We start from the raw sequence: 243,793 nt of genomic DNA on the forward strand, positions 1-243,793 counted from the left end.
GCCACCATGGCGCCATAGTCCTGCCCATGGCGGAGGCAGCCTGCTTGGTAGCACGGAGAGAGATCCGAGGTGCGGCGCTGCTCAGCTACCTCAGCAGAAAAAGGCTCTTTCCAGGTCTCTTAGCAGATCAGTCTGATATGCTTGAAGCACCAGCACTGTGCTGTAATAAAGCCGCAGCCTGACCTGCTACTGTGTATGCCTTGCTATTTAAGCGAGATGCTTTTCTGAAGGGGCTTAGATGGCAAGGGAGATTAAGAGAGGATGCTTCCCCTGCAGAAAGAAAAAAATTCCACAGATAAAAATTATTTATAAATTATTTATAAATATTTTAGCTCTTTCTACAGGGGCATTCCCTCATAGCTGCTTGTGCGCATCACCTCGATGTTCGCAGATTACTTTCATGCTGAAACTTATGGATGCGAGAAGAAAACTGCATCTTTCATTTCTTTTTAATCTCTGTATGGAGATCATGCACAAATGAAAGGCTCACCTGAGCTGGAGGGCTATGGTCAAAAGGTAATTTTCGCTCAATAACCTCCAACAGCTCTACATACGCAGGGCAGGAGAATTGAGAAGGCTCAGCCTCAGCTTCTTCACCATCCTCAAATATCTCCTGTTTTTCCCGGGTAATAACCCAGCAGAGCACTAACCTCAGTATCAGAAAGTCTTAAAGATATAACATCATCCTCCCTAGTCTCTCTCTCATCCACCGCCCTTTTTTTTTTATGTTTTTTTTTTTTTTTTACGAGCGCGAAAGGGAAAGTCCCTCTTTAAACCATTCAGACAGATCCACCTGCATTCTCACAAGCTTATTCTCTTCCACGCCTTGGCACGGACAGGTCCTGAACCACGGGAAGCAGATGGCTGCCTTTTTTTCCCCTTTTCTTTCAGAAAAGACGAACTAAAGCAGAGCTTTTTCATAAAAAAAACGCTCACAATGCACGCAAATTGCCTCCTCAAAGACATCGCGTGCGTGCTCTTCACCCAAACAAATGACGCAAAGATCGCGTGTGTCATCGTGTGTCAAATAACGCAGACACGGATGCACACATCGTCTAAACACTTGCTAGTTGTCGCCATGATAAACATAGAAAGATCGCCCTTACCAGTTCTTTTTGCACACTTCAAACAAAACAGTCAATGAAGATGAAGAAGATAATGACGTGCTCTCCCGGTGCTTATTTATAGTCACGCCGGTAGTGACATCGGAGGCTGTCGCCGGCTAACAAGTTGGTGTTTTTTCAATGTATGCTTCAGACACGGGTCACGCTGAGGTGTTCCCCAAAGCGCCCCCTAGAGGACATAGTTCGAAGTTCCCTAGAAAGGGAACTGTCTTTAACTGTCATTTTGCATTATTGACACACTGTTTTCCTAATGAATGTTGTTCAGTTGCTTTGACACAATATATTTTGTTTAAAGCGCTATATAAATAAAGGTGACTTGACTTGACTTGACTTAAAACTGTATTTTGCCATCTCAAAAAATATATCTAAATTACTACCTATGTTCTCAATGTAAAATGCAGAAATATTCATCCATGCATTTATGACCTCCAGGGCTTGCAGTTTAAATCTAGATTAAAGCCCCATCTCTTCATCCTGTTTTACACATAACACACTTGTAATGATCGAACGAAGTTCAGGTATGTTTGAAAGAAGGAGACGGGAGTCGGCGTACCGAGGCTCGTGGGAATTTTATGAACAACTCAAAAACGATCTCGCGCCACACGCACATATACTTCACTAACTTCTCAGCTCTTTCTCCACGCTGGCTTCACGGTCCCGCGAGTCCTCAGTTCTCTCTCTCTCTTGCCGTCTTTCAGCTGTCTTAAATACTGCCTCCCCATGCCAATCACTGCAATTAGAAGCAGGTGTTAGTCATTTTCCACTTGACCCACTTACAACCGCTCGTCTCCTCGCTCTCTCTCCCTTCACAGACCTCGCTGAACCACGCCTCCCGTGCCACATACCATCCGGCCTGTAGTCCCCCCCCCATTCCTGGAGAGGAAATCTGTGCCCTTGGCCTGTGAATCACCTTGAACTTAAATGGCTGTAAAGCCAGATACCAACGGGTGATTTGCGCATTGGTATCCTTCATGCGGTGGAGCCACTGGAGGGGCACGTGGTCTGAGCAGAGGATGAACGCTTGGCCCAGGAGGTAATAACGAAGGGTGAGCATCACCTACCTGATGGCCAAACACTCCTTCTCTATGGTGCTGTACTTAGTCTCCCTCTTTGAGAGCTTTTGACTAATGTACAGCAACAGGCAGTCCTCCCCCACCACCTCCTGGGACAAGACCGCGCCCAGCCCCCTGTCCAACGCATCAGTCTGCAACAGAAAGTGGAGAGAAAAGTTAGGAGAGTTCAGGAGCGGTCCGCCACACAGGGCAGCCTTAACCCGGGTAAAGGCATGTTGGCACTACTTCCTCCACTAGAACGTATCTGCTGCCTCCTTTTTAGTGAGGTCAGTCAGCAGGCTGGTGAGGTCCGAATAACCTGGAATAAACCTCCTGTAATATCCCGCCAGCCCCAGGAACTGCCTCACCTCCTGTTTGGTCTTGGGCCTGGGGCAGGTCGCAATCGCTGCCGTCTTGTCAATTTGGGGACGCACCTGCCCGTCGCCCAAGTGGAAGCCCAGATACCTTACCTCCACCCATCGTTAGCCCCGCCCATCTCAATGCCCCGAGGACAGCCCTCACATGCTCCATATGCCATTGCCAGTCTCCGCTATAGATGATGGTATCATCCAGGTAGGCCACGGCATATGCAGCATGGGCCGCAGAACTCGATCCATGAGTTGCTGAAACGTAGCCGGGGCCCCGAACAAGCCGAAAGGAAGCATCACGAATTGGTGTAATCCAAACGCCGTGGTGAAGGCTGTTTTTTCTTTGGATATGTGAGATAAAGGGATCTGCCAATATCCCTTAGTTAAGTCCAATGTCGAATAAAAATGAGCTGTACCTAACCGATCGAGCAACTCGTCAATCCGCGGCAAATTCTAATTGTAAACGGCTGATGTCAGTGAGCTGCGAGAGGTGATCCCCTCCCAGGGCCAGGGCGAGGGATTTGTCTTTGATAATCGCTTCTGGCCCGAGATCCTCCTCTCAGCTGACTGCCGTCGCGAGCAACGCTGATTCCTCCTTGCTCCATTTTTTAAGGAGGTTGAGGTGGTAAATTTGCAGTGCGTCGCCTCTATCTGTTCGTATCACTTGATAATTGAGATCTCCCAAATGCTGTGTGACCTCAAAAGGGTCCTGGCCACTCTGCTAATAACATGGAGGTTGGCAGTAATATGAGTACTTTATCTCCCGGTGCAAATTCTCAAAGCTTAGTTCCCCTGTTAAACAACTAGCTCTGCCTTCCCTGGGCCTGAAGCAAATTCACCATAGAAAGCCACCCCAGTGTATGAAGTTTTACTCTCAGGTCCATGACATACTGAATTTTGTTCTTGCTATCTGACCGTCCGTCCTCCCAAACTTCTTTTAAGACTTCTAACACCCCACGGGGCTGGCGTCCATAAAGAAGCTTGAAGGGGGAAAACCCCGTGGAGGCTTGGGGGACCTCACGCACAGCAAATAAAAGGGGTTCCAGCCATATTTGCCAATTTTTTGCAGGTTACGAATCATTGTTTTCAACGTGCAATTAAACCGCTCGACCAGTCCGTCCATTTGTGGGTGATAGACACTGGTACGTACCGCTTTAATGTCCAACAATTCGTACAATTCACTTAACGCGCGTGACATAAACGCGGTGCCCTGATCCGTGAGAATCTCTTTCGGGAGATTATACGAAACAGGGCATCCGCCACACGCTTTGCTGAGATGTTGCAGAGCGCCACTTCCTCCAGATATCGTGTTGCGTAGTCTACGATGACTAACACAAATCGATGTCCCCCTGCCAATCGTTCTAATGGCCCGATGAGGTCCATGCCAATTCGTTCGAAGGGGACCAGCACTAAAGGGAGAGGGCGCAAAGGCACTTTTGGGGTGGCCGGTGGGTTCACCAACTGACATTCCCGACACGACGTGCACCATCTGCACACGATCTTGTGAATACCCGGCCAAAAAAATCGTGTCATTAGACGATGTAGTGATGCCGTCACTCCTAAATGCCCTGCCATTGGATTTAAATGCACCGTCTGGAACAACATTTCCTGACGGCTCGGAGGTACTAACAACTGGGTTGTATCCTCTTTTGTCTGAGTGTCGTGGGTCACTCGATACAACCGATCCTTAATAATGGCAAAATACTGGAAAGAGAGCACGCTATCAGGGTGCCCATCGATGAAACGGACCTGCTCGAATGCGTGTTTGAGAGTCGCATCTTGGGACTGTTCAAGGGGGAAGTCATCGCGACTGGAGAGGGTTAGCCTCGCGAAACCGATTGGTTCCCCTGAGACAGCCCCACTAGGTCATGGCACAGATTCTCCCACCTGAGGGCTCGCCCTCCCCCCAGCCATCTCTTATTCCCAGAGGCATCCACTGTTAAACACCCCAATAATTGTTAGAAAGTGGGCCAATTGGTTCTCAAAATTAGTGGATGTTGGAGGCGCGAACTAACGGCCACCTCCACATAATGCTTTTTTCTTCTAAATTTGATGTCTATGGCTTTTACAGGGTATTCCACTATATCTCCGTGCACACACCTCACCTTAACCATGCGGCCCGTATCCAATGCCCCCGTTTGTATCAGGCTTTGATGGATGGAGGTCTGGTTACAACCTGAATCCACCAAAGCCCGATAGGTACTCCCCGTAATACTCACGGGTATTTGGTACAACCCGGCTTGATCGGGGGCAGCCTGCTGGTCGTCCTGGATAAATAAAACATCCCAAAAATAAACATTTAATAAACATAATTAAGATAAATTGTCCTTTTATACAGTGACGTTGAAAAGACAACACAAATAAAGTGGCCTTTAAAAACGTTGTATGTTTTAATTCTATGACTCTCCTCATTAATCAACACATTCTTGTATTATGTCTGGAATATATTTCTAGCCTCTCCATCACATCTTGCTCTTCAAAGGGATAGTTCACCCAAAAATGACAATTCTATCACCATTTACTGAACCTCTGTCATCCCAGATGTTTCAAGGGGAAACCACTTCAGAAACCACACAAAGTGAACATGACAGTCAATATTAGAACATTGGTATTTATCGTTTCACTTAAGAAGACAATGATTCATTAATAGGGGATGCATGGTCTGTCATATTCTCTTTGTATATAGTTTTTGAAGTGTCATTTTTGGATGTTCCATTATATAAAGAGAAATTTTTTTTTTTTTTTTTTCAAACTCTTTGTGTTCATCTGATAAATTAAAGTCATATAGGATGGCATGAGGGTGGAAATTATGGACTTTGCTTTTAATTCATTTCCCTGTATTTTTTTTTTTTTTTTTTTTGGTGTTCCGCTGGGTTTAATTTTTTTACTTGTTGTTGTTTAACTAAATATACATGTTTTACATGTGCCATTGCATTTTTTTCGTTCCCTCCCTTTAACCATTCTTCTGTATTGTATGTCGGGGAAAAAAAAGTACTTCTACTTTTTTAATACTTGAGTACAAATTAAAGTTGTACTTTTTTACTTTTACTCAAGAATGATTTTGAGCAGATACTTGTACTTTCATTTGAGTAAAATTTTTGAGTATTTTTTACACTTCTGCAGCTACAATTGTAATTAGTAAATAATGCAATTTAATTACAATTTATTTATTTACTATTTATATATTTTATTTAAATTCTATTTTGACCCCTGTAGTAGTTTTATTTTTAATTATTATTATTATATATATTTTTTTTACTTCCATAATATTTGAGGGAGGGGGAACAATTAATTGTAATTACAATCCTGTTTACGGCACCCATTTGTTCAGCACTTTTTTTCTATGGACGTCTTAGCTTATCGGGACAATTATTACTAATCATTTTTCTTTTTATTCCTACATTAGCCTACGTATGTATCTAATTTTGTCAGAATGATGTCCCTCCCCCAAGTCAGGCGGAATATTTGGCAACCCTGTCAGATCGGCACCAGAAGCAAGTGCGTGAGAGACGAGAACATCCACTAAGGAACAGGAACGCCCTGCAACGGGTTACAAAACACATTTCTGACAATGTCGAAGCATGCTGTAGTCCAGTTTGGTGTCGTTTGCGCGTTACTGTTTCCAGGAGTCTTTGGTTTTGGTGAGTATTATTTTACTGAAGCCTCTCGTGCTAACGATGGCACATCGTTGCATGAGCGTCATACACTCATGAGTTTTGAGGGGGCAGGTGTGTGTGTGTGTGTGGAATGGGGGTTTGGGGGGGGGGGGGGGGGGTGTTGAGTTGGAGAGGGTCGTTCTTGTGTCTCAGGTGTGCATGAGTGAGGGGGTGTGGGGGGGGGGGGGGGGGGTTATGTGACACAGCAGCACTGCATAACAGATATAAGCTAATAGATTTATTTGATTCGATTTTTATTCAGGATATTTCCAAACGCAATAACTTATCAGGAAATGTCTTAAACATTATATAAGAATATATTTAAAGGAAATAATTTACTTAAGTACCAGATAAGTGTGTCATAACATAGTTTTAATACGAATGACTTTGTATTTAATGTGAATTGAATAAAAATAGGCCTATTGTCAGTTAATAACATTTTCATTTTACAAAGAGCAAAGAACATTCTACATTATCAAATAACTTTTTCACTTCTGTCTAGCCAGAGTTCAGGCACTCTTAAAACTCCCATTTAAATCACTGAAGCTGTTTAAACTGCTAAATGAACATCTTACTTACATTCGTATGTATATCTGCACTCTGTTGTTTATAATTCAGACAGTGAGCAAGTGAACGAAACGCATTTCAGCGCTGACTCAACAGAATCGTGTGTGAGGAGTTCTACTGCAGCGCTGTACAAACGCGTCCGTCTCTGCAGCGCAGGCCAAAGCGCAAACGCAGATTTGAATTTAGCAGCTGATGCTATGACGCACTGAACGATCTAATCACACCGGTATGATTGTATCAAATAGAAAAAAAATATAATTCGGCTATTTTTTTATCTTTTGGAAGCTGTATTTAAAATCCACTTGGTTAAGACATCACTTTGGTCATGACGCCTCTGCATTGTTGTAACATATATTTTAATCAGTCCCATTATGAAATATAATGTGAACAAGAAAGAACAACTGACTAAAAGAATAAAAATAAGACAACAAATAACACATGAGGAGATAAAATGCGATAAGAGAACTACATTGACTGAGGCAGTTGCATTTTGAACTCCAGCCAAAATTAAAAACATTGATTGGTGAAATTTACTAAGATTAATGAATGACGCACAAGATTGTTGCAGATGTGACAGTGAGTTTGTGGTAAGAGTGCCAGTACAGCTATCAGAATGAGCCGTTTGCTGTACTGCATAATATAGAGTATTAGAGAATCTGACCAGGGCCGTATTAAGACAGTGTGGTGCCCCTGGGCAATATAACGCAAATATATAAACAAATCTTTCGATCCCTGTAACATTTTGAATTGTAGCTAAACGTCTAGCATCCTTGTCTTTCTTTAACTTTCTTTTTGCAAAACCACTCAATTGACGTCTGTCCATTTTGATTCATTTTCTGTAGCCGTTAAAAAAAATTACACATTTTGCGCATACTTGTTGTGGACCAACAGATTGGAGACGGAAGGGGAGGGACTGATAGTGGTCATGTAATCTTTATTTATTTATAATCTATTATTATTGTTGTTAAGTTAGTGTTCATAAACGAGTTATGCATGGTCTTTTAAGAATTTCAAGTTAATAATAACATTTACGAAAAATATATTTTTAAAGCTTGTGTCATGTGGTGCCCCCCTAGTTGTTGTGAATGGTTGGTGCCCCTGGGCACTGGCCCAAGTGCCCTTATTGGTTAATCCGGCTCTGCATCTGACAGCTGAAAGCCATGACTGACCAGTCCAATCGATGATATGTGCTTCTTTAGGAAAAATTTATTTAATAGCCAAATTCCTGGAGAGGTACCATTCATCTTACACAAACTATGGCAGGAAAGGTCAGTGAAGGCCGTCTGCATCCTGAGACACTGTCTGGGATGGATGTTACAGAGCCGCTGAGATCATCAGCTCTGTGAGACAACCACTGCTCAAAATGACTTCAATACACTTAAATTACTCTCTGTTCTTATATATTGTTCCTGTTTTTATTATTATTGTTATTATTTATATTATGTGAACTGCCTAATAAAACATTCGAGGAACATTTTTTTTTTCTTTTATTTGCTTTTTTTTTGGTTCAAGACTTAGTGAGGTCATTTTTTTTATCTCTTCAGACAGATAATTAAAAAAAATGCAGTCTATCAGCATGCTAAACATTTTAACGTCTTCAAGAGATAAATAGAGTTGTTTATCATCTGTTGGTTATCACATTGTTTCAGTACAGTAAAGCATTTATTTTATATGACAAAAATCTTACTATTTCTATTTTTTTCTTTTTTCTGAATTTAGAATGATCTGTTAGATATCATATATCTTAACAGAGACATCTGCATGTAGGATCTTCATTTCTCTTGCTCTAATGGCAGATCATCACATGGCTTCCAGCTGGAGTCCCACTCAATACGGTTGACTTTAGCAGATGTCTTATCTCTATTGAAGTCATTAGTGTCAGTTTGCCTTGTCTCTTTAATAAACAAATGTTTGGGTCTAGAGTTCTAATATTTGTTTATGTGTTTGAGTGTTAAACCTTTTCTTATTTCTCTTTCGCACTTTCACGTCCTTCCTCTTGTCTATTTTTGAGTTTTAGTTCTTTATTTAGTTCTTTTATTTGGTTCTAGAACATGGTATGCAGCCTTTGGGTTTATTTTCACACTTGTATCACAGTAAAACCACAGTTAGGTCTGATCTGTGATCACACGTGGTTACAGCTGCAAATCAGTGTGGCCTTAAACCTGGTTTGATTGAGTACATGGAGGTGTTGGTTGAAATAATAATCAATAATCAAACAAAGCAACAGTGTGTGTACAGGCATAGGCAGTCTTTAATAATCCAAACAGGGTAAATCCAACACAGAAGAAAGCACCACAACACATAGTAAAGAAAAGCCCAGATAACCAAGAACTGAAAGAGTGAGCAAAAGACGTGATAAAGAGATTGAAAGTATGCAGCTGAAACTCATGAATGCCCAAAAGCACGATGCTGACTGAACACAAAGTTCATATATATAAGGCTTCAAATGCAAAGCCTGCAAGCACCTAACATGTTCTTCTAATATGAGCATTTTTACCAGGCTCATATATTTAAGTTCAGTTATTTCACTTTAATGGCAACAACCTATTCATTGCCAATAAAGTGAAATTACAAAGCCCAAACATAGAATGAAAAAAATATATATAATAATTTTAAAAGTGTTTAGGATGGCACTTACAGGCTTTTGCATTTGAAGTCTTCATATATACACAGGTGCATCTATATTTTTTTGCATTTCAAAAATTATTCAAGATTCATTACATATAAAGTAAAACATTTCAAAAGTTTTAGATTTTATTTTGATGATTAGAGTTTAAAGCTCATGAAAGTCAAAAAATAAAGTATCTCAAAATGTTATTGCTTTCGGAGGTGGATGCTGCTGTGTGGGAATGCAGTTGTTTAACACTTATGGGAGGCAATTATACAGAAATACTTTGACAGACTTTGCACAGGCATTTTTGAATAACCATAAGAACATTTTAGGTGCTGTAGAACAAGATTTTTCCATAAACAAGGTTTACCATCCAGTACCGCTAAGTCACTTGACTTTTTTGATGCATTTGGAGTAATTTATTCACAAAATGCATTTCCCATTATCCACATTTCCTCTTTTTCGCACAAATCAGAAACGTTTTTGTGAATTACAGCATTTTTAGTGGAAATTTAGCATTTCCATCACTCAATTCTGATGCGATACTTCAAAATGCGCAGGGTGATGGAAACCCAGCTACTGAGGTGTGGCATGGAAGAGATCCACCTGTGGCACTGCTTAGGCACTATTGAGCCTTCAGCTCACCTGGATAGTTGGATTGACTGTTTCATCTTTCTCTTGAAAATATCCCAGATTCCATATAGAGTTCAAGTCAAGCATTTTGGATGGCCAAGCAAGCACAGTAATATCATGGTCAGCAAACCACTTGGAACCAGTCAACTTTGCTTTTAAATACTTTGATACAGCACTCTGTGAACAGCCAGACCTTTCAGTAATTACCTTCTGTGACATTCCCCTTATTTTGGAGGGTGTCAATGATCGTCTTCTGGACTATTGCCAAGTCAGCAGTCTTCCCCATTATTGTGATTTTAAAGAACAAGAGACACCTGTAACTTATACGGTAGCGATGGTCATTAAATTAAACTCAAATGTAAATATTAGGGCCGGGACTTTAACGCGTTAATTGAGATTAATTAATTACACAAAAAATAACGCGTTAATTGAGATTAATTAGTTACAGAAAAAAATTTCCCGCATTTTTAATAACTTATTTTTGCACCGTGGAACGTTTCTAACTGGATGAGTTTCGGCGGACCGATTATACTGAAGCACCAACTAGCGTTCGCATATCACCGCAGCACATGATCGAACCATAGTTGCGCTTATAAAACGCGACTTTGGGCTTTTTTTTTTGTAAGTCGCGTAAAAACAACACGGGTTGCGGTTGCATTTTTGGGCTTATTAAAGAATAGATGGTTGCTTGTTAGGACAATCTGACAAGCAACTTCGTTTTCTTTACATCTATGGTGTACATTGATACTGATACATTGATTGACACTGTCTGCTTAAAGATATAGCCAAATCAGTGCAATCGTATAAGTGCTGTGGCGTAACATTCGACAAAACATTCCGCTGAATCCGCCCCCTTATCCCCCTCATTGGAGTAAAATCACGTTCAACGTGCAGGCGGCGCGCTCTATGATCTACAGAAACACACGTATTCCAATTTCTACAAACAATGCCTCCGACGAAGAGGAGAATTTTATTTTATTAAGCTAAATATATGTTACAGCTAACCTTAATGCTCTTGTCTTTCCCTTCTTGTCTTTTTGTCCTTTTCCTTCTCCCCAATCCGATTCAGCCTCACAGGTGATCGGAGATGAGGAACGTTTTTATTTATTTTTATCCTTTTTTTCCTAATCAGTTTATCCTTTTCTAATAAAGCAGTGTTTTCACTTTAATATGTTGCAGGCTCATTTATTGTTAATAAATATTAATGCGGAAAATAAATTATCAAATAATATTGGGCTTGTTTTGGGCTTGTTTTTGAAGCTCCAGTTGCGTATTTGTCTCGCGAGAGTTGGCAACTGTGGATCGAACCTCAAGTATCACCTCAACGCAAAACATATAGCAGCTAGCGTGGACTTTACACTTTATGTTGAACTATGTATTATTTTGTTGGTGCAACTGGCAGTTTATGTTAAACTCTTTATTGTTTTGGCCAAGGCTATTGAGAGTTGGACTTAGTATGTTATGGCCTCTGAAGTAACAGAAAGATGTTTTCTAATAGTCATGGTTTCCAATGTTCTGAATGTAATTGACAGAATTGTGTATTACTTAAAAAAACTGTTTACAGAAGGTTCCAGCACCTATAAGCTACCTGAATTTCTAAAATGTACTATTTCTAAATTGTTTCTAAATATGCTATAGCTACACTTAATGGCAAAAATTGCACTGCTCTGCTAGACTTGGTTGAATAAAAATAAACAATATTTTGTTGCTTAAGGTTATGTATTCAGTCATTATTCAATGGTATACTATAAATCCATGTGAAAAAAATTACTTCTCACTGTTCTCAGGTCAAATATTTATATGCGATTAATTTCGATTAATTAATTACAAAGCCTCTAATTAATTAGATTAATTTTTTTAATCGAGTCCCGGCCCTAGTTATAAGATTATTTAATATTTTTTCATATTTAATAATTTTTTTTTTTACTTTAATGAGCTATGAGCTCTTATCCATTACATTATATTATTCATTTAGCTGATCCAAAAAAAAACAACAACTTTTGAATTGTTTTACTTTGCATGTTATGAATCTAGTATATATGAAAGTTTCACTTTTTGAAATGTAAAAAAAAAAAAAAGAATTATTTGAATTTTGCCAATTACGATCGCGGGACCCAACGTAGCAGAGTGAGTCGTGGGACAACACCTGATGGGTGAGTGCGAGTGGGTAGAGACTTTTGTGTGTGTAATATGGGAGAATAAGGGTGAACACACACACACACACACACACTCACACACACACACGGTTCGTTTAGCCAGCCCTGGCTCAGTTGTAAGAGGTGGTTTGCCGTGAGTGCGGTACGCATGTAGTGTGAGCAGAGTGTGGACCTTCTGATAGGTGTAGCACGATTGTGTACATTTCTTAGGCCGGTGACTAATTGGCTGCGTGGCGTCTCTGCTGCGTGTCAGGAGCGTGGCGGCTGACTCGCGTTTTCTGTGTCTTTATAACACCAGAACCGTGCCTGACACGCTGCTGCTGCTGTAGGGAGACCAGGCTCTTGTCTTCATGACAACAATATCAATTTTTTTTTTTACACACCTACACCTACGCCTACTGATAAAGGACACCGTCAACAGTATTGATGGCAAAATAGACTATGTTTGACAGGTGCAATATTTGAAAATCGATTATTATTTATTTTTATTTTGTTAATTAAATTTATATCTGAATTTATGTCAACCTATAGACTTTCAAATATCAAAATGTCATGAATTAATATGTATTTGTGTTCAAAATGACATATAAAAATATTTTTCCTATTTTGCCTGGAAACGCTTCCAACACGCGCACGTGTCGCGTGAAAAATAGGCGTCGGTTCTATTTTTAACATGCACGTGTTTTCCGCGCGGCTTGAGCCGCACATGAGACGCGCGTCTCACGCAGGCAGTCTGCAAGCTCTAACCTGTTAACATGGGAGCCAAATTAATAACAGACACGCCACGCAGCTGAGACACTTGCTCCACGCATTCAGTGTGTCGTCGGCCTTAGTGGCAAAAGTGATAATTCTGTGTAACGATGTACAAACTTCACAATCATCGGGAAGAAGGAGGGGGGAACCGGCGGACAATCAAAATAAATTTCATAATAAAATGAAGACAAAACAGTGCCACGCACAAACAAAATCAAACCACAAACTAAAACTCAGGCCTGGTCACGGTGACCTGCGGGAACCTGGGGGTAGGACAGATGAGGCGAGAGAAAAGGAGATGGAAGGATGAGGAGTGACAGAGACCAGAGAAGGGAGAGAGGAGCAAAAAGAAGAAGAAGAAGAAAAAATTAGGTTCCCTGACACGCTGCTTTGCCCTCCACCAGCTGGGTGATCTCCTCCATGGTGCCTGGCGGTGGCACTGGACGGACCTCGGCGGACGGCACGACACTCCTCTGCCGCCCGGTGGATGGCTCCTCTGGTTTTGGGCAGCCGGCAGGAGTCTCCCGTTCCCTGCTCCTCCCCATCATGGTGGACGGCAGCAGGCTCCGGCCCTCTGGTGAACGGCAGCGACTCCTCAACTCCCTCATGGACGTCAGCCGCGAGCTCGCCCATCCCCGGTAACTGACTCCAGCCCACCGCCTCGAGCGTCCATGGCGGCACACTTGGATTCACCACAGCGGCGAGGGATCTTCAGCAGCGTGTCCTTCCTTCTCCCGGGCTTCGGCACCACTGTAACGATGTACAAACTTCACAATCATCGGGAAGAAGGAGGCGGGAACCGGCGGACAATCAAAATACATTTAATAATAAAATGAAGACAAAACAGCACAGCAGCCCTTAATGGCCGGCTGCCGCGCACAAACAAAATCAAACCCAGGCCTGGTCCTCTCTCGTCATTCACTGTCGTTGCTCCTGTTTTATTTCCTTCGATCTCCTCCGTAGGACTCAAGACCGCCCCCATTCCCACGGCTCCATCCGGTGACCGGGGTTTCCCCAATAGCGGCATCGGATTGGATTCGCTTAGATAAATAGGACCCACCTCGGATTTCTGAGGAAATCAGAAAAAGAGCTGTGAAAAATACTTAGACATGGACTTCTTATACTCACCTAAAACCCCCGAGAAGGAATTGGAAGAAGAGATGATGGAAAGGCTAACTTTGGTGCTGAGAAAGCCGTACAACAGTAGATTGTGCATGGCGAGGTTTCTCTGTGAAAATACGGACAGCGTGCGAGATGGATGAATCAAGATCAAAGATGATGTGACCTCATATCATAATATGTTCCCTCAAATATAATCTGGTGATGGTATAAACTGTTTTACAGTGATATAATAAAGGTTTTAAATAAAAAATCCTAGAATGAAATGGAAATAAAATATTTTAAATATAACAATCAATAAAGAGGATGTATAATAAAATATTTAAAATAAAAATCCACAAGCTACTGCATATGTGCCAATGAGTCAAATACCAGTTGGTGCTTCCTCTAATATTCCATCACAACTAGTTGGTGCTACTTGTAATATTTATTTACAATCAACAAAGATGCAGCACAAAGGAGGATTGAACACTCATGACAGCAGTACTCACCATAAACAGGATCCAAGGGAAATATGACAACACAAGCTACAAACCCTCTTCAATCTCAAGATGAACCTCTGTTTGAGAGGCAGGAAGAGCTCACTGCATATCTGGTACATCAAGCACAACCTCACACACATTCATATAGAGAGATTCCAGTCTTTTATGTTAATTCACTCCATTATGTACCCTTTATTCAAGCGTTTGAGCATGGTATTGAGGAAAGGACTCATAATATAAAAGGGATTGCTTGTATTTTCTGGAGCAATTTACCACAGGACAACCGAAAGAATTGGTTCAGAGTTGCCAACATCTTGATCCTGAAATAGGGTATTCATTAGCTACAAATCATTTGAAGAAACAATTTGGCAATGAGTTTTAAGTATCTGCTGTGTATATAGATAAAGCTTTAGGCTGGCCCTTGATAAAGATAGAGGACGCCCAAGGGTTATATGCAAATTCCTTGTTTCTGCGCTCATTTTGTTATTTTATTGAGAATATATTTTATATGCAAGAGCTCAGTATGCCAACTAATATGAGAACTGTTGTAATGAAGTTACCTTTCAAGCTGAGAGAATGTTGGAGAGAAACAGCCTGTGAGCTAATGCATTTGATCCAAGAAATAGCTAATTTCTTACATCTTTTGGATTTCATTGAACAACAAAGTGCAAGCAAACCTAATAAGATATTCAAGGGAAACAGTTTTGCTACAAATGTTGTTGCTTCAGTTCCAGTTAAAAACTTACAACAAGGGATTTGTTCAGTGAGCAAGACCAATGAAAACAAGACTTGCTTGTTATGTCAAGGCAGTCATGTATTAAAAAGGTATTGTGCTTTAAAGAAGTCACATCGAGAAAAGATTGAGATGAATTTGTTTCAGTTGTTTGAATTCAGGACATGTAAGCAAAGTGTCACGATTCGCACACACAAACAGGTAGATTCAAATGCAGTTTATTTAGGGGTATCCAAAAATCATAATCCAGTCAGGCAAAAGGTCAACATCCAGAAAAGCAGTCCAAAAACATGGAACACGACAAACACTAGGGAACGCGAAAAAGCAGGGTGACATAAACCAAGGACTCCATGACAATGACAGAAACAAACGTTATATATGGACAGGTGCAAACAATGTGAGTGGGAACAGCTGTGTGCAATGAAGTGATTAGTCCAGATAAGGGCTTGAGTGAAATGCAGTACTGAAGTGGGGTGACGATAAGGGGAAGTGAAACCTCTAGTGGGGAACAGAGGACAGGAAGTGAAAAAACAACAACAAAACAAACTAAAGAGACCAGGGCAGATCAGAGAGTTCAGGGGCCCAGGGCAGTGCTGACAGAGCAGGAATCCAGGGTGGAGCAGGTGGAACTGGAGCCCACCGGGTAGGCACAGGCAGAACTGGAGCCCACCATAGCCGAACAGACGGGACCGAAGCCCACCAGGGCAGAGCAGAGGACCACCATAGCCGTGCGGACAAGACAGAGGATCACCACAGCCGTGCGGACGAGTCAGAGGCCCAACAGCGGCGCAGAGGACCACCTTAGCTGTTACCGACAAGAAAGAAGCCCACCAGGGCAGCAGTTGCCGCCACCGCTGTAACAGTCTCCTTGACAGCAATAAAACAGGCCGAGAGAGCTTTGCTGGGTACAACAGACAGGATGTGATGAGGCTCTGGAAGTTCAGCTGAGACGTGACCAGGCTCTGGAAGAATGGTATTGATTTGACTGGGCTCATAAAGAACAACCGTGACATGACCAAGATCACAGAGATCAACAGTTACTTGACCTTGTTCATGGAGATCAACGGTGACTTGACTTGACTCATGAGGTTTAACTGTGGTTTTACTTGACTCATGGGTGTTAATGGTGACTTGACCTGACTCTGGATGTTCAATGAAGACTTGACTTGACTCTGGACGGTCAATGGTGATCTGACTAAACTCTGGGAAATCAACGGGGACCTGATCAATGTTGATCTGCCTAGACTCTATGAAATCAATGGGGACCTGATCAATGGGGAACTGACTCGACTCTGGGAAATCAATGGGGACCTGATCAATGGTGATCTGACTCGACTCTGGGAAATCAACGAGGACCTGATCAATGGGGACCTGACTCGACACTGGGAAATCAACAGGGACCTGATCAATGGGGACCTGACTCGACACTGGGAACTCAATGGGGACCTGATCAATGTCAAAGTCAAAGTCACCTTTATTTATATAGCACTTTAAACAAAATACATTGCGTACTGAACAACATTCACTTGGAAAACAGTGTCTCAAAAATGCAAAATGAAAGTTAAAGGCAGTTCATCATTGAATTCAGTTATGTCATCTCTGTTCAGTTTTAAATAGTGTCTGTGCATTAATTTGCAATCAAGTCAATGGTATCTCTGTAGATGAAGTGACCCCAACTAAGCAAGCCAGAGTCGACAGTGGCAAGGAACTGAAACTCCATCGGTGACAGAATGGAGAAAAAAACCTTGGGAGAAACCGGGCTCAGTTGGGGGGCCAGTTCTCCTCTGACCAGACGAAACCAGTAGTTCAATTCCAGGCTGCAGCAAAGTCAGATTGTGCAGAAGAATCATCTGTTTCCTGTGGTCTTTTCCTGGATGTCCTCTGAGAAAAGGTTTTTACAGGGGATCTGTATCCGGGTGACTGCAGTGATCCTCTGATCTGGACACAGACGGGATCTGGTGGCCACAGTGACCTCAGAACAAGAGAGAAACGGATAAATATTAGCATACAGTAGATGCCATTCTTCTAATGATGTAGCAAGTGCATAGGGTGTTATGTGAAGTGGTTCTGGTTCCAGTTTACCTAATTAATGCAGCCTAAAAATCCTTTAACGGATTTGGATATTAAAAGCATATTAGTATGTTATGTGTATGCTAGGTTAAAGAGATGGGTCTTTAATCTAGATTTAAACTGCAAGAGTGTGTCTGCCTCCCGAACAATGTTAGGTAGGTTATTCCAGAGTTTAGGCGCCAAATAGGAAAAGGATCTGCTGCCTGAAGTTGATTTTGATATTCTAGGTATTATCAAATTGCCTGAGTTTTGAGAACGTAGCGGACGTAGAGGAGTATAATATAAAAGGAGCTCATTCAAATACTGAGGTGCTAAACCATTCAGGGCTTTATAAGTAATAAGCAATATTTTAAAATCTATACGATGTTTGATAGGGAGCCAGTGCAGTGTGGACAGAACCGGGCTAATATGGTCATACTTCCTGGTTCTAGTAAGAACTCTTGCTGCTGCATTTTGGACTAGCTGTAGTTTGTTTACTAAGCATGCAGAACAACCACCCAATAAAGCATTACAATAATCTAACTTTGACGTCATAAATGCATGGATTAACATTTCTGCATTTGACATTGAGAGCATAGGCCGTAATTTAGATATATTTTTGAGATGGAAAAATGCAGTTTTACAAATGCTAGAAACGTGGCTTTCTAAGGAAAGATTGCGATCAAATAGCACACCTAGGTTCCTAACTGATGACGAAGAATTGACAGAGCAACCATCAAGTCTTAGACAGTGTTCTAGGTTATTACAAGTGGAGTTTTTAGGTCCTATAATTAACACCTCTGTTTTTTCTGAATTTAGCAGTAAAAAATTACTTGTCTTCCAGTTTTTTATATCGACTATGCATTCCATTAGTTTTTCAAACTGGTGTGTTTCCCCGGGCTGCAAAGAAATATAGAGCTGAGTATCATCAGCATAACAGTGAAAGCTAACACCATGTTTCCTGATGATATCTCCCAAGGGTAACATATAAAAGCGTGAAGAGTAGTGGCCCTAGTACTGAGCCTTGAGGTACTCCATACTTCACTTGTGATCGATATGATACATCTTCATTCACTGCTATGAACTGATGGCGGTCATATAAGTACGATTTAAACAATGCTAATGCACTTCCACTGATGCCAACAAAGTGTTCTATGCAAAAGAATGCTGTGGTCAATTGTGTCAAACGCAGCACTAAGTTCCAATAAAACTAAAAGAGAGATACACCCACAATCAGATGATAAGAGCAGATCATTTGTAACTCTAAGGAGAGCAGTCTCAGTACTATGATACGGTCTAAATCCTGACTGGAAATCCTCAAATATACCATTTATCTCTAAGAAGGAATATAATTGTGAGGATACCACCTTTTCTAGTATCTTGGACAGAAAAGGGAGATTTGAGATTGGTCTATAATTAACTAGTTCTTTGGGGTCAAGTTCTGTTTTTTTGATGAGAGACTTAATAACAGCCAGTTTGAAGGTTTTGGGGACATATCCTAATGACAATGAGGAATTAATAATAGTCAGAAGAGGATCTATGACTTCTGGAAGCACCTCTTTTAGGAGCTTAGATGGTATAGGGTCTAACATACATGTTAGTTTAGATTATTTAACAAGTTTATACAATTCTTCCTCTCCTATAGTAGAGAATGAGTGGAACTGTTCCTCAGGGGGTCTATAGTGCACTGTCTGATGTGATACTGTAGCTGATGGCTGAATGGTTGCAATTTTATCTCTAATAGTATTGATTTTAGAAGTAAAGGAGTTCATAAAGTCATTACTGCTGTGGTGTTGGGAAATGTCAACACTCGTTGAGGCTTTATAACCTGGGGTTATGTTTGTTTTCTTCTAAAAGAGAAGAAAAGTAATCAGATCTAGCAGTTTTTAATGCTTTTCTGTAGGATAGGTTACTTTCCCGCTAAGCAATACAAAATACCTCTAGTTTTGTTTTCCTCCAGCTGCGCTCCATTTTTCAGGCTCCTCTCTTTAGGGTGCGAGTATGCTCATTATACCATGGTGTCAAACTGTTTTCCTTAACCTTCCTTAAGCGTAAAAGAGCAACTGTATTTAACGTGCTAGAAAAGAGAGAGTCCATAGTTTCTGTTACATCATCAAGTTGTTCTGAGGTTTTGGATATGCTAAGGAATTTGGATACATCAGGAAGATAACTTAAAAAGCAGTCTTTTGTGGTAGAAGTGATGGTTCTTCCATACTTGTAACAAGAAGTAGAATTTACAATTTTCGCTATATGAAGTTTGCACAGAACTAAATAATGATCTGAGATATCATCACTTGGCTGAATAATTTCAACACTATCAACATCAGTTCCATGTGACAGTATTAAATCTAGAGTATGATTTCGACAATGAGTAGGTCCTGAAACGTGTTGTCTAACACCAATAGAGTTCAGAATGTCTATAAATGCTGATCCCAATGGATCTTTTTCATTATCGACATGGATATTAAAATCACCAACTATTAAAACTGTTGTGGACCTGACTTGACTCTGGAGCATCCACGGAGAACTGACTCGACTCTTGAGGGTCCACGGGGACCTGACTCGACTCTGGAAAGTCAACGGGGACCTGATGAGTGGGGACCTGTCTCGACTCAAAAATAAGCAGGGACCTGATCAGTGGGGACCTGTTCAATGGTGACCTGACTCAACTTTGGAGAGTCCACAGGGACCTGACTTGACTCTGGAGCGTCCACGGGGACCTGATTCGACTCTGGAGCGTCCACAGGGACCTGACTTGGCTCTGGAGAGTCAACGTGGACCTGACTCAACTCTGGAGAGTCAACGTAGACCTGACTCGGCTCTGGAAAGTCAACTGTGCTTGGTGCTTGGCTGGTGGCCATGTTGTGCAGTGGTGCTTGGCTGGTGGCCATGTTGTGCAGTGGTGCTGGGCTGGCGACCATCTTGTGCAGTGGCAATTCCCACACTGCTGAATCTAGGTTTGATGGAGTCCTTCTGTCACGATTCGCACACACAAACGGGGGAATCCAAAAATCATAATCCAGTCAAACGAAAGGTCAACTTCCAGAACAGCAGTCCAAAAACATGAAACACTGATTAATGAGCTCAACATTAGAGGAAAAAGGTTTAACAATTTTCTCCGTACTATAGGACAAGAACAGCCTGTGTCATGTAATGTCATTTCTGGTTTAGAGGTAAGCGGTATCAATAATACATTCTTCTCCCTTCCTGAAGAAAATGCCTGTCAATTTGGAAAATATAGTAATGCAGGAGGAAATTTCCAAATGGCCATATTTGGACAGAGTAAAAATTCCACACATTGAAGCCAATGACTTTCAGAAATTAGCAGTAACTGCAAGGATGAAATCGGTACTCCCTCTGTTACCGTCAACTGGATTTCTATTAGGATGCTTGAAGAATTGCTCCAATGTCAGTATAATAACGACAGTATAATTACTCACATTGTCGAGAAAGAAGAGATGTCAAGGGGTGACATCCCATTCAAAAAATGAAACTTGTATAATATATTCATTCATTACACACGGCCTGATATATTTCAAATGGTTATTTCTTTTAATTTTGATGATTATAACTGACAACTAAGGAAAGTCCCAAATTCAGTATCTCAGAAAATGTTTATATTGTGGAAAAGTGTTAATATTGAAGACACCTGGTGCCACACTCTAATCAGCTAATTAACTCAAAATACCTGCAAAGGCCTTAAAATGATCTCTCAGTCTAGTTCCGTAGGCTACACAATCATGGGGAAGACTGCTGACTTGACAGTTGTCCAAAAGATGACCATTGACACCTTGCACAAGGAGGGCAAGACACAAAAGGTCATTGCAAAAGAGGCTGGCTGTGCACAGAACTCTGTGTCCAAGCACATTAATAGAGAGGTGAAGGGAAGGAAAAGATGTGGTAGAAAAAAGTGTACAAGCAATAGGTGTCACGGTTTTTACGCTGCCTGAAGGAATACGGAGTCGAGGATAAACGGAATAAGGTTTTTAATATATCCAACACAGGGGATATCCAACATGGAGCACAGAGGTAGACACACGTAAGTAGCAAATGCAAATGGTAATGAAGACCCGACAAAACAGAACTGAAAGGACAAGGCTTAAGTACAAAGGATAATTGGGGAAACACAGGTGGATGGAATCATAAATTAACAGGGACATGGAACACATGAGGAAGATAATGGACACACCTGGGAACTAATCAAACACGGAAAGACAGAAACTGGGTCATGGGCAAAAACACATTAAATGAGTCCAGGTGTGTGACAGTACTCCCCCCTCCCGGTAGGTGCGTCCTCGCACCGTAGAAACAACAGAGGGAGGCGTGGGTGGGAACTTGGGAGGAGGTTCCGGTGGAGGACGGACTTCCAGGAGGGGGCCAGCAGACAGGGACCACAGAAGGAGGAGCCAGGGAGGAGATGGAGGAAGGAGCCAGGGAGGAGACAGGAGCAGGAAGAGCCAGATGGTCCACCAGAGACCAGCCAGGACGGAGATCCAAGGTGGAGTCGACGGCGGGAGGAGCCATGGTGAAGGAAGGGTCGACGACACCAGGGAGCCGACAGGCGGAGACTGCACCGGTGGGTGAGGAGCCCAAGATGGAGCAGCACAGCCGCAGAGCCAGGGTGACGACGAGGTTCCGGAGGGCCTAGGTGGAGCAGAAGGCTCAGGCGACCAAGGCGGAGGCGGGGTCCTGGCAGACCGCTGTGGAGCCGGAGCGACCGAGGATGGAGGTGGAACCGGAGGGAAGGAGGAGCCTGACAGAGCCGGAGGGATGGAGTGACGAGGTGGAACCAGAGGAGAGGAGTCCCGAGGTGGCGGATGGTCGACGACTGACCAAGGTGAAGCCGGAGGGACGAGGGAGCCCGGTGGAGCAGGTGGGATGACAGGCCACGGTGGAGACGAGGGAGCTAAGAGCCAAGGCGGAGCCGCTGGGTCGAAGGACCGAGGAGGAGTCCAGGGCTCGGAGGCTGGAGGCGGAGACAGGGCCTTAACGCGCCAAGGCGGAGCTGGAGACTGGCAGTCCAGCGGCGAACCATCGCGCCCCGATGGCGCGGACTGAGGGTGAGCTGCGGGACTGACTGGCACCAGCAGGGATGGCGAGGAACTGGCTGGTCTAGGAGGAGGAGAGAGGAGAAGGATGGGAGGAAGGACAGGAGGATCAGGACTGGACGGAACCAGCGAAAGAGTAGAGGGACCAGCAGGCTTGGGGAGAGGCGGGAGAGGGAGGCTGGGAGGGAATACAGGAGACATAGAAGATTCAGGGCTGGGCGGAACCAGCGGAGACACAGAAGATTCAGGGCTGGGTGGAACCAGCGGAGACACAGAAGATTCAGAGCTGGGCGGAACCAGCGGAGACACAGAAGATTCAGAGCTGGGCGGAACCAGCGGAGACACAGGAAACTCAGGGCTGGGCGTAACCAGCGGAGAAACGGAAAACTCAGGGCTGGGCGTAACCAGCGGAGAAACAGAAAACTCAGGACTGAGCGGAACCAGCGGAGAAACAGAAAACTCAGGGCTGGGCGTAACCAGCGGAGAAACAGAAAACTCAGGGCTGGGCGTAACCAGCGGAGAAACAGAAAACTCAGGGCTGGGCGTAACCAGCGGAGAAACAGAAAACTCAGGGCTGGGCGTAACCAGCGGAAATGGAGCAGAGGAAATGACTGGAGGAGGTAGGAGTGGGAGACTGAGAGGGTATACAGGGGAATCAGGGCTGGACGGAACCAGCGGGGAAACAGGAAAATTAGGGATTACCTCCTTAGACCAGTCCATCAGATCCGGAGCTTGCTCCATATGACCTTCAGAGACTGTATACAGCTCACCCTCAGTCGCAGGAGTGTGGGCAGGGCTTTCCTCCACGCCCTCGATCTCCACGAGGACTCCCACGATGCACGGTGTTGCCGGCTCACACACCTGGTCAGTCGCGCTCTCGAGATCCTGTTCCCTGTCAATGGATGGCTCGGGCTCTGCGGCTGCGGTGGGCTCTGGCTCCGTGTAGCGAGATGGTGGCTGGCTGGTCTCTGGGTCGGGAGTGGGGCTGGCGAGGTCCTCTATGGGGCAGACGGTGAGAGATGAGCCATTTCTCGCCAGAGTCCACTCCACGTATGCGGCGAAATTCTCTCGAGGACCATCTTCGGACGACAACGCTCTGCATTTGGAGTTCAGGCTGGTGTTGTAGAAGGTGCAGAGCGCGCCGTCCGGGTAGCTGGTGGCATTTGCTAATAGGAGAAACCATCTGGTGTGGTCCTCGAGAGAGCGTTCTTCCTGCTTCAGCAGAAGGATGAGGAATTCGGGACGATAGAGGGGATCCATAGAAACACTAAGAAAAGAAAAGACTTTGAAAACACAAAAACGGAGGGAAGAACACGCAGTTTTCTATTTTCTCTTTAGGTCGGGTCTTCTGTCACGGTTTTTACGCTGCCTGAAGGAATACGGAGTCGAGGATAAACGGAATAAGGTTTTTAATATATCCAACACAGGGGATATCCAACATGGAGCACAGAGGTAGACACACGTAAGTAGCAAATGCAAATGGTAATGAAGACCCGACAAAACAGAACTGAAAGGACAAGGCTTAAGTACAAAGGATAATTGGGGAAACACAGGTGGATGGAATCATAAATTAACAGGGACATGGAACACATGAGGAAGATAATGGACACACCTGGGAACTAATCAAACACGGAAAGACAGAAACTGGGTCATGGGCAAAAACACATTAAATGAGTCCAGGTGTGTGACAATAGGGAGAATTTTTTTTTTTTTTTTACAGTAACGCAAATAGTTTCTTTCCCTGGTAACGAGTTACTTTTATTATAGAGTAATTCAGTTACTAACTCAGTTACTTTTTGGAACAAATAGTGAGTAACTATAACTAATTACTTTTTTAAAGTAACGTTCCCAACAGTGGTCTTAAGTTATATTCAAATTTTCTGAGATAATAAATTTGGGATTTTCCTTAGTTGTCAGTTATAATCATCAGAGTTAAAAGAAATAGACATTTGAAATATATCAGTCTGTGTGTAATGAATGAATATAATATACATATTTAACTTTTTGAATGTAAAAAGTGGAACTTTTTGATGATATTCTTATTATATGACCAGCACCTGTATGTGTTGCCAAATAGAGGTGCAATGGTCCAATAAAAAGGACTGAAAGAAATGAACCGTTGCATGGGAAATATACTGATTTCCTTTCTGATATTATGAAGGAATATGCTAAAAAAGTGCCAGCATAGGCTGCTGTTGTCATGGACAGGATCTTATTGCTGTTTGTCAAAAGGGTGGATTGTGTTTGACCAAATGGATCAGTAATAGTCGCAAAGTACTGCAATCAGTTCCAGAAGAGTACAGAAGACATCCAGTATTTGGTTATAGACAGAAACGAATTGCCTGTAGAAAGAACTTTGGGGCTTCAGTGGTGTGCAGAAGCTGATACATTTAATTTTAAACTGTAGTTGTAACCCCATCAGTGTATATGGAGGGGTATTTTGTCTACAGTTATTTCAGTTTATGATCCTATGGGATTACTTGCTCCTCTTATGCTGCCAGCTAATTTGCTACTACAGGAGATGTGTAGACAGAATCTTTAATACTTTAATACTTTTATGCACAATCAAAGATTATTGTTCTGTCTTACTTATCTATCATACATTGCTGCCTTAATTACTGTGCTATACATTTAAAATAAACGTCTGTTACATTTCTATATAGATGTATATACTTACTTTTTCATGAATTTATTTTACATCAATAAAAAGAGCAATGTGTTTTACCAAATTTTAGTCTTATTCACTTTTATTTGTAAATAAAATATTTCACAACATTTTATACAATTATTGCACTCAAGATTTTTCTATAATCTAGAGTATATTTTGCTGCTGAATTATTCACTAAACTTATATTGGTAGTTTTGACATAGATGATTATATATTTTCTCATTTTTTATTTTTCATCAAAATGAAGTTGTTTTTATGTAGTAGATTTTATTGGGATGATTTTTGTTCACATTTAACAAAAACCCACCAATTCACCATCTCAACAAATTAGAATATGGTGAAATGCCAATCAGCTAATCAACTCAAAACACCTGCAAAGGTTCCCTGAACCTTCAAAATGGTCTCTCAGTTTGGTTCACTAGGCTACACTGTTACGTCCTCTGGACTTAATTGTTATTATCTGTCTTTGTTGTGGTGATATTTGTTGTGTAGTTTCCCTCCTTTCTCTCTTTATCTCTTCCCTCTACGCAGTGTTAATTGGATGCAGCTGCAGGTGATTATGTGGAGGATGGAGCATGCTTAAAAGCTGAGGAGGATGGCACTGAGGACGGGGCGTCGGTCATGCGACATGTGGGTTGTCGGATGACGTGGTTGGTTCGGCGTTGTGAGCTCGCTGTGTATGCGCGTTGTAGAGCTCCACGGTATTGGCCGCTGCCATTCTGCCCGCCGTCTCCTGCCCCAGACATTCATCGCACTGGTTGTCCTGATGGTAGCTGCTAAGCGGTTGCCGTTCGAGTGAGAGTTCTTTGTTCTTATGTTTGCTTTAATGTAATTTTTTTGTTTGTTTTGGAAGCCGTAGGGAGGAGGTTGCCATTTGTTTTATGATCCCTTGTTTTCTCCTGTTTTTGGACAGCTAGGGAGTAAAGGGGAGACTGATGTATTTTGTTTTGGGTTTTGGTTTTGTTAGGTAAGTTAATGTTTAATCAGGTCTTAGTTAGTTCCTCTTTTGTTTGTTATTTTGGCTATAAACCCCTCCTGAAGATTCACGCTTCCTGTTATGTTACTTTGTGAATTAAAAACTTTCTCTCTTAACTATACTCTCGCTCCGTTGTGTTTGTGTCAGCTGGGACAGGAGAGGGGCGGGCTTAGTCTAAATTCTTTATTTTAACTTTGTCCGGAATCCCCGACCCTAGACTGGGGGGAGGACGTGACAATTGGGGGCTCGTCCAGCCGTTTTGATAATTGGTACTTCGTCCGGTTATTATAACATTTGGTGTTTGTTTGGCCGTTCGCTCGTCTTTTTGTAATAATTCGTATGGCTGTGACACCATAGCAATTGAGGGCTTGTTGTTCATGGTGATTTGTTATGGTTGTTTGTTTGAATCGTTATCTGTCGTTAAAGCCTTTTTGCTTGGCTGTTTTGATCTTTTGGATAGGGGAGGAAGTTCATACGGTTTAGGATGGATTTCGATTTAGTTAAGTTCACTCTTTCGCCCACATTAGGAGAATTTGAACGGTGTAGGAAAGTAGACCTGATACAGATAGCAGATTTCTTTAATATAACTGTTTCTAAAGCGGCAAGGAAGCAGGTTGTTAAGGAGGAGTTGTACGCTAGGTTAGTGGAGAATGGTATTTTGCCTGAACGTTCCATAGCTGGAGGTCCGGAGGCAGAGACTGGTGGAGAGGTATTTGACGATGTATATTCTGGGAATGGTAAAAAGCCTTCTCAAGTAGATCCAATGGTAACTGTTCGCCTAAGAGAGTTAGATCTTGAGTTAAAGAAACAGGAATATGAAACGCAACTGCTTCGACTGAAAGAGTTGGAGATAACAGCTGATCGAGATGTTAAGCTGCGTAAATTGGACCTGGAAGCTCAGATGTGTAAGAGACCAGTTCCGTCACCACGCTCCAGGCTGCTGGCTTCCGGTAGCTCTGAGATGGATCAACCCGACTTTGACATTAGTAGGTATGTCAAACTCGTTCCGCCATTCCGTGAGACTGAGGTCGATTCGTACTTCGTGGCCTTCGAACGTGTTGCGGCTAACTTGAAATGGCCTAGAGAGATGTGGGCATTATTATTACAGTGTAATCTCGTTGGCAAAGCACAAGAGGTTTTTGCAGCCCTGCCAATTGAGGATTCACTGAATTATGATGTTGTGAAAGTGGCTGTATTACGTGCTTACGAGTTGGTACCGGAGGCGTATCGACAGAGATTCAGGGCATGTTCAAAAGCAGCCAAGCAAACCTTTGTGGAGTTTGTGCGTGAGAAGAGAGTGTTATTCGAGAAATGGTGTGCTTCTACTAAGATTACGACTCTTGAGGGTTTGCAAGAGTTGATCTTACTCGAAGATTTTAAGAGCTGTCTGCCCGAAAGTATTGTGGTACATTTGAACGAGCAGAGAGTATTTAAACTTGCTGATGCAGCAATACATGCAGATGAATTCGTGCTCACTCATAAGACTGTATTCCCGGTTATGCGTGCTCATACAGCACCCTTCATTGCGGATGTAGGGAGAGAGAAAAGGATGTCAAGGGGTAATTTTGTTAGGGCTGACGATGAAGCAAATACAGTAAAACGTCCTGACAAAAAAAGAGCTTGTTTTTATTGCCTTGATCCTAGCCATCACAAATTGTAAAGCCTGGCAGCAAAAAGCTAGTAAGTCTAAAGGGGTAGCATTTATTTCTGTGTCTGGAGAGCCACCGCATTCTAGCCCTAATGTGTTTGAATCATTTTTGCAAACTTGTTTAGTTTCGCTTTCGGATGATTCTGAGGCAAAGCCTATAGTCATGCTGCGAGATACAGGGTCTGCACAGTCACTGATATTGGAGAGTGCACTGCCTTTTTCGAGTGCGTCATATACAGGCGATGATGTACTCATCCGAGGTATTGAGATGGGCTGTACTCCTGTGCCGTTGCATGTAGTCCATTTAAAATCTGACCTCATTTCGGGTCCTGTTAACATTGGTGTGCAGCCACAGTTAACTGTGGAGGGCGTGAGTATGATCTTGGGTAATGATTTGGCTGGAGCTAAAGTTTTTCCATTCCCGATTGTGTCAGCGAAGCCTGATGTTAGGGAGCAGGTAGCTGCTCTGTCACAATTCTCCACTGTTTTCTCGGCATGTGCTGTAACACGTGCTCAAAAGAAATATGAAGATGTAGTGGATCTGTCAAGTTCCTTTTTAGCTGCACTGCCTGAGGCCGCAGAATGTAAATTGCTTGTTAAACCCCAACCATTACCGTGTGATGAGAATTCCAGCGCAAATGAAACCTCCTTAAAAGTGGGAAGGGAACAGTTAATCGCTGCGCAAAAATCTGATTCAACTCTGCTTAAATGCATCAGTGCGGCTGTTGATAGAACTCGAGCTTCAGATGCTTTGGTGGGTTACTTTTGGGATGAAGATGTGTTGATGCGCTGGTGGAAGCCGTCAACCCCAGGAAGTGATCGTGTATATCAGATTGTTCTTCCTACTGGTTATCGTTTGCAAATTATGAAGCTAGCTCATGAACATATTTGTTCAGGTCACCTTGGTGTTACAAAAACGTATGACCGCATTGCTAGATATTTTTTCTGGCCAAGTTTGAAGTCTTCCGTGTCTGCGTTCGTTCGGTCTTGTCATATTTGTCAACTTGTGGGCAAACCTAATCAAGTGATTCCGCATGCGCCACTCAAACCTATTCCTGTCATAGGGGAGTCGTTTGAGAGACTTATTTTGGATTGTGTTGGCCCCTTGCCAAAGGCTAAGTCTGGTCATCAGTACGTTCTTACTATAATGTGCGCAGCCACCCGCTACCCCGAGGCTGTGCCATTGCGCTCTATAAAAGCGAAAGTGGTGGTTAAGGAGCTGGTAAAGTTTTGCTCTCTGTTCGGGTTACCTAGAGTAATTCAGACCGACCAGGGAACAAATTTCACTTCACGTTTGTTTGAACAGCTGGTAGATGAATTACAGGTGGAACATCAGATGTCGAGTGCGTATCACCCTGAATCGCAAGGTGCGCTCGAGCGTTTTCATCAGACGCTAAAATCAATGTTGCGCACTTATTGCGTTGAAACGAATAAAGAGTGGGTGGATGGACTACCTTTGCTAATGTTTGCAATAAGGAGTACCAAACAAGAATCCTTGGGATTTAGTCCAGCCGAACTTGTGTTTGGACACACTGTTCGTGGACCCTTGAAATTGTTAAGTGAACAGTTTCTTGCTAAAGATCTTCCTCGTGTACCGATCCTTGAATATGTTTGTACGTTTCGTGAACAACTTCATGGTGTTTGAGAAGTTGCTAAACAGCATCTTGCTGAGAGTCAAATTAAGATGAAGTGTAGACACGATAGAACAAGTGTTGTTCGTGACTTTCAGGCAGGTGACTCTGTGCTTGCCCTTCTGCCTGTGCCTAATTCTCCCATGCATGCTCGTTTTGCTGGTCCATATAAAATCGAGAAAAAACTGAGCGATACTAACTACGCAGTTTTAACTCCAGATCGACGACGCAAAAGTAGAGTTTGCCATGTGAATATGTTAAAAGCATATGTTGCCAGAGATGTGCCTGAAGTCAACCCTTCTGCTGAAATTGTGAATACTACGAATGTTGTTGAACCATCTCTCATTGGTGCACTAGAGACAGGTGAGGTGACTGGCAAGGATGCTCAAGCATCTTTTGGGAGGTTTTCAAATTCTTCTATCTTAGCCACCTTGCCATCTCACCTTTCGTATTTGTCTAAGAATCAGCGTGATGATGTTATTGAACTGATTCACAAGTATTCTACATTGTTTGGTGATGTTCCTTCGCAGACAAATGTGTTAATGCATGATATTGAAGTGGGTCAGAGTACGCCAATCAAACAGCACCCATATCGAGTTAATCCACATAAACGTCAAGCAATGAAAGATGAAGTCAAGTATCTAGTGAGTAACGGTTTTGCTGTACCCAGTCAGAGTCCGTGGAGCTCTCCCTGTCTACTTGTGCCAAAGTCTGATGGCTCGTTTCGATTCTGCACGGATTTTCGCAGAATAAATGATGTTACTAAGGCTGATTCTTTTCCTCTCCCTAGGATGGAGGACTGTGTTGATCGTGTGGGTTCATCACGCTATGTCACTAAACTCGACCTTTTAAAAGGTTATTGGCAGGTGCCATTAACAGCACGCGCTTCTGAAATTTCTGCGTTTGTTACACCCGACGCATTCATGCAGTACACGGTCATGGCTTTCGGGATGCGTAATGCACCTGCCACATTCCAAAGGTTGATGCATCTTGTGTTGTCAGATGTGCAAAACTGCGAAGTCTATTTAGATGACGTGGTAATATATAGTCTGACATGGGAAGACCATTTAAGCACCCTTGGTTCAGTTATGGAGCGATTGGCTAAAGCATCTTTGACACTTAACCTCAGTAAATGTGAATTTGCTAAGGCAGTAGTGACTTACCTTGGTAAATTGGTCGGACAAGGTCAGGTTAAACCGGTTCAGGCTAAGATTGAAGCCATTGTGAAATTCCCTTCACCTATTAATAAACGCGATTTGCGGCGTTTCTTGGGAATGACTGGGTACTACCGAGGTTTCTGTCGGAATTTTGCCTCGGTAGTTGCACCTCTTACTGACTTGCTGAGCACGGAACGTAAATTTGTGTGGAATGAAACCTGTGAAACCGCTTTTTGCTCTGCTAAGGATCTGTTATGCAATGCTCCAGTTCTCCAGGCTCCGAATTTTGCTGTTTCTTTTAGTCTGCAGGTGGATGCGAGTGCTAATGGTGCTGGCATGGTGCTGATACAAGCTGATGATGATGGGATCGAACATCCAGTGAGCTATTTCTCATAGAAGTTCAACAGGTGTCAAAGGAATTATAGCACCATAGAGAAAGAGGCTCTAGCTCTATTGTTGGCTATTCAGCATTTTGAAGTGTACCTAAGCTCCGGTGATCACATAGTGGTGTACACAGACCACAACCCTCTGATATTTTTAGCTCGTATGTCTAACACTAACCAACGCCTCATGAGATGGGCACTCTTTTTGCAAGAGTTTAATTTAGACATCCGTTATAAGAAAGGTACAGAGAATATTGTAGCCGATGCATTGTCCCGGGTTTATACCGACGATAGTTAGATGGCCTATTGAAAACTGCATGGCTTGCTACCTTTGTCTTTACTACAAATCGGGTTTTGTAGTTAAGGGTGGGGGTGTTACGTCCTCTGGACTTAATTGTTATTATCTGTCTTTGTTGTGGTGATATTTGTTGTGTAGTTTCCCTCCTTTCTCTCTTTATCTCTTCCCTCTACGCAGTGTTAATTGGATGCAGCTGCAGGTGATTATGTGGAGGATGGAGCATGCTTAAAAGCTGAGGAGGATGGCACTGAGGACGGGGCGTCAGTCATGCGACATGTGGGTTGTCGGATGACGTGGTTGGTTCGGCGTTGTGAGCTCGCTGTGTATGCGCGTTGTAGAGCTCCACGGTATTGGCCGCTGCCATTCTGCCCGCCGTCTCCTGCCCCAGACATTCATCGCACTGGTTGTCCTGATGGTAGCTGCTAAGCGGTTGCCGTTCGAGTGAGAGTTCTTTGTTCTTATGTTTGCTTTAATGTAATTTTTTTGTTTGTTTTGGAAGCCGTAGGGAGGAGGTTGCCATTTGTTTTATGATCCCTTGTTTTCTCCTGTTTTTGGACAGCTAGGGAGTAAAGGGGAGACTGATGTATTTTGTTTTGGGTTTTGGTTTTGTTAGGTAAGTTAATGTTTAATCAGGTCTTAGTTAGTTCCTCTTTTGTTTGTTATTTTGGCTATAAACCCCTCCTGAAGATTCACGCTTCCTGTTATGTTACTTTGTGAATTAAAAACTTTCTCTCTTAACTATACTCTCGCTCCGTTGTGTTTGTGTCAGCTGGGACAGGAGAGGGGCAGGCTTAGTCTAAATTCTTTATTTTAACTTTGTCCGGAATCCCCGACCCTAGACTGGGGGGAGGACGTGACAACACAATCATGAGGAAGACTGCTGATCTGACAGTTGTCCAGATGACAATCATTGACACCCTTCACAAGGAGGGTAAGCCCCAAACATTCATTGCCAAAGAAGCTGGCTGTTCACAGAGTGCTGTATCCAAACATGCTAAAAGAAAGTTGAGTGGAAGGAAAAAGTGTGGAAGAAAAAAGATGCACAACCAACCGAGAGAACCGCAGCCTTATGAGGATTGTCAAGCAAAATTGATTCAAGAATTTGAGTGAACTTCACAATGAATGGGCTGAGGCTGGGGTCAAGGCATCAAAGAATCAAGAGCCACCACACACAGACGTGTGAAGGAATTTGGCTACAGTTGTCGTATTCCTCTTGTTAAGCCACTCCTGAGGCGTCTTACCTGGGCTAAAGGAAAATAAGAACTGGACTGTTGCCCATTGATCCAAAGTCCTCTTTACAGATGGGAGCAAGGTCCTAGAGTCTGGAGGAAGGGTGGAGAAGCTCAAAGCCCAAGTATCTTGAAGTTCAGTGTTAAGTTTCCACAGTCTGTGATGATTTGGGATGCAATATCATCTGCTGTTGTTGGTCCATTGTGTTTTTTGAAAACCAAAGTCACTGCACCTTTTTACCATGAAATTTTGGAGCACTAAATGCTTCCTTCTGCTGACCAGCTTTTTGAAGATGCTGATTTCATTTTCCAGCAGGATTTGGCCCCTGCCCACACTGCCAAAAGCACCAAAAGTTGGATAAATAATCATGGTGTTGTGCTTGACTGGCCAGCAAACTCACCAGACCTGAACCTCAGAGAGAATCTATGGGGTATTGTCAAGAGGAAGAGGAGAAACAAGAGACCAAACAATGCAGATGAGCTGAAGGCCACTGTGAAAGAAACCTGGGCTTCCAGACCACCTCAGTGTCACAAACTGATCACCTCCATGCCACGCTGAATTGAGGCCGTAATCAAAGCAAAAGGAGCCCCTACCAAGTATTTAGTACATATACAGTAAATGAACATACTTTCCAGAAGGCCATCAATTTACAATTTTTTTGTATTGCTCTTATGAAGTATTCTTTTTTTTTTTTTTTTTGGTGGGTTTTTGTTGAATGTGAGCCAAACTCATCACAATTGTGAGCACTGAATTGACTTAATACACAAGTTTCACAATTCGAGTTGAATTACTGAAATAAATGAACTTTTCCATGACATTCTAGTTTATTGAGATGCACCTGTAGCTGTTGAGCAATACTTCAAGGATTTGCTGCGCTCATGAGCTTTGAGTTTATATAGCAGAGTAATAAAATGGTTGTAAATGTAACTTTTTTTTTCTACAGTTCCTTCTCCAAAAAATGTCAGTGTTGTTTGTCACAACTTTGTGAATGTCCTCTACTGGAACTACAGTAATCCAACTGAACAGACAAAATTCAGGGTAATGGTCAATCCTTATGAAAGGTATGTGTGTGTTATACAGCTGATAAAGAAAAAAAAAGTAATTTATTTTAGAAAAAAATACATTACTTGATGACAATCACATTCCTTAATCTCTCTGTCCCATTTATCTCCAGTCCTTCCCAAACAGTGGACACCTCTCAGACGTACCTTGATATCAGCAGCTACAGCACAGATGTGGAAGATGATTACTTGGTGTCCCTGACAGCACATGATGGGCAAGAGAAATCAGAAGACGTCTCCATTAGATTCACCTACAGCAAAGACTATTTTGATGAGAACAAACATAAATATAAATGTAAGTTTTCTGAGTATAACTCCAATCATATGGATACAGTATTACTGTTTATTACAGTATTTGCAAGGCACTGTTGATGACGAAACACTATTGATATTTCTCAGACATTTCAGGGCTTGCTTCCTATAAAACATATGCGGTTTATTCAGGCCAAATCATTTAGTGTTAATCCAAACATTTAATTAGCTTTTGGCCAAAGTATATTTCAGTTTTTACACATACACAAGGGTCTGTGTACAGTGTGTTTGATTTAGTCACCAGATCTCTGTAATTGTGCTTACTTTATATGTGCAGGCCAGACAAGTGAATTGACTTGGTTTGGCACTAATCAGATGACCCAAGCCACTGTTTCACAGTAGAAAATGAAACTGAGGAGACTGCAAAAAAGCAGAGACTGCAACAACTGCACATGCCCACATTGACAAGTACTTGTGTGAGGATGTTATAAGATAGCAGCCACTTTAGTGGCTAGAGTACAAAGAGATTTTTATTGATCACAACCTCTGGTGAACAACATAGCGCAGACACTGGACAATGATGAAACAACAACAACAAAATAGAGACTGCAACAACAATTGATGCTTGATGGGGTTATGAGATGGTGGCAGCTGTAGTTTGCATGAATACAAAAAATATTTTTATTGTGCAGAACTTAGAGCAGACGCTAGACAAAGATGAAGCTTTCTAGAGCACATTGACTGCCTGTGTTCATGCATGCTATAAAATGGAGTATACTTTGAAAGGCTATGGGTGTATGTACACCTATCTTATTTGGTTCGATTGAATCAAACTCAAGTTCGTTTCCCCCTTGGTCCGGATCTTTTGGGCAGGTGTGAATACAGCAATCACACTCTGTTGCAGACCAAACAACCAAACAGAGATCCAGCTGAAGAGGTTATCTTGGTCTGCTTCCAAACAAACTCTGGTATGCTTGAATGGATTAACCAATGAAGGGATGACCTGAAGCACATGTGTGGTTTGTTTACAGTTTCTGGTTCACTTGGGAAAAGGGCAGTGTGAAAGTGAACCACACCAGAAAAAAACAACAACAACATTGTATTTGGTCCGGATCAAATCAAGTGAACTAGCAGACTTTCCTGGTGTGAATACACCCTAAGTTACACGCTAGCATAAACATAAAAAAAAACAAGTATACACAGGGCTTATACAACAGAATATCAATTAGCCAGAACCATAGCCTAAAAGAAAATAAATGTCACTAAATCTTTGACTCTCATTCTGCTGCCTTCACGCACTTCTGCTCTTTCCTTCAGGAAATGCAAAACTATTTGGATATTTTATTGTTGTAATTCATTTGCTTTAGTCTATTAACAGATGACTCTTCTATTTCAATTTTTTCTTGTTATTCTGACTTAATGCAATATTGCCTTTTGCTTGCAGGCTCTTTGGACTTTCCAGCTGTGAATACATCTGTCCACAAAGATGTGATCGAAGTGTCTTTTCAGCACCCTTTCAAGCTTTATAAGCAAGAGATTATGAAAGAAGAATTTACGTACAAAATCACACATGATGAGGTTGGAAGAGCAGTCACACAGACTCCTCCATGTCCTTATTAAAATGTTAGTCATGTTGGGACGTTGAATCGTTACAATCACTCTGCTCTTTTCTCCTTCCTCAGCAAATGGTAAAATACTCATGTTTTGAGGATGAGGATCTGTGCAATGCAGAAGTCCACTTTAACCAAAGCGTTGCTGGACAGTGTGTGGAGCTGAAGCTTGAAGGGGTGATTGCTGGGATTCCTTCATATACCTACAGCAACGTTTGTGTCCCTCAGCCGACGCCTGAGACCGGTAAAACCATTATCAGTTTCTCATGTGAGAGCTCTTGTTCGCACATGTTTCCCTGTGTTTGAAATCACTGCCTTAATGGCATATAGTCCACTACATGAGAACGGGGTGAAAAAGCTGTGGCTTAAACCATTTAATACCATGAGACCCTAAGAGTGTGGCAATTCTGTGCTACAAGCTGAACCAGACAAAACTGCAGCCTGTTTATTGTTTTAATTAATTATTTTTTATGTAATGTATACTACTGAAATACGATGAAAAAAGTATCCTAATTCCAAAAATAAATTGTTTTGCCAAATTATAGCATCTTCTGCATGAAGAGAATGCAATCCCATAATAATCTTTGTGAGTACTAGAGCAGACACTTCATTGAATTGTTCTTGACTTTTCTGTAGACAAAACGGGAATAATTGCAGCTTTGATAGGCGTAGCGACCGTTGTACTCTTCATTATCATGGGCTTTGTGTGGCTGCTTTGGAGGAAATGGTCCAACATCCCCCAAATGCCTCAAGGTTTGGTATGTATCTTTCAGTCAGTCCTTTCACTTAGTTTTTTTTTCTTCCTCATGATTCTAGAGCTGTTTCTTTAGGAGTTGTTTGCAGTGTTTTGTATTTGTGATGTGTCTGGTTATCTGCTGTTGGCTCCTGGCAGTACCAAGACTAACTGTTTGCTCTTTTCCATTTGCAGTGGTGCATTATCTCCAAGCAATCTCATACAATGCTTCTTTCCCAACCTGAGCCGACAGACATTTGTCCAGTGACATCACAGGGACCCCTCAATTACCTGACTGAGGAAGACCAATCAGTCTCAGCACGTGATGACACTGGAGCGGATCCCCCTGTGGTTTCTGAAGAGGGCATGGCTGGTGAAGACTCTCAAGGCTTAGGCTGTTCGTCTGACTATGACAGACCTAAATTCCTGTAGGAGATGAGTCCAGGGGACTTTACTGAGGGATACTTTGCGTTAGGTCTAAATGTGTGTAAGAACAGTGGAAGGTTTTTCCATTTATTGTGGAAAGATGGCTTGTTCACACCAAGTCATTGTCATAATTTTTGGGACCATAAACAGTTTCTCACACTGATCAGTAGCCTTGTGTTGTGTGCACGGAAACAAAGCTGTGTACAATGCAGGCAGTGACGTCTGGTTCTCACAGTGGCATGATGTGTTTCCCACTAACCTGCATTAAACTGAATTAATGTGTGAATAAAATATTTTTGCTAGTGAAACAAACAAGTAAAAACAACAAAAGTTAAAAGTAAAAATATTAAAAGGTTAGCTCACCCAAAAATGAAAATTAGACTATGTTTTACTTATCCCAGAAGCATCCTAGGAGTATATGACTTTCTTCTTTCAGACAAATCCAGTATTTGGCATTTAGGTAATTTAAACAATTGTTCTGGCTATTCCAGGCTTTGTCATTGCAGTCAGTGGGTGTTACAGTCGAACAGTCCATCAAATAAAGCTTGCGCATTCGTAATAAAACATGCTGCAGACGGCTCCGGGGGGATGTATAAAGGCTCCCTGTAGCGAATCCATGAGTTTTTGTAAGAAAAAAAATCCATATTTCAAATGTAATAAACACTTCTCTCTTACTTCTGCTGACTGTCATACACTGAAGCAGTTCTGGCATATGCATGGCATTAAGTGATTAGTGATGAATGCAAAGGAAAAACAAAACAAAACACCAGTCTCAAATTAATTGAGATTATGTATAATAATGCATAATAATATGAACAAGATGAAAAATTCATTAATTCATAAATTAATTTTAAAAGTTCAAAATCATACGACACAGAGGCAGAGAATACCAAATATGCAAAACAACACCTATTATTAATAGAAATATGTACTAAAAAAGACCAATATACCAAATAAGAGTGCTGCAAAATGTTTCAAGTGATACAGGTAAATACTTTCATAAACCATTTGAAATAATTAATTTGTTCCCCACACATTTCGTGCCCATAAACACATTTAGGCTATTCTTTTTGAATTTGCAATAATCAGAATGTGTCCAGTTCTCACACTGTACCTGAAAATAAAATAGATGAATATTAGTAAATGTGTACAGCTAAAACAGTGTAGAATATAACACTTATTCTAAACATTAATACATTAAATTAAATATTCCATGTTAAAGTATGAATATTTAAAATGGTGCAATTTATATTAACTTTTCATTCAAACAGCAAAAAAAAAAAAAAAAAAAAAAAGACACTCAAAATTACTGTTTTATCAGTTTGTGTTGTTATATATGTTTTTTTGTATACCATTTTAAGCATGCTTTTGTTAGGATTGTTTTCCAGCATGCTGCCAAATCCAGATCCAAATTCCTCATCACACCTCAGTTTTAAAAAAAATCCTAGATTTGGTAGAAATGTTTAGAATTGAATAACATCAAAAAAAAAAAAAAAAAAAAAAAAAAAAAAACGTAAACAAAGATGAAACAGTTCAAACAATGAGACCTCCAGTTCTTTTTATGTTTGTAGGAACCTTCATTTCCCATTGGGTCGATTAGAAGGAGTGTTTTTTCAGGCATGTTGATAATCTAGAATGTAATTTCATGTAATCATAAATATGTAAAATAAGTATGTAATATTTTTTAGATCACCCATGTAATACATAAACCTTTGAATTACTGACCTAAAGCATTAAAGAATGTCTGCATAGGACATACATACTTTCAACTGAAAAAAAAAAATGCAATGTTGTATATGCATGCACGCACGCACACACACACACACACACACACACACACACATATATATATATATATATATATATATATATATATATATATATATATATACATTTAATGTTAACACTTTTATCCAAAGCAACTTACAAATGAGGACAATGGACGCGATCAAAAACAACAAAAGAGCAATGAAATGCAAGTACTATAACAAGCCTCAGTTAGCTTAATGCAGTATTCGTAACAAGTTTTTCTTTTTAAATCATATAATAAATACAAAGAAAATAGTGTCAGGGTTTTGCAGTGACTGTTTGTCTCATGTTTTGTTTCTTGTGTCTATGTCTATGTTCTTGGCCATGTGCTTCTTTAGCCCCTCCTCCTTGTTTCCTCTTTACCACATCCTCTTGTTAGCCTTGTTTGTCTAATTGTACTTGCTAAATGTAATTGTTATCTTTGCCGGTTTTTGGTCATTCTCACCCCTTTTGTCACAGTTTTTGTCTCTGTCTGTGAACGTGGCTGAGTATGTGTCTGTGTCTCCCTGCACTTGTTTAGTCTAGTCCTTTGAAGTTCTGTGTTCTTGTCTAACAATCTGTTTTTTCTTGTTTTGTTTTTTTTATTTGTTTTTTATTGGTTAGTATTCATTTTGTTCTGTATTTTGTTCGATATTCTTTAAGTTAGTGTGTTGGTTTAAGTTGGTAATTATTTCTTTCTTATTGTTACATGACTCTTTATTTTTTTGTTCTTTTATTTATCCCCTTACTGTGGGGTAACTATTTTCCTGTGGAGCTTTGTCCTGTCTTGTCTATTTGTGTTAGAGTTCCTGTCCTGTTCATGTGAGTTCCGCCACTGGTTCCACGTGCCTGGCACTCGGTCTGCTTCGGAGTTGGCAGTCAATGAGTATCTGAGCTCTGCTCTATGGTGCCTTGTGTGCTCTTCTCCATCAGCCTGGTCCTGTCGCCCCCTCTGCTGCTATAGTATTCTGCCAGTTGATGTCTGAAGTTGTTCCAGTGGCCTTCTCTAACTGTCTTTGTTTACTGCGTTCCTGTTGTAGTATCACTTGTGCACTTCACAACCCTCTTGTATCAGTCTGTTCTGTCAATAAACCCTTGTTACTCACACTGAAATTGAGTTCTCCTTCTAGATCCCTGACAAATAGACAGAATAGAGCACGCTACTGTTAGAGGCATTTTTTGTTAATTATATAATAAAGAAAAGTTATTTTTTTAAAGAAAACAAGCAGTTAGTAAATGAAAATAGTGCAAGTCTAAATTGCATTTATGTTAATATATTCACTACATTTTATTTTGATGGTCTATTGACTATAATCAATTTTGCAACTACTGTACTTATCAACTAATTCTTATTAGAGTATTATAACAGACAAAGGTTGCATTTGTATTAACCCTGCTGTCAGGGAGAGCAGCGCTTTGGGGAACGGCGGTGTGGGAGAACGGACACGACTGCTGCACCTCGTTCCAGGCACGTTCTCATTTCTTCGGCGAGTTTCCGATCGTGCATTGCTGGTAAGGAGGTGGCCAGATAACTCGCCAAACTGCGACAGGGAGAAGGCTTGGTGGCGGATTTTTTCCATTCGATTCCGCACCCTGGCCGCAGAGTGCCTTTGGAATGAGGAAGTGCAGTGGGATTTGTTCCTGCATGGGCTGTCTGACCACGTTCATAAGGAGATTTACGTCATGGACTTTCCAGAGACGCTAAACGGACTGATAGAACTCACTCTGAGAGTTGACGCTCGTCTAATCGCGTGACCAGGTTGACGCGCCCCATCCGTCCACAGCCCAGCTCAGAGGACCACCAGCCCGATGGTGCGAGTGAGGTCAGCACCGCATTCAGTCACGAGCCCATGCAGGTGGGGACAGCTCGGCTTTCCCGGGAGGAGAGCGAGAGGCGGAGATCCCAGGGACTTCATCCACTCCTGTCCGGTAAAAGAGCAGACCCAGTAGTAAGTATGAGGCTACTATCAGGTGGGATCTCCACCGAGAAGACTTCATCACCACCATCGACCCTCCTCCGGGTAAGACTGAGATGGTGAACATTGACGCACTGCACCAACACACTTCTGGATTCGGGAGCGGAGGGGAATTTCATGGACGTCAAACTGGCTGTTAAACTTCAGATCCCCATCACTCCTCTCTCGCACCAGATCACCGTCAACGCACTCAATAGTGAAGAACTTTCCAGGATTACACATTCCACTGAAAGTATCACCCTCATCACCTCTGGCAATCACACAGAAATCCTCTCATTCCTACTAATGGTCTCACCAATTGCACCAGTGGTTTTGGGACACCCGTGGCTTTCTAAACACGACCCCCGGGTTGACTGGTGCACTATTTCCACATGGAGTAACCACTGTCATGAATCCTGTTTAGTGTCTGCCTGTCCCTCTGTGTCTGGTTCTGTGTATCAGAGTAAGGCAGCAGATTTGTCTAACGTGCCTGCGGAGTACCTCGACCTGAAGGAGATGTTCATTAAGTTCCGTGCTGCTTCTCTCCCTCCGCATCGTTCCTATGACTGTGCGATAGATATAAGAACATCACGGTAAAGAATTCTTATCCTTTGCTGTTGATGTCTTCAGCTTTCGTAGGGTTGCAGGGAGCATCCATTTTCACGAAACTGGACTTACGCAATGCATATCATTTGGTTCACATCAGGAAGGGGGATGAATGGAAAACCGCTTTGAATACCCCCAGGGGGCACTTTGAATATTTGGTTATCCCCTTCGGGCTTTCCAACAGCCCAGCGGTTTTCCAGGCACTCGTAAATGACGTGTTGGGAGACATGCTAGATCAGTGGTTCCCAAACCTGTCCTGGAGTACCCCCAACACTGCACGTTTTCTTTGTCTCCCTAATTAAACACATCTGATTCAACTCATCAGCTCATTATCACATAATATAATAATATTAATAATAAGTTTATTTTATATAGCGCCTTTCTCAGACCCAAGGTCGCTTTACATAGAAATAGAATAACAGACATAATAACAGAATAAACAGATTAACATTACATATGAAACATAAGAATTAGTGATACAAACAGTAATACAACAAAACATACAGTAGATGGATTATGAATTGTATGAGGAGAAGTGATCATTAAACAGAAATGTCTTGAGATGCGTTTTGAAGAAAGGAAGAGATGAACAGTCACGAAGAGGTTTGTGGGGGGGAGTTCCAGAGTTTTGGGGCCAGGGCACTGAAAGACCTACCACCCACGGTGGAAAGTCTAGTGCGGGGAATAACAAGAAGGTTTTGGTCGGAGTATCTGAGTGAATGGGAGGGGGTGTATGTAATCAGGAGGTCACAGATGTATAGAGGAGCGAGGTTATGGAGAGCTTTGAAGGTGAGTAGTAGTATTTTGTATTTAATCCGGGACGGGACTGGTAGCCAGTGGAGTTGATGGAGAATGGGGGTGATGTGAGCAGATCGTTTTGTATGTGTAAGGAGCCTGGCTGCCGAGTTTTGAATGTATTGCAATCTTTGAAGGGATTTGTGGGTAGACCAAGGAAAAGTGAGTTACAATAATCTAAGCGGGACATGATGAAGGAGTTAACCAAAGTCTCTGCATCACTAATAGAAAGGAAAGGTTGGAGACGGGCAATGTTACGGAGGTGAAAGAAGGCAGTTTTAGTGAGTGATTTGATATGATGATCAAAACTGAGAGTGGAGTCGAATGTAATCCCAAGGTTTTTGACAACCGGGGTGGGGTGAACGGGTGAATCATCAATATTAAGAGTAAAAGTGTACGGTTTGGAGAGCATGCTTTTGGGGCCAATCAGCAGAATTTCAGTTTTATCCATGTTGAGTTTGAGAAAATTGTTTTCCATCCATGTTTTTAAGTCAGAAAGGCAGTCAGTGAGCAAGTTGGGGGGGGGGGGGGGTGTCAGAGGAGGAAGTAGTGGTAAGATAGAGTTGAATGTCATCAGCATAGCAGTGGAAATTTAGACCGTGGCTCCGAATAATCTGACCAAGAGGGTGGATGTATATGAGAAAGAGGAGTGGCCCGAGAACCGAACCCTGAGGGACACCACGAGTGACTGGGGACATAGAAGACTTATGTGTGCCAAGTGCGACAAACTGTTTTCTGTTGGTGAGGTAAGATTGAAACCAATTTAGGGCTGTGCCTGAAACACCAATGGTAGACAGACGGGAGATTAAGACATTGTGATTTATTGTATCAAAAGCAGCACTAAGATCGAGAAGGATGAGAATGTTGAGTGAGCCAGAGTCCACAGACAGAAGGAGGTCGTTAACTATGCGTAATAGGGCAGTCTCTGTACTGTGACATGGGCGGAAGCCAGATTGAAAAGGCTTGTACAGGTTGTGATGGTGTAGAAAAGTGTGTAGTTGTGAGGCCACCACTTTTTTAATACCTTAGCCAGAAAGGGGAGGTTGGAGATTGGACGGTAGTTAGACAGTGATGTAGGGTCAGAATTAGGTTTTTTGAGAATGGGTGTAATTACAGCAGTTTTGAGTGCAGCAGACAGATCACCAGTTGAGACAGGCGTTTACAATCAGTGTAATGGGTTCAGCTAAAGATATGACACAGGCCTTGAGTAAAGAGGTGGGGACAGGATCGAGCTGACATGAGGAAGAGTAAAACTTAATAATGATGTCAGTGATAGTGGTATATAGTCAATAACAGTAAACTGGGAGAGCTGTGGGCCCATGGGAGGAGGAGTAGATTGAGAGCTAACATGGGTGTTAAAGGTGTTGTAAATTTGGGTAATTTTGTCTTCAAAGAATTCTAAGAAGTAATGGCACTGTTCAGGGGTCTTAGGACAGGCAATGAGAGGGGGTTTGAGAAGTTTGTCTACAGTCCTAAATAAGGTTTTTGGCCTGGACATGGAGGAGGTGATGAGTGATGAGTAGTAGTTTGAGTGGGCAGCGTTAAGGGCGTCTCTATATGTCTGGGTATGTTCAGTGTAGAGCAGAGAGTGAATTGTAAAGCCAGTTTTTTTATATAGCCGTTCAAGACGGCGGCCAGCGGCCTTTAGTTGCCTGAGCTCAGGGGTAAACCAGGGACATCTACGGTTTGCTGGTACAAGCCTAGACCTGACAGGGGCTAAGCTATCAAGCAGGTTGTTCAGGGAGTCATTGTACATATCAACCAGGTTATCTGGGGATGAGTTCTCGTCCAGCTCAGATAACGGTGAGGCCTGTATAGAGGAAGCAAGCATGCTGTGGTCAATTGATCTGGTATTATGACCTGTGATGGTTATTTTCTCAGAGGAGGTAGGAATTGTGACCGTATGAAAACAGCATTCAATTAACTTATGGTCAGATACACCAGAAATGGAACCAGAAACAGAAATGTCATCCAAGCCAGAGCAGCAGAGCAGATCCAGAGTGTGGCCATGAGTGTGAGTAGGAAAGTTAACATGCTGTGTTAAACTAAAACAATCCAATACAGAGTTAAACTCCGAGTTGTAAGAACAGTTTATATCCACATGTATGTTAAAATCCCCTAACATAATTGTGGCAGAACAGAGAGATGAAATTACTATGAGAAGTTCATTCAATTCAGACAGAAAATTTGCAGATGGTTTGGGGGGGGGGGGGGGCGGTAGATTAACAGTAGTAGTAAGGGTATAGTAACAACCTTTACAGCAATATATTCAAAAGATGTCACTTCAAAAGTTCTTTAACAGACAGGTCAGAGTGGTGTACTACCGCCAACCCGCCTCCTCTCCCTACCAATCTTGGTTTGGATATATAACAATAGCCAGGGGTGTCAGCATATTTAAATGAATACAATCGCCAGGTTGCTGCCAAGTCTCTGAGATACAAAACAAATTCCACTTTTTGTCAAGGATAAGATCATTTATTAGGGACGTTTTGTTTGCGATTGATCGCGCATTTAGATGGGCAATATTAAAGTTCTGATTTGACGTCGAGGCAAAAGCAGACAGTCTGGAGGGGTGACGGAGATTTTCAAAGTTAATTCCCCTGTTCTTATGCTGGGGTCGCCTACAACGATCGGGCGTGTATGTCGTTGGAATGAGCGCATCATGTCCGTAGATAAGAGTCGGTCCTCTTTTTCCGCAATGAATATAACGTGGACTACGAATAATACCGAGCGAGCTGCAGAGTTTATACAGCGTTGAGTCCAAGGGGGTGTAGCAACGCAACAGTTTGAGAGTAGTAGGGGTGTAAACATGCTCCATTTCCAAATTGTAAAAAACATACACACACAGTATAGAGCAAGTTAAGAGGACATTAGTACAGCTGCCAGCGGAAAACATGACAGCGACAGTGTCGACACAGTAAAGTTTCGACACGCAACAACAGCAAAGCGACACATTAAAGTTTCCACAAGCAACACAGTAACACTCTGCTGATGTTACATGTTAGCCATATATCGTTAATGCTACAATGCTAAATGCTCACAACACAAACAGTAAAGTTCACACAAGCAACACAGCAACACCCCGCTAATGCTAGATGTTAGCCGACCAGGCTCACAACACAAACCAGTCCGAGATGTAATCAGCGTAGTGCAGTACGCAGACCACAAAACAGACTAGGGACAACAATGAGTCAAGTGGGTAAAAACACACTCACCACAAGTAGTCGCAGTGAAGGGAGCGAGGAAGAAAGCTCATGCAGGAAAGGAGCCGGTGTGCTGGGCCATAGCAAACAGAACAGAAGGAGCAGTGTGTATCAACGTTTGTAGAAATAGTCCACAGATTGAAAGTTTGTAGCAATAGTCCACGGATTGAAAGTTTGTAGCAATACTCCATGGATGGAAGGTTTGTAGCAGTAGTCCACGGATTGACACAACAAAAGCAAATGTTCCAATGTCCCAACGGAGATTGTGGCAAAGTTTGTAGCAGTAATCCACGGCAAATTGTAGCAAAAGTTTGTAGCAGTAATCCACGGGTTGGCAAGAGCAGCGTGAACAACAATGCTACCGGGAAAATTCAGGAGGCACTGGGAGAAGATACGATAAACTAAATCCACAAGAGTAGTTTGACACAAACAAGTCCAGCAGGGCAGGAAAGCACCGGTTTAATAGCGGCAGACACAAGAAAAAAAAAGAAAGAAAAAACGACACAAAAAAGTCCAGCAGGATAGATTAGAATAGAGGAGACCCGGTGAGTAGCGGCAGACACACACTCACAGCGTTCACTCAACCGGAACCGGAAACACATGGGTTAATGAGCTGATGAGTTGAATCAGATGTGTTTAATTAGGGAGACAAAGAAAATGTGCAGTGTTGGGGGTACTCCAAGACAGGTTTGGGAACCACTGTGGTAGATCAATTCATATATGTTTACCTGGATGGTATATTGATTTTTTCTTCGTCTCTCCAGGAACATGTTCAAGACGTTAGACGAGTGCTCCAGAGACTGTTAGAGAATGGGCTTTTTGTCAAGGCGAAGAAATGCTCATTTCATGCACAGTCTGTTCCCTTCCTAGGGTACATCATCTCTTCTGAGGGAGTGCGCATGGATCCTGACAAGGTTAAGGCTGTGGTAGATTGGCCAAGTCCACATTCCCGTAAGGCCCTACAGCGGTTTCTGGGGTTCGCCAATTTTTACCGGTGTTTCATTCGCAACTTCAGCCAAGTAGTCGCACCTCTGACTGCCTTGACCTCCCCCCGAATGACGTTCAGGTGGTCGAACATTGCCAAGGCAGTGTTCACCAACCTCAAAAGTCGCTTCGTTTCGGCTCCCATTCTTGTCACCCCTGATCCCACACATCAGTTTGTGGTGGAGGTCGAGGCGTCAGAGGTGGGAGTAGGAGCATGGCTTTCACAACGCGCTTCCTCAGACGACAAAATTCATCCCTGTGCATTCTTTTCTCAATGACTATCGCCTGCCGAACATAATTATGACATTGTTAACAGAGAGTTGTTGGCAGTTAAGTTAGCGTTGGAGGAATGGCGTCTTTGGTTAGAGGGTTCGGGGGTACCTTTTATCGTTTGTACCGATCATAAGAATCTTGAATACATCAGATCTAAGAGATCTAAGAGACTCAACTCCAGGCAGGCTCGGTGGGCTCTTTTTTTCGGACGTTTTGATTTTGTTCTCTCGTACTGCCCAGGATCTAAAAACATCAAACCCTTTATCTCGTATTTTTGATCCATCCGAACGCCCGGTCACTCCCGAGTGTATTTTACCTGAGAAAGCTTTCATCTCCAGTCTGGTATGGGAGGTCGAATCGAAGGTCAAGACAGCCTTAGAAGGGGTAACGCCTCCACCTGGTTGCCCACCGAGTCGTTTGTTTGTGCCGGAGGGGTTACGGTCCAAGGTTATTTGAATGCCTCATGAGCAAGCCTTTCATAATATAGTCTATATATAAAAAAATATGTGCCACTGCTTAAACAGTTTACAGACAAGGTGTTATCTGTAGGTGAATATGTTTGATATACAATATATATATATATATATATATATATATATATATATATGTGTGTGTGTGTGTGTGTGTGTGTGTGTGTGTGTAACAAATTAGCTCAAAGTGAGATATACATAATTAATCATAATGGGTTATTATTAACTACATTCATCTTCAGGAATTACTTGTAGTATTATATCATTAATAGTACAATAAAATGATTTGTTCGACAGTGTTGATCGTTTATTGAATCTAAGTAAAATTATTTCATTGGACAAAAAAAAATATATTTTACTATTAATACATTGCTCCCAGAGCATGTAACGAAACTGGAACGTTAAAGTGACCTTGTCCTGTGAGCAGCAAACACGGACAACCAAGCATGAATACATATGGATGTTTACTAAACTACACTACAGGGCAGAGGTGTAAAAAGTACTCAAAATTTTTTAATTAAAAGTACAAAGTATCTGGTCAAAATCATGCTTAAGTAAAAGTAAAAAAGTACAACTTTAAATTGTATGGATTTTTTAATTGATCCTCTCACTGCTCCTGCTCCTCTCACTGCTCCTGATCCTCTCACTGCTCCTGCTCCTCTCACTGCTCCTGATCCTCTCACTGCTCCTGCACCTCTCACTGCACCTGCTCCTCTCACTGCTCCTGATCCTCTCACTGCTCCTGATCCTCTCACTGCTCCTGCACCTCTCACTGCTCCTGATCCTCTCACTGCTCCTGCTGCTGCTCCTCTCACTGCTCCTCTCACTGCACCTGCATCTCTCACTGCTCCTGCTCCTCTCACTGCTCCTGATCCTCTCACTGCTCCTGCTGCTGCTCCTCTCACTGCTCCTGCTCCTCTCACTGCACCTGCATCTCTCACTGCTCCTGCTCCTCTCACTGCTCCTGCACCTCTCACTGCTCCTGATCCTCTCACTGCTCCTGCACCTCTCACTGCTCCTGCTGCTGCTCCTCTCACTGCTCCTGCTCCTCTCACTGCTCCTGCACCTCTCACTGCTCCTGCACCTCTCACTGCTCCTGCTCCTCTAACTGCTCCTGCACCTCTCACTGCACCTGTTCCTCTCACTGCTCCGGCTCCTCTCACTGCTCCTGCACCTCTCACTGCTCCTGCTCCTCTCACTGCTCCGGCTCCTCTCACTGCTCCTGCACCTCTCACTGCTCCTGATCCTCTCACTGCTCCTGCACCTCTCACTGCTCCTGCTCCTCTCACTGCTCCGGCTCCTCTCACTGCTCCTGCACCTCTCACTGCTCCTGATCCTCTCACTGCTCCTGATCCTCTCACTGCTCCTGATCCTCTCACTGCTCCTGCACCTCTCACTGCTCCTGCACCTCTCACTGCTCCTGATCCTCTCACTGCTCCTGCACCTCTCACTGCTCCTGATCCTCTCACTGCTCCTGCTCCTCTCACTGCTCCTGCACCTCTCACTGCTACTGATCCTCTCACTGCTCCTGATCCTCTCACTGCTCCTGATCCTCTCACTGCATCTCTCACTGCTCCTGATCCTCTCACTGCTCCTGCTCCTCTCACTGCTCCTGCACCTCTCAATGCTCCTGCACCTCTCACTGCTCCTGATCCTCTCACTGCTCCTGCTCCTCTCACTGCTCCTGCACCTCTCAATGCTCCTGCACCTCTCACTGCTCCTGATCCTCTCACTGCTCCTGATCCTCTCACTGCTCCTGATCCTCTCACTGCTCCTGCACCTCTCACTGCTCCTGATCCTCTCACTGCTCCTGCACCTCTCACTGCACCTGATCCTCTCACTGCTCCTGCACCTCTCACTGCACCTGCTCCTCTCACTGCTCCTGATCCTCTCACTGCTCCTGATCCTCTCACTGCTCCTGCACCTCTCACTGCTCCTGATCCTCTCACTGCTCCTGCTCCTCTCACTGCTCCTGCTCCTCTCACTGCTCCTGCATCTCTCACTGCTCCTGCTCCTCTCACTGCTCCTCTCACTGCATCTCTCACTTCTCCTGCATCTCTCACTGCTCCTGCTCCTCTCACTGCTCCTGCTCCTCTCACTGCTCCTGCATCTCTCACTGCTCCTGCTCCTCTCACTGCTCCTCTCACTGCATCTCTCACTGCTCCTGATCCTCTCACTGCTCCTCTCACTGCATCTCTCACTGCTCCTCTCACTGCATCTTTCACTGCTCCTGCTCTTCTCCCTGGGCCCCTTGCTCTTACTCTTCCTCGTCCATACATTACAGTGTTTGTCTTTTTCTGTTTCTGTTTCCAAAAATAGCACTCTTCAAAATCCTCCTTTTATTGTATAAGAGTCAATGTAATAGAAAAAAATAACTCCTGCCATTGAGTCTAAGCCAGATTGGAATCAGTTGTGGTTGGCCCAATTTACACAACATAAATCAGCTAAAATATATTGTTTTTGAACTGATATCATCGCGGAAGCAGAGGTTTTTATACTGTATCTAAGGTTTGGAACATTGTTTTTGCTATTGTGGGATGTTGTGTGTTAACATTTGTAAATACTACAAAAACGATCCATAATTTTGTTGGGAGGTATAGCTTGTCTGTTCAGAAAATGTAAGCATTGTGGAAATGTGTTCAATGACTCCATATTGTGTGAAAACGACATGAAATGTGTGAATGGTATGGCCACAATAGACAGATGCTGTGCTAATTGTGTTTAGAGTTTTGAAAATGTGACAACTGCTTCGACAAATGCTTGTTAGCGACTGAAAAAAAACTATAATGAGAAAAGCATATAATTATTAAGATAAAAAAAAATCACTGACAGTTTTAATTCCTACTTAATGATTCATATAATGACATATTGTAAATGAAGAAGAAGAACCAGCTGTCTTCAACCATCCTGGTGAACTTTTACCGGTGTGCGATCGAGAGCATCCTGACCAGTTGCATCACAGTCTGGTATGGGAACTGTTCAGTGGCTGACCGCAAGGCACTGCAGAGGGTGGTGAAAACTGCCCAACAAATCACAGGGACACCACTTCCTGCTCTTGAGGACATCCAGAGGAAACGCTGTCTACGTCGAGCTCGCAGCATTCTCAAGGACTGCTCTCACCCTGACCATGAACTGTTTAACCTCCTCCCCTCCGGAAGGCATTTCAGGAGCCTCCGGACAAGGACCACAAGATTCAGGAACAGCTTTTTCCCTAAAGCTGTCTCCTTGCTGAACTCTGCCCTCTGACACCCCTCAACACCCACTCAAACCACACACATAGACTCCTCCCCCTCTTCAACACTGTGACTGATTTATTAATTTATTCACATCAAGCAAAAAAACAGTAACTTGTTATTACTTGCACTACTGTCTGTTCATCCAGAAACACTGTATAATCCATTTGCACACTGTAATATTTTCTATGCACTTTACTGTCCATTGCAATACTGTAAATTATGTTCATAGTTCTGCCTACAGTGTACATACACTTTTACATAGCCCATCTGTATAGTATGTTCATAGTACACCTATCTGTATATCGTGCTTATAGTATTTAATATCTGTAAATTATGTCCATAATACTTACCTGTATAGTTATTGTACATATTATAGACCTTTATTATGTACTTACTGCTTATTGCACTTCTGGTTAGATGCTAACTGCATTTCGTTGCCTTGTACCTACATGTGCAGTGACAATAAAGTTGAATCAAATCTAATCTAATCTAAATACAATTTATCCACCACCTGGTAAGAACAACACTAAACATGAATTACAATTAATTTAGCATATAATGTTTATTTAAACACCTTTTTGGAGATTTGTAACATTTAATAAAAACATGTTAAAAAATCCCACAAAAATGTTAATTGTATTTAAATTAAATAAATGTTAATTGTATTTAAATTGTATTTAAACAGTTAACTCTTAGTTAACTGATCGGCTGACTGCTCCGAAGTGAATCAACAAAGTTGCTGAAAACTGCCAGAAGGTGTGTGTGTGTGTGTGTGTGTGTGTGTGAGCAGCATGGGGAGGTCTTTTCCTCTGCATGATTGGGCCATTGAAGCTGATTAAGATCTCTTTGAAGCGTGAAAAAAATAAATAAATTGCCAAGTATGGTAACCCATGCAGGGAAATTGTGGCCTAGTGGTAAGAGAGTTTGACTCCTAAAGTTGTGAGTTCGAGTCTTTCACTCCCCCCACCTACAACTACTGCTGGCACTGAGACTCGTACCAGCATCCTTGGGGTTACAAGTCCAACTTGCTAACCAACCATTAGGCCACAGCTGCCCCCAAAACTGCATTGCATTGGCTGAGAAACCATCATGGGTGTACCTCATGGGCAACAATGAGATGACCCCCCAAACAGGAATGGTTTTACAGGTGGATGCCACTGTCATTTTTTTCCTTACTCGTCTTTTCTGACTGTTTTTCATTAGTTTGACATTTGGTTCGGGTAAGTTTCGCTACTGGTAGCATCACTGCTGGACCCTACAGATGTTTCACAGGCAGTCAAACTCCTCCAGGATAAAACATCAATATGTGCCATTGCCAGAAGGTTCTCAAGAGCATGGAGGAGATTCCAAGAGACAGTCAGTTACTCTTGGAGAGCTGGAAAGAGCTGCAGAAGCTCCTTAACCCATCAGCCCATCATCAGTATCTGCTCCTTTGGGCAAGGAGGAAGGTACTGCAGAAAACAACAACATTATGTAATATAGGACTGGCCTGCTGTATCATTTTTTCCTCTTTGATTTTCGTTGTGTCTTTTGAATTCAGTCCTATGTAGGTTAATAGGTTGATCATTTTAATTTCCATCAAACAATGTGGCATCCTTTCCTTCCTAACACTTTACCCAGTCCATATCAGTATCGGTATCCAGCATGATGCTTTTTCCTCTTTGAGATCTGATGTGTTTTTAAAGTGTTCCTTTTAATTTTTTGAACAGTGTATATTTGACTACCTAAAAATTCAATTTTATCATTTTGATGATACTATTTTCTTAACATGGTAAAAAATTATAAAAAGGGAGGGCTGCGACCAGTGTTGGGTCGTTTACAAAAAAAAAAAAAAAAGAGATCCACTACAAATTACTAATTACTTCTTTAAAATTGTAATTTGATTGCATTATGGATTATTGCATTTAAAAAAGTAATCAGATTACTAATTACTTTAAACTTTAGCCTATTTTTCTTGTTTGCATTTATCAAACCTAAATACACTTCAAAGATAAACTCATGGTTCTTTCATTAATTTAATAATGACTGAAAAATACACAAGTAGCCTATTATTTTTATAACCTTCACTCCCAATATCTACACAACATTTTTTGTTTTGTAAAATAAATAATACAAATAGGGTGAGCTTTTTTGTATTCAGTCTCTGTCAATATCTTCCTGAAACGATCTAAAATGAAAGAAAAAGACCCGAGAAATACAGTAGTATATCTAAAAAAAGCTTGAAGTTTCTATTATTAAATGAAGTAAGTCATGTCGAAAACAAATATTCTCTAATCCGTGTGAAATCAATGTAATGTAGCTACAGTACAGTCTTTCCCGTCTGAGCTCACCTATAATGTATCCGTGCACATCACGCGCTATAATCATTTATGCGCAATTGCGAAACCAGGCTTGTAATGCGGGAACATTATAAATGTCCACATCACCTCCGTGTACAAAAAAAATAATAATAATAATAATAAAAATAAAAATAATAATAATAATAATCACATTTTTCGTTTTTGTAATTAAAGTGAATTTAACTGTGACGCCGACGTGTCTTAATGCAGATGATCTCATTTTGATGAGTCATTTACTTTTACTTATATCAGTGTTACTGTGACATAAACTTGTACACATTCACTTGTTGGAATGTTCCCAAACTATAATGCCAGACTTAAATATGCTGAGTGCAACATTTTGAAATATGATTCATACGAACTATAAAAAAACGACCTTTCATTGCATCTAAATGGTGTAGGATTTGAATGCAGTTTGTCACATTCTCCAGTGATTAATTAAAGGGCATACTGACACGCAAAACATGATTTTTACTTTAGACTTTTTAACTCTACATTTGTAACTTAAGTAACGTAATTTTATTGGCATGAGTAACTGTAATTAAATCATATATTTAAAATGTAACACATTACTTTAATGCGTTACAGTAACGCGTTATCCCCAACTCTGGTTGCGACACATCCTAGTGAAGATGTTGATGAATCAAAGTGTGTTCATCATTTATTTGGTTTTTCCATCATGGACGCTGAACCGCCGAGCATATTTATCTTTATTCATTTTTAAATAGAAAATCGAATGACCAAAAGATACACGGACCTTCTTTGTACCGATTGTTTTCTCATTTTGCATCGTTCCAGCGGTGCTGAAGTTCTGAGAAGTCGAGACAGGCTTTTATTTTGAAACGGTGTTCGGTGTTCGGTGTTTGGTGGTCTCCGCACTTCAGAGGAACAGTCGCGAATCACCCAAAGCGCGTAAAGACCCTGCTGTATCCGCGGACATCTGCGTCCTCTGACCCCGCGTGACTCTGGAGTATCCACGCGGGATTGTTAGTGTGTGTAAGAGTTATACATAGAGAGAGACAGAGAAAGAGGGAAAGCAGTAAAGAAGAAGAAGAAGAAGAAGAAGGAGGAGGAGGAGGCCACTCCTTTGATAAACTGTGCAAACGCAAACAAGCTCGCTCCATGCAGTTGCTTCTGGCTTATATTTACACTCAGCAGATGTGTTTGGATTGATACATCACTAGAGCTGTGAGTTTGGGTCGTCTGGACAGTCTGGAGTCATCATTATTCCCGAGTCGGATCTTCAAAGAGGAAACAATGTATCGTTAACCTGGTAACACACGAATACAGGTGACCAAATTACTAACAGCTCTTTTAGTAGCACGGTATCATCCGAAGAGTCAGCTAAATATAACAGTAATCACGTCTGTATATGCTCTTACTGTCTGATAAATAACTAATATCACAGTATTGTTATTGGTAACACTTTTACAGTGTCCTGGTTATATGTTACATCTGTAAAAACAACGGAGTATAATGACCACCATCTAACCCTAAACCAAACCCTAACCTTACACACTTTAATACTTATTAATACTTCTCTCACAAGATTTTGGATTGAATTACCACAATATGTTGGTTCCTTGGGATTATTTGAAGGAACTTGGAGTAGCATCCAAATGAATTTATAATAATAAATAAACTGCACTTTTTGCAGTTACCCTTACAAAAAGTATGGTGATAGATATTGATTGTAACATTTTACTCTGATGTCTAAGCCTTACCCTCCATTATTTTTGGTAACACTTTGTTTTAGGTGTCCTTGTTACACAGTACTATTATAATAACAATATATGATGCATAATTACAAGTAACACTAATCCGAACCCTAATTCTAACCCTAACCGTACATATAGTAAGTGCATGTAGTTAATTAATCTCACCTCGTACTTACATGTATAGTTACACTGTCACAAGGAGGCCTTAACCATATTTTGGTGGTTAAGAGCTTAAACAGACGGACTGCAGCACATGTAATCCTGTGTGAAAGGTTGTGCGATGTGTGTAAATTGACCATGAACAGATGGGCTTCTTTGAAGTTTTGGTGCTCCGAGAGAGTTTCACACATTTGTCTTGTGTGTGTTTGTTTTCTGTCCAGCTGCTGTATATAGCCCCGTGCACTCTGTATATCACACACACACTTCCTTGGTTACGTGGATCTCAGAGCCATGGCCCTTCAGACATCCTGACCTCATAAACACCCGGCCGGAACGAACACTGGGATCCGGCTTTTGTTCTAAAAGCAGAACCAATAGGAAGGAAGGAAATCTAATCTAGACAGTGAAATGCTCGCTTAACATATTTAAAAATATGGCTTACGATGATCTTTAAATGTAGAAGTCAAATTAAATTAATAAAATGTTCAGTGGAGAAAATGTTTATATGATTTAAAAGTGTTAGTGCATTAAAACAATACTATTGAAGGAATTAAATACAATTAAGAACATGATTGGAAAGATCGGATGTGGTTGAATCTAATTTTAGCTGTTTAAGGCCATAGTTTTGCCGGTTTATTTTATTAAAGGTGCCATAGAATGCATTGATACAATCCAATTTAATTACAATTTAAATTCTTCTCTGATGTCCTGAGTGTGTTTAGGAAGTTTTATCTCAAAATACCCCACAGATATTTTTTTTATAGCTTGTTGAAATGGCCACTTTTAGGGTATGAGCCATACCGTGTATGTCCCCTTTAAATGAAAATGAGCTGGTGCTCCCTCTTCCCTTTTCAGACGAGTGTGGAGATTTAAGAGCTCATGCTCGCGGGCACACCACCGGTGTTACGGTTCAACTGCTGGTGACCGTGTTACTGACCTCACATTGCTTTCAAATGCAATTTCTGACTACCACATTCCTATTTCAGATCATTCTGGAAGCACGTGAAGACAGCATTAGTGAAAACAGACAGAGACAGTGGGAGCTTTAGCAACATTAGCCTTACAGAGAGCCAAGAAGCTCTTTTGGACAACAAAATATGATGCTTACTATGTCTGTAGTCTGGATGTTTACGCACAAAGCGCTGGTATCGATCCCTCTTTCAGAGGCAATCTTTTCACAACTCCAGCTGAACTGACCCTCATTTGTCTCAGTAAAATGTTAGCACAAGTGTATATGTATTTTACTTTTTTTTTTTCGGAACAATTCCTTTGAAAATTTTCTTTTGGAAATGTCCTGAATTGGCCTGTGGAGACTCCTATGTTCTTTGGTGCATCCCAACGCATGACACCTGTAATGTCTGTTTAGTGCTGATGTTGTATCTTCAGCAGCTACAGCAAGAGAACAGTAATGATGGAGCGCTGCTCCTCACTCAGGGCTGTGTATGTGTTAATAGTGCCGAGAGCGTCACAAATGAGCGGGACTTTCCAGAGGATGATGTCATAGTAGTGAGAAATCTGGAACTGCTCGTGTGGAGAGACGGTTCATGAATTATTAGGATTAAAAAACTATGAGTGAGTGGATTTTTACCATTTATAGGCTGGTTGTTTTCACACACTGCAGCCACACAACTGTTCAAACACTGTGATTTTTGCATTCTATGGCACCTTTAAGGCTGATCGTGTGAAAGACTCGTCTGTTATTGTTGTCTACGGTTGGCTGCTGTATTTAGTTTCCCAGCAGAAACGCGGGAGGCCTTGGTAATGTAACCTAATATGTAAGCGCTACTGTTGTGCTGCTCTCTATTCAGCCCTCTTGGACATGTTCACGATCCCTGCCGCAGACAAATCTGTCGTCTTCTGTAGAGCTGCTTATGTCTGAAGTGAACTAGTTTCAAAGCTGGTGAACTGAAGTGAATCAAACCCTGAAGTGACAGGAGCGGTCAGCTGATGTAGAGCTGAGATCACTTCAGATCTGATGAGGTTTGCAGCATTCGCTCTGTTACCGAACTCAATTGATTTGAGCTGCATAGTGGCTGTATTATCTTCCGTAGAGCTGCTTTCAAGTTGTTTCCTAAGTGGATTTGGCCAGATTAACACTTGTTTTCCTGTTTATTACTGTGACTGGATTAACTTCAGTTGTCCTGGCAGATTTAGCCAGTTTGCAGGGTTATAATTGTTGAATGCAGTGTTGATTTTAAGTTTTTTTAAGGCTAAAAGCTTTTAATGGAGACCAAAAGAAGGAGAGAACTTATTTTCTTTTCTTGTGGACTTCTTTTCATGACAGTTCAACAAATGTTCTCCCTAATTCTCATTACTATAAAATAAACAAATAACTTTTTAATATTTAATATATAATTAAAAGCTAGTATCGTTATGGTAGTATTTGTTGTACTTCCTTCAACTTAACTGATTTAAATGTTGCATCCTTGGATTATATAACTCATGGTCACCATTCAGAATAGTAGAAATTCAAAGTCAATGTCAATGATGTCAACAGATGTGCTGATGTGATCACAACTGATCTGTCTACTGCTTTCCTCAGAGAGGCTGGAGTTGAGAAGATCCTAGAGCAGCACTAAGCTGGGCCGAAGTCACGTGAAGGCGCAGAGCTGCCCCCCACACACACACACATCGCAGTCATGCTGGAGGAGGACATGGAAGTGGCCATCAAGGTGGTGGTGGTGGGGAACGGAGCGGTCGGGAAGTCCAGTATGATCCAGCGATACTGCAAGGGCATCTTCACGAAGGACTACAAAAAGACCATCGGGGTTGACTTTCTGGAAAGACAGATCATGTAAGCATGCTTTTACGCTTCAGTCGGGTCGCCTTGAAATGTGGCACTCTCTGCTTTCTGGCTGTCAATCAAGACATTTTATTTAAGCTGATGGGCAAGGCTATCTTGAATTAAATAATCAACACATTTAAAGAGATTTAAGGAAATAAAGAAGAAGAGTAGAAAATAATTTTGTTCAGAATCAATTTGAAATATTTGGAAATAATACTTTTTATTTTTTAAATATGCACACATTCAGGGCTTATCTTGGCTTAATAATACACCAAATCAGCTCCATTTAAGTTTTTTTTTTTTTTTCTTTTTTTTTTTTGCATTGCATTTTGATTATGAATACAAAAAAATCAAGTAAATAAGAAATACTGCGTTGTTTAACATTTCATTCGTAACCGTAGTCAAATATGAAATGTTAAGCTACCTTACATATAACATTGCACTCTTTCACCATTAAATCTGAGGCATCAGATTTGTATCAGTCTCTGTTAAAATAAAACTCCACCTTCTTTGATTTGGGTCGGGATGGGTACCGAAACTGGTACCTATGAAACCGGTATGAACCGAACAGAATCTGAATGCAGATTTCGGTGCCTCTTAAATGTCTGAGCGATCAATTGAAATATTTTTCCTATGTGTACACTATAAAGTAAGTAAGTATCTAGACGTACATGTGCTATCTGGGTATACTTACTTTATACATACACTACTGTGCAAAAGTCTTAGGCACGTTAGTATTTTCACCCAAAAGATATAAATAACAGGCTTAAAACCTTTTTTGGGGTGAATACTAATGTCCCTAAGACTTTTGCACAGTATTGTACTTTACAAATGACATTGTTGCTACTTTATAAAGAATGAGCATCCAGTCATTCACAGAACTGATTAAAGACAGTGACAGACAGCACTCATCTTAACTAAATATCAGAGAGAGTGACAGAGATACAGTATTATGTGTGGTTCTGTATTAAACAATCACTTAGATCATGAGTCAGTTATTAGGCTTAGAGTAAGGGTAGCTTGGGAAATGAGAGCATCCAAGGAGCGTGTGAAAGCTATGGATTTATTAGAAATATTTGTAATGTTCTTTAATGTTATCCATAGCTTTTTGTGGCTGTCTTTTATTTTAAAAGTATCGGTTTAGGCACTGGTATCGTTAAAACACAATCGATACCCAATCCTAAATTTGAGTCCTTTTGACATGGGTGAGTGCTGAGGCAGACCAGATTAAGATGAGATGTTAATCATCTTGTGACGGCAAATATAGCTCTGAGTAATGAGTGCAGCAGAACGGCGTCTAATCATGTCTGTGCTACAGTAGTAATGGAGGGCTTGTAGAGATCTACTGTGCTGTACATTTACATTATGGACACGTGAGAGTGACAGAGAAACAGAACAACGTGAAAATGTCCTGAACGTGTAAAAAGTGAACTGAAAACGAGCATTTTAAAATAGAATATACTATAATTACATGTACTTAATTTTTGGAGTCCAGTCATTACCCTGCACTGACTACACAGTAGGTACAGTATTCCCCTCATTCATACAAACAAAGCCTGGATCATTCACAGCTTTAAACAGAAATAAATGCCAGTAAATCTGGTTCATGTTTGTAATAAACATTTAGAACAAGAAAACTTCCTGTCTGCATTTAAAAACGAAGTCTGATAAAAAGCATGCGGTGACGATCAGGCAGCTCCTTGGGAAAGAAGATCATCTGGCTTTTTTTAGCAGTAGTTCCTGGATCACAGTCTCTTTCTAATATAACGCGAGACGTGTTATCGGCAGTTTACTGGTTGTACTCTTAAAGCGAAAAGAGGAACAAAATAGTTCCCAGCGGCTTCATCTGTTTCAGTGCTTAGTCAAACTGAGAATGAAAGCAGATGTGAATTGCAGCTGTAAGTCAAATTAGTTTCATCCAATGGTTTCACGTAATTCATGTGTTTTAATACATTTCAAGAGTCTGTTAGATATTAGGCCAACACATTTGTTTGCCTGCGTTTCAGAGTTAATGGCGAGGACGTCAGGCTGATGTTGTGGGACACGGCGGGACAGGAGGAGTTTGATGCCATCACCAAGGCCTATTACAGAGGTGAGAGTGTCAGAAACGCTGTGCACGTGTGTTTGTCTGTGAGCTTGAGCGAGTGTGTGACGTGTGTTTGGTCCTGCAGGCGCTCAGGCCTGTGTCCTGGTCTTCTCCACCACCGACAGAGACTCCTTCGAGGCCATCAGCAGCTGGAGGGAGAAGGTGGAGACGGAGGTCGGGGACATACCCACCGTCCTGGTGCAGAACAAGATCGATCTGCTGGACGACACCGTTATCAAAAAGTAAGACTGAAAGAATCGTTAATGCACAGTGTCAGCGACTGTAGAGACCGATGTGGTTAAAGGATACATTCATTCATTCATATCGTTATCGCAATAAATATCAGAAATGATCATGATATATTTTTAAGCCCATATCACCCATCCCTAGTGTAAATGTAGATATCTGTAGGAAAATGACTAATCGATTCACTAGATAAGACCCTTATTCCTCAGATAGGATCGTGCACTGCTCTTTGAAGCTGCATTTTTAGCCTTCACTCCATTGAGCACCACTGAAGTCCACTATATGGAGAAAAATCATGGAATGTTTTACTCAAAAATCTTAATTTTTTCTTTCCAACTGAAGAATGAAAATCTTGGATGACATGGGGGTAAACTGTCAGGAAATGTTTATTCTGGAAGGGATCTTTTAATGCATTGGTCTCAAGCTCAGTTCCTGGAGGGCCACAGCTCTGCACAGTTTAGCTCCTGATCCAGCTAATTCAGCTGTGGCCCTCCAGGAACTGAGTTTGAGACCACTGCTATACTGTAAATTTTTCTGTGTCCTGTCTTCAGTGAAGAGGCTGAAGGTCTCGCTAAAAAGCTGAAGTTGAGATTCTATCGGACGTCAGTGAAAGAAGACCTCAACGTCAGTGAAGGTGTGTGATATAGCATTTGTGTTCATGAAACTGATTTGTGATCAACTGTAAAATAACCCCTTTTTGTTATGTTGTAGTTTTTAAGTATCTTGCTGACAAATATCTGCAACGACTCAAGCAGCAGTCAGCAGAGGGGACCGAGGTTGTTCATTCATCCAGCAATAAAATAGGTAAGATTTTTTTTAACTTTTATTAGGGACAGGAATTAGACATTGCATGATCCAATCTGATTTCCATTCTTGGAATCACGATATTGATCTACATTTTTTTTCTTATTAATTATTTAGCTTATTGACTTTAAAGTGCCTCTGTAAGCGGTTATGAAAGTTTATTATATTTTTGGTTTTGTGAGTCCCCAACAACAGGTTGACATGCATGCAAAGTCAAAAAACACTTTCATTGTCTTATAGTATGCATTTATTTTTACTTTACTTGCTCAGACTCTCAAACGATTTGTTTCCCAAACCCCTTCTTGGCATGACGCAAGCTGATTGGTCCACATCTTGCCTGTAATGCCTGATAAAGCAGTGTTTGTGAGTGCAGTGCTGCTTTGTGTACAGGGTTACCAGAGAAAACACAATTTTTTCCACCCCAAAAGCAACACCTAGTGGCAAAGAATTGATATGCTAACATAAATATGCTAATAATTCGTGTTGACTTCAACATGAAACTGCTTGGGATTTGATTTAAACGATTCCGAGTGGACTCATTCTTTTAAAAGAGACAGTAACTTTATACATGGTGCACTTTCAGATTTAAAACTTGGCAGGATGTTTTCATTTACTTAGAGCTGTTTTACACACTGCATGGAAGGTAATGTTCAAAAAACCATAATGGGGCACTTTAAAAAATGTATCTGTTCATTTTTATTAAATTACCATAGGTGTGCTACTATTTGAAGTAATTATAAATAATAACCAAATGTAGCTTCAAGCAAATATAAAGAAGCACAAGCAATAAAAAAAAGTGCTTTCAGTATCTTGAGAGTGTATCACCGTTACAGCGTTTTCTCCTTTTCTCAGCGTAGATGCTATTTGATTGTTACTGATGACATGAAATACTTATTCTATTCATTTTTATTACAACACTTCTACACTGTTAATTTCAGTTTAGCTTTAGCATGACTTCTTTCGATTGTCGTGACACATTTCTTACTCCTTCAGGTGTTTTCAACACTAGCGGCGGCAGTCATCCCAACCAGACCGCCGGCGATCTGAACGGCCGTGAGGTCATAAACCTGCGCCCAAACAAGCAGAGGACCAAGAAAACAAAAAAGCCCTTCGGTAGCTGCAGACTGCTCTGATTCACGTGTGCCTGGCAGGGAACCAGAGGCTTCATTAGCGCTAATGAGAGTGGAAGAGAAGGAGGTGTGCAATCCAGAGCAGATCTGTCATGATCAGTTCATCATGGGCTTCTGCTGACGGACACGGCTAGTGTTTCACAGAATCAGTAAATTGGAGGTCTGTTGAGCTATTTTTGTATTGAGTATTGATGAGTAGGCCCAAATCTTTTGGACACTGCCCTTCCTCACATTTGAACAACAGTTGTGACTCAAAATTTAGATGAAAAGCCAATATATTTTCTCACAGTCAAATATTTGGTGAGTTATTCCTTGTGGTACACAGCAGGGTAATTTTCTCTGATGAGAGTAAAACACTTAGGATTTCTAACACACCATTTGTGCATTTGGACTCCTCATCGTTAGTGCAGTATGTTTGTATCGATGGAGGTGCATCATTTGTGTCACAATCTTCCCTTAAAAGTTATGTTCATTTGTTGTTTCTTATATGAACGTCGTCACAAGTTTCAATCCGTATGTTCTTATAGGTATTTTTGTACGAAAGATGTAGTAAAGTAATGACTTGTTTAAATTCAAAACATTTAACACCGTGCCAAAATGTTTCTAAACTCATATACTTGTAAATGGTTAGGGGGGTAAGATTTTTTATCTTTTTTTTTTAATTGATATGCATCAGAGGTAGGATTATATGGAAAAATATTCTTTTGGGATAAAGGAAACTTTTTTTTTTTTTTTTTTGGTTGCTGGCAACACGGCCAGATACTCTAGTGTAAAACGACACACTCTAGACACCAGACGACACTAGAAGTTACTTGATATAATGAAGCCTTTATGGAAATCACACTGAGATGGCATAAAAACAGTCATCATAACACTGTTGTAGCAAATAGTGCATAAAAATGTTAAAATTCATATGCAGTCAAACTCAAGGCATGTTTTCACACTGTTCACTAAATGAACAGCAGGAATTACATCTAATAATTTCATACACACCCGCAATAAACATTAATATTTCATTACATATTCCCTTTCTGTTTCTAATAATCATTTAACTCTGAAATGTGCATGAAATGCTTTAATTGAATTTATAGCTATTTTTAAAATATATAATTAAAACACACAAAAAAAAGTGGTATCTTACCAGCTCTAATAATGTTATAGCAACTGAAGTTTAAATCTGATGCTATTAAACCATGTCTTTAATATCACTCTGTCTGTTGGACAGTTGAGGCCAAAGTAAAACTAAACCGAAGTCATCATAAATGTACAGTGAATATCGCTCAGCACTTCTCACTGCTGCATATTTACTGTACATGTGCACCAATTATTATAGTGCCTATATTTTTGCATTCATGAAAAACACTGTTATATGTGAATACTGAATCATCTGGAAAGTAAATGCACATTTAAAATCTACTGACCCATGAATTTACAATCAATGTATAAAACTCACGTCAAAGTTTACCAAATATATTTGAGTAACAGTAACAGTTGACCAAGATTGAGATCCTGTTTAATATTGGACTAAACTGCACTGATATTATTACCCTGACCTTCAGCACAGTATTGGGCTTTACTTATGTACAGGAATCCACCAAGGAACAATTCAGAACTGTGTGAAACTAAAAATGTGTGTTTCTAGAGGATCTATGACGGAGTCCCAGAGCCTTAACCACTGAAGCCATTAGAAACAACTGATCTCGTGTGATTTTACTGAAGATTGATGTGCTCAATGTTTTACTATAGACCCAACATTCCCTCTCTGAGTTTTATATCTGAATCAATCCGAGGATGCTCCAGAATGGTTTTGATCTGATGTCTGAGGAGCTTGAGCAGGTAATAATAATCTGTTCACTTCTTTAAATATGGCCTAACTCTGGACTGATTGTATTTATTGATGAATGGCATGCCTCGTGTTTGTTTGAATGTGGAATCATGGTACTTCGCCAAACGGCCTTCATGTTTACAGCTTGTGTTCAGTGCTCGATGTGATGAATGGTGGTTTTCTCCTTTGCTGCAGTGACACTACAATGAACTAAAGGCACTTTATTTATCAGATATAATTCCTGATCATATTATTGCTTGGTTATCTTAAATATACAGTTTCTAATACAAGTACTGCTTCATTTCTTTGACTTTCTAGTAGACGTTGAGAATATATGCCAGCAGCACCGGTTACTACCTTCTAGTCGGCAGTGTCACTTGCAGTGATGTGTGTTTCTGACTGTATGATTATTAATGGTTGGGTGGTTGACAGAGAAGGACAAAATAAAGAAGTAGTTGTTTTATTTTCGTGGTACTTTTTTTATCATACTGTGACAACCTTATACATGCATGATTACAAAACAATGTGAATACTTAAAAAACAAAAAAACATAATCCACAGTGCCAAAGAAAACCTAGACTGTGACTTTAGATAGTTCTGGCAACTGTAAACTGCCTACTCACACTTAAACCTAATATTAATAATATATATATAATTTAATATTGGCATCTTCTGTCATAAAGCTTTTGTGACTGATTTACAAAAGCAATGTGCCCTACAACAGCCCTTCATTGCCATATAATCACTGTAACACAAGGTTTAGATTTTAATTAAATTGTCAAATGACTTATTATACAGTTATGAACTTCACATTGTCTTGAAATGGAGAATCTATAAACTAGAAAACCTGTGCATTTCTACTGAGCATATTATTTTGCACTTTAATATAATTAATGAGGCAGAAATGGCCTATTCTCTCTCTCTCTCTCTATTTTTTAAAATCTCAAACAACTGAAAATGTGTAAACTAAAGGTATTCTTTCTCATTTTAAGAGCCATTTCAAAAGTGATTAGGAATCCAAACAGCAGTATTATCAAAGTCAGGTAGTGTTTCTCTGTAGTGTTTCCTCCTGCTGCACCAGTCTGTGGTTGTTCTTCACTGTAGAGATGAACCTGACGGCCGAATGTGAGATTCCCAGCAAGCTGAGCCCAACGCTCTCGCTAGAATGTACAGAGCAAGCGAGAAAACCACGTGTAGCTGCTCTAAAAATAAACGCTCACACGCCAGGAAAACCATATTCATGGGCCTTCCAGCGGGAATGCTAGTAGATCCCAACAGAATGACAGTGATTTAGCATTTTCATATTAGTTAATAAATCAAAAACACAATGTTAGTGGTTTGTGATCATTATTATTTTTTCTGTAAGGGAAAAGCACCGAAGGTAAAAGCTAAATAAATAGGGATATGCATAAGACCAAGATGCTATCAGTGGTAATAAAAACTACAAATCTATTTGTGACCCTGGACCACAAAACCTGGAGCACGGTTATATTTGTAGCAATAGCCAAAAATATATTGCGTGGATCAAAATTATAGATTTTTCTTTTGTACCAAAAATCATAAGGATATTATGTAATGATCATGTTTCATGAAGATATTTTGTACATTTACTACCATAAATAGAGAAAAAATATATTTGCTAAGAACTTCATTTGGCCAAATTTATAATTAGAAATAGTTGCATTTCAGCTCTAACAATTCATACATCAATGGCAAGCTTATTTATTCAGATGATGGTCAAAACAATTGACCCTTATGATTGTGGTCCAGGGTCATATTTATCAGTTATGTCCCTGATATCACACACGCATCACGAAGACGTCTACTTGATGTCTGCAAGACGTATTATTTGGTGTTTGTTCATCTGCAATATGTCTATAGGACATTTCCTTGTAGATGTCAAATAGATGTTTATTAGAAGTCTTTGTTTGTAATTTAGAATGAATGTAAACTGACATCTTACAGACGTCTGTACACAGATGCTTTCCAGATCAAGTGATCTCTAACAGACGTCATGCAGATGTACGTGTGCTATCCTTTAACAGTGGTCTGCAATTGCAGATAGTACATAGCAGATGAGCAAACACTAAAAATACATCTTGCAGACGTCTCTGTGATGTATGTGTGCTGTCAGGGAAAGGCACGTGTGGCGCTCGTCAGTCCCTCAGCCTCTATTTGCCATTGCTAAGACTGGAATGATCTACTTTCTGGTTATCCATGATTTGAATGGTTTTCTGGGCATTGTCCATGTTCCTGATGAGGGTTTCGAGGCGCCTCTTGATCTTCTTCTGGTCCTCCAGGGCGCAGCTGATCACGACGCTCTGAAACTTCTGATCCAGAGGCACAGGAGGCGCGTCGGTCACACACGCCGCGTGGAGGGCCTGCAGACGCTTTCTGGCCCCCTCCATGTCCTCCAGCACCTTCCCAGTGATCTCATCGATGATGGCCGTGGCTTTCTTCAAGGCCTCTTCCTGCTGCTCGTTTCGGATCGTGTCCACAGAAATGCTCACCGTTAATGTCCTGCCCAGGAGTCTAGAGGCGGTCAGAGAGAGCTCTTCCCTTTCCCCTGAAATAAAAGTTGAAATGAAGTTTATATGTTATCCATTAGAGGCCACGAGTGTTGGTCATGCAGCACGGAGGGCGTACCGTCACAAACGCTCCTCAGTTCCTGACTGTTTCGTATGGACTGGATCATCTCGATTAAACACTCTCTCTCCTGCTCCATAGCACTGGCTTCCTCACGAAGAGCCTCCACCCTGAGAGAGACTTACTGAGATCATTTCATACCAGATACAACCCTGAAAACTGTCAAAAACACCCAGCAACAACTGTTTTAGCTGTAATTTGCTATTACAGCTGTCCTAAAAACGAGTAAAAATCCACCTTCACAATATAATCTTATATATGCTAGTGTCACGTTTTATTGCGTGTTGTTAACCATTATACTTACATTTTAGTTTGGACTTAAAAATTTAAAATCTGCTTAAACTATACACGCACACACACACAAACACATATATATATATATATATATATATATATGTTTGTACATGAAAACTTCCATTTACAGTATTCTAAAAACTATATTATATTAATCCACACACTACTTGTATTCTGTTAGTGCGATGGAAAATGCATTCACTTTGCATGAGTCGAGTCAAGACTTAATGGGTCTTCCTGGATTTAGTCTGTACCGATCAGACAATCAATATCTTACCTCGTCTCAATCTGATCCAGACTCTCCAGTAATCGTCCGGACCGGTCCGCCATCGAAAGCGTTCGGCTGAATTTGCCTTTAGATGCATCGTTCATTTTAGCGTTAATTTTCGCTTGAGCCATATCTGCTGCTAGTCGTGTTAATTAATGATTTGAAGGGTGCAGTGACCTATGTACTATAGGATAAACCGGAGCAGACCACATGAGCAATATAGCGATGTCCGGTCCTCCAATGAATCGTCCACTCTTTGAATGATTCAGTCGAATCGATTCGCACAGCGTTTGCAAATCTCCGAACTGTAAAGTGAGTGACACGTTGAGCTATAAACATTCAACACAACCATTTTCAACCATGATACATTTATCTGGCAGAAAACATAGCCAGCTGTAGTGCTGTAGAAAGTGACAGCGTCAAAATGGTAGTAGTATAGCCGAATCCTTAACTTTTAATTTTAAAGTGATGTGAGATATTTTAAAAGTGATGATGTTATAAAGTAGAATATGACAATTTAATTATTTATTTAATTTCAAACTAAATATTTATACTGCAACTTTGCATGGCCCACGTGGACAACTTTGTGTGATGACTGAAAAATTCACTGAATAGAACCTGTTCGTTTAAATGAATCGTCCAAAAGAACCGATTCGCTTAAATGAATCGGACTTCGCGGCGCTTATCGACCACGTTCTAGCGGTTTCCAGCGGTCTTCAATAACATCTCCAAACATGGGCTGGAACCTCCCTTGGTAATACACTCCTTCAGACAAGAGTGGAGGAGTTCACCTCGGAGATTTCAGAGGAGGGTGGGATTCATTTCTAGGGTCAAGGACCAAGATGACATCACCGAAAAGACAAAAACCAGAACACAATGAGATTTCTCAGTCAGGAACACGCAAGATATGCTTTAGTTACTTTCCTTTATTTAAACTTAAGAAAACCTCAGAAAGAAAAGAAACACGTTTAATCACTCCAGTGCATGAACAACATGATAAGAACACACAAATTGTGTCTTCACTTTTGAGAACTCCTCTTTTCGCTTCTTTTCAAGGCTTCTTCCAACTCTTTTTTAAACAAACCCCATTTCTTTAAAAGTAAAGGTAATTTTTTTTTCTATATATATATATGTGTGTGTGTGTGTGTGTGTGTGTGTTGCAGTGACAGCATTCAACATCTGTGCGGTTACACCCAAAACATAAAAAAAAGTTGAAACAATGCACCATATACAGTACAGACCCAAAGTTTGGACACTCCTTCTCATTCAAAGAGTTTTCTTTATTTTCATGACTATGAAAATTGTAGATTTGTAGACACACTGAAGGCATCAAAACTATGAATTAACACATGTGGAATTATATACATAACAAAAAAGTGTGAAACAACTGAAAATGTAATATTCTAGGTTCTTCAAAGTAGCCACCTTTTGCTTTGATTACTGCTTTGCACACTCTTGGCTTTCTCTTGATGAGCTTCAAGAGGTAGTCACCTGAAATGGTCTTCCAACATGGTCTTGAAGGAGTTCCCCGAGAGATGCTTAGCACTTGTTGGCCCTTTTGCCTTCTGTCTGCGGTCCAGCTCACCCCTAAACCATCTCGATTGGGTTCAGGTCCGGTGACTGTGGTCATCTGGTGCAGCACCCCATCACTCTCCTTCTTGCTCAAATAGCCCTTGATGCCTTCACTGTGACTCTACAGTTTTCATAGTCATGAAAATAAAGAAAACTCTTTGAATGAGAAGGTGTGTCCAAACTTTTGGTCTGTACTGTATGTGCTCAAGAACCATGCCTAAGACCCCATCTATTACAATTAATATCACACTGAGCCTAAGCTTCATAAAATGAAACATACCTACAATGATAATACTTGTCGTGTACAGCTGGCAAAATAATCATCTGATTCATTAATGAATAGCATTCTCTTAATGAGCTCTAAGATAATGTAAAAATACAATACAGACCCCTTAACTGTTCAGAAATAAGAGAAATATAAGATCTTTGTAGCAATATTACAAAAATATGTCAAGAATTATAAACGTATTACCAATATCCAGCTCTTTTGATTTACTGGCCTCCTCTGCACTCAAAGCCAAAGCCAGTTTTATGTCCTGATCAAATTTATCTAAGGAGAAATATAAATATAAATAGCAGACACGGCAGTGTTACAAATCCATGCACTAAGTTGATTTGCTAATATTTATTTGAACCGTCACAGTACTAAATTGAAACATAATATTGCAAATCTAAACTGACATGTTACTGAAATACCACTTCTAGACAAAATAAATAAAAAAAAAACATTGGAAAACCTACCATCACCATCTTGTGAAATGGTCACCTCTTTTTTAACATCAAGACTCCTTGAGGTAATGGCCTTCTTTACATCTTGAAACTTTGCCACTGAAAAAAAAGTAATTAATTATGTACAGTAGTCAACATTTGACGTGGATCAAAAAAACTTCATCAAATTTGTCCTAAGACAAGAACGCAATTTGGTTTTAGGTTTTAGGACAACACTGATGAAAGGTTTTGATCCACTTCAAATGTTGACTAGTGCATATAGTTTTATCATTCCCATACTTCCTTTTATGTTATTCAAATCGTCCATTACTTGTCCAGACTGGTAGTGTACACGTTAGTTTATTGCTGGAATTTGAAGGGATAATTGATCCCTTCTGGAGCCATCATTAAGGGGGGAAACAAGCTTTATATCCCTCCAGACACAGAATAAAAACCTCACCATTACTCTGAGGGAAGATCTCGTTGGCATTTATTGTGCTGGTGGAGGCGGCAGGTTTCTCGTCTGCGCCGCTGCCTCGGGAAGAAGCACAAGGCTCTGACTGGCAGTGATGCTTGTGGTAATGTGAATGGACACTGGGTATATCTTTATGGCTGTGTGAGCAAACAGTGCACAGAACATTGAAACTCTTCTCGTTGCCCTTTCCACCTTGGATTTCTCAGAGCCCATGCAAGGACAAAGTTGCACAAGGCTTGTACTCCCAATGGTGTTTTCTGTGGATGTTTGGGAAATATTTGGAGGCGCTTCCAAGCAGCAGTAATCTTGGATCTGCAGACTGTTGTAGTGCTCTTGAAAGTCTTCCTCGGTGTCGTACAGCATGCTATCGCACAGCCCGCAGAAGTAGCGAAGGACTATGTCGCCGGCGTGCTCATTGGTTCAATGTCGTCGCAGGGTGGAGTCCTTGAAAAACCTCCGTGGACAGTGGCCACAGGCAAACATCTGGAAACTGTGGCTGCTCAAATCACCACAGAGTTTCCGCACCACCGCCTCAGAGTCGAAGAGGTCTTCACACATCCGATAAAGCCAAGACTCTGCTTTTGGAGGCGATATGCAAGAGGAAACTGCTTCAGTTTTGGTGCTGGTGGATGGTTTGGGGGACATACTAGATGAGACGCAGTCGTCTGCTGTGTCTTCTCTTCCCTGGTAGTAGTTGTGCCCTCTGTGGCTTACACCAATGTGGGCCATAATTACTTCTATCCTAGGCATTTCCACCTTGCACTTTCTGCAGCGGAAGAGGAGAGTTGGACAAATGAGCACCACCGTGGAACCGGCTCATGAGCAAGCGTGCTATAGTCGACTCGCCCATGATCGTGCCACAGACTGCACATTTGTGAAAGATCTGATTGGCGGCTTGGAGGTGTTTTCTTGCTTGATCCTCCTCTGTGAAGCGTAGGCCGCATTCACAGAACCAGGCGAGCTGTGAACATTTTCTTGGTTCAGCTTGGGGATCTAAGCTGGCCAGTCTTTGTCGTTTACCTGAAGGCCCGTCTGTATCGCTCCCACATGCCGTGGCCTTCTGGGCGAGTTGGATTTCACACTAGTTGCTGTAGTACAGAAGGGCCCTGTCCATGCTGAGGACCCTCTTCACCTCATCTTTCACAAGCTCTTTGTGCTCCTCCATCTGACTCAAGCTAAAAAAAGGTTTTGGGCATGAGGAGCGCTGACCCATGACCACCATCGACCTCATGATGTCAGCCTCACTTTGATCGGCATTGACAATAGTGCAGCCATTACTGCAGAGCATACTGGGAAACAGTAAAACAGAACAGAATAGTTAGTGCATGATAAAGACAAATGGACCCCATGTATCCAACCATGAGTTTTTATGTGATGAGAAAGCGTGTATAAACCACGACAGAAATACATTTATCGAAAATGTTCTTCAATGCAAACAAACAAAAAAAAATTAATTGGATAACTGGACGAACCATTAAAATTATATCATTGCACACCATCTTAGACATTGTTTTAATAATTCTGAGTTACTTAAGTCAAAGTATGTCATCAAAAAAATTTTGTATACTTTGCATATTAAGATGGAGTTCCCAAACATTATTCCCCTCCAAATGAAAGATGTCATGACAGTTTACTCCGTTTCTTCTGCATGCTCTGAGGCGCAAATAAATTATTATGTATCAAAAAATGGCACAAATGTTTAACCATTTTTATTGTTCCTTTGTGCCAAGTTTACAGTTTTGTTCTTGAACACATGGTTTCTCAGCAGCGGAAGTCATCATAGTTTACAATATTACATTTACCGTCCCTCCCATAGACGCTGCATTAGAAACACTGTCACATTAGCATTAACAAGTTTGTTTGAATTTTGATGCAAAGGTAATAAAATACAAAGTATAGTGCTATAAATGTACATACATATTAAAAAATTCTAAATATTACAAAATTTGCACAATGTGCACAGTATGCATACTGACAAAATGGCAAGAGTATGATCAGTGTCACCATCTTGTGGAATAACTGATTTGTGCAAAAAAAAAAAAAAAAACACACACATGTATATATATATATAAATTGTATGCAATGTGTAACCCAAATGTACAAAATAAGACCATGCATTTTGTGTCACTTTCACTGTGTAAAAAGACCCTTGTGTAAAAATCTAAATATATTTTGAGCTTTAAAGAAAGTGGGTCACCCCCATATGGTGGCTGCCATGTTGACATCACATGACCTCACACATACTACACAGCAGTCGTCAATGACCCTCACTAACAATATTGTAATAATATAATCTGTTAAGCCAGGGTTGTCCTTTATTTGTTGTACAAGAAAACACATACAATAATCAAGGCAGGCATTATATATTCAATAAAACAAGAGCTTTAATGTTAATATGGTTACAAATTGGATACAGATATACGTTTCATTAATCCTGGAAACAAACCCCTTAACAGTCTGATGAATGTGCAGTTTGGATTTGTTGAAGACAACACACCCCAGAGAGTGATGGACTGAGTGAAGTGGTTTTTTTGGCAGACATGTGCTCAAGGCATTCATCCTTGATGCTGAAGAGGAGGTAACACCTACAGATTACATCAAACACAAGAGACAAAGCCACTTCTTCTTTTCATATCATTTCCATAAGACAATGAAGTAAACACTTAAGAGTGGTCATAAGATCTTTCTGCTCCTAAAGGAACAGCTCACCCAAAACTGAAACTCATCCTCAGGCCATCCAAGCATCCAGCAGATGTGGATAACTTTAGTAATTCACCACTCCAGTCAATCAATTAATGTCTTGTGAAGTCAAAAGCTGTATGTTTTTAAGAAACAAAACCTTATTAAAGTGCTTAAACTTCAATATCAAAATATCAGTCTGTCCAGGGAAAAAGTCCATCCCTAGTTGTTGTCTCACATCAAAATCCAGCCATATATTTGTTAAGGGCCATGCAAGGTGCTCAGGCACCTAACATATCTATGATGTTTCTTCTGGTCTGGAAGTCTATGACAGCCCATAGATCCCTTTGTCTGAAGGTTTTGAATTTGGATCAAATTTGGAGCATCCAGCCCAAACTATTTAGCACCACCAACAGGTCAAATTTGCACTAATATTTCTGCTAATAACATTTGAACCTAAAGTTTTAGAAGTAAAATAATGTTTGCCTCAGCTCATGCAGAGTTAAATGCATGCAAAAAAAAGTACATTTGCATGGGTCAAGTTTTTCCGCAGTTTAGATTTTTTTTAAATTTACTTTTTCAACTCGTCCAGACCGTTTCCCAGATTTTCACCAAAATTGGCTCAGATCATCTTCAGACAAAGTTGGCAAAAAAAGAATAATAATTTGACTAAGTTTGTACAAAAATGAACAGAAGGCTATATTTCCGCGATGCTTTATCAGATTCTGACCATACTTGGTGTGTGTTATAAGTATAACCTGAGGGCACATGTTTACAAGCCGAAACAGTTGGTGCTGTGGATTTTGATGCGAGAGGACAACAGGGGATGAACTTTTCCACTAGAGGAAGTGTTATTATGGATATTGGATGGATTTTGGCCAGAAGCAACAGATACAAATTAATATACATGAATGCTGGATTTGTTTCTCACAAAACAAATTTCTCACAAAACTCAGCTTTTGGCTTCTCAAGATCTTAACTGATGGACTGGAGTGTCATGTTTTTATCAGCTATTCGGCACCCATTCACTACTGAGACAGTGATAGCATACTACGTTTCTACAAATCTGCTTCAATGAAGTAACACATTTTTAGTGAATGTTAATTTTTGAGTGAATGGTTCCTTTAATCTTCAGTGATGGTATATGCAACTATGCATTTATATATATATATATATATATATATATATATATATATATATATATAGATACATTTTCAATTCTATAAGTTCTGAAAAAAAGTCAAACTTTAAAGCTTTGCACTTTTCAAGCCTTTCCAGTTTATCCACAGCTACTTGCCGTGCCAGTAGGTCCAGTGTGGACACAGCATGAGCCCTCTGCTGGTCAACCTGCTCCTCCATCTGAGCGTGGCATTTAAAGCACAACAAGAACAAAACATTTACAAAAAAAAAAAAAAAAAAAAACTGTTGCAGCTTATAAATGTAAATAGTATATAATGAATAGTTCACCCAAAAATGATATATACGATTCTAAATATATATTTGAAGATTGTCAAAGCTTCCTTTTTCTCCATACAATGAAGACAATATAATTTTTTTTTGTCTGAAAAGCCCCTACATTAGTCACATTGTGTTTCTATGGGAAGGTGTGGGAGAGTGAGAACTGGTTTGTTTTCAGACTCCTCTTTCTAACCTGAGGCTTCCCATTTGTCCTTCTCATATGCCTCCCAATAAACACTACAGTATTATGAAAGGTGTCTATATGAGCCATGCACTAGAAGTTATATTATACTTCACTATTAAACAAGACAAGATTGACATGACTGATGCCAAATATCATGACATTCGGTCTTCCATGGATTGTGACCAACTGTGATGCAAACAGAAAAATAAGAGCACAATTTACATGGCATTCATGCATTTAGTAGATGCTTTTATCAAAAGAGACTTGCAATGCATTTAGGATTTTGTTTGTTCGCTACAGTTTAAGCTAAAAAAAATCACTGCAATACAACCCAAAAAAGAGTTAGTTAAATATTAGCCAGTTCCTCATATAAAGCTACCATACGGCTTCAGAAAACATGGAATACAGCACATGTTTGGAGTTTGTCTGTGTATGTCAAGATGGAAAACAGCAGCTTGGACATTCTGTCAAACATCATCTTGTGTGTTTCACAAAACAAAGGTTACAGGTTGGGAACAAAATGATGGTGAATAAACTAAGAGAGAACGACCTACACCTCTACTCTATAAAGTGTTAAAGTGTGGCAGACATGCCTCCTTCATCCTCATCCTCTCTGTCACTCAGCAGATCAATGCAGTTCAGCACCGGTTTGCGAGGACCCTCCTAAAACAGGGTTATCCTATGAGTTAATCACTTTTGCTGCATTACTCAGACTCAATCCAAGTGTGAAGACCTAGATCCACAGTCCTAATCACTCAAATTAGAAATCAAGGCAGGGAGGTTTTTGACACTTACAGACACAAACTCCTCCTCATCCTCCTCAGTGACTGTAGAGGAAGACATCACATCTGACCTGTGTGGTGCTGCACATTCATCACTGCCAATTAAAGCACAGCAGTATGAAGTGAAGTATTGCATGCAAAAACTCTTACTAACTAATTGCACAGGCTTTAACATTTTATCTATGATTTAAATGTTATTTTACTTCATTAAAGGATTTCAGAGTCAATCAAAGAAGGTAATCAATCCTAGAAACAGCTTGCATGAATGTCAATAACTCGTCAACAGTGAAAGGAGAGAAAGTCACTCCAAACGAACTGTCTCGAAACCGATCTGTCACGACAGAGCTGGCAAACAATTCACCATCTAGACAAAATTGCCAAATCCAATGCTAATTCGAGAAAGAGTAAACAAACCATTACCAAAACTGAGCACGTAGGAAGCGAGCATCAAATCTAACATCACAGTAAGGGAGCTAGTCAACATAAAAGTCGTCCACCACGTTATCATTTATTACTTTTATAATTTTTTAAATAATAATAATGAAACTACTGTTTTTTTCTCTACAAAGTACTAAAATTATCTTGACTTTTAAAATTGGAAAAACAAATGAATGCATACTCATGCTTGACTCATTCATACTGAAGGCTATGCAAGCAATTTTAATTTAAAAAGATTTATTATTAATAGTTGATATAATCTATGGTTATCAATACATCAGGTGTAATTTTACCTTGTTTCCTTCATAACTAAAAAATATGATTTTCCTTATAACTTGAATGTTGCCTAATAACGTCCCTAGGTTACGTATGTAACCCTAGTTCCTCGAGGGAACGAGATGCTGCGTCAATCACTTTTGGGAAACGCCTTTGGCAAGAACAACTCTGAATATTGTGTGCAATGAGTCCAATGGAAGAGCGTGACGTCACGGACGGGGTGATGTAGCGACCAGGAAGCTATAAAGGCATGTGCCACGCAGCTGGCTTCAGCTTCGAGTAGGGAAGCAAGCGCCGGCAGGGGTGCCGGGAGTATGGCTCTGCGACACAGCGTCTCGTTCCCTCGAGGAATTAGGGTTACATACGTAACCTAGGGATGTTCCTTTTCGGAAACTAGAGCTGCGTCGAGCGCTTTTGGGGAACGATGTGCCAACGCTGCCAGACTACCAAACCCCTGCCTAGTGTGTATCCGAAGAGCACAGCTAAGGCGAGAGGACAGAAAAGCCAGGAGCAGCTCACATATCGAGATTGTAAAATCTGGCAAATGTAGAGGGCGTGGACCACCCCGCAGCGTTGCAGATGTCCAAGAGGGACACACCTGCTAGAAAGGCCTTAGAGGCAGCCATACTCCGTGTAGAGTGAGCCTTGGCTCCCAAAGGAAGGGGAGACCAGAGGACTCATAGGAGACGTTGATAGCTTCGACTATCCAACGACTAAGGGTCTGCTTAGAGGCAGGGGAACCCTTTTTAGGAGGACCGTAGCAAACAAGCAATTGGTCAGATTTTCTCCACAGGGCAGCTCTGTGGACGTATGCGTCCAGTGCTCGCACTGGACACATACAGTTTAGCTTTTCCTGGTCTGGCTCCCGAAAGGGAGGAGGACAGAAGGCCTGCAGTACAACAGGTTGTGGAGTCACAGAGGGAACTTTAGGAATATAACCCACTCGAGGGTATAAGAATGCTTTGGCCATACCAGGGGTAAAGTCTAGGTAGTTAGGGGCCACCGAGAGAGCCTGAAGGTCTCCAACTCTCTTTAGAGACGTAATCGCCAGTAACAGGGCAGTCTTAAGGGTCAGATGTCTATCTGAAATATCTTGAATTGGCTCGAATAGAGCTTTGCAGAGAGCCTCTAATACCATAACCAAGTCCCACGGGGGAATACGGGACCGTACTGGAGGTCTCAGCCGCAGTGCACCGCGGAGGAAACGTGTAACTAGGGGGTGCCTACCCACTGACTGACCATCGAAAGGGATGTAGTAAGCAGCTATGGCCGGCACATACACATTTAGGGTGGAGTGAGTTAACCCTGCAGAGAGCCTAGCCTGTAGAAACTCCAGAACTGTACCAAATGGGTAGTTACCAGGGTCAAGCTGGCGGTCTCTGCACCAGGAAGTGAAGAGTTTCCACTTCAGGGCGTACAGTTTCCTCGTAGAGGGAGCTCTGGATTGGAGGAGGGTCTCAACAACCTCGGTAGAGAGATTATTTTGCCCTGCACCTGAGAGAGTAGATCTGTCCTGATTGGAATCTCCCATGGAGAGCCGTCGAGGAGAGAGATAAGATCTGCGAACCATACTCGGCCCGGCCAGAACAGGGCTACTTATAACAGACGGACCCTGTCCCGGCGTACTCTCATCAGAACTCCCGGGAGCAGAGCGATGGGGGGAAAGGCGTACAGACAAAGCCTCGGCCAAGTCTGTGTTATGGCATCTAGTCCCAGTGGAGCTGGGTGAACTAGAGAGAACCAGAGGGGACATTGCGATGTCTCTCGAGTCACAAAGAGGTCCACCTGAGCTTTGCCAAATATCTGCCATATCTGCTTCTCCACCTTGGGGTGAAGCATCCACTCCCCGGGCCTCGGCCCCTGTCTCGACAGCATGTCTGCTCCCACATTCAATCTCCCATGAATATATACTGCTCTTAACGAGAGGAGTTTGCCCTGGGCCCACAGGAGGATCTGGTATACCAGCTTGTACAAGGGGCGTGAACGCAGACCCTCCTGGTGATTGATATAAGAGACTACCGCTGTGTTGTTGGTGCGCACTAACACATGACAGCCTCTCAGGTCTGGGAGGAAATATTTCAATGCTCGAAAGAATGCTAGCATTTCTAGACAATTGATGTGTCATGTCAGATGGCGACCGCTCCACAGACCACGGGCAGGGTGGCCACTCATGACCGCACCCCAACCAGTGAGGGACGCGTCTGTCGCTAGCGTTACACGGTGACCAAGAGCTCCCAGCACCGGGCCCTGATTAAAAAACCAAGGTTTCTTCCATATGTCTAAGGCACGAAGGCATCGCAGCGTGACTTTGATAGTTTGCAATGGATTTCCCCTCGGGGAAAACCCTTGGTCTTGAGCCACCACTGTAGGGGCCTCATGTGCAGGAGACCAAAAGATATCACGTTGGACGCAGCTGCCATGAGCCCTAACAGTCTCTGAAACTGCTTGACAGTGAGTGACTGGCCTTCTCTGACTCTCTTGACTGAGAAAATGATTGACTCAATCTGAGCAGGAGACATACGTGCCTGCATCATGGTCGAATCCCATACTATACCTAGTAGGGGTGTGCATTGGCACTGCCTTCACGATTCAATTCGATTACGATTCACCAGGTTACGATTCGATTCAATTCGATTCTACGATGCATTGCGATGCATCAAAATTCTACTGGACACAAGGCAAATTTTTCATCAGTCATGAGGCAATACAAGCAGATATTAAACAACAGATTTTATTGGCTGCTATGTGTCTCCTGTATCTTTGACATAAAAGTTATTAAATAAAATGTAATTAAATAAAATTAAATGGTACAGGGTATTGGATATGGCATTTTCAAACCTGAAAAAGAAAACAATCAAAATCACTGCTTTCAGTGTTTTTTGTTTTTTTTACACACAGTGAAATAGCAGCTCTTAAGACAGGGCACTTCCTGAAGTCCTGTGCAAATATTAAAATAATAAGTAACACTATTTTAACAACAACCACCCAGGAATAAAAATATTCTGTGCAACAACACACAGTAACCACTTATTACTGTGAAACTTTTTTCAAGTAGTAAAGTGCAAACTATTCTCAACAAAACAGCAGCTTAGCAGCTTTAAGACAATGACAATTATATGCCTGTCCTGATCCTACCATCACATTAGCTGCATACAATAAAATATTAAGATGTGAAATACAGTAATGTAAACCAAAAATAAAGTGTGTAGGCTTAGCCTATTACCAAATTGGTGCAAACAACTTCTTCCGTCTGAGTTCTACATCACCATCATCAACAATCCGTTTCAGAGTGAGGAAATGTAGAGTTTAACCTAAGCCTACATCATAACTTCTCACTGTTTAGCATTTGGGAATTTCAAGGTTCTTGTGCAAAAACACAAGCTGATCGACATGGTCCGGTTTGAGAGCGCTTCTTTTTGCAGTGATAACATCTCCTGCAGTGGAGAAGACTCTCTCTGCTGGCACACTTGTCCCGGGGATGCACAAGTATCTCTTTGCTAACCTAGAGAGGAGAGGAAATGTGCCCTTATGGCGATGCCACCAGTCCAAGGGATCCTCAGAGAGAGGCACAGCTGGGGATCTACAGTACAAGGCCATTTCCTCCTCAGCACTGGCATCGGCGGTCTTACTTTGTACTGCAGGTTCACTGGTGTCATTGATGAAAGCAGGTCCCAGCAAACTTAAAAGCAGTGATGAGGCCCTTCTTTTGGGAGCGGAGGGGCCTGCTGAGTCTGACACATTGTCATCCACGGACAGCAACTCTTCCTTGGTTCCTGAACTTCCTGTTCTGCCAGGCGCTTCATCTGCTTCTGTTCTCTGTTTTCTCTCATACTGTTTGAAAAAATAAATAAATTAGCAAAAAACAGCAGTTAGCATCACTTTCTCAGCCAATGCTGCAGCTCATATGACAATGTTTATTTATTTATTTACACATAACTATTTTTCTCAGTCTAAGATTTTACTATGTAGCTGCTTAATAATTTACATTACATATATATAAATAATAATTGACAATTATAAAATTATGAATTTACAATTATTAAATTATTAATTAAATTTAAATTATTTTACAAGTAAAAATGAATTACCTCCTCCAGGGATGCAGCCTCTGAAGTCACTCCTGCGGAGACATCCAATCTCTCCTCCTCTGTCAGGAAAGGTAACCCCTTAAAGCGAGGATCCAGGGCAGAGGATGTATGAAGGATCTTTTTCTCTGCCTCACTATTGTACCTCTTAAGGAGATCTGTTTTAATGGCATTCTTCACATCAAGGATCAGTGGTTGGTCTCCAATAGTGTCGGACATGCTCTGGAGGAGTTGGGCATATACTGGTGCAATTAGGCTGACTGTAGGACTGCTCTCCTCTGACATAAACACAGTGGCATCCTTCACTGGTTTTAATGTCTTCACTATTTCCTCCACATTAGCCAGATCAGCTCTGCTGAGAGTGACGATGTCACCATCCATCCATCATCCATCCATCATCTTCCGCTTATCCGGGGCCGGGTCGCGGGGGCAACAGTCTAAGCAGAGACGCCCAGACTTCCCTCTCCCTAGCCACTTCCTCCAGCTCTTCCGGGGGGACCCCGAGGCGTTCCCAGGCCAGCCGGGAGACATAGTCCCTCCAGCGTGTCCTAGGTCTTCCCCGGGGCCTCCTCCCGGTGAGACGTGCCTGGAACACCTCCCTGGGAAGGCGTCCAGGAGGCATCCGAAATAGATGCCCGAGCCACCTCAGCTGGCTCCTCTCGATGTGGAGGAGCAACGGCTCTACTCTGAGCTCCTCCCGAGTGACCGAGCTTCTCACCCTATCTCTAAGGGAGCGCCCAGCCACCCGACGGAGAAAGCTCATTTCGGCCGCCTGTATCCGGGATCTTGTCCTTTCGGTCATGACCCACAGCTCATGACCATAGGTGAGAGTAGGAACGTAGATTGACCGGTAAATCGAGAGCTTTGCCTTACAGCTCAGCTCCTTCTTCACCACGACAGACCGGTACAGCGACCGCATTACTGCAGAAGCTGCACCGATCCGTCTGTCAATCTCACGTTCCATCCTTCCCTCACTCGTGAACAAGACTCCAAGATACCTGAACTCCTCCACTTGAGGCAGGAACTCTCCACCAACCTGAAGTGGGCAATCCACCCTTTTCCGACTGAGAACCATGGCCTCGGACTTGGAGGTGCTGATTCTCATCCCAGCCGATTCACACTCGGCTGCAAACCGTCCCAATGCACACTGAAGGTCCTGGTCTGAGGATGCCAACACGACAACATCATCCGCAAAAAGCAGCGACGAAATCGTATGGTCCCCAAACCGGACACTCCCCGGCCCTTGGCTGCGCCTAGAAATTCTGTCCATAAAAATTATGAACAGAACCGGTGACAAAGGGCAGCCCTGCCGGAGTCCAACATGCACCGGGAACAGGTCTGACTTACTACCGGCAATGCGAACCAAGCTCTTGCTCCGGTCGTACAGGGACCGAACAGCCCTAAGTAGGGAGCCGCCGACCCCATACTCCCGGAGCACCCTCCACAGGATGTCGCGAGGAACACGGTCGAATGCCTTCTCCAAGTCCACAAAACACATGTGGACTGGTTGGGCAAACTCCCATGAACCCTCCAGCACCCTGGAAAGGGTATAGAGCTGGTCCAGTGTTCCACGACCGGGACGAAAACCACACTGTTCCTCCTGGATCCGAGGTTCCACTATCGGCCGAATTCTCCTCTCCAGTACCCTGGCATAGACTTTTCCAGGGAGGCTGAGAAGTGTGATCCCCCTATAGTTGGAACACACTCTCCGGTCCCCCTTCTTGAAAAGAGGGACCACCACCCCGGTCTGCCAGTCCAGAGGTACTGTCCCCAACCGCCATGCGATGTTGCAGAGGCGTGCCAGCCAAGACAGCCCCACAACATCCAGAGACTTGAGGTACTCGGGGCGGATCTCGTCCACCCCCGGTGCCTTGCCACCGAGGAGCTTTTTAACTACCTCGATGACTTCAGCCCGGGTGATGGATGAGTGCTCCTCCAAGTCCCCAGCCACTGCTTCCTCAACGGAACACAAGTCGGTGGGATTGAGAAGATCCTCGAAGTATTCCTTCCACCGCCCGACGATATCCCCAGTTGAGGTCAACAAGTGCCCATCTCTACTGTAAACAGTGTTGGTAGGGCACTGCTTCCCCCTCCTGAGGCGTCAAACAGTTTGCCAGAATCTCTTCGAGGCCAACCGATAGTCCTTCTCCATGGCCTCACCGAACTCCTCCCAGGCCCGAGTTTTTGCCTCCACGACTACCCGGGCTGCAGTCCGCTTGGCCTGCCGGTACCTGTCAGCTGCCTCCGGAGTCCCACAAGCCATCCAGGCCCGATAGGACTCCTTCTTCAGCTTGACAGCATCCCTTACTTCCGGTGTCCACCACCGGGTTCGGGGATTGCCGCCTCGACAGGCACCGGAGACCTTACGGCCACAGCTCCGAGCAGCCGCAGCGACAATGGAGGTGGAGAACATGGTCCACTCGGACTCAATATCTCCAGACTCCCTCGGGATCCGGTCGAAGCTCTGCCGGAGGTGGGAGTTGAAGATCTCTCTGACAGGGGGCTCGGCCAAACGTTCCCAATAGACCCTCACAGTACGTTTGGGTCTGCCGAGTCTGTCCAGCTTCCTCCCCCGCCATCGGATCCAACTCACCACCAGGTGGTGATCAGTTGACAGCTCCGCCCCTCTCTTCACCCGAGTGTCCAAGACATATGGCCGAAGGTCTGATGACACGACCACAAAGTCGATCATCGACCTCCGGCCAAGGGTGTCCTGGTGCCACGTGCACTGGTGGACACCCTTATGCTTGAACATGGTGTTCGTTATGGACAAACCGTGGTTAGCACAGAAATCCAATAACAGAACACCGCTCGGATTCAGGTCAGGGGGGCCGTTCCTCCCAATCACGCCCCTCCAGGTGTCACTGTCACTGCCCACGTGAGCGTTGAAGTCCCCCAGTAGAACGACGGAGTCTCCAGTTGGAGCACTTTCCAGCACCCCTCCCAGAGACTCCAAGAAGGCCGGGTAGTCCGCACTGCCGTTCGGCCCGTAGGCACAAATGACAGTGAGAGACCTATCCCCGACTCGAAGGCGCAGGGAAGCGACCCTCTCGTTCACCGGGGTAAACTCCAACACATGGCGGCTGAGCTGGGGGGCTATTAGCAAACCCACTCCAGCCCTCCGCCTCTCACCATGGGCAACTCCAGAGTGGTAGAGAGTCCAGCCTCTCTCAAGAAGTGTGGTTCCAGAGCCCAAGCTGTGCGTTGAGGTGAGCCCGACTATCTCTAGTCGGTACCTCTCGACCTCCCGCACAAGCTCAGGCTCCTTCCCCGCCAACGAGGTGACATTCCACGTCCCTAAAGCCAGATTCCGTGTCCAGAGATCGGGTCGTCGGGGGTCTCGCCTTCGACTGTCGCCCGATCCTCTATGCACCGGCCCCTTACGCTCCCTCCTGCAGGTGGTGAGCCCACAGGAGGGCGGCCCCACGTCACTCCTTCGGGCTAAGCCCGGCCGGACCCCATGGGGGAAGGCCCGGCCACCAGGCGCTCGCATACGAGCCCCAACCCCGGGCCTGGCTCCAGGGTGGGGCCCCGGCTGCGCCATGCCGGGCGACGTCACGGTCCTTGATTTTAATTTTGCCATAAGGGGTTTTATGAACTGTTCTTAGTCTGGCCCGTCACCAAGGACCTGTTTGCCTTGGGAGACCCTACCAGGAGCATATAGCCCCAGACAACATAGCTCCCAGGATCATTCGGGTACTCAAACCTCTCCACCACGATAAGGTGACAGTTCAAGGAGAGGTGACGATGTCACTTTCATCTACATTTAGGGCAGGCGACAGCAGGGTGGCATGCACTGCAGCTTGCAGTTGCAAAAACCTCTCCATCATATCATGAGCACTATTCCACCTTGTGGCGACATCTGTTATCAGTTTGAGTGGACTTGTCAGTTTAAGAACAACTCTCTGGTTTTCTTCAAACAGGTGCTTTGCCTTTGTGCTGCGGTGGAAGTATGCTGAGATACGTCGGACTCTGCCCAGAAGCCTGGAGACCACCGGTAGCTTAAGCGCCCGCTGCGCAGCGAGGTTCAACGTATGCGCAAAGCATTTTACATGAGGGAACTTCCCAATTTCAGCAGCACTAATCATATTAGCGGCGTTGTCCATCACCAGCACAACACTTTTATCTGTAAGCTGCCATTCCTCTACAACATCCAAGAGTAGCCTTGCCATATGAGCACCAGTGTGGCTCTCATAAACTACTCTCGTCTGCAGCACATGTGATACAATCTTCCAATCCTCGCTAATATAATGGGATGTTATGGTTACATAGGACTCTGTTGCGACTGAAGTCCAGGCGTCACTTGTAATGGCTACACGTCTGGCTTTACACATTGATTCCATTACCTTTGCTTTGGTTTCTTTGTACAATGCGGGAAGCGCGGAATCAGTGAAGGTAGCTCTTGTCGGTAGCTTATACCGGGGTTCAATTGTTTTAAGCATGTGGCGAAACCCCGCATTTTCTACCACAGAATAGGGTCGTAGATCCTTCGCTATAAAACATGCCACCGATCGTGTGATCCTCTTTGCTCTCTCTGAGTTGTGTGGCAATGTTGACATTAGCGACTCATCAATTCTTGGCTGGGATGTGTCGACTTTTTGTGTTGTTGTTGTTGTTGAAGTTACCTCAGGATGCCAACGATCGACATGGTTCGTAAAATTAGTTGTATTGCCAACGTGCTTAATTTTAGTGTGGCAGATTTTACACACCGCGTAAGACTTGTCTAGTTTCCCATTCACTTCATAAAATCCGAAATGTGCCCAGATGTCCGCTTTCCAAGCTTTGGGCGCGTTTTTAATAACCCGTCTATCGCGTTCATCTCCCTCCGCCTCAGCCATCTTGCTTGTTGTTGTTGTTATTCTCCCGGAACCGGAAGTATTTGAAACTTAACAACTTTATCGTCCGCCAGAAAATAAACAGTGACATAATCGATTATGGCACTTTGCTGCATCGATGCTGAATCGTTCATGCCCCGCATCGCGATGCATCGCCGAATCGATTATTGTTGACACCCCTAATACCTAGATAGGTGGTTCTCTGAACTGGAGAAAGTACACTCTTCTTGGCACTCAGTCTCAAACCCAGCTCCCCCATATGGGCGAGAACGACACCTCGATGTCGAACCGCCATCTGCTCTGATTGAGCTAAAATCAACCAATCGTCGATATAATTCAGAATGCGGATGCCCTGCATATGGAGGGGTACCAGAGCCGCATCTACACATTTCGTGAACGTGCGGGGTGAGAGGGTAAGGCCGAAGGAAAGTACTCGATATTGATAAGCTTTGCCCCGAAAGCGAACCTCAGAAACTTCCTGTGTTGTGGAAGGATGGATATGTGGAAGTATGCGTCTTTGAGATCTATTGTGACAAACCAGTCTTCGGATCTGATTTTGGCTACGACCTGTTTGACAGTGAGCATTTTGAACTTCAGTGACATTACTGAGAGGTTTAATTGACGTAAGTCTAAGATCAGGCGCAACCCCCCATCCTTTTTTGGAACTATGAAATACCGTCTGTAAAACCAGGATTCCCTGTCTAGAGGAGGGACCACCTCCATGGCCTCCTTCCTTAATAGGGTATTCACCTCTTGTTCCATCACCAGAGCCTGCTGGGGGCAGACGACTGTCTGAAATGGTGTCAGTCGTACCTATCTGACAGAAGGTTTTTAGTGAAACTGGGAATTTTTTTGTCTTCCCCTGCTCCTCTGACCTGTGGCCTTCCACAAGGCTATATTTTAGCTCCCTCTCTTTTTTCTCTGTACATGCTGCCTCTGGGTTCTATCCTAAGAAAACATGGTGTGTCTTTTCATTTCTATGCAGATGACACTCAAATCTATCTTCCAGTTAAGAAAAACAACTCCACTGCGATCACTTCTCTTCTCCAATGTTTAGAGGAGGTGAAATTATGGCTAGCCCAAAATTTCCTCTTCCTAAACGAGGCCAAGACCGAGGTAATTCTTTTCGGTCCTAATGACAACTCTCAGTGTATAAGCCCTGAGCTAGATAGTTTATCCGTTTTTAGATCCTCACAGGTGAAGAACCTAGGTATTATTATAGACCAACACTTAAAATTTGATAGACATATCTTTTCTGTTATTGGATCCAGTTTCTATCAGCTTCGTTTACTGTCTAAAATTAAAAACTTTCTCACTCCAAAAACTCTAGAAATGGCTGTTCATGCATTTGTTACATCGCGTCTAGATTACTGCAATTCTTTATATTGCGGTATATCTAAATCTCAAATTGCACGACTTCAGCTAGTCCAAAATGCTGCAGCCAGACTTCTTTTAAACTGTCGTAAACATGAACACATAACCCCAATTCTCAGATCCCTTCACTGGTTGCCAATTTCTCAGAGAATAGACTTTAAAATTCTCCTCTTCATTTATAAATCCCTTCATAACAAAGCTCCTGTCTATTTATCTGAACTTCTTCATCCTTATACTCCATCAAGAAACCTACGTTCCTATGACCAGGCTCTGTTGGTGGTCCCTCGTGTTAGGCTAAAGCGTAGAGGGGAGTGTGCATTTGCAGTGGCTGGACCACGACTCTGGAATACCCTGCCTTTAGAGATCAGACTGGCCCCTTCCTTGTCTATTTTTAAATCCTTGCTAAAAACTTTTTTATTTTCCTTAGTGTACTGACTACTGTGTTATGCTACATTTTGAAATGGGTGGTTTTAAATTTTTGTCTGGTCTATTTTATGTTTTATTTATTTTATTTTTTTATTTTTCTTTATGTATATGTAATATTCTTGCTCTTATGTAAAGCACTTTGGTCAGCCAGGAGGCTGTTGTAAATGCGCTATACAAATAAACTGAACTTGAACTTGAACTTGACTGTCGGTGTAACTCCATTGAACCTCGGCGGTGGACGGCCGAACTGAATACAATAGCCTCTTTCTACTGTGTGCAGGACCCATTGAGATACATTTGGCAGTAGTTTCCACACTGCTAGATAATGTACTGATGGAATCAGTCTCTCGAGACTGATCTCTGGTGTAAGAGGCCCCCGAAGGGGTGGCGAGCTTCCCAGCTCCGCTATGCTCACGGGTGGAAATAACTGGGAGTGGCGCTCGCGGGAGACCGCTGCGCCCTGAAACACTGGCAGGGTTGGCAGACCGGCCTCCTTATAATGAGGTGGACACCGCTCTACCCCAGTAGGGGCTACCCTCAAGGTCACTGTGACTCTGGCGTCAGGACCTCTTCATCGAGGACTTCCTGGCCTCGATAATTGTACGAAGGTCTGATTTTATCTTGGAAGTCCCCGACTCAGAGACGCTCTGTTTTTGAGCCACGCAGTATGAGGAGCCTGCTAGTGGCGTGGGTATCTCCCGTCCAGATAACCCAAGAGAGCGACGAGGGAGGAAACTCTGGAACGCCACATAGATTTAGACAGATTTGTGAACAATATTTGACAGAAATAGGCCTTTTGTGTACATAGAAAATGTTGTAGATCTTTGAGTTCAGCTCATGAAAAATGGGCCAAAAACAAAAGTAGTGCATTTATAATTTTGTTCAGTGTAGTTTACACTGCCTCATCTTTCTTTTCAACAGATCTAATACATTGTGACATGTTTACATTTTTTTTTTAACATTTATTAATGACTCATTTTTTTTCATCTTAATTTTACATAATAATAATAATAATTTCATGTTAACTACTAATTATTGTTATAGTATAACATTTGGAACCACATACACCCAACCCTGTGCTGTTTCTAAGGGAGGTACCTTGGATGCAGAGTCTCTTTTAGAAATAATGATGGAAGGGGAGCAGGAGGTCTGTGAAGTAGACGATGTGAACACAGCTCTACACTTCATTTTCAACACTGAAAACTCCTATTAGACACGGGACATATATATGTGGCACCACTGCTTGGTAAGTATGCTCAATGGCTCGCAAGGCTCAAACTGCTCACGACAGCTTTCGCTCGCTCAGGAACTATCAGAAGGCGAATCTATCTCCATAGGAAGCATTAGATCAGTATCTCACCAGATTTCAGTAGTGAACTTAAGCAAATTCGCCTCATTGTTTGTCAAGCAATGGACTGAATTGATATAAACAAGAATCAAAGCATCCACGAACAACTGGAAATCTCTCCTTTAATTAATCTCTGGACGTCTTCATTAAGCTAAGCAAAGATCCTTGATTTTATTGCCTAGTGCTGTTTTGGCGAACATGCTTCAGACATTGCTATTGTACAAGCCAATTGTCAGTTATGTTGCGAGGCATCCACACCGGTAACACTACCAGTTAAAAATAAAAATACCCATGAGCCTCGTTAATCTGCGGTCAAGGCTTTCGATATTAACGGGCTGCTACTTCAGGGTCATCTATTGGGGATGCTTTCATCAAACTTATCCGACTATTTCCAACACACTGGGCTTAAATTGGTGATCTGCTGTTGCTCAAACTAGTGTATTGATGAGTGCTTGATACTAAATGTACAAATGCTCGTACCTATGCTAAAACGTTATCTGACAAGGGCAATGCTGTTGCCTAAATTAGAGTCTGACCATATGGCGTACTGCTTTACAGGTGCATGCTGATCTTTTAGCTGGTTAAAAGAGCCCCCTTCGCTACTCCTATCTCCCTCCATAGGGGATCCCGCCCCACACCATGCACTTAAGTTTTGCTTAAAGCTATCAAGATATGGCACTGCTTGCTGGTGAGGTTAATATATTGTCCAGCATCATGTGCTAGTCCTGCTGTTGCATAGCAGGGACTTATGCTTTCACTCGCTCCACTGCGAGCCTCCACTGACTGACCGCGCACCCGATCAATGCTTATACTTGTCACATTCGCCATTGTACAGGGTCATATGGATGTTCGATTCCTCGAAAATGCTGAAGATTTAATGCAGTGTTTTCAAGGTTATTTAAAAAATGCTTGGATTTAAATAAGTACCTGGTAAATGCATGCATTGGGTTAATATTTGCTTCTTTACTGGATGGGTAACCATGGTTTCATTTAGAGTTGTTCCGATTCCGATACTAGTATCGGAAATATCTCCGATACCACAACAAATTCTGGCATCGGCATCGGCGAGTACATGAACCCAAATACCGATCCGATACCATTTTCTTAAACAAGACCTAGTTATGACTGCTAGCTTTGCCTAACCGCTGCATGGTTCTTCTTCGCTGCTCAGAGTGCATTGCAAACACAGGAAGTTGTGCTGTGTTGCCACAAGCAACCCGCTTAGAGCAGCGTGGAAGAAATGAAGACACATTAGCAGCACTGCTCTATATATGACTGGATCACTCATCACGTTCTAAACTGCCAACAGACAGTGAAGCCGCTTCTATATTATAGATCAGTGGTTAGCAGTATGTCTCTGTAGTACCAGTAGTTACCGACTCCCGAGTATATTCGGTACCCGCAGCTGCGTTCAGTCGCTTCCGTGTTAGTCAAAGCGCAGGGCCTCAGACAGTAGCCGAATATATACTAGTGTCTGTGAATATTAAACTGCAAAATACTATTTAAATATCACTCCTGCAAATTCTACGTCTCTGTGGGAGACGGGCGCAGATGCGCAGGAGCTCGCTGTTTTGTAGTCTCTGCCATGTGTCACTATACGAGGACTATCACTTCATGAGAATTTACCCTTTCATTTCAGAAAACTGTCATATCATAAACACAGACACTCAAAGATCTTCATGGCATCCCATTAAAATAAATGTTTGGATTAACATGAGTAAATTGACAATATATTAAGCTACTGTTGTAGCCTACAGTAGATTTAGCTACTATAATACTATTGTCTCTATAATACGTCTCTATTAATAATAATAATTATGCCTAGACGGTTGCTTGTTTTTTACTTGTTTTGTTGTAAAGAGATTGTCTGATTAATATATCATTTTTTATATTCCTAGACTTATTTGTTGCAGTTTTTTATACAGTTATATTGTAAAACTAAAATACCTTTTTTTAGTTTGTGGTGTTAGATTTTTGGCTGCATTTGAAGTTCTTTTTCACTTAAGAAAATAAATAATACTGTCAAATTCATTTCAGATATAAAAAAATAGTGTAATGAATACAGTAGATCACCATGTATTTATTCATGTTTTATCAAGGGATAAGTCTGAAGCACACCATAAAATAATTCTAGCAATTTACCCAGGGCTATTAGTATATACAGCTGTATTTACAGATAGACACCCAGGCATCGGATCAGTACTCGGTATCGGATGACACCCTTAGCCCAGGTAACGGAATCGGTATCGGGAAGAGAAAAAAGATATTGGAACATCTCTAGTTCATTATATAAGCAGCTCCGCTCGAGTCTGCGACTTTAGTTGTAGAGTGCTCTATTAACGCGAGCCCTCCGATAAAAGGGAAAGAGTCTGCTTGGTTTGTTTCCACGGGAGAGTGTGCGCTTTGAGCATCTAAGGTAAACAAAATTTCCCTGCTCAGTTAAACTACATCCTAAGACAACAATGCATACAATATTATGCAGGGTTCCCCAGCATCAGGGTAGGTTTTATTGGCATTATAATTAATCACACACGGCGTTGAACACTACTGTTGTGTTCAGATTATGCATCACTGGACTGGACTCTCTCGTACATCGTCATCATAAACACGGAAATGACGTAAACAAATTGATTTGTGGTGTAGTCCGCGAGATGCAGTGGAATCATCGGTCATTAATCAGGAATGTTTGTGCACGTTCTGTAAATTAAATCCCGAATGGATTAACCATCTGTTATGCTACTAAAATCACCTATTGAAGGATGCATGAATATGACGTGTCATTCCCCGACAAACATTAATCATTATCGTGACAAATCTAAGGACATCAAATAAATGTAAGGACGTTCATACAAACCATGTACCAGTCCAAATGCGCCACCACCTGGCAATTTGATGATTTCGTTTAGAACAATGAAATTGCTAATGCGCCTCAAATCCATCGATTTACAAGTAAGGGTGTCCATGCATGTGCTTAACTAAGGTAAGAGTATAAATGCATAAGGTAATTTACCCAGTTGTAAAGTGCTGGAAATTTAAATGTCTTTGGAAGTGCTTGGATCCGCAAGTACTGCGAGAGTGTTTCGAGAGCAGCAAGCTGACTCAGCCGCCGCAGTTTCTCCAGAGTGCCTCCAGGAGCGCTGTTGACGACACAGCTGTTCACGATTGGCCAGATTCACCAAATGACAACGATCACATGTGTTCAGGGTTTATTCAAAATTTTCAGTTCCAATAATGGCCACAAATCTGTGTTTTAGAACGGTAAAAGCCTTTTAATGTAATCGCCTGTTGTATTTAGTCACGTTCATCATACTACAAAGCGTATCTCCCCCTCTGTATGAGCATTTAAACAGCATATGATCATGTTGAAATTTATTCTTGAAATATATGGCACCGTATTACGCAGTATAAACGTTCTGAAATGCCTGCATATTTGACAATTCTGCATTTTATTTACTTAAACTGTGATAAGTATGCAAGCACCGCGTGAGTCCCATTAACAGGAGCAGAGTGTCCGGTTGACATGTCTGTTTTCTCTTCATGAACCGATTTTGGACAGGCTTATGGGGCAGAGTAATGGTCTACAGCATGATCTACAGCTAAATATAGAAGTGCTGGTTATAACCAGTGGATATTTCATACAACGTACATTTAATACGTAAATACATTATATAATATGACACTGACTGCAAGGTGAAGGAGGATAGTGAGGAGGAGGATGAGAAGAATGAAGAGGATGATGAGGAGAATGAAATGGAGATGGAGAATGAGAATGAGAATGAGAATGAGAAGAATGAAAAAAAAAACGGTGGCTGCTGTTTTCTTCCACTAGGGAGATCACCCTTTGACACGATACCTGTAGGGGACTGCCGTTCTATCCCTCAAGCGATGGACGAACACGCCTCAGAAGAAAGGGACTGCTGTTTCCTCCAGCTGGAGAGAACCCCCCTTTGCTGCTATAGCTGCAGGGGACTGCTGTTCATCCTTCAGCAGGCTTCAGCAGGGGATGAACACCCCTGCTAAATCAAGAGGGAACTTGCTATTCTCTCCCTCACGTTTAGAGGGGAGAATACCCCTGTAATGGGTATGCAGGTTAAATTCATGGGTTAAATTCAGGCATACAAATGAAACCTTTTTACAATAAATGCCTGGCCTGGCGCCAGCCTGGCTGGACTTAAATTATTTACGATACCCGTGCGAGCCTCAAAGGAGACACGAAACCCCCCCACATTCCAACACACACACAAACAAACCTTTCTTAACGTCTTTACCTTCGTCATTTTATTAATAAGATGTATTTTGAATATGTGGTGTATTGCATAAAATGGTTAATCCTGTGTAAATGGGAAATGTTTTAAGCATGAATGTTCTCAAAAAGAACCATGGGCTGTAACCCTACCCCTTTGCAGCTCATAAAACTTTATGACCCCACTGGGAAACAGGACAGGAAGAAGCCAAGTCACTCTCATCTTCTCTCAATGCATTCTAAACTATTACTTTTTTATGTATTCTAAATGTATTAAGTATTGCTTTTTGGTACATTAGATGTTTTCCATAATCAAAAATTGGAGTATACACAATTTTATCGTGTGTTAATCTTTAAATGTGTGTAATTCTGCATTTGAATGTAACTTTGTGTTTCTATCAGTTATATATGTACTGTTTGGTGCTTTTGGAATTGTCATGTTGTGACCCAACTATCCACCTGTATAAAAGGTGTGTAAAAATGTATTAATCTTGAATTACGAACTTGGTAGAATGTCACTGCTGAGATCTGACAAGCCTAAGTTATTAGGGTGGGTGTTTCCACAGAGACAAAGGAACTTTTTCCCATTTCAGATCACGGACGTTCATTGGTTGTTCACGCGAACAGAGGCGTGAACCATCTCAAGCCATAAGAGCTGATCTAAGAAGGTCCGCCCTCGCTTACGTTCTCTTCCCTCTGCTAACCTGCTGCGACCCTCCTCGCTTCTGCTCGTCCCTCTGAGCGGCCTCGGGCACACGCGCGCCGGTCTCACGCCACACATGCTGGACCCTGCAAGTATCATTCTATGGAGATTTTAAATGCTGCTTTAAAGTTGGTCTATGATTTGATTCGTGTTGGCTTCCAAGGGTTACTGTCTGTGAGTTTGAATAACTGAGCTCATTCTGTGACCACGCTCTCTCTCTCTCACCTCCCTTTCTCTCATTCATTCTCTATCTCTCTCTTTCTCTCCCTTATTTGAATTCCGTTATGTCTTGTACAAAGTTTACTGTCTGTATTGTCGTACGCGTATTTACTCTGTGTGATTTGTAGTTTGATGTATTATTAGTTCAATTATTAAAGGGGGGGTGAAATGCTCGTTTTCACTCAATATCCTGTTCATCTTGAGTACCTATAGAGTAGTACTGCATCCTTCATAACTCCAAAAAGTATTTGGTTTTATTTTATTCATAAGAGAAAGATAGTCTGTACCGATTTTTCCCGGAAAAACACGGCCGGCTGGAGGCGTAGGCTTTTGCGTTGAGAGCGTTTGGAAGCTGAGGAAAAAAAACAACCAAAACAAACCATGGCTAACAGTCAGATTCAGCGTATATTTATGATCCAGAATCAGATCCAGAGGCTGAAATTTAACAAGAGCAGCCTCAGCAACGATGTCTCTATGTGGTATGTACTGAAACTGTATATATTTGCTTAGCGGTTTTGGAAAGTTCCACTTTGTCTTCTTTTTTTTTTTTTTTTTAAGCTGTACATGTGGAAAGTGCAGTTTGATGACAACATCGCATGTTGTTTACTTGATGTGCTCACGCGCCGATAGCTAAGTTAACAACACAGAGATATTTGAAGCAGTTTTACTCACCGCCTGCGGTTCCAACACACGATCGTGACCCTTTTTCGTTGGGTTGCATTATCCTTAAGAAATAAACGATGTGCAAATCCGGCGTCAAACTGGACCTTGTTTGTAAAACAAGCATCTTCGAAATGCAGGGGAACAAACACTTGCACAACTCCGTTGATGCTCTTTTGGTAATCTGTGCAGGGTTGTCTTGCCCTGGCAACCAAAAACACACTCCTTTTGTGACATTTCGCTCTCGCTCTGGTCAGTGAATGTCTCGTCTCTGCTCTGCTCTACAGGAGCGCGCGCTCTTCCGGCAGAAGTGTCCTCAGGACCCATATAAGGAAATTCCGATCCATCTAACGTCACACAGAGCCAGACTCGAAAAAAACTTTCCGAAACTTGTGACAAACCGGAAGGAGTATTTTTGGAACAGAAATACTCCTTCAAACATACAACTTAATTTTTCTAACTTTGTCCTTGTTTACCAGGGGAATCCAACTCTTTAACAGTGTAAAAACTCAGTATGCATGAAATAGCATTTCACCTCCCCTTTAAACACCATATATATTCATGATTGTCTCTGAACCGCCCACATTACGAGTCAATGAGATGCCTGATCTAGCTACAAGCTTTATTTTGAGTGACTAAATTTATCATAATGATAGGATAATATTTTCATGGCCAGAGAATATTTTTCCTTGAATTATAAGAAGTGATAACTTTATTGAAAATGTATAAGTTAATCTTACGGCCGTTTGCTGGACAAACCACTGTTTGATTTGCAGTAATTTACAGTAAGAGATATCACTATAACTGATATGAAGAATGGAATATTTACATATTAATGAGTAAATTACAGTGCCTTGTAATGATTTATTGGTATAGGCAATTGAACTGATCAAATTTAGTGTAACTGTTATATGAGATATATATTAATCATATTCCTGATTAATTATTCAAATTCCCTATATATCATTTGAGTTAATTATTATGTACAACCCAGTGCGGCTATACCCCTCTCCTAGCAAAGGCTGCATTAAGCATCTCAATTACGGTATCTTTCTCTTTTGCAGAAATGGAACAAGGACAATTCCGGGGGGGCTTCACGCTACTCTCTTACCGCTCATACCAAGCTCAGGGACATGCTGTTTGTTCTTGCGGTTCTCCAGCTGGAGAGAGTACCCTTCACTGCTATTACCAGCTACGTAAATTATAGAGGCCTGCTATTCTCTGCCTCATTAGAGGGGAGAATACCCCTTCGCTAGCCAGTAGGCTATATTAAGGATATCTCAATAACACTGTCTTTTCTCTTTGATAATGTTAAAGCTCTTGTATGTTCAATTAATCCTGGAGCAAGAACCCCTATAAGGAACCATACGGTCCAAGATATATTGTGCTCAATATACTCAAGTAAACTTGCCAAAGTGGTTCTTGTCTGAACTGTATGTGTTTGTTGGTTTGTTTGTAATACATATTTATGTTTGATTATTGTTTATTTACAGTATTTGTGTTTGCTGGTTTGTTTGTAAAACATATGAATGTATTAAACAGTTTATGGACAATCATAGTGTTCTGTATATATAGTGAAATTATATTAGTGATGTATAACAACAACAACAACAACAATGTTTTTGCTATCTAGAAAAAGGTTAGAAAAGGAAACAGTTAGGGTCATTAATGCAGCTTTAAGTGAAGGTTCCAATTAGAACATTTTCAAAAAGTTAAAAAAAATAACCTTTAAGGTCCCCCCACAGTTGCAATATCCAGGATCATCGAAAGGTACATTTTTTTTAACTTTTCATCTACTGTAAGTGTGTACTTGTGACTGCTTTTGCTTTCCAGGGTCACAATTAGTTCCCGTTATTTATTTATTTATTTATTTATTTATGCCATTATTTCAGTTTCATTTGTGTTTTTGGTAGTGCAACCTTCCATTGGCTCTGTGTAAATTTTAACAGATTATAATGGCTCACAAAACTTATTTTAAACTGTTATTACACTATAGCCTAAATGTAAAATAGGTTATATGCTACAAAGTATGCTATGCTCACTGTACTCTTTCTTACAGTAATGTTATGGTATTATATTGCAAGTTAACTGTAAATAACCTAAGTCTGGTGGGCTCTTCTATTAAATCTGATTCAGATTTTAACTTTGTAGTTTGTAAATAAAACTAGTTTAAAGTGTCCAAGAAATGAATGGAAAGAAGTCCACGTAGAGTGCGTCACAATTAAAGAGCTCACGCCACAAACACACGGTCAATGTTTGTTTATTCTTAGAAACACATCACGTGGACGCTTCGAAGCGCACGCAGACCAGACGATGCTCGTGGTCGCGCGCTGCAGCTTTGCTGAGCTCAGATGAGATGCTGCTGATGCTGGCGCTGCACGAGCTCTAAAAACAGATGCTCCTGCTGAGTCATGGCTTGTTGTGGTCCATTACTGAAGTACAGACACCATGAGATAGATTATATGTCGGGGACCTACAAGCAAGGTGTTACAGCATGAAATAACCGCTCATTGTAGCCTATTTACATAAGGAGAGGAAGCAGGAGGAGTGGCTGTCCTACATCGCAATGATTGCTGCGGCTTTTTTGGTCTTATTGAGACCCTTGAGTATTCAGTGTGTTTTATTACTATTATTGCTTTTGGTAGGAACTGTCGCCACGATCCTGTTTCTCAGCTGCTGGCATCGCAAGCTCCGTAATGAGAAAATTCCCATAAAATCCGTGCTTACGAGGCGTTCGAGGAGTCGTGGTGAGTAGACAGACGCGTCGTGTTATGTCCACCCTATATATGTGTGTTCCTGTAGGATGTCATTGCGATAAAAAGATAAAACAGTATTTTTTAGATATTTTCATTCATTCTTCTCTGAATAGACCCTGTCATCAAAGCGCCAGTGTGCGGCATGCGCGCGCGCGAGCGATGCTTCGTATTCACCGTCTGCTCTCGTTGTGTGTTTAATAAAGTGTTCTTTATTTCAACACCAGACAAAGTTATTTGAAGAGCATCTCTAAGAGACAATATGACTGAATGCATGTGGGGTTTGTTTCAATCATTCCCATTTGTTCTAGAAGCTGGTTTCCGGCCGCATCATTTTCGCTCTGAGGTAAATCTCTTTCTCTTGCTCTCTCTGTCTGTCAAGGTCATAGTAAAGTACATCATCCAAAATAATGACATTCTCAAGAAATGTTTGCGTAGTTTTCTGTTTTGTTTGACAGCTATTGAGTTACTTTCGTCTTGATGAAGTAGTAGCCTATCCGAAGCGATGCGCATTGCGCATGTGTGCCTGATAAATAATTCAGAAAAGACTAGGCTACTTTTATCGTATGCTACCAAGAAGTAACCCTAGCCTACATTTTTTAAAACTAATAAACAGCGGAGTTGGCATGTTTTGTTATTTTAGGATAGGGAAATTGCAATAATTTGAAGTATTTCGCAGATTTTGTTCTGCTGTGATATTTTGTCATTGTTTGACAGGTATGTCGTCACAGTCCACGTCTCGCGAGGAGAAGCGCACGCGCGCGCGTTTCTGAAGAGCAGCCGCTGATCGAGAGAGAGCCGGACTCGAACCTGAGGAAGCGCAGAGTGAAGAAGAGAGTCCAGCCAGACTTCTATCAGTCCGTGCAGCTCACGCCAACACGCAAACCAGTAGGTATATCCTCATCTACGAGGCATTATCCACTCGCTTTCCACTCTTAGAACAAAATAAAGCTTCTGTATAGACATCTCTGGTTCCAGGAAGTTTCACTGCACAAAAAGGTTCTTCATAGTGGAACATGTTTCTTGAATTTTTTATAGCGTTCTTCACTCTAAGAAAAACATCTGTTCTTTTAAGAAGAGTGTGTATCTTGATGATCTGTAAGTAAAGACATCTGAGATTATCTTGAGCTACATCACTCTCTGTTAATGCCCAAATAACTTCAGATATCTTTACCAACAGCGTAGGCTATTCTAGATCTAAAAAAAAAAAAAAATATGCAAAATAGTAAAATGTAATGGCCTAAAGGAGATAGGCTAAAATCAACATGAAATAAAAATCAACTTTTCTTAATACACAGCCATTCATCTGTCAATATTATATATTTATTTATTTATTTATTTATAAAACTTTCACCAAATTCCTGGCTGTGCCTCTGCACCATATCTGTATCAACTTTAATTTTTGGTTGCCATTAAAAAGCCCAACTATTTTTCAGTCCCTCTCACCAATGACTTCTTGACCACTTTTCGCCGGCCAAACATTACAGTATACCTACATTTCTTTTGCTCAAAAATACATGGCATTCCAGAAGTGGGTTGGTAATGCTGGTTAATATGGACTTTAAGTATTCAAGTTCAGTCACTGATAAACATCTGAATGATTGAGCAAGAGTTGCAATGGTTAAAACCTGAGACATGAAAGTGACTCCTACATTACTGATGGTGTGGTGATTCTTTTAAAGATAAACAAGATTCCTTCTTGAAAGGTCATTTTTGTGATGTCATTTATGTTTTTCTAAATTTTAACTGAAAAAAAAAGTCAATGCGATGCATGATCTTTTAGTGCTGACACATGTTTTTGATATAATACCAGATTTTAAACCACTTTGTAATGTGGACATCATAATGCAGGGCAAACAATCTTATCTGAAACATTAGAAACATGGGTGCTGTTAACTTTAGACTGACCAGAGCTTATGAAAGGCAGGAAGGGGATCAAAGGCCCTTGGTAAGTGATATTTCTACTCAGAATAACAGGATGTGGATTAGAGTGATTTTGCATATGTTATTCGCCATGCTGCTCATTTCTTCTTCCTTCCTTCAAAATAAGCCTTCCCTAAACCACTTTATACTGTATAATTGTTAGAACAGTGCATTGCCCATCTCAACTTTGTTGTGCACTCTTTGTTTAATGGATAAAGGCATCTCCCTGCAGTGGTGAGAGAGGCACTGAGAGTGTCGAGCAGGAAAGTTATGAAGTTCATTTCAGCTGCTCTTGTGATTGAAGGGAAGTATATTAACTAGACTTTTGTATATGTGCTTAGCAAAGTCATAAATAATTATCATTTGAATATATGATATCTTTGTAATGTCTTGCAGCCTGCAATGATTCTGCTGACGATTGTAAACCCTGATCGTGTGTTCAGATTCAGTGTGTTATCTGCTGAGAAGTCACAGCAACATTACGTGTATTACATGTTTTTTGGTAGTGAAGGTAGACTTTATGCTAAACCTTGATGAGACTGTCACATACAGTATCTGACAGATTATCTGAGAAAGTTCTCAGCAATAACATATTTCAGTGTTAATATTGCTAAACATTTACCCAGATAATAGACGCAAGTGTTTTTATTGAATCCAGGATATAATGTGTAACAACATCGTTTTGTTGAATCAGATTATACAGTAATGAGTTGTCATGCATATAACTAAAGTAGCACAGTGCTTCAACCAAGCAGTACATTTTTGTAAATCTAGAAACATGTAAACAAACATATGTTTTGAATATCTGACCATATTCTGTTTCTTTTTATTCATGCTCTGACATGGTTGTCATACTGGAAGTTTGAAGGAACCAGGGAGAGTCGGGTGACTTTTGACTGCCCTTAATATGTAGTGAAGTGTAGTCTTATTTTCTTATCTTCTTATTCTTATTAAACATTAAAATATAATGTTTAAAACCACGCACAAACACAATGACTTTACCCTGACATTTTGCAATATGAATAATACGTTGTCACATTTTTTATTTGCAGTGAATTCAGAAGAAATGTCCTTACACGTTGGATTCACTTGCTACTATAATAACAATAAATTATGCAGTCACATGCAAGCAACCCTAAGAAAAACCTTAATCCTAGTCAAAATAAGGGGTCCACTGTAGGCATTGTTTTCTATGCAAAAATATGATTTCAAAAACTGTATCATAGCTACTAAACTATTTCTTGTTATGGTTTTAAATCTGTATTTAACCTCAAACTCAGATTTTTGTTGAACACATTAGACATTTAGAAAAGTCATCCAAAAGTAATCAGATGTAAACAGTTACATGAATTTAACCAAGTACTTGAAATAGTAACACTATTATAACATGTTAGATAGGGTCATTTGTAATCTGTAACCTGTTACATTTCTACTTTCCAATACTGTTTAAGAGTATTTAAAACATGGAACGAACTACCCTGGGCTCAGAAAATAGTGCTTCAGGACACCAATATATTAAAGTTTTGCTGCAGAAATAATTGGTTTTATTTATTTATTTATTTTATTTTTTATATTTTTCATGAAAGGGCTATAGTTGTTGCATGAAACAGATCATTTTAAATGATGGGAAAACTGTCTTGATATTTCTAATGAAATATGGATGACAGAATACAATCGTTCGGTATATGTGAGCCTGGAGCACAAAAGCAGTCATCAGTAGCACAGGTATATTTGTAGCAATAGTCAATAATACATGGAATAAACAATACAATAGATATAAAGTAAAGATCAGGTTCCATGAAGATTTTTAATTAAAGAACTTATTTTTGGATTAGTAATGTGCATTGCTAAGGACTCTATTTGGACCTATATTGTCCTAACAAACCATACATCAATGGAACGCGTATTTATTCATCTTTCAGATCATCAGGTTGACTCTGATGACTGGTTCTGTGCTCCAGGGTCACATGAAAGTGTCACATGAGCAGCTGGCGAGGGCGCTGTAACACCGCGCAGACGGAACCTTGGCTTCTGTCCGTGGTTCTAGTCTGCGCGTGTCTGTGGATGGTGACGCCGTGGGTTTGTGTGCTCTCTCTCCGCGCTCTCTCTGTCTGTCTTTGGGGGATTTCTCACCATTTCGGGCTTTGGATCGAACAGGGCGACACGCGACGGAATTACCGACACAAGGGTGTGGTTCCATCCAAAATGACATCGCCGTGTGTAGATGACAAGTGGAAGTAGGATCTCTGCACACCTTTTAGAGATGTACACCGCGGTGAGTGTTTCCTTGTCCTGGCGGGGGAGCCACATGCGACTCATTCTGATGGGGTTTGCTTTTATTGTCGATCTCTGATCAATTGAGTCTTATTTACAAAGAGCAGATGCGTCTTTAATCTCGGTCTGTTGTGAAGGCAGTGATGGTGAGAGAACCGTGGCGCTTTCGCTCGCAGGGATGGTTTTATGTGCTGTGATTCATTTCCTCTCTATTGTCTCTTCACGCAGAGCTCCGGGTCTGGGAACGCGTCCCTGCGCTGCTCTATGTCTTCATCGGCAGATTTCTCCGATGATGAAGAGTACAGTGTGAAATCTGGGTCGGTGTCGCCTGCACCGGGGGACACGTTACCGTGGAATCTACCCAGACACGAGCGCTCGAAGCGGAAGATCCAGGGAGGATCCGTGCTCGATCCCGCCGAGAGAGCGGTGCTCAGAATCGCAGGTAGGGTCCCAAATACACCCCAGCCTCACTCATTAGGCTCTTACAGAGAAAACCATGAGGCTATTTGTGAACTGCACGTGCAAATACAGAGCTGAATAAATAATACGCGATGAATAATTCAAGTTGTCTGGGTTTTCAGAAAGTGTTTGAGAAAGGCATTGGAGCTTGAGTTGTCCAATGGGTGGTCCTGAATGTGCCTTATATGACCTGGTCCTTGCATCTGCCTAAAACCTGCAGGTCATCATCATCTTTGTCATTATCATAAGACAAATAATGAGCGTTAAGTTGCCACTGTTTTGGTAGCTGGAATCAGCTCAAGGCTGAAAGATGAATCAGCAGTCTGTAATGAGCATGTTTTCCAATAAGAGGACATTCCCTCTTAGGCTTCTGTAGCTTTATAACCAATTCAACATGAGAACCAGATGGCAGGATGACATGCCATCATAATACGACTAAATATTTTTTTTATTCTATCTATCTGACCTCTGAAAGATGCATACTAATATCTTTATATAGCATACAAATTATACTTAAATGATATGTTCGGGGGTCCCGGTGTCCTGACATTTTATCATACACGGCAGATTTTCCTACCAGGGTTTAATGCGCATGCAATCTCATGCTGAACAACAATATTTAATGTATTTGCATTACTGTAAGGGTATGTTTAGGGTTGTGGTAGGTGTAGACGTTAATAAACCTTAACTTTACATCCCACCCCCACTTCATTTGTGTGCACAAACAGCCTGCAGTTCATCATTTGGCAGTTGCATGAAATTCATTTCTATGATAAATATTTTTTCTTTTAATTTTGATCAAAGGCTTTACCCTAAAACAGTGGTTCTCAAACCCAGTCCTGCACATTTTGTATGTCTCCCTCTTCTATTACACCTGATTCATCTCATCAGCTCATTAGTGGAGACTGTAAGACCTGAAGTGGATGGGTGTCAGATAGAGGGAGACATACAAAACCTGTAGTGCTAGGGTACTTCATGGACAGGTTTGAGAACCACTGCCCTGCAAATAAAATAACTTGGAAGGCATTGTAAAAAAAAAAGAAGAAAAAAGGAACATCAATATAAGACAGAGCTGAATGGTGTTTAGTATTGTAAAAGTTGAAATTGTTCGGCATCTGCTTGGGAAGATGTTGTTTGTCCTGTAATAGAGAGTTGTGTTTACCGAGCGCAGCGCCATCATGTTCCCGGGCGCGAGGACGGGAATCCTCCGGGTCTAGGACCTTGGAGAGCACGCTTTCAGACACATGGAGCAGTGACTGACCACCAGCGCGTGCCTCTAAAATAGAGGATGACTGTGCATGACACATTATCCCCTTCATGTACTCTGACATTTGATATACATATATATATATATAGCATTCCAGATGTACGCTGACCACACATGAACAGTGTCAGGAAGACTAGCAGCGTAAAATAAGCACGCAAAACGGCATATCGTTATAAACGGGTATTATTGTGAAGAACCCGTTGGCGTTTGCTGGACACAGTGAAGGACAGCCGCGGATCGCTGTCACCGGCGCACGGCTGCAGCGGCAGAGGAAGTCTCGCTCATTGGCCGGTTGGCGGATCTGGGAGGGGACGAAGGGCGTCGCCGGTCACGGAGCAGCGGTGCTGATCGGTCAGGCTTCACTTCACCAGTGCGGCCGGTAAATGAGCAGCCTCGACCGCTCCGCCAATGGCCCGCTACGGAGCGGCTCCGTACACGCTCGCCGACGAGCTGGAGTATCTCCAGGCCTACGAGGACGTGCTTGAGAAATATAAAGGTAAAGAATGAATCCGCTTTGGCCGCTTGTTGAATGAATTTGTGCTTCGGCAGCGAGAGGGTTAACGCTGTCAGAGCATCAGCGTGATTCATGCGTGCATTAATACATACATTGTTTCATTGTGTACTGAAAGGAAACCGTTTACTTGATAGCAGATTTGCTGACCTGATGTGACAAATGTAATAAACCTGTTACAGTCAGACAGAACCCATTTATTTTGTCTGTCTGACATATCGTGTAGAAATATTGTTCTGTTTGTGTGTTCAGATGATTGCATTAGATGTTTGTTATATAAGCCCATTGTGAAAATCTGATTTGATTGCTAGATTGCTACATTTGTCTGTGGTGGTGTCCCATCCATGGTGTCTGCTCTAAATGCACCTCCCCTCATGCACTTCCAGTGGCTTCCAGTCATTTGGATCATTAGTCCTGGCTTAGGGCTGTTATTTTCTTCTCAGCATCATCCTGTTGGTCAGCCTCGATGTCTGCAACATGCATGTCCTGGGAATTATATAAAAGCATGGACATACATTTTCCCCCATTGAATGAGTGTTGATTTTGGTGATTTGTAGCTCAAGCAGAGCAGCAGATCATCTATCAGCTGTTGAGTATCATAAGCTAACAGTCAGCTGCAGAAAAGCCCAACAGCGTGTGTGTGTGTGTGTGTGTGTGTGTGTGTGTGTGTGTGAAGCTGCTGCAGTCATATGATGAAGGGTCACTCTGATTCAGATTTTTGCTTTCTCAAGGCATTATGCTTGATGAATGAGTCATTACGAATAAGTTCTTATATTTATTATCTTAGATGTTTTTATTTATTACATAGCATACTACAGTTGTATTAACATTTAAGTTCATAAAACCATGGTGGAAAAACAGTTTTTATTAATCAGAAGCCATGCATGTTTGATTATTTAGAAAAATGAAGTTTAAATTGCTTTAATGGGTTGATGCACACAGTTGAAAACACCCAAACATTCCTGATTTTCTGGAATCAGTCAGGTGGAAGCTGCGTCTTATTAAAAACACTTTGTTCTGGCTGTCAGGACTGTTTGACTCGAGGCCAGAGGTTATCACAGCTAGTTTATTGGTCACTATAAACATGTCTGGGTGCCAGCAAGCACAGTTAGACAGTAATCAGGGTGTAAAGTATGTGTTTTTTAAACCTGTGTTTTTCACCCTTTTGGCACTAATCGAGTATCCCACAGTCAGCACACAAAACAAAAACCCAAGAATGGGTTAATCATATATCATTTAATTATTTTGTTTAAATGCAGCATTTTAACAATATATAGTTATGACCAATATGCAGTATTTATTGACGTACATTTAATAGGACATTGGATTGCATGAAAATGCTCTGATGGAATGTTTTTTTGAGTTATGGAAATAAATCACTTTTTTAATTGGGTTCATTCAGATTGACAGATTGAACTGATTCACAGAAATCATTTTCTACTGAAGTATAAACCTTATATTTCTCTCATTGTGATTCATCACATCAAATCCAGTGTGGTATTCTCAATGTATTGTGTTAAAATTCAATATTTAGCACTGCACCTGTGTGTTACGTGCTTTATTTTAAAGATTAACAAGGAATCTACATGACATCTTGAGTTTAGAGAACAGTTTAGTCAATGACATGATAAACTTCATATATATATATATATATATATATATATATATATATATATATATATATATATATATATATATATATATATATATATATATATATATATAAAATAAGCATTTCCTTCTCTGTTGAATAAGTTAATAATGACACATACTGTACTGTTTCATATCGAGTCCGGTTTTAGTTCTTCCTGTAAGAATGACTTTTTAACCATTTGACAATGCCTCCAGAGACACTGGAAACTGTGATGCTCTGAATGTCCTTCCTCTTGAATCATCACCAGAATATTCCATGCTTAATAATATGAAGCGAGCTACACTTTTTATAAAGTACAGATCCATAAAATTCTAAACGGTATTAAAAGCCATCCATGTCTATTACACTTGTCAGTAGTCTATTCAGTGAGTTTGGAGATCTCCAGAGAGTGGGAACTGTGGACAATGTTAAAACTGATGTTTGGTGTTATACAGTAACACTGCTGGAGCTGTTCTCAGAACAAGAGCTCTTCACATAGACATAGACTGTCTGCTTCACTTGTCTCATATGCTAAATGTCTCTGCAGTGAACACTCATGCTCAGTGTATGTTAGGCAGGATTTGGTGGGTGTGAAGGGTTCAGTGCTGGGGAAGACACACTGAAACTGTTGGGTGTCAAACTACAAGTAACTCATAATGTAAAGCACTCAGTGTACATTTATATAAGAGGGGGAGGGGAACAATAGATATGATTATCTTAGCAAAGAAGAAGTGCTCACTAACACAGATTTAGACAGATTTGTGAACAATATTTGAAAGAAATAGGTCTTTTGTGTACAAAAAAAAAGAAAGAAAAAAAAAAATCGGGACAAAAACAAAAGTGTTGCATTTATAATTTTGTTCACTGTATATAAATCTGTATCTGTAATAAAACAATCATTAAAAATCACTTAATGTGTAAATTCTCAGACAAAAACAAAAATATTATGGGGCAATTAAATTTTTTTGGATAATAATAATATTTAAGAAATCAATAAAACGTTATGTTTTCATTGTTGCAGTAATGATTAATTTACTGTAGACATTTGTTATAAAAATGTAGAAATCACTTGGCAGGTGCTGAAACATACAGGTAATGGTTGATGTCTAGTGTCCGGTTACTTTGTGGAATTTGGTTTGTTGTGGGTTTCGGGTCAGAAGCACTGAGAGTGTGTGGTACAGTACCTGGCTAATTGGGTATTAAAGATAATTACACACAAGCAGAAGGGATTATTGTAGTGGTGTTCTTGTAAACCAGAGCGTTTTTCTTAGATCAGATTAAATCGGCTCCTTTCAAAATGTCTTAATCTTGTACTTTTGAGCGGGACCCAAATGCGCACATTTCAATAGGCCTGTGAGTGTGAGACTGGAACATGCACCCTGCGTGGGGTCGTGCACAGTTACCATCACGTACAGGACTGGAGTGTACTAACAGGTGAAGAGCAGACATAAGCCCTTGTGTTATTTTAACATTGTGTGGCTAAGAAAGCTCAAGATCTACTCAGGAGTGGGTGTGAGCTCCAGTGTGTCCTTTCTATTCATTTAAGAAGCTCTTTCGTGAAATTCTTCACGCCTTGGTAAAACACAGAGCTGTGGTATATTTAGTTTGTACACTCAGTACCAGGACAAATGGCATTTAACCAGGTCAGATGGATTTGATTCTTGTGCCAATACCCATCAAATCAATTGCTACTAGGTCATGTAGCTGCAGAGTTTGATGCACAGCTCTCTCAGGTCGTCAGACTTGCTTTAGGGAAGTTGTGGGGGTCAAGGGTGTCGTGTTGCAGCACACCTGCAGCTATTATGTGTTAAGTGCCTCTTTCTGAGACACAACAGTGTCCAAAACCTGAACAGTTGTTGCTCAGAGGGTATGAAAGACATCAAAGCACGTCTGAATCCAGGGTTGCATAATGTCCTGTCTATGAAGATTTCTTCATCTGGCTGGCATAGATTTATTCTTGGCAACGTTTGATATCCCACACTCTTCTGCACTGAAAGAATACAATAATGTCTACTTATCGAAAGTGCATTATTGCTAACAAGCACTGAGTCCATTGGTTGGCCATCTCTGAATCCTCTGAATGATTTTCAGCATCATTGGAGGTGATGTTACGGTGCCTTTGACGCCAGTCTGAAACTAGTTTCATTAGGAGACTATGCTGTGACTGATGCTGCTGGTTTAGCAGAAGAAGGGCCGGACTTGTGCTTCTTGCTGGGACTTGCTATCCTTCTTATGAGGCCAGCTTCTTCTGCTGTCCCGAGAAAAACAGAAGAATGGTGACTTGTGCAGCAAACCCCTGAGGTATTGTAGATTCTGTCGTGAAAACATGCTTTTCCCGTGACATTTAAATTTGCTTAGACTACACATTGGCCTTGTGAGGAAAACACTGTCTGTACTACACGATCATTTGGATCATCACAAAACTGGAACTCACATGCTTTCCATGTTGGGAGAATAAATGAAAAAAATATCTCTGTCTGATTGGGGCATTTGCAGTATTAAAATCTGTCAACCCTGAGCATGAAAGCTGGTGGAGCACTAGATCTGCAGAGGATACATCAAATGCTTGAAATAGAATTGGCCCAAAATATAACACATAGAAAGGAGAATAATATTGCAACCACCGTGTGGATCAGCCCTAATGTTATATATAATATAAATGCGATGCTGTCTAGACAGATGTCTCTCTAGGTTTAAGAACAGAGCCTGGGTGAGACATTCATAGTTTGATTTTCCATAAAAGTGAATATTGTGGCACTATGGCATTCTCCAAACATTGCTGATAAGTTCTGACTCAACCAATGGGCTTTTTCTGAAAGCAATCAAATGCCACAGAAGCACACGCTTGACTTCGCCATTAAGAGTAATGGTGTTAGTGCTTTTCATATCTAAACCAACATAAAGTGAAAAGTAAATCAATTTTCATAGCCGTGCTTCCTCTGTTGGTGTGTGAAAGCGTGAAAGTGTGTCTTTCTGCATGGTGAGTGTACACGTTTGAAGCAACGTCCATAAATAGCTGGCTAGCACAGAGGGAATGTGTAATGTCACACCTGTGATGAGGCTCGGGGTCACAGATACACGGTCACATGACCCAACATCCCACAGCTCTGACGGGACGTTTGCCATTGAAACCCTGTTTAGAGGATTTGAACTTCTGTTTGTTGTCAGGTTATCAGCTCCTTGATTTTTTCTCTACTCTTTAAAAGCGTGATATATTTTTAGCTCCAGTAAGACTTAAGCACAACATCTTGAAGATTTTATTTGATTATTAGAAGTGCTACAGCATTTTCAACTTGTAAAGCCTGACATATGAAATAATGGTCAAACAAATTCATGCAGTGTAACAGTTTATTGAAGTTGAAGACAAAATATATATATATATATATATATATATATATATATATATATATATATATATATAAAAGCTACAAATGTGATTATTGTTGAATATCATATCTGACACATCAGACTTATATACAGTAGTTTTATATATTGCTCACCCTTGAGGGGGAAAACACTTCTGCTGATATTTATATGGCCAAAAAGTTTTATTTTAATGTAAACCAATGAGATCTTTTTAACAAATATGATATTGCGTGTCAAATGTGATAGAGTAGGCATCAGAGGGTTAAAGTTGCGGTGTAGTACTAAGTGCACCAATTCACCTTCTGAATAAATGTCAGTGCCTGTTCAGATGCAGTTGCCAGGGCATTGTTATGCGGTTGCTAGGGTGAGAGGCTATGGTCACAGTGTTATGCCAGTGTAATCACACACTGTTTACACTCATCTGGAGAAGTGTCTGCTAGCTATTTTGCAATTATTGTGCACCCTGTTCAACAGGAGAGTTGCAGTTTCATTATGATTTCAGTTTTTTATCTTAGCAACAGCAGTATGAGATGCTTTCAGATCACGGTCTCGTGCATCCATATTTTGAGCACAGATATCAGATTGAAGAGACAGGGTTACGGGTTCGTTCTCTAACCTCTCGAATGTGTGAGTGCTTGCCTTAGGAAACATCACTCACGCTTTTCATCCTCATATGTCTGGATCTCTTTTGACCTCGCTGTGTGCTCGTTTATCAGACGTCTCTAAGAGTCTGTTTCTTCACATGGCTTTTGTCCTGAGATGATCTCAGTCCACAAACATGCTTTAATGGTGATCAGCTGTGTGTAGATCATTTAGGTCTCCTAGCTGTTTCATTAATTGATTTCTGTTTCTGTGGATGAAAAGCCATCTGTGCACATCGGCTGGATCTGTATCTGGATAACCTGCCTCACTCTTCACACATATCCCACAATGCAATGCGCTTGACTTGACCTTCAGTCTCCAGTGTGATGAATTGAACCACAAGTCATTATAGTCCTCTCCTAGATGTTAAGATATATTTTGAACTCATCTCTGCATATTGGTTCTGAGTTTCTTATTGGCTTCGGGAACACGAAAAATGCCAACCATCTTTCTGAACTTGAGAAGTGCCTATAAACCAAATTAAGGAAAGCTTTAACAGCTCACTGCTCACTGATTTTCTGCAGTGTATTAGTGCTCCACTCCAGACGCAGACAGAAGGTCTTATGAAGAGATAAGACACTAAACACCACTTCATCTGCACTTCAACAGACACCTGGGGTGGGCCACATACTGTACCTGGAGAGATTTTGGACTGTCACCTCTATCTTGCTTGCTTGTGTGACATTGCTGTGCTGGTCATGAACACTTATCATTTGCATGGGTTTTTAAGCATTGCAGTTTGAAACATAATCAGCAGTCAAAGAGGACTCATTTCGATATATTCAAGGTTTGTCATGAGAGTATTGAATGTTATTTTTGCCGCTTTATAGGCCTTGAACATTAAATACACACACTTTTATGTGTCAAAACGCCAGCCTTTGCAAGTATCCCTGTAAACTCAGTAGGTCTTCAGTGAAAGCAAACAGCTGAGAAAGAAGAGGTGTGTAACAGTACACTGGATCAGGTCTTAAAGTGACAGCAGTGTCTGTCACTCATGTTAGGCTAACAACACACTGCTCTTAACTAAATCACTTTAATAAGAAACTGTTTATGCAGCTTTTATACATTTGATCATGTATATACAATCTATATAGCATTTCTTATTTATTTGTTTTAGTGTAGATTGTCCGATTACTTTTAATTAGTTTCTTATTCTTATTTAATCACTGTTTACTTGTCTTCAATGAGCCTGATTTTTTTCTTTATATATATATATATATATATATATATATATATATATATATATATATAGATAGATAGACAAATATAAAACAAATTATATATTATATATATATAAAATATTATAAAACAAATTCAGCCATTTTATTTAGATTCATAAAAAAAAAGAGTAGAAGAGAAAAAGAAGAGTGTAATAACATTGCCCTTCATTCCTGTGAGAGAGTGTTATTGTGATTTGGACTCCTGTGTTTGTGCACAGTCATTGTCTTTGTGTTCGTCATCAGCCCCTCCTCTTCCTCAGTCTCCCAGGTTCAGCGCTGTCTTGTGTGGAACGGTGTGATTGTGACAGTCCTAGCTGTGGATGCTAGTGGTTTTTGGATAGTTGAACACTCACATGAGTGCATTACTCTTAACCCAGCGAATGCATTCCTCACATGCGGCCAGAGTCAAGGCTCTCTCTCTTCCTGATGAAAAGAGAAGGATTCAGCTTCACTGGAGCGGTGACAAATCTTTGCTGGCAGCTCAACCAGTTCCCCCAGATAGACGTTATGTAAGAGTTGTGAGGAGGTTGAGAGACCGGTAGCATCATTCAGATAGGAGATCGTCATGGACTTACAGCTGCAGTGTCCAGTTTGTCTGCCAGGGGCTGGAGAGTAATGATAAGAGACTCAAAACAGGAGATGAGAATAATGTGCCAATGTATTTTCAAGTCCATATTAGAAGCTTTAGCAAAAGTGCTGATATCTTATTTTTTAATTTAAGCATCCATTTATTATTAATTATAAACATCAATATATATTAGAGTGCATCCATTTCATCCCTTAGATTAGTGAATGCACTGATGCAAACACACACAAACACATATATATAAATGTAAAAATATAATATAGCAACAGATATGTGTTCATCTGTGCATTTTTACATATTCTATTGACTTTACACTAAGTGAATAAAAGCAGCTCCAAACAGAAACTGTTGTTAGACTTTCAGCTGACAGCAGAAAAATCTCAAGGTAATCTTATTGTGTAAAGTGCCATAATCTCACTGGGATGAAATATCATCTGATGTGCTGTCCTGTTTCATATATGAGTCTATCACTTATGCTGTGATTCTGTCTTAATGCTTAATAACTATCTTTAATTCTCATGTTGATTTGTTTTGTTTGCACAGGTGAAACACTATTTTATTACAAAAGAACTGTATTTTATTTATATCATGAATATCATGAATAATAATTTATTTGATACAGATTAACAGTGTCGTGGCACCTCAGTACATATTTATAATGCAGTGTATGACATGCAAGCTGAAAAAAAAAAAAAAGGACAATATTATTTGATTCCAATATAATGATTGAAATAATCTTAAATGTAGTGAGGTCTCATTTTGAAGCCGTTTCCTGAGTCTGATGTCATTTCCCAGAGGAGCGGCCGCAGCTGTGCACTACATGATGTCACCGACGGAACTGCAGATGCTCTTCCTAACAGAGCACACTCAGGTTTAAAACAAAAACAACAGTAATGTTCATCAGGAGTTCAACCGCTAGTGCAGGTCCTTCTTTATTTGATTTAAATCTTAGTTTGTAACATAACTGTTATATATTGGATCAGCAGACTGCTGTCTTTGAGAGCAAACGGTTTGTGCTAAGAATGCATTGGCTATTGATCAAGACTGGCTTGCTGATGGATTCCCCAGCTGTTTCTGCTTATAAATGGAAAGCAGCTGTAACAGGACACAGAGTAGGTGGGCAGTGATTCAAACGAGGATCATGCTCACTGTCTGTTTGATGAAGTAACAGTTTTTTGTTAGTGTGTGTTAGTGAATGTGCTCAGCTTTGTGTGAGTGAGGTCATGTGGTGAGTCATGGCTCCGCCCCCTCACACACCCAATGCAGATGCTCTGCTGGGACCTGCTACAGCCTCAGGACGCTCGCTGTACTTTAGAAAGAGCACACTAATATGATTAGATCCAATACAGCACCTTTTCCCATGCTCTGTAGCTAGACAAAAACTGTGCACTCATTTTTTTTTTATGTTTTTTTTTTTTTATTATCATTACTGATTAAAAGAAACCCAGTGTTGTTACATTTTACTTTGGTTTATTAAGCATTTCTGATAACACATTTTTATTAAATCATACATCCCCCCCCCCCTCTCTCTCTCTCTGTCTATATATGTATATATATGTTGTATTTGTATATATTAATTTCTGAGAGAAAAATTACATTTCATAGGACCCAATTATTGTAAGATGAATTCATTAGTTCAATTGATTAGACTTGTTTTTTTAATTCTTAATATTAAATTATCTGAAATCTGTAGTACAAAAATATTAAAATGGAAGAAAAAGTTTGGGATTTTTTTTAATAATAACAATAATAATTATATAAATAAAGACTTTTGGGAAAAAACAAAATGGAATTCGTCTGGCCCTAAAAATTTAAACAATAATTAATTGCTAAATTATTAAAAAAGTTCAATTAATTACACATGCTTTTTGATTATTTAAATACATTTAATACACTTTTAGCATTATAAGTGAATGTATCACGAACTAACATGACATATAAATTCTTTAATGCAATACATTTTTTCTGGTTAAGACAATTACTGTATTTATGATGAAATATTATCACAACACTGAAGACTGATCACTGTTAACTCAGTTTGTGAAACTGCATGCAGTATTCAGCCAGAAACATTTCAGATTGCAGTATGCAGTATTGTTATCAGTGATCATATTACATTGAATTTTTGATCATAACACTTGATTAGGTGCAGTTTTGGGTAGAATTATCTGAACTCTCAATGATCTGAGTTTTAGTTGATATGCTATACTGGAAACGAAAGGTGAAGTTCTGCACATTGCATTGTGGGATAGGACTACAGCATTTCAAGCAGTGTGATTCTTTACAATTTGGGGAATGTAGTGGGTCATCTGGGTTATTCTGTGCACACCGACATTTTTCATATAATGCACAATACACAGCAAAAACGGTTACAGTAGTTTGCTAATAAGTCATTCTGATATAGCCTTCATTCATTAGCAAGCACAATAGAGGGATTTCTGACCAGGGAACACCTAAAACTGCTTTGGGCTCTAGTGGGGGAAGAGGATTCCTCATAATACCATTTCTTGAAGACCAGAGGAAGAAATTGTGTATTTTTTTTTTTTGTCATCGAGAGCAGTGACTCAGCAGTACAGAACAAGTACATACAGAAAGATTCCTTGTCTTTTTGAAAGCCTCTCCTCTGATACGGTTTCAAAACTGTGTTCGGACTCATTTACACTGCAAGTGAAAGATTCTTTAGTCAAACGAGGACTTTAGCTTTTAATAGAGCTCGGTTGATTTGTGTTTCTTCTTTTCTGTGACAGTAATGCACAGGGAGATCTATCGTCATAGCTGATCTCTCCAGAGAGTTTAATTGAAACATCTAAGCCTAAATGCTCGAGTCCTAATGGTGGTAATCAATACACATCACAGTCGCGTGATCCCTACTCTCTTCTCCCCACGCAGCTTTATCACACAATTATCCTCTAAATCATGCCTGAGAGGAGGCTTGGTCTGAGAACATCCTGGAGCTAATGGATCTCTCCAGTCTGAGACACCCAACCTGATTAAGATAAAGCTCTTATAATGGTGGTTTGGTTAGCTTAGCTAGCTGACGTTTAGCTTAGCCCTGATGGTACACCATCTGGACATTTAAAATTTCTGTGTTTTCTGAAAAAATATCATCTCTTAAAGCATCATATTTATGGTAAACATTCTGTTTCCATGTTAAGGAGTACCGTGGTAGCATTTGAGTCCAATGTAGCTTTGCAAAATGCTAAGTGAACATTTGTAGCGTATGTCCTGTGGTATTTGTGTGGTGTGTAAGGGGTTAATCACTGACTATGGGAAATATTTTGATGGCAAAACATCTGACATTTTCCATGATACTGAACAATTACCATAATCTTGTGCTGATATTTACAGCGTACTTTAAGGCTAGCTGTTGACATTCCCTTCCTCATTAGCAGTTGCTTAGCATGTTGCTGAGCTAACAAGGTAATACTATGGTAAACACAACAATATATTGCAAATAAATTCTGGGTGGATGTATGGATTTATTACATGGAATCATGAAATACGTTACCTACTGTAAACTGAAATCAAGTGCAATGCAACAAAACTAGATCTCTCCTATTATAAACAATAATTTAGGGCGTATACTGTAGACCACACATTTGGTTATAAAAGGTACTGATTTGCTGCTGTTTGTTTAAAACTGAATGCATTATCATGTTGCTTTAGGCTGTTTGTTTGACCCATATGAAGGCGTTTAGGCCTTGTCTCTTGAATTTGGTTCACATGCTTTGCTTGAGGGACACATTCCAGTTTTCTCACAGCTGTGGAATGAGAAGAACGTCAATTGTTGTTTATCTCCAATGACCATTTGTGTTTATTTCTCTGTTTTTAAAGACTTGTGCTGTGTTCTGCCAGACATATGGAAGGAGACAGATCTCCAGCCCTCCTGTTAGCTGTGCAGTTGTTCAGTTGTCAACAAACGTGTCTTCTGGCAAGCAAATGTCCAGAGATAATCATGCAATGCAAGCATTTGTTCTGCTGCTGTACACCTGTAGTATCATTTATTAACATCACATATCATTAACTTCAAATCAAAAACTTCTGCTCATCAAGACTGCATTTATTTGATCAAAATACAGTAAAAACTGCTTAATATTTTTGCGCAATCTGTGATAATTTTTTTCTCTTCAGGATTCTTTGATGAATAGAAAGTTCTAAACATAATTTCACTTTTATTAAGAAAAGCTTATTGACCCCAGACTTTTGAACATGAGTGTAAGTTATAGATTTCATTTGCTGTGATTCAGTCTTTTGTAGCTTGTTGAGTTTTGTTTGCAGGTTGCAGACTAATGATACACAAACGTCTCTCCAAACCTTTGCTAAACTGATTTGATCATTGTTCTTTTATTGTTGTCCATCCATTTAAAGTCCATCAACCTAAGTTTCAAAAAGTTCATAAAGAAATCATAAAAGGAAATCCGTTTAAGAGGCACAACTGATTTATTTGATAAACAGATTTAATTTAGGCTTTCATTCACATAATAAATCAAATCAAATACAACAGAAGCTCAAAAATGCTTGCTTGAAAAGCTAGATAATTGAGTTTTTGGATTTCCATTCTTGTTTAAAAGATGGAAATCTGGTTTAAATCGGAAGTTGTCGGGAATGCAGTGTTAATCCTCAGAAAGGTGTAACACGTCAACCCATAATTATGAGTAAACACAGGCAAGTTTGCTCACATGGGTTTGGTGTGGGAACTTTTACTAGCTCAAAGTTTTCCTAGTTATTTGTGCTTGCTAGTGCAATCTGGGTAGTAGTTTCTGTCCCAGGTCAAAATACCCCACCCCATGTAGAAGTGACCTGCTGTGATAGTGGGGTTGCTTCAGTGGGACGATCCCTACAATTAGTATTGCACAAGTTGCTCTTAATGAGCTTTGAATATGAAACGTTTGGTAAATGAACAACACCAGGCTGTTGCATGCTGGGAGTGCAGAGGTCATAGTTATAATCCTAATATTGCAGCAGATCATTACTGTACATGTTGTGTACATGTGAACTTTGATCATGTGGAGAGATGTAGCAGCAGTCTTATGAGCTCAGATGAACATTGGCACAATAACTGGCACAGATACCAGACAGCCGCTGATGACAGGAGATCTGTGCTGCGTGGTTATTCTTAGCACGACATCACTTCCTCCCCAGTCCACTGGGTGATCTGTACAGGGTACTGTACTGTATGCATAGTCTGTTTCTCGCTGACTGAGGAAAGAACAATGTGCTTAATGAGGCGAAAAACCTTGAGGTTACATATTAAACCTAAAGAAGCAATGTACAACGAACTGAGAAAAACAAGAAAACACTTACTGTAAGTTCTATGATTAATATTGCATGGGATTGTGATAAGTTTTGTAACACACACACACACACACACACACACACATTATTTTAATGATAGATTGCTTTAATGGCTGACTCATTTCTAAAGTTAGTGGAGGTAATGTAAGGTTGTGCCATTCAGTTCTCAGGTTTTGTCTAGTTCAGCGTGACACTTCAGCGGTTTTTCTTTATGACTTACCTGTATTGTGCATTACTTTCATCATTTATATAAACAAAGTTTCTTCACAACTGGTTCTTTTCCTTGAAAAGGACACCTGGGGTCAAGTGAATATTACATTCTTTTAGTATTTCTCCAGCTCAATACTTTTGACCTAAGACATGTTGCATCCTGAAGCATTTTTAAAAGTTTCACTGGATATTGTAGCTTTTCTGTTCTAGGTCTTTGTTCTGGCCAGATCGATGTGGGATGTGTGTCAGGCATTTCAAGCACACGCTATTACTCAAACACACCTGTAAAAGAGAAACCTTTCATTTCTGCAGCACTGGCGGCACCACATGGTAATGGCATTGGAGCTCTTTTATTTTAATTTTTTTATAAAAGTACTATTAAAGAGACCTGTTTGAAACAGTTTAGCTTTTCTCAAATCATTTTTGTCCACTCATGTTCAGACGTCAGTCACCTCACACGCCTCTTCAGCTTCCTGTGATTTATGGACCATAATGTGTTTATAAGTGATCTGTGTGAAGTGAGATATGGCAATGAAACAGCTTTAGTCATCATTCTCTGATTATTACGTGTCGTCAGGCACGGGCTTGTTTACTTTCACAAGACTCTGCCTGGAGAAATGTAGAATAAACTGGCCCTAATGAAGTCTTGAGCTGTAAAATGAGCTCTTAATGAGAGTTAGTGACCTTTAACGCCACTTTACTTTGATAATAGCCTAGTTATTGTTTTATGGTTTTATGTTTATCTGAGTTTTATGGACAGGTGACTCACTGGTTCAGTATGTGGAAGAATTCTTTGATCAAAAAAGCCAGAATACACATTGTTTTGTGTCCTGAAGGGGGCGCCATTCTCTAAATATTATTTCATCATTACATCATTCTTTAGGAAAGCTTCTGCCTTGAGATGTCTTATTTAAATGCTTAACCCACAATCATGCATTTGAATCATTTTCGACCACAACAAGAATATATCGTTAAGTAAATAGCTTTTATTTTTGAAGCTGATTATGTTAAAAATGCTTTCTCATCATGGATATAGCAGATCACAATGTTAGAGAATCCACAATCACTTTTAAATGTGTGAGTACATTTCCTATGAAATAACTATATGTGTGCAGGAATGCAGGATTATGAGCACAACAGCTCTTTATATGTTGGACGCAAAGCATAGTTTTTGTGGCACAGCTCTGAGAGAAGCACTATGTTTTGTGTATGCTTTATAAGCTGGTGCTTTTGAGCGGCATGCAGTAATGTATGGACAGACCACAGGCCTGGTGAAGAACTATAGTGAAGAAGGGCCTTGTGAACTGTCTTAAGTTTTTTTTTTTTTCTCCATACAGTGAAAGTCATTGGGGGTCAGTGTTGTTTTGGACCCGTCTAAATTTCATTGTATGGACAAAAACAGTAGAAACATGTTTCAAAATACCTTATTTTGTGTTCCACAGAAGAAGCAGAGTCATACATGTTTGGATTGACATGATGGTGAATAAATAATGACAGAACAACCATTTTTGAGTGAACTATACCTTTAATGTCTTGCTCTCCACCAGGGGGCCTGGATGATTAATAAATTATTGTTATTTAAATAATCTAAATAAAATTCAGAAAAAAAAAATCAAAAAATAATATTTATAATATTGTTTTTTCTTTCATTCTTTAATATTATTTTTATTTAACTTTTTTTATATATAAACATACCAAATAAATATTCTAGAATCGGAAAATGAATAGTGGTTAATTAATTTAGTATATTTAATAAACCATGTTAATTCAGTGTATAAAAAAGAACAGCTTGGTCATAAATATAGCAGAAACACTAGAAATACATCAGCATATATTGTGTTTGATTGATTGATTGATTTAATACTTTATTGAACAACAACAATCAACACAAAGTGTCCAAAAGGATAAAAACACAAAAAGCCCATAGGCTTGTTTCATTTGTGGTCCTTATATTGGACAGTATTTGGACAGTGAGGGGCCCTGGAGTCAAAAACACAGATCCTTGAGGCACTCCATACTTTACTGAATTCCACAAGGATCTGTCCTAGGCCCTCTGCTATTTTCAATATACATGTTATCCCTTGGTAATATTATCAGAAAATTCAGGATTAGCTTTTATTGTTATTCTGATGATACTCACCTATATATTTCAACAAGACCAGATGAAACTTCTAAATTATCTAAGTTAACAGTATAAAAAATGTAAAACACTGTAAATACTGTAATGTAAATGCTTCTGTAACTGAATTTTTAGGTGTGAATTTGATTGTACAATTTGGTTGTCATTTCCATAAATGACTGAAAACTGTTGGAACAGAATGGGTTTGAACACTCAGAAATTGAGTGGCAAGTTTAAGCTGTGGTGTGTCTATGCACAATGTAAAGATAATTATTTCCTCAAAGAGCCATGCCCGTTCATTGCTGCTTCACACAGGAGCGCTGTGCGCTGTGTACACATTGCTCAGCAAAATCATTTCCTCAAGAGCTACAGCCAGTAGCCTTAGTAACTCACTGCAGTGAAGACTCCAGCACGCTGTTCTTATGTAAACATTGACCGTGTGGTGGAGCCTGTTACATACTGCGTGCTGCTGGAAAACCTGATGGAACTTGTTCTAAACGGTTGAGGGGGAATACTGAGAGGAAAAGCAAGGGAGTAAATGCTGCCTCACGGGGAAGCCAGCAGAGTCCCACCCTCAGCGGCGGCTCACACACTCGCACGGCGGTCAGACATGCACAACACACTGCTGAAGGCACCTGAGCCGGGATCGGTCCGTCTGATGAGGGGGGACGCTCTGCTGGTGGCGCTCATGTGCTGCATGGGTCAGTAGCTTTCCTCAGCTTCCTGCCAGATCGTCTGCTTTTGCTGCAGTGTGCCAAGCTTTTAGATTGATTTTCGTTTTCTTTCGCTTCCCAGATCTTGTGTCGTAATGCTCTTAGGGACAGTTTATCTCTGTGATTGCTGAAGTGGTCAAAGTACAGTGAGATATGCAATGTTTGGCTGTTCCTGCCAGGTTGAGGTGACTGCAGTGACATTGGCTCACATCAGCACATCTGTTTACACATGTTCTGTGTTATTAATTATTTGTGTTGCTAAGGCAGGTTGTGGATCATATTGGGAATAAAGTTTAGGAAAAAAAAGCCAAACAATGTGTCCTCAACACACACGATGTGGCAACTCATCTGCGTTAGAGGGGAAGGGCTTACTGATAGGTCAATTAGCAAATGGCAACCACTTATTCAATTCCTAATGAAATAATTAATTAAGGAGGCATGCTGTACATTGTACAGTATAGCAGTTTAATTTTGCTTGTCATGTTATTGTGTTGCATCATCAAAATGCCTCAAATTATGTGATTTGTTAGGCATGTCTTTTTGAAGTTGATGGGGTTTTCACTTGAGGGTGAATCAAATATTTTGCAGTGGGCACCAAATCTGTTTACATAGCTGTTCATTAAACATGACATGTCACATCACACCACATTTCCAAATATTTTATCTTTGCAATATCTTTAATCATGTTTCTTGTTGAGGCGAGGTGTGCTGTTACTTTACATCAGATATCAGTCATCAGACTTTACGTCTGATGGATCTTAAATCATGGCAAAAAAGATCCATACAACTAATTTTGAAAGTGAAAATCATATCTATGGCGGAATATCATAGAGTCTTGACTGGGGACTGTTAGCAAACACCCAGAACACACTAGCACATGCACAGCAACACAAGTTTGCATACACATTTCCTCAGAGAGTGTCAACGTGTAGTTTTCAGATTAGTTTGAGGTTGTGTCTCTGTTTTAATTGACAGATAGTGATTCAGTTCTCAGATTTCTGCACCACAGGGTCTCTGTTAGAGTACAGTTAAGGGCCTTTCCAAATATTTATATGCAACATTGAATACATGGTCTAGTGATGATAATGATGGTGATTACCATTAACGTGTCAGATTTTAAACATTTGCATGATGCAAAGCACAAGTTACTTATATATATGTATATATATATATATATATATATATATATATATATATATATATATATATATATATATATATATATATATATAAATGAATTGATGGTTTTGGAAATACTACTTATATTTCCATTGAGCTGTTGTTTTATTAAAAGTCAGCGGCTGAGCTGTCTGACACAGTCACATCTGTTGTCATGGACACGGGAAACAAAATACTGTTGTTGAGAGTGCTGCGTAATGGAAGCAAGACTTGACTGGGATACAGTCTTATTCTGTAATTTGCTTTCATATCCTGTCCAGAAATAGAAACGTAGCATTATAACATTACAAGAAACCCGCCATGCCAGACAATATTACTCTTTATACATTAGCTAAAAAGTTTGTAGTTCTTCTAAAACTGAAGGCAGGATGGGTAAAGACATGTTTTTATCTAAATGTATTTACATTCTCTACAATGAACTAGGATGTGCATTATTATTGGCCGATATTTATAGGGCACTCCTAATAAGATGCACATTAATTATTGGCTGATATTTATCGTGCAGCCCTACAATGAACTAGGGTTATCGAAGTCTTTAAATTTAGCATCAGACAATGTTTAGAGTGAAACATTTCGATGGACGATGAAATCTCGTGGGCAAATAGGGGGGTGTGCCCAAAGCATGAATCCTTATAAAGGAAAACAGCTAACGATTCCTAAGACCGTGTCTACACCGTATGTACAGTAAGCAGCATGGTGCGACAAAATACTATATAACCACTGATCTATTATAGACATTCATTATATAGATTAGTCATTAGAACACAGTATAATTAGTGATGCTGTCTACACTAGAAGTGGCGCGGCATGACATCACAAATCCCTGAAAGTGAACTGCTGCTGTCATCTGTTTATGACATGCTGGAACAAAATTCTGATGATTTTCAACGGTCCCTTTGTTGCATCCACTGTAGACAGTTTTAGCCATTGCAATGATTGTGCATTCAATAAGGGGCGGGGGAATCATGATGCTGGTGCAATATTGGGGTTGTCTATCAGCCATCAGCGATTGACGATGTCATCGTCTATCGCCCCAACCCTATAATGAACAGATGTATGTAATAATAATAATAATAATAATAATAATAATAATAATAATAATAATGTTGTGATGAACCAGAATATTTTTTTTATTGAAACGCCAAAACCAATTAAAGTGATCATTTAGCCCAAAATTTTGACCAAAAATAAACTTTATTTAAAGATGCTGTCCCTAAGTTTTGCCTCTTTATTGCCATCTCTGTTTGAAAACATGCAATTGCAACAGTTTTCGGAATTATCTTCCTTGCGTGTGTTGTGCTCAGCATGGCGTCAGCACGTAAGAATCTAATGTTATGAGGAGTATGTGTGGCAGGCTGGTTGTCTTTAAAATACTAATCTTGTGTAATCCCAGACTATCTGTAATCAGAAGCACATTTAAAACTGGAATATAATAAAATTTTATTCACATGTGTTTCATAAACATATAGTCCTTTCTGGATAAAAATTCGCCATCAAAATGAAACATTTAATTATTCCAGCTGCTGTGAGAAAAGGCTATAAATGATCTGTCACCTGCATGATCCTTATATTCGGTAGCCTAGTAACCAGGACAACTCATTTATGTTTACAGATGTGATGTAACGATGTGGCAGCATGCTCAAATTTTCAGTGAAAACTTACTAACTAAAGTAAGGCAAAAGCTTTGAACACTGGCTGGTTATGTACTTGCTCAAATATTGTTTTCCGATAATTTTTAACCCCCAAAAAAGTTATGGACGGATGCTTTAATAATATATGAATTAATAAAACTTAAGATTTATTTGATAACTTATTTGATAAAAAAACAATTTATTTAACGATTTTATTTATGACTGTACTCTAATTTGTTTTTCATATATGATCATTTGAATACAATTAAAAATTTAATAATACGCCTCAAGGTTACATATGTAACCCTAGTTCCCCCAAAGGTATGAGACACTATGTTGAGATGCTTTGGGAACAACTTTAGCATGACCACGCTATGAATCATGTTTGTAATCAGTCCAATGAATGGGTGAGATGTCATGGACTGGGTGACGTAGCGACGATGAAGCTATAAAAGCACATACAGTGGAAACAGTGGCAGCTTCTGGCAGAATGAAGGAAGCGCTCACAGGGATCTCAAAAGAATGGCAGTAGATGCAGCATCTCATTCCTTCTGGGAACTAGGTTTACATACAGTACGTAACCTTGAGGCATTCCTCTTCAGGAACTTGAGCTGTGTCAAAAAGCTTTGGGAATGATAATGCCCATGTTGTCGACTTTCAAGTCCCTGAATAGTGTGTTTGTTCTCAGCACAACTTTGGCAAAAGGACCAGGAGCAGTACGAACATCAAGGTAGTAGCTTTACATATATCCCTCATAGCCACACCTGACAGGAAGGCCTTAGAGGCTGCTATGCTTCTGGTAGAGTGAGCCTTGACCTAGGGGGAGGGAAGACCATAGGACTCATAGGACATAGAGGTGGCATTAGCAGGCCACTGACTGAAGGTCTGCTTAAAAAACAAACAATTGGCCAGACTTCCTTCCTACAACTTTGACATTCGTACTGCTCCTGGTGCCTCCTGGACCTTTTGCCGTAGTTGTTGCTTTGCAATGATTTGTATCGTAAAAAGCGCTATACAAATAAACTTGAATTGAAAACTTAAATTAGTGGCAGGCAGACCTCACTTGGAAGAACCATAACAAACAAACAATTGGTCAGAATTTCTCCACATGGCAGCTCTGTGGACATATGCTCACACTGGACATATACAGTTAAGCTTTTGCTTGTCTAGATCCTGAAAGGGAGGAAGACAGAAAGCCTGTAGTATGACGGGCCATGGCACTGAGGAGGGCACCCCATCCTGGGGTACAAAACAGCTTTGGCTAAATAAGATGCAGGAGTCTAATCAGGAGTCTAACAAGAAAGGGGCACTGACATGACCTACAGGACATGACCTCAGGTTCTGCAGATCTCTTTAGTGATGAAATGGCTAATAGGAAGAGAGTCTTAAGTGTCAGAACTCAATCTGAAACCTCAGTTTCAAACGGAGCGCACCGCAGAGGAAATGTGTAACCAGGGGGTGTCTCCCCACAGATTGACCAGTAAGAGGTGTGTGTCAAGCAGCTAAGGCCGCCACATACACCTTCAAGGTGGAGTGGGTAAACCCAGTGCCTGCAAGAACTCTAACACTGGACTGACTGGGAAGTTAACAAGGTAAAGCTGGTAATTTCCACACCAGGAATTGAAAAGTTTCCTCAGGGAGCTCTGAATTAAAGGATGGTTCTCAGGGGCTACAACCACAGCTTCCACAGCTCCTGGCAGGGTTGAAAGATCGTACCCTCCACCTGTGAGAGGAGATCCTGTGAGAAAATCATTCTCCAAATCCGACACACTACATCTGGCTGGAGTCTCCATTTCCTGGGCCTCGATCCCTGTCTCGACAGGATGTCTGCTCCCTGATTGATGCCTGGGGATGTGAATTGCTTTTAGTTAAAGAAGTTTCCCCGGGCCCACACAAGGATCTGGTGTGCCAGCTTTTACAAGTGGTGCGAACGCAGACCTCCCTGGTGGTTGATGTATGAGACCACCACTGTGTTGTTCGTGCACACCAACACATGATGGCCTCTGAGGTCTGGGAGGATGTGTTCGGTGCTTGATACAGAGCCAACATCTTCAGGCAGTTGATGTGCCATGTAAGATGACAGTCGCTCTGTAAGAGCCATATAGAGATTAGTTAATCTGAAATAATAATTTAGTAAAATTAATAAGAAAATATTTTATTAAAATTCATAAGATATACTTTGGTTTAAAATGCATACTTAGTAATGTGTAGATCTGTTTACATTTAACTATTTTGAGCTTCCAGTCAGATCGCACTACGTCACAATGCAAGTGATTGGATGTGTTTAGTTTTAGTTTGAAATTAGAGACGTTGGAAGCAACACAGTTTTTTGACCGTGCGTACCATGTAACGTTTTTTATTTTTTTTGTTTTGGAAGTAAACATTTAAAATGAAGATCGTGGTTTGCTCGTGTTTCAAATACTGTTTATAATTTGACTGACTTCAAAAAGTGGTACAGAAGAATTAGAAGCGAATAGGTGCCACAACACGCTCCGAAGACCTCAGGCAGGGAGGCCACTCATGACTGCACCCCAACTGGTGAGGGACTTGTCCATTGTTAACATTATGCAATGACAAGGAGCTCCCAGTACAAGGCTGTGTGACAAGAACCTTGGTCTCCTCCACATGTCTAAGACACAAAAGCATCACAGCATGACCTTGATCATACAAAGCAAATATCCCCTCGGATAAAACCCTTTGGTCTTGAGCCACCACTGTAGGGGTATCATGTACTATACAGCAGGCCAAAAAGTATCACGTTGGACGCAGCTGCCATCAGACCCAACAGTTTTTGAAACTGCTTGACAATGAGTGACTCTTGTGACCTCAGTGAAGATTGACTCGATCTGAGGAGGAGACAGCTGTGCCTGCATCGTGGTCGAAACCCATACTACACCCAGATAAGTGGTTCTTTGTGATGGACAAAGCACACTTTTCTTGGTATTTTGTCTTAACCCTAATTCTTTTATATGGGCGAGAATGACATCTTAATGCCGAACCACCGACTTCTCCAATTGAGCTATAATCAACCAATTGTCATTATTTTTGAGTATGTGATGCCCTGGAGTCGCAGTGGAGGCAGAGCAGCATTCACCCACTCCGTGAAAGTTCGGGGTGAGAGCAAAAGGCCGAATGAAAGGACATGATACTGGTAAGCTACGCTCCAAAAAGCAAACCTCAGGAACTTCCTGTGTTGAGAAAGGATGGAGGCATGGAAGTATGCAACTTTTAGATTGATTGTGACAAACCAGTCCTCAGACCTGATCTGAGACACCACTTGATTGAGTGTGAGCATCCTTAACTTCACTCGCATGACTGAGCGGTTCAACTGACACGGATCTAAAATGGGATGCAACACCCCATACTTCTTTGAAACAATGAAATACCGGCAGTAGAACCTGGACTCTCTGTCAAGAGGAGGGCCACTGGATGGCCTCCTTCCTCAAGAGAGTTTTTACTTTTTGTTCTAATACCGGAGCCTGCTCGGGATCCACCAGGGTGGGAAACATCCAGTTCAATCCAGAAACAAGGCGGTGGAGAACCAAACTGAATTATGTAACCTCATTCTATAGTCAGCAGGATACAGTGTGAGATATACTGCATACGTTTCTGCACGGCCAGGAAATCTACTAAGGGAATCAGTCTCTTGAGACTGACCTCCGGTGTAATAGGAGTGGCTCTTTCAGTGCCCTGAAATGATGGACTGGCAGAGAACGACCGAACTAGCCATTCTGGAAACCTCCTCAGATGTAGAAAGCCTCCCAGATCGCTATGTTCCCAGGTGGAGATATGTGCTCGCTGGAGACTGCTGTGCCCTGAAGCACCTGTGGTTGCAGGGTTAACGAAGAGAGAAGGACTAAAGAGACGGGCCTAGTATGGTCTCGACTCCTCGGCGTGGAGATCAGGGAAAAATGGCAAGACTCTTAGAACATAAAAAATACGCTCATCTAAATTGCTCTTTGTTGGTTCAGCCTTTTTGGTGGGCCACTCAAGATTTAATTTTGCCATTGCACAAGTTATCACCTCGACAAGCTCCTCATACTGGTTGAACTGAGGGGACTCAACAATGCTCTCGATATCACCCTCCTCGGAGAGCGACCGCATGAGCGTCGAGCCCTCTCCCCGGGGGGGAAGTAACCATTTAGCGTGCTTCCGATCCTTGGGAGGGGGCACTAGATCTTGGGGTTGAGGAAGAAGAAAGGGTCTCTGGGATGCTGGGGAGTGTTTCCTCCTCGAAGAGAGCCCACTGGGAAACTTCCGCAGCGAGAGGCACTAACAGTGCAGACAGTCAGACCCCTCAAGGCTTTCACAACATTTATTCAATTATATATTAAATAATGAAAACAACAGGTCAAGTATACTGTAGTGCATGTATTAAACATATAGTGTGTTTATTTACAAACCTGATTTTTTTAAAGAAATTGGGACCCTGTACAAATTGTTAATAAAAACACAATGCAATGATCTGGAAGTTTAAAATGTCAGTTAATTATTCATAATATAACAGACATATCAAAGGTTTAAATTGAAAAAAAATATATAGATAATCTTAAATTTCATGGCATGAACACATCTAAAAAAAGTTGGAACAACTGTGTGGCATCCCCTCTTCTTTTTAAAACAGATGTCTGTTTGACATCTGACATCTGCAAATGTCTGGGGATTGAGGAGACAAGTTGCTCAAGTTTAGGAATGTTGTCCCTTTCTTGTCTAATACAGGCTTCTAGTTGCTCAACTGTCTTAGGTCTTCGTTGTTGTATCTTTCTCTTTATGATGCGCCAAATATTTTCTCTGAGAAACTCCTTTCTGATACTGCTTCACTATTTTTTGCCACATAATTGGGGGTATTGGTGATTCTATGCCCATCTTGACTTCTGAGAGACACTCCCACTCTGAGAGGCTCTTTTTAGAAATTATTTTGCAACACTTTGAAAGCAGTTCTAACATCAATCCCTCTTGTTTTTCAGATGAAAGAGACCGAGTCCAGAAAAAGACTTTTACAAAATGGGTAAATCAGCACCTCTTAAAGGTAGGTTTGTTGTAGTTTTTTGTGTATAATTGCACATTGCACACATAGAAAGAGAACTTCCCCAGTATGCTCCGATCTAAATTCTAGATATCTAAATATACAAATATTCAACTGAGAAATGATGGGAGTTAACATATGCTATGGCTCTGTTTGGAAGGAATCTGGCAACTTCAAACACGCTTCATTAATTCTTCAGGTGTATAGTGTCTTGAGGGCATTTGCAGTCACATTTGGGTTAGAAAGCTCTTATAATAAATAATAGAACACCTGATCAGTTAATTAACCATGAAGCACATACAAATGTGCCTGAACATTGCATGAATGTACTGTTTCCTGGATAAAATGAAGTGATCTCCAGGACAAATGTAGCAAAGATCTCAGACTCACAGTGCACTGTAATGTGAATAAGTTTTATTTTCAATATTGAAAAAATTAGGGTTGAGCTATCTTTTAAGTTTCATGTTTTCCTTGGCAACAAACTTGATCAAGATGGCAAGTAACAGTGTGTCTGGAAGAATCACTTCAGCTTGATTTTCTGCTTATTTAAGATATTTATTCCAATCAGATAAAATACTTCATAAATGGTTTTGTTGTGATTACTGTGAACAAGGAAGCACAATATTTCACCATAAAGAAAAAAGTCAAGTAACAAGGTGCTGGATAACTTGATATGGATGATTATTATTGTTAACTCTGGAGTGGAATGTTCTACATGACTTGAATAAAGGATTCAGAGAGGATTATATATCAGTATTATTGTATATTTTTATTACTCTAATATGGTTTAAAAGGGTAATTTCTTTTTTTTAAAACATAAATAGGCTTCTTTGTGTTTAACTAAATGAATGGATGATAAGATTACTCTAAATTTTTAACAATAATATTAAGACATGCTAACTTTATTTTATGCATGATCAATATACTATATGATTATATAATATTATTAGTGCTGTATATCGATTAAAAATATATAATATTTTTTTTCTAAAATTAATTATGATTAATCACAATAAATCCCACCTAACATTAAAGTTTTTCAATATATTTTTAATATTTAATCATTTCACATTCAATATAAAAATGTATGATAAAACAACATAAAGAAATTGTGTTTTAGGAAATTTTAATTTTTTTCCTAATATTTAAAGTGGTCATCGGATGCCGAGTTGATTCTTTAGGGTCTTAGGCCTCGTTTACACTGCAGGTCTTGATGGCTGATTCTGATTTGTTGCCTACAGTATATCTGATTTTTTTTTTGTGCTGTCCGTTCTTTCAATTGTGACCCATATCTGATTCATGTGTTTACATTTGCCATAACATCTGAAACATTGAGCATTTGCTGTTGTCAGTTACCGGCTTAACGTGCTTCCGCCTGAGAATGATGTGACCTGTGCTGACAAAACGTGTTGCAATGAGCAATACATAAATAAATTACATTCTCCATTAAAAGGCTTTCAAAATTATTTATTGGAACTTGATAAAAAAAAAAGTTTGAAGTCAATAGAGTGAAGTCCTCAATTTTTTATTATTAATTCCTATTTTAATAATCACATCATACACCTTTTTTATCTTTGCAATTATAAATAAGAGCAGATGCAAAAAAAAAGAAAAAAAAAAAAAAAAAAAAAAAAAAAACACAGTAGAACAAATAGTGTAGAAATAAACAAACAAATAATGCATTACCCTTATCATTTTGTATGTACAGGAGGATCTCAATAAATTAGACTGTCGTGGAACAGTTAATTTATTTGAGTAATTCAACTCAACTTGTGAAACTCATGTATTAAATTCAATGCACACAGACTGAAGTAGTTTGTCTTTGGTTCTTTTAATAGTGATGATATTGGCTCACATTTAACAAAACCCACCAATTCTCAACATATTAGAATACTTCATAAGACCAATAAAAATAAACCTTTTTAGTAAATTGTTGGCCTTCTGGAAAGTATGTTAATTTACTGCACATGTACTCAATACTTGATAGGGGCTCCTTTTGCTTTAATTACTGCCTCAGTTAGGCGTGACATGGAGGTGATAAGTTTGTGGCACTGCTGAGGTGATCTTGAAGCCCAGGTTTCTTTGACAGTGGCCTTGAGCTCATCTGCATTTTTTAGTCTTTTGTTTCTAATTTTCCTCTTGACAATATTTGTGCTTGACTGGTGAGTTTGCTGGCCAGTCATGCACACTAATACCTTGGTCATTTAACCAACTTTTGGTGCTTTTGGCAGAGTTGGCAGGTGCCAAATGAAATCTTCTGGAAAATGAAATCAGCATCTTCAGAAAGCTGATCAGCTGAAGGAAGCATGAAGTTTCTTTAAAATTTCATGGTAAACAGGTGCAGTGACTTTGGTTTAAAAAAAAAAAAACACAATGGACCAACATCAGCAGATGATACTGCATCTCAAATCATCTGTGGTTCTATCAGTTGGTTGTGCATCTTTTTCTTCCATAATTTTTCCTTCCACTCAACTTTCTGTTAAAATGCTTGGATACAGCACTCTGTGAACAGCCAGCTTCTTTGGCAATACATGTTTGTGGCTTACCCTCCTTGTGAAGAGTGTCAATGATTGTCTTCTGCACAACTGTGAGATCAGCAGTCTTCCCCATGATTGTGTAGCCTAGTGAACCAAACTAAGAGAACATTTTGAAGACTCATGAAACCTTCGCAGGTGTTTTGACTGGCATCCATATTCTATTTTGTTGAGTGAACTGGTGGGTTTTTGTTGAATATGAGCCAAAATCATAACCATTAAAAGAACCAAAGACCTAAACTTCTTCATGCTGTGTGTATTGATTTTTTTTAAATACAAGAGTCTCACAATTTGAGTGTTCCACGACATTCTAATTTATAGAGATGCGTCTATAAAATAAATCATTTATGTACGAAAAACAAATAATCAAATGTAAAAATAACTTGAAGTGTGTTCATTACAAATAAATTGATTATTAATACTGCAAAAACAGCGAGCAATTTCCCTCTTTTCTTTTCTTGTTAGATTAACATTATGATACATGAGACAGACGTCCTATACTGTAAATGCACAGATGTACTATAATGTGACACATCAGATGTTTTCCCCCAAAAATTGCTAAAGCGTTCACTTAAGACAGAACAGATTATGTTTGTGTGAATACATATTCCTACCTGGAGCATTTTTTAAATGTGTGTGTATATATATATATATATATATATATATATATATATATATATATATATATATATATATATATATATATATATATATGTGTTTATATAATTTTTCCCCTGTAGATCAAAATAGCCCGTGTGAATTTACACTAATTTTGCCAGCACGGATCACATATGACGTCATTAAGCTGTGGAGAAGTACCAAATTGTCGCAGTTTTAATGATGAATAGAACGCAATGCCTCAGAAAATCTGATCTGCTTGTTTACATGGCAGTCGCATTCGCACATATCTCATTTATATCGATTTATTTCCACATATCAATGAGGCCTGAAATCGATCTCAAAATATCTAAATGCATTTTTTTCCCGTTTACACTGTCATAGAACAGATCCGATCTGTGTCACATATGAGCAAAAAATTGGAATTGGATCACATTTAGCTAGCGGTGTAAAATAGGCCTAAATGAAAAGTCTATACCATAATTTGGTTAACATTTCTCAATGGTAGTGTAAAACAACACCCTTTTAACTTATCAGCAACATCTCTGTCGACAGCAAGACATTATTGTGCATTTCCCTTTAAATGCTAATGAGCTCCTCTCACGCCGCTCCTCTCTTCTTTATCATTATAGGGCGGTTTTATACACACACTGCCAACACAAAGTTCTGTTTAAGTAGGAAAGTAGAAAATATACAGAAATTTAAGTTATCAAACACTAAATTCTACATTAAATATAGTTGAATTATTAAAGCTACAAAAGTTATTAATTTCCTTATTTTATTTATTTTGTTATTTGATAAAACAGATATCACAGCAGCTGGGTTATTAGCTTTTTTGACTGCTGTTACTTTAAGACTGGTCACCACTAAATGTGAAGCTGTCCTGAAACGCGTGCTCATAGTTTAATTTATGCTTTAATATGAAATGGTACAGGCCACAGTACTCACTGTCATATTTGTGTGTGCAATTAATGAACATGTCTTGCACAGTATGAAAGCTGACAGTTCTACTGAAGTGCCTCGTCACCTGTAAGTTTTCGGCGCTTGTTTGACTTGCACCTGATACTAATGTGCACATCTGAAAACCCAGGTAGCCGAAACGGTTTGGCTCGATTATGGCCCACATCCAGCAGGCCGGAAGAAATAAATCAGCCCGGTTGCAGTTGCCTGACGCATGGACATGGGATGAATGACGCCCCAGAATTGGCCCAAATAAAGTGGCCCGAGTCCGGCTGCCAAAACTGCTGGCATTGGTCCACAATCATGCCGACAAGAATTAAAAACCTTAGCCAGTACTGGCCCGAGTCTGGGTACTGAAGCTGATTCGACACTGGGTCACAATCATGCTGACATCTAGCTGGTACAAGTTTGCTAAATTAAAAAAAAAATATATATATACTAACAGTACACTTAGTCATATAGAATTAAATCATCTAAAATATGTGTATTAAAGACTTTTTATATAAAACCAGAGGTATGGATAATTTTTCCACAAGCCACATTGTTACCTTAAAATCCTTAAGATGGCAATTACTTCCAACTAACATAAAATATATTTTACAGTGTCCTTTTTAAGCTTAAATGTACTTAAACATTTCAACTAAATGTGTCACCTTTACAAAGATTAAGGGTTTGACCCTCACACCACTTGTTTTCATCCCATCCCCACCTACTACTCAATTAATTATCCCATAACATCCATATGTGATTCAAGATTCAAGATTGTATTTGTTACATACAAGACATACAACAGGCAGTGAAATGAAAATAAATAAGAAGAAATAAAATTAAAAGATAATTAAATACAAATAATGAAATATACACAATATATTAAACTACTACACAACTCCATGTTTAGTAGTCTATTAGTGTGAAGGAAGAAACTCCTCCTGAGCCTCTTCGTTTCTGCCATCAGGCTGCAGAAGCATTTGCCTGATTGTAACAGATTAAACAGTGGGTTTCCAGGGAAGGTGGAATCTTTGAGGATATTTACAGACCTAGATTTACCTCTCCTGGTGTGGATGTCTTGCAGAGAGGGAAGAGATGTTCTGAAGATGCGCTCAGTGGAGCACACTACTGAGCTGTTTCCATACCACCATGAGATGCACTGAGTCAATATACTTTCTATAGCCCCAATATAGAAAGTTTTCAGGATTCTAGGGGAAACCTTGCATTTTCTCAGGAGTCTCAGATGGTACAGTCATTGTCTGTTTTTTTTTTATTTGAGCTTGGATGTGGTTAGTCCAAGTCAAGTCTCTGAAATGTGTACACCAAGGTATATGAAGCTGCTCACTCTCTCCACTGAGGGCTGTTAATGATGAGTGGGGTGTAGATCCACTGCTGCCTCCCCCTGAAGTCCACAACCAGCTCCTTGGTTTTGACATTCAGAAAGAGACAGTTTGGTTGGCACCATGATGTCAGACTCTCTACCTCATCAAGATACACAGCCTCATTGTTGTTAGAGATGAGTCCCATCACCACAGAATCATCTGCAAACTTGATGATGGACATGGAGGTGTGAGTGGACACACAGTCATATGTGTAGAGTGAGTACACATCCTTGTGGGGCTCCTGTACTCAGGTTGGTGATGTCGGAGGTGGTCTGCCCCACCCTTACTACCTCTGTTCTGTTCTGCATGATAGAAAATCAAGAACCCAGTCACAGAGAGGGGCAATCTGAGGTTTCTGAGCTTGGAGACCAGATTGTGGGGGACTATAGTGTTGAAGGCTGAGCTATAATCTGTAAACAGCAGCCTCACATAATTCCCTTTGTTGCTGTCAGTTTGGGTGAGAGTGGTTTGCAGGAGATGGGACACAGCATCCTCAGTATACCTATTAGGGTGAACTGGAGTAGGTCTATGCTGCTAGGAAAAAGGAGCAGATGGTGTTCTTGATAAGCCTCTCAAAAACCTTCATAATTAGTGATGAGTACCACTAGTCAATGGTCATTTAGGCAGGATGAATTGTTGCTTTTTGGTACAGGAATGATGATAGATTATTTTACAGCATGTAGGGACAACTGACTGCGCAAGGGACTCGTTAAAGATGGACGTAAACAATCGAGCCAGCTGATTGGCGTATGATCTTAATACAGTACACGACCGGAAATCCTGTGTGGGCAAGCCACTTTCCTGTTGTTTTCCTCTGTGCACGTCGGCAGACTGTTGATATCGCAAGAGCGTTTTGCTTCGAAACGTGCATAAAGGTGTTAAGCTCGTTGGTTAGTGAAGGTTCAGCACTAACCGCGACGGAGGGTATACTTTTAAAAGAACTGATAGTTCTTATTCCCTGCCACATGCGCCTGGAGTCATTCAGTTAGAAACGAGACTCCACTCGTTCTCTGTGCTGTTGTTTAGTGGTTCTCACAGCGTGTTGGAGAGCGTAACAGGCAATTTCATGTCTCCTGACACAAGCCACACATTATACGTTGCCGTGCACGCATTCGGCGCTGCCTGCTTGATCTATCAACCCATGGTTTCTGGTTCGAGAAAGTTTTTTATTGTTATTATTTGTGTTAACTCCTCAACTAGTGTGCCGACAAAGCTGATTCTTTCGGTGGGTGCTATCTCCAGCCCCCTGGGGTCCATCGGCTAGCTGGAGGCAGCGTCTGAAAGGGGGCCTCAGGGTCTACCTCGGTCCCGAGTTGGAAGTCCCTTGGCCTCAGCCTCGGCGATATACTGCCGGTCAATTCTTTTTAACTTTGGCACCCGGTGGGCTATTGGCTCGGGGGTGGCGGCGTCCGAGAGGGGCTGACGGGCTCCATCAATGACCCGAGTTTCAAGACCCTAGGCCTCGGCATTCACGAACGGGCCCCGGTCAAACTTCCATGATGGCTACATACACAAACCCACTGACGTCAGTGGAACTAAACCTGTCAATTCTGTCAATGTGTGTGAGAGAAGGGTGCAGGATGTGAGAGATGGCATCTTCAGTGGATATATTTGGGTGATAGGAAAACTGAAAAGGGTTTAAAGTATCCGGGATGGAGGAGAAAATTTAGTTTTTAACCAGTCCATCAAAGACCTTCATGAATATTGATGTGAGGGCAACTGGACGATTCAGACAAGAGGGTTTATTGTTCTAAGGCACAGGGATGATGACAGATTTTTTAAAGGAGGTGGGAACCACCAAGGTAGCAAGTGACTCAATAAAGATGGATGTAAACAAACCCATGAGTTGATCAGCGCAGGACCTCAGAACATTGCCAGAAATCCCATAAGGTCCTGCTGCTTTCTTGACGTTAACTCTCTTTAGAGCTCTCCAAACTTCGTCCTTTGGCATGAAGATTATGTGATTATCACTGTGATAAAAATGGAGGCATGATCCGATTTGCCAAAAGCCGGTACTGAGCAAGCTATGTAGGCATTCTTAAAATGAGAGTAGCGATGATCCAGTGTATTCGGTCCACTGGTTGGGTAGGATACATGTTGATAAAAGTTCGGCACAACCTGCCTGAAGTTAACTTTGTTAAAGTCCCCAGCAATGACAAGAGCAGCGTCAGGATGTTTGTTGATGTTGCCGATGAGTGTATTGTGAAGCTTAGATAAAGACAAGCCAGTGTCTCCTTGTGGTTGAATGTGAACAGCAGTAACGATGATTGATGAAAACTCCCGAAAACTTCAGGTCAGTGAAGTGGTGTCCAATGTCCAAAAGTGTTTCATTGCTGTAAATGATCAGTGCAGATGTTATGTGTGTTAAAAGAGAAAGCAAAAGTAATTAAAAAAGTAAATAAAAACACAATCTAAGTGGAGCGACCTGGTCGGCGTCCGAACTCGGCGGCTCCATCTTGGAAAGATCTGCATGGCCATATCTCAACCAAAATCAGATTAGCCCTTATGGATCATAATCGGGCCAATTGTGGCTAAATGTGCCATGTCTCAAATCTGGCCAAATCCACACACCCAAAGCCTAGCCAAATCTGTCAACCATTACTGGGCCAGAGCTGGCTCACATTTGTTGAGCCGCTGCCAGAACACAGCTGAGTGAAAATTGGCAACTGGCCTGATTGCGCTGGCTACCCATTCTTTGTACATTGCTAACTCACGTTAGCAGGATTTGATTGTGGATGATTTAATATGATCCTGGATCATTTAGTTCTTTGAAGCTCATCTCAGAGTTGCTGTTAAAGCAACAGGTCCGTAAGCTTAAACCTGCTTGGTGTAGGCTTATTTAATGTAAATAGGATTGCATAGTATCTTTTTAACCAAAACTGATCCTTAAGCCCTATTTGGACTGAACTCGTTTTACAGGGGGTCGTTAGAGAAATATGTGTTTCACAGAAGTACTTGGTGATTTTGATCCCTTCCAAATCTGCCACGTCTGTGTTTTTCTCACACAACCTCTGTGATAATTCCAGATCAAATTACCTACTGTTTTTCAGCAAACTCTGAAAACTCTAGTTTAAACACTGATAAAACTAATCCCATCCGAATGTGAATGTCTGTGATTACCGGTGATTTTTTTATTTCACAACGCGTTTCCTTGTGTGTTTTGGCCAACTTGAATTACCGTAGATGCTCTTACCGCGTGAAAGTTTGATATATTTTCTTACCGGCAAAGAAATAATAATAAAAAATCAGCGCATAATATCAATATCAGGTAAGATTACTTACGTTCATTTATGTTCTCAGTTACCCTATTTTTCTGACTATAAGTCGCAACTGAGTATAAGTCGCATCAGTCCAAAAATATGTCCTGATGAGGAAAAAAACATATATAAGTCGCACTGGACTATAAGTCGCATTCATTTAGAATAATGTTTTAATTACAAAAAACAAAAACAAAAAAACAAACAAAGGAAACCAAGTTAAACTTAAGGAACCACACATTAACATGGTTTTGCTATATTAGCCATTTAGTATTTATTGTGTAATAATACTAATGGCAATCATTCTGAATGAATGCAAAGCACGCATACAGAGCGCGTGATCTCTGTGACACCCAGATGCACAAATCAGACCCTCCCACCTCTATAACAAACACGGAGATGTTAGTCCTGTCCAAATTGGTACATGAAAATCGCAGACGTCAGGTGGTAAGAATCAAAACTCAAACGTAGTTTAGAAGACTAGTCCCGTCTGAATAGGGCTTTAGAATCTGTCTGCTACCATTGCTACTTTATTACAAGAATATCCTATTGATCTAGGGACAACAATTTAAAATAATATGGTGGACATTTCATTTATCTATTATAACATATTTGTAGTTTTGCTCGCTTGGCTGTTTCCTTATAAAAGTCCAGAAATTTGCAAGGTTTTTCGTCAGGTGTCTTTTTTAATTATATGATGTCATTATGTTGTCATCTTGCTGCCAGCCAATTGCTGCATTGCTGATCATGGTTTCGAGTATCGATATATAGCCCAATTTAAACCGCCCCATGAACACACAATTATGTCAGATAACTCAATCCAGCCATACTAATCATCGACGACAGGTGCGTTCCAAGAACCAAATTAGTCAGATCCTGATCAGCAGATGATATCATCTTGGATGTGACATTGTGACATTTCAACTTGGATGTAATAAGCGACATGTGAAGAATGGTTCCTGGGAAGACTCCCATTTGCTGTGGTCATAAAGACATTCTGCATCTAAGTAAATGCAATTCTTCTCAAGAAAAAAAGACCGAAGCAACAATTGTGAGTCGGGTGGCTTCACCCCTTTGTTAACTGCTTTAAATATTTTTTATACAGTCAAACTTGAAAAAATAATTGCCTGCATTAAAACTCTAATTTTGACAACACTAAATATTACATAATATAATATTGTATAATATATGATTATAAACGGTCACAAACCAAAAGAGTAGTTACAATTATTAATTCTAATTATAGAACTGATTTGTTGTAATGGATAATATGGCAGTACAGTCTGTAACATTAATTAATTTTATTTTATTTTTTTTCTGAGATGTCTCATGCTAGGTGCTGACTAGCAGCACATAGAAAAAGTGTAACGGACTGGACTGACCCAGAAGCCAAGTTAAACATCTATTTTAGTGTTGCAGCTGTGCATGCTGGGGATTATGAACAAGAGGACCTGGGTGAAAGCAGGTCAGTAAGGGAGAGAGGTGACTTCAGCGGCGCAGTATTCAGGACGTTCACGCTGCTGGAGCTCCTTCAGTGAAAAGTCCTTCAGATGAGAATTTTGACATTGGCCAGAGTCCCATGGGAGTGTTAATGTTTACAATGCTACGTGTGTGAGGGATAAAAGGGCTTTCAACACATCATGAGGGATAATTCGTTGTGAAATGTCTCAAATCCTCCCGCAATGTCAAACATATTTCCTGGCTGCTTACTTCCAAGAGGTTTCCTGAGCAAGGTGATGATGAGTAACATGGTGTCATTGTTGAGACAGGAACTGTGAGACCGAACTTGGAGAACTTCAGCAACATTACTCAAAGCCTCTGTGCAGATATGAACGGGTTTGGCTTTGGTCAAATCTGTGGAAGTGTTTAAACAGGCCTCCTGCGAGGTGAATCACACTCACTGTCATGCAGTGATGATGGGAGTATCACATCTGTATGATTCTGATATTGTTCATTGCTGGAGCTCTCTTTTGAGTTGCTAAAAGAATATGAGAGAATTGTCAAATTCTCCAGCATTGTAATGTGAAGTTGGTAAATATGACAGTTCACTAAGAGGGTCTGAGGATCTTAGTCAGGGTGGCAGCATGTTTAATATTTAATTTGCAGCGGGAATGAAAACAAGGCTGCGAGGACTGAAGAACAGTGTGTTTAATAGATAATGGATAATGATTGCTTAGGTGACAAACAAAACCTCTACCTGGAGAATCAAAATGATACAAAAACTTTAATAGACAAATAGTTTGAAAGTTTTGAGTTGCAAAATTATGTGAAAATGATTGTCTCTCTCTTTTTCTAACATGTATTTTGTTTTATAATGAAAGAGTACAAATACAAAATCCTTTAATGGATATTTATTTTATTCAGACCATTTAAATACTACTTCTGTATTACTTCTGTTTATTGCTTGTCAAATAAAATAAATAAATATAGATATATTTTTACATTTTGAAATATCGTATAGATAGATAGATGGATAGATAGTTTCTCATATATATAATGTGTCTTTTCTTTCTCTTCTCACTTTGTTTCAGGTCCGAAAGCATGTTAACGACCTCTATGAGGATTTGCGAGATGGACATAACCTGATCTCCCTGCTGGAGGTGCTGTCTGGTGACACACTGGTGAGTTTCGCTCTGATTGAGCTGCTCTCTGGTCACTTCTTATCATCTGTTTGTGTCAGAAACACACTGAGAAGTGTGTCAAACATTTCAGCAGTCTTGAAGTGGAATACTTGAACGTGTGCAGTCACTTGCTGTAACATCACAGCGTTTTTGAAGGGGGCCATCCACATCAGTTCACATCTGTGTGTGTGTGTGTGTGTGTGTGTGTGTGTTTGTGTGTGTGTGTGTGTGTGTGTGTGTGTGTGTGTGTGTGATCACTCACACACTGATTTGCTAAAAGTGATTTAACCCGTACCCGCACATTCATGCTTTACAACAGCTAAAACACCTGTGCTAATAGTGCAATCTGTGAAAATGCATTTGCTAATTTAAACACTAGTGTATGATGAACTTTTCATATGCACACTATTATAGGAGTTTTGCAATATGCAAGTATCTAAAACTATAGTCTAGTTGTGTACTGTGTTATGACGCATTGGCTTGGAGCTGTGGAGGAATTCTCATTTAGTATCAGAGGCCAGCAGATTACAGTGTGCAGCTCACATTTCAGAAGTCACTGAGAATTTGGTGAATCTGTGTTCTAATTTTTATAAAAATGACTCTGAAAAAGAAATGTGCTTTTGCAAACTTTAGTGTGAACTGAATGTAGTATAGTGTTTTGCATGATCATTTTAGTTAAATGAAAATGTTATAGTTTATGCAAAATAGATTTTTACATAAGTAGTTCATAATAATTTCAGCTGTCTTTTAAATATGTTCAAATGTACTGCTGAATGTACAGTACTGACTAGCATTTATGTTAAGCTAAAATACAGTTTAATTGCATTTCTCCTGAAAATTGTTTTATTTTTATTTTTTGTTTAATATTTATAATTACATATTTGTAATGTCACAATTTAGTACATAAAACAACTTTAAAGAGGTCATGCATGTAGAAACCCTTTATATTTTGACACATAAGAGGTCATTGTGCTATAAAAGTGTCCTGTATGTTTCAGAACTCAAAACTTTTTCATTAGTCTAAAAACGGCTTATATTGAAGCCAGTCTGCTAAAACATCAGCTCGCAGAATGTTCTACTCTATGATGTAATAGTGCGGATAAGCAGTGCCTCCACAGAAGAGCTCACTGTCTGTTTAGCTCCCCCCATAGATTCTACATCACTGCCTGTTTAGCTCCGCCCATAGATTCAACATCCCTGCCTGTTTAGCCCCGCCCATAGATTATACATGCCTGTTTAGCTCCGCCCATAGATTCTACATCCCTGCCTGTTTAGCTCCGCCCCTTAGATTGTACATCCCTGCCTGTTTAGCTCCGCCCATAGATTCTACATCCCTGCCTGTTTAGCTCCGCCCATAGATTCTACATCCCTGCCTGTTTAGCCCCGCCCATAGATTCTACATGCCTGTTTAGCTCCGCCCATAGATTCTTCATCCCTGCCTGTTTAGCTCCGCCCATATATTCTACATCCCTGCCTGTTTAGCTCCGCCCATATATTCTACATCACTGCCTGTTTAGCTCCGCCCATATATTCTACATCACTGCCTGTTTAGCCCCGTCCACAGATTCACGCATTTATCGTTTATGAGAGGGGCGAACGTGCAGGTCTATGCAGAAACCAAACAATAAAGAAGACGTTGTGCAGTGCCAAGCTGTGAAAAAAACCCCATTGCATTCCTTCTGATGCCAATATTAGGAAAGAGTGGATACATTTTATTATAAACTTTTAAGTTCCAGACTGCGTCAGTAAGAACTGTGTCCTTTGTTTACTTCACTTTACCGTGGATTGGTTTACAAGGTACAATCCGCTGCAGGATTTTCAGAAAGATTGAAACTAAAAGATAATGCTGCGCGACTATATTGGGTCCGACAGTAATGTCACAACACACAAGTGTTGATAACTTGATCACTATTGCTTTGTCTGTTACACCAGATCATTTGATATGAGTATTTATGCGGGTTTAGCCTGTCAAGCGGCTCGGTGTCAAACATACACAACTATTAGCCAATCAGAGCAGTGGGCGTTTACCTCCGAGTCTACAATCCAACAGAGCGTTCTGATGAGGAGGTTAAACACAGGACAGAAAATAGCCTACTTCTAAATGATGATGTTTTGTAAGTCACTGATGTATCCACTCATTTCTGTGATGTGAGCGCTTTAGTCTGGCTGCTGAACGCACTGATCTGGGCTGCGTTTCCCAAAAGCATTATTAGCTAACGATGGTCGCTAGTTCCATTGAACTCCATCGGTGGCAAAGGAACTTGCAACCAGTTGTTTTTGGGAAATTCACCGATCAGAGAGGAGTGCCCCCTTTGTTTTGGTGACACCCTGTTTCTTCTCCTGCTTGTCTCCTGTCCTTCTCATGTTCTTCTTCTGTCCATCTCTCATGTGTCCACCTGTCTCTGTCTCTGTGTCTGTCTGTGTGTGTGTCTCTCTCTCGTGCTCACGTTCCCGCCGGTAAGCCAAGGGCGCGTGATTCTCTGAAGACGTTGCGGTTGGTGAGTGCAGCTGACGCATGCACGGTTGAGCGGCATGGACGTGACCACGATGATGATGACGATGAGGATAAGGGGGTAGGTGTGGACACGTGTCCCCTGCCCCCTCATAACAGGACTAATGCAGAGTGTGCTGCTGTGTGTATTAACTTGAGTGCCCCATCAGTGGACTGTAGGCTTCTGGGACTTTCTGCAGACAGTGAGGTTGAGGTCACAGGGATGGGTAAACAGCATCTGCCTCATCGCTGAACACTGCCGTCTGGGGTTGCTGTGGAGTGCTCTAGAATGCCATCCCGGTCATTTCTCAAGACACAGAAGCTTGAGCTGTGAATTAAAGGCCTGATTCAAGTTCCTTTCACTTCAAGAGTGTGCTAAAGACCCCATGAAATTGTGGATTTTGCTTCATGTTTAGTCTGTTAGGTTTAAGGCATAAAATTGATGACATCTCTGGCTCTGGCTCATCTGCATATACCTTTTTTTTCTGCGACTAATAACAAAATTCAAAATGGTTTTTAATTGATAATATGTGCATATATGCAATGATAATGTCTAATGATAATGTGATTTTAACCCGTTATTGAACAGGAATAGAACAGGAATAGAAAAGGAACCAAAGACCAATTCTAGTTTTGTAAACTTTCACGGTGCGCTGCTTCATGGTTGCAGAAAACCCGGGAGAGATAGCCTTTATGGAGAGAGAATTAACATGGATACAGTACAACATAGTTGGGTTTAAAAAGATGACCGATTATATTGATTAGATGTGGTTTTCAAAATGTTCAGGATGTGCTTGATACTAAAAAGATATCCAAAGTTCATTAAGCGGTGTCTGACAGGGAGCTCTCAGCGCTTCAGAACTGAAGTTAGTGAACCACTGGAGCCAGACATTGTCCAGAACTTGTGAGTTCACTTGAACATAAAGCATTGTTAACTGTATAATACATAAAAAGAAAAACAGATAGGACACAAAAATTAGAGAGAAGCTAGCGTTAGTTTTTTTAAGAAAACACGCAGTTAGTAAATCAATAGAGTGCAAGTCTAAAAGGAGCAGTTTTTTAAAGAATAGAATTAGAATAGAGTGCTAGGGTTAGAGGGTCAAATAAAGATGGAAGAGATGTTCTGTTTGTGTTATTTCTCTGTCCTGTAGTGTGCTGCATGGATCACATGTTCTGGAAGCCCAAAACCTGCAAACAAATCAGCATTTAAGCAGTGCTCTATTGCTTGTGCCTTGTTTCTTTTGTTCTGTGTATTGCTGACGGTTTGCTTGTGTTTTGCATGATGATTTTTTATTTATATGAATTAGTCTAGTATTAGTTTTTCTGTATCTGTCGAAGCATTTCATGGGGTCTTTTAATGTTCATCATAAAGTTTGCACATACTGTACTCTTCTTTCATGAAAAGTGCTGTTTCATGTGATAGAAACCTCTTTTGTTTTTGACTGATAGAACATTAAGTCAGTTTTTCTATTCTGTGAACAAAACACACTGAACTCACATCAGTCCTTTACTTCCAGCCATAAAGGGTGACATGGTTCTCCACAAGTCATCCATCATCTGCTCAATCGTTCTCATTTCTGTACTATACATCACGTTTGATAGCCGACTTTGAGAAGTTCATCCACAAACTCCATCAGATATTTTCAGATTTCCATTTGCTTTTTTCCCGTTTCACTGCTTCCCGTCTTGGCCCAGTGCACATCTCTGACCTTGCGTTTGGCTTGAGTTCCTTCAAGGCTTCATGTGATTTAGGGTTGACCTGTGGGAAGCCTGATGTACTTCCGTCAGTCTAGCTAGGCCGTGATGGTCAGCAGTCTGTCTCCTCTGCTGACGGTACGGTGAGTGTCTGGTGCCTGAGGACGCATGCGCTGATGTCTTCTCTCTCTCTCTCTCTCTCTCTCCTCACAGCCGCGGGAGAAGGGACGCATGCGCTTCCACAGACTCCAGAATGTACAGATTGCACTGGACTACTTAAAGAGACGGCAGGTAAGACCAGTGAGAAGAACAATCAGCAAAGACCGAGTGATTCCTATTGTATATGAGCATTTCAATCTCAAAACATTGGACATTACATCAGTTTCTGTTCTCTTGTGAAGAAAAGAAGTACAACTGAAGAAACCTAGCACATATTACAGAAATACATTTTAATGTCGAGTCAGGGGTGTGTTTAGAGTTTAGGGGGCCCTACACAAGCAGTCCCTTGAGGGGCCCTCAGTAGAAACCTCACAGTGGCATGGTTTGCATGGGGCCGAAACACGGTAATGCTGCTGTAAGTTACATTTGCAATTCAAAACAACACGGACTAGTTCTCATAGAGATCAGCTCAAATGTAAATAGTGATTGTAAATTCCTCTCATGATGTGACACAGACCACAGACTCCTGAGGGATCTAATATTGTTTGATCTGCTGACTGAATATTATTTGGATGATAAAATTGTAGCATTTTTTGATAAACTATGCATTGCACACTTCTAGTGAACATTTAAGGAAGTGAATATAGGAGAACTTTACAAAATGGCCAAAGACAATGTTATTTTTCTTGACCAATATAAATGGTTACAGTGCATCTCACACACTGAAGGCAGGCTTTAGTTGGTTAATCCTGGGTAAAATAGTTAACCGCTCATTTCAATGGGGGAAAAGACACATCTGATCTGGCTATCTGTGAACAGATAAATACAAGCAGTTCTGCTCAAGATGATACGTGACACATGAGGAAGCAACCTTTGACCTCTGAATTCACAAGTGACCCCATGCATGAGCTCTCATTTCTACTCGCTTCAGTAGACTAAAGTTGAAATGCCTGATCCAAGAATAAACCTGCTCTCGGTTTGCTGGTAAGCTGAGAAATAATCATGACTGAAGATGAATTATGATACACTTCACATAACCCACATGTTTGTTTTATTTTGATTATAAGCATTAAAATCTATACATATTTACATAATAAGTGTGTAAGAGTGATTTTATCATGGTAAGGAGCTGATCTTTTGACTCAAAATAATGGCAAACTCACTACAATTACAAGCACCAGTGTTTAAAAAAATATAGCAATTATTAATAATTACACTTGGAATCAGTAATTCGCCAGTCATCATTATAAAAAAGGTCACAACAGCTTCAAGCATGGCTGTTTCAATCAGAAATGAGAAATGGAGCTGTAACAGTCAGGCTCCATGCCCTAGATAAACATCCTGTCCTCTGGTGCCCTCTTGAGGTGAGACTCTGACCATGATGCATCACTGCTGTGTTTGTTAGAGATTTACTGCTCTTACAATTCTTTAGAGTCTAGAAGTAATTTGCTGCATAGATTAGCATTAGAAAACAAATGCATTTCTAATAGCAGCCTTTTAAATGACTTTTTGCCATCATGCACTTTTAAGTATTCTTATTCAGTTCAGATCTAGTTTATTTGTGCAGTACTCTTCACAATATTATATATATATATATATATATATATATATATATATATATATATATATATATATATATATATATATATATAGGTGCATCTCAGAAAATGAAAATTTCCATGGCACACCTCACTGATGCTGGAGTTTGTGCTAAAGGAGCCCTGGCCAAGTATTGAGTGCATAAATGATATACTTTAAAGAACATTAACTTTTCTGTTTTGCAAATCCTTTTTTATTTTATTATCATTATTATTATTATTATTATTATTGATATTAGGCAATATTCTAATATTTTGAATTTTTTTTTTACTTTAATGAGCAGTAAGCTATAATCGTCAAAAAAAATAATTAAAAAAAATAATAATAATAATACTATTTTCCTGTATCTAGAATATAAGAAAGTTTCACTTTTTGAAAAAATCATGATATTCTATATATATTCTTATTTTTTGACACAAAAGCACACACACACACACACACACACACACACACACACACACACACACATATATATATATATATATATATATATATATATATATATATATATATATACACACACAATGTATGTGCCTGTAAATGTGTATAAACAATAATAAAACAGTTTATTTTGTGTAAAGTATAAATACACTTGCATGTGCTGTATCATCTGCCTTATTCATTTCTAAATGAATCTGAATGAATGAATGAAGTAACTGAATCAGATGTATTCTGTGTAACTGAAATCAAAACAATAGCCTTGCTTGTAATATGAATGTGTTTATGCATTGAAGACGTTATCTAAATCTCATTACACATGGTTTTGAATGATTCTCTGTGTATATACAGGTATAAAAGAAATGCATAATTAAAGTAAAAAATGTCATTATATAAGCAGTCATTTTTCCGGTCTTTATGAACAGCTGCAGAGCGCTGTATGATTATGTTTTCATCTCACTCGTGTTCTCAGGTGAAGCTGGTGAACATCAGGAATGACGACATAACAGACGGAAACCCAAAACTGACACTGGGATTAATATGGACCATAATTCTGCACTTTCAGGTCAGCCAATCAAGTCTTATAATATATTTTTACTGATTATTTATTGGCTTCGATGCTTGATGTGGGTATTTCCAAGTGCTCATTATTCCTCACAGAGTAGTCATATCAACACTGCACTTCATTCTCTGACCACAGGACGGCACACGTGTGTGTGCAAACACATTAGGTCAAGTGTGTTCAGATATTTACTGAAAAGAGCTCCAGACAATACAGTATCTATTGCTAATAAAGCCTTAGAAATGAGCCAAAACACCTTAGCAACCGTCAATTAAAACCACATAGTGTTAAAACTATAAATATAACTCTAATATAACTCATAGTCTATAAATGAACTTCAGGTTTCAAGGCTTCCTCAAGCCAGCATTCAGAGTTTGTTTTATTTTCCTGTTCTAGTATGAAGATGGTTTAGTTCAGCTGACTCAACGACTCACCACCTACTGCTAGTTCAGTTGAGAACATAAATGCATTTAAAAGGTTAATCTCATAACATTAATTATTGCAGTTGTAATTATTGTTCTTTGCAGTGTCAATGATTTCATCTGACTGGCAGCAGCCCTAGAGTGTATATTGAATTTATTGATAAATTATAATAATTTCTAAAAATCTAAACAGATTGTAAAGGTAAATCAATATATGCAGATTTAGGAATGTAAAAGCTGATAAGACACTGATGAAAATATCGCTTCAGAATAAATTCACACTCTCACCCGTTTCTGTGTTTATCCATTTTCTGTCATGTGACTTCATGCAGGAACGTTTCCCTGTTTTAATGAGTCTGTGATGTGCCAGAATCTTCACTTATGTGATGTGCCTCAGTCACTACACTGTGAGACTGATTTATTAAGGTCATTATTTTAGCATCAACGTAGTACCTAAACATGGAAAATAATTGTGTTATTACACACACAAGATCTGTCTTGTATGTTTTGCTCAATTCTTCTCTATTTTTTATAATAATGGGGGACAAAATCCACTCTTTTCACAGAGAAAGATGAGATTTTTCAAGATTATTATTTCATTTTTTGCATTTAAATGTTGTGCCAGGCTTTTAGAACCATTCCGTCAGTATTTGTGTGCTTCAGCGGCCTCACACACACACACACACAGACACACACACTTCTGCTGTCTGAGTCTGTGAAACTGCATCAGATGTACACTATATCAGACTGAGGAGGAGAGGAGGCTTTCAAATTGAGACACATGCATCAGATTGAGGTCTTTGCCCATTATATCTCACATTTTCATACAGACCATATTTCAAATGTGTAAAATGCATCCAGTTCAAGTATTCATTTGGAGAGGTCTGCTGGTTTCGGACACACTGCAGTGCAGTAGGATATTAATATCCTTGGCTCGGCTGCTTGTTTGGTTTGAGGTGATGTTATGATTGAAACATTTTAGCAGTAGCCTGAAGTCAAGCAGAAGTCGTTGGGCCTGTATGGATTATGCATTTATTCATTAATACAATATCCACAGCTGGCCTCTGAATACTGTCTGTTTGAACATGCGATCAAGGACTCTGAATCAAGCTGGCATTAGCCATTATGTTGTTTCAGTAGTTAGCCTGTCTTTATTAGCATGCTTTGAAGTTGAGGGTGTATTAACATTGCCTCCAGCAATATTATGCAACAATATGATGTTTGATCTCTTCTCTTTTATTTAATGTTTTAAAGCTGCACTACAGTACGCAGTTGTTTAATTGAATTCTGGCGGGAAATTCCAGGCGAAGTCATTGATTTGTTTGTGTTTACATCATGTCCACACAGAAGACGGCCTGGCTAGCATGTGGTATGTGAAGCAGCATGGGAATACAATCAATAGTGATGTTGCATCATATTTGAACTAGTCAGCTAGTTGCCGTTTAACAAGGTCAGTTTTAAACAGCAGCCCTCACTGACTCCTGGGAAATCATCCACTGTCAAAACAAACGAGAAGAGTCTGCATCCATAAAGGGAAAGTGACAGAGCTTATGCCAAATCTACAGTTGATCTACTGACAATGAGCACATTAAAGAACAGACACAGACAGAGCATTTCCTTAAAAATGCAATCTAGAGCAGCACAAAGTCACACTCAAGCAGAAGCGATGATAATGTGTGGGTCAACTGCTAACAACATACAGTAGATGCAAGTTGCTTTAAGACATTTTTGGGAGGGGGGTGGTGGTAAATGATGGTGCAATATGGAGCTTATAATATGACAAAACAAATTATTGACAAGTGTAATTTCACAAAACTGAATATTATGTGGCATTTAATATAGTTCTGAATTAGATTTTTTTTTTCAACTTAAATATTAAACATTTAAAATATTACTGATTATAATAAATGGGTTCTAGTGCTCTACTTTCACTCATGTCGTGTGTGGACACGCAAATCACTTTCACCACAAATATACTTTAAAACAAACACCAGAGAACACTTCGACAAATGTTTCACATGCTTGAGAATAATGCTAAACTAACATATTCATGATCAGGTAGATCGTAAACCGCACGCTCACACTAGAAAACTACTAACTGCCCCAAAGGGCTTTGCTTGACTTTATAGAGATCATCAACTCTACCCTGTGGATTACCTCTAACCTACTTTCTGTACGATCTGAGTCTCTGCGTATTGAAGTGTAGAATATTGGATTTGATGTTCTGAATTTCCAATTCATCTTGAAAATTTGTAGCTGTAAAAATGTATATTTGCTGTCTAAGATTTCCGAAGAAAACAATTGCTGATTGAAAATACATCTCTATAAAACTGTGCCATCAAAATATTCAGTTATGATAAATTTCAAATATTTAATATTCAAGTAAAAAAAAATAATAATCTAATTCAGAACTGTTAAATGCCACATACACTTGCCAGTAATTCAATATACAATAATACTTATAATACTATACAATAATAATAATATACAATACAAATTCAATCAGTTTTGTCAAATTATAAGTTCCATACAGATAAACCAGTAAACTGAATACTGCTAACGTTTGCATGATTCATTGAAATACTCTCCTCCCATTCATTTTTGCATCTGAAAGGGAAACACCTACAAATAATGCATGTGCAGCAGAAATAACTGTCCAGGCCTTTCCATGTCTTCAGTGTGTCTTCAGTAAACCCTGGTTTGCACTGGAACGAGCTGTTAGTAGGTCTGGCCCCTTGTGTGAGATCCATAAAACAAATGAGCTTAATTAGTAATTATTGCTTCGGCAAACACTACTAATGGACCGTAAATGAATGTTTGGAAAATAACTTGCTGTATAAGCTAATTATGTTTTACAACTATGGCTCCAAATGAGTTTATGTAGCCAATATAAGTTATTATCTTCCATATCTATGACCAGTGTTTTATGTTAGTTTGTTTTACGTGCTGGACGTGATCCTTTTGTAAGCTTTGCTCTTGTTTCGAGCCAGATTAAAGAGCAAACGGCACAGTTTGCCATGCCGCAGAGCCAGCCACATAGTCCTGTTATTTTTAAAGGCCACATGACAGGCCATGACTCTCTCTCAGCCTGGGACGTCCTAATCGAATGGCTCAACTTGCTGAGCAGAGCCCTCACACGCGGCACACAGTTTCCATCAGGGAATGGATGAGAGTCCGTCCTGCTCCCCTCCCTTTTCCCTCTCTCTTTCTCTCTCCAGCCTCCGAACGCTAAGGACATAGAGCCGGAGTCAGCCTAGGGAAACTCAACACCAGCAGGGCTCCGGGGGCGGCTGTGTTTACTCATCACATGAGGACTGGGACGTTTCCTCAGCTGGGACAGCAGTGTTAGTTTCTGGTGCTTGCTGGGCGCCTCGATCTCTATAGTGTTTGTTCTGGAGGATCAGGGCAAAGGGTGCCGTCTCAAAGGTCACTGAGATTTCAGTGTGTTGGCAGCGTGAGAAGAAAAGGCCGGGCTGTGAATACAGGAAGCAGAAGTTTGTTTGGAGTCTCAGAGGGATTCATATCATCTGCTCCACTTTGGATATTGGGACTATTCATCTGACATAACCTCCGTAACCAAACACTTGCAGAGGAAAAGATGGCTGTTATTTCCTGGGATAAGAAACTCTTGAACTTGCTGAACTTGTTTACAGCTGATAGGAAAAAGTGAAACTTTCTTGATGGGCAGCCTTGTTTGTATGAGCAAGCGCTATGGGTAATATGTGTGGATGTGTGCGGGGCACTAAAGAGGAGTGTTATGTTGATCCCACGAAAGCCCCAATCAGCCCTGCACCAAAGGAGCTCAGCGGACGCCGATACTTTCAAAGGAGGAAGAAGAGGAAATCTGCAGAGTTCAGTGCTACTGACTCTTTGAGAAGCCATGGGGCTGAGAGCTGTAGGAGTGATGACCTGGAGGACGTCACGTCTGGTAGGACTTCCTTCAGTCAGCTTGGTACCTTGAACTCGGAGCAAGATGAGATTCCAAGGCCCAGGCAGCCCAGTATCAGCCATGGGGTCTATGTTGGAGAAGTCCCAGTTCCCAGAGGTAATACCGGGGGTAGACCAGGTGTTCATCAGATGGATGAGGACAAAAGCAGGCCCACTGTGGAGCATAATATACATAGGGTCACCAAGAGCTCCAGAAGCATCTCCTCGAAGGATGTGCTCTTGGAAAAGAAACTGCTGAGGAGGCAATTGATGAGGGCAGTGAGTTTTGGAGCTGTGGAACATATGCTCCAGACACTGAGAGGAAACAACTCCTTGAGGAGCAGGGTGGATCATCAGCTGGAAAACATGGAGGGCTTCTCCAAAATTATATGGGACACTCAAGTGCACAGGAAGCGGAGGAGGGCCCACACTTGCTTAGGTTTAGTTTCCCAGGCTACTTTGGATACTGTCCAACAAGATCTTAATCATCCTTCTACTGAACAGCAGGAGGTAATCGCAGCGTCTGTCAACATGTGCGATGCCGTTTATGGCGCAACGCTGCAATTTTTGTGACATTACTTAAAAAAGAATTTAAACTAAATATCATACGCCCTTTACTTATGATACACGCTGGGTTTACTCCATGTTGTAATTGCCATAATTGCTAGATGACAACCCGCAACTTTGTAGTGGTCAGGCTGTGCAAGTCGGGGCTCTTAGAAAAGACTAAGAGTTTTCAAGTTGTTATTTTGAATTCTACAAAGACTGAATGATTGTATTTCTGTTAATTCGTACATGATGTGAATATAGCTATACAACAGCCTTGATTGCCTTATTGTTTTTAGAAAATAGTTACTACGTAATAGAAATATTTAGGCCAACTGTAATTCATTTGACTCTTTTTATCCCAAGTGATGGTCCTATCATCAGTCTGTGAGATGGCGATACATGATATCATCTTTCTAATATAATTATTTACTTGCTTAGTTTCATTGCTGGAAAGTTAACCAACTCCAGAATAAGGCTAAAAGCAGCCAAATGTTTTTAATAGGACTGAATTTGTATTGAACATGATAACAATTTAATACAAACATTGTAAGTTACTAAATATAATTCTTACATTTCCTCATTTATTTAAACAGCAGGATCAGACAATGAGCAAAGAACATTTACATTACTAAAAAACATCACTACATCACACAGACTTCAGTCGAGAGTGAGTTTACGCACTTTAAAAACAGTCCCGTTATAATCAGTGAAGCTGTCCTCACTGAACTATGATTAATAAATATTACACATTGCATGTTTTTATGATGAGAGTATTTGCACGAGAGCTAAATTCAGTCAGCAAGTGTGAAATGAACCGCTCAACTCAGTGTGTCTCAGCGATGACTCATCTGAACGCATCTGATTGGCCATCGTGTTCTTAAACTCATCGGAAACATGTGATGGGTTATAATGCGCTTAACACCACAAAAACAAGGAAAAAGAAATATGGCAACATCTTTGACAATCGTCGATACACAATACTATCATCTATCGCCACAACCTTACTCTCTACTGTTTGAGACACATGCTAATTCATTTAGTTTGTACTTTCCACTAGAAGATACCAAGGGTCATAGTTGACTTTTATGTTGCCTTGTGATGTAACAGGTACTTTGTGTCATAGCTGTGACTGTATTCTTTATTTTTGCTATATTGACCCATCAGCATCTAGTAACCCCCGAGGGTTTCCATGATGTTGTCATTTATCTTGAGAGTCATGGCAGTGCATGGTTAGTCAGGGCTGACATGTTTTGGTGTGTTTGGTTCTTGGTTTGATAGCTCAGTCTTTCCACAGCCACAGTCTACACACCACGTGCTCTGCTGCCTTCTGACAAGCTATAATTACATCGGCCGCCAGATTCTCCAGAGTTGACTTGAATGTCAGCACAAACATGTTTTGTACACTTAGCAAGCTGTGATTGATTATTAAGCTGTTGATTTTAATACCTGATGGTATAATGTGTTTTCTTAAATCAGTAGGTGCTGGCTTAGCTTTAGCTCCAGGCATCTGATTTTAGAGTTTCAAATCCTTTTTAGCATTGTGAAGTCATGTGAGATCTCTGATGGTCAGTGGACTCTGTGTGTGTGTGTGTGTGTGTGTGTTATCAGCACTGTTCATTAGTCACCATCAGCATATTTAACTGCAATATTCACTGCATATACTGCGTACATGGAGACTACTATAAATAGCTCTAAATGAAGAAAGAGAGCAAGCAACCTGTGCTGGTACATCACTGATCGGATGTCTCCAGACATTTGGAAGTGATCACAGTTTTGTTATGGAGTGGCTATTGGCACCCAGGTGTAAATACAGTGGACCTGCAGTGGGTGCGGCAGATAAGGAAGACATCCAAAATGTGCAGTATTATAAATACCATAGCATATAATATCTATATACAATGTTATTATACCATAGCCAACATGTGTTACTAGACAGGATGCAAATATATATCTGCTATCTGCTATACTTTGGCGCTAAATGTCTTTATATTACTGTGATGATCTCTTTTTTTAATGACGTTCTTGCAATTTTCACATCTATTTACATAGAGGGGAAATTATTAATATCATGTCAATGCATTACATTGCATTTTCTGTATGTACTGATGCATGGATTTTTATTAATTTTTAATGAAGCGTTGAAGCGTTTGTTAGATTATTTTCAGAACAGATTTGAATTTACTTTATGGCAAAAACTACATTCATTAAAAAAAGGTGCAATTCTCTAATAGGAGTGATTTCCTTTTTAAATAAGACATGGTTTGAAAAGAAGACTCTTAGCTGTAACCGATGGTCTCCTGTCTGCAGATCTCGGACATCCACGTGACAGGAGAGTCCGAGGACATGACAGCCAAGGAGAGACTTCTGCTGTGGTCCCGGCAGATGACCGAAGGCTACGTAGGCGTCCGCTGTGACAACTTCACTACCTCCTGGAGGGATGGACGGCTCTTCAGTGCTATTATTCATAAGTACAGGTAACAGCTCAGCAATGTGCATTTCTAAAAAAAAAAATTAATAAATACCATGTCCAAATATGCATGACTGGCTTATATTTCAGCCCAGAAAAAAATCATATCATTCCTAAAGAAAAGAAGCCTGTTTTGGGGGCTTGTAAGATAGCTGTCCTAAAGTAGATGTAATGCTAATGTGCTAAATGTAATTGTTCCTCATATGCTCTTTATGTGTATGATGTCCTCGATTATGTGCGTACAAGTCTTTGACACAGTCCACATTGATTTCGTCTGGTGATTTACACAAACCCAGTGTTACTCCAGACTCAGTCTGAGTAAATGAAAATGTCGTATACTTTTTGATTGAAGCAAGATGATGATGTGTAATATAAACACATATCTGACACTGAAAGATATCAGACATGCAGAGACTGTGGATTAAGATTGTATTGTCTTGATTCAGGCCCGACCTGGTGGATATGAGCAGAGTATCAACACAGAGTAGCAGATCCAACCTGGAGCAAGCGTTTGGTGTGGCCGAGCAGCTCGGAGTGGCCCGACTGCTGGACCCAGAGGGTGAGTCAGCGCCAAACTAATGGCCTCATCCAGCTTACGTCATTAGGCATTATTATATTGTCAAAAACAAAGTTGATTGGTTGAATATGTGTAAACTGTCAGTTATTTATTGTTTTCATTTAATTAAATGGTTTAAGCATGGATTAAATAATATTCGATTTTTATTTTTTGGGATGCATCATTCTGCATCCATTGATTGGCTACCCCTGTTGAAAAAACAGCATATGCTGGTTAGGTATGTTTTGAAGCATGGTTTCTGGTTTAAACTGGTCCTTAGCTGGTCCTGAGCAGGAGCTAGATGCTTAGGACCATCTTAAACCCAGCTCACGACCAGCTCAGGACTTGCTTAAACCAGCAGCCATGCTTCAAAACACACCTAACCAGCATATGCTGTTTTTTTCCCCAACAGGGACCTCAGCTGCCCATACTCTTCTTTACTTTTGGATGTCCTCTCCTTTTTCACTTCGACTCTACTTTGTTTCAAATGTCATTAGAAAACAAATTCATCATCATGCCACCGTTTTCTCATTAAAAACATTTTCACAAAGATGAGCCCATAGAGCGCCTTTGTTTCTATTGGTGATGTGTGAGGCTCTTGAGATGTGATCGTTGTCTCAGAGTGAGAATGAGCTGCTAGTTAACACAACTCTGCTGAATGTCTGGAGTGAGGCGTCACTGATTCAGCTTTGACGTGTGGTTTTCACCAGAGCTGCAGTCTGAGTGTCAGATGCAGGATTTCAAGGTCATTTGTAAAACAACACTGCGATCTAAGAATAGCATCCAATGCCCAACACTATCCTCAGCAGACTAAACCATGAATTCAACACTTAATAAAACTGTTAACTGTCTGTGATGGAAGGTTACAAGAAGTATTATTTTTGGCAAAACTGTTCATTGTTTTATATATTTGCATGTTTGTCCATTCGAGCAGATGTGGACGTGTCGTCTCCTGATGAGAAGTCTGTTATTACGTATGTATCAACGTTATACGACGTCTTCCCCAAAGTACCGGAGGGTATGGAGGGCATCAGTGCAAATGTAAGTACAATCACATACAGCTATAATATCACTAACTCTGTGAAAAAAAAGTACACTTTAGCATAGTTTAAAAAGAGCAGTGTTATGGAAAAAAAGTGCAAACTGAAGGTAATAATTTCAGAGTAATATTAAATGCAACTAGCTGAACTTCAGAGTAATTGTTTTAAACATTCATCTGTACAACTGTATATGTACTTTCATAATTACTGCCAAATGACCTGACTACAAAAAATATTGATTAACTAAAATATACTGTCATCAGAAATGTATAATGTATTTAAAAACATTTGTTACAAGTTACAATTTAGTGCAATTTAGTACATGCAATATTGAATAACACACTTTCTGATATAATTATAGTAAATAAAATAAAATAATAATACTAAGTGCTTTACGTGTGCTTTAGCATGATAAAAGATAAGTGTACTTGAACAAAACAAAAAAACAAAAATCTATGTGCTTCAAAGCAAACCTTAATTTTGAAATTTTGAGATAAAATAAACAAAAAGTGCACAAGTACACTTTCTGAATTTGTACATTAAACATTAAATTGTGCTCTCTTTAAGTTCACTCAAGTTATTATTAGATTAATATTATATTATCTGTGAGTTCACTACAAATGCATATGTAATACAATTAAGCACACTTCTTTTTCACACGTGTCGCACTGAAAACTAATCACTTAAAGGGATCGTCTGTGTTAGACGTGAGCTCTAGTAAAGCATGACTTCTGAGGATACTCCGGCTGACAGCACATACACATCTCAAGGATGATGTTATCTACCTGCGTGCTGTAGTCAGGTTGTAGCTGGGTGGGTGGTGCAAAGAAACGTTGTGTCTACACTTCCACATTACATAAGAATTCCATGTTTCTTGGAAGAGTTTGTTATGAAGGAATCTGTTGATTCTCTGGAGTCATTCCCAGAACACTGGATGATTCTGCTTGAGGAAGAGTGTGAAGTGTGTATGCTGCTTTCCATTCAAGACACATTGACCTTGAATTCAACGTGCTCGCACTTCTTGAATAAATGAACAAATGAATACGATATGAAGAAAGTGATACGTCCTATAAAATGCCTGCGTTTACAGTTTCCTTACAATTACAGTGAAATATAAAGATCTTAACCAAAAGTTGATGTTCCTGAAACAGGATGTGGACATTAAATGGGTTGAATACCAGAACATGGTGAAGTACCTCAGCCAGTGGATCAAACACAATCTGACTGTTATGGCAGACAGAGATTTCCCCAGAAACCCTGTGGAACTTAAGGTGAGATGCCTCACACTTTCATATTGCTGTTAAGAATGTAATCCATGTTACTCTATGAGTTTCCTGAATGGATAGATGATTTATTTTTTCATGAAATTACGAAATAATTTAAATTGTATGTGTATGTATAATTCGTTTTTTTTTGTTACATAGAAAATCCATAAACCAGACCATATATTTATGCAAAACAATGTTTCTTTATTATTTGGAAGTAAGAAATCTAGCCCAGACAGTTGCTTGTAGTTCAGATGCAGCTTTCGCTTTGAGGCAGATTAACGGTACATGTCCCTCTGGAGAAAAGCACTGAAGCCTGAAGAGCAGCTCCATCTTTCTGTGCTCATAACTCGAGTGGCTATGTTGTCTTTTTCTCTGTCTGATTGATAGAAATCTCTTTTTGTCAGGACTGACACTTTTTGACTTTACAGGCACTTTATACGCAGTATCTACAGTTCAAAGAAAACGAAATCCCACCAAAAGAAAATGAAAAGGCCAAAATCAAGCATCTCTACCAAATGCTAGAGGTTTGTGTCTTTGTTTCTTTATGTGATCATTCATATTGTTGAGTGTACGTGACACGTGTAGGGGTGTGTTAAACGCTGCTGTATGTTGGGGTGTAGGTGTGGATAGAGTTCGGTCGCATCCAGCTCCCTCAGGGGTGCCATCCTAATGATGTGGAGAAGGAATGGGGCAAGCTGATTGTGTCCATGCTGGAGAGAGAGAAGAGCCTGAGGCCTGAAGTGGACAGGTATGAGATGATTTACACACGCTATCTCTCTATCGCTGTTTCTTAATGAAAGAATATGGGTGGGGATTACATGCATTCTACTGAGGAATTCACTTGACATTTTTGACATAATACATTCTTAATATATATATATATAGAAGTTTTAGAACTAGAATGTTTTTAGAAAGGTACTATTTCTTCATTTATAATGGTCAGCTCAACTGATTTTGAAGTGATTTTTCATATCGTATGCTCTTTTTGTTTGGGTGATGTATGGCAGGGATGCAGAACTCCGTTCCTGGGGGTCATCCCAGCCCTGCAGAGTTTAGTTCTAAGTTGTGCACCCCTGATATATGGGCTATTTATAATATTAGGTTTTTAATTATTAATGATGTTTTTATTTAGATGTTAGCCCTCTGGAGTCTAAGGGTATTTTTGGGGCCTGGAGAAGTTTTGTCATGCCCTGACATTTGTGCTTTATTCAGTTTCTTATAAATATCTAAAAGGGGTAAAGTCTAATCTCACTGTAATCAGCACAAACTGCGCTATAATAATATAGCAGCATGTATGTACATGATTGTGTTTTTGAGTTTATTTAGAATATATTTAATTATCCCACAACATATTTTAATATTCACTTGCGAGTGCAGTTAATCAGTTTATTAGGAACAATCAAAGCTGACTTTTAAAGCCAATTTTTTTTTTGTGCATCATTACTCCAGTCACACAATCCTTCAGAAATCCACATAACAATCTGATATTTTACATATATTTATTATTATTATTATTATTATTATTAATGTTGAAAAGAGCTGATAATTTTTTTCAGGTTTTTAGGAGGGATAAATTGAAAGAACAGCATTGTTTGTTATAGCTACATTTATTTGTTACATTAATATTATTTACATCAAGCTTTTGAATGGTATAGTATTGTGCATTGTTATTGAATAGCGCTTTCAGCGCGGGGGCGTGGTCATTTACGGGGAAGTCGTGGCCTAATGGTTAGAGGGTTGGACTCCCAATCGAAGGGTTGTGAGTTCTAGTCTCGGGCCGGACGGAATTGTGGGTGGGGGTAGTGCATGAACAGCTCTCTCTCCACCTTCAATACCACGACTTAGGTGCCCTTGAGCAAGGCATCGAACCCCCAACTGCTCCCCGGGCGCCGCAGCATAAATGGCTGCCCACTGCTCCGGGTGTGTGCTCACAGTGTGTGTGTTTGTGTTCACTGCTCTGTGTGTGTGCATTTCGGATGGGTTAAACGCAGAGCACAAATTCTGAGTATGGGTCACCATACTTGGCTGAATGTCACTTCACTTCACATTAAAGATAATGAAGGGAGACGTGAAAAACGGACATCGCGTTGTTTTCATATGGATTACTTTATAACAGTATATCTGTTTTCAGCGGCACTTTTTTAGTTTAAAAATAGACATGTCAAGCTTTCTTTAGATATATCTCTCATGTCTTTTTGTTGAGTATTCATGGAGTTACAGTTAATTTTAATGACGTGTTTGTAAATGAAGATCAGCGAAGACAAAGGCTGCAGACAGCACACCTTGTTTGTTATCTTTATTTTATAAGTGCACAAAGTTCTGTTATTATATCTGTATACAATAAAGTAGTATTGCTCTTATCTGTAAGATCAAAACTGAAAGTGTAATTTAAGTTCTTTTCGGGGTTATCAGGAGAAAATGCCTCATAACGCGTATCAGCATTAATCGACTTCAGAGGGTTACGTTTCCTCAAGTCTTTAGAAAGTCCTTATATTAGTTTTATAATCATTCCTTTTCTTGTCATTTGTGGGATTAAGCAATAAGAGCATTATGGTGTTTTTAAATTTCAGTTGCAAAAATCAAAGTTTGAATCATTTTCTTAAAGAAGTTCAAACAGTCAATGGTTGTGATTTGATTAAAAGTGTTTTTCACTTAAAAATGTCCACTAAAGTACTTATGTATATCTGATGTACAGTGACACATTATATAAGAATATAAAGCCGCGTTTCCACCGCAGGAACTTTACCCAGGAACTAGGGACTTTGGCCTGGTACTTGGTGTGTTTCCACGCAGAGAGCAGCCTCACTTCGGCTAGACCTTCTGATATGTACCGCTGGCTCTGATGTGTCTGTAGTGGTTAAACATAAAATATAATTCAGCAGCGGGGTAAATCTAACAGGTTTTCTTTGGTCTGTATTCAATTTATCTATATGTTAAAATGAAAATAAAAAAGGCAAATTTATATAATATTTCGTTTCATTGTAATGGCTGCATATATACACATATCCCTGAACTAAGTACATTTCTTCAGCTGTTATTATGTTTAAATGAAAACCAAAGGAGTCAGTGGTATTTGATATCCTATTTCGTTTTATTGTAAATACACGGCAAGGAAAATTGCAGTAGCCAAGGCGAGCTGACTGATGTTATCAAGTACGCTGCTGTTTATAGATTTACCGGACTTTCGTCGTCGCGGACATCACACTCCCGTGACGAATGCACAAAGTCTGAACTAACTACCGAGGATGCACGTCCAAAAACAGCGTACTTTCTTTTTTCATTTTTTTTGTTTTTTAAAATCAGCGGTACTTTGTATTGAGAAACGTGCGCAGACCTACGTCACCAGTCTATTTGCCTAATCTTCCCTGTACTTTACACCGCGGTGGAAATGCAGAAAGCAACAGGTCTGGGGGGAAAAAGTTCCTGGTACAAAGGTTCCGGGTAATTTCGGTGGAAACGTGGCATAAGGAATCAAAGTTGCCACGTACCATGTTCCAGTTAGCTCCTGCTGGTAGATATTTTGTTTCTCCTTTGACAGAAATTGCTAAATTTTCTGTATATTCTGATGAAATAAAATGATGTTTTTCAAGGGATATTTATAATACCAATTTTTATAGCATTTTTTTAGTTTAGTAGGTGTTTTATCAGTGCAGAGTTCTTAAAAGAGGTTAGAATCTGGTCAGCCCTGCGCCAGCCAAGCAACTGCCATTGAGATGAGCATGAATGATATCGATGGCTTACTCTGGAGCAGCTCATTAGATGCCGCTCTCCTGACTGCAAACACTGCGCTGCTGCCAAAACACTGCTTGGTTTGTTTGAGCATCCCAAACAATTCAATATAGCAACCGATGGGGCATAACAAGTTTATATCTGATCAGTTGGACACGAGGAAGTGTTCGTTAGACTCAACTATTGTGTCAGTCAGTTATAAATCCATTCTTATGTAAATTGTTGAATAATGAATTGAAATTAGTGTTTTGTTTGCACTGAAATGAGTTCTGTTTGTGTTTAATGTATTGGGGCCATTATGTTCATGAGTTCTGTGTGAGGACACTCGTTCAGTGTCTTAGTAAACATGTATGTTGGTCATTACTTAGGGTTAAAATCACTCTTCTACGCATGTCAAATATATAAGTTTGCAATATAATATTTTTGTTATATTGCCAGCAGAGATTTCCTGCACAGAAATGACTGTCAGAACTGTTCAGTTCACAGTTGTGTTACTCATAGTGTTTAGGTGAAAACATGGCGTTGGAAATTACCTGGAAATATATAGAAATCATTCATGTTTTTGATATTTATTATTATTTATTAGCAGTTTTATGTACACATGATTATGTGTGTGCCTTGACCTCAAAACCAATCATAAGGGTCCATTAAAAAAAAAAAAAACAATACTGAGAAAATCACCTTTAGAGTTGTCCAAATAAAGTTTTCTGCAATGAATATTACTATTATCAGTTTTGAAATATTTATGGTAGGAAATTTACAAAATATCTTTAGATGGAACATGATCTTTACTTAATGATTTTGAAATTATAAAAAAAAAAAATACATTTATACAATTATTTGTTTAATATATTATTATTTCACTCGAGCCTCTGTCCAGCACACCGCTCTGTCTCAGTAACTACTCTGTGTATGGACCCAGGTGAGGGAGGTGTGGTGTCCTCTGCTAAATCCTGCACAAAAAGTGTCCTGGTGTTTGATTGTACCTGTCTTTTGTTTTTCGTAGACTTGAAATGCTGCAGCAGATTGCAAACAGAGTTCAGCGAGACAGTGTAGCCGGAGAGGACAAATTAGTGTTAGCACGGACAGCTCTGCAGTCGGTGAGTTCCAGTATACGTCTTCATTTACAGTCATTATCAGATTTCATTTTAATGATCAGAAATTGTATTTATTTGACAAGTAAAACTTTTTTCAGAAAATGTGGATACATATTCATTATCACACACACGCACACACACACACACACACACAAACACACACACACACGTTTGTTTTTGTGCATAGGTGTAATGGTTTTTATACTGTACAAACTGTATATTCTTTCGCCCTCCACCAACCCTACCCCTAACCCTCACAGGAAACTTTGTGCATTTATACTTTCTCAAAAAAACTCATTCTGTATGATTTATAAGTGTTTTGAAAAATGGGGACATGGGTTATGTCCTCATAAGTCTCCCTCTCCTTGTAATACCTGTGTCATACCCATGTCATTATACAGAGTTGTGTCCTGATATGACACAAAAACAAGAGCACACACACACACACTCACACACACACACACACACACACACACACACACACACACACACACACACACACACACACACACACACATGGATGTTTAGATATTTTACTGGGAAAAATACTTTTATACAATTATTTTGTTAATATATTATTATTCTTAAATAATTGTCTTGTCTTTTTTTCTTCTTTTTTTTTTTTACATTGAAAATCTGAATGAAAATGAAAATGTATCCTGTAGGATGCGAAGCGGCTGGAATCAGGAATCCAGTTTCAGAATGAAGCAGAGATCGCTGGATATCTTCTGGAGTGTGAGAACTTACTGAGGCAGCAAGTGGTGGACATCCAGCTTTTACTGGACGGGAAGTTCTACCTCGCTGACCAGCTCGTTCAGAGGTCAGATCGTCACTGACTGAACTTCATTATTAAAGAGAAAAAATCACTGAGGCATTCTCAGAATGAGCAATAGAAATAGTTCACCTTACCTGTTTCTGAAAGCTGTCTCCTTGATCTCTTCGGTCCTCAGGGTGTCTAAGCTCCGAGACGATCTGCTGGCTTTGAGGACAGAGTGTTCAACCGTCTACAGCAAAGGACACACGCTGACCTCAGAACAGACCAAGAAGATGATCTCTGGCATCACGCAGAGTTTGAACTCAAACTTCAGTGCTGGACTGTCTCCTGCGCTCAGTCACGGAGGCCTGGTCACATCAGACGGCAGCCCTGCGATGAGCCCGGCCATGACCCCCGGCATGACCCCTGCGGCGGTCCAGACTTACCTCAGCAGCAGAGGAGGAGGAGGCATGGAGCCCGCTGGCCTTCAGCAGCTCAAACACATGCAGGTCCCCAAGCCCATGCTCAAATCCTCATTCCTGGACCCCAGCCTGACCGAGGATGAGGCTCATATGAAGTTTGTGCAGGATCTAATCACCTGGGTTGAGGAAATGCAGGTATGTTGAAGACTTCAGATTCTTTTAATCCTTCATTCTACTAGTGCACTGCAAAATTCCTTCTTGATTACTATTTTTTTTCATTTGTCGTCTGTGTATATGTTTAACAAACAATCTCGCTTTCTACATGATTTTAATGATTAAAAATGACAAGTGCGATGGTTTGAGTGATGATGCAGGTTTATGATTAAAATAAAAAAGTGACCTATTTTTCAGTTGTTGTTTTTTTGTGGCGAGGTTATCTCATGTTTTTTTCCCGATCTTTTTGTCTCTGAAAGGTTCGGCTTGATCAAGCAGAATGGGGATCTGATCTGTCAAGTGTTGAATCAAATTTAGGGAATCATAAAGATTTTCACAAAGCCATAGAAGAATTCCAGATGAGCATTAAAGAAGCCAATGTGAGTGAGGTAATACACATCATTACATGTGTTTAGATAAAAATATCATTATAAACCCAGAATATGTTTAAAATGCTTATCTTAACAGTTAACTTAAAAATCCTACATTTGAGAAAATCTGTGAACAATCTGTTTCTTTAAATGACAACAAATGATGGTCTTAAAATCTAAACCCGAGCGTGTGTGATTACGCAGATGACCCAGCCGCTGAAGCAGAGTTACTCCGAGGAGCTGAAGACGTTAGAAAGCCAGTACGGCAGGCTGCTGGTAACGGAGCTTTGTGAAGATCTGCTTCTAAACCTCACATTCAGTAAGAAGCGTGCGTCTCAGTTTGGTGTGCTCTTGTGTCTTCAGAAATGCTCCGGTGAGAGGCAGAAGAACCTGGACAGTCTGTATGACTTTGTGTCCCGCGCCACGCAGGAGCTGATCTGGCTCAATGAGAAGGAGGAAGAGGAAGTGGCTTTCGACTGGAGCGAGAGGAACAGTAACATTTCAAGGAAGAGAGATTATCATGCAGTAAGAGCTTTCAGCCACATCAAACTAATAAAAGAGCTACTGATTTATTAATGTCCGTCATATTTGTATTGTTTGCAGATAACCCAGTGGTTTTAATAATGTGGTGATTATTTATTTATTTAAAGCATTACTTTAATTGTTATTATTTCTTATAGATCTATTGTTAGGGTCATTTTAATTTATTTTATGTAAAGCACTTTGAATTACCTTTGTGTCTTTATTCTTATAACTTGCCCTGCCTTGTGATTATATACATGGCCAAAACCTTTTGCAATGTATTATTTATCACTCAGCTCTAGTTGGTCATTAGATGGATCATCTAAGCTAATTTAGGGTTTTGCTTTAAGGCTTTATTCCAGCAATATGAATATCCACCCATACGATAATTATAGTGAATCCACAAGGGCCACTAGAAATGAACCTAACCTGTGCCTGCAGTTAACACATCCTCTTCTGTTGGAGCAGTAATGGCACCTTCAACATCTGCCATGATCAAGATTTTGTGTCACTTCTCTTGCCTTTGCATGCTAAGGTTCAGGTTCAGGTTTTTAAAGGAAGCTAGATATCTGTGCCTGGAGCATCTTCATATGTCCACGTCTGTCCACAGGATCTCATGAGAGAACTGGATGACAAGGAGCAGGTGATCAAGTCAGTACAGGAGAAGGCAGAGAGCCTCCTGCTGGAGAACCATCCTGCCAGACTGACCATCGAGGTACAGCCTGGGATCACATCACTTCACTAGACTCCAAACGTGAAAACACCATCATTTTCATGAATAAAACCAAAGGTCGTGAAGCTAGAGTTTAAGAAATAGTGAGGCCAAACATTCTACAGTATCATCATTTTAATGCATTCATGCTAGCTTTAGTTTTTTCTCAAGTAAAACACAAATGGAGAAGTTTAGCAGAAAGTTCATGCTGTTCATTTACTCATTTCCATACAATGAAAATGTATCATAAATGCATTAGCAAAGTAGGTAGGTTTGGGCAAACATCATATTCATTGGTTTCTAAGAAATTTTCACTGATAATCTTCCCTAATTCTCATCCATTTAAGCTTGTCATCATCATATTAAAAGTTCAGTGCTCAGTGGTAGAGCATTGCATTAGCAGCGCAAAAGGTTATGGGTTCGATTCCCAAGGAACACACATGATGTATAGACTGTATAAATGTATAGACTGAATGCACGATTTGGATAAATGCATCTGCTAAATGCATAAATGTGTAATGTAATGTCAAGTAAAATAAAATAAAGATAAGTAATCATCTGTGCATTACTCAGGCGTACAGAGCAGCCATGCAGACTCAGTGGAGCTGGATACTGCAGCTCTGTCACTGTGTGGAGCAACATCTGAAAGACAACGCCGTCTACTTTGACGTGAGTTACGCAGCTGTTTTTAGCACAACTGATTTTTATAACTCATCTTAGACTTACAAGTATGCTGTTACTCTCCTTACAGTTTTTCAGTGGTGCCAAAGAGTCGTTGGATTACCTTAAGAGTCTCCAAGATGCCATCCACAGAAAGTACAGCTGCGACAGAAGCAGCAGTTTACATCGGCTGGAGGATCTCATTCAAGAGTCCATGGTTAGTCTGCTACCACACCATGAAATCATGTAATTATTCTGGTTTGGAGTATTAGGGACTTAAAGGTTTAGTTCATCAAAAAATGAAAATAAGGCTGTGTTTTACTCACCCCCGAGGCATCCTTTCATCTTTCAGACGAATCCAGTTGGAGTTATATTAAAATTGTCTTTGATCTTTCAAGCTGTTTCATTGCAGCGCATCAGTCCAGAAGAAGTGTCTCACACTCACACGGCTCCAGGGGGTGAACAAAGTCCTCCTGTAGAGTATCGATGCGTTTCTGTAAGAATATCCATATTCATAGCGTAATAATCACTGAAATCTAGCTTGCGCTCACTGTTGTAAACGAAGCGGTTCCGGGGGAATGATGTATGAGGTCAGCTTTGAGAATACTTTTTGTGCACAAAGAAAACAATAACATAATTTATTCAGCAATTCTTCACCCCGTGTTTTGGAGAGTACCCCAGAACATAATCAGAGTTGCTTACCCCTGAACATAAACAGTGCTGATTACGTTGATTACATTCTTGGGTACTCTCCAAAATGGTGGAAGACTAACTTAATTTGTGTCCTAAAGATGAACAAATGTCTTATGGGTTTTGAATGATATGAGGGTGAGTAATTAATGATAGAAATTTCATTTTTGGGTGAACTATCCCTTTAATGACTAAAAGAAAGAAGTAATCAAAATATAAACAAGTTCTATTTCTTAAGATTCTCCTCCATGAATATTTAGGGTGTAGATGTGCATGACTGATGCTAGACTGATGTTTCTTCACAGGATGAGAAAGAGCAGCTCCTGAAATACAGCAGCACAGTGGGTGGGTTAGTGGGACGGGCAAAGTCTGTAGTTCAGCTCAAGGCCCGTAACCCAGAGAACCCCATCAGGACCTCCACACCCGTCAAAGCCATCTGTGACTACCGCCAGATAGAGGTACGTTCACCATGCTGGAACTGCTGCATGCATATTAACAGTGTTTGCCATAATGAATTCTGTGACCCCTCTCTCCTCAGATCACCATCAGCAAAGAAGATGAGTGTGTTCTAGTGAGCAATTCTCACAGGGCGAAGTGGAAAGTGATCAGTCCCTCTGGAAATGAGGCCATGGTGCCTTCAGTCTGCTTCAGTGTACCTCCACCCAACAAGGAGGCCATTGAAATGGCAAGCAGGTGAAGACAGTCTGGGATTTTATTTTATTGGTTTATAATATATATATATATATATATATATATATATATATATATATATATATATATATATATATATATATATATATATATATATATATATATATATATAGGGCGTCAATGCATTGGTTGTTGGTTGGATGTTGAGATGCAAAAACAGAGGCAGCTGAACATGAGCCTGCAGGGTTTAAATTTTACAGTAGTATGGTTAATTTAGCTTTTCTCACTGCACCAGGATGGAGCAGCTGTATCAGAATGTTCTGGCTCTGTGGCACCACTCTCACATTAACATGAAGAGCATCGTATCCTGGCACTATCTGATGACTGACATCCGCACCATCCGCAAAAGCACTGTTGCCTCGGTACAAATCCTCTTTTTGCATTCCCTGAGATGAAAGTGGTTTTAAAACCTATGCAGCTTATAGTGCAATGTTAACTTCCCTCCTTAGATCAAGACGCTCTTGCCGGGTGATCACGAGCAGGTGCTGAGCAGCCTGCAGTCCCACTTTGAGGACTTCCTGAGGGACAGCGATGAATCTGAGGTTTTCACGGTGGCTGATCGTGCCCAGCTGGAAAAGGAGGTTCTGGCTTGTAAGGAGTACTATGAGGAACTCCTCAAATCTGCAGAGAGAGGCGAGTTACTGTACTCATGTACACAAGTAATGCAAGTTATGTAATCAGATTACATTTTAGAGTAACTAGTAAAGTAAGGTATTACTTTTAAACTTACAAAAAGAATGATTTTTCAAATAAGTAAGGTGATAAGTAATCATTCACTTACGCCTCTCCTGTTCAGAGAAATCAGGAGTGAAGTGCAGAGGCACTTTCTCTTTTGGTGTGAATGGGCCAAAAGTGGCCAAAAATACTTTTGTGTGTTTCGTTATTGAAAAACAAATCCAAGCCCAGCCCATGTAACAAGAAGTAATGCACAAATATGATCATAATGCATTGCAGTCTATAAAAAATAACAATTTAACAATTTAAGTAATGCAATTAGTTAAATTTATATGAAATATTATCTGCCAGATCAATTGTCAGAAAACATAATTGCAATTAAATGCACATTGAGGCTTATTGTGTTGCCACTAGTTACATTTTAATTATGATGTCACCGAGAAACTGGCAAACAAATGCACAGCCTGCAGATTATTGTTTGGACATGGAGTCTCATCAATGTTGAATGTATTGCCCTCTGGTGGTCAACAGAAGAACACGAGGAGTCCGTGTACAATCTCTTCATATCTGAGGTGCGCAACTTCCGCATGCGGGTGGAGGGTCATGAGGAACAGCTGATCCGGAAAATCCGTACCCCGCTTGACAGAGATGACCTGCAGGAGTGTGTGCTGCGCATCACCGAACAGGAGGTTTGTTAGAAATGTTATCAATGAATATAATATAGCAGTTAATACAAACAAAAATTAAAAAATCAGTTAATCCTGGCCTCTCTTCTCATACACATCCAGAAGAAGAAGGTAGAGCTGGATAGGTTGAAGGCTGACCTGGAGAGTCTGAGAGAGAAGTGTGACGTCTTCCTCAGGCAAGCAGCTGCCTCTCCATCCGTCCCTGCGCTTTCCTCTGAGCTGAACATCCTCACTCAGAGCATGAACCAGGTCTACTCCATGTGCTGCATCTACCTGGAGAAGTGAGTCTTTACTTTCTCCTCAAATGAGGTGTGTTTGAAAGAGCTGAGGAGTTTATTGAGTAATTCACTGGAGACGTGACCTAGTGTTTAGTCAGTGTGCTGAGGTGCTCATGCAAGTATTGTGATTTTGAATCAGACTTGTGGCACTTTCTAGTTGTTCCCTTTTCTCCACATCATCTCATGCCTGCTTTCTTGTCCTTGTAACATGTTCCCAGCATTATCCAAACTTCAGATTGATATTACCAGGCTAATGTAAATTGATCTTTAAATCTAAACTTTGTCTCCATTTCTTGTTATGGTCAGCAATCGCTGGTATATGATTTCTATCTGACTTGTTTGATGTGATCCTCTTTTTCACTCAGGCTGAAGACAGTGAGTTTGGTGGTGAAACACAGTCAGAGTGCTGAAGCTCTGGTAAAGCTTTATGAAGTAAAGTTGTGCGAGGAGGATACAGCCAATGCTAATATCAAATCTATTGATGGCGTCATGAGCACTCTTAAGGTAACACAATCTCATTGTAACTTTGAAAATGCAGTCTTGATGATGGCTCAGCCAATAAATATCTTTGGCTTATCACTTTTGTTTGTAACTTTTAGCAATGGAGGTCTGAAATCGATGAAAGGCGTGAGGTATTCCATGACTTAGAGGACGAGCTGCAGAAGGCACGAGTGGTCAGTGAGCGCATGTTCAAAACGCACAACGAGAGAGACTTTGATTTGGATTGGCACAAGGAGAAGGCCGACCAGCTCAAAGAACGATGGCAAAACATCCAGTCTCAGATTGAAAACAGGTCATTAAGTGGATGCTTTCACCCCTAGATAACTCTGTGCTGCAACGATAAATACATTTATTTACCTTCATAATGTGTGATATATTGATTTTTCATGGTTATTAGGCTCCGGGACCTGGAAGGCATCAGCAAATCACTTAAGTATTACAAAGACACATACAACAGCCTTGATGAATGGAGTAAAGAAATGGAAGCCAAGCAGCTCAAGGCCCAAGAGAATCAGCCCGAGGACAGCAAGGCATTGGCTGAGTTCCTTAACCAGCAGAAAGTACGAACAAATAAATTGTACTTATTTATATACATTTTTGGCATCACATCCTAACATATAATTTATTTCTAGGTTTTGGTCGCAGAAATTGAGCAAAAACTAAGCAAAATTGAGGAATGCCAGAAGTATTCAGAGCAGTATGCAGTTGGAGTGAAAGTAAGACAAAATTATCACTTTGAAATATTCTAACTTATATGGTACCATATGGTAGACTGTGGTATGTGATCATTGCAATCATGCAGTAACATAATTTTCCATAGTACCATTACTGTGGAAATTTTGCCCATGATACTTCATCCCCAAAGCAAACAATAAAATAGACACTAAAATAGTAAAATGGCAATTAAATATATGGTAATAGAAAGTTATTTAACTTCAGAATGTTTTTTTTTTTTTTTTTTAGGACTATGAACTGCAATTGATGACTTATAGAGCCATGGTTGAGTCTCAGCAGAAGTCTCCTGTGAAGAGAAGAAAGATGCAGAGTTCCTCTGATGTCATCCAGCAAGAGGTATGAGAGGAAATATAACCATTTTTATAATCATGGTTAATATTTTCATAAATTGGCTTATTTCTTATATTGGCATTATTTTTTTGTTTGTTTGTCTCTTTAGTTTATGGACCTTCGTACACGTTACACGGCCTTGGTTACTCTGATGACACAGTACGTGAAGTTCGCTGGTGAAACACTGAAGAGGGCAGAAGAGGATGAGGTAGGACATTTGTTGACTTCCCATCTTCTATTGCTATTGCTAGCTTTATTGCATGCTATTTGGCAAGACTATGCTTCCAGCCATATTTCATTCACCAAAGACACATTAGAACAATGACATACACAAACATATTTTGGTGTTTCCTTCAATACAAAATGTTCCTCAGTGCTTGGACATTTATTTTGATACAAAATAGGCTGAGGAGAGCACATTAGCCCGTAAGAAGCTGGAAAATCATTTACGTCGCAAGGACAGTGACGTCCAGGGCCTGGAGGAGCACAGTCGTACGTTAGAGCAAGAACTTAGGGCTAAGGAAGATGCCGAGGAAGAGCTTCTTAGCCACGTGAGAATCATGGAAATGGATCTGGCCCACCAATCAGAAGTCATGATGATGCAAGTTGAATCAGTGTTGGGTTTCTCCAAAGATGGTGGACAACTGGCAACTTTTAAAACCAGTTCTGCAATAATCCACTCTGAATCTAAGGCAGAAGTCCTGCAACGCAAAATGGAGGAACTCATTATGGGCAAAAAGCGAGCTGAGACTGAAATCATGTCCTTGAGGTCTGAACTGAACTCAATTATTGTGCACAAAACTGTAGCTGAGGAGAAAGCTCAACGTTTCAAAGAACTCTTAGATGAAGCAAACAACAGGCTTTTGAAGCTACAAGTGGAAATGGATGCAGATAGGTCCAACATGAGACAGAAATCTGAGGAGTTGAGACAAGAAACTTCTGAATTAAAAAAAATCTGTCTATGTGTATCAAGGACAAATAAAGTCTCTCCAAAGAGACAAATCTGCTCTGGAGCCAAGAGTGCTGTTCCAGAAGACAGAGGTTGATGGCCTAAAAGACCAACTCAAGGTCAATCAAGGAAAGCTCCTACAGTGGGCCTCCTTGGAACAGGAGAGCACTCATAAGTTCAGGTGCTTGGAAGACGAGTTGTCTTCCAAACAATCTGAAGTAGAGCAGGGGACATTCAAGGTGAATGAACTTAATAGAAAAAATCAGTTATTGGAAAGTGATACCTGGCATCTTAAGGTAAGTATTGAGTCAATCCAGCAGGACAAATCACATGCTGACCAAAAGATTAAAACCCTGAAAGGTGAGGCAGAGGTTTTGAGGGAGCAACTGCAGAGAGCCAAAGAAGAAATCAATCTGAAGACAAGAACAGAGAAGGAAGCTCAACTCAAAATCTGAAACCTTGAACTAGAGCTTCAGAAATGTTCCTTTCAAATGATACAGCTTATCAGGAAAGTAGAAGAACTCAAGAAGATTAACATTGAGAATGAACGTTCCATTAAAAATGTCCAAGCAGAGCTTGACAGAGCATCCATCGAGACTGACAGTAAGGAGCAGTACATGAATATACTCAGATCCCAGAAAGTGCAAAATCTCAGGTAAAAACCGTTGAAGAGGAACTTCTGAACAAAACACAGGTATCTCATGAGCTTCAAATCAGACTTAAAGATTACAACGAAGAAGCCAAAAAGACCACCGAGCTACAGCAGAAGATCAGGTCTCTCACACTGACCATCATCAGCTATGAAAAATATATTTCAAGTATCACCTCTGAGAGGAATCTGGCCAATCAGAAGGTTCAGGAACATAAAGTTGAGATAAATAACCTGAACACGGCTTTAAAAAAAGCCATAGGAGAATCTCAAAGGGAGTCATCTGAAGCTAAAAAGAACTTGTCAAAAGTTCGAGAACTTGAAAATGAGCTTTTGAAATGTAAGCAGACGATTAGCAGGATCAGTGGAAGTTCAGAGAAGGCCACGGTAAAGCCTGAAACAGGACATTTCATCTCTTCAGAGAGATAAGCAGCTGACCAGAAGCTGAGATTCAGCTGACCAGAAGTTACAGGTTTTAAAATGTGAATTTGATGATCTTAGTTCCACACTAAAAAGAACAAAAGATGAGCTACAGCGAGTGACTGAAGAAAACAGCTTAAGTCAGTCCAAACTCAAAGAGCTAGAGTAAGAACTGCGAGAATTGAGCTCAAGTGCGGATCAATCTGTGCTGAATTTAAAAAAAGAGCTAGTCACTTTTCAGAAGGATAAGAATGCAGCGGAAGACAAAATCACAAGTTTAACTCGGCAAACATCAGAGCTGAAGCAGAAGTTGAGACAAACCCAGGAAGAGCTTAAACCGAAGCAATACCAAACAGCAGCTGCTGAGCTGAGTTCACTAAAGCTTGGTGAACAGTTGGACAACTGTAAAAAGATGCTTGACGATCTCGAAGGTAAGCTTGATTTACAAAAGAAAGGCTATGAGACTCAGCTGCAGCTAGTGCAGGCTGAAATGGTGCAAAAGCTTTCACTGCAGGAATCAGGCTTAAAGTTGGAGCATGAGAGGAAATTAAAGGAGCACTCGCATACTGTGGAAACTGCTGAGAGAGACAACAAGCACCTGTCTCAAGATGTGGAGAAGTTGAAAACATTGACTTCTAATGCAACAAAAGCCAAACAAGAGGCTGAAGAGCAACTCTGCAACGTACGCACACAGTTGGATGAATCTGACAGGAAGAGCGGGATACTTGACCTTGAACTTCTCAAAGCAAAATCCAAGATTTCTGATTTAGAAAATGAGAAAATCAGAGTAAAATCCAGTATTTTTCATCTTGACATTATACACAATGACAGTTCCAACGAGATATCAAAGTTAAAGCAAAAAATTTGACATCTCAGAAAGGGAAGCAAGAACTCTAAAGGAACAGATTGTTTCATACATTAGTGAAATGAAGTCTCTACAGGAGAGGAATCTAAGGCTTGAGGTAGCAGTCAATTCTGAGAAGAAGCATCTGAAAGAACTGGAAGCACTCAGACAAGCCAGTAATCAATGTGCTAAAGATGAAGAATTGGCAAAGCTAAAGACTGAACTCCAGCTGACTCAGAAAATCATTGCGTCGTTCGAAGAAGCGAAGCGGAATCTGGAGGAGGAGCTCAAGAAAATTAAAATGTGCTCTGAGGTACGACTTCGTGTATTCACAGATTCATAAAACTATCATTAAACGTGACGTGTGTCGTTTCAATTTCCATTTCACTGAACCAGAGTTCAGCTACTCCCCCTGTATTCTATTCGCACCTGTATTTTCCAGGTCAGAATAATGTGGGTCTGGTAATCATGGTCATCATAGTGGCAACTCTTTGTTGTTGTTGTTCGGGAATGGCAACACTGGACAAAGCAGAAAAATAGATAGGGTTGTTTGGATGAGCAATTTGACCAAGCATAGCTCATTTATAACAGTTCATTTCTGAGACTGAGGACAGCTGCGTCCATATCAGCAGCAAACCATACTGGATTCCTCACAAACCACAGCCCAATCTATTCTTTAAGTGGACTAGGCCACACTTTCACAGGTGCAAACCTGAGTTTGAAAAAAAGTGTTCACTTCATCGAAATGAAGCACATTCTAACAAGCAAATCCAAGTGCCATTTAACAGTTGACTGTTCTTTTGCAGAATTTGATCATCAGTTGCAAATTTATACATCCATGATCACTATAAATCTTAATTAGAAATATGTTTACCACCTGCTTGCCCCAGACAGTAATAGTGCCTTGTTAATTGCAGCAAGTATAATTTTCACTTGTGTAAATAAAAGCATTAGTAGATGGGGGAGAAGGGCAGAAAGGAAACTATTAATAATTATTTCTTGCAGTTCTGTTGATGCAGAAATGACACACTTCACCTTATTTCTTACATAAATATATTCAATATATACATATATAATAGTAATGCATTTATTTATATAATAAAACATGCATTAAAATGTAATTATATAAATGTACAGAAGTTACATTTACACTTATTTTGACATTTTAATACTTTAATAGCATAGATGATCTCATGCTTGCGGGTAGCTACACTGGAAAAATAAAAAGTTCTGGAGGAGCTACAAAAAGTAAAGCAAAGCAAAACGCAAGTGATCAGTGAAAGATCACTGGATTATACTACCAAGAAACCAGAAAATTCAGTTTCACACCAGAATTCAAATGCTTTTGAAATACACACAAACCAGGTGATGGTTGGTAACAGTCAGAGTGAGATCACTGACACTGTACTTAGGAAAAACTTGGTGTCTGATAAAGGCAGGTCTGGTAAAAGCCAGACTGTTTCATTCAATGTCATTGATCCTGATTCTGATTCACCTATAACAAGTAAATCAAAAGGGCTAAAAATTGAGTCATCTTCCAATAAAATTCAAGGTCTCAGAGGAAGGATAAGTATTAAAAAGTTGGTAAAAACTAAAATAATTACTCAGGAAAGTGCACTCAATTTGCAAACAGGCTTCATCACTATAGAGGAGATAGAAGCATCACTTGCTCAATTCACTGGTAAACCATCCTCAAATTTCAGCTGTTTACATGGAGTTTAGCAAGAAAAGGCTGTCTTTCCTAGACGCTGCAGCAGGAGGATGTATATCTAAAACCTAAGCCATTGAGTTTCTGGAAGCACAAGCTGCCACAGGAGGCATCATTGATCCTATGACAGGCCAGGCTTACTCACCGTCAGATGCTTTTGTGAAAGGTATCATTACTGGGGATCTCAAGGATAAAATAACTGAAGCTTACAAAGCAGTCAGTGGTTATACTCATGCTGAGAAGATTCTTTCAGTGTTTCAAGCTATGGAAGAGAGAATTATAGACAGGCATTGAGGAAAAGCTTCAATAGAAACACAGATCCCTACTGGATGGTTGATTCATCCATTGATTGGATGTAAAGTGCCCATGGATGGTGCGCTAGAGCAGGGGCTCATAAATCAAGCCACATTTCAAAGTCTCTATGATCCGATCAGGAACCCAAAAGATTTACACTTCCCAGAAACAGGGCAGGAGGCGTACTATAGCGAACTGCTCAGAATCTGTGTGTATGATGTCAACGGTGGAGTGTATCTTCTTCCTTTTGATGATCAGCATTTGTACCCCCTTTCACCATCCAGCAGACACAGGATATCGGTCATCGACACTTCTAATGGTGTTAAAATTTCAGCTTACCAAGCATGTAAGGCCGGCTACATTGACAAGAGAACCTACCTATTTCTCTCACAACAAGAGAGCGAATGGCAGGAGATAACAATCATGCACTCAAATATGAACCTTCTACACATGCTAACAGACCATAAAAGTGGGTGGCAGCTTTGCATTGAAAATGCTCTTAGTCTGAAAATTCTCCAAATGGAAGAGCTCAACAACTACCGGAGTGGTCAGCTCAGTATTTCTGAGCTCGCTGATCTTTTGATTTCCAGAAGAGTTGTCTTTAAAGTCTCAAATGATCCCGTTGCAGGAATCTGGGATGTGTCTTTGAAGAAACGAGTCCCGGTTTTCAAAGGACACCAGCAGAACCTTGTGGACCGACTCACCGCGCTGAGGTTGCTAGAAGCTCAGGCTTGCACTGGAGGCATCTGTGATCCAGCATCTGGAGAAAGGGTTCTGATTAAAGAAGCTCAACATCGAGGACTCTTTGATGAAAGTTTTGCCAGACAGCTCCAGCAATGTGAGCAAGCCTATTATGGTATCATTCACCCTCAGAATGGAAAGACTTTGACTGTGGCTCAGGCGATGCAAGAGAACCTTTTGCCAAAAGATGTTGGATTGAAGTGTCTTGAGTTTCAACTGGCGACTGGTGGGCTCATTAACCAAGAGAGCCAAAAGAGATTCTCTTTGGATGATGCAATACAGAATCGCTTGATCGACAAACCAACTGCTGCACATCTTCAGCATGGCAACTCCCAATCGAAATGCATCACTTGCCCCAAAACCAAGCGAAAAATGTCTTTCAAGGAAGCTCTAGAAAAGAGTGTCTTTGACAGCCACACTGGGTTTGTCCTTCTAGAAGCAACCAAGCCCCATAGTACTGCCAATACTTCTGGACTTATCGGCCCTTCTGATATGGTTCTGGAAAGTGCCTAAAATCTAAAACTAGGTCATTTTTGGTGAATGTTTGTTTTACGAACGGCAGATAAAAGTAATTGATATGGCTAGTTTATTTGCTACCCTTTGTGGTGGCACTTTATCAAATATAGAGGAATATATTGATTGTTATGCAGAAAAATTCTAAGTCAGAATGGTGAAAATGGGAGTTTTTAAAATATGGGATTGTTTTACTGTAAGATATTATTTAAAAATCTATCTTGTGATCCATTAATTTCTTTTCAATTTATTTTTTCATTTATTGCCAAGCATGCTTCTACATAAAATGGCTGGGAGCTTTCTTGTTTCATATTATATTCAAACATAGAATTTAATAAGCTAATTATAAATGTTTTACATTGATTTCTAATCCACCCTACAATTTTTTTCCTGATTATTTTAGAGGTCTGTTGAGGATGAGAAGAAAGAGCATGGCAATAAGGTTAACAAGTTGTTAAATTGGATGTCTTGTATGAAAACGAACCTGAACAAAGATGGAAAGGCTCAAAATGATGGCAAACCCAGCACTGAGAGCACTAGTAAGCCCCAGGTAAACAAGTCAAACTACCTGATTGTTCTGTCCAACAGGTCTTCAGCTTTGCATCTTACGGGTTAAAGGGTTAGTTCACTCAAAATGAAAATTAGCCTGCATTTTACCATCCTAGGTGTATATGACTTTCTTCTTTCAGAGGAATCCAATTGGGAGTTATATAAAAAAAAATGTCCTGTCACTTCAAAGCCACTTCAAAGCCCTATTATTGGTGTTTCTGTTCAACAGTCCAAAACATGTTAAATAAAGCACACACATCCATAATAAAACATGCCTCATATGGGTGAATTTAAAGCCTCCTGTAGCGAATCCATGCATTTGGTACGAACAATATTCATAATTCGCAGTAAAATCTTTTCTATCACTAATTTACAATTTTGGGTGAACCATCCCTTTACTTCATCTGTAGCTGTTTAAATGTCAGCATCTTGTAAACATAGTGAACATTTCAGGGAATTGCTTTCATTATTTCCATTGCCATTATGTTTCTGAATAAAGATTATTTTGCATTGCTTCATTTTTTGGTGTTGTTCACATACTTTTTACCTTCTTCTGTTATCCACACACATTTCACAGGAAGTATTTATCCATAAAGTTTCTATCCATTTATTGCAAGTAGTAATTTATATATTCATTATTTTTCGCAACCATGATAATCCAATAAATTGTATCCACAAGCACTTACATGGCTGAATCAAATACATCTACAGCATACATTACATGTGCAGTGTGATAAACTGTACAATTTACACTGGGCATTAAATCACTGCATTTTTTGGTAGTTACAGATTTCATTTAGTGATGCTGTTACATTATATCTCATCATTTTATCAAACACAGTCCTACACACCACTCATTTTGGAGTGCTGCTTGGTCATCATAGCCAAGTAATTTAGCTGGTAAATGTTCTGACGACTGACCCAAAGCAGAGAGCAGTTTACATGCCATATAAAATAAACTGTTTCCCAAATTAGAAAGTTGTGTCAAAATGACCATTCATCCATCTACAGTTTCCAAAATGACAGACCTTCTTCCATATACTTCTCCAAAAAAAGCTTTAGAACTCAATCCTGATGTTTATATAAACATGGCAACATATCTTTAAAAATACAGTGGGATCCAAAAGTCTGAGGCCACTTGTGGAAATGCTTGTATTTTGCATTTTCTGTTCATTACAAACATATTATCACTGGAAAGTACAACTGAAAAAAAGATGACATGAATTTCCGAATCTATAGTAAGTGTATACCCCCATGTCTGCTTTAATATCACAAACTCCATAAATGTAGAACCTGATGATTATGTCTTCTAGCATGATTTGTTCCTGGGAGGATTTTATGCTTCAGTAGGGCAGGTAACTTTTGTCCAAGGCAGTTCACATGGTCACAAACTTGATTTTATAGTTATCTATCACTGCTTTACAAATTAGAAAATCAAGGTTGCTTAGTGGGTCAGGAGGCCTTTCTGTGTAAAGTTTCCATGTTCTCCTTGTGACTGGATGCTCTGGTATCTCCTTCGACACAAAGGCATGCAGAATTGGAGACATTACATTTTCTGTTTCTGAACTCTGTGATGGAGTGGCCATATTTCCACAATTTTGCCCCACCTGTGTCCTGAGATGCTTGGATAGGCTTCAGCATCCCACTGACCTCACATGAGTCTGTTTGGAAAATGGATGGATGTATGGAAGGGAATTACAATAGCTTCTTGTTTTAACTTTGTTTATTTTACTGATTTAGTTTTAGTGCGGTCATGGACCTTTGGATCCTCCCTCCTCCCCAAAAAATAAAATAAATAAAAATAAGATGAGATGATGGAACCCCCCCCCCAGTATCATATGCCCACAAACTGTATGGCTAATGGAGTTCCAATGGTTACATGGCCTACAGTAGATGTTGGATGAAGTGGTTTTAAAAGTTTGCAATTAAAGCCATCTCAACCTAATTGTGATTCACTAAATACTGTGCTTGTAAAGCAGTATTGACTTCCTATGTTTTATTATAGATGTCACTGGAGGAGATGATGACAAAGAAGGAACAAATTGGAGAAGCATTGCGAACTACACAGCTGATGCTAACAAAACACAGTGACAAGTATGTTATGTCAATGGAAGGGAAAGCATTCACTGAGAATGAATCATTGTTTATTTGCATGGGCTTGTGTGTCTTGTGAACTGATTTTGTGAAATGTTTTCTTTCACCAGCATGACTGAAGAAGAAAAGCAAGAAGCAGAAGAGCAGCTGAAATGTCTTCGTCAGGCCCACAGCGAGATCTCTCAACAGTGTGCAGATGCAGCTTCCTCTGCCGATCAGGTGAAATAAAGATATTCTGCCACTGCCAGCCCGATGCTGGTTATATATGGTGCTCATTGTGTGTGAAGTGTAAACACTTTCTCCAATGGCATGACTAACCTTCATTTTGACAGCTTGAAATATATAGCATGGTAAGACAGTTTTCACTTTAACCGTTTAATCCCACCATTGTGAAGATGAAGAAACACTTTGTGTGTAATTGAACACTTCATGGTCAACTGAGTATGCTGTAAACATACACTGCATGCCAGCCACTCTCAATCTTTCTTCACAGCAAACCCTGAGGACATTCTTTTTGTCTACATTTCAGCACTGCAAATAATAAAATAATGTTCAGTTTTCTCTAACAGTGTTGTTCTAAAAAATACTAAGAGTTCTGTTCACAGATGCATGTAAGCTTTTACTGTGTGCCATTTCTCTTGCTCATGACTTGCACTAGTTCAAAATCAACGGACAGGGTGAGTAAGTTTGATCACTTTTATAACCAATATTGCAATGAAAATGTATCTAGTGATCATGTTTGAACATGCATTTAGAAACATCCTGATTTCTTTTATCTCTTTCCAGGCACTGCAGGTCCTCCAAGGGATTCTGGATGTTGAAAGTGGAGCTGTCATGTCTGTGTGTTGCTCAGTGAACAACGGTTTCATTGACCAGAACACAGGACTTGGTCTTTTAGAGGCCCAGCTTATAACCACTGGACTCATTTGGCCTGAACAGAACTTGTATATGGACTTGGAAGATGCATTCAAGAACAAACTTGTGGATGACGTAATGTGCAAGCAACTGCAAGAGTTGAATGAAGCTAAAAAATGTCTTCAGAATCTCCAATTTGCTTTAGAACCCTTGCCGGTTATAACAGCCCTGGAAAATGGGGTAATATCTGAGCAAACAGCTATAAAGATAATTGAAATCCAGCTTGCAACTGGAGGGTTAAGACCAAAATACACTGGAGATATTCTACATCTGGAAAAGGCTTTTCAACTTGGCCTGATACCGGAGTCGCTGTTTATCAAGATATTGGCGAAGAAGGATAGTTGGAAGAACTTGATTGACCCCAACACTGCAGAAAAATGCACCCTTAGTCAGCTTATGCAGAGATGCATTATGCACAAGCTGACAGGACTTCGTCTGCTTCCAGTGAAACGTGGAAAGGATGGAAATATATCCCTGACGGCTGGAGGAGAGATTAGCATTATGAGAGCCATGCACGAGGGCATCATTGATAGGGAGACCATGTGTCGGTTGCTGAGCACCCAGTTGTTTGCAGGAGGCATAGTTGACCCCAAAACTGGCCGAAAGGTGACTGTCGAGGAGGCCTTATCCGAGGGTCTGATCGATCAGGACACTGCGAGTGAGATACTGAGCCATCAGGCCCAAAATGGTGGCATTGTTAATCCTTGCAGCGGGGCGAGACTTACAGTCGATGAGGCTGTCCAGTGTGACTTAATAAGCTCCAGCACAGCGTTGTTAGTTCTGGAGAGACAGAAGGCCTTCATGGGTCTCCTTTGGCCTAACGCTGGTGAAATTCTCTCTTTCTCCACCTCTCTTCAGCAAAACATAATCACAGACAAACTAGCGTCTGAGTTGCTTCGTAACCGGCACAAAATAACAGCCTTGTACATACCTGAAACCTCTGAGGTAGTTGACATTGATTCTGCTGGGGAGGATAACTTAATTGAGACATTTACAAAAGAGTTGTTGAAGACGATAGAAATCCCAGATGTGTTTCCTGATATAGATGAACTGAATAACAGGTTTTCATCCTGGCTGGTAATGAAGGAGCTTCAAATTGATGGATCTTGTTCCATCGGTGAAGAAATCAGTGATGAAAACAGCACAGACGCACCATCTCTCTCTGAGGCGAAACAGTTATTTATTTCTTACCTCATGATGAATAGCTATATGGATCCAAAGTCAGGCCAAAGACTGTTGATCTTTGATTGGCAGTTAAATAAAATGGCTAAATTACTCTTTACCGAAACATCCGAATCAGAACATGTAGTTGAGTTAAGCGGACTTCATATAAAGGTTTCCGAAGAGTCTCAACCAAATAACAATATTTCTGACAATGACAACGCTTGTCTGGATGCCGATTATAGTGCTCTGGGAGAATTGCAAATTTGTGAACCTTTGGAAAACACAACAGAAAAAGAGCATGGAGTGGTGAATTCTACAGCATTACTTAATTTCCCAAAACCTACTCTACAATCTGAATTTGTTATAAATACCATAGAAACTAATCGCAGATGTGATATTTTACTAGACTGTGTTGAACATGTGACTGTAATTGAAGCTAACGAACTGTCTAAGGATTCTACATGTTCAAACACAGACAAGTGCCAAGCAGAAACAAGTAACATAGCTTCTTCTCAAACGTCGGAAGAAATGCAGTTACCAAAAACAACCTTTTCTGTAGAAGCAACTGCCTCAAGTTTGTGCTCGATGGAAGTGCATCCCGATTGTCATGATGCCAATAAAGACCAGGAAAAACATTCAAAAGACTCCACACTATTGTGTAGTGAAACGATCAGTTATACAGAAATGTCCTCTGAATGTCCACATACAGAGGTTGTGTGGGATGACAAGCTTGAGAGAGATTATGCCATCCATCAATTAGAGGAAGGTGGGATTTTGGATGTTACCTCTGGAAAACGGTATGAGCTTGAAGCTGCTCTCGGTAAAGGCCTTATTGATGAAGAGATCATCTTAGATGTACTCGCACCTCAGCTTCAAGAGGATGGATTGAATGAGAACAAAAATGCTACATCATCAGTTCTGAACATTTCTGTCAGTAAAGGCTGCATCTCAAGTAAGGAAGCACTACAGATCATGGAAAAGCAGAACCTTCTGGGTGGTTTCTTTGATGCAGCAGCTGGAAAAACCATTAGCGTCTGTGATGCTTTAGAGACGGGTCTGATTACTGATGATCTCAGCAGAAGTATTTTCTCTGCAGAGGAAATCAGGAAGGCCATCATTGATGCAGATGGAAAGTGTGTGCTCAGTGTAAACAATGCCCACCAGTCTGGGATGTTGGATGATGAAGAGGCTGAGAGGATACATTCACAACTGAATGAAAGAGGAGACATTATGGTACCTGACTTAGCAAAAAGAGGACAGATAAGCCTGGGATCAGATGAAGCCACACAGGTACCTACAGACGTAGCATGTGTGAGCAGTAGTCAGGGTTCTCTGTTACTCACCATTACTGACACACCTTCTAAAGGCATTTCAACAAAAGACAATGTGTTTGATAAAGTGTCTGAGACGAATGGAATAGTGGAAGATTGTGATGAACAGGTTGCTGGTTTCAAGACTATAGACTCCAAAAACCACATCGACACTACAGATGAAAGAGAAAGAGGTTTCCCTTTGGAAGGAAATGAGACCGAAAGACCACATAACAGTGTGGACACTTTTGATGTTGATGATTCTTGTAAAACTGTAAGTCTATCACCATGTGTCAGGCAAATGGCATATCTTGAGACAACAGCGAGTCAGGTTGTTAGCCCTGTACAGAGTGACTCTGGGATATCGTGTTCATCACAAAGTGATATCTGCTCTGAAGAAAGTAAATCAGAGTGTGTTCCTAATCCTAAACAGGAATTCGACAGGTCCAAAGTGGAGTCTGAAACAAATGCATATTTTGACAAAAGGCCTTATGAGGGCTTAAGCGCTTCACTACCAACGATAGAAGATCTTGCACAAATTAGAACACCTGTTGAATCGCAGTCAAACTCATCTTTATGTTGTGCAAGTGCCACTGTAGCAGAGGTGAATTCAAGTACTGATGAACAACACATATTAGCTCAGAATATGCTGAATGAGAAAGAGGAGGTGTCATCTCAGACCAATGCATCAAATAAAGCTAAATACTCCAATAATGTAAGAGAGAACCTAGACGATAAGCATTCTGTTGAGGATTCAGGTGTGTTTAGTTCTGAAAACAGAGTAAAGGACATGGTTAAATATGAGGACAGAAATATAACAGAAACAGAAGTTGAGCCTAGTGCGATTTGTGCAGAAAGCAGTATTGACTTAGAAAAGAATGATGACATTGAAAACTCTGTAGGTTTCAAAGGCTCCGAGGGCAAATGTCAGCTCAATTTGATGGATTTAGTTGGATCACCAGGAAATTCAGAGCAGTTGCCACTTGAAGTTGTTACTAATTCTAGTCAAGGTGATTCAAATGGAGGTAACCATAACATGCATTACCCAAGTGAGCAAGGCATATTTTATAATCATGTAGCCCCAAAGAGCACTACAAAAGATGAGTTAACCAGATCATCTGAACCAGACTTTACAAGTGACAATGATACACAAGTAAAAGACTTAGAAACGCTAGTGTCATCCTCGGGTCATTGTTCACAGGATATAATCGCAGAATTCAATGATATGCAGTCTGCCGCCCAAATTCCAAGTCCTTCAGTTAAATTAATGCGTGATCAAAATAGCGAACAATGTGGAAACATCTTCAACCATTCTCAAGCTGGGGTTGCTGTACACCAAGATGATCTTCATTTTTCTCAAATGGCAATGGCCGAAGATGAAAGTTTACCAAAATCGATAGGAGGCAGTGATTTAAAGTCTTTTTTAAATGAGTTGATCCAAATGAAGATGGATGGAGCAAGTATGGATGAGACTCAAAAACAAAAATGCCAAGCCATCGATAGCATTATTGAAATTATTCAGCACCACTCACCAACCAATCATGCCAGTTCAAATGAGAGAAGTGGGGATCCTGATATCCTCTTGGATTTGAAAAAACATGAAGAACCAAGAGAAGCTCAAAACTGGCCACCTGATGAGAGTAATGATGAACCAAAGCATCAGACTGATCTACTGGAGATGATTCATGGGATCTCCACAGACAGAGATAAAGGAATGCTCGAGGAAGTGAATGGAAAGCCAAGCAGCCCTTTGGAAGACACTGCCCTAAATGAGGAAGGCATGGAAGCCAAAATCATTCCTGTTCCAATCAAAGATGATGCTGCTGCAGATGACATCTTCAGGCCAACCGAGTCTAACCACCTGCTTTCAATGGCAGATGATCCATACATACAGCAAACAGATGGAGTCAAAGCTAGAGTGAGTACTGAAACTACTCTCAACTTAGATTCTGATTTGTGTATTATCAACTCTGCGTCATCCAGATGCACGTGTACTTCTTGCAGAAATATTCCACCCAGAGTTACTTGGAATGTGTTGGGAGGCTTCAGGATCACTGTGATACTCTTGAAGAAATAAGAAGCGACTTGCAGACCAAGGGTCTGTTAGCAGAAGACATTGAGGGGTTGCATTGTCAGTTAAAAGAAGTTCAGGTTTGTCACTTATAAAATATGATAAAATATGAAGTCCATTGACACACAAGAGTTGTTTACCTGTGCCTTCTTTCTGAATGGTTATCTGTGCTGCAGTCTGTTGCTAGTTCCTTTTATTCTGTCGCTGTTCTTCACACTTCCTTTCTTTTGTTCACCACCTACTCCCACACTGTTTCTAGTCTCTGGAAGCACAGATTGCTGCTCTCCCTGACCTGCTTACAGCAGATTTGAGTGTAGCAGATCAGCTTCTGAATTCAGCTGATGAAAACGTTCCCACGCAAATCCACCAAGATTTGGCCACAGTCTATGTAGATTTACAGAATGCTTTCACAGATGTTTGCCACTTGTCAGCTGAGCGAAATCATGCTATTCTGCTAGCCATTGAGACAGTGAAGGTTAGTTAAGGCTTGTGGAAGAGTAAATACAGAATGATGAAAATTAGATTCTCACACTTGTTCAAATATGGCTTACAGATCCATTTGGAAACCTTGTATCAGGATTTGCTAAGCTCACTTGAGAAGGTCTCCGCTTATATGCAAGACAATTCTGAGATGGTTTCTAAGCTTGATATCATGGATGCTGATAACATAGGAATAATTAAGAACAAGATTCAGCAAAATACGGTAAGTTGACTTGTTTTATTTGAAAGTTGTGTGAAATACAAGGCTTTTCATAGAGTTAAAAATTGTTTATCTCCAAGATCAAAAGAAGTCACTATCTGTTCAACAGTTTTGCTAAGTGTTTTTCATTGTTTGTGATTCAGGACATAGAGAAAGACTTATCAGGAACCCGACAGCTCCTAGAAGATGCTGCTTTTAATATCCAAAACTTCATTTCTGACCATGCTCAGTTCCTGAGTCCCACTCACAGCAGACACCTCCTGAGGGCTCTTAGCACTACCCAGAGATCCTTCAAAGAGCTCATGGACAGAGTCTTCACTCAGAGACAAACTCTAGAGGTCCAGTTGGAGATCTGTGAGGATGAGGCTCAGCAGCAGGTCTGAGAGAGATCGAAGAGATAACACTGACCATTGACCTTTACCTAATCACATTCAAATGCATGAGGTTGCTGCTTTGATGGATGGTTTATTATGAAGCACTGGAAACCCAAAAGACCCCATGAAGTGTCTTGAATGCAGTTTCCTTTGGCTTCCTTTTGAAACAAGAAACTGGTGCAGAACATGTTGAACGATTTGCTAATCTTGTTAAGAAATAGACAATAGTGCTGTGTTTAAGCCATAGTCATTAACTTAAAGGGGGGGGGGGGGGTGAAATGCTCGTTTTCACTCAATATCCTGTTAATCTTGAGTAACTATAGAGTAGTACTGCATCCTTCATAACTCCAAAAAGTCTTTATTTTTATTATATTTGTAAGAGAAAGATAGTCTGTACCGATTTTTCCCGGAAAAACACGAGCGCCTGGAGGCGTGATGTGTGGGCGGAGCTAAAGAATCACGAGCGCCAGTAGGCTTTTGAGTTGAGAGCATGTGGAAGCTGTGACACAGATCCAGAGGCTGAAATTTAACAAGAGCAGCATCAGCAAAGGCGGTATGATATGTGGTATGTGCTGAAACTGTATATATTTGCTTAGCAGTTTTGGAAAATAACTAAGTTCCACTTTATGTCGTCTTTTTTTTTTTTTTAAGCTGTACATGTGGAAAGTGCAGTTAGATGACAACATCGCATGTTGTTTACTTGATGTGCTTATGCGCCGATAGCTAAGTTCACAACACAGAGATATTTGAAGCAGTTTTACTCACCGCATGTGGTTCCAACACACGATCGTGACCCTTTTCCGTTGGGACTGCATTATCCTTAAGAAATAAACGATGTGCAATCCGAAATGCAGGGAACAAACAAAAACACTTGCACAACTCCGTTGATGCTCTGTAAAAATAAACTCCATCCACTGGTCCCTTAATGCTGTTTCTCTTTTGGTAATCTGTGCAGGGTTGTCTTGCCCTGGCAACCAAAAACACACTTCTTTTGTGACTTTTCGCGACGCTCTCGCTCTGATCAGGCTGTGCTCAGCCTCTCTCTGCTCTGCTATATGGGAGCGCGCGCTCTTCCGGCAGAAATGCCCTTAGGACCCATATAAGGAAATTCCGCTCCATCTAACGTCACACAGAGCCATACTCGAAAAAAACTTTCCGAAACTTGTGACAAACCGGAAGAGGTTTTTTTGGAACAGAAATACTCCTTCAAACGTACAACTTAATTTTTTAAACTTTGTCCATGTTTAGCATGGGAATCCAACTCTTTAACAGTGTAAAAAACTCAGTATGCAAGAAATAGCATTTCACCCCCCCTTTAATTTGCTACTTGATGTTGCAAAATGTGGATATGCCCATGGCTAATAGCTGTTTTTACCAACTTTTAGGAGTTTACGAGCCTGTGGAGTACATTTAAGCCTCAAAACTACATCTTTTACTTTGTAGGGTCTTTTAAAAGAGTTTAATAATGTCTTTAAGACTAAATAGGTCTATTCATGAATGTATTATTTGTGTGATGTTGTGATTGCAGTGCTCTGAGATTAATCATGCTCCTTTATTTCTATTTAAAATACAGAAAAGCCATGGCTTGATAACTGCTACCAACTTACCTTCTTCTGATCATGTTTGCATTTTCCAGGCTGTCTGAACCAATGCATCTCTTACTGCAAAAAGGACCAATGTTTTATTCAATGTGTTTCCAGCAGTAAAGGCAGCACTAATCCACCTTTCTTTACCATTGCCAAAATCCCTTTGAATGGCTAGCATGTTTACAGCATACTCAGTCACTACTAATGGTTAAATGCCCAGTATTTGGTGTGCTGCTGAAGCTCATAGTTTTTCTTTCTAACTGAGTGTTTATGTGGTAGGCTGCTGTGGAGAAGCAGAGGGAGTTTTCAGAGAAACTGAAGGAGCTGTTTGATGATCTGACACAGACAGAAAACCGCCTCATTGGACACCAGCAGCAGGCTGCCAGCGCGAAGACTGTGGGAGACCTCCAGCAGTACCAACAAGAGCATCAGGTACAACCTGTTAACATTTCCTACGATGCTTGTACATGTAACGCATACATTTGTAAGGTTATTGGAGGTCTATGTTAAGCATCATAACCTGTGTCAAGACATCGACACAAATCTGATCCTACACAACAACCATGAAAAATATCTCCATTTGTGTTAATTATTGGTTTAAGGTGTGCTGTTAAATTTAAATGACCCAACACCAATTTTAAACATCCTAGCAACACTCTTGCAAGACTCAGTAAATGCTTATCCTTGCAACCACACAGATCAACATGGCAATGCACCAGCAATACAACCAAACAACTGCACCAACCCCTTCACAGGTGCCTAGCAATTCGTTGGCAACTGGTAACCCTTACCTGTGGTAAAATCACTGTAACACATGGCCTTGTCTGGCTTGTCGTGATTAACTGTGTTTGTGTTTCAGGCTCTACAGAAAGACCTCCAGGCTAATGTCAGCGCGCTCAATGAAGTCATTAGTAGCACTGAAAAGTTTCTGGAGGAGAATCGCAGTAAACTCACTCCAGAGCAGATATCGGCTCTTGAGGACAAACTGGAGGAACTGAAGAGCAAAGCGAATATGCTTAACCAGAAGTCAGAAGAGTCAAGGAAGGATCTAGAGAAGGTTTTGAGCAGTGCCATCAAGCAGGAGACTGAGAAGGTAAGAAGGGAAAAACACTTTCCCAAACACTATTCAATCAAAAGGTTACATTCAGTCACTTCCTCAATCGCATTTAGTTTGTGCCGGCTCTAAAATGTATGTTTGTACACATTTGATTCTTTTCCATTCTTACCTGTCTGTACAGGAGGCCGCTGTTGAACAACTCGAAGAGAGCAAAGCTAAGATTGAGGGTCTTCTTGGCTGGATCTCCAACATTGGGAAAGAGAAAGAAATGGGTGGAATACAAAAGGACCAGATGGTTAAACAGAATGGAAACATGCCTGAGAACACATCAATGAAGGGAATAATTGGAGAGGAAGATGACCCTAATGGAAATGCATTAGATACCACAGATAACACAAGTCTACATGTTGGTGAAAAACAAGACGCTCAAGACCTGGATCTGGACCAGCAGTTTAATATGGTTCAAGTAAGTACTTGAGTATATACAGTGGTGCTTGAAAGTTTGTGAACCCTATAGAATTTACCCCCCCCCAAAAAAACAGTTTTATGTCCTTCCACAACATTTCAATTGGGTTTTAAAAGGTCTGGTCTTTGATTTGGGCATTCCAGAACATGAACGTTAACCATGCTTTGTTAGAACCACTTGTGTTCTTTCTCTTGAGATTCAGTTCATGGTCAGACGTCCTGATATTTTCCTTTACAACTTCCTGGTATAATTGATGGCAAGCTGTTTTGGCCCAGATGCAGCGAAACAGGCCCAAATCATGATACTGCAATCACCAAGTTTCTTTCCCATCTTTCCAAACACAACACTTCTCATTTAAACCCAAAAGTTCTATTTTGGTCACATCCATCCATAAAACATTTATCCAGTAGATCTTTAACAAACTGCAGACGGGCAGCAATGTTCCTTATGGAGAGCAGTGGCCAAAGTGAGAAGGGCCTACGTTTGCTGAGAAGTTACCTTTGCCACATTGTGTGCTATTACTACATTTCTCATGCAAAATGGAATGGAAAGCAGGCATAAGACAATGATCTCGTAATTTTCTGGACTAGATAGCAATGATGTAATTTGGACATCTTCTTGCATCATTTCTTTCTTTTGAAGTGATCTTTGTCAATTAGTATTTTGATCTCATTTGTTCCAGTTTTTTGTGGGTCATACTTATGCAGAAATATAGGAAATTCTAAACTTTCTATCACAACTGTAGCTGTAAATATCACAATTGACATCACACTACTCCTTCGATTTTTTTTAAGAAAATGTTGTAGAAACAATGGCTAAGCAATTCTATTCACCATAAGATCATGTATTTATATTGGTGCAGTCAGAATCTGTAGACCAGGAATATTTCATTAAATGGTGACTTGTTAACAGACTAAATTAGATTCAGGTGAAATAGAGGAAAACAATTCAACACTGAATAAAATGCATTCGATTTGAAAATTCAGTAAAATGCTTTGACTTACTAGCTCTTGGTTCTTGATTCACAGGCCCGCCACCAGGAGATCTTGTCCCAGCAGCAGGATCTGATCATCGCCACACGGTCAGCACAGGCGTTACTCGACAAACAGGCGCAGGTCCTGTCACCCGCTGAGAAAGACAAGTTACAGAGGGACATTAGAGAGCTGGAGGCACGCTACGAGTCCTCTCTCACGCAGGCCGAGCAGCAGATGAAGCAGGTCCAGACTGTCCAGGAGGAGCTTCAGAAGTTCAAGGGGGACTGTGAGGAGTTTGAGACCTGGTTACAGCAGGCCCAAGGGGAGATGGAGGAGCTCAGTGCGCCCGCCGCTGGTCTGGACACTCTGAGTAACAATCTACAGAGACAGAAGAGCTTCTCTGAGGACGTCATCTCTCATAAAGGAGACCTGCGCTTCATAACCATCTCTGGTCAGAAGGTGCTGGACACAGCGAAGGCCTGCGATCACGGTGAATCAGACGGCCTGCCGATGGTTGATATGTCCAGGACTTGTGCTGCAGTGAAAGAAAGGCTGGACTCAGCCACCAGCCAATACAAAGCCTTGCATACGCAGGTATTTCTAATGTCCAATTCTAGAGTCACTACAAAATAAAAAGAAAGGAAAGAAGAAATTTGGTTTTGCTTTAAAAAATGAGACTGTTTCCAGGAACATTGTAATTAAATTCTCGGTCACACTTTATTTTTAGGTCCTAATTTCCTAAGTCCTAATAAAGAGCCAGTATGTTAATAATAGGCATGCTAACTAATAATACTGAGAACTGGTCCCTAACTAAAGTGTTTAGAGTAGTTTCGAATCATTTTGCTAGATCGCAAATTTTTGATTACCACCAATAGATGGCAGCATTTGCCTCTAAATTCTGCAAACATTCAAACAGTATTCTTCAGTCCATGACATTATTAAACACTTCAGTCTTTTATATAACTTATAAAAAAATGAAACTAAAACATAATTCTGATGCATTTCAGTGTAATCAGCTTGGAGTCAACTTGAAAGACGTGGTGGACAAGTACAAGAAGTATGAAGACGCCAGTGGTGCTCTGGTGAAGTGGCTGAATGTCTCTGAGGAAGAGTCCAGAAGACAGCAGTCCGAGCCCATCGCTGGAGACCCCCAGACCCTACAGAGACAGCTGGAGGAGACCAAGGCAAGAGCATGACATCAGTATATCCAGTTCTCAGAATTAGGACACAATATATTATAATTAGAATGTAAATGTGTCCAAATTGTATAGGCCATTCAGTATTATATAATCATATAGAACAATGCTACTATATCCAGCTGAAACGCATGACAGCAGTGTATTTATAGCACTTAAAACATGCCACAACACGAATAACTCGCAGTGCCTCAGATTTAATTTGCTTGAGTTGTATTATAGTTCGCTGCTCTTGCAGAAGTGGATACAGAAGCAGACAATGCTAATCATACTTCAATAGATTACTTCTCCCATGATGCACTCAGACCAGATTCAGCTGAGCAGCAGTGAGATCAGACACACACACACACAAAGACAGACAGAAAATACATGCAGGCTGCATTACTGTTCTCTAGGGATGTACTGTACAGTACAACTGTCTTCTGACCTTGAATGTATACGTCCTCATGCTAAACAACTGTGTCGTGTGGCCTGTTGAGATGGATATAGATCACACACCACTGATGTTGTGCTTTTTAGATAATCCGTCCATTGACTGCAGTCCTAATAGTGGAGTGTAATAAGCATTGGTCTGTTCCAGAGTCTTCAAGGCCAAACAACGTCCCGTCAGGCTGCGGTGGATACACTGAGAAAAACTGCTGATGCCTTGATCAGCACAGAGGGAGACCTGCTGTCCCATCCAGAGGAGATTCAGGAGACAGTGGGTGAGTTAGACATGTCCAGGTCACATTTCACACCAGAAGCATAGGGCCTGTTTTATAGAAGCCTATTTTAAGATCATGAAGAATGTAAATCAGCACAACTTATAAGCAGTATAAGATATAGAAAGAAGCTTCAATAGTTTATGATTAGATGCTAAAATACTGTAATCAGCTGTTTCTATTCATCATTTATTCATGCTCTCCTGTTTGTAGATGACATCGTAGAGAGATATGACAACCTGTCGAAGTCAGTGAGTGACCGAAACGAGAAGCTGCAGGTGACCCTGACGCGCTCCCTGAGTGTGCAGGACGGCCTGGATGAGATGATGTCCTGGATGGAGAAGGTGGAGGAGAGCGTGAAGGAGACGCCCAAAGTGCTGCTGGACTCCAGCTCCATTGCAGATGCACTTAGCAAGGAGGCAGTATGTGACCTTTGACCTGTCATCCAAAGATACTATGGATATTACAAAGCGAATATCAGAAACTTGGCAGAAAAATTCTTTATTGCACAATTACAGGGATAGTCCACCCAAAAATGAAAATACTGCCTCATGTCATGTTGTTGTTTGCATTTCATTCTTTTGGGGAACATAAAAGAGTTTATGAAAAGTATTGGTAACCCAACAGTTTTGGATCCCATTCACTCCCATTGAATCAATCTGAAGAAGAACTTTACAGTAACATGCGGAAGTTTAGGAACCCCTTGCAGAATCTGTGAAAATGTGAATCATTGTAAAAAAATATGAGAGATCATACTGTGGCGAGTGGGGCGGGACTCGATACCGGCGGTGGGGCACAGGTGCAGCTCATCTTCAATCACTACACCTGGCCTCACTCCTCGTTCCCACGCCTCTCGGCCCCGCCCCACTCGCCACACATACTAAATGCTAAATGCATTTTTTTTTTTTTTTAGTACGGTTCTGAGTAAGATTTTTTAGATAAAAGATGTTTGCATATAGTCCACAAGACAAATAAATTGCTGAAATTATTAAAATAACCCCCTCAAAAGTTTGGGAACCCTTGGTTCTTAGTACTGTTTGCTGTTACCTGATGATCCTCGACTGTCTTTCTGTTTAGTGATGGTTGTGCATGAGTCCCTTGTTTGTTCTGAACAGTTAAACTGAGCAGCGTTCTTCAGAAAAATCTTTAAGGTCCTGCAGATTCTTCAGTTTTCCAGTATCTTTGCATATTTGAACTCTTTCCAGCAGTGACTTTATGATTTGAGATGCATCTTTTCAGACTGAGGACATTTGAGGGACTCAAACACAACTATTAAAAAAGATTCAAACATTCACTGATGCTCCAGAAGGAAACAAGATGCATTAAGAGCTGGGGGGTGAAAACTTTTGGAATTTGAAGATCAAGGTAAATTGTACTTAATTTGTGTACCGGGAAACATACAAGTATCTTCTGTTGCTTACGAAGGGCAGAACTAAATGGAAAAAAAATTATATTTCAACAAAATAAGACAAATTTGACCATCTTCATTGTGTTCAAAAGTTTTCACCCCCAGCTCTTAATGCATCTTGTTTCCTTCTGGAGCATCAGTGAATGTTTGAATCTTTTTAAATAGTTGTGTTTAAATAGTTGTGTTTCCCTCAAATGTCCTCAGTGTGAAAAGATGCATCTCAAAATCATAAAGTCACTGCTGGAAAGGGTTCAAATATACAAAGATGCTGGAAAACTGAAGAATCTGTAGGATCTTAAAGATTTTTCTGAAGAACGCTGCTCAGTTTAACTGTTCAGAACAGACAAGGGACTCATGCACAACCATCACAAAACAGAAAGACAGTCGAGGATCATCAGGTAACAGAACACAGTATTAAGAACCACAAACTTTTGAGTGGGGTTATTTTAATAATTTCAGCATTTATTTTGTGTTGTGGACTAAATGTAAAAATTTTTATGTATAATATCTTACTCAGGACAGGACTAAATAAAAAAATAACATGCATTTAGTATGATCTCTCTTATTTTGTTAAAATTATTCAAAATTTTTACAGATTATGGAAGGGTTTCCCAAACTTTCGCATGCCACTGTAAGATGACTTGAAATCAAAATTGACCTGTGCCAGTCAGAGATAGTGTCTGGGAAAATATTTGTATTTTTTTCTGTCATTACATTTGGTGCAGAACTTACAGACTTCACCTTTAATTAATACACCACAAAAAGAAAAAAGAAAACCTTAAAAAAATGGGAAAAAAACGCATGTCCATTTCTCTCAGGCTCTGGAGCAGGACATGTCCAGCAGGCAGAGCAGCATCTTGGCCATGAAAGCAAAGGTGAAGAAGTTTGTGGAGGGTGCTGAGCCGGCCGCTGGCGTCCTCCTCCAGACCAAGATGGAGGGCTTGTCCCAGCGGTTTACTGACGCCTCTGAGCGCCACACGCAGAAGGTGGCTCAGATGGAGGAGCTCCGAGACAAGGTGGAGCAGTTTGAGAAGACATCTGAGAAGGTGCAGCAGTTTGTGCTGAAGAGCTCCCAGACTCTGTCAGAGTCAGACGGGCCAGGGAAGAACATCACTGAGCTCTCCCAGCTCCTCCAGGTCTGCTGCTCACTCTCATTAACCCAGTCAACTACATATTTTAATTGGACGATTCTGCTTTTGGTTCATGTCTGTTAGCGTTGAGGTCAAAATCAATACTGAATGCCCTATGTGTCATCCAAAAAGCAGACAAAATTGGCCTATAGTAGATATGAACACTAAAAAGTGCAGTCTTTTTCTTCTAAGAATGCAGACTAAAGATTATGGCGACTAACTTCAGGGTGAATGCCTTTTTTTTTTAAATAAATTTTCTAACTTGAAAATATCAATGCATAATAACATCCTCCAATGAATAGCAATAACAAATACATAAAAAAACGTCTGTGAAGTTATTACAAAAAAAAAAAAAAAACGGATGGACGGCGAGACAACCTGACTATGATCATATCTTGAAGTTGTAATAAAATCTTTATTTGTAGGACACAAATGCAGAGTTAGCCGAGCACACAAAGGACATGGGGACGCTCCAGAAACTGACGGAGGAGCTCAGCAAGCTGGGTCCAGAAGGAAGCGCAGCTCTTCTTCAGAGCAAGATGCAGAACATCTCCGACAGCTTTAATGCTTTTAAGGAGACACTTACTGATAAGTAAGTGATTATTAAGTAACAGCACTTAAAAACAATACTTAGAATAAAAACACAGACTATGCCTTAAATTATGATATTGTCTCATTCCAGTGTGTCCCATTATTTTTTATATACTTCTCTTGGCTCTGACATATGTCACTGTTATTTAATTGGCTAAAGTGATGCTAGAACTGTTGTAGAATTAAAACCATGTGCTGTAATGGAACAGTATTACAAGAAATATTAGTTAATGCTTTTTCCAGACTTTTTAATCAAACTCTATATGCACATGTATCCTATGTATTGCAGAAAAGAGGAGGTTTCATCCTGCCAGAAGCAGCTGCAGGAGTTCAGAGCTGCCGCAGGGCTGTTAATGAAGTGGCTGGAGGAGACAAAAGAGCAAGTGCCAGAGCTTCAGCCCAACTGCAGTGAACAGAGCCTGGGAACAGACCTGCAGCAAACCACTGTGAGTGATGGAGCCAACCTTTCACCTTCACCAGAACGAGCATGTCAATGAACAGAAAATAGCTAGGAGAAGACACATATCTCACTGTGTATGGCTGATTCTTCAGTTAGGGGCACTTTCAAATACTTCAAAAATCCACAGATTTACTGCATGTCCTTGAATGGATTTTGGGAATGGAATGTAAACTGATATGAACTTGTGATATATTATTTGATAGAGAGTTTTGGATGAGTTTGGTAAGCTGTGCACTTGCTAATAAGTTCATTAGCATTCAGTTAATAATCAATCTGTTCAAATAATTAATTAATTTTTAATAAATGTTTGTTTCTAAATTGCAATTCTGAAAAACTAACGGTTTTGTAATATCATATTCTTAAATGAAAGTAATTTCTTATGTTCAAATCCTCCTTCTGTTGGCCAGACAGAGACGTCTCATTTCCATTATAACCACATTTTTTATAATTATTTTGTAAAATGACAAACAAAAGCATTATTTTCTAGCAGCATGCTTAGAAAAATTATAAAACTTTGCATTTTAGTACTTTTTATGAAATTATGATCGAAGAAATGTTTGTCTGGGAAAGAACCCCAAAATAGAATTATTCCAGCAAACATTCTATCACACTGATCAGCACTCGTAAGAATTGGAGAAAAACAATTACAATCTTTTTCCATCCTTCAGAATGATTTTGTCCCTCGTAAAATCCTGTTAAGGAGCTGGCAGGTTTAAGGAGGATAATCAGTAGATCATGTGTTTCTCCAGCGTACTCTCACTGCTCACCATTCAAGAAGGTCAATGGAAAATGATGAAAATGTCCAAATGTCTCTTATCTCTGTATAGATTTGAAAGTTTTCAAATGTCATTTTCTGGTCTGTTGTCCACAGGGCTTATTGGACGAATGGACACTCAAAGCTCCTGCAGTCCAGGATATAAATAGCCAGGGATCTGCTCTGTGTAGCCTAATCAGTGTTTTGACATCACCGGCCAAAGCCAAGATACATCACAACTCAGGTATTGCCAAGGAATATTTTAAGATTTCACATGTCTCAGTTCTACATGATCACTCACTAATTCTGTCTAGCATAAAGGCAAACAGATGTCTTCTCTCTCTTTCTCTCTTTAGGATCAGCTGTCAGTAACGGTTCTGGTCCAGGCAGCCATTCTTATCTAACAAACCAAGGTGAAAGTTCATACCAATTACTAATACTGTGGTCAGTTTACATTTAGGCTATTATGCCTATTTGTATAAAACTATAAGCATGTGCTTAATTTGCCATTAGAGTTGATGCTGGTCCAGCAGAACATGTCCTCCATTAACAACGGTTACAAACATCTGGGGGAGCTCCTGAAGGCCAGGTCCTCTGAGCTCAGCGCTTTGTTGAAGAGAGTTCAAGGCGTCCATGATCAGGCTGAGTCTTTACATCAGTGGATGGAAGACACAAAGAAGACAGCAGCATCGTTGAGTAACCATCCTTCTGGGAAAGATGCAGTAAAATCACAGAAGGTACAATACATACATTACTGTGGATTATTTGAAGGTGGTTGCCAGGTTGTTCTGGGAATGTATTAAATGAATCCCATAAAACCTTGACAGCATGTCATCATATGTCATCATGTCAAGCATTGAAATAGCTGATTATTATGTCTGTCTCGCAGATCTTTGAAGATAATATGAAACAAAAGCAAGTGCAGCTCCAGCAGCTCAGGGAGAATCTGCTCAGCTTAATCGAGGAACACCCTGATTCACCCGAGGCAGAAAAGTGGAAGCACATGCTGGCACAGATAGGTATGCATGCATCACATCCAAAACCAATCATCTGCTTTGAACTGTGTGCATGGCCAGGTGCAGATTCACACACTGTGAGCTGAAGTGAAGCTCCTGTGAAAGCTCAGCTCTGAATCAGATGATTGGCTGAAGTGAAGCTGGGAGTGATACAATGATGTGTGTTATGCTCCACACACAGATGCAGGATGGGAGGAGGTCGAGGGCACACTGGAGGTCCAGAAGCAGCACCTGGAGGAGTCGTCCCGCATGCTGGAGCTCTTCCAGACGACCCAGCCGCAGCTCTCGCAGTGGCTGCAGGAGAAGGAGCTGATGATGGGCGTCCTGGGGCCTCTGTCTGTGGACCCAAACATGCTTAACACACAAAAACAGCAGGTCCAGGTACTGGTTGATATATGATCAAATATCAGAGGCTATATGAGGTTAAACAAGTAGTAATTGGAAGAAAGACAAATCAAATAAACTATAAATTGTAAATAAACTAGATAAATAAGCTATACATTTTTCAGGTACAATAAATTAAATAGTTAAATGTAAAAAAAAGGTCTGCGTAGGGTTAAGTTATTCAGTCAAGAGCAGTGAGGGAAATTCTGTCGTTTTGTTTTTCAAGGCTTTTCGCACTAAATAACTGTCAAACATCAAGAATTTCCCAAGCTTTTTCTCATTCATGCATGTTTCATTATCCTTCTATAACAAAAGAACAGAAGTATTGTCTGCACACTGATATTGACCATCAGGTCTGTGTCAGGCACCTGTCGAAACATTGCAATAAATATTTACTATGGAGCAGTTATATGAGTGTGCAGACAATACATTTGATCTTTTGTTATAGTTTGACTTTTTTGTCCTGCACCTGAACCCTGTGTGGGTTTGTGGGATGTGCACAACTTTTTTATACTTTGGTTCATTATTTCTCTAACAATTGGCCGTAGCATTAAGTGTTCTTGTGTTATTTACATAGTACACAATACAGCAAAGTCTCTCTCTCTCTCTTTCTATATATATACACACACACACACACACACACACACAATTTATACTGTTGCCACAATATATATTACCCAACCCTAGTTCACCAACAAATTAAATTTGTCATCATTTTCTCACCATGTTGTTCCAAATCCATGTGACTTTTTATTTAGAATAGAAAATATGTTTTTGAAGAATGTTTCTGCTGGGCTTTTTCTGTTCTAAACAACAAATGTGATCCAAAAAAAAAACAAAAAAAAAAAGACAGGAAAAAAAGTGTAATTTAAATGAGCAGTTTTTTGTCTTGAGAAGACTTGGAATCTACTGTAGTACACTTTTTGTCACACTTTGTTTTAAATGCAGATTCTCGCTATTAACTATTAGCTTTGACTTCTGCCTCAATTATCGCCTAATTACTGCTTATAAAAACTTAGCAAGGTAGTTGTTAAGTTTTGGTATGGGGTAGAATATGGTCATGAAGACGAGGAATTGATAGGTGCTTCATAAGTGCTGATAAACAGCCAATATGCTAGTAATATGCATGTTAATAAGCCACTTGTTAATAGTGAGAATTGAACCCTAAACTAAAGCTTTGCAATGCTTTTTTGGTTGTATACAGAGCTTTGTAGAGCTTGGTAGTACAATGAAAACCTGTATGTCTTTTATTGTACAGTAAAGAGCAGTGTAAACATTCTGCTAAAGACTTTTGTGTTTCATTGAAGAAAGCCAAACCAGTTTTGAATGATGACAGTATTTTCCTTTTTGAGAGAACAGTCCTGTTTTGTTACAAAAGACTTTGAATGCAACTGAAGTTTACTAATCCTTAATGCCTATTACTTAATGGCATATGTTGTTTCTCTGAATAGATTCTCCTCAAGGAGTTCGACAGCCGCAAGCCTCAGTATGAGAAGTTAACCGAGGCGGCCACAGCCATCGCTAGTGCGTCAGAGCAGCAGGATCCTGCCGTAGAGCAGGTTAAAGAACAGCTGGCATCTGTTTCCCAGAAGTGGCAGGCCCTGACAGGTCAGCTGTCTCAGAGACATGCTCTCATTGAGCAGGCTGTCGGTAAGACCACTCAATTCCAGGAGCTCTTACGAAGCCTCAGTAAAAGTGCCACTTGTCTGGAGACTGAACTTAATAACCAGCAGGCCCTCAGCACCCAACCTGATGAAGTCAAGAAGCAGATTGAAGCCACTAATACAATCCTGGCTCAGCTACGAGAGGAGAAGAAGAAGCTGAAGGAGGCAGAAACTGTCTGCTCTGAGCTCTCTGCCATGGTGACTGAAGAGTATCTCAGAGCAGACTTGACAAAACAGCTTGAGGGCATCACTAAACCATTTAGACAACTTGAGGACAAAGCAGGTATTGTCGTTTACTTCAGAAAGTCATTTGCAACATCACAGAATATCTTTATGTACTATTTGCCCATTGCCAAAAGTGGTGCAGACGTCCTCAGAATTTGAATGTCCTCTTTTATATAAAGTCATATGCATCCTCTGACCTGTGTGTTCATTTAGCAAGAATTTATCAAGTATCACTTGATTTATTTAATTTAATACAGTTTAGTAAGGTTAGTTCAATTCCACTGATCACCCTAAAATCAGTTTTAAAAAGCAAAAAAAAAAAAACACACACACACACACAAAAAAAAAAAACAGATTCCATCTGCACCTCAAGGCTCAAATATTATCTAACTGTGACAAGCAAATCGTGGCAAGACATGCTTGGTTTTTATTTATGTTGCCTAGTAGTCTAGATGGAAATAGGGGTCCACGCGCACCCCCCGGCTTTTTTTATGCCACCTGATTTTTTTAAATCCTTAAAGTGTCTATTTTCATAATCTGCCAGGTGCCAAGCTGAAATAATGTCCCAAAGGGTTCTTTTTTAACCCTTTGCTGCACCCGACCGGAACCCGAAAAATCTAAAATGAAATAGAAAGTGGCATAACATTAGAAGTAAACAACATACAGAGACAAATGAACACATTTTCCCATACAATTCTGACCCCAGGAATTTAATGGAATGGTTATATTGACATTTGACAACATATTGACCTTATTTCTTAATTCTTTTAAAAAATGGCCAAAGATGTGTAGAGGATCAACTATTTTTTTCATTTTCTCAAGCGCATAGGGTGATTTTTTTTTTTCCCACAACATATTTTTTATCATTCAAGTGTCTTTTTTAAGATTAAATTGGGTACCAAGCTGATATAATCTCCAAAATGCTTGATTTTTAACCCTTTGCACCAAACCCGAAAAATCTAAATATGATTTAAAGTGGCATAACTTTTGATGTAAACAACTCACAGAGACAAATGGCCACATTTTTCAATACAATTCTGACCCCAGAAATTGTTATTTGTCATGTTTTATAACATCTTGACCATCTGTGGTCAAAAAGAGCAAAAAAGTTCATTTGACAGCGTTTTTATTATACTTAACAGCCTGAAATAGGGTTTATTTGAACCTTTTACTTCACCTATCCTGAACCTGAAGATATTTAAAGTAGTTTTACTTTTGAAGTTAACAAAACAAAACAAATTCGCTTAAATAAATAAATAAAATAAATAAATAAAAAACTTCAGAAAAAATCCAAAATGGTCCAAAAAGTTGACTGAGCATAAACTGCAAGTTTTTGAATTTTGGGGCTTTGCAGTTGGTGGTCGTCGGTTCAAAAAAATCAGGTGGCATAAAAAAAGCCGGGGGTGCGCGTGGACTCCTGTGTTTAATGTCCCCACAAACTGCACATACTGTAGCTCTATAGCAAACTTCGGCCATGTTTCAGTTGGTTGTGATTTTTGCTTTCAGGTTGGGCTGCATGATTATGACAAAAATCCTATTTCCTTCAAATTTTTATTGCAATTATTAATTACGATTATCACAATTTACATTGAATGATATTATACCATTGATCGATCCGAGGAGCCTGATTCGACTACCAATCTCGCAGTTGAATATTTGCGGGCTGTTATTGATTATGCCATTCTTAATATATGTGAGCACTCAAAAGTCTGATTTCACATAGAACTTGCGGTTTTCTAACAATAAGTTAATATGAAGCCTATAGTGATAAAGCCGTGAATAAGAATCTGAAAATAAAGAAGCTTCAAATTAATATTTTAAAGTTTGTGAATAAATCCAGCTACTTTCTATAATCTATGACCGACAGAGGAGCATCTTGGTGGCAGAGATTTAAAACTTTACCAAGACTCAAACTGACACAGACTGGAACAGGTAGGGTACAAGTGATTTCAAAACATTTCAGCCGGTGTCTATATATCGTGGATATATTATTTACCTGATATAAGATGCATTTGGTTTTGAGTCAAACGCTTACTGTACGGTGATATCTCTTCAGAGCACAGCACGAGCAGGACAAACTACAATGCAGAATATTAATAACTATGACTGGACTGTCACACCCATACCATTATATTGAGAACGCCATTAATAAAACACTGTGAATCTTTAGTGTTTAGAGTTTTTTTCCTGTGTTTCTGCACATTGTTTCACATTTGAGACTTGTCATGTGATGCCACCCTCGGACAACTGTTGAGACTTCTTATCTAACATTCTTATATTTTACCTTGTGTCCACCAGGAAAGCGGATTGAGCAGCTCAACTCAGCCTTCGCCAGCTCCCAGCAGTTCCATCAGACATCGAAGGACTTCCAAGCCTGGCTGAATCAGACTCTGCAGGAGCAGTGTACGCCACAGCCCATCTCTGCTAATGCAGAGAAGTTAAAACAGAGTCTCAAGGAGAACAGTGCAGCTCAAAAGGCCATTAATGAGCACGAAGAACCCTATACCACCATCGTTAAAGAGGGAGAAGCTCTTCTCCAGAGCACAGAGGGGGCAGAAAAGGTGGCTCTTCAGGGACAGCTCTCTGCTCTAAGGTCCAATTGGGACGATGTGAAGAAAAATAATGCTGCGCATGCAGAAAAGCTTCAGGGGGCCTTGCAGAGGGCACAGAAGTATGAGGAACATTCTGAGAATCTGAGCTCATGGTTGCACGAGTGTGAAGACAGGGAGAAGACCGTGAAGCTCAGCGTGAACTCGGTGGAGATCGAGGGATCCCTCTCGCAGTTGAAGGCCATCCAGAAAGACGTTGAACAGCACAGAGGGCAAGTTGTGATGATGAACTCAGCTGCAGACAGCCTCCTGGAGGTAGTCACCTCAGATGGGGATTCGGTTAGGGAGGAGATGGCAACCATTGCTAAAAGAGTGGATAAGCTGACAGAAGATCTAACGCTCAAAAGAGAATCATTAGAAAATATCTCACAGAAGCTGAAAGAGTTCAATGACTTACAGAAGGAAGCCAAAGGGCAGCTGGAGGCTGCCAGGAAACAGCTCGATTCTCACTCGGATTTGGGTGTCCAGGCCTACAGCAGCAAGAACTTTACCAACATGAAGGCTCAGCAGAACAGCTTAGAGGGTGTCCACAACCAGATTGGGCATCTCAAAAATCTGGCAAAAAGTCTTGTGGTAGATGCTTCTGAGGTGGAAGGGGTGACAGACCTTCTTCTTCAGGCAGACAGCTTGGAAAAAGACCACATGTCAATTAGCAAAAAGGTAGAGGATGCCTGCTCCACCATAGAGAACAAGCTCCAGGGCATTGGACAATTCCAGAACATCATTCGTGAAATGTTTGCGAACTTCACAGACCTGGACGATGAGTTCGATGGGATGGCTCCTGTAGGCAGGGATCTTGACACTTTACGGGATCAGGAGAGCACTATCAAAGATTTTGTTGCTAGACTTCAGGATCTGATGACCAACACGGCCAACGGCAGAGACAGTTGCAAGAAGATGTTGGAGTCAGAAGCCTCCCCAGATCTCCTGGGTCTGAAGAGAGACTTGGAAACCCTGGACAAGCAGTGTGGAAAGCTGATGGACCGAGCCACGGGTAGAAGAGAAGAGGTTGAGGAGACCCTTAGTCATCTGGAGGAGTTCTACAGCAAGACCCAAGAGTTCACTCACAAACTGAGCAGTGCTGAAAAACAAGAGGAGTCCCAAGGGTCTGTTGGATTGGAAACAGAAGTCATTAACCAACAACTGGAGGACTTCAAGGTAAACTTAAGATTCATTTCATATCTCACCTTGTTCTGTTCCCCTTCTAGAAGATCCATAGTAGTCACTGACATTTTAAAGGATTGATATACTGCGCTTTATGTTGTTTTTGATCTGTTAGCCACGTGTTAGACCTACTCTAGAAAGTTCAGTATGTTGGTGAGCATCTGGTGCTGACAAAAGATGATGGGGCATTGTTACAAATGTGCGGTGAGCCAGCTGGGGGCCGGTGGGGTGCCGTGTATCGTAGCGGCGCAGTGAAAGGTAGTGGGGTCTGACTTCTGCTCCTTTCCCTGTTAGCTGTGCTAGAGCAGGCTTCTCCATTCAACTGCAAACAATAGGCTTTTAAGCTCTCTTAGTTTTAGTTGCTGATTCAATTTTTCTAAATTTAGACCTGCTATATGTAAAGATTAAATTATTGTGCAAAATATTAGAAAACAGATTATGCTACATTAACAAATCTGTTCAGCCTTTTTAATTTAGAGCTTGTGGTTGCATGTACTGCATATTTATGTTTCTATCCGAATCTTTAAATGTTCTGTGTTTAATATAGCACAATATAACCACAGTTAAGTTACCACAAAAATAATTTCTTAACAATAAATAAATAACTTGACAGCTATACACTCACAGCAGAAGTGTGTATTGCACAATAATTTATGTTTGTCTCACTGTAGTGATTTTTGTTTTGACAAACTGAGAGGAAATTGGAAATGATTTATTTTTTGTGCCACAGATGCAAACGATAGAGACCGACTATAAATTAACCAGCAATATTTTTAGAGAAGTTGACCTCATCTCTCAAAAATTACATATCTGTCTTGGTCAGTTTGGATTCTTGGACCCTTTTTAACTCAGTATTTCAAGTGGTACATAATTTGGGAAAGTATGCTGCTGCAGGAATTTCTGGATTGTTCAGATGCTCGAACATGTAACGTATTCTCCCAAATATTGGAGCAATGTGTTCTTTCTTTTCTTTTGTTATGACAACGCAGAGTGTTTCTTATCATAAACAAAAGACCTGGAGTAGATTTCTCTGTTCTTGTTATAGTCTAATTACTACTAAAGGAAATCAAAGCAAATATTAGAAATTATAGTTTTATTACAGTGATGATGGAAGAAGACAACAATGTGATATTTACAATATCAGTCCAGGTTAAAAGTGGGATAAAACATCTTTCAGAAAGCCTTTAAAGGCTTGAAGCAGAAGGAAGCTTTACCTATATTTGGATATGCATATGAATCAAACATGGAGATCCCAGTGTGGTGATAAAGCCTCAGCTGCCGCCGTCCGGTCGATCATGAGGCCCCTTGTTGTTCAGGCTCCCCCATTCTTTTTCTTCTTTTCAATGTCTGAATGGGTGATCACAGCTCCGTCAGCTGCTGCTGGAAAATCAGCTTTGTTCTCACTGATACAGCCATGAAACTCAACAAAATGACCCAGAGCATGAAACACAAAGACTGGCATAGATTTTCAAGACAGAAACTGATTCTGTTTTTTTTTTAAATATCCGTGTGTCCGTATCTTTTTTTTTCTTCAGTTGAGTGGATTCAATAAAACCTAATCTATAAGGACTTGGGAAATCAAGCCACAACACCCTGACATTGTGACTGTGAGGTTTACACTCGCAGGAGATGTTTGGAAATTGAGTCTTCTTTTCCACTACTTAGATGTGACATGGCATTCCTGTGAAGCTGTGGGAATTTCTGGCTCTTGAATCACAGTTATTTGTAATTCCATAGGTGATGATGGGAAAAGGGTGTATGTGAGCTGACTCACCGAACAAACCCCCTCCACCAGCACAGCACTAGAACTTATGCACATTGCTGCATTATGATGAAGTTGTTATTTCACTGCTATCATGTTTCCTGGGACACTGACAAAGAGAGATCGTTCTTGGCACAATAGATCTCAGCCCTCAAGTGCCGGAGGAATATACTCTGAGATTTGTATTTTTTTCAACGAAACCTTTGTTCTCATCTAAATAATAGTGCTGCGTTTCAGTGCCTGTGGGTATTGTTTGTGTGAATGGTGAGGGATTTTGTTGACAGAGATTTTTTTTTGTTTTGGATGGGGAACCTCCCTGCCCTGTTTCTGTGCACAGACAGGCATTGTTCTCCATCATGTCTGGTTTTAATTGAATGGTTTCATGCATTTAATATCAGGTCAGATCATTTGTACATCCACATTTAAAAGACTATCTTGCAAGTTTTTGCGTTGTGCAAATGGTTGGTCAAAACTCCGAGGGCCACAGACTTCTGTTTAAATTGTTTGTAAAGTCATGCTTACGTAAATTGTCACTTTTTACATAAGGATGGATTTATAAACGAATTGCACAGAAATTCTGCTTGTTTTTATAAATAAAGCCACAAAATCAAGCAGTTGTAAAGCACAGCAAATTGTCAAGTTCATCCAAATAAATGGCGTCATAGAAAGATAAATCCCTTTTATTTGCTTCATGAGACGTCTATGTGGCGTCGACAGCAGTAAACACATCTCAGAGACATTAGAGACTTGGACCTTCTAACTATAAAAGCAAATGTTCTGCCTTTCTTCATTCTCAGCCTGGATTAGTTCAAAACACCCCTGTTCAGATCCCACACCTATCTTTTACCTCTTCATTTCTTATTTCCTCTTTTTTTCTAACACAAAAAGTTTGTGTACTGATTCCCAGAAACCTACACACTGTTCACTACTCCCTACACTTTCGGCAGCAATGCTGAAATGTCACAGATGATGACACATGGATATTTACTTTTATATATCAGGACATATTTATGTGATTCTGTCACATATGAAACCTTTAATCTAGGTGATCCATGTCCTAGATTATTATATGCATTATTACATGATATGTGTTACATTATATATATATATATATATATATATATATATATATATATATATATATAGGTATATATTATTGCTGTCAAACAATCTATAGTGAGTAATTGCATCCAAAATAAAAGTTTTGTTGAGATTCTATGTGTGTGTATACTGTATATATATTTAAGAATAATTTGTTATTTATATATGAAATATATTTATAGATAATATAAAATATAAGAATATGAATATATAAACGTAGAAACATAAATATTTTCTAAATATATAATGTATGTGTATTTCTATACATAATAAATAATACACGTAATAAATATACACAATACACATACATATATAATGTAAGCAAAAACTTTTAATTTGGATGTGATTAACCACGAATAATCGTTTGAAAGCACTAATATATATATTTAATATAATTAAGCTGAATGTTTAACTGGACTAATTTTGCTAAACATCATATACTACTGAGCTGGTGCTCAAAATAATAATAAAAATATATAAAAACCTTGGTACCTATGTAGGGCCCAGCAAAATGGAGTATATATACTGTGATATTCACTTTTAAGGGGACTAGAATGTATCCGGAGGTTATCTGACAAGTAAAGTTGTCAAGTACACGAAAACCAAACTATATTCTTTATTCATTCTACCCTTCAATCCATGCTTCTCCCACCTTGTCCACTTGCCATGAAAAAAGACCTGTCATGCACTTGGCACAGGTTACGGTGTTTCATTACCCCATCCAGTTCCTCCCTCAGCATTCTTCTGTAATTATGAGACACTACAGGCTCTTCCGTGGCTCCAAAACACCAGGCAGAGAGGAGGAGATGCAAGGGACGAAGAGGGCAAGAGAGCAGAAAGCATATCTATTTCTGCCTTGTGTGATGTCATCTGAGAGAGTGCCGCTCGCTTTTGTAGCTTTGCTTTTTTCTCTCTCTCTGCCCTCCCCTGACAAGAGGAGGAGAGCTGCTGTCAGAGCTGAAGCACACTAAGAACTTAAGTCAAATGGGACATGGAGACAGAAGGGGAGAATTAAAAGAGGGTCAAGCGTCTACCAATCAGCATGAGCCGGCCAACACACAAATGGAGCTGTGGCAGATGTTGCCTGAATAATGAGAGGGGGGCGGGGCCTTGAGCCCTGTGGCAGGAGGGTTTCTGTCATTGCCGGTTGGACCACAAGAGAAGCCGGAGCTGCTTTTTGTTTCTCCTGGAGCTTGTGGCTTTGTTTTCCCAGATTGGAGGATTTGAATCAGGATATGCCAGCATTATGCATACGGGATACCTCTGTGTGGATAACTGTACGGGAGTTCTCAGGAAATTCTAAAATTCCTTTTTTTTACACTGGATGACGTTCCTGATGGACTTACAAAGAACTAAGGAAACAAGCAATAATGACAAGTTGTGACAATGGGGAGAAATGCAAACCGGAAGGATTGTCATTTTGGAAAAGGATGTATAAGAGGAAGAAGTGATGTATATTAGAAATAACAAAAAAAAGAAAGAAAATTATTTCATTAACTTTATTTTCACCACCTCTATAACATAAATAAATATTATTTTTGTGGTATTGTAATTTTAGGTTTTAAACAGTCTATTCATGCACATATTCTTTATTTATTCCATTACGTCTTCTTTGGGGTGAAGTGTTTCCTAGTGATTTTCAAAAGTAAAGACCGCTATAGCTTTTCAAAAGTTTATTTGATGTTTTTGTGTCTGTTAAGGGTCGTTGCACTGAAAAGCTTTACCTCATTGTTATAAGTCATTTGTAAGTGATTGTCATAATGGGCAAACCACTGAGTAGACCAGACTGTTTGCGGCAGAACCCTTCTTGTGTGGGCAAAGGAGAGGAGGAGGACCTCAACATCGATGACTGTTACGTTCCCCAGAGGTCCATTTATGACACAGTGCGTCTGAATGAGCAAATCGACTCGGGATCTAAGGGCAGCCTGGCCTCAAGGCACTTAGTTGGCACTTTACCATATAGCCATCGCAACCTGGACATAAGCACACTCTGTGGGAACGGCGTCTTGGCCTCCTCCAGTGCCTTTGAGCTCCGCAGCAGGGAGGCGGTGCGTTTGGATGAGCGGGTCGTGTTCGACGGCTTGAAGCTTAATGGAGATATTATCCGTGGTGCAGACACCATGCTGTGTAAGCCACAGCCAGCGGGCGAGAAAATCGAGCCTGCTCAGCACCGCCGTTCCTGGCGGGCCTTCGCCCCCGCAAACCTCAGCGAGTACGGCAGCTGCAGTGGAACGCTGTGCAATGACGGAACGGGCCAACACGGGTTGAGTCGAGGAGGAAGAGGAAGCAGTATGACGAACTCTCTTACCTCAGAAGGCGACTCGGGTCTGTGTAGTCCCACTGTGGAGAGAGAACAGCGAAACACACGAGTCCAGAGGCAACCTGGGCCTGGCACGAGAAGCCTTTCTTCTGTTGAGGGGGTGCAAGTATCTGGAAACCTCAAGCCTGGGTGTTCCCTCAGCTCCGGTCAGGAAGAGTTCCCCTTCTCCCCAATGAAAGACAGATTACCCACTCCGCTGTATTACACAGATGCATCGATGCTTGGAAGCCAACAACGTAATAATACCTACAACTCAGACCTCAGTTTGGGTCAGCGCACTGCTTCCAATAGCAATTGTCCAGATATAAATGTCAGGACGCTGGCAGACTCAAGTAGTAAAACACACAACTCCACAACATTCTCAGGATATGAGGAATTACCCACAGCTGAACTTCTTGAAGACACTTGTTTGCAGGATGACTGTGAGCTCCTCTGTGTTTTGGTGACAGAACCAAAGACTCTTTCGCATCGCCGGCAGAATCTAGAACAACATGTAACCAAGGACGAAAAGTGTTATGAATGCGAGCAAAAAGTTACAGACTCCAAAATGGCAGACTTAGAGGATTTCTTGTTGTTAGTTGAAAGAGAGGCAGGCTTCTCCAATGGAATAAAACAAGTGGACGATGAAGACATAGAGAGTTTATTAACATCCATAGCCGAATGTTCTCAGATGGAACTTGTGGCCTTGCCTTCCACCCAGGTACCCCAAAATAGCCTGCAAATGTTGATCGTTTGATTAGTGTTTCCTGGGAGGCTGGCTAGTGCCATTCGGCCTTTATCAGATTAGGAGAAAGCTGAATTAGGTTTATCGTGATTGCTGGTCAGTGATTGTGCACAGCTGGCTGTAACCGAGCCGCAGTTGGCTAGCGTTAGAGTGCACATATTGCCATTTCAGTGGAAGAGCATCACCTTATAAGGCTGCTGGCCACAACATATCTAGTTATCCTGCTGAAAAGACCAACAAAGCTGGCCTCTAGCATATGTTTTGGATGTTGGTCCCCTTAATAGGATTTAGTACCAGCTACTGTGTGCTAAATTTATTTATTTAGTAGCTTGGTCCTCTTACTGGATCTCAACAAGCCTTCTGCTATCTGCTAATGAATTTTAAGAGAAACATCTTAGACAAATTTGATTCTTAACTAAAAAACCAATACTGAAAACTAAATGCAGTGTTCTTAGCTTTGGAAGAGTGACTTCAATGATTGCTTGAATATTGTAGACGATTGAATGGCATACATTTTCATATGGGTTTTCAGTGTTGTTCTGTATTTATCACATACAGGTTTTCCAAAGGGACGTCACCGAGTCGCTGCAGAGCCAATTGCAGGAGTTGAACACTCTGGGCCAGGCACTGATCCAAAATGCCACCAAAGGCACAAGCACCATAAAACTTGATCAGGATCTAGAGGAGGTCAACACCAGATGGAACACCCTCAACAAAAAAGTAAGACCCACACTTGATCTAGTTTCAAAAACGGTTTACAATTCAGTTGAAGAGGTGCGATACCATGTATGAATCGTTTGATTTCTTTGTCCACTGCACTCTGGAATGCTCATAATTTTTTTATAACAATCATAATGTTTGCCAGTGTTGGTGAGTAACTACCAAATAGTGATGTTATTACCTTTTCAGTAGTTAAGGAATAGTCTGTAAAATAGTGTAGTGTTTCCAATATTGAACTTTTATTACAAAAAGCGGTGTAGTGTGAGATGCTACACTAACAAACTGAGACATTTCTAGCGTGCCAAGCTATAGTTTCAAGGTAGTTTCCTTAACACTTCTGTATTTGTGATCTGCTCAGGTTGCGGAGCGATCTGCACAGCTTCATGAAGCCCTGCTGCACTGTGGCAGGTTCCAGGATGCACTGGAGTCCCTTCTCAGCTGGCTCACGGACACCGAGGAGCTGGTGGCCAATCAGAAGCCTCCATCAGCAGAATTCAAAGTGGTGAAAGCACAGATACAAGAGCAGAAGGTATGATGCCGAAATGCTTAGAATTAGTTCACCAGTGTGAAATCTGTCTTTTTGTTTTACTCACTGTATTGTTTCTGCTGGCTCTGTCTAGCTTCTGCAGAGACTGCTGGATGACCGGAGAGCCACGGTGGAGCTGATTAAGACGGAGGGACGGAAGGTGACCAATTTAGCTGATCATTTTGATAAGGAGAAGATTGCGAGAGAGATCGAATGCCTGGGCCAAAGGTGGGATGACCTACTTAAGAAAGCTGACAACAGGTAAAACTTACTGCAACATTTTGGAAAATTTTTGAAATGACGTGTTCATTGTAGGCAAGCCAAATAGGGATAGGCTATTATCATTTTGATTTAAAAAAAAAAAAAAAGCTTTGGTGGACAAATCTTGTTTTAGCTCTTATTTTCCAGCTCTGTTTATAAGATATCATTTGTCTTATTCTTGGGTACAGGACTGTGTTTTAGCATATGCCATGGCACAGTATAATTAAACGCATTCATGTCCAGCAATAAAACTAACTGCGATGATCTTGGCAGGCAAAAGCAGTTGGAGAATATTTTGGTGGTGGCACAGCAATTTCACGAGACCCTTGAGCCTTGGACGGAGTGGCTCACAGCTACTGAAAAAAGACTAGCCAACTCAGAGCCCATCGGCACCCAGACGTCCAAGTTGGAAGAGCAAATTTCTCAGCATAAGGTACAGAAGCATCTGTAACAACGGCATAGTCCCATGTTTAGTTTCGTTATCCATCGCGTTTTCATTTCATTTATTTTTATCCATTGCCCATTTTCCCTGCATTTCTGTTGTTCTTCCTTGTGTTCTCATTTGACCCATTCTTTTTCTGTTATTATGGTTTCTGCCCACTGGTCATGTGACTTCCATGGTAATCAGGCTTTAGAGGAGGAGGTTTTGGGCCGTGGTAAGATCTTGTACCAGGCCCTGAGTCTGGGCCAGTCTTTACGGACAGTCAGCTGTGCGGATGACAAGGAGCTGGTGCAGGCAAAGCTTGATACCATGCACAGCAGCTACATCGAGCTGCAGGAGCGTTGCCGCCAGAAGGCCGAGTTATTGCGGCAGGCGCTGGCTAATGCACAGCTCTTTGGGGAGGACGAAGTGGCCCTAATGACATGGCTTGATGAGGTGCACAGCAAACTGAGCGAAGTCTCGATCCAAGACTACACGACGGCTGTGCTCGCTAAACATCATGCTGAGCAGCTGGTACTTAACACGCTCCTCCTCTTAAGGCTTCCTCTCCCTGTTTTGTTCATTTAATGTCTTTGTCCTCAGTGGTGTGGGATGATTTTTTTATTACTCTGTCAGAAGATGCTTGTGACTGATGTATGTTTCAATATCCAGGCTCTTCATGAGGACATTGAGTTGAGGAAACAAAATATTGAACAGGCCATCCATAATGGGTTAGAACTACTGAAACAGACCACAGGTGAGATAAAAATAAAATAAAATAAAATAAAAACATAACTAACTGATTGATATTTGAATAGTTATATTGCAATTTGATTATGTAACAAATGCTATGACAATTTATTCTTATTATTATATAATGATTTTTATTATTATTTGCATAACCAACATTTTAAAGGTTTCCTGTTAAATTAAATGTTTTCTATGCTCTGAAACTGTATGAATGTCTGTATTGTGTGTGTGTGTGTGTTTCATTCAGGCGATGAGGTCGTCGTCATCCAAGGTAAACTAGATGGAATAAAGACGAGGTATTCAGAGATCAACACAATGAGCAACAATGTTTCAAAGACTCTGGACAAAGCCCTGTCTCTCGCCACTAAACTGCAAAACACACACGAGGAGCTGAACTCCTGGTTGGAGAAGGTAGAGTCGGAGTTGGCCATGTTTAAAGCTCAAGAGCCGGTCGGAGAGCAGCTCACTTGCTTACAGGAGAGGCAGAAAGTAAGTGTTAGTGCTGCAGCTCTATTTTAACCCATAGGAAAAATAAATAAATAATGAGATCTCAAGCGTTTCTGCTAGGTACATAAAGTACCAAATAAACAGAGTTTTGTAAGTCTCCCCCTCACTGTGTGTATATTTGCCAGGAATCCAATAAAATTTAATTTTATAGCTCTGTGAAAATTTTAAAATCCAGCGTAACTCCACTGAAGTGGTTCTGAAGACTTTTCTTCTTTGGCTGGTATTGATTAAGGTGTTACACCCTGACGAAAATTAACCAAAAAAAAAAAACATGGTTACTATAGTTAAACCATGGTAACCACAAATTATCCATGGTTTTGCTATAATAACCATAGTTTAACCATGGTATTTGTAGTAAATCTGTGGTTATACAAATGGTAGTCAGTTTTACTATAAGTTTTACTATAATAAAACCATGGTTATTTTTCATAAGGACATTTCTAGAGACGTCGTAATAGACGACTACAAACCAAAATACTGAACTATAGGAGATAAAATGTTGTCGGTTGTCGCTAGCATCCGAGGGTATATCTGCAGCTAAACAAAGTTGGTGCCTCAGTGTTTGCCTATTGACTCGACATGCTTCATCACACCTCCTCGGTTCCTCTGAATTCAAGCCACTGTTTAGAGCAGTTGTTCTCAACATTTTGTTTTTTTTCACTGGGCCGCACTATGGTCCAAGAGCAAGACTCACAGGCCGCACGCATATCATTTCATATTATGTCACCGATACAAACCAACCAGCTCTATAATATACCATAGCCTAAATATTATGATATCTAATATCTTGATTACATTCATTGAAATAAATATATAAATAATTGTGCCGTCAGTTCTGCGTTCAAAAGATGGCGCAAGACACCGGCAAAGGTAATTACCATGTAATAGAGAAGCACTTTAATTTCACTGTCGCTCCAGTTGGATGACATTTATTTTATTTTCGTAAACATTGCTTGAATGCGTAACATTGTTATGATTGGCCCAGAGTGGACGTCTTATGTCACCGCGTTCTGCTCATACCGGTAATTTTCCTTCTGCGTTCACACAAAGCAGAAATCAATTTACTAGTTATGTTACAACGTCTCATACCGGTAAATTGCAGGATCGAATTTACCGGTATCTCTTTACGGCAATTTACCGGTAATTTTCCGGAAAAGACTGTATATGTGAAAGGGCTTAATAAGTAATACAGTTTAATTTTGGAAAATGGTAATGAGTTTACAGTGCACTGTATTTTAAGACATCATTGTGACAGTGTAATTACACAAATAAGTACTGAGTTGGGGTCATATGATGCTTTTTTATAGATCATTATTTTGTGTATTTGGTGTAACAGAATATGATGACAGGCTTTAATGTTCAAAAACACATTATTTTTCAAATATTGTAGATTATTGCAGGCACTCTATGCCCCACCTTTCTCAAACGCGTCATTTTCTACAAATTTCCTAATTCTGACAAGCACAGTCTGCTCTGATTGGCCAGTTGAACCAGTGAACTGTGATTGGCATAAAATGGGGTTGGAGTCTTAACTTTGATAAAGAATATCTCTTTCTATATATATATATATTTTTTTTTCTTATTTGAGACTTTAGTCTTTGCAACCTTACAGATCTTCTTCATGCACAAAAAGCTTGTAACACTCCAAAGAGAAAGGAGAAATTTTAATCTCATCATATGACCCCTTTAACACATACTTTATGTTTAGTTGCTTGATATTAGCATACTTTACTGTTATTACTCTAGTAAGTATATAACAAGGACACTATTCATTTGTACTAAAAACACATATTTAATTAGTAAAGAAATGTCAGTATTTGAAGTATGTTTAAAATGGAATGTTTATGATTTCAGTATTCAAATATTGTCAGATTTGGTTGATGTATGACTGCTTTACTTGTCACATCCAGACGCTGATGAAGGAGGTTAAGGATCAGAAGCCAGTGGTTGACTCTCTTAATGAAGTAAGCAGCGCTCTGCTGGAACTCGTCCCATGGCGAGCAAGAGAAGGTCTGGACAGGATGGTCACAGATGACAACGAGCGCTACAGAACGGCTAGCGATGCTATTACACAGCATGTAGACCAGACTGGAGCTGCCATCTTAAAATCCCAGCAGGTACAGTGGTTCTCAGCTGCTTGAGAAAATAACACCACCCTTTATTAGGAAGATTCACAATGAAGTTTGTTGAAGCACCCAAACAATGCAACGCCTGTGATTTCTGCCAAGGGTGACTGGATTCATTGTAGTGCTAATTCTTAGTGCTTTATAGTCATTCAAACTTAATTGATCCTCTTGAGCTGCCTTGATGGTATTACCATAATAAACTAATGGAGTGTGACCCAGATTGATTACATTTGCATCACATTAGTCTCTTTGTGCTGTGAGAAGACTTGATTCATTTATGCATAGCTGACTTGCCTAGGTTTGTAATATAATATGTAAGGTAAATATATGACACATCTGAATTATTTTTATTAAGTTTGGTCATTTGGTTATTATAAAGAGGAACAATATGCATTTTTGTGACTTTGTATCTCCAGTTATAATGTCAGTGTTTGTTAAACCAAAATCTTAATTTAATTTCTTCATGAACATTATGTGCTCTTAGAATGAAACATGCTGTTTTCAGACTTATATAGGCAAATTACCAGATTGGCTGATTTCTAACAATCTGTCTTCATTTGCCTGGATATTCAATATGTTTTGTTATGTAAATGAGGAGAATCATGTTAATGCACTCAAAGATGTGTGTATTTCTCTATGGCATGATTTGGTTTCCATTAATTATCTGGGTGGACTGGAGAAGAAGCTGTTCATTATGAAAATTTAAATAAGTAAACATTTGGTACTCAATGTAATCATTTGTATTTATTTATTTAATATATTCAAGTTATGTGTCTTAAATTATATGACATTAATCTAAGCTGAACTGCATGAGATACTGTATGGTGAATAGAAATGTGATATGTACAGTGTGTGAATGTTTGTTCCTGATGTGCAGTTTGAGCAGGCAGCCAGCTCTGAGCTCCAGTGGCTGACGGAGGCAGAGAGGAAATTGTCTTGCCTTGGGGACGTCAGGCTTGAGCCGGAGCAGACCACCGCTCAACTGCAGGCTCAGAAGGTCAGTCGTGTGTTCATATGGTTGTCTCTAACCTGCGCTGTCCCAGAATCACAGAAACACACTGTAGCGCACATTGCCTAAAGCACACTTTCTCCTCCAGAGCTTCTCCATGGACATTATGAGACATAAAGACGCCGTGGATGGCATCGTGAAGACTGGCGAGGCCATTATGAACAACAAAGATGAGGCAGAGAAGCAGGCGTTAAGGGTAAGTAAAAGAAAATGTATAAAAAAACGAAGCCTAATTTGTGAAGAGTAGAGTTGTAGGACTCAAAACACTATGGTGTCATACAGGTGAAGCTCCAGGCGTTGTCAGAGAAGTACAGTGTGGTTAGTCAGCTGAATTCGGAGCGCTGTCTGCAGCTGGAGAGAGCTCATTCTCTGGCCTGTCAGTTCTGGGAGACACACGATGAACTGTGGCCATGGCTGCAGGAGACGAGGACTGCCTTCACTCAGCTGGCCCAGCCCACTATTGAGTACGAAGCACTTCGACAGCAACAAGAGGAGCTGAGGGTGAGACTGAACACTCTTCATGCAAGCACCTCAATCAATCTGATTAAAAGAGATGGTTTAGACCTGAAATAATCCAATCATCAGGAAATGTAAACTCTTGAATCTGATCACTCTCTCAACCTGATTCAACTGGTGCAATTGACAAAAACTAGTGCATATAAACATAAAGTATGTAGTGTGAGAGGATAAGAGGATTTTTCCAGTGTAAATGTGACACTAATGCTTTATAAATATATATATATATATATATATATATATATATATATATATATATATATATATATACATATATAGCAAAATTTTGCCTTAATAATTTTTGCGCTTAGTAAGGAGTTTGAATATTTAAGGGGAGCTGTTGGCCTACTTCTAATAAAATTAAGAATGTTTCTGATTAAATAAAGCAGTAATTGATGTCATAAAATAATGTTTTGATTTAAAGGTCAGAATATTAGGGGTGTAACGATACGCGTATTCGTATTGAACCGTTCGGTACGAGGCTTTCGGTTAGGTACGTGGTACGCATTACGTACTGAACAGTTCGTTGGACTAATTAATTATATTTGGAAAAAAAAAGTAAAATATAATGATATGCGTTCAACAAGGTAGCCCAATAACCCAAACGACGTAACAGGCAACGCCCCTGACACCCCCGAAGAAGAAAAAAACACCAACTTCTAGTTATATGTTTATGTTAGGCTACTCAGTCAGGCGCTCGCTCACTCAGTACGCGCTGAAGGCTCGTTGCAAAATAGCCAATGCGTTTAACAGACCAGAAATAGAAGATCGTCCAGTAACCAACAGGTCTGGTGTTTTGGGTGCACTTTGGATTCCCTGTAAGCTATAATGTTGATGGCAAGAGAGTGGTGGATAAAAAAACGATGGTATGTCGCATCTGCTACATGACAATAGGGTACACCAGCGGGAATAAAAAAAAAAAAAAAAAAAACACCAGCGGGAATACTTGAAACATCAAATAATTTACGCCGACATCACCTTAGTGTGTCAGTATATGGGAAAAGACGAAAAAGGAGAAACATACACGCAACAAACTATCCCCGCAGCATTTATGCAGACATTTCCAACGGATTCAAACAGGGCAAAAGACATCACTGCGGCGATTGGTAGCCTTCATTTACGTTACATTTACATTATAGCCGCGGATTATGAGACCTTACCATTTACCATTCATTCTACCATCACCATTATAGCTTACAGGGAATCCAAAGTGCACCCAAACACCAGACCTGCTGGTTATTCGAGGATCTTCTTTTTCTGGTCTGTTAAACGCAGTAGCCATTTTGCAACGAGCCTTCAGCGCGTACTGAGTGAGCGAGCGCCTATAGTGGAAAACGCAGGTTTTAAGAACATGCTTAATGTAATTGAGCCCCGTTACAATATTCCTTCACGAGCCCATTTCAGCCAGACCGTAATTCCTGCTTTGTTCCAAAAAACATAAGCCCTATAGAGAACCAATTGAGTAAAAACACACTCAATATAAAGAGTTATTGAGTTCCATATAAAAAGTTACATCTTTGTATTTGTTCATAACTACTACAACAATATAACATTTTCATTTTTTTATAAGGAGCTGTTTTTGTTACATACAGTATGCTGCTAAGAAAACACAACAGAAGATGGGTAAAGAATAGCTCCATCATTGTTCAATGTAAAAAAAAAAAAACACATACTTTGGTAGTTTTAATAAAATAAAAATCAAGGAAATTTATCTGCCAATTTTTTCATTTTGCTGTATCTAAAACATACTGAACCGAACCGTGACACCAGTGTATCGTATCGAACCGAACCGTGAATTTTGTGAACCGTTACACCCCTACAGAATATATAGCTTACATGAAAGAAAAACAAAATCACAAACATGACTCTTAAATTAAATTATTTTATATTAAACCATTAGACATTTTTAAATCTTAAGATAAAATGTTAAGGTTACCACTGCATCTTTCTGAGAAAAAAATAAATAAAAATATTCTGCGATTTAAAATAGTTTATTTATAATTATTTTCAAATCTTCAGTGTACTGTCGAAACTGAGATATATACATCATCTGAAAGCTGAATAAATAAGCTTTCTATATATAGTTTATATATAGTGATATATAGTTTGTTAGGAGGACAATATTTGGCCAAGATACAACTATTTGAAAATCTGGAATCTGAGGGTGCAAAAAAAAAACAAAAACAAAAAAAAAATCTAGATACTGAGAAAAGCAGTCCATATTACTAATCAAAAATTAAGCTTTGATATATTCACAGTAGGAAATTTACAAAATATATTCATGGAACATGATCTTTACTTCCTAATGATTATCCTAATGATTTTTGGCATAAAAGAAAAATCTATCATTTTGACCAATGCAATGTTTTTTTTGGCTATTGCAAAACATTGACTTAAGACTGGTGTTGTGTCACATATATACAGTAGTCAACATTTGAAGTGGATCAAAACCTTTCATCTAGGTTGTCTTAAAACCTAAAAACAAAATGTGTTCTTTCATTTGGACAATTTTAATGAACTTTTTTGATGCACTTAAATGTTAACCACTCTCTCTCTCTCTCTCTCTCTCATATATATATATATATATATATATATATATATATATATATATATATATATATATATATATATATATAGTTTCTATTTCATTAAAGCAGTATGCTGTTCGTGATTATGAATTTACATATAATGGTTTACGGTTTCACCGTTTGTGAAAATCGTTGTAATGCAGCGTCTCAAATGGCTAAGAGGATAAAGAAATATGTACATCAGTGCCCAGACAGATGCTAATTGAGATCTGCATGATACGTTGTCGGATTGTGTTTGAAAGTGTTTTTTTTTTTTGTTTTTTTTATGATCTGAAAAAACCATTGCTTTTTATCCTGATGGTATAAAACTTTCCATCTTCAGCAAATGAGGGAGCTGATAGCAGAGCACAAGCCACACATTGACAAGATGAATAAAACTGGACCTCAGCTGGTGGAGTTGAGTCCCACTGAGGGGGCACCAATCAGAGAGAAATACCAGGCCGCAGACAAACTGTACAGCCAGCTGAAAGTGGACGTCAAGCACAGAGCGGCTGCCCTGGACGAGGCCATCTCCAAATCCACTCAGGTGCATTGCAGTATTTCATTGGGCTCGTACTCTGCCCTTTTGTAGCATTGATTAAAGGGACAGTTCAGCCCCAAAATGAACATTTAGTCACCCTCAAGTTGTTTCAAACCTGTATGATTTTTTCTTCTTCTGTTCAATACAAAAACAGATGTTGGTAACCAAAGAGTTGCTGGTAGCCATTGACTTCCATAGTATTTTTGTGTTACAAGCAACTCTTTGGTTACCAACATTCTTCAAATTACCATATTTTATGTTCCACTCAAGAAAAAAAATCATACAACTTGAGGATCAGTAAATGATGACATTTTTTGGTAAACTGTTCCTTTAATGTTCCTCTCTTTCACCATTAGAAGAAGAAAGCAGGCTGTTGCTACCATATCTTCAAGACCTAAGTAACTGAATTAAGTTTTTTGCAACATTTCTGCTTGTCAATGACCTCTGCAGTTCCATGATAAGATAGACCCAATGCTGGAGTCTCTGGAGCGCATCGCCGAACGCCTGCGCCAGCCTCCATCCATCTCTGTCGAGGTGGAGAAGATCAGAGAGCAGATATCAGAGAACAAAGCCGTGAATGTAGACCTGGAGAAACTTCAGCCATCGTATGAGACCCTCAAGCAGCGAGGAGAGGAGATGATCGCTCGCTCCGAAGGAGCAGACAAGGACCTTTCGGCCAAAGGTAACTGTGCTGTTGAGATCTGGGCTTGGGTCACTACTTGATTTTAAAGCAGTGTGATAAAATGCATTCCTCTGTTTTGTTTAAAGCTGTTCAAGATAAGCTGGACCAGATGGTGTTTCTGTGGAATGACATCCAAGCTCTTCTGGAGGAAAGAGAGGCCAAGCTCCTGGATGTCATGGACTTAGCCGAGAAGTTCTGGTGTGATCACTGCGCTCTGATCGTCACCATCAAAGACACACACGACCTGCTGAAAGAGCTGGAGGAGCCTGGAGTCGATCCTTCAGTGGTCAAGCAGCAGCAAGAGTCTGTGGAGGTCCGGAGGCTTCACAACCAGACGTCTGATACTGATTCGTCTTGGTGAAACCTCTTCAGAGTTTCTGTTTTGTTTCACAGGGCTTTAGAGAGGAGATCGAGGGGCTGCAGGAGGAACTGACTGTGGTCCAGAATCTGGGGGCGGAGTTTATGACAGCATGCGGAGAACCTGATAAACCAGTGATCAAGAAAAGTATAGATGAGGTAATGACTTCACAGGAGAATAAATGCTTCCCTCAGAAAAACATGACCAGAGCTTATCCCGAAGTACCATTCTAGTAAAAATATGTTTATTTTATTCATTTATTTTTAATTATGGTTAACATTGGCTAATTTGTGTAAGCATTGCTTTTGCAGGTTTAAAAATGTTGGAAGCTTTTCATTTATTTCGTGTTTTGTTATTATGTAGCCTTATGTTAAACTACTTTTTTCTCCACATCAATCTACACTCCATACAGCATAAAGACAAAGCAAAAACACAGCTTTCACAACTTTGTACATTTATTAAAAATGTTACACTTTAACCCACCCTTAAACCAACCCATACCCCCAAACCTTAGCCACATTCCTCCTCAATAGCAGCAAAAATGTTTTGCAACACAATATAAACACGATAAGTCCACTGTACGTATATAAGTCCATAGCAGTTAATTCTGTTGAATTGTTCATTTTCGACCCAGGATGGAAGTGTTCCTGGTGTAACTGAAGTGCTGGATGAGTCACACTGTATAATGTCTGACCACATCTCGTATGTCCGTCAGGTGAACTCAGCTTGGGAAACCCTGAACAAGGCATGGAAAGAGAGAGTGGAGAGTCTAGAGGAAGCCATGCAGGCTGCGGTGCAGTTCCAGGACAGTCTCCAGGTAAATATGACACACAGACCACCACCACCACAGATCTGTCTGCTCATGCAGTCATGGGAAGCTTCCCGAGCTAGTTTCTAGTCAGCATAGTCTGATCTGATATCATGCTGAATGTGCTCATGGGGGAAAAACAGTGTTAAATGAATGAATCATGTGACGTGATTCAGCCCAAGAGGGTAGACTTTGAAAGAGAGAGAAAAAACATGCTTTTTGTCATTGTCGTAGTGTAACCAGATCGAGGACATGCCCTGCTTTAATCATTCTAAACCAATGATTCACCCCGGCTGCTGAATAATTCAAGTTTTATTTCTCATTTATTCTCATAAAGTCTGTTCTAAGGGATCATTGTGAATAATGACCAGTTGCACTTGTTCGCCCTAAACTCCAGATTTGAGCAGAATTGGTTTAGGTGTGGCTCAGTTTTGTTCGTTTTCACTGTCACCTGAGCCACATTTGTGTTGGGGCTCTGAGCGAAACTCGACTCGATGCAAGGTGCGGATGTTGTGCAGCCGGTGACAATAGTTTCTGTTCCTGACAGAACATGTTTGACTCGGTGGATATTATGGAAGGCAAACTGGATTCGATGTCGCCCGTGGGCACGGACCTGGAGACTGTGAAACAGCAGATCGAGGAGCTGAAGGTATTGATTTCCTGCTTGTGTGTGGGACATTTTCCCAGAGCCATGACACGATGCTTTTTGTCAAAGTCATAGTGGATCTAGATCAAAGTTTGGAGCCATTTATCTCCAAGCTCTTTCATGTTTGATTGTTTGGTGAGTATAATTGAGCTGACAGCTGTGTTTACACACAGCCATTCATTTGCTTCATCTTACACAGTTGGTTTAAGCCTGCACAATTGTAAATGTTTAATCATGCATGCTTTTAAAATGACTTACAGGTGAAACAACATGCTTTTAGCCCAAGATCATTGCATTAATCCCTGCTGTGTGAATGCAGCCATAGTGAAACAGTTTTCTGATGTAACCTGTGCTGTCGTGTGTGTGAAGGAGTTCAAAGGTGACACGTACCAGCTACAGATCGAGATGGAAAGGCTGAACCATCAGGCCGGGCTTCTGCTGAAGAAGGTGCGAGAGGAAGCCGAGCGCAGTTCCATCCTGGAGCCAATGAATGAGCTGAAAATGTTCTGGGACAACCTGGATAAAAAGATCATCAACCGACAGGTCAGGCACTGAGAATCACAATCATTGATTTCCCACTACACTACACCGTCGTAGCATTATTGTGATGTCTGTTGTGTGTCCTGACGTCTTGTAGCACAAGCTGGAAGGAGCGCTGCTGGCTCTGGGGCAGTTCCAGCATGCTTTAGATGAACTTCTGGCTTGGCTCACTCACACCGAAGAACTGCTTGGTGAACAGAGGAAGGCCTGCGGTGACCCCAAAGCCATCGAGATCGAGCTCGCAAAGCACCACGTATGTCACCGTGAAAAACAAGTTCATAATGTGATCACAGAACCACAGAGACACTCAGAAGTCCCGCACATCTCACGTATGGTCATTTCTTTCCATTGGGTAGGTGTTGCAGAACGATGTGCTGGCCCACAAGACCACGGTGGAGGCAGTGAACAAGGCCGGCAGTGACCTCATTGATTCCAGCGCTGGAGAAGAGGCGCAAGGTCTGCAGAACAAGCTGGAGAACCTCAACCAGCGCTGGAGGACTATCCTGGAGAAGACTGAGCAGAGAAGACAGCTTCTGGACAGTGCCCTGCTGCAGGTCAGGAGTCAATACAAGCCAGCCAGAGACCTCTCAGAGGCTGAGCCTTTCCTAAAATGGAGATATGATCGACGATGTTCTCAACACGAGGCCAAAAACGTCCTCACTAAATCTTAAAGAATGTGAAGGAGAAACAGTAAAGAGTTCATACACGCACATGCTCTCATGCTTTGATGTGTGAACTCTGAAAGGCTGAAGTAGAAACAATTTAAAAAAAAGACAACGTTCCCAAATTAATTTTATTTTATATATATATATATATATATATATATATATATATATATATATATATATATATATATATATATATATATATATATATATATATAAAGGCTGGAGTCAATTATTCTGCTTATACTAGGGTTAACACACCTCTAGACATCGATCTGATGAAATATTTATTATTATATATAGTATTATTTCCTCCACATCTCATCCAATACCACTTTTGATGGTTCCAATTTCCAATTTCATTTTAAAGCTGGTAATGGAAGCTTGATAGCATTCTTATGCAGTTATTTATGAAGTTATTAGAAAGAGAGAGCGAGAGACAGAGACACACATAGAGAGAGAGAGAAAGAAAGAAAGAGAGAGAGCTTGTGTGAATTAGATATAAAAGCAATGCATACAACAAAACTACATATCTGTATGTACAACCACACACACACATACACCTTTATAAATTACATTTCATTTCCATTTATTTTGCTGGAATATTAAAATAGCTCAAATTAAATAAAACTAAAACTTAAAAGACATATACAGACATAATAAATTCAGACTTAATTTAACTAAAATTATAATACATAACAAATTCAGTAATAGGTACTGTATGCTGATTTCTGTAATTAAAGTTAACTATGTGAAGTGATATGAACTGTAATGTGGTCAAGAGAGCCTGTGTTTCCCACATTCCCAACATTCATCAGCCAATCAGATTCAAGCATTCAACAGCCCCGTAAATATAGAATATACACTTCATATAAATAATGATATCTACGTCAAGCCTTTTCAACTGTTTTTTAATTAAATAAAAATGGAAGAAATAGAGCACAATTGTATTATAGACCTGAAACATCCTGTTAGAAAACAATCAAGCACAATTGTAACGTTTTTCCCCACATTAAAACAGGAGGCAGAGAAGTACCTAGTGGTTTATGAGCTATGCTAACTGGTGAAGAATCCAGACAGCATTGTTCTCAGAACGGAGAGATTTCCTGCTCATTCCTCCGGCCGCTGCTAATGAATGTTGCTGTGGTTTTCAGGCTCAGGGTTTTCATGGTGAGATTGAAGACATGCAGCAGTGGCTGAAAGACACCGAGCGTCAGCTGTTAGCATCGAAGGCCCTCGGTGGTTTACCAGACACGGCCCGAGAGCAGCTTAACACCCATCTGGTATGTGTTTAATACTACAACAGATCCGCCACCGATGGCCAGCTTCTAACTACTAACACAACAATATCTATTTGACATCTCAACGACTTATGCATTTGTAATCGAGAACAGTTTTGTTTGTTTTATCTGAGCATTTTATTAAAGAATGTTAATCACGTCAGGAATGATTCACCAGAAATGGAACAATTTGTCACAATGTACTCACCCTCAAGATGATTCAAACACATATGAGTTTCTTTACTCCTTAAAAATCTCCAAGCGGATGTATTCAAGCTAAATATAAGCATATAATGATCAGATTCAAGCTTCAGAAATAGCACAGCATAGAAATGTAGAGCTTTATGAACTACAATCGCTATTCTTTTTGGAGCCTGACAGAGCCTTTTTCCATGGAAAAGAGCAGCTTGGATATTCTGCAAAATCTCTTTGTGTGTTCCAGACTTTGAATTTACCTAATTGTATGAATGTGCAGCCAAATTTCTGAAACATTTGATAAGCTTCTGATTTCTGCAGATCTATGAAGAAAATATTTGGACTCAAACATCAGAAGTAACTCTTTGAATAGTCATGGTATGTCTGGTTGTCAGTGAACATGGTGTCTGTGTGTTTGCAGGAGCTCTGCAGGACACTGGAAGCCAAGGAGGAAATATACAAGCAGCTTCTTGACCGAGGGCAGCACATTTTGACCTTGACCCCTGAAGGTCAAGACAGCACCACTGAACTGGACCTGCACAACCTGCAGGAGAAGTGGGAGTGTGTTCAGGCCAAAGTGACGGAGAGGAAGGTGAGAGTGATTTACTGCCTGGTCTCTGTGTACTTCCTGTCAGTTTGACTCATTCTCATCATCACCGATCCCAGAGCTGAAGTCTGGTTATGTTCATGCAGCTGTGATCTCAGATCTGTTGTGCTTTGATGTGGTCGCATGAGCGATTCTTTTTCACTCGAGCACAAGCCTAAAGTGAGTTTTAAATCACTGCAGAACAAAGTAGAGTTGTCTGCGGTCTTGAAAAAGCTGCTGAAGTGGTTAAACCACTAGGTTCAGCCCAAGACGAAACTACTCCTGTCATCATTGACCACCTTTATCGTCGTTCCAAATCTTTTCTTCTGTGCCGCTCAAAAGGAGAACATTATACGATGAACACACTTCTCTTTTCCATACAATGAACATACAGTTTATGGTATAGAATAGACTAAAGAACCATGAAAGCACATTGAAAATAAGGTACAGTAAAAATAAGACTTATTGAAATTATATATGTGAGTGACAGATGACCACATATTCAGTTCTGGGTAAACTAATTATCAATATTCATGATGAGCGTATATTGAGTGAAGAAAAAGTCCAAATCAGATCTGACTGTTGTCAGAGTAATGCACATGTTGAGTCCGAGAGGTTTGTTTCCTACAGGAGTTTGACCACACAGGCTGTTGTCAGAGCCTCGTCTGTGATAGTCAAGACATCCTTTAACATCTGCAGCTTTTACAAATACACCTCCTCCTCCTCACGTGTGATGCTAAGCAGACATCACATGACCCGCTGCGGGATGAGATCATCGAGTGTCTCATATCCTCCTCTGCCCATCAGTGACATGAGGAAATTGCTCCAAAATAACAAAGATAGCATCATTTCTCATGTGTCTTGTCTTGTTACGATCTAGCCTAAGGATTGATTTCAGACTCGTTTCCCAAACATTCCTCCATCCCCATCTAGTTTATTCTCAACAGCAAGCCAAACGGCTCATTTAGCTAGTCCCAACCCAAACCCCAAGGTGCTGAGGAAGACGTTTACATGCTACGAAAGTCCACTCTTCAGGAAGTCAACCTAGCAGTCAGTTCCAGGTGTCCCTGTACATGAATCTGAGATGAACGGCTGTGTTTGATTGGCTGTAGGTGAAACTGGAGGAGGCCCTGGCGCTGGCCACAGACTTCCATAACTCACTACAGGATTTCATTAACTGGCTGACGCAGGCCGAGCAGACCCTCGCCACGGCCTCGCCTGCCTCCCTCATCCTGGAGACCATCATGTTCCAGATAGACGAGCATAAGGTCAGTGCTCTCTGACATGATAATGCAACATTAGTCTGAAAAACCAGCTTATTGCTGAAATAAAAATTCACTGCATTTCATTATTGTGAAAATTATTGTGAACAGTTCGTCTATGCACGTTTTGTATAAAAATTGCAGCAACTGGTGTAATAGCAAATAGTAGTGTAATAACTTCACAAAATTATATTATTAATGGAATTAAATATTCATAATATAATACTTTTTTAATGCAGTCACATCCTACGCTTTAATGTTGTAAACGTTTTCAAGTTATAAGAAATCTGCTACATTATAAAGTCACTAAACCATCGTAATAGTTTTTCAAAAGTAAATTATACACCAGATACAAAAATATTAATGCAACTATTATTCTTATTGAATATCGCATTACTTCTTATAAATACATAAGCATATGAATTTAAAGATACTTAGATGACAGTAAATTATCCATAATTACCTGCAATAACCCTAAACCAAAGCCAAATCCTAACCCTGTATTAAGATCATGTTGTTAATTAATATTACTCTGTACTTAGGACTCCATAAAATACATCGTAACTGATAAATTATTATATTATAACACTATTTCCACTGTACAATGTGTGCTTTCTTTACATTATCAACAACATGTGAAACATTTTGCAACATGTGAAAATCATCATATGTTGCTTCTCGCATTTCATTGTGACTTTAAATGAGCCATATTGTTGCAGTTAGAAGAACTAGTCCTTTTGCATATTTGTATTTATTTTTGCTGGATTTGCAGGTGTTTGTGACTGAGGTGAACTCCCATCGGGATCAGATCATCGAGCTGGATAAGACAGGAACACACCTCAAGTACTTCAGTCAGAAACAGGACGTGGTGTTGATCAAGAACCTGCTGCTGAGCGTTCAAGGCCGCTGGGAGAAGGTCGTGCAGAGGTCAGTGGAGAGAGGACGGCTGCTGGACGATGCCAGGAAACGTGCCAGACAGGTGGGAAAACTGAACTCATTTAAAAGCCATGCTTTCTTAATCACACGTTCTTGCTCGACATAGTCACTATAGGAATGATTGAATCACAGAGAACTTCAGTGGACTTCTTTTGGCACTGATCAACTTAACAAGACTCTTTAATGTCAAAGTGAATTTACAATGTGGAAGATTTTTATTTTATTTTTTGACATCCTTGGCATTCTGTTAAGGATCTACTGATGAAATATAGCCTTTCGGCTAATTTCTGGCACATTTACAGTCATTTTCCTAAATGTGCATTGCCCCTGTAAACGGTTAAACTTAAGTCATAGTACAAGAGGACATGAAGATCACTCATGTGCAGTCTTGCGTACTGTGGGGATTCTTCTTGACCATGAACAGGTCTGAATAAAGGGTATAGGATAAAATAAATGTAGAGAAATACAGATAAATCCCTGTATTTTCACTGCAAGACAAGTCAAAAGATTTGTTATTCCCATGCATAAAGCCAGAGCTTCACAGAAATAGCTTAAAACAACAATGTTGATGTCCTGGACTAGCCAAGTCAAAGTCCAGATCTCAGTCCAACTGAAAATTTATGAGGGAACTTGAAAAACGCTGTCCACGCACAGGCTCCATGCAGCCAGACTGAGAACCACTGCAGCGGCCAGATGTGCAGAGCTGAGGATGAACACCTACAGTATCAACACAGACTCTGACCAAAGGGGATCAATACACACTGTATGCAAAAAGTTATTTAATAACTGCCATCCATGTTTGAGGAAGAATATTTTGTTGTTCAGTGCGAAAAAAGCCAAAAGAAATTCTCTGTGGTTCAGTGATGTAAAACATTGTTTGGTTCTGATCTAAGATGAAAACATATATGATATACTGCATCCTACACTGATGGCTTCTCATGCTCTCGTCTTCTGCAGTTCCATGAGTCCTGGATCAAACTGATGGAGTGGCTGGAGGAGTCCGAGAGAGCGCTGGACTCTGAGCTGGAGATCGCTAATGATCCGGACAAGATCAAGACGCAGTTAACCCAGCACAAGGTGAACACGCATCTGCTATCAGTGATCCGATCGCACCATTCCCACCTGCTGCCAGATGCATTTACTAGGTTAAGAACTAGTCTGGCCAAGACGCAGTTAACCAAGCTAATAAGGATTACTTTTTGGATTAAATCAGACCAGCTAACTTTTAATGGAACTGATACAAAAAGCTATATCCATTCATGAAGAAGAAGAAAAACAAGATGACTAACTTGTAATATTAGTCTAAAGCAGCTTTAAAATGGTAATAAAATGCATGCGAGATGACACACTCTACATCGAGTAAACAGACTGAGATGTTAGATGTTTTTGATTGTAAGTCGGGCTCCTCTGTCCCAGGTGATGTGGGTTTTACTCAGAGCAGAGGATTGTGTGCTGCGTGGTGCTGTGTAATTAACAGCTCAGCAGTGCTCAGATGTTCTGATGAGTCAGTCACAAACACATCAGGCTTCCCGTAAGGCCTCTCAGGACGGCTTGCGGGACACGTGTCCTTGAGCTCTGTTCGAATGACCTTTCACCTCTGTTTGTCTTGTGTGGGGGACTGTAGGAGTTCCAGAAAGCTCTGGGCAGCAAGCATTCGGTGTATGACACCAGCAGTCGCACGGGCCGCGCTCTGAAGGACAAGACCTCCTTGAAAGATGACAACCAGAAACTGGACGACATGCTCAGTGAGCTCCGGGACAAGTGGGACACAGTCTGCGGGAAATCTGTGGAGAGGTACAGCATTTGGGTGGATTTCAGGAAAACACCGGACTTTCCCCTATTCAGAAAAATTTATTTTGCATAACCAAATTTAAGAGCCTGTCCTCCAACAAAAAACGACCATATAGGTCGTTTGTGCAAGCACCTTATTACGACCTATATTTACGTTTTAAAGTTAAGCGGCCTCTAGTGGGCGTAAAAATAATGACAGTATCGCGTTGCGTCTGTCGTCATGAAATGACGTGTAACGTCATTACCAATCAAAACGTACGTTTATTTAAATGCAATGTGTGGCCGTTTTACACCGATCTCACAGTATTTCCTACATATTTTGCTAGGTGGCTTATTCGTTTGAATGACCCCACCTAACCCCACCCCTAAACCTAACCCTCACAGAAATCATGCTAAATTATGATTTATTGAGTATATACATTTTCGTCCACGTCCGTTCCCTGGGATCGCATGATTACATATCAAGGTATAACGCAATAATCTACTAACTGAGCTACACGAAACGCAAACCAGAGCGCAAATAAAAGAGTACAAAACATTAATATGAAAACAACCTTTTGCCGATAGGGGCGCAATTGTAGTATAAGCTCTGATGGGTCGTATTTCAGGGATTTGGACAAATGACCTATACAAGCGTATTGGTTGGAGGACAGGTTAAAATTGAAGGCTCTTTCAGTTTTTTTTTTTTTTTTTTTTTTTTTTTTGACAGTTTATGCACATTTGCACCCAAACTCTTATTAATGAAGTGTTCCCATGTGTTTTATGCTTTACTTTTAGAATTGCCATTATTCTCAAAAGTGATTCTTTTTACAGTAATGGAATATGAATTTAATTCAAGCTGAAGTGATTACAAATACCTAAAACTTGTATTGTCTGGGAACACTTTACAGTGAGACGGTCCTATTAGTAAATGTTAGTTAATGCATCGGCTAACATTGAGCAATACATTTGTTGCAGTATTTATTTGTTAATATTAGCACATAAAAATACTGTTAATTCATGTTAGCTCAGATCCATTAAATGATATTACCAGATACATCTTTCGATTTGAATGTTTCAGTAAATGTTGAAATGAACTGACAAACTGAAATGAAACATGTTTTAGAAGTATTTTTCAGTGTTAATGTTAACTACTGTAGTTAACTAATGCTAACAAATGAAACCTCGTTTCCCAGTGTTACCCATTTTCCTTTATGTATTCTTATGAATTCAAACCTAAAATATGAATGTTGAGTAAACAATACCTTATATCAGTGTTAATTGCCAACTAACTATGATTCATGATCAGACAATATGTCAAACTGTGTATCTGACATCATATGGGCTGTTTCTTCTCCAGGCAGAATAAGCTGGAGGAGGCTCTGCTGTTCTCAGGTCAGTTCACAGACGCACTGCAGGCTCTCATCGACTGGCTTTATAAAGTGGAACCACAGCTAGCTGAAGATCAGCCTGTGCATGGAGACATAGACCTCGTCCTGAACCTCATCGACAGCCATAAGGTACCCAACACCTGCTCCTTCATCTCTGAACTCCAGACGGATGAGTGCATGAATGAAACGGAAACATCTCGAAAAACCATCACAGTATATTACATGATTGTTTTGGCACATCTCTAGATATTTTCAATATTCTCTCATAATCTTTGTCCATTATCTTTGGTAAAATATCTGTGATGTAACGTCTTGGTTCTGTTCTGGGATATAATGTTACTGTAGCATCATCAGAGGGAGTGTAATAGGATTTGAATTAGTCGTGTTGGCGAGCCCAAACTCAAACACATCTCCAGAGCAGACATCAGAACACTCTCGAGCTGATGAGCTAAGTGATGACCTCATTCATGTTTGGAACTGAGAACCTAAGAAAAGGTCACTGACTATGTTTGGTGCTGTTTACACAGGATTTCTATGGATGCAGTCTAGAACTGGGTGATCTAGCTTTTTGACAACATTCTATAAATATCTCCACACTGATGTAGTCGCAAGACACGGAAGGATCGCCTAATGTGATTCATATTTCATACACCACATCATCAAAGTCACAGAGCCAGCATAATCTTTTTTTTCTTTTTGTCTTTCTTTTTGAATGACCAATGCTGATGGAAAGTCATAGGCTTCATAATTAAAGCCTGGTGATGACATGACTGCAGTTCCATGCAAATATCGTAACGCCTCCTGGGTCTTAGGAAATAATAACATTAGGCGTGTGATTGATAGCAGTGGACAAGTACCTCCTAATTGGTCCTTAATGTGATGACATCAGAGGAGGACATAGACAGCACTGTACAACCTCACAAAATGTGCATGGGATGTTGATGATGTTAGCCACTAATAATAGTTCTAATAAAACCTGAAATCTAATTACAAATTGACTATTTAACCCAACATGTATCCATGCTATAATTGAATGACCATTACTGTATCACACGAGCATCAGGAGTTCTGTGATTAGATGCATATGTATGATGATGTTGCTGCCTCCAAATCACTCATTTCCGTGTGGGGTAGAATGCTGTGTTTGTAGGCAGCTGAATGTGGATGGGTTTCTCCATGTGTCCTGCAGGTGTTCCAGAAAGAGTTGGGCAAAAGGACTGGCAGCGTGCAGGCTTTGAAGCGCTCGGCCCGTGAGCTCACCGAGAGCAGTCACGATGACTCGTCCTGGGTCAAAGTTCAGATGCAAGAGCTGAGCACGCGCTGGGAGACGGTCTGCAGCCTCTCTGTGTCCAAACAGACACGGCTCGAGCAGGCACTGTGTCAGGTAAGACATGCCTCATGACCTGAAAACAGCATTTTGTTTTTAATAACAATTTCCCACATTCGTATTGACCGTTAGAATAAAACAAGCTGCTGTAGCTACTGTAAAACTTCTACACAGTTATGATTGGCTAACCCTGCATGTGACATCAGAAACAAGTGTCGGAGGTGCTGTCAGATCCAGTAGAGTTTGTGTGGCTCCAGCCTTCAATGACCAGAGCACATGTTAAAGTCGTGAAAAATAGTCTTACTTACATTGTATATACTGTGCCCTGTTCCTCAGGCTGAGGAGTTCCACTCCAGCGTTCATATCTTACTGGAGTGGCTTGCCGAGGCCGAGCAGAGCCTTCGCTTCCACGGTGCTCTTCCTGACGATGAAGAAGCCCTCCGCGCTCTCATTGAACAGCACAAGGTCAGTTTTCCACAACAATAACAAAGAATCCTTGTGATGTTTACCTTCTAAAACCTTTCAATGACAATAGCATTTCAGTATTTACTGGCAACGATGATGGGCCACATGAAACACAAAAATGAAATCGTATCTGTTCTACATTACAACATTGAGTATAAATGAAAATGTGTGCCAGAAGGATCGTAATCTTTCTAAGACAGAACATGTGTGTGTGTGTGTGTGTGTGTGTGTGTGTGTGTGTGTGTGTTTTCCACAACCCTGACATTCTTATTTTATTAGCTCCACTCATGATGTGAGGTAGTGATCCGTAGCCCGCTCTCTCTTCACGTCCAACTGAGTAACAAAAGCCATACATGGCTTCAAATCTTTATTAACTACTGCGTGCCAGGAAAGAATTCCCATATTTCATCTCATATAGTGTGATCTCATATTCAATATCCAAAATAGTTTGTTCCCCAAGACATTATTCACGTTCACAGTTTGAGAAAGCAAACATCCTGAGAGATGATATGCTTCATCTTTGGTAAAGACAGCAGTTAGTAATGATAGACAGTAATACATAATCTCTACATTCTGGGAATGGGAGGCCATTGATGGTTTGATTTTTGGTGTTGATTTTTGAAATAACAAGTAAATTAACACAATATAGTAATACAATATACTCTTCTTTGTAAGCCATCTTCCTTTGCCCAACACTCGTCTGGAGGCATGATTTGTGTCCTGTGTGTTGTTGGAGATGGGCTTCTCATTGTGTAACCACAGCCATTTGCTAATGGAAGAACGTTTGATGCATGCAGGAGTTCATGAAGAAGCTGGAGGAGAAGCGACTGGCCCTGAATAAAGCCACGAGCATGGGAGAAGCCATCCTGTCCATCTGCCACCCAGACTCCATCAGCACCATCAAACACTGGAACACCATCATTAAAGCACGCTTTGAGGAGGTTCGTCCATGTCTCCCAATCATTCTGAGAAGAAGCACATCATATGTATATTTTTATAAAAGTAGATTACTAAAAGTAGAGCATTAAGTTCTGCTCACTTCAAACCATCTGAGGGACATGTGAAATGTTCTAATGCATCCAAAGACAGATTTTTTACCACAAGAACTGTAAGAGTGAGCAAAAAAGCAGAAAACATGTTTTTCAGAGATTTGACAGCATTTTCATCTGGATCAGTGAATCCAGAAATGAGTTAGTTTTCAAAAGTGCTCATTTGACTAACTTTATAAATACAGCAGTTCCAGGCTGACTAAAAAAACTATTTTCTGTTATTTCCAAAAGTTGTGCGAAGGCAGTCAATCAGATCTTGCTAGATTAAGAAAGTATTTTCCTGTTTTGTGTGCTGCTTCAAACATCTGGACTGGTAACCAGAGGTTGTAGGTCAGAGTCCTCAGTGGATGATCCATAACTGTTAGCGCTGTGTCCGGTGTGATCAGATCTCTGTGTGATGGTCAGGTAACAGCCTGGGTCCGACAGCACCAGCAGAGACTCTCCAGTGCTCTGGCTGAACTGCTGGCCACTCAGGAACTGCTGGAGAACCTGCTCAACTGGCTGCAGTGGGCCGAAACCACGCTCGGAGAGAAAGACAAGGAACCTCTTCCTCAAGAGTTAGAGGAGGTCAAAACGCTCATCGCTGAGCACCAGGTAACCTTAAGAGCTGAACATGATCATAGTATTAGTATGAATTGTTGGAATAAGCTGTTTGTGTCTCCGTTGTGCACCAGACATTCATGGAAGAGATGACCAGAAAACAACCAGATGTGGATAAAATCACCAAAACTCATAAGAGAAAAGCCACAGCGGATCCTCCGGTTCAGTCTCAGATCCCTGTTCTAGGGAAAGGACGGACGCCCAGTGAGTACCAGCATCCAATCTGAGCCCCGGGTTTTCATTCAGTTTGGCACAAAAAAATATTTAAAAATGTTTTGTTAGTACTTTACAGAAAAGATGATGCATACTGCAAATAGACATCACAATAAACAAGATCTTTTGAAGCTGACTTTATAGGTAGTGGACTAAAATAAACATTAACAAAATTGTAACTGAAAATTCTACTTATTAAGCCTTTTTTAATGGTGAAATTAAGTTGTAATAAAATACACAAAAATATTTGACCTAAGTAAGAAAAGTAATAAAGTAATAAAAATTATCTTTTTGCTTTGTTTCTGTCTTTGGGATCAATATTCTCGATTAATATTAAATCAAAATGTAAGTTTTGAACCAATCCGTTAATAGAATTTGAGAACTAAATTTGTCTGTAACACATCAGTATTTTTGCTTGTTATTGGTCCAAAGTGAAATCTTTTTCAGTGTATTTTTATGAATACTGTGAATACAGACATACTGCTCCTTTCACAAACTGATTTTGCCTACTACAGAGGTGAAGTATGCAATTTTGGCACAGCCCTAGAGTAGACAAGCCGATAAGGTTTTGAGCTCATAACCAAAAAGCTCTAGGTTCAATTTCTTAAGCAACACCACAGCCCCCTTTGCCCCTCAATTATGACGCTGGGTTTACTTTGTGTCTTCATCTTCATCTGTACTTGTGTTATGACTCTTCCCGTGTTATTGTCTCTTTATGATGAGCCACTTATGGTGTAGCTCTCATTTAAAAACAGCATCTGTTAAATGAACAAATGTTAATGTGTGCCCTTGAGCTAGGTACCAAATGACTAATTAATGCTAATGATTATTAAGTCTTGACAAAAACATCACCAGGTTTTGTAATACAGTCCCGCAATCAGAAGTGCACTCACTGGTTGTTGAGGTTTGGCTGATGAAGCCATTTGTTTGGTTGGTCATCAGGAAAGAGATCTCCTACACAGTCCATGTACACCGCAGCATCACAGGCACAAATCGAGACGAAGAACCCCCGAGTGAACCTGCTGTTCAGTAAGTGGCAGCAGGTGTGGCTTCTGGCGCTGGACAGGAGGAGGAAGCTCAACGATGCTCTGGACAGACTAGAGGAGGTCAGTCAGTCGTACACACACACACCTGACCTCACACCTGTCTCACACTGCTGTCAGGTGCCTTCACACTCATTTCGAACTCTTATCTGCCCTCAGCTGAAAGAGTTTGCCAACTTTGACTTTGACGTATGGAGGAAGCGCTACATGCGCTGGATGAACCACAAGAAATCACGCGTCATGGATTTCTTCCGCCGTATTGATAAAGACCAGGATGGAAAAGTCACAAGGCAGGAATTCATCGATGGCATCCTGTCCTCAAGTAAGAAAAGAAGTCAAACCGTGTGTTGTTTAGGTCTAAAGTCTTTCAGGCTGTATCCTCAACACCTCTCTGGTCCTGTAGGGTTCCCCACCAGTCGTCTGGAGATGAGCGCTGTGGCAGACATCTTTGATCGTGACGGCGATGGCTACATCGACTACTATGAGTTTGTGGCTGCTCTGCATCCCAACAAAGATGCTTACAAACCATTAACCGATGCGGACAAAATTGAAGATGAGGTCAATGTTACCAGCTTACTTTCTGGAAAGTTCTACGCAACAGTTGGAATTATTGGAATTGTCTGATGTATGACTTCATGTGTTTAGGTGACTCGCCAAGTTGCAAAGTGCAAGTGTCCGAAACGCTTCCAAGTAGAGCAGATTGGCGCCAACAAATATCGGGTAAGCGACAGATTGTTCGTGCTTTCTGGATGAGTCATGAAACTTAGTGTGAAACCCTTGGCCGAATTTCAAAATAAAGAGACAAAAATAAAATCAGACGATCGATTACTATTATATGGTTGTGGAAACAAGGTGAGGAATGAAATAAATTGTTTGTTAACATATATTTGTATTTTTACAACAAAGTTTATCTAGTTTTCTCAGACATTTTGATGTCAAAACTGCATTTACCTCAATGCTAGAAAAAACCCCAATCCTGATTTCACTACAAAATATGTTGTTTTTGTGGCGACAACTAAACTGTATGTAATCAGTCTAGCAGTCAAACACTCTGATTCCTGATTCCCTGTATCTAAGCTGATATAATGAATGTTTTGAGGACAAGAGGGAAAGTTGGTAGTGTTCCACTGACCCCTGTTAAACTGCTCCTCTACCCCAACCTTTCTGCCCCGACACTACTGTTGCCAAAGAGAATGCCATTGCATTTTTCAGTCTCTAAAATGTGAAAGTATTAGGGTTTTCCCACGGTCCACTTCTCTCCAACACTCCTAATAATCTGATCCTGTAACATTTGGTAACAGTCAGCCCGTTAATAATCTGCCTTTAATTAATAAATATTTCTTCTGACTGGCTGGAGGCCTGTAACTGTGCCACTCTGAAGAAAAGTTGTACAGAACTTCTTTTGTATAAAGAGTGGACTGATATTTACTCATGTTTGTCTTTTTGCTGTTTTCCCCCACATCAGTTCTACCTTGGAAATCAGGTATACATGCATGATTTGCTCTTTGTTTGATCTGATTCACTTTCACTGTGTCTTTGAATGCCCAATATTTAAGGCTGTCTTAAACTCACAAGCGGATGATCATATTTAAAGAAGTTTCTCTTCCCAAAGCCAGCCATTTAGTTTGTGGCATGGCTGTGTGCAAATCTCCACTGGCACCGAAGCACAGTGGCTAGAGAAAGTCACAAATACAGATGAACATTTCTACTTCCTTAATGCTAAATGATACCAAAAATGGTTTAGTGCTGATAAAGTTTGTCCTTAATATCTGTTATGTTGTGGCCTGAGTAATTTTAAGGCAGATTAATTTAAGACGGAGTTAAACGAGCACAAATACTTGGAAAATAGTTTCTAGTCAACATGAAATCAACATTGAGCATTACTCAGAAAAAAAAAAAAAAAAAACCTGCAATGATTGGATTTATTAATAATAAACAATTCTGTTTCTACTTTAGCTCATCAATGCAGTTTTTCTAAAATCTTGCTTTTAGTTAATACAGATTTGTATTACAATTCGGTGACTACATACAGTATATGCAGTGATCGCAATCAATTGGAAATTTTCACATTACGAAGTAAAAGGGATTTTGAATGTTTCATGCTGACTTTCTCTACAGATGCCTAGTTTTTAGGGAATTTTAGGAAGTTTGATTTTTTAGAAATCTGCTTTTGAGTTGAAATGCATTTTTCCCCGCAGCACCGCATTCTGCTTTTTTATTATAATTTGCGACAGCTTTTGCAGCATAACAGTACGCTTGCCTTCTGCTACCTGCTTAACTGACTTGACCTTATTTGAGTTCTGCTTTACGAGAGCCTCACTTTCTCCTCTAACCACAGTTTGTGGCTGATGTTCAAACAAGCCAGAGCTTCAGGAGAAATGTCAAGCTGAAAGATGCCTGATTCCCCCTGTATGAATCACATAAAATCATGAGCTACATGCTTTCTCAGGGTGGTGTTTTGGGAAGATCCTTGACCTTGGCCGTGCCAGCCTCATGTTTTTATTCTTCCTTTGTATTGAGAACTTTATATCACATCAACTGAAACCATTCTTTTGACAGTTTGGTCTCGTTCGCTGCTTACATGACCCCTTAATCGCCGATGAGAATATAACAAACAGGGACAATCAAAATCTAACCCCCCATCTACACGTTGCTGTTTTGGAAAGCTGTATCCTGGTAAATGATCATTCTTAAAGCCGTTTGTTGTGATTCTCTTGATCATGCTTCAAAATTCATCTTCCCCTCCACTCAATCACCAAATTCACCTATGGTATTGATTCATTCTGGGTATCACTTTGAGAATAAAGGGCTTGCAGGCCAGAGAGATGCTCAGTGTGTCGGTCATGTTGAGTGTCAGCGAGTCGATCTCAGCCATTCCTCCATATTGTTCCTATTGTGTGTGGTTGGAGTTGAGCATCAGTGTTAACACACGCATCCTCTATGAGAATGGTAGTTTGTAGTTCTAGACGGTGCAACTTCTGTATGTATTTTTGGCTTGTGGAAAAACTTTGGTATATGGTATGATTTCTTTTTTTGAACGGAAAGCATGAGGCCATAATTTTCTGTGCTGTGAAATCTGTATGCCTTGGCCAAATCCAACTGGCAGCAATCATTTGGCTTGTTGTTTTCTTTAGCTCCTATCTTTGGGATGGAGGATGAAGGGGAATGCTATGCTCAAGTGTTCCCCTACGTCTCCGTGCCAGTGCCCATATTTGTATGAAAACCGAGCCTCGGCCAGAGGGTGTAGAATGTGCTGATAGCACACCCTACTGGACACACTGATCCTGTCCACCTCATCTTAAACGTGCACTGAGTCACTTTTTCTGTTATAATAAAGTTTCACACATAAAGTCAGATAAAGTATATCTGACAAATTTTTAACATTATGAATTTCTATGAATGTAGTTGTTTATTTTGCTAAATAATTGTTTGTGCGTATATAAGACACTTTTGGATGTGGAATAAAGTCATGGGTGACACATGCCAGCTGTTTATTAGGAAAATATTTTGCTTTTGCTTCATCCATGCCCACAGGTGGCAGTATAAGGTCCAGAACCGCTGTATAATCAGTCAGTAATACAAACTCTGAGATGACTGTGTACACCTTTAATGACATATAATGAACCACGCCACCACACATGATGATGACATTTTTCACGATCAATCTTAAATTAGCACAAAGCCATGAATGAAACCAGTTGGATTGACCATTCATTTCACATCTTCTGGAATGAAACCAATGTTGTTTCTCAGTCACAATTCGTTTTGATCAAATGGCTCAGCAGAGCAACAAGAGGAAGCCAGAGATAAACAGAACAGAAATCTAACAGCATCTAACTGGGACTGATAATGTTGTGATTTGACTCACTGCTTCCACACGTCTGATGGCTAGTTTTTACTCTTCTGAAACGTGTGTTACGGGGCCCAGGTTTCTGATGTTGCTCTGCTGCGTGCCTGTCACTGACAAACATGACTGTATTTGAGAGGAATGATTGTGTTCTCTGTTCGTGTTCAGTTTGGAGATTCGCAGCAGCTGCGGCTGGTGAGGATCCTGCGCAGTACGGTGATGGTGCGGGTGGGTGGAGGTTGGATGGCCCTGGACGAGTTCCTGGTGAAAAATGACCCATGCAGAGGTAATGTCCACTTGATTTTGTAATCAACTGCGGCTTACGCTGTTCAGACATTGATATTGTGAATAACAAAATTTTTCAACTGTGTCTTGTTCCCACCAAGACATTATTTTGCAGACACAAAGTTTCTGTTCCAAAAACCTAGTTGGGTTTCCTATAAAGGCAGCATTTTAAACAGCATTTCATTATTATGCTGCCTTCTAAGATACCTCATTTTGGCCAAATTTAAAAGCAGTGAAGTCAATGCTGTATAGCACTCATACCAGCTTTCTTCAATACTGAAAAGTGTAGAACAAAAAGATCAAGTCTGATTTAAAACTGGACTACTGTGTCACTTGTGAGGTTCCATGTGAGTTCAGATGCTGCTTTACAGGAGGTGCAGACCGTAGAAAACAATGCCGCTCACTAGGTTTTGGAACAGAATCCAAATTCCCAATAATTAAAGCGGTTTAAAATGTTGAGAATGTTACTGATAGATACTCTTATGTAGGCTGTAATCATTTGTTGGTGCTGATTCTTTTCTTCCTGCACTCTTATTGGCTGTTTATGGGATTCTTAAAGCTTGCCGGTCTCTTCCCATGAAGCCTTTCTTTCAGAATTTCCCTTCTCCTGCTGCTTTGTGTGTAAACCCGATTATCGTTTCTTCTAGTTCACCACCACGGGAGTAAAATGTTGCGTTCGGAATCAAATTCTTCAATTACTCAGTCTCCTATAGGTTGGCAACTCTCACACTTTCTCTCCTTGCTCCATCCCAGTGGTATGTGTGCATCCCAGTGTGTGTGTGTGTGTGTGTTTGCTGCAGTGATCCTTGAATGGTATTTTCATTAACATTAATCTCACGCTTCCCTTTCCATTGTGCAGTCTGGGACTGTTTAGCATGCGGTTTTGTGTTGTGTTGTGTCCTCTCTCACTTTCTCTGCATGTGCTTATTGTAGCTCTGTTGCAGTGCAGTGAAACTTGCTCGACAATCTCATCTATGCAAGATAATGCATTGATTCGTAATTAATCACATTAAAAAGAATCTTACATCTTATATATATTTTATAGATTTTTTATTTTTTTTTGCTTCCAGTGATGTGAAATTCATGCAAATCATTCCTTACATCAAACCAAAGTGCAGAACCATGTTTTGCTCATTTGAGTGTGTGGCCATCATTCCCCAGCCTTAAAGATGCTTCTTTTTATAAAAATCAACCAGTATCAGAACCTTTACAATGGTTTTCTGAAATAAGTTCCTGAAACATGTGTTAAATGAATGTTTAGGTTCAAAACAAGTTGAGCTCTGTGAACAGCATCTATAGTTTGCTGTTGATTACCACAAAAAAATGGCCTTGGCCCTCAATTTCCGTCAAACTTGTGAACAAATGTGTTTGCAGTAATTACTGTGATTACATTGATATAGATAACTTCACAGATCAAAAAATAAACAGTTTAAGGAAATCGACTTTGTACCACAGATGTTGGGCATAGACCTCAAGTTGAACTTAAGCCATAGTATTGCTTTGAATTTCAGAGGCTTATTTCTGAGCTGTTAAAGGTTTTGCTGTGGTCTTGGCTCCAGGCTCATTGCACTGTTTAATGTTGTTCCTCCAGCTAAGGGCAGAACAAATGTGGAGCTGCGTGAGAAGTTTATTCTTCCAGAAGGCACCACCCAGGTGATGGCCAGTTTCCGCTACAGAGGTCGAAGGTCACGGCCGTCCTCGAGAGGTGCCTCCCCTAACAGATCCAACTCTAGCCACAACTGCCCCGCACAACCCAACCCACCCGGCTCCAACACACCCAAGGTATGGATTTTGTTGATTGTTGACAAAAAAAACAAACAAATCACTTTTCTATTTCGACTAAACTGTCTATTATTCATGTTTTTTTATATTTAGTAGTAGTCATTCAGTATTGAATGAATCATGTTTATCATTTAAATTAATCTCACTTCATTGAATAAATCAAATGGCCTTGAAAAGCTGTGTTGGAAGGCAGCAGAAACATGTTTTTTCAGGAGTGTATCTGTGACATCTGCCTTACATAGCCATACATAGCCCCATTTTATTTGTTGATATATAATTGTTTCCTGAATTGTCTTTCTTTTTACTACCCTTCATCTGTGGTTGATCCACAATTATTTCTCACAGACACTCCAACATTTAACCCGCAATTATGATAAACCCTGGCTGACAAACAGCAAATCAGCTACTCCTCTTAAATCATCTGACTCCTTTGAGAGCCAAGGGTCGTCCAATGAGGTATAGTGCTTAAGAAATGAGTGACAAATCCCAATCTAATCTCCGTTTTCTGCTCCTGACCTCTGTCTCTGCCTTGTTACTGATCAAATTGCTTCCTGTGTGGATTTGGGATTTGGTTCAGTCTCTTTCTCTGGCTTAGCAGTGATGCATGGAAGTGGTCCGTTATTAAGGCGGATGTGTTTGCTTTGGTCCTCTGATTCTGTAAACCTCTCTTTCGCAAAGGGGATGGTGTGATTGTCTTAAATCAAATCAGTCTGGGCCTTTTCTAAACATCATCCTCTTTCACATTCTTCAAGCACTAACTGAATAATGAACAGTTTTCTGTCCTCTTGCCGCTAAAACTCGATGCTTGTAAAATCTGTCCTACATCCAGAACTCTAAAGGGTTTCTTTCTCCTGATGTGTATGGCTGAATTTGATTCAGTGTAAGTGGTATGCTGTAATTTTCTTGTCTGTCATGCACTTATTTCATCAGTCTGGACATGTACTGTAAAGCCCGACCGATATATAGTTTTGCCGATATTATCAGCCGATACAAGCCTGTTGGCGATATATCGGTATCAGCGAATATGCTGCCAATATGATCTTTTTTTTTTACAGAACATATAATGCAATTTTAAATGCTTGAAATAGTGTAACTACTTAGTTTGTCCACCAGAGTGCGCTCCTTTGTTGCTATTGGTGATCTGGATGAAACGCTTTAAATTCGCGCTTTGGCGCCAACCGATCTGGTGATCCCAGGGGGCTATCAGAGGGTGGCATTCGAGAGGGCTCCTGGAGCTCAAGGGATCCCCGAAATTTGGTGGAGATCTGCCGGTGGGTTTGCGAGATTGTGACACTAGTCAACACTTTCACTTCATTAAGGAGATCTCTTGTTCAGGCAGCATTCAAGCGTTGTCTTATTCGACTCTAAGTGCCCTGAGAAGTAGACTTCTCATGGAATTCTGCCATGATTCCAGTTCCAAGGGGACGTACACATTACATTGAAAGGGCAATAAAGTGCACAAGACATGAATTAATATTATTTACTGAGGTATATTATGTCACACTCACATTACTCTAGTAAATTTCATCTCTGTGTGAAGACATTAGCAAATCCGTGAATGAATGTTCCGAAGTGAAATAAACTTCAAATGGATTTTTTTTTAATGGAATTGAATTGAATTAAAGTTGAATAAACTTAACTTTACTGTTCAGTGCAGTGATGTCAGACCCATTTTGGATATTGTTAAATTGTTAAATGCCCTGCCTCCATTAGGCTGCATATCTTTGTCACATCTAAGTGTTTGATCACCATATTTGGGTGATCATGTTTATTTACATTATTCTGTTTATGTATATACTGTATTCTATATATAGTAGTGTAGTGTATTAAATATAAAAGTGTCCAAACTTTTGAATGCTACTGTACTATCATATACACAAAGAATCGCGGCTGATATATCGATATCTGCCTTTTTTACTCCCTAATATCGTTATCTTATCGGCCCCCAAAAACTCATATCAGTCGGGCTCTAATGTATTGTACACACTGCAAATATTTGGGATTAATAATACAAGTCACTCCTAAACCACCTCTGTCAAGTTCATGTTTCAGTCAGGATTTCTCTGTTGTTATGTCAAATGATGTGTTTGAATGCAGTTTCATGGCCAGCATGTTATATTCGCATCTTAGAAAGCTCTTGTTAGCCAAAGGTTGCTGTCACCAAACAGTTATGTGCCTCTTCATTGTCCTGTTCTAATTGACCTATTCTTCTGAATCACGACATCTTTCAGAGCACCCCTATTCAGGGCAGCAAGCTTCGTCTTCCAGGTTATTTGTCGGGAAAAGGCTTTCAGTCAGGAGAGGATGGATCCTTGATAAACTCTGCAGTCATGAAGGTCAGGGGTCAAGCCATGGGTGAGTTGGACACACCTCCTGTTCTGAATATTCATAAAACACTACATTGAGTTTATTGGACTCTGTTGCTTGTTATTATGAGATTATGAAGATCTGTTTTGTTGGATCAAATCTGTCAAGTATTTAACTATGCATTACCCAAAAAAAGAACACAGATATTTTTTTATTTTTTTTTGTATTACTGTTTAATATGATTAATAATATGTGACTAGAATAGGGCTGCTCCAAATAAAGATGTTTCTAGTTGAAGTAGGCTGTCCATTTAAGCTATTGGTCCACTAATAGCATGTTTAAATTAATTTAGTTACTTAATTACTTGGATTCAAGCACACTCATAAAGCTTTCTGCAAAGTACCCACAAAAGTGTGCTGGGAAAATAGCCAGGAGGTATATGATTATTTATTAATAAACTGGTGTTTCCTTAGTGTATCAGCTCCAGAGATACTGACTCACCAGCTCTGCAGCAGTTTCCATACGGCACTTTCAATATAATTACATAATCAGAGAAATTATTTTTTTTATGTAAACTGATTAATTTTGAAGTAGACATATCAAGCTATATGTTATATAATATATAATATTAAGAGTTTGGTTCCAAAACGCGATACACGCCATTAATACACATACATTTTTTAATTGACACAAAATGCAATATTCACTGTGTTAGGGCTGGACGATTATGGCCTAAAATCAAAACCTCGATTAATTGAACATTTTACCTCGATTACAATTAATGAACGATTATTCAGGTACAGAAGCTGTAATTAAAAGTTTAAAAACACTGCATAGTTTTCTTTTTATAAATAAAATAAAGATTAATCAAGTAAAGTTATTAAATATATTCAGTCAAGATCAGTGAATGAGTTTCTTTTGTTCTTTGATTAACATTAATGACAGGCAGCACGTTTATTAGGCTGTTGTTTCTTTAAGCAAAAATACTGTACATGTGTGTTTTCTTTCTCATCTGTTTATGTTCACGTAAGACAAAAACGTCTGCGTTTATGATGATTTACTGATGTAGTTTCCTTTATCATAGTTTCGACTCGGAACAACCGTTTCTACAGTTAAAATACACAGAACAGTCCGAGAACGGACACAAACCGGGAACCCGCAGCGCGACCGCCGACCGCTGCTCTCTATGCACGCGCTTGTGCTTCATGTGCACTGCACACAAACGTGCTATAATAAGTTATAAATAAATTCTAAGCTACTTTAGTGATAAATCACAGGACAGCGCTGACAATTAGTTTCTGTGTTCCTCTGTGCGCGCGATCTTCATAGCTACTGTTTATATGAGTGTTTGTGCCACAATGCAGCTGCGCGAACATGGTAGCTCGATATAAGAATACACATCCGTTCATCTAATCGCTTGAATGTCCAAACCATAAAACAAATAGAACTGACAAAGTTTATTGAAGACGCAAGGCTCACCGCTCACACCGCTTTGTTTTTACACAACTGACTGGAGAGCAGAGTCATGTGGCTACACACGCACTAGGATGCTTTTAATGGGGAAGTGTTAACAGGATTAAAAAACCGAAATAACCGACATGGGAAAATTACGTCGGTTAGAGGTTATGAATTTCGGTTTTGATTATTTTTCTATTAATCATCCAGCCCTACGCTGAGTTATTAGGTCATGTTTTCTCCCTTTTTTCCAAACCACATCAAACATGCACATCTCATCAGTAAAGCAGGTTCTGTGATTAATAGTACCAATAAATCTCCATCACGTGCTTTCAGATGGAAATAATTCAGATGCATTTAATACACGGAGCCGTAGATCACTGACAAGCTACATTTATCATTTACATTCATTAGATGAATCACATTCGATTATGAATGTTATATTGCATAGCTTGTCAGTGTTAGTGTTTTTATTAATGCCATTTATGTTTTTGTTAATACACTATATAGCACTAGTCAACTAAATGAATGTACCATGGCAAAGATGAATGCACTTTTGGAAGCTTAGTATTGATCAAGTTCAGAGGCTTTCATATGTGGATCAACTTACTATGTTGTGTATTTTCATCAGTTTTAATATGAAAATAACTTTTATATTGATTCAATTGATTTATTGCATTTTAAGAAAAAAAAAAAGTATAATGGACTATAATGGAAAAAATAATACAATTTGATAAATCTTTGAAAATCAAAACCTGGATTTTAATTTTTATTGTTATTGTAACCTAAAAATGCCATGTGAAAGTTTGAAACAGAAAAAAAGTGGTTTTCATGTTGCCACTTTTTATGCATTTGGGTTCATTTTTGTGACACGCTTCAGTGCAAAGAGATCGAGACGACACAACATCTAAACACAATCACCATCAAAAGGCTGAAATAAATATACATTTTTATCATTAGCCATTATGTGGATGTCAGTATCATAGTACTGAGATGTAACTGGATTTGAACTTTCTCCTCAGGGTTGAGTAAGATCCCAGGCAGCAAAGCAGGAAGCCGAGGGAGCAGCCGCCGTGGCAGTGACGCCTCAGACTTCGATATTTCAGACATCCAGTCGGTTTGCTCGGACATGTCAGAGACAGTGACAGACTCAGGACGCCCGACTCCACGCTCAGCCTCACGCCAACACGGAGGCAAACCCTCCAAAATCCCAACTCCCCAACGGAGGAGCACCCCTACTAGCAAACTGGCCAAGACCACCAAGAGATAGTCAACAGTCCAGTCGGCAGAATCGGCCTTGTTCCAGGCCTCATTTTTTGACAGCACTGGGTTAGCGCACACTAAACAAAGACTGGACAGATTTCGATCGACACTGAAGACTGCCAAGTGTTATGTTATCGTTTTTAAAAAGCGTAACAAGATGTAAATTATTCTGTTGTGAACGTAAAAAAGGAAGTTCATGTGGGGTGTGTGTGTGATTGTGTGTGTGTGTGCGTGTGTGGAATGCAACGGCTTTGTGTATTTGTCCTGTACTTTACGTGAATGTTGCGTCAATAATATTTTGTTCGATCCCTGGGGAAAGTCAGCCAACACAAGAAGATTGTATGTTGTTAGGTAACACTTTTCCACATGTTTGCGTTGAGGTAGAAGCTGAATGTACAGTCGTTTCCTCCTGCGGACATGCTTGTTGGCGATAATATGCCTTTGTATTCTGCCAGGACACCACAATTATTTATTCATCTATTTAAAGTGCAATGACCAGCTGCTGTTATGCATTTAAAGGGCAATTCGATCCCACTGCTACACTACAACTGTAATCCCTGCTATTATACACTACAGTTAATCCTGATCATGGCCATTAAACTTGCATATAAAACAACCGTCTGTAGCACCCGCAGTAATGTTTGTTTCGATCAAATCACCTTACTGTGACTACAACGTTCTGACTAAAAGCATTCATAAGTGCAATCATGCCTGTGTACTCTATGGTTCCTTTTTGCCTGAGTGATGCAAATTACTCAACTTTTTGTAATAAATATGCTTGCTGAAAGCTCAACAATATATACAACCTTCAAAGTCTCATTTGTTTCCATCTGTCCAAGGTCTCTGACGTCTGTGAAACATCCAAGCGAAGACGCATTTTGACTGAGGCACATTTACGCAACAACGTCTCAGGCTGGCGATTAACAAGTCTTAAGAAGAAAATAAAAGTTTATGAGACTAAAGTGTCCGTTGCCAGCTCCGTAGCCTGTGGCAGTCACTTTGCCAGTAAATAGGACCAAAAGAATCTTGTGTAAAGTTGCCAGATGGCATATGGATTAATGTTAGTGTGTGGGAGTGTAATCAGATGAGAAGACATGAGGTCAGTGATGCCGTGCCGTTAATCCTCAACATCCTCCTATAGGATATGGCAGCCTAGTCCTGCACAACACCTTGTGATTTGGTTTTTGTCAAGGTCTTCATCAATCATTAGCCGTTTGATATCATGATACCACATCATGATAAAGTGAATGTTTTGGCATAGATTCAGTGTGTTGCATCATAAACTAGAAAATCAAAGCATTTTAGTTTCCAAGTATGTGCTTTTAATTCCAGTTTAGAGAGTGTTTCTTTATTTTTCATTATTATGAAACATTTTGCTTGAAGCCATTAGATTTATTTTTAACATTACTTGCTGTAGTATTCCAGATTTATGTATAACCCAAGCAGATAAAATTGTGGTTAGGTCACTTTATATCTTTTATCCACCAGCAGCAATATTTTAAAACACGTTTAATAAATAGAATTGGAATAATTAATTCTTCCACCAAATGATGTACAATACTTCGTTATTCTAAGTGTAGAT

General features: G+C 40.3%; 6 protein-coding genes across 7 annotated transcripts; 3 read left to right on the top strand and 3 right to left on the bottom strand.

Annotated features, from left to right (window-relative positions):
- Positions 1-6,017: 6,017 nt before the first annotated feature.
- On the top strand, positions 6,018-38,261 carry LOC127969652 (interferon gamma receptor 1-like). Its single transcript, XM_052571706.1, has 7 exons — positions 6,018-6,185; positions 33,286-33,403; positions 33,517-33,698; positions 35,100-35,233; positions 35,338-35,509; positions 35,902-36,023; positions 36,194-38,261. Exons 1-7 carry the CDS (start codon positions 6,116-6,118, stop codon positions 36,428-36,430), a joined length of 1,035 nt encoding a protein of 344 aa, XP_052427666.1. The 5' UTR covers positions 6,018-6,115; the 3' UTR covers positions 36,431-38,261.
- A 14,664-nt stretch (positions 38,262-52,925) lies between these two features.
- On the top strand, positions 52,926-63,289 carry LOC127969657 (ras-related protein Rab-23). 2 transcript variants are annotated; one of them, XM_052571713.1, is made up of 7 exons: positions 52,926-53,363; positions 56,493-56,744; positions 58,742-58,827; positions 58,907-59,063; positions 59,619-59,701; positions 59,779-59,871; positions 60,865-63,289. In XM_052571713.1, the coding sequence occupies exons 2-7, from the start codon at positions 56,590-56,592 to the stop codon at positions 61,002-61,004; spliced, it is 714 nt and encodes a 237-aa protein (XP_052427673.1). In that variant the 5' UTR covers positions 52,926-53,363; positions 56,493-56,589; the 3' UTR covers positions 61,005-63,289. The 2 variants fall into 2 exon arrangements, with proteins under 2 accessions (XP_052427673.1, XP_052427674.1); XM_052571714.1 differs by having other exon boundaries at positions 52,950-53,363; positions 56,497-56,744.
- On the bottom strand, positions 63,271-66,298 carry bag2 (BCL2 associated athanogene 2). The gene is made up of 3 exons (XM_052571760.1): positions 66,044-66,298; positions 65,473-65,582; positions 63,271-65,392 (listed from the first exon to the last, which is right to left on the bottom strand). The coding sequence occupies exons 1-3, from the start codon at positions 66,163-66,165 to the stop codon at positions 64,998-65,000; spliced, it is 627 nt and encodes a 208-aa protein (XP_052427720.1). The 5' UTR covers positions 66,166-66,298; the 3' UTR covers positions 63,271-64,997.
- Positions 66,299-68,721: 2,423 nt separating this feature from the next.
- Positions 68,722-73,953, bottom strand: znf451 (zinc finger protein 451). Its single transcript, XM_052573108.1, is given in 6 exon segments — positions 68,722-68,981; positions 68,984-69,572; positions 69,574-70,078; positions 72,715-72,826; positions 73,689-73,773; positions 73,906-73,953. Coding segments are annotated over 6 exon segments (1,599 nt in total).
- A 3,395-nt stretch (positions 73,954-77,348) lies between these two features.
- On the bottom strand, positions 77,349-79,072 carry LOC127970513 (E3 SUMO-protein ligase ZBED1-like). The gene is made up of 2 exons (XM_052573109.1): positions 78,695-79,072; positions 77,349-78,431 (listed from the first exon to the last, which is right to left on the bottom strand). The coding sequence occupies exons 1-2, from the start codon at positions 79,070-79,072 to the stop codon at positions 77,946-77,948; spliced, it is 864 nt and encodes a 287-aa protein (XP_052429069.1). The 3' UTR covers positions 77,349-77,945.
- A 15,875-nt stretch (positions 79,073-94,947) lies between these two features.
- Positions 94,948-243,016, top strand: dst (dystonin). Its single transcript, XM_052571690.1, has 102 exons — positions 94,948-95,246; positions 95,564-95,598; positions 95,970-96,140; positions 99,678-99,891; positions 125,248-125,309; positions 136,577-136,666; positions 141,066-141,143; positions 143,521-143,613; positions 150,816-150,982; positions 151,422-151,534; positions 152,466-152,572; positions 153,723-153,842; positions 154,268-154,363; positions 154,460-154,587; positions 158,575-158,668; positions 159,331-159,485; positions 159,616-160,036; positions 160,315-160,443; positions 160,630-160,701; positions 160,789-160,950; positions 161,558-161,662; positions 162,233-162,328; positions 162,411-162,536; positions 163,315-163,467; positions 163,548-163,702; positions 163,956-164,082; positions 164,170-164,353; positions 164,927-165,084; positions 165,184-165,362; positions 165,725-165,863; positions 165,959-166,152; positions 166,258-166,420; positions 166,493-166,576; positions 166,824-166,931; positions 167,035-167,133; positions 173,447-173,593; positions 175,598-175,686; positions 175,797-175,905; positions 176,473-180,993; positions 181,080-181,226; positions 181,406-181,621; positions 181,700-181,849; positions 181,990-182,223; positions 184,086-184,238; positions 184,666-184,899; positions 185,045-185,329; positions 186,358-186,897; positions 187,311-187,487; positions 188,080-188,203; positions 188,414-188,622; positions 190,427-190,744; positions 191,164-191,330; positions 191,619-191,775; positions 192,661-192,787; positions 192,900-192,956; positions 193,057-193,280; positions 193,433-193,562; positions 193,741-193,940; positions 195,395-195,890; positions 198,131-199,599; positions 206,071-206,232; positions 206,591-206,761; positions 206,853-207,019; positions 207,293-207,452; positions 207,648-207,974; positions 208,113-208,197; positions 208,438-208,679; positions 210,608-210,814; positions 211,701-211,820; positions 211,921-212,028; positions 212,115-212,333; positions 215,259-215,462; positions 215,907-216,138; positions 216,225-216,451; positions 216,532-216,654; positions 217,212-217,313; positions 217,852-217,953; positions 218,320-218,493; positions 218,588-218,743; positions 218,847-219,044; positions 220,310-220,438; positions 221,052-221,222; positions 222,329-222,484; positions 223,251-223,457; positions 224,372-224,491; positions 225,039-225,208; positions 226,545-226,704; positions 227,765-227,959; positions 228,239-228,367; positions 229,165-229,308; positions 229,822-230,010; positions 230,091-230,220; positions 231,172-231,335; positions 231,432-231,594; positions 231,676-231,830; positions 231,918-231,992; positions 232,738-232,755; positions 235,288-235,405; positions 236,996-237,186; positions 237,532-237,642; positions 239,418-239,541; positions 241,971-243,016. The coding sequence occupies exons 1-102, from the start codon at positions 95,066-95,068 to the stop codon at positions 242,216-242,218; spliced, it is 22,191 nt and encodes a 7,396-aa protein (XP_052427650.1). The 5' UTR covers positions 94,948-95,065; the 3' UTR covers positions 242,219-243,016.
- The last annotated feature ends 777 nt before the right edge of the window (positions 243,017-243,793 follow it).

The sequence above is a fragment of the Carassius gibelio genome, chromosome B13 (assembly GCF_023724105.1).
Source record: "Carassius gibelio isolate Cgi1373 ecotype wild population from Czech Republic chromosome B13, carGib1.2-hapl.c, whole genome shotgun sequence".
Classification (NCBI taxonomy): domain Eukaryota; kingdom Metazoa; phylum Chordata; class Actinopteri; order Cypriniformes; family Cyprinidae; genus Carassius; species Carassius gibelio.

Excerpts from the sequence above, each read along its gene's own strand:
- LOC127969657 (XM_052571713.1), top strand. The coding sequence starts at position 56,590 with ATGCTGGAGGAGGACATGGAAGTGGCCATCAAGGTGGTGGTGGTGGGG. Across the intron at positions 59,064-59,618 it reads GACGACACCGTTATCAAAAA|TGAAGAGGCTGAAGGTCTCG; the intron begins GTAAGACTGAAA and ends TCCTGTCTTCAG. Across the intron at positions 59,702-59,778 it reads AGACCTCAACGTCAGTGAAG|TTTTTAAGTATCTTGCTGAC; the intron begins GTGTGTGATATA and ends GTTATGTTGTAG.
- LOC127970513 (XM_052573109.1), bottom strand. The coding sequence starts at position 79,072 with ATGGATGGTGACATCGTCACTCTCAGCAGAGCTGATCTGGCTAATGTG. Across the intron at positions 78,432-78,694 it reads AGGCTGCATCCCTGGAGGAG|AGAAAACAGAGAACAGAAGC; the intron begins GTAATTCATTTT and ends AAACAGTATGAG.
- dst (XM_052571690.1), top strand. The coding sequence starts at position 95,066 with ATGATTGCTGCGGCTTTTTTGGTCTTATTGAGACCCTTGAGTATTCAG. Across the intron at positions 154,364-154,459 it reads ATCTCTACCAAATGCTAGAG|GTGTGGATAGAGTTCGGTCG; the intron begins GTTTGTGTCTTT and ends GTTGGGGTGTAG. Across the intron at positions 224,492-225,038 it reads CGCAGTTAACCCAGCACAAG|GAGTTCCAGAAAGCTCTGGG; the intron begins GTGAACACGCAT and ends GGGGGACTGTAG.
- LOC127969652 (XM_052571706.1), top strand. The coding sequence starts at position 6,116 with ATGTCGAAGCATGCTGTAGTCCAGTTTGGTGTCGTTTGCGCGTTACTG. Across the intron at positions 6,186-33,285 it reads TCCAGGAGTCTTTGGTTTTG|TTCCTTCTCCAAAAAATGTC; the intron begins GTGAGTATTATT and ends TTTTTTCTACAG. Across the intron at positions 35,510-35,901 it reads TCAGCCGACGCCTGAGACCG|ACAAAACGGGAATAATTGCA; the intron begins GTAAAACCATTA and ends ACTTTTCTGTAG.
- bag2 (XM_052571760.1), bottom strand. The coding sequence starts at position 66,165 with ATGGCTCAAGCGAAAATTAACGCTAAAATGAACGATGCATCTAAAGGC. Across the intron at positions 65,583-66,043 it reads CTGGATCAGATTGAGACGAG|GGTGGAGGCTCTTCGTGAGG; the intron begins GTAAGATATTGA and ends AGTCTCTCTCAG. Across the intron at positions 65,393-65,472 it reads ACTGAGGAGCGTTTGTGACG|GGGAAAGGGAAGAGCTCTCT; the intron begins GTACGCCCTCCG and ends CTTTTATTTCAG.